The sequence below is a fragment of the Pan troglodytes genome, chromosome 1, assembly GCF_028858775.2.
Source record: "Pan troglodytes isolate AG18354 chromosome 1, NHGRI_mPanTro3-v2.0_pri, whole genome shotgun sequence".
Lineage (NCBI taxonomy): Eukaryota > Metazoa > Chordata > Mammalia > Primates > Hominidae > Pan > Pan troglodytes.
In genome coordinates this window covers 93,270,086-93,557,172 of record NC_072398.2, presented here as the reverse complement: position 1 = coordinate 93,557,172, position 287,087 = coordinate 93,270,086, and the positions used below count along the sequence as shown (strand labels likewise).

Here is a 287,087-nt window from a genome sequence, read left to right as displayed (position 1 = left end):
TATGATTGTTTCGGCCTTTTCCAGCAGCTTTGATGCTCTCTCCTTGTAGCACACATGAAAAGGATTGTTTCTCTGTCCCTGCAACCCGTGCTCTTCCCATTCCACCACATGCACCACCCCAGCCAAATCCTATTCAATATTATGGAGCAATTCAAGGAAAAAGTTGTTGGGAAAATGGTATGAAAACTAAATCCGTCAAGTCAGCTCTACGCAGAGTCTGCAGTGTAACTGCCTTAATTGGGATGACAACAAGATAATCAGCTACTTCACATTGAGAAAGGAAGTCTAAAGAGCAAGTGTGGCTTCTGTAGCGCTTTTGAGATACTATGTCTTGATGAGGAACAAGCAGTGTTTTCTGAAATAAACATAGGTCTTAGCCCCACACATGACAGGTGAGCTAAGAACCAGTACAAGAAAGTGAATGAGGCTGGGTGCAGTGGCTCACGCCTGTAATCCCAGCACTTTGGGAGGCCGAGGGGGACAGATTATCTGAGGTCAGTAGTTTGAGACCAGCCTGGCCAACATGGTGGAATCCCGTCTCTACTAAAGAAATACAAAAATTAGCCGGGCGTGGTGGCTCTCACCTGTAATCCCAGCTACTCAGGAGGCTGAGGCAGGAGAATCTATTGAAGCTGGGAGGTGGAGGTTGCAGAGAGCCAAGATTGCGCCACTGCACTCCAGCCTGGGCAACGAGAGTGAAACTCCGTCTCAAAACAAAACAAAACAAAAATTAACTGAGCGTGGTGGCGGGCTCCTGTAATCCCAGCTACTCGGGAGGCTGAGGCAGGAGAATTGCTTAAGTCCGGGAGATGGAGGTTGCAGTGAGCCGAGATCGTGCCCTTGCACTCCAGCCTGGGTGACAGAGCAAGACTCCGTCTCAAAAAATAAATAAATAAAATAAATAAATAAATAAATAAATAAAAGTGAACGAAGCTAATACAAATCTAGCAATGGATGAGAATCAATTTAAAAATTTTTTGAGTAGGCCAGCAGCTGTGGTTCACACCTGTAATCCCAGCACTTTGGGAGGCCGAGATGGTTGGATCACCTGATGTCAGGAGTTCGAGACCAGCCTAGCCAACATGATGAAACCTCGTCTCTACTAAAAATACAAAAAAAAATTTAGCCGGGCGTGGTGACATGTGCCTGTAATCCCAGCTTCTCAGGAGGCTGACGCAGGAGAATTGCTTGAACCCTGGAGGTGGAGGTTGCATTGAGGTGAGATTGCGATGACACTGCACACTAGTCTGGGCAACAAGAGCAAAAACTCCGGCCAGGCGCGGTGGCTCACGCTTGTAATCCCAGCACTTTGGGAGGCCGAGGCGGGCGGATCATGAGGTCAGGAGATTGAGACCACGGTGAAACCCCGTCTTTACTAAAAATACAAAAAAATTAGCCGGGCATGGTGGTGGGCGCCTGTAGTCCCAGCTACTCGGAGAGGCTGAGGCAGGAGAATGACGTGAACCCGGGAGGCGGAGCTTGCAGTGAGCCGAGATCACACCACTGCACTCCAGCCTGGGCGACAGAGCGAGACTCCGTCTCAAAAAAAAAAAAAAAAAAAGAGCAAAAACTCCATTTCAAAATATCTGAGTATCTGTTCTCCACAAAGATACCACATTAAATGTGTTTTGGGGGAGTGGGGTTGCAGAAGAGATCCAGAAGTTTTCCTCTGGAAATCCTCCACCTGGTTTATAAGCTACCCACCCTGCACACTGTCCTCTAGACAATGAGGTTAAGTGAGAATGGTCCTTCAGTATAGGTTTGCCTAGCTCACCTGGTGGAGTTCTGCTGGTCTCCACTTCTGGAGCAGTCTCAGGTGAGGCAAAAGTAGAAGGAGGCTTCTCAGCAGAGTCTCCAACTGCTTCATCCGTCATTTCATCCTCTTTCTCCAGGCTTTCCATTCCTTCTGCTTCTTCTTCCTCCTCTTCTTCCGGCTCAGAGTTCTCCTACTGAGAATTCTCTTCTTCAGACTCACCCTCCTGACTCATGCGCCTTTCAGATGCCAGCCAAGTCAGTTTCTCCATTGTTTCCTGTAAAACCCTCCAAAGAGTACTTACGGCTCCTAGTGGCTCATGAATTGCAGAACAGCACAAAGCTGTATCAGGATAATCTGAAGTTAAACAGTGGGGAACCCACTACAGCTGTCAGAGCGGAATCCCCTGAGTTATGAAATCCCAGCGATAGCTGACATTGGGCCTGACAGCAGGAAAGTGGAAAAGATGCCTTTTGAAAACTTCTTCTTTACCCTGAAATTAGTTTTCCTTTGCGTTAGCCCATATTTATGTGCCTCTTCCTTTTTTTTTTTTTTTTGTCTTGCAACAGCGTCTCACTCCATCACCCAAGCTGGAGTGCAGCGGCACAATCTTGGCTCACTGCAAACTCCACCTCCTGGGTTCGAGGGATTTTCATGCCTCAGCCCCCTGAATGGCTGAAATTATAGGGGCACGCTACCACGCCGGGCTAATTTTTGTATTTTTAGTAGAGTCAGGGTTTCACCATGTTGGCCAGGCTGGTCTCAAACTCCTGACCTCGTTTTGTGATCCGCCCACCTCGGCCTTCTAAAGTGCTGGAACTACAGGTGTGAGCGACCAAGCCTGGACTATTTACTTTTTTTTTTTTTTTTTTTGAGACGGAGTTTTGCTCTTGTTGCCCAGGCTGGAGTGCAATGGCGTGATCTTGGCTCACTGCAACCTCCACCTCCCAGGTTCAAGCAATTCTCCTGCCTCAGCCTCCCGAGTAGCTGGGATTACAGGCATGCACCACTATGCTGGGCTAATTTTGTATTTTTGGTAGAGACAGGATTTCTCCTTGTTGGTCAGGCTGGTCTCGAACTCCCAACCTCAGGTGATCTGCCTGCCTCGGCCTCCCATGCCTGAGATTACAGGCATGAGCCACCGCACCTGGCCCTATATACTATTTTTTAAGGCATTTAAAGTATGGTCAGGTGATTCAATTTAATGTGTAAACGAGTTTAATATAATAAGTAAAATTTCATCCTTTCCATCTCATTTCACCTCAACTCCACAATCATGTCCCATAATGCATTCACAAATCAAATACAAATGATTTTAGGACTATCCATAGTGCAGCAAGCAAGCAGGTGGCATATCAATAAGTTAAACATATTACTGAGTCCACAAAATACTTGAGAGTATTCTCTAGCTCTCACCTGGAGTTCTGGGACAGAAAGCACAGATTCCTCAGAAGCTGATGACATTTCATCTTCCTCATCTTGGGTGAGGTCATCAAAGTCGTCTTCTTCCTCTTTTTCTGGCCTATCTTTCTCTCCTCCAGTTTCTGGCCCAACTGGGGTCCCCACTGACTGACCATCAACACTGGATGAGTCTTTGGGCTTCCCTGGGGGCTACTAAGCCTCACTTCAGGATTCATGGAGGATGAAGCATTATTTGGTGATCCTTTGCCCTCATCTCCTCCCAAGTTTCCTTCATTGGGGGTTCTTGAGAAGATGAAGGGGTTTTAGTTGGCTGAATCCTCTCTTCTTCCTTCTGTAAGATTGTCTGTTTCTTTACCTCTCTAGCACTGCTCAACTCCTCACTTGGGGAGCCAGTGTCTAATTCCACAGTGTGTTCTTCCTTGATGTCATCACAAATACCGTGCTCAGGGTGTTACCAGTGGAGAGTCTTGACTACAAGTTGTCCAGGTTCTTGGCGTATTGAACAGAGAATGGAACAAAATGCACAAGCAAAGCAACAAATGAATGAAGCAACGAAAGCACAGATTTATTGAAGTGAGAGTACATTCCACAGAGCAGAAGCAGGCTTGGGCAAGAGGCTCAAGCACCCCAGTTGCAAAATCTTCTTGGGTTTGAGTACCCTTTAGAGGTTTCCTATTGGTTACACCCTCTGTAAATGAAGACGTAGCCCATGACCAATTGGCGGCTGAAGTGAAATTACACCCTATGCAAATGAAGATTTCGCCTGAGACCAATCAGAGGCTAAAGTGAAGGCTCCCTGTCTCCAGATCCTATTCTCCTGCCTCATTTCCCCCTTGAGAGACTTAATATCAAATATTTACAGGAGGTAGAGGGACTGACAGTCTTTCTTCTGTAACTGCTTCATGCTGTTTGGGGCACTGTCCCTATCTACTTGGGGACCATGGAACTCTCACCCTGCTCTGTCTAGTGGAGACAGGATGACTTCTTGATGGCCGGGGCTGGCATCATTCCCTGGATAGAAGCCCTGCTGCATGATCATTTGAAGCTTAATGGCCTCTAGGTGAGAAAAAATACATTTGGTTAAAAGATTTAACAAACATGGTCCAACATGGTCAATGCGAGCATAATTGTTAATAATGTGCCAGCTAAGGGAAGTAGACATGAAGCCCAACTTAGTGCCCTTGACCAGAAGCCCCATGACTCGGACAACTGTTGTTATATTTTAGAGGCCCCATCAGCTAATTTTCAGGCGGCATCTCTTGCTAATCCTGATTGGTTGACATAAAAACAGCATTCTTCGGTGGGGCGCGGTGGCTCACGCCTGTAATCCCAGCACTTTGGGAGGCTGAGGCGGGCGGATCAAGGGGTCAGGAGCTGGAGACCATCCTGGCTAACACGGTGAAACCCTGTCTCTACTGAAAAAAAAAAAAAAAAAAAATTAGCCGGGCGTGGTGGCAGGCGTCTGTAGTCCCAGCTACTTGGGAGGCTGAGGCGGGAGAATGGCATAAATCCGGGAGGCGGAGCTTGCAGTGAGCCGAGATCGCGCCACTGCACTCCAGCCTGGATGACAGAGTGAGACTCCATCTCAAAACAAAACAAAACAACAACAACAAAAAACCCCAGCATTCTTCTTTTAGGAAAAGACATATGCCACCTTTTTCAGCAGCTAGGAAATCCAGTCTCCTATTATTTTGTAAAACGACCGTTGCCAAGGAGTCTATCTGATTTTGTAAGGTGACAGTACTTTGGGCAATGTCTTCCAAGCTCTCTGAAAGATCCTTGGACAAACGTTGGTAATAGGATAGGGATGTTGCAAGCCTGCTAACTCCTGTTCCTACTTCTGCGGTTATTCCTAGTCCTACCAAAAGGAGTATGAGTTTGATGGCTCATTTGTGCCTGGCGGGTGCAGTTAAAGGTATGAGAGACTGGTTATTGAGAGCTATACAGATTTCAGGGGCTAAATAAAGAAGTGTAGAGGTTTCAGTCCATTTGATTGGTGAACATAACTAGGAACTAGTTCCACACAGGAAAAAGACTCCGTGTTTTTCAAGATAAAAATCATTCTCTATGGTGAACATATGGGTTAGCTTTTTGTTTTTCTTTCCCCAGTGGTTAAGGTCCCTGCTAAAGTGGCTCCAGTTAAAGGCTGGAAATGACCTTGGGAAGTATCCTCAGTTGTCCTAGCAGTTAAGTTTTCCTGGTGAAGGTAGTTATGCTTAGTGTCCACCAGCAACCACCCAGAGGTATTTTCATACTGGAGAACCAAAAGGCAACTAGCTGTTTTAGGATTACTACAGTCTTCCCAAGTGAAAATGTGAGCACAGCTAGTGGTCCTACCTTGACAGTATTTAGACTGTGTGTCCTTTAAAGTGCCCTTAATTAGGAATAGTTTCATGCAAACCATACAGGTTTTCTAAATGATGCAGCCTAGGTAACTGCATAGCTTACATATCATGTGAGAGGTTAATCCCTAGGGTGTAGTTACTCTGATGACTCAAGGTTCCCAGGGTTTGACTAGAATTTTTTAATACAAAGTGGCACCTGGGATTTTAGTTCTTTGTGCGTTCTTGGGCCCCAAATAGGTTTTTGAGGAGATGCAACCCCAGAAATATTACTTTGGTAGGACTGGAGAAGGTTTACTGCTCATCCTGACATTGTAACTTTTGTTGTTTATGTAATTTTGAAGTCATAGAAGTCATGCAGATCCATTAATTTGAAGGGAGTCCCTCCCTTGTAGTTGAGGTGGTAGGACATTTTTTCAAGGGCCCAAGATAAGCCTGGGATTGCGATGGCAGTGTGTTTTGGTGATGTTGGAGATAAACAAAGCCAACAGTCCTTTGCCAGAGCTGGACTGGTGGTATTTAACAGTCTTTGGGTTAAATTTTAAAGTCTTAATAAATACCCAGAATCCATTAATTGCCAGAGAAGTAAAATAAAACCCTGCTGTAAAATTAAGCTGATTCCCAGTATGCCTGGTCCCAGTATACACAGGCCAGGGCTAACCATTATGGGACTAAAAATACTTATCTGTTATTTTGTTCTTTTGAATGGGAACCTCAGGGGGTGTATACCTATCCTCTCAGGAATAATGTTACAAAAATGAAGTAAAACATTTTGCTTAATTATTACAAAGGAAATGATTCCATCCATTTGGAAGAATGCAATAAATTATAAAAATATAAAAACTGCTACTATTATCAAACCTACAGTAACTATGCAGCATAGACACCAAGGAGAGTTGGTAGGCATTCACTTATCTTTTGACTGTCTTTAAAACAGGTACTTCAGGTCTTCCACAGGTTCACAGGTATAGTGGCTGATGGAAGCTTCAAGTTACAGGTCTGGGGCTTCAGGTATTGCAGGCTTGACCCTAGAAAGACGTATCCAACTTCTAATCCTGGTACTTTGACTACAGAAGGCGTGGCCAACACCACTGAAAAAGTCCCTTCCATTTGGGTTGGAGTTGTTGAGCAGGTGACCCCTCTTTCTGTGTTTTAACAATACTTTTCTCTCCTGGCCTGATCTTGGGTTGCTGGTTAGTTCCCAATGCAGAGAACCTTTGAGTTCCAAACTTTTGAAATGCCTGCTGAAATTGTCTCCGGTTAATTATGTATTTTACTAAACTGGCTATTTCTGGATCAGTAATTAGATCATCCATTAAAAATGGCCTTCCCAGCCAGGTGCAGTGGCTCATTCTTATAATCCCAGCACTTTGGGAGGCCAAGGTGGGTGGATCACTTGAGGTCACGAGTTCAAGACCAGCCTGGCCAACATAGTGAAACCCCATCTGTACTAAAAATACAAAAATTAGCGGGGTGTGGTGGCTCACACCTGTAATGCCAGCTACTTGGGAGGCTGAGGCAGGAGAATTAGTTGAACCTGGGAGGTGGAGGTTGCAGTGAGCCAAGACTGTGCCACTGCACTCCAGTCTGGACAACAGAGTGAGACTCTGTCTCAAAAAAAAAAAACAAAAGACTTCTGTATAACATTTTAAATGGGCTCATATTAATTTTTGCTCTAGGGGAATTATGGATCCTTAAAAGGACTATGGGCAGCAAGCTGACCCAAGTTTCTGAAGTTTCCTGACATAGCTTAGCTAATGCCGATTTTAGAGGTTGATTAGCCCTTTCTACTTTCCCAGAGGATTGAGGTCTCCATGCTGAATGTAAATAGTATTAGATTCCGAGAGCCTTAGCAACCCCTTTAGTTATTTGGGAGACGAAAGACATACTGTTCTCACCTTGGAGGCTTTGGGGTAACCCAAACTGGGGATTATTTATCTTAGGAGAACTTTTATAACTTCATTAGCCTTCTTTGTTCTGCTAGGGTAAGCCAGTAAATGTGTCTATTAGTACTAGCAAAAACTTGTATCCCCTACAAGCTGACATATGGGTAAAATCCAATTGCCAGTCTTCCCCTGGGGAAGTGCCCCTTCTCCGGACTGGTTCTATTAGAGGAGGCATTTTGTTCCTGGGGTTGTTGAATGCTCACAGTGAACAGGTTTGACAGACCTGCTTAACCACGGAAGTTAAGTCAGGCCCAATGAAGAGCCTGTTTATCATGGCAAGAGTGGCATCTCCTCATATATGGAAAGAGTCATGCAGGATTTTTATAATTCTCCATTGGGCTGTTTGAGGGAGATACACTTTTGACACCATATACCACCAGGATCCTTGTTTGTGTCCATCTTCCTCCTTTACTTCGAATATCCCTGAATACATCACAGGGATATTCAGGTTCTATTGGGGAATCATAGAAAGGAAGCAGTGCTAGAATTTGTCGGGATTACACCCTGAGCAGTGCGGCTTTGGCTTATCAGTCTTTCTGTGCCCTTGTGTTATAGGGGTTAGGTTCTTTTGATGCCCCCTACAATGAATTATGGCTATGCTTTTGGCAAGTGTATTGCTTCCAACAGTTGAAGAATTTCAGACCCATGCTTTATGGTGGAAGATTTACTAGTTAGTAGTCCTCTTTCTCTTTCTTTTCAAATTGCAGCATGAGCATGAAACACGAGAAATGCATGTTTGGAATCTGTATAGATGTTAAGCTTTTTCCCTTTTCCTAATGTCAGAACTCGAGTAAGAGCAATGATCTCAGCTTTTTGTGCTGACATACCTGGGGGCAGGGGTTGGACCTCAATAATTGTATTGTAATTTACTGTTGTATATCTGGCCCAGTGTTCCCGTTTGATATAAAGCTGCTGAGGTCTGTGAACCAGTCATCCTCTGAATCTGGGAGAGGTCAACCTTTTAAATCAGGCTGGCTAACATATGTATGTGCAATAACTTGCTCGCAGGAATGATTAATTATTGGGCCTGTGGGCAGCAATCAAGCTGGATTCACAGTGTTACAGGTTTTAAGGGTCACATCTAGATTTTCCAAGAGCATAGCCTGGTATTTGGTTAACCTTTCCCCCATCATACAGTTGTGTCCTTTTATTTCTAGGATTGACTTGATGTGGGGTTAATACTTCCAGTGGCTGACCCAGGGTGATTTTAGTGGCTTTTTCCACTAAAATAGCAGTGTCTGCCATCGACGGCAAGCAGCTTGGCCACCGTGTCCAATTTCTTTGAGAAGTAGGCGGTTGGCACTCCCATGGCTATGCCTTTCCTTTCTGCTACATACAAGGGCTTAGTGAGGTCTAGGATGCCAAGAGCAGGAGGCTGGCTGAGAGCCTGTTTTAACTTGATAAAGCCTTCTCTCATTTCCAAAGTCCATTCAATTGGCTCATTTTCTGGCTCCCTTGTTGCTTTCATAAAGGGGTTTTGCTATGAGCCCAAAATTTGGTACCCATCTTCTGCAAAACCCAGCCATCTCCAGAAAACGACGAAGCTGTTGCTTGGTGTGGGAGGAGCTCCAAACCACATATGGCTTGCACTCATTCTGGGGATATTTGCTGGGCTCTGGGTGTTAAGATACACCTTAAATATTGAACCCGTTGGTGGGCAATCTGAGCCTTCCTTTTGGACACTTTATATCCCATCTGCAGAGAAATTTAAGGTTCTTATAGTATTTTAGTCACCCCCTGGGTTGGGCTACACACAAGAAGGTCATGTACATACTAGAGTACACTCCATTTTCCAATTTTAGATCCCTTAGATCCCCAAGGCTTGTGCGTAAAACAAACAAACATGGTTATCCTGAAAGCCCTGAGGGAGGGGCACTGTCCAAGTGTATTTCTGTTTTAGCCCTACCCAGTTTCCCAGTATACCATGCTAGTGTGTTGACCTATTTATTAATGTGGTCTGGGACATTGTCTGCATTACTATTAACAATTTTGCTGGGTGGTGCCTAAATCGTAGCAGTGTCCCTATTTTAACTATAATATCCCCTCCCAACAAGGGGACTGGGCAGCTTGTTACTACTAGAAATTCTTGTTGGAAGATTTGTTTCTCAAATTGGCAAGTCAAAAGAGGAATAAAGAATCTTTTTTGTGGCTCTCCTTCCATTCCCATAACGCTTGTGGATGGGGAGGAAGCTTTTCCTACGTAAGTAGTAAGGGCAAAGTAATTTGTCCCTGTATCAAAAAGAAACCAAATTTGGGTGCCCAACACGTCCAGAGTTACCCAGGGCTCCTCAATAGTAATGAATGATGTTCCTGGGCAGGGGTGGTGAGGAAGGCCCTGGGCCCCATCAGTTTTCATCAGTTTCTCCTTTTGCACTGTTAAGAGTTTTGACTGGCCTCCTCTGTGTAACAGGGGGCAGTTAATTCTCCAGCACCAGGGGTTGTGACTGGTGCCTTTGTACTGCCAACAGGGTCCCAGTGGGGGCTTACTACAGTCCTTTGCCCAATTCCCATTTTTCTTGCATTTGAAGCAAGAGCCTTTGCTAGCATTATCCTTATGGCCCATTGGGATTCCCTTGGGCACTCTTTGGGCATTCAGGGCATCTCCAATGATGGCTATCGTAATTTTGGCTTGCTTCTTCTTTATTCCTTTTCCTTCCTCCAGGTCATGATTGTTATACACCATAAGGCAGTATCAAGAAGTTGATTTTGATTAGTCTGTGGCATCATCTATAGCTTTTGGAGCCTAATGGCTGGAGCGGATTGGCTAATGAAATGCTGTGCCATTAATATTTTGCCTCTGGAGAGGAAGCGTCCAGATTGGTATATTTCCTTTCCCCAGCCTACCATAAAAGATGGCTGGATTTTCCTCCTTGCATTAATATTTTGCCTTCTGGAGAGGAAGTGTCCAGATTGGTATATTTCCTTTCCCCAGCCTACCATAAAACATGGCTGGATTTTCCTCCTTGCATTAATATTTTGCCTTCTGGAGAGGAAGTGTCCAGATTGGTATATTTCCTTTCCCCAGCCTACCATAAAACATGGCTGGATTTTCCTCCTTGCCTTGTATAACCTCCCTGATCATAATTTGCTACCTTAAGATATTGTCTTTTTCATTCCTCCAAGGAGAGCCTCAAGAAATTTGGCCCAGTTGTTCATTCCCGCAGGGGTGTCAATTAGGATCAGTAGTAGGGGCAGGGGCTGGGCCCTGGTGATTGCCCTAAGGGCTTCAGGCAAATAAATCGTGGACTTCCTGGCAGGCGGCCTCAAAGATTCGTTCCCAGGGGGTACAACGCGTTGCTAGAATTAATTGAACATCCCTCCATGAGAGACCAAAGGCTAAAGTCAAAGTTTGGAACCCATTTGCAAATTTCCTGGGGTTCTCAGAATAGCTTCCAAGCTTTTCTTTACATTGTGTTATGGAGAAGCAGGCCTGCACTCTAACTGGCCCCTTGGCTCCTGCTACTTCCCTCAGGAGTGGTAGAGCTGAAAGGGAGTTGAATAAGGTGTTCCACTGTGAGGGGAACTTGGCAGGGTTCCTGGTTTTTCCTCTTGGGTTTGAGCCTCAGGAACACTTGGCAACAGGCTATACGGGAGAGGCTGCCATTTCCCGAGACAGGTGACCCTTGTCAAAATAGGATCATCTACAATATCTGGTTCTGCCTTAGGACCTTTGATTATGGGACAGGTCCTGGAGTTTTGCACATGGTTGGGTTTTGATATACACCCATGAAGACCTGCACATATGGGATTTCTGGCAATTTACCCTGCATTTTGCAAAATAGGTATAATTGCAGATGGTGTTAATAATTAAGAATTCCATTGACTGCCCATTGTTCCTGGCTGCTTGTCTGGGGTCCCTAAGAGTGTACCCCTTTAGGGTCCCATCTTAGTGTGACATGTGACCTTTGATGGGTGCCAGCACTACTTTGGCAAGGTTCTCTCCACCACTGGTGACCCACTATTAACTCCTTTTATTCCTAGATGAAGGCCTTGACTTCTAGCATCTTTTTTTTTTTTTTTTTTGGAGATGGAGTTTCACTCTTGTTGCCCAGGCTGGAGAGCAATGGACATGATCTTGGCTCACTGAAACCTCCACCTCCTGGGTTCAAGTAATTCTCCTATTTCAGCCTCCCAAATAGCTAGGGTTGCAGGTGTGCATCACCATGCCAGGCTCATTTTGTATTTTTAGTAGAGACGGGGTTTCATGTTGGCCAGGCAGGTCTCGAACTCCTGACCTCAGGTGATTCATCCGCCTCAGCCTCCCAAAGTGCTGGGATTACAGGTGTGAGCCACAGCACCTGGCCTCTAGCATCCTTATAATTTGGTAAGGCCATGGTTTCCCACACTTCCTGTTCCACTAGAGTGATAGCTGTGAACCCTAATGAGAGGAACAGGAGGCTGGTAGGTTTCTTTTGTCATGTGGATTATGGGTAATTTCAGGGAAAAAGGTTGATTTTAGGCATGAAAGATAAAATAGGGCTGGCTATTCCATTCTGGCCCTGGGCAAGACAGGGAATGTTTAAAAATCCACCACCATGGCAATGGATCCTGTGTAAGGGCAGGCCATTCTATTGAAATAATATGGTGAAGACAAAGGAAACAAGGTCCCCTCAGTGGAGGTCCAAGATGTAGAATGTATTCTAAAGCTTGTGGGTCCCAAAGGTCATCAGCCAGCCAAATGGATCCAGTAGAAGGGTCAAAATATCTAGGAGATACTATCTTTTGCCCTCACTGGCTAACTCTGTAAGAGAATTTGGCCTAAGAAAGGAGGGTTTAAGAGGCCTGAGTGTGAATTCGCCCTGAATGAGCTACCACTGCCAATGGTGTCACGTGTAGAACTCAGAGACTATAACCAGGAAAGATAAAAGAGTCTTTCTCCCTTCCAGGAAGGGAAGCTATCCCGATTCATTCCTTGGCCTTCAGGTAACACTGGAGAGTGGCCCTGTCCAGTTGCCCTCAATTACCAAAGAGCTGTTAGAAAACAGCAGCTGAAAGACTCAAAAAAGAGAACTCAGGTCCGTCACCCAAACTGGGTGATGGTGATCAGGTGCTTCCACATGGATACCCTTCAGTCTCACTGGAAAGTGGCCCTGGCCAGAGACCTGCAGTTGCCTCCATGTTCACATGCTATCTGCTGAGTCTCAAGTTGGAAAAGGGAAAGAGAGAGAGGAAAAGGTTCCCCTGTATGGAGTGGAGCCCTGCACAGAGATATAGCTCCAGCCCATGCCGAAAAATGAAGGCTTGACAGGGAAAGAAAAAGGAAAGAAGAAAAGAAAAATAACCGCCCCCTTCCCCTGCACCGCAATTTGGACTTACCTCCAGGCTGGCTTGCCAAAATATGTTACTGTCGGAGGGTCTTGACTACAATTTGTCCAGGTTCTTGGAATGTTGAATGAAGAACTGAACAAATTGCACAAATCAATGAAACAATGAAGCAATAAAAGCACAGATTTATTGAAGCAAAAGTATATTCCACAGAGTGGGAGCAGGCTAAAGGAAGCTGCTCAAGAGCCCCAGTTGCAAAATCTGGGGTTTAAGTACCCTTTAGGGGTTTCCTATTGGTTACACCCTATGCGCCACCAATCGGAGGCCGAAGTGAAGGCTCCCAGTCTCCAGACTCTTATTCTCCTAGCTCAAGGAAATCCACTGATTTCCTCTGTAGCATCTTCAGGTTCCATCTTGACAACTTCCTCTAAATCCCCAGGGGTAGGGTTGTTTAGAGACTCCTGGATGCCCTGAGGGAGCGGCTCCAGAGCTTGCCTTCCCTCCTCTGTTTTCACAACGGTCCAGTGATAGGCACTGTTCTCTGACAATCCTTCTTGGCACTGTTTATCGACTGGTGGAGGCCCTGGGCTATGTTCCACTTTCGGGAAAACAGTAGCAGAGAGAGGAGATAGTTCCTGGGGCTCTAATTTGGGTTCTAGGCCCTGAAAGGCATTTTCCCCATCAGCCACAGCACAAGCAATGTCCACATTCACGTGGGCCTTATCTTCAGGGGTGGATGGTATAGGAAGATTCACAGAATTGCCAGAAACAATTAAGGGTGAGACAGAGGAGGCCACAAGGGGCTGGTTCAATGGACAGGGGAAGGAAGTAGGGTTAACCAAGAGGGTGGCGATGGGAATAGTCTGGGGACTCTGGGCCACAGCCGCATTGACAGGCTGGATCATGTTACAGCCACCGCCAAGGCTCACAATCTTCACAGTGGTAGCAGGAACAGTGAAGATAACAGATGCAGGGTGGATAACAGGGGCAGGTTTGATACAGCGAAAGGCCCTGGCTCCCCTTCTTTTTGAGGGTCTCCGTCTCACATATGGCTTTCGAAACATGGAAGAGGCAGGGGAGGGCATCATTACCTTGGGCACAGGGGCAGAAGAGAGCAAAGTCTGGGACTCAGACAGAGGGAAGCTTGTCCTGGCCTCAGGGGGCATAGCAGGCAGTGCTGCAGGAGACTCAAAACTCTCACCTCCACTGACCCCCAGTGGAGGGACACCTGGAACTGTCTGTAAAACAGTGGCTGGCTGTATTGGGTGAGGAATCCGGAGCACCATTTTGCTCGGAGGGGCTTCTGAATGAATTGATTGGGCTGGTGTTTTCCCAGGGTTGAAGCTGGGCTGGAGAGAGGGGCTGGGTTGGATAAGGAGGGGTTTCAGGACTGATGAACGCTTCTGTCTCCAAGCCTTCTTGGGGAAACGGTCGGCAACTGGCTTCAGTTTCAGGACTACACCCTTAGGCAATAGCAGTGGGTACCGAGTTTCACTCCCCAACTCTGAGTTGTCTTTTTCTAGGCCTTGATCTGAGTTGATCTCAGTGGTTCCAGTCATATTTCCTACCTCTCTAGCACCATCAGCCATGTGCCGCAGTTCTTCCTGGATGGATGGCAGACTGGCCTATTGGAAATGAGAACACTCTGATCCAGCACATGTCAGAATTTGGGAAAAAGAATAGGACTTTCTAAGTTTAGGGACCTGAGACAAGCTCAAGGCATCTTTCCAAGGGACTCTGCATATCAAATTTCTACAAAGACTACAGTCCAATTATACATTTTAGAAACTCTTCTCTGAATTTCCTTTAGCAAATTACCATTTTACCCATTATTTTGAAAATGTTGTAGAATCACCCGGAGAAGGGCAGAAAAGTAAGGGAAGAAAGGTGAATCAGGAAGATTTCTGAAGTCCTAGTTCTACAACTAAAGCATTAGACGATTAAGGAAGTCCTTGATATTCTCTCAGAACTTTCAGTGACCTTCTGCCTCCTACAGACTTCGAGGAAGAGGGCTGTACCTTTAACCAGAATGGGAGCCGGTGTTCTTCTCTCTCTATAGGTGGCTTCCACTGATGTGGCTGGATCTCTTCACAGCATTTTCCTAGGACTGGCAGCTGTTTGGTCTTCTTATAAAACTTAACATGAAAAAAATGCGCATGAATTACATTCCTTCTGGAAACACTGTCCTCTGTCAGGCTGGTGAATGGGGTGGGTGGTGGATCAAGAGAAACACACAGACACACAAGACCACATACACAAACATCCATGAACACACATATACGAATAGCATATGCTGAATACTTGTACATTTCAAATTAAACTAATCTCTATTTAAAGATTTTATAGTTATTCAGTATTTTCTTTTTGAGACGGAGTCTTGCTCTGTCGCCCAGGCTGGAGTGCAATGGCACGATCTCCGCTCACTGCAAGCTCCACCTCCCAGGTTCACACCATTCTCCTGCCTCAGCCTCCAGAGTAGCTGGGACTACAGGTGCCCGCCACCACACCCGGCTGATTTTTTTGTATTTTTAGTAGAGACAGGGTTTCACTGTGTTAGCCAGGATGGTCTCGATCTCCTGACCTCGTGATCCACCCGCCTCGGCCTCCCAAAGTGCTAGGATTACAGGCGTGAGCCACCGCGCCCAGCCCTATTCAATATTTTCTAACTGATGATCTCCATTCTGGTTGCCAGGAAGGGGAGAGTTTAGGTCACAGAGAGAAAAGGAAGCAGATGCTAAGAGCAATCTTATGTAAGATTTGTTCCTGCTCAACAGCTGCAAAGACAGCATCGTAATCTATAAAATGGAGACATCAAAGACTTTAAGCAAATGATGGTGTGAAGGGCATCAGAAGGGAAGGAAAAAAAAAAAGACTGAGGCAGTTCAGTTTTAAGAGTAAATAGGCTGGCCATGGTGGCTCACATCTGTAAACCCAGCACTTTGTGAGGCTGAGGCGGGCAGATCACTTGAGATTGAGAGTTTGAGACCAGCCTGGCCAACATGGTGAAACTCCATCTCTATTAAAAATACAAAAATTAGCTGGGTATGGTGGTGGGTGCCTGTAATCCCAGTTACTTGGGAGGCTGGGGCAAAAGAATCGCTTGAACCTGGCAGTGGGGGTGGTAGGGTGGAGATTGCAGTGAGCCAAGATCATGCCACTGCACTCCAGCCTTGGTAACAGGGTGAGACTCCATCTCAAAAAAAAAAAAAAGAAGGTAAGAACTGAACTTAAACCACTGACAATAAGCATCTGTTCATCCAACATGATGAACATAAGATGTTTTCTATATCCTAGGCACTGTGCTAAAAGCTAAGCACACACATAAGGGAAGCAATTCCTGCTCTCATGGAGCTTACAGACTAGTGGGAGAGTCAAGTGGACAAATGGCATCCTACATTAAAAAATGTACAAAGGGCTGGGCATGGTGGCTCATGCCTGTAATGCCAGCACTTTGGGAGAACGAGGAGGGTGGATCACTGGAGGTCAGGAGTTCATGACCAGCCTGGCCAACATGGCGAAACCCTATCTCTAATAAAGTACAAAAAAAAATTAGCTGGGTGTGGTGGTGCACGCCTGTGATCCTAGCTACTTGGCAGGCTGAGGCAGGAGAATCACTTGAACTGAGGAATTAAGAGGTTGCAGTGAGCCAAGACTGCACCACTGCACTCCAGCCTGGGCAACAGAGCAAGACTCCAACCCCGACACCCCGCCCCATCCCCCAACAAAAGTACAAAGATGTGCATGAAAAATGACACAAAACTAAAACTTAAACACAAATTACTTCTGGCCAGGCGTGGTGGCTTATGCCTGTAATCCCAGCACTTTGGGAGGCCGAGGCAGGCAGATCACAAGGTCAGGAGATCAAGACCATCCTGGCCAACATGGTGAAACCCCATCTCGACTAAAAATACAAAAATTAGCTAAGTGTGGTGGCGCGTGCCTGTAATCTCAGCTACTCGGGAGGCTGAGGCACGAGAATCACTTGAACCCAGGAGGTGGAGATTGCAGTGGGCCGACATCACGCCACTGCACTCCAGCCTGGCAACAGAGTGAGACTCCATCTCAAAAAAAAAAAAAAAAAAATTATTTCTGCAGAAGAATAAGGTTTATCACGTGTGCCTTAAAACCATGGATACGCCAGGCATGGTGGCCCACACCTGTAATCCCAGCACTCTGGGAGGCTGAGGTGGGTGGGTCACGAGGTCAGGAGTTCGAGACCAGCCTGACCAACAAGGTGAAACCCCGTCTCTACTAAAAATACAAAAATTAGCAGGGTGTGGTGGCGAGCGCCTGTAGTCCCAGCTCCTCGGGACGCTGAAACAGGACAATTGCTTGAACCCGGGAGGCAGAGGTTCTAGTGAGCCAAGATCACGCCATTGCACTCCAGCCTGGACGATGGAGCGAGACTCTGTCTCAAAACAAACAAACAAACAAAAACAAAAAGAAAGTACTTTTTAAAAAACCATGGATAAAAATAGACAAATACTAAGGCATATTATCATGCATTTTCAAAATATTGAAGCCAAAGGAAAAATCCTGCATGTTGTCAGAGGTTGAGAAAAACAGGTGTTACACAAAGACTCAAGAGTTAAATGGGGCCATGGCTCATGCCTATAATCCCATTACTTTGGGAGGCCAAGACAGGACGAGCACTTGAGGCCAGGAGTTTGAGACCAGCCTGGCCAACATAACGAGACCATGTCTTAAAAAAAAAAAAAAAAAAATTAGCTGGGCATAGTGGTGCACACCGGGTTGGAGACACCAGTGAGCCATGATTTAGCCACGCTCCAAACTGGGCAACAGGGTGGGACCCTGTCTCGGAAAAAAAAAAAAAAAAAGTTAAATGGCATGAAATTTCTTAACACCACACTAGGAGTTAGAAGAAAATGAAGTGAGGCCCTTAAAACCTTCTTAAAGAAATTATTTCCTATCTAGAATTCTAGATACAGTGACAGAGGAGAGTATTATTTTTTTCCTTTTATTTTGAAATAATTATATTCATAGGAAATTGCAAAAAATAGTACCAAGAGGTCCCATGTACTCTTCAACCAGTTTCTCCCAATATAATGTTTTTATGTTACATAGTAACAAGAGTTATACATATAAACAAGGTACACAGTACAATATTACTACCAGGAAACTGGCCAGACATGGAGGATGTGGTGGCTCATGCCTGTAATCCCAGCACTATGGGAGGCCAAGGTGGGCAGATCACTTGAGGTCAGGGGTTCGAGATCACCTGGCCAACATGGCAAAACCCCATCTCTACTAAAAAATAGAAAAATTAGCTGGGTGTGGTGGCTAATCCCAGCTACTCAGGAGGCTGAGGCAGGAGAATCGCTTGAACCCAGGAGGCAGAGGCTGCAGTGAGCAACAGTGAGACTCTGTCTCAAAAAAAGAAAAAAAATAAAACAAAAACAAAAACGAGGAAACTGACATCAATACAATCAAAAGACCATGAATGGAGATTTTTTTTTTTTTTTTTTTTAATACGGAGTCTCGCTCTGTCACCCAGGCTGGAGTGTAGTGGCGAGATCTCGGCTCACTGCAAGCTCCACCTCCCAGGTTCACGCCATTCTCCTGCCTCAGCCTCCAGAGTACCTGGGACTACAGATGCCCGCCACCACGCCCGGCTAATTTTTTTGTACTTTTAGTAGAGACAGGGTTTCACCACATTAGCCAGGATGGTCTCGATTTCCCAACCTCGTGATCCACCCGCCTCAGCCTCCCAAAGTGCTGGGATTACAGGTGTGAGCCACTGCGCCCGGCCCCGGAGATGGTTTAAATGTGAAAATTCCCTTCCCAAGCACTCTCCCTCAAGATGCTACTGGAATGGGGCCATGCAGGGTGGCTCATGCCTATAATCCCAGCACTTTGGGATGCTGAAGCAGGAGGATCACTTGAACCCAGGAGTCTGAGACCAGCCTGGGCAAAAAACTGAGACCCCCCCCACCTCAATTTTTTAAAATTCAGAAAAAAATTTTTTTTAAAAAAAGCTACTAGAATGTGTTCCACTAAAGTAAAGAAGTAATACTCACGCCTGTAATCCCAGCACTTTGGGAGACCAAAACGGGTGGATCAAGAGGTCAGGAGATCAAAACCATCCTGGCTAACATGGTGAAACCCCGTCTCTACTAAAAATACAAAAAATTAGCCAGGCGTGGTGGCATGTGCCTATAATCCCAGCTACTCGGGAGGCTGAGGCAGGAGAATTGCTTGAACCCGGGAGGCGGACGTTGCAGTGAGTCAAGATCATCGCGCCTTTGGACTCCAGCCTGGGCAACAAAGCGAGACTCGGTCTCAAAAAAAAGCAAAACAAAACAAAAAACAAGGCCAGGCGTGGTGTCTCACGCCTGTAATCCCCGCACTCTGGGAGGCTGAGGTGGGTGGATCCCCTGAGGTCAGGAGTTCAAGACCAAGACCAAGGTTTCAGTGAGCCAAGATCCAGCCTGGGGGACAGAGCAAGACTCTGTGTCTCAAAAAAAAAAAAAAAAAAAAAAAGTAATGCAAAAGCAAAGATGTGGAATTCAGGAAATAAGAGGATCTAACACAGTACGAGGCAAAAGGAATTCCTGGGATGATGGTGAAGAAAAAGCCCAAGAAGACATCAGTGCAGCAACATGGAGAGCAACACGCTTAGAGTGGAATAATGTCAGAGGGCTCAGGGAGCAATTTCTTCAAGATGAAAGTGACAGAATATCTAGAATGCCTGAACACACTGAAAGAAGATGATCTGGGAAACAAAATGTTCAGCAGGAAAGGCAAGGTAACACAGTAACATAGCTGAGCTGTGAAGAGCATTTATACAGTCCTTAAAATCTATTTTTTTTTTTTTGAGACGCAGTCTTGCTCTGGCAAGACTGGAGTGCAGTGGCGCGATCTCGGCTCACTGCAAGCTCCACCTCCCGGGTTCACACCATTCTCCTGCCTCAGCCTCCTGAGTAGCTGGGACTACAGGCGCCCGCCACCACGCCCAGTCAGTTTTTTGTATTTTTAGTAGAGCTGGGGTTTCACCATGTTAGCCAGGATGGTCTCGATTTCCTGACCTCGTTATCCACCTGCCTCAGCCTCCCAAAGTGCTGGGATTACAGGCGTGAGCCACCGCGCCCAGCCGACAGTCCTTAAAATCTTACAATGTAAACCCTGAATACAATCTAACCAAAATTCTACCATAACTACTAGTGAGGAGTTTGGAGAGCAGAAAATGTGCATGTTTGTGGTGGGAGTAAGGGAGTGAGGAGAGAGGTAAATCTTCGGCTTCCGTGGTTTATGGTTAATAAGTAAGGCCTAAATCCAATACACCAGGCAGTACCAATTAGAGGCTGAGACAGGAGAATTGCCTAAGGCCAAAAATTGAAGACCAGCCTGGGCAATATAGGGACACCCCATCCCTAAAAAAAAAAAGTTTTTTGCCAGGCACAGAGGCTCACGCCTATAATTCCAGCACTTTGGGAGGCCGAGGTGGGCAGATCACCTGAGATCAGGAGTTCAAGATCAGACTGACCAACATGGTGAAATTATGTTTCTACTAAAAATATAAAAATTAGCCAGGTGTGGTGGCACATGACTGTAGTCCCAGCTACTTAGGAGGCTAAGGCATGAAAATTGCTTGAACCCAGTAGGCGGAGGTTGCAGTGAGCTAAAATTGTGCCACTGCACTCCAGCCTGGGTGACAGAGACAGATTCTGTCTCAAAAAAATAAAATAAATAAATAAATAAATAAATTTAATGGCCAAGCACAGTGGCTAATGCATATAATTCCAGCTCCTTGGGAGGCTGACGTTGGAAGAATGCTTGAGCCTAGGAGTTCAAGGCTGCAGTGAGCTATGACTATACCACTGTACTCCAGCCTAGGCAGGAGAGTAAGACCTTGTCTCAAGAAAAATACAAAAACACAATGAAACCAAAGGCTGGGCATCTCACGCCTGTAATCCCAACACTCTGGGAGGCCGAGCTGAGGCAAGAGGACTGCTTGAGGTCAGGACTTCAAGACCAGCCTGGGCAACAAAATGACACCCTGTCTTCACACAAAATAAAATAATCAGCTAGCCTTGGTGGCATGCACCTGTAGTCCAAGCTACTTGGAAGGCTGAAGTGGAAGGATCACCCAGGAATTTGAGGTTGCAGTGACCTATGATTGTGCCCATGCACTCCAGCCAGGATGACAGAGTAAGAACCTGTCTCTAAAAAAAAAAAAACATAAATAAATATCTAAATAAAAAAGAAGGCTGGGGGCAATGGCTCACATTTGTAATCCCAGCACTTAGGGAGGCCGAGGCAGATGGATCACCTGAGGTCAGGAGTTCGAGACCAGCCTGGCCAACATGGTGAAACCCCGACTCTACTAAATACAAAAATCAGCTGGGCATGGTGGCAGGGGCCTGTAATCCCAGCTACAAGGGAGGCTGAGGCAGGAGAATCACTCGAACCCAGGAGGCAGAGGTTGCAGTCAGCCAAGATCGCACCATTGCACTCCAGCCTGGGGGTCAAGAGCGAGACTCCATCTCAATCAATCAATCAATAAGTAAAAAGAGTTGAGAAAAAGTATATAGGCCGGGCCTGGGCGACAAGAGCGAAACTCCATCTCCATACATACATACATACATACATACATACACACACACACACACACACACACACACACACACGCATACATACAAACACAAAATTGAGAAAAAGTATATAGGCTGGGCACGGTGGCTTATGCCTGTAATCCTAGCCTCTGGGAAGCCAAAACTGGTGGATCACTAGAGGTCAGAAGTTCAAGACCAGCCTGGCCAACATGGTGAAACCCGTATCTACTAAAAATACAAAAAATTAGCTGAGCGTGGTGGGCACGCCTGTAATCTCAGCTATTTGGGAGGCTGAGGCAGGAGAATCACTTGAACCCGGGAGGCGGAAGCTGCAGTGAGCCAAGATCATGCCACTATACTCCTGCACTCCAGCCTGGGTGACAGTGCAAGATTATGTCTGACCAAAAAAACAAAACAAAACAAAAACCCAAAGCATGTAAGTGGAATACTGCACATCATTTCTAGAAAGTTCAAGAAAGAGAATTATTACAGGGAAACTTGGATTTGTGGAATCTTTTAAGAGGATGAAGATACGCCAGAGGAATGTAATGAATGAATCAATGTCCCTGAAAAGGCAACAGGAGAATTAATCTAGTATATAAGTAGGAGAAATTAGCTTTAGATAAAAGAAGGTTCTTCTTTTCTTTGAGAATAACAAGAGAAAAGAACAGATATGTGTTGGTGAGGTGCCTGGATAGTGCATGCAGGAAACACTCACTTTAATGATGTTGTCAGGAGCTCTGTTCATGTTGAGGTTCTTGATTCTCACTGTCAGTTGGCGGGCAGTCTTGCAGGTTAGAAGGTACTTGCTGATTAGAGGGTTAAGAAACTCAGTCCCTTCAAAATGCTTCAGTCCTAAAGCTAACAAACTGAGAAAGGAGCAATAACACTAAATCTCACTTCACAGTCCTTCCTTCTAAAGGGCCTCCCCAGACTAACACATTTTACAATCTACTTTTTCTTACTTGTTCTTAAAACAAGGTCTCACTCTGTCACCTGGGCTGGAGTGCAGTGGCGTGACCGCAGCCCACTGCAGCTACTTCCTAAGCTGAAGCGATTCTCCAGTCTCAGCCTCCCAAAGTGCTGAGATTAAAGGCATGAGCCCATGGCGTGTGGCCCAATCTACTTTTTCATTTTTTTCAGACAGGGTCTTGCTCTGTTGTCCAGGCTGGAGAGCAGTGGCATGATTACAGTGCACTGCAGCCTTGAATGCCTGGGTTCAATCGATTCCCGCACTTCAGCCTCCTGAGTATCTGTGGCTATAAACGTTTGCTACCATGCCTAGCTAATGTTTTATTTCATTATTTGTAGAGACCAGTTCTCACTTTGTTGCCTAGGCTGATCTTGAACTTCTGGCCTCAAGTGATCCTCCTGCCTCGGCCTCCCAAAGTGTCGTCATTACAGGTGTGAGCCACCATGGCTGGCCAATCTACTTTTTCTACAACTAATTCTTGTAGTGACTACTACAAGTTGGTGACTACTCAGTAGAAAATTTCAGGTATTTAGTGAGTAGTGATTGAGTACTATGAATAAGAATCAAATAGTTCACAATTAAGTAGGAGCAAGAGAAACTAGTCATAAATCATCAATAAATGTCAGATCATGATAAGCTGTATATTAACAACACAAAGGAAGTTCAAAGAGAATACATGGGAAGGAGAATGATTCTAATAAAACAAATATAAAATGAATAATAGGTACCCTGTCAGACAAATTAAACTGGCACCAATACTACCCTCTAACATAACATATATAATCATGGTTACATATATACATATTTGCTGATAACAGTGTGGCAATACACACAAAGGGCCATAAAAATGTTCATAATCTAGCTGGGTGTGGTGGCTCATGCCTATAGTCCCAGCACTTTGGGAGGCCAGGAGTGGGAGGATCATTTGAGGTCAGGAATTCAAGAGCAGCCTGGGCAACACAGAGATACCCTCACCTGTACAAAAAAAATCAGCCATGTATGGTGGCACACGCCTGTGGTCCCAGCTACTCCATGGAGGCTGAGGCAGGAGGATCACTTGATCCCAGGAGTTCAAGGCTGCAGTGAGCTGTGATTGCAACACTGTACTCCAGCCTGGGTGACAGAGTAAGATCCTGTTTCTAAATAAATAATAACATTAGAAAAGCCAACCTCCGGCCTTGGCCTTTCAAAGTGCTGGGATTACAGGTGGGAGCCGCCATGTCCAGTCTAAAACATTTTAAAAATGTGTGTAACATCCCCCCAAAAAGCAGTATTTGGCACTGCTAGAACAAGCACGTTCTAGAGGACTCTGCTCATCTATACTGCTTTTCCTTTTGTGTCCATGTCTTATTATACAAGTCTTACTTCCTCTAAACTCCTCAAAGGAACTACATCTTCTCCTTGGGATATTTGATCCCCCAGAGTAAACACTTACTTGTCCTCAGCCTTGGTGAAGAGGATCTTATCCTGGGGATTCTTTGCCTTCAGGGAACACACTGGAAGTAACTCTGGATACATGAAAACCTTGCTTGTGGCCAGGATCCAAGCCACTTGCTTTGGCAAACAGGGAAATTCATTGGCTATAAGAAAATAAATCTCTGATAAATCAACTTCTAGGAAAAAAGAGGGCTTCAAAAAGCCTGTGAATGCATTTTTGCATTTAGGTAGAGCTGTCCTTATCTAACTTGATTCCCTCCCATCTGCCTACCACTCCCCAAAGAGTTTCCACAGTCTTTCCTCAACTAACATTATGTCTAAAGGGACGTAATTTTTTTTTTTTTTTAGACGGAGTCTGGCTCTGTCGCCCAGACTGGAGTGCGTGGCGCAATCTTGGCTCACTGCAAGCTCCGCCTCCCGGGTTCAGGCCATTCTCCTACCTCAGCCTCCTGAGTAGCTGGGACTACAGGCGCCTGCCACCACGCCTGGCTGATTTTTTGTATTTTTAGTAGAGATGGGGTTTCACTGTAGACAGGATGGTCTTGATCTCCTGACCTTGTGATCCGACAGCCTCGGCCTCCTAAAGTGTTGGATTACAGGTGTAAGCCACGGCGCCCGGCCTCTCTTACTCTTTCTTACGTGTAACACTTTATTCACAAAGTAAAACAAACACTTAAAAAGTACCTAGTAATACCTGTCACATAGTGTATGCTCAAAAATGTTTTACCTCCTTTCCCCTTTAAATCTCTGAAGGATAACAGACCTTCAACAATGCTTTTTTCTTCCAGGATAAGATTCCAGGCCAGGCGTGCTGGCTCACGCCTGTAATCCCAGCACTTTGGGAGGCCGAGGCAGGTGGATCACCTGAGGTCAGGAGTTCAAGACCAGCCTGGCCAACATAGTGAAACCCTGTCTCTACCAAAAATGCAAAAATTAGCCAGGCATGGTGGCACGCACCTGTAATTCCAGCTACTTGGGAGGCTGAGGCAGGAGAATTGTTTGAACCTGGGAGGCGGAGGTTGCAGTGAGCCGAGATCACCCCACTGCACTCCAGCCTAGGTGACAGAGCGAGACTCCATCTTAAAAAAAAAAAAAAAAGAAAAAAGATTCCAACTTCTTTAATCTCCCTCACAAATCTGGTATTCCAAATTTTACTTCTATTTCATTCTTTCTTAACTTTCATTAAGTTCTCCCAGATTCCTCCTGAGGTTGGGAACAAAAGAACCATAAAAGGAATGAGGCAATTCAGTCTCATTCATTTCTGTCTCCCTCTCTCAGCCTCTCAATTTTAGGCACCTCTGCATTTCTAGAGACAAAACTACTATATCCATATTTCTCCTTCCATAAGTGTCATTTTTATATCTCCAGAAGAAAAACACAGGACACTAGATGTGTAAGATAATACTATAATTTGGTATTAAATCACGTTTTCATTACCATTTCATATAATATAGCTATTAAAGTAGTTTGGGATCTGTGTCTATGATATAGTACACTTAAATTCAACTACATTCAATGTAATGATAAGACTCAGGGATTTAAAATAGAATCCAAAGACAAACCCAAATCCAGAACAAACCACAACTAATTTGCTAAGTCAGCAAACAAATCAGAAGTAAATATTTGGCTTAAGTAAATAGCAAATATTTTCTCAAAAAATACTAAACCAATGCAAGGTAGAATCTAAACTGGCAAATTTCTTTAAAATACTGAACACGGCAAATGTACAATCTCTAATTTACGCCTAACTTGCAAGTCAACATTTCATTCAGAATGGAGATATCACCTATGCTACAATCATTATGGTAAATAAAGTTAGTTGATCTTAATGAAGAGAGTAAAAAGCTAAACATGACTGAACTTTACCACCTGACTTTCATCTTTACCAGGCCCCAGTTTATCTTGATCTGACTCCTAATACTTACCCCTCATAGTGCTGTAGTCCAATTCTTAGCACTGAGCCTCAGATCTCTACCTCCCATATTCCTATACTGTCCACTGCCTCCACGCCTTACCCAGGCCCGGAGATTATCATGTAATTCTAAAACTTGGATGAGTACAAAGGGAGGATAAAAGAGAGAAGGAAGAAATTACAAATGTCCTGTGTCCTCCATTCCTAGGCAAGTATCCTAGGAAGTTATCTATGGGATAAGATTCCCACCACCTCTCACCGCAAGTAAAAACTTAAAGCTGACACATCTGTCTCCTACCAGTCTTCTTGACAGTTTTATGAGGGCTGCAGTCAATGCTGACATGTGTGCTGAAGTCTTCAATCAGCTGCATAGCTCCCATCAAGTTACAGGGTTGGAACAGGGTCTGAAACTTGGGGTTGTACTGATGGTGAAGGGCGATGGAGCTTTGAGCAAAGGTTCCCAGCTCTTTCTGGGAAAACAGGACACAAGGAAGATCTAAGACAATTCCAGACAATTAATACCAATAGCCTTCAGAATCTAAATGAGAAGCTGACCTTCCTACTACAGGATAAAAACAGGTAAAAATAATCATAAAGTCTTTCACAATAAACTACTGTTAAGATTATGCCTGAGTTCTCAGATATTCAGGGATTATATTCTTGTTTTATTTTTAAACTGTTTCTCACTAAGGAATACATGGTCTAGTTCCCGAGCTAGAATTAAGAGTCTCAAGAATGGGGACTATTACTTTAATTTAATTAATTAATTTATTTTGAGACATGGTCTCACTCTGCCGCTCAGGCTGGACTGCAGTGGCATGATCTCAGCTCACTGCAAACTCCCCCTCCCAGGCTCAAGCCATCCTCCCACCACTGCCTCCTGTGAAGCTGGGACTATAGGCACACACCTCCAAACCTAGCTGATTTTTGTATTTTTTGCAGAGACAGCATTTTCCCATCTTGGCCAGGCTGATCTTGAACTCCTGGGCTCACAATCCGCCTGCCTCGGCCTCTCATAGTGCTGGGATTACAGGCATGAGTCACCTCACCCGACCAGGACCATTACTTTTAAAATTGCTTTGTCTTTTGGTCTCAGAATAATGCCTACAACCAAGTACTCCTCATCCTCCTCTGAATACAGTAAGAGATGAAGACATCCTGTTGATCACCAAGGAAGTTTTAGAATACTAGCAAATGTACTCTTCAAAATCCAAAGAAGACTTACTGAAGAAGCTGAGAGTATTATCCTTACCTGTCCAAAAGTTTGAGGCAATTTTTATGAGGTAAAATATGGTTTTGTTTTTGTGAGACAGGTTCTCACTCTGTCACCCAGGCTGGAGTGATATATAAGCATGGCTCCCTACAGTCTCAACGTCCCAGGCTCAAGTGATCCTCCTACCTCAGTCTCCCAAGTTGCTGGGACTACAGGCACTCGGCACCATCCCCAGCTAATTTTTTTATTTTTAATTTTTTTTTGGTAGGGATGGGGTCTTACTATGTTGCCCAGGCTGGTCTCAAACTCCTGGGCTCAAGCAATCCTCCCACCTTGACCTACCAAAGTGTTGGGACTACAGGCATGAGCCACCATACCTGGCCAAATTTCAAATTTAAAAGCTCAAAATACCTCAAAATGTCATGAGCAAAACTAGCTCTACACATAAAACACTAATATTGAGCTTCATGAATGGATAATGAATTCAACATCTACATGTATATTTACTTTATTATTTAAATTAAAACAAAACAAAACAAAACAAAAAAAACACAGACCGGGTCTTACTATGTTGCCCAGGCTGTTCTTGACCACTGGGCTCAAGTGATCCTATCACCTCAGCCTCCCAAAGTGTTGGAATTACAGGTGTGAGCCACTATGCCCAGCCTCAACATCTATGAAATGAATAGCGGTACCAAAAACCTAAGAAGTCAGGGTGAATCTAAAGATGAGGAGGAGGACCCAATAAAAATATCAGAAGGACAGGCCAGGCGCAGTGGCTCATGGCTGTAATCCCAGTACTTTGGGAGGTAGAGGTGGGCAGATCACTTGAAGTCAGGAATTCGAGACCAGCCTGGCCAACATGGCAAAACCCTGTCTCTACTAAAAATACAAAAAAAATTACCCGTGGTGGTGCCCGCCTGTAGTCCCAGCTACTTGGGAGGCTGAGGCAGGACAATCACTTGAACCCGGGAGGCAGGGGTTGCAGTGAACTGAAATTGTTCCACCGCACTCCATCCTGGGTGAGAGAGCAAGACCCTGTCTCAAAAAAGAAAATAAAAAATTGAATACACTCTTTGTCCTTTCATGTGAATCAGTGGCTTATGTTCACTCAGCAAACATAGGAAGCCACAGCAATCAAAAATACCCGAGAGAATAACTGTGAGAAATAACCTGCCAAGCTAATTTTATATTCTAGTCTATAGAATTACGGCAATTTGGAAACTTACAAGACATATCCTGGTGCTACTGGCCTCCGGATTGAGATTGGGGTTGCAGGTGGCAAGAAGGTGGATTTGTGTCAAGAGCTGAACATGCTGGGGAGAGAAAGAAAATAATGCAGTGATATGTCATGACACTGCCATTTCAGGAGCCCAGAGATATTTTTTTTTCCCCCTGGAGACAGGGTCTTGCTCTGTCACACAGCTTGGAGTGCAGTGGTGCAACCATGACTCAATGCCCTCTCAACCACCTGTGCTCAAGCAATCTTCCCACCTCAGCCTCCCAAGTAGCTGTGACCACAATGCCTGGCTAATTTATTTTATTATTATTATTATTATTATTATTTTTAGACAGAGTCTCGCACTGACTTTTGGGCTGGAGTGCAATGGCGTGATCTCGGCTCACTGTAACCTCTGCCTCCCAGGTTCAAGTGATTCTCTTGCCTCAACCTCCCGAGTAGCTGGGATTACAGGTGCCCGACGCCACACCCAGCTAATTTTTTGTTTTCGTAGAGACGGGGTTTCACCATGTTGGCCAGGCTTGCCTCGAACTCCTGACCTCATGATTCACCTGCCTTGGCCTCCCAAAGTGCTGGGATTACAGGTGTGAGCCACTGTGCCCAGCCTTATTTTTTATTTTTTGTAGAGACAGAGTCTCACTATGTTGTCCAGGCTGCTTTTGAACTCCCCTGCTCAAGCAATCCTCCCACCTCAGCCTCCCAAAGTGCTGGGATTACATGTGTGAGCCACTGCACCCAGCCACCAGAGAGTCATTAACTAAGATGTTTGCAACTTTATGACACAAATTTTGCTTTCTGCAAAGAGTGTGAGAACAACGTAGGATCTTGGCATAAATTTCTCAGACATGTTCCCTTGAACAAAATGACAGAACCAGAGGAAGTTTAACCTCTAAACAGAGGAGGAACTGAGATTAGAAAAGGAAAAGGCCGGGCGCAGTGACTCACGCGTGTAATCCCAGCACTCTGGGAGGCCGAGGCGGGTGGATCACGAGGTTAGGAGATTGAGACCATCCTGGCTAACACAGTGAAACCCTGTCTCTACTAAAAATACAAAAAATTAGCTGAGTGTGGTGGCGAGTCCCTGTAGTCACAGCTACTCGGGAGGCTGAGGCAGGAGAATGGCGTGAACCCGGGAGGCAGAGCTTGCAGTGAGCTGAGATTGAGCCACTGCACTCCAGCCTGGGTGACAGAGCGAGACTCCGTCTCAAAAAAAAAGAAAAAAGAAAAGGGAAAAGGGAAAAAAAACTACTTGTCACAGTGAAGGTTAAATTTCAGAATAGATTACTGAGGACTCTTTGAAATCTGTAATTCCAAATACCATTAGGGTCCTTATGTGCTGTCTTCCCTGAGCCACAGGACATGAACATGATGACTTCTCAAGCTCCTAACTGATGTGAAGATACTACGGTTTTAATACGTAGTAAGGTAACTATCTCTGACATTTACAAAGCTGCTAATTTTAGATTATACCAAAGCCTCAGAGTTAGGCCTTGGTATAATTCAATACTAATATGACCAAGGAAAGTGTTACCTGCTGCATCTGCTGCTGGAGTCTCTTCCTTTGTGCTGGGTCCAGAATCAGGGTCTGATGAACTTCTTTACACTGGGGTTTAACCTTCTCTACCTCCTTCTGCTGTTTGGCTGAAGGTTTCTTCATCTTCAGCTGTTCAAATAGTTCCTTCGCTATCTGATGTTGTTCATTTAGTAGGTTGGCCAGTAGTTCCTCAAACCTATCCCAAACGGGGATGACTGAATTTGAGTGTTTTCCTAGGTCCACAACACATCCAATTCTTTCCAATGATGAGCAAAGAGCCTGAACAATTTTCATTCCCTACTAATCCCCCCTTTTCACTTTAGCCAACAGTCAAACTCCCAGCCTTACACAAATCTTTTCCCAAAGTAGTTAGCATGCATCCAATGATTCTGTATTACACCCCATCCCATTCCTCTACAATTCCTCTTCCAAATAATATACAAATGAAGAAAAAATTAAACAAAAAACTAGGGACAGAGAAATATATGGGTAAGAAAGCAGCCAAGGAGCTGGTGGGAACTCATCATTTTCATTTCTTCTCTCATTACTTGTTACTCCCTGGGATGTTACTCCCATCCCAGGTCCAGCTTGTCCCATTATCCTATCTACTCAGGCTGCACTGCCCTGCTTTCTTAACAAGTCAAAGACTTTCTAGCATGAAGCAGGAAAAGGATATACCAAAATAACTGAAGTACACGGTAGTTCAAATGAACAGAACGGAGAAGTTAGTTAAAATATTATCCATGAAGGCTATCTTCTTTTAGCCCTTTAAATTCCTCTTCCAAGGTTCCTAACCCTAACTTCCCACCCATACCCTCCTGAAAGATTGTTTGCAGGGCTGAAGCAAAAATTCCAATACCTAGCATGTCAGTTCTATGTATGATTACTATACCTTTTCTATGTTTACATAGAAAGAAATAAAGGGAGAATAATATACCTAAATGATTAAGCATATGCTGATACCCTATGCAACAGGATAAGATCTGCTGAAGTAGCTATAACAAGCAGGTTATCATATTTCAAGGAACCCCCTATATTACAGCAATAGTTAAATGGTAACGTTTTTCAATAGTTTTTGCAGATAAAGATTACGTTTGAATAAGTTTTCTTTTATAGTATTTACTGTGGGTTTGGGTAGCACAGAGTAAAAACCTGAAGACCGTGGGACTGTCTATACAATCTTTACTGAGAACTGAAAATTTGAACATCCGCGCTACCACCACTGAAGGAACAGAAGAGAAGAAGCATAAAAAAGTAGAAAATGGAAACATAGCCTGCACTTAGTTTTAACAAGGATTATTTAGGTAATTGATAAGGGAAGCCCCAGAGTTTTTGTTTTGACTGTCTTTTTCTCCTCTCTCTTCCTTATTGTGTTTTAAGATGTTTTTACTCTCTATGGACTTACAGAGGGATTTTTATTTAGTCAAAGATTAAAACAGGTTTGTATTTGCAATCGAAAGAGAAGCAGAAGCTGCCCAAGTACAGTCATGTGCCACATAATGTTTCAGTCAATAACGAACCACATAGTCAGAGGTGGCTCCATAAGATTACTGTACCTTTTCTATGTTTACATACATATGTACTTACCATTGTGTTACAACTGCCTACAGTATTCAGTACAGTACAGTAACACACTGTACAGGTTTTGTAGCCTGGGAGCAATAGGTATGCAGTAGGCTAAACCATTTAGGTTTATGTAAGTACATTCTACGATGTTTACACAATGATGAATCGTTTAATGATAGATTTCACAGAGGGTATGACCATGAGATGATATATGACTATATTCCATCGAATACCAGAAGGTAATTGGATTCTAACAGGAATTTTAAATTAGTTCTATATTTTCCAAATTTTAAGAAGTCATAAAGAGTTGATCAGCAAAACCAAAATGTTTATTAATCAGATCCTATTATACGTTCCCACGATGAATGGTTCCCTTCTGCTATACCAGAATTTTGTTCTATGAACTATAAATTAAAATAATGGGTCAAATACTGACTTAGCAATCTTGAGATTTTTGATGTAGTTGTATTGTGATATTTGTTGTAATGGAGAATGACTAGTAGTTCTAGTTTTTAAGACATTGGTTGGCCTATCTTATCTTTTTTCACTAAATTGGAAAATCCCTAAAGGTCTAGCTTTCAGATGGAACCCAAGCTCTCTGCTTAGTAGTGCTGTTAAGTTCAAACACAGGACTAATGACAGGGACTATTCTCTTTGCTTTGTTCCACTTATGGCACAAACTGCATCCTGACCTTTCGCCATCGACCTAATGATTATATGCTGCTACAACAGAATAAAGTGCAGATGCAAATTCACCACAAAATGAGGAAAAAATTAAAGCCTCTACTTTCTGGATGCTGTAACACAAGTGCCAACTTTAGGCAAAAAGGTCAGCACGTATGTTTCAGACTCCTTACTGCAGGTGCTTCAGGGTTTGCTCCACTAATGCCTAGGTGAATAACAAATTTTCAGTCACATTTAGCAGATATTAATGGCACATAAAAAGAACAAAAGGGACAGACTGGATATTACAATATGGGGTAGTTTGTGTGGCTGGCCACATTGAGTCCTACATACCTCTCCAGCACCACTCACCCGGAGAAGTGGATATGGATGCCAGCTACTGTTTTTTCTCCCTTCCCAAACAGATACAGCTTGGCCTACAGCTGCACTGCCCCATAACAAGGAGACTTCACTTGACACCTAACTCCTGATAGGGCTCTGCATCCTTACATCAGTAACAGAAGCTGGCTGGGGATGAAAAATTGTTAACTGCAACTTCTGAAAACATTTTCAGAAATAAACTTTTCCTCTATTCCAAATCTCAAGGTCTTCAACTAGCCTACCGTAGAACTTGAGGGGTGTTAAAGTTAGGTTGAGGCTCAGCCACACGCTCCTCCTCTTCTGGGCCATCATCTTCCATGTTGGAGAATCCCATCTCATCTTGGAACTGTGGGCAAAGGAAAGGGAGGGTTTTCCTGGGGAATGGGCTTTTGAATGTTGCTCCAGTGTTGGGAAGGAAAAGTGAAAACTATAAACAATACTTTAATAATGCTGGCACCCAGAAAGAGCCTACATCAGAACCTTTCTCACTTCAGGACTCCCACAAACCCACATTTGGAATGACTATTATGCCAGGAAAGAAGTCGCTCAACCAGTCAACTTGTATCAGTAAGCACAGAGCTAGGATAACTCAAAATGATCAATTTCTTAAACAGAAATATCTTTTTAGACAAATTTATGGAAAAGGTAATTATTTGTGTGCAAAATACTTTAAAACTAGTTGGCAATCTTTAAGGACACACCAAATGACAGTAGGGGAAGCCATCAAAAGTTTTCAAGGGGCAAGATGTGCTGGCTCACACCTATAATTCCAGCACTTTGGGAGGTTGAGGCAGGAAGATTACTTGAGCCTATGAGTTCCAGAACATGGCAAGACCCTGTCTCTACAAAAAAATAAAATAATTAGCCGGGCCTGTAGGTGTGTGCCTGTAGTCCCAGCTACTCAGGAGGCTTAGATGAGAGAAGTGTTTTGAGCCCTGGAGGTCGAGGCTGCTGTGAGCTGAGATTTCACCACTGTATTCTCCAGAGCCTGGGTGACAGAGCAAGACTTCGCCTCAAAAAAAAAAAAAAAAAAAAAGCTTCAAGGAAAATTTTAGTAAGAATAACCTACATGTGGATAATCAAGAGTCTAGCAGTTAGCAAATTTCCCTTGTCATTATATTCTTTCCCAGGTAGACTAAAAGGAGAATTGGTTCAGTCCCTCTTCTAGAAGGAGCATCACAGAGACCAAAGGACACATTTTGTTGGAGAACCAACTTACAATCCCATGTTCTCACTTGAGGATCATTACTCACAGTTTCAAACAGATCTTCCATCAGCTCATTTGCTTCCTTTTCTGCAAAAAAGCCAAACGTTGTTGGTATAAATTAGATTCATTTTACAATAAGGAGGAATTCCATGTAGACAATGTATGATGTTTTCAACAAGGCATCTGACGAATTCTTCATATCTATCCTTATTCCTGAGACAGGGTCTCACTCTGTCACCCGGGCCGGAGGGCAGTGGCTTGATCTCGGCTCACTGCAATCTCTGCTTCCCAGGCTCAAGCGATCCTCCCACTTCAGCCCTCCAAGTAGCTGGGGCAACAGGAGTGTGCTGTCATGCCCGGCTAATTCTTCCATATTTTGTAGAGATGGGTTTTCCCCATGTTGCCCAAGCTGGTCTTGAACTCCTGAGCTCCAGTGATCCACCCACCTTGGCTTCCCAAAGTGCTGGGGTTACAGGCATGAGCCACCACGCCCAGCTATCCTTCATTCATTTATTCAAAAACATTTATTGAGTACTTACTATGTTTCAATCCCTGTTTTAGATGCTTGGGATATATGAGAGAATGAGAGAGAGAGAGAGAGAGTTCTAATCTCATTGAACTTAAATTCTAATAGGAAGAAGACAAGGAGAAAATGTGAGCTAGATGATTTTTTTTTTTTTTTTTTTTTTGAGACGGAGTTTCACTCTTGTTGCCCAGGCTGGAGTGCGATGACACGATTTTGGCTCACTGCAACCTCCGCCTCCCAGGTTCAAGCTATTCTCTTGCCTCAGCCTCCCAAGTAGCTGGGATTATAGGCATGCACCACCACGCCCAGCTAATTTTGTGTTTTTAGTAGAGATGGGGTTTCTCCATGTTGGTCAGGCTGGTCTCAAACTCCTGACCTCAGGTGATCCGCCCACCTCGGCCTCCCAAAGTGCTGGGATTACAGGCATGAGCCACCATGACCAGCCCAATGATTTTATAATTAGATGGCCTATCCAAACCCACACAATACTGAATGGAATCAAGAGACAAGTCTCCCAACCTGGGCAAAATGTCAACATATCTCTAGAAAAAAATTTATCTGGGCTTGGTCGCGCATGCCTATAGTCCCATATACTTCAGAGGCTGAGGTGAGAGAATCTCTTTGAGTCCAAGAAGCAGAGGTTGTAGTGAGCTGAGACCGTCCCACTGCATTCCAGCCTGAACGACAGAGCAAGACACTGTCTCCAAAAAAAAAAAAGAGACAGACAGAGACAAGTTTCCAACAGTGTTTCATAGGACTCTATCTTTGGACCCGACCTATTCAAAAACTCCATCAGTGAATTAGAAGACCAAGAGAACATACTTAACAAATCTGTAGATGATGTAAAGCTGTAAAGCTGAAAGGGACTGCCAATCCAATTGATGGAAAATTCAGAATCATATTTTCTCAAATCAACTGGATGTAACACGTAAGGATAAATTTGAAGTTCTACATTGAGGATTTTTTTTTTTTTTTAAATAGAGCCAGGGACTTGCTATGTTGCCCAGGCTGGTCTTGAACTCCTGGGCTCCAGCGATCCTCCCACCTCATCCTCCCAAAGTGCTGGGATTACAGACATGAGCCACCCCACCTGGCAAGATCTTATATGTGTATTCAAGATATTACACAACTCACTAAGTCTCCAGATGAAAACCAGAATCTCTAAATATAGTTTGACAGTTTGACAACACCCAATGACAGACTAAATGAGAAATTAGGAGGCAGCTTGATTTTTTTTTATTTCCTCAGAGATCTTTGTTCTGAGTTCTGACTCTTGTTCTACAAATATTCAAAGTCGAAATGATTATCATGTTAATGGGTAAAGAGCTTCAAATCTTTGGCTATCTTATTTTTTTTTAATTTTTATTCATTTGTTTTACCTTATGTGTTCCTCTACAGTGGATATCTAGGAAGTTAACGACCATTCTAGCTATCTAGCATTCTGGTTCTTGATATCATGTAAAATGAGTGTTCTGATCTCTGACACACAAAGCTATTTAGAAGATAAAAAATAGACATTTTTTTCAACAATCATTTTACTTTTTTCTCTACATCTACATACTCTACATGTCAGAGTTTTTGTTTCTGTTTCTTCGAGAGTAGCTGGGATTACAGGCACCTGCCACACCTGGATAATTTTTTGTATTTTTAGTAGAGATGGGGTTTCATCATGTTGGCCAGGTTGGTCTCCAACTCCTGACCTCAGGTGATCCACCCGCCTCAGCCTCCCAAAGTGCAGGGATTACAGGCATGAGCCACTGCACCCAGCCAAGTACTTTGATTCTTAATGGAGGATTTAATCCACTGACATCCCAAAGGACAAACTATCCAATGGAATTCCTGGATAAAACACAGGCACACAGTGTCTCTTCCTCAGAGGAAAGAAATTTTTGTCAACAGAAGAATTTTGCTCTTCTGGGCGTGGTGGCTCCTGCCTGTAATCCTAGCACTTTGGGAGGCTGAGCCTGGAGGATCACCTGAGGTCAGGAGTTCGAGACCAGCCTGGCCAACCTGGTGAAACCCCGTCTCTACTAAAAATACAAAAATTAGCCTAGCGTGGTGGCTAATGCCTGTAATCCCAGCTACTTGGGAGGCTGAGGCAGGAGAATCGCTTGAACCCGGGAGTCGGAGGTTGCAGTGAGCCGAGATTGCGCCACTGCACTCCAGCCTGGGCGACAAGAGCGAAACTCCATCTCAAAAACAAAACAAAACAAAAAAAAAACAAAATTGATTTGCTCTAGCAGAAAAATAATTATATTTCAGGAATTCCTTCAGGAATCCTATACCAGTACTGAAAGATCCTATATTGGAAAATGAAAATGCCCAAATTAATAAGTCCTGAGATAGAGGAGAAGGGATCTTGTTTTGTCCATCACTGTATCTTAGTACCTGGAATAGTGCTTGGCACATAATAAGCATTAAATACATACATGGCAGTCTTGTTTCTGAATCAAAATGAGGTGGTTTAATGAAAGAGATGGGTTTGGCTAGGCGTGGTGGCTCACACCTGTAATCCCAGCACTTTGGGAGGCTGAGGCAGGTGGATCACTTGAGGTCAGGAGTACGAGAACAGCCTGGCTACTGGCTAACATGGTGAAACCCTGTCTCTACTAACAATACAAAAATTAGCCAGGTGTAGTGGTGCGTGCCTGTAAACCTAGCTGCTCAGGAGACTGAGGCAGGAGAATCACTTGAATCCGGGTAGCAGAGGCTACAGTGAGTCGAAATCCTGCCACTGCATTCCAAACTGGGCTACAGAGCAAGACTCCGTCTGAAAAAAAACAAAACAAAAAACAACAACAACAACAACAAGTGAAATACTGAAATACTGATCAGCTGTAAAAAGAGAACTGTCATAACCACCCCAATTTAGTTCCAAGACTTAGGCTTCCCCACCAAGGCAAAATTAACACAGTAAGAAGGCTATTCCAGTTCATTTTGGAGAAAATCTTGGATTTGGTAAGCAGGTAAAAAGAGCTGGGCATGCTGGCTCACATCTGTAATCCCAGCAAAGTGGGAGGCCAAGACAGGAGGATGGCTTGAGGCCAGGAGTTCGAGACCAGACTGATCTACATAGCAAGACCTGGGCCGGGTGCAGTGGCTCACTCCTATAATCCCAGCACTTTGGAAGGCCGAGACGGCTGGAGAACTTGAGGTTAGGAGTTCGTGACCAGCCTGGCCAACGTGGGGAAACCCTGTCTCAACTAAAAATACAAAAATCAGCAGGGCGTGTTGGCACGCGCCTGTAATCCCAGCTATTTGGGAAGCTGAGGAAAGAGAATCACTTGAACCTGGGAGGCAGAGGTTGCAGTGAGGCAAGATTGTGCCATTGTACTCCAGCCTGGGCGACAAGAGCGAAACTCTCTCTCAAAAACAACAACAACAAAAAAACAAAAAACCATAGCGAGACCTAATCTCAATTAAAAAAATAAAGAAATTGTATACACATACATGCACATATATGCACACTACACACACATATCACATGTACGTTTTGAGAAAAATAACACCATGAACCTACTACCCGTTAAAAATTAGAGAAAATATTAAACTTTTCACAAATTTACATAGCATTCTTATACAGGGGCCATGTCAATAGAAAGAAAGGACTATCAGACAATTTTTCCTAAAACTTCTCCATTATCTCACTGAATCCTATAATCTGTCCTATTAAAACACCTTTTTAAATTTCTTGCTTTTTTTTTTTTTTTTTTTGTGAGACAGCGTGTTGCTCTGATGCCGAGGCTGGAGTGCAGTGGCATGATTTCAGCTCACTGCAACTTCCCCCTCCCAGTTCAAGCAATTCTTGGTTCAAGCAATTCTCGTGCCTCAGCTTCCCGAGTAGCTGGGACTACAGGTGCACTCCAACACAAGCAGCTAATTTTTTGTATTTTAGTAGAGACGGGGTTTCACCGTGTTGCCCAGGCTGGTCTCGATCTTCTGAGCTCTGACAATCCGTCCGCCTCGTCCTCCCAAAGTGCTAGGATTACAGGCGTGAGTCACCCCACCTGACCAATTTCTTGTTCTTTTAAAAGTACAGTAATTATTTTTAAGTTCCAGTACTAAATTAATGGGTAGTCTGTCAAATAGCTACTGGATTTTATATCAGGAGGGCTTTCTACATGTATGTATACCCAAAAATGACATTAAGACCTTTTTACATAAACTCACTGTAGAGATATATCCCAAAACAAGGTAAGGAATATAAATGATGTTTACCTTCTTTTCAAACCAACAGTTCCTTTATACAAAAACACCAGATGATACAAAACATATTTTTTTTAAGTACAAAGTTCCATACAGAATAAAATAAACACTTTATGGTTATTCCTAAGAATAAGTAGTGACAAAAAGTCTTTGCAATTGGGTAATAAAATTTCAGCTTCTAGGAATATGTTTCCCTCTTCCTTGTCCTTTTGAGAGCTGCCACCATCACACAATTCACAACATCTCTTCAACCACAGAAAATTAGCGTCTCTTCAAGCACAGAGACCATATATTAATTATCTTTGTGTCTCCTGCATAGGATTAACTCAGTGTTTGTTATAACTAAGTTAAACTCCAAGACAGGAGCTTCAAATCACCTCAGGCCCAATCCAAAACTGAAAAAAAAGACACTTCTCAGAGTTTGAGAACAAAAAGATACTGACAAAGAACAAAGCCATAGATACTTGTGCGACATTAGCTTCCCTTTTTACCAAATACAGAGTCATTTACTAATACTGCAGAAATAAGTTTGCAGACGATAAAAATAATAAATTAAAAACATGGATCCTGTCAACATGTTCAAATACTAACATAGACTCCTTCACCTTAAACTCATACTAACATCCACACACCCGAACAATGAAAATGAAAGGTTTTCAAATGAGATCTAAATATAAATTGGCTCTATTTCATTACAGTTTAAGTTCCTAAAATCATATATATAAATCATGTGATTGCGCTTATGCTCATCTTCTAACTTGAGGGCCCAGTGTCTTTCATCCGATTCTCTGAAGGATAAGTGACCCCAAAAAACTTTTAAGAACCACTAATCTAGCCTATCAAGAAACATCCCATTTTCCAGAAGAATACAGCTAAGTTGGCTTAGTTCATGCATTCTTACCTCATATTCATAGAGAGTTCATAGAGGGGATCCTTACTACATGAAATCAGTCTTTTTTTTTTTTTTTTTTTTGGAGATGGAGTCTCCCTCTGTCGCCCAGGCTGGAGTGCAGTGGCGCAATCTCAGCTCACTGCAAGCTCTGCCTCCCGGGTTCACGCCATTCTCCTGCCTCAGCCTCCCCGAGTAGCTGGGACTACAGGCGCCCGCCACCACGCCCAGCTAATTTTTTTGTATTCTTAGTAGAGACGGGGTTTCATCCTGTTAGCCAGGATAGTCTCGATCTCCTGACCTCGTGATCCGCCCACCTCAGCCTCCCAAAGTGCTGGGATTACAGGTGTGAGCCACCGCGCCCTGCCGAAATCAGTCTTTCAAAGGATTCCTTCAGCCCAGCCAAGAAGTTCCAACATCCACAGGCACATATATTAACAATTACCAGAACCCAAAAACAGTTCTCTGGTTTTAATTCCACACTGCCTCCCTCAACTTAATACCTACCACCGTCAAAACAACTCCCCTCAGATTGCATACAGGCTATTTACAGAGACACCTTGATGATCCTCACCTCAAGGCATGGACCATTCATTGAATGGTTATATTTGTTGAATGAGTGAAAAAGGATCCTTCCTCCCACAGATTTCAAGTTAAGCTGTCAGCACCCATGCAGCTGCTCTGGTACAAGTTAAGCTGTGAAAGCCTTCTCCCTCACGCATACAACCTTAAGTGTCAGAAATGCTCTGCTTCCTCCATAAATCCAAAATAATACAGTCATGGATATGCATTTCATACAGGTCAGACTCGGCAAGGACAGCTACGTTCCACATACATATCTGACACAATCGGTCTCCACCAAATACAATCCAACCAGTCTTATGTGCTCCTATCTTTCCAGCATACTCAGATTTGCCGACAAAGACTTCCTGAGGCACCATGGTATGCTGAATATACTGCTGCAGTAGTAGTGAAAATATGGGAGTTACAGTTCCAACTTTGTCACCAATTTAACATGTGGCCTTGGAGAAGTTCTCTCCTTATGCCTAAATTTCCTATTTTGTAAAATGGAAGAAAGCATCCTACCATTTTCACAGAGATTCAGTATCACAAAGAAACTGAAAGAGCTTTCTTATTGTATTGTAAACTATTACTATAAACCCGCGACAACAAATAAGGCCACCCATGCTTTACAGCTTTGTAGCAATGATTCTGTTAAACATATTTTGGCCCTTCACATTTACACAACTCACTCTAACCAAAGGCACAAACTATTCTTAAGACCACAACTGGCTATGCCAAGTTTCTCCCCTCCCTGACCTCACAGACACATGCTGTACAGAACACTACCATTGCCGCTCTTTCCCAACAAGTAACTAGGGGCTCCCAATCCCTAAAATACACACACATATCAACCTGCAAGGAACCTCCCAACATTTATTCAAGAAATAAGCTAACTTATAAGGGGAACTCCATTACACTTACACAAATAAAGGCAAACTCTTCCGGAAACACTTGCCATCCTCACATACACACACCAACACAGCCGCTACACACCAACAGACCATCTGTCTTCTAAACCAAAAACATCTCTTTCCATGTACAAACTAACCAGTGACATTTATTAAACTTACAACACTGAGATCATCCTGTCGTTCCCACATACCGTTCAACGCGGCAGGGACACCACAGACCTTGTCACACAGGTAAAATCCCCTCTCAAGATCGTGTCCTCGACCCCTCTTATCCCTTAATTAAACACACACAAACTGGACTATGGGGGAGGCTCCGATCATGCCTACAAACACAAACTAACCTGTCAGGGGCACAGCCGACTCCGCCTCCACTCGCTTACTTCCCAGCCCCCTCCGGGAGTCTGCCTGTCAGGGACACCCCTTCACCCCGCCTGGCGGGACTTCCCGGTAGGCTCAGGATCCCCCTCCCTGCTCTCCCCTCCCCCATCTTCACCACTGCTCTCCCAGAGGTCCAGGTCCGGGAGATGACAGTGGCTCCCAGAAAGCCCAGGATTCAATCGCTGAGAGAGTGCTTCGGCCCGAATGCCGGCCCGAATCGTTCTACTCACCGTGTCGGAGGCCGAGGCCGAGGCCGAGAGCGATGAGAGTGCAGGGAAGTGGGGAAGAGGGGGTGGCCGCCAGGCTCCTCCGCTTCCCTGGGTCCACCGCGGATCCCTCCCGCTTGTCAGGAGGCGGCCAGCGGGTAAGCTGACTGGCGGAAATGCGAGAGAGGAGAAGGGAAAGGTGGAGGGCTAAAGGGGGCAAACTGAGGGGAGGCGGGTCCCGCAACCGAGACTGGGATCGTCTCCCCTCCGCAAAGCGAACCCAAAATGGCGGCGGCAGCGGCGGCAGCAGAGTGGCCGCGGCAGCTCCTCCAGAGGGAGGGAGCTAAGGGCGCCTAGCGACCCCCCCAACCTCCCACTCCTCCCTCCTCGCGTTCTTCCCCACGGTCCCCCGCTTCGCCCGACTCGGGCCATGTAGCGCGCACGTCAGCCCGCACGCGTACGAGTGTCTACGGGCTCGTCGCTGGCTGCTCCCACCAACCACCACCTTCGGCCGTCCCGCGAGCCAGCCAGCCCGTACGCGCTCACCCACGGGAACCTCCTCGCCCAGTTCCCCACTCCCCCTCAGACCCTGTCAAGCCGGCTCCAACGCAGGCCCTCACGCGTACCTTCAGCGGCGCGAGTCCAAGCCTTCTCCACCTCCTCTTCTCTCCTCCCCCTCCTTCCCCGCCCGCACGGCCACCAACCGCCGCCAAAGCAGCCGCCGCCAGCCCCCCCACCCTACACTCCTCACGCGTGCGCCTCCCACAGTCCCCACCGCGGGACTGTTCCATTCCTGGCGGCTGCAGGGGCAGGAGAGGAAGGGACCGGCAAAGCGAGTCTGGCTTGTCGTTTGACTGGAATTGCCAGGGTGGCGGGCCGAGTCCCATGACAACCTACCTCCCTGGGTTCGTCGCCGCGGCGCTGCGGCTCGCCTCCTCCTCCATGGGACCGCGGCGAGAGGATCGAGGGCGGCCTAGCGCCCCTCTGCCGGCCGGTGGTTGGAGGCCGCGGCGGCTGCGCGTTGAGTCGTTTCCTGCCGGATGACCCGACCCTTTTTTGCAGTCTCAGGACGGGCGCTTTGGAGCCGGCCCCAGGCAGTGTGTGTCGGTCGCCTAGTCTGGAGAACTAGTCCTCGACTCACGGTGAGGGAATGGACCGGCACGGGGGTTGTATCGCTGAGGGAAAGGAGCGGGACTCCGGACCTCCAGGAGGTAGGGAGTGAGGCCGGTAGACCGGCGCGCCTCCGGGGGGGATTCCTCCCGGGCGTTGAGTTGCCAACCTGGGACCCGAGGAAGATCGGCGTGGTGGTGTGCTTTTTGTTGTTGTTAACCCTCCTCGGATTTCTCGAATTTCACACCACTGTCCATATGCGATGATGTTTGTTTGCCCTTGACGCACTTACTCATGGATGGTACTTCAGCCTCGTTAGACAGCCTGGTGATGGAGGATGAAGAAACCATGTGCTTCTCATTCAGTTCTGGACTCAGTTTCCCTTGTCTTCAGCAAGTTATTTTTGTTAGTTCCTTATCAAAAAGTGTACATAAAAATTAGGCAACTCCAAACATGCCTCCAGGGTTGGTGTGTGAAATAATAAGATAGGGCTGGGCGCCGTGGCTCACGCCTGTAATCCCAGCACTTTGGGAGGCCGAGGCACGTGGATCACAAGGTGAAGAGATCGAGACAATCCTGGCCAACATGGTGAAACCCCGTCTCTACTAAAAATACAAATATTAGCCGGCCGTGGTGGCGGGCGCCTGTAGCCCCAGCTACTCGGGAGGCTGAGGCAGGAGAATTGCTTGAACCCGGGCGGCGGAAGTTGCAGTGAGCCGAGATCGCGCCACTGCACTCCAGCCTGGCGACAAAGCGAGACTCCGTCACACACACACACACACACACACACACACACACACACACACGAAATAATAATATATGTAAAGTGGAATTAGCTCCTAGGCATAGGGAAGGTGCAGAGTATTGCCGTGTTGTCATTTACAGTTCTGTTGATGTCGATAACGTTTGTGGGTGTAATGGGTAGTGTTCTGTCCCTCCAAGTCGTTAATAAAACAAAGCAGGCCGGGCGTCTTGTTAAATAGTTGTATCAATGACTTGAATTAGATTAATGAGGATATATTTTTCAAATTTATGCCTTTTACAAAATTTTTAAAGAGTAGGTAATGTCGGTGATAGATATAAAGAAAGGAAAAGATCTCCAGATGTGGAATCTTCTACTGGATCCTGTAACAGAAAGAAGACATTAGGCTGGGCGCAGTGGCTCACACCTGTAATCTCAGCACTTTGGGAGGCGGAGGAGGGCGCATTGCTTGAGCCTAGGAGTTCGAGACCAGCTTAGGCAACACGGTGAAACCCCATCTCTACAAAAAGACACAAAAATTAGACAGGTGTGGCACACGCTTGTAGTCTGAGCTACTTGGGAGGCTGAAGCAGGAGGATTGAGGAAGAGGTTGCAAAGTTAGCCGAGATCACGCCATCACACTGCAGCCTAGGTGACAGAGCGAGACCCTGTCTCAAAAAAAGAAAGAAGACATTAGCAGAAAAGCTGAGGAAATGCAAATAAAGTCTGCAATTTTTAAATAGTATTGTACCAGCTTTAATTTCTTAATTTTGAAAATTGTACCATGGTCATATGTATGTAACATTAAGGAAAGTCTAATGAAAATTGTAAGAAAGCACTTTGTACTACCTTTGCAACTCTTCTGTAAATTTACACTTTTTTTTGTTTGTTTGCTTTGAGATAGGATCTATGTCGCCAAGGCTGGAAGGCAGTAGTGCAGTCCTGGCTCACTGCAACCTCAAGCTCCTTGGCTCAAGGGATCCTCCCACCTCAGCCATCTGAGCAACTAGGACTACAGGCACGTGCCACCACATCCAGCTAATTTATTTTATTTTATTTTTTTTTGAGACGGAGTCTCGCTCTGTCACCCAGGCTGGAGTGCAGTGGCGCGATCTCGGCTCACTGCAAGCTCCGCCTCCCGGGTTCGCGCCATTCTCCTACCTCAGCCTCCTGAGTAGCTGGGACTACAGGCACCCGCCACCACGTCCAGCTAATTTTTTGTATTTTTAGTAGAGATGGGGTTTCACCGTGTTAGCCAGGCTGGTCTCGATCTCCTGACCTCATGATCCACCTGCCTCAGCCTCCCAAAGTGCTGGGATTACAGGCGTGAGCCACCATGCCCAGCCTCCACTATCGAACTTTAGAACATTTTTTATCACCCCCAAAAGAATCTTATCAGTAAGTTGCTTTCCATTCCTCCCTCCCATTGCCTCTCGCAACCACTAAATCAGTTTATGTAATTAATAAGCAAATTATGGATATTTCATGTAATTGAAATCATACTATATGCAACTGTCTTCTTTTACTTTGTTTTGAAGGTTCATCCAGTTGTGTAATGCATCAGAACTTTGTTTTGTATTGCCAAATAATATTCCATTATATGGCTATACCACGTTATGTTTATTCATCAATTGATGGACATGTGAGGTATTTCCACTTTTTGGCTCTTTTGCATAATACTGCTACGAACATTTGTGTACAACTTTTGCATACACTTGTTTTTATTTCTCTTTTATACCTGAGAGTGGAATTGCAGGTTCATATGGTAACTCCATGTTTTACCTTTTGAGGAACTGCCAAACTTTTCCAAAGTGGCCTCACTGCTTAAAAAATCCTAACAGCAACATATAAGAATCCTAGTTTTTCCAGATTCTATCCAACACATGTTATTATCAGTTCTTTTGAATTTCATCATTCTAGTGGGTGTGAAGTGTATCTCATTGTGGTTTTTATTTGCATTTTCTTAATTTTGGGGGACCAGTCTCAGCACCACCCGTAGGGTATCCGAAGTCCGGTGGCGACAAAGGAATGAGAAGAGACAGGTTAAGTGTTCATAAAGGTGGGAGCCAGGGGGCCAGTTGCAAAATGGAGGCTGCAAAAGGCCCAGAGTTCTGATCTCCACACTGTTTATTGAGTACAGTCACTTAGATCTAAGAAGCAGATGTTCAGGGCGAAACAGTCAAAGGGAAGCAGTACGTCATACACATAATCTGTAGCAGTGGCGGTTTAAGTGAATCTCCTTTGTGCTTAAACAACGTATCTTTAGTTAGCTGGTGGGAGTGGGCTTAACTAGGAGCCTGCATATCTAGCCACATTCCAATGCTTCAGAGGAGCGTCTTTCTTCTTGAGCACAGTGTTTATAGATAAGAGAGCAGGTTGTGCTCAGAGCATGGGAACATAATGGCGATAAGAAGACTTTCCTCCTCAGAGTCCTCTTGTGGCTTTCCACAACTTACTGTCCCATGTTTTTATGGCCAGTTTATGCAGGCACCCTGTAAGCCTTTTTCCCAACATGCCCCCCCTTTTTTCTTTTTTAAAACCGCCATTGCTATTAAGACTTGTTCCTGGTGTCTGGTCTCTCTCCAGAGGCATCTTCCGCATCTGCAGACTAAAAGCAAACAGCAAAAACAGATACACATTAAAGCAAAATTTGCGATAGTTGATTCTCCAACGGTCTTAATCCACTTGAGAGGATTTATGTTTGAAAGTCCATCAGCAGCTCCAGTGAGAATGTCAGTCCCAGGCAGGAGAGTTAAATGAGCCTGAGATGCTTTAAAAACCTGTTCCTTTAATTTGGCTATATTCAGTGTAAAATTTCCATCCCTTTCTTCCAGATGATGTCTAACTTTTTTACAGTGATGTTCAGTAGCATTGTATGAATGGGGAGTTATGCAGAAATCAGAAGTATTCCAATCACATTGCATTTGCAATCGATGCTCTAAGCTTATTATACGATCTCTCATCCAAATAACAGTCTGTCTAAGATCATTTATTTGATTTGCCAATTGTTGGTCTATCCGGGTCTGATAATTCCACAATTTTGAGGAATTATTTTGCCAATTATTTACATATTCTGCAGTTTGAACAGAGGAGTGTAAAGCAATTCCAGCAGCCACAACAGTAGCTGTGACTGCAATAAGGCCCATAATGACTGCTATAAGGGTAAAAATAAATCTTTTTGTTCTGGTAAACACTCCCTTTAACATTTCTGTGAGGATATGAATGGAAGAAGAGGCTTTCCAAGGTCTATTGAGGGAAACCGGTATCTAAACTCCTCTAGCCCTCACCAGCAACACAGATGTTTTCACACCAAACGTGGAATCAATACAGGTGAAAAGGTGACAGTTTTGACAAGTAATAGTTTGAGAATTAGGTCGAATATCAATATTTCCGACCATCAACATAAAAGGAGGCTTGACACAGCTCTGAATGGGTGCCATTCGGTTGGAAGAAAACTGATACACAAATTGAAGTCTCTCACGTTTTCCCTCAAGATAATATTTTTCTTCCCAAACCTGAATATGAGATTGGGCCATCATTACCTTCCATAATTTGGGATGTTCAGGGCCTATTATTGGATTAATCATTTTTGGATGTGGGCCGGCTATACCAAAATTGGTTGAAATTATGGGAAACTGGGCATGTTTTTCAGTGTAAATAGTGTCATCTCTTTGATAGTATAGTTCCTGTTTTAGTCCTGTCTTGTATCTATCATTCTGATTGGTACAATTAACTGCAAAGGTCCCCTTAGGGGACCAATCAGTGACAATTCCATAGGAATTATTTTGAAGTACCACAGCATGATCAGAGATGCAATCCTGGCTGGGAGTGGTGGCTCACGCTTGTAATCCCAGCACTTTGGGAGGCCGAGGCCGGCAGATCACCTGAGGTCGGGAGTTCAAGACCAGTCTGGCCAACATGGAGAAACCCCCTCTCTACTAAAAATACAAATTAGCAGGGTGTGGTGGCACATGCCTGTAATCGCAGCTACTTGGGAGGCTGAGGCAGGAGAATCCCTTGAACTTGGGGGGCGGAGGTTGCAGTGAGCTGAGATTGCGCCATTGCACTCCAGCCTGTGCAACAAGAGCAAAACTCCCTCTCAAAAAAGAAAGAAAGAAAAAAAAAGAGATACAATCCTTTCAAATCAATATTTCTAAATCCTTTGACTGTTGTTGAGGTTGTTGACACCTCTCTTTTCTGGGCTTAAACTGTTACAGTTGAACTGAACTCTGTGAATGATCCGGGCTCCATCCAGAAAATAAATGATAGGATACCGGTCTTTGATTATGACCTGAAATTTTAACTAGCCAATGTTGTCCGTAGCCTTTTAGGCAACCGACAGCTGGCCCTATGCAAAGAGGAGGGGAACTGATAACCCATGGACACATTTATTAACATTCCTTCCTCCTCTGGGTGAGAGGGCCCTTGAGTATCTGTAGGCTCAGGCATCCAAACACTATTATTAACATAAGCCTCAACCGGGGGTTCCAACCATGTGACAGGCCTAATTAAAGATGGAAATGGGACGTATGCCCAATAGGTATAATTTTGGTCTGCTGTAGCCACAGGGAGACTTACCACCATGGTAATTACCGCAATCATAGCTACCATCAGGTTACTCGAGGTTAGTGGTTTTTGTTGTGTTTTCAGGTTTTCTTCTGCAAGGTGGGTCAGCCTCTTGATCTGTCCCCAAGTTGGTGGGCTCGCTTGATGGGTTTTGTTGGTCTTCATCTGGTCCGCTGAAATGTTCATTTGAGCCATCAGGCGTGCTGGGGGTGGAGATCTTGGTTCCAAAATCCTTTTCTCTTCTTTGGAAATTTGCTCATGGTAGAATTTAAGATGTCTTGTAGGTACCCAAACTGGAAGCTGGTTTTCTTCTGGGGAAATACAAACAAACCCTCTTCCCCATGTTATAACTCTCTTTTTCCCAGGTCTTTGTTTTAAAGTCCTTCCACCACACAGGTTTTCCTTCATGAACATTTACCTTCTGTCCTGTTAAATGCTCTTCAGCTGCTATAGTAACCTGATTGCGGAAGATGTTCAAAAAATTTAAGGTAACAAGAGCCAATTGTAACTGCATATGAGGGGTGGAATATTCCCTATTTCCCCCTATTTTCTTTTTATGTAATTGCATTTTTAAGGTTCAATTGGCTCGCTCAACAATCGCTTGCCTTTGAGAATTATAGGGGATAACCGTACTGTGTTCAATGCTCTGTTGTTTTAAAAATGTTTGGAAAGATCTACTACAGTAGCCTGGTCTGTTGTCTGTTTTTAATTTTTGTGGAATTCCCATGACAGTAAAACAGGAAAGCAAGTGTCTTTTTATATGTGTTGCAGTCTGGCTGGTTTGGCAAGTAGACCATATAAATGAGACTATGTATCTATGGTCACATGGACATAAGAAAGTTTGCCAAATGCAGGAATGTGGGTGACGTCCATTTGCCAGATCATGTTAGGTGCCAACCCTCGAGGGTTAACACCAGTTCCTTGATACGGTAGTTGCAGTACCTGGCACTGAGGACGATGTTGTACAATGTCCTTGGCCTGTTTCCACATAATTTGATAGTTGTTTGTAAGTCCTGTTACATTAAGGTGTGTTAATGAGTGGAAAGTCTGGGCATCAGTAAGTATGGGGGAAACCAACAAGTCAGCTTGCTCATTAGCCTCAGTCAAGGGTCCTGGAAGATTGGTATGTGCTCGGATATGAGTTATATAGAAAGGAAAATCCCGAGCACACACAGCTGTTTGTAAAGAGTTGAACAATTGATAAAGCTGTTTATCAATAATATATTTAATTAAGGCAGTTTCAGTATGCTGAGTAGCTTATACAACATAAGCTGAATCTGAAACAGTAGTAACTGGCTGATTAAAATCTTCTAATACTGCAATCATTGCCTGTAATTTAGCTCTTTGGACTGAGGAAGAGTTAGTGTGGATAACTTTACCACAAGGTCCCACATATGCCGCTTTCCCAGTACTGGAGCCATCAGTAAAAACAATCATGGCTCCTTCCAAAGGGGCATCACGAGTAATTTTCGGAAGAACCTATGTAGTTAATTTTAAGAACTGGAAAATTTTATTTTTAGGATGATGATTATCAATACATTCAATAAATTCTGCTAAATTAACTTGCCATGTAACTGAGTTAATAAATGCCTGCTTAATGTGACTTTTATTTATTGGAACTATAATCTTATTGGGCTCAGTGCCATAAAGTTTAACAATTTGCATATGAGCCTGTCCAATTAAAATTGTGATCTGATCTACATAGACTGTAAGTGTTTTCATGGTATTATATGGCAAAAAAGACCATTCAACCAAATCATTATTTTGAACAATAACCCTCATTGAGGAGTGTGAAGTAGGGAACACAATGAATTGAAAAGGCAAGACTGAGTCAATCCTACTAACCTGGGCTTGCTGAATTTTTTTTTTTTTCAATTACTCTTAACTCATTCATGGCCTTGGGTGTTAATTCTCTTTTATGGTGTAAGTTGCAATCTCCCCTCAATATTTAGAAAATATTAGACATAGCATAAGTAGAAATTCCTAAGGTGGGCTGAATCCAATTAATGTCTCCTAACAATTTTTGAAAATCATTTAAGGTTTTTAAAGAATCTTTTCTGATTTGAACCTTTTGAGGCTTAATGGCTCTATCTTGTACTTGTATCCCCAAATATTGAAAAGGAAGAGTTGTTTGAATTTTGTCAGGTGTTATAAGCAATCCAGCATTTGTAATTGCCTTTTGCAAAGATGAATAACATTGAATAAGTTGGTCTCTATTTTTTGTTGCACATAGTATGTCATCCATATAATGAATGATGTAACAATCTGGAAATTGATCTCTAACAAGCTGGATAGCTTTGCCTACAAAAGTTTGACAAACTGTGGAACTGTTTAACATACCTTGAGGTAAAACCTTCCAATGATATCTGGCTGCAGGTTCTTTGTTATTAATGGCAGGGATAGTAAAGGCAAATTTTTCAAAATCTGTCTCTGCCAAAGGAATTGTAAAGAAGCAGTCTTTTAAATCTATAATAACAAGCAGCCAGTCTTTAGGGAGCATGGTGGGGGATGGGAGCCCTGGTTGTAAAGCTCCCATTGGTTGCATTACAGCGTTGACCTCTTGCAAGTTGGTCAGCATGCACCATCTACCGTACTTTTTTTTAAATTACAAATACTGGGGAATTCCAAGGAGAGAAAGTGGGTGAAATATATCCTTTTTCTAGTAGTTTTTTAACTATTTCATGGAACGCCCCCAAGTTTTTCTGAGGGAGCGGCCACTGTTCGACCCAGACAGGATGCTGCAGGGCGAGCCTGAATTGCTTCTTCACCATAGTGAACTGCAGGTTGGGCAGTAATGGGTGCGGCAAGCTGAGTTTCAGGCTCCCTCCCCCTGCACTCACTCGGCTGAGGAGGAGGTGGCCATTCCGGACATTTCTCTGAAGAAGCTGCGGGCTGAACAATTTTCTGTGTAGGTTTAGGGAGACCGGGGGGATTGGTAGAAATCACCTCCGGTATCGGGGGAACCAGCCCCCAATATTTCAACATAGGTTCTATTTTCCGTAAGTGTGCCAGTCTGAGAAATAAAGAGAAAGAGTGCAAAAGAGAAATTCTACAGCTGGGTCTCCGGGGGTGACATCACATTTCAGCAGGTTCCATGATGCCCCTGAGCCGCAAAACCAGCAAGTTTTTATTATGGATTTCAAAAGGGGAGGGGTGTACGAATAGGGAGTGGGTCACAGAGATCACATGCTTCAGAGGCAGTAAAATATCACAAAGGCAGAGAGGCAGAGCGAGATCACAAGGCCAGGGCGAAACTAGAATTACTGATGAAGGTCCATGTCCCGCTGGGCACATTGGACATTGATATTGATAAACATCTTAACAGGAAACAGGGTTCGAGAGCAGACAACCGATCTGACTAGAATTCGCTAGGCTGGAATTTCCTAATCCTAGCAAGCCTGAGGGTGCTGCAGGAGACCAGGGCATATTTCATCCCTTATCTACAACTGCATAAGACAGACACTCCCAGAGCGGCGATTTTACAGATGTCTCCCTGGGAATGCATTCGTTTTCCCAGGGTTATTCCTTGCTGAGAAAAGAATTCAGCGATATTTCTCCTATTCGCTTTCTGAAAGAAGAGAAATATGACTCTGTTCTGCCTGGCCCCACAGGCAGTCAGACTTTATGGTTATCTCCCTTGTTCCCCGAAAATCATTGTTATCCTGTTCTTTTCAAGGTGCCCAGATTTCATATTATTCAAACACAAATGCTTTACAAACAATTTGTGCAGGTAATGCAATCATCACAGGGTCCTCAGGCGATATACATCCCCAGCTTATGAAGATGATGGGATTAAGAGATTAAAGTAAAGACAGGCATAGGAAATTATAAGAGTATTGATTGGGGAAGTGATAAATGTCCATGAAATCTTCACAATTTATGTTCAGAGATTACATTAAAGACAGGTGTAAGAAATTATAAAAGTATTAATTTAGGGAACTAACAAATGTCCATGAAATCTTCACAATTTATGTTCTTCTGCCATGGCTTCAGCCGGTCCCTCTGTTTGGGGTCCCTGACTTCCTGCAACACTCTGGACTCTCCCTTTTTATTAGTACTTGGTAGGGGTGGTTCAGAGTCCTGATCATTAAACTCCTCTCTCTCCTCCTCTGACTCAGCCTCATCATCGATCTGAAAAGGCTCCAGTGCTGTACGCACCAATGACCAAACTGACCAAACAGGCAAAGGAATTTCCTTTCCCTTTCTTTGTGCTCTTTTAAGGTCCTTTCCAATTCTTTCCCAATCTTTCAATTCCAAAGTTCTCTGTTCCGGGAACCAAGGGCAAAATTGTTCCACAGCATAAAACAAATCCATAAGATTTTTCGTATCAACTTTTACACCACTACGCTTCAAGAGCTGCCATAGCAAGCTCAAATACATGGCGTACTTACTTTCAGTTTGTCCCATTTGTGTCCCTAGCTTTCTCCAAGTGCCCCGCTCACCTGCAGAGCTTAAAACTTTTTCGTCCTTGGGAGTCCTTTGTCTGTCGGTCCTCCATTTCACACGCTTGAGCGTGCCTTCACTGGATTCTTTCGGGCCTCATGTTGGGCACCAGAATGTAGGGGACCAGCCTCAACACCATCCGTAGGGTACCTGAAGTCCGGTGGCGACAAAGGAATGAGAAGAGACTGGTTAAGAGTTCATAAAGGTGGGAGCCAGGGGGCCAGTTGCAAAATGGAGGCTGCAAAAGGCCCAGAGTTCTGGTCTCTACACTATTTATTGAGTATAATCACTTAGATGTAAGAAGCAGATGTTCAGGGCAAAACTGTGAAAGGGAGGCAGTACGTCATACACGTAATGTGTAGCAGTGGCGGTTTAAGTGAATCTCCTTTGTGCTCAAACAGCATATCTTTAGTTAGCTGGTGGGAGTGGGCTTAACTAGGAGCCTGCATATCTAGCCACATTCCAATGCTTCAGAGGAGCGTCTTTCTTCTTGAGCACAGTGTTTATACATAAGAGAGCAGGTTGTGCTCAGAGCATGGGAACATAATGGTGATCAGAAGACTTTCCTCCTCAGAGTCCTCTTGTGGCTTTCCACAACTTATTGTCCCATATTTTTATGGCCAGTTTATGCAGGCACCCCATGAGCCTTTTTCCCAACACTTAATGACTAGTAATGTTAAACATCTTTTCAGGTGCTTATGGGCCATTTGTATAACTACTCTGGAGAAATGCCTACTCAAATATTTTTCCTTTTCATTTTTTTAATTTGAGGCAGGGTCTTACTCTGTTACCTGGGCTGGAGTGCAGTGGTGTGATCATAGCTCACTGCAGCCTCAAGCTCCCAGGCCCAGGTGATCCTCCCACTTTAGCCTCCCAAGTAGCTAGGACCACAGGCTCACACCACCACACCTGGCTAATTTTTTAAATTTTTGGTAGAGGACAAGGTCTCATTATGTTGCCCAGGCTGGTCTCAAACTCCTGGAATTAAGCAGTCCTCCCTTCTCAGCCTCCCGAAGTGTGAGAATTACAGGTGTGAGCCACTGCACCTGACCCTTTTGCCTGTTTTTAAATTGAGTTGCCTTTCTTTTTTTTGAGACGGAGTCTCGCTCTGTCGCCAGGCTGGAGTGCAGTGGCATGATCTTGGCTCACTGCAGCCTCCACCTCCTGGGTTCAAGTGATTCTCCTGCCTCAGCCTCCCCTCTAGCTGGGACTATAGGCGTGCACCACCACGCCCAGTTAATTTTGGTATTTTTGGTAGAGACAGGGTTTCACCATGTTGGCCAGGATGGTCTCAATCTCTTGACTTCATGATCTGCCCGCCTTGGCCTCCCAAAGTGCTGGGATTACAGGCCTGAGCCACTGCACCCAGCCTTGAGTTGACTTTATTGTTAAGTTGTAAGAGTTCTTTATATATTATGGATATAAGTTAAGTTCTATGTGATTTGCAAATATTTTCTCCCATTCTGTGGGCTGTCTTTCACTTACTTGATGGTATCCTTTGAAGTACAAGTGTCTGATTTGGATAAAATTCAATTCTCCATTTTTAGTTTTTTTGCTTGTGCTTTTGATGTTATAGTTAAGAAACCATTGCATAACACATGATAATGAAGATTTACCTTCTTCTGTAGAAAATTAGAAAACTTGGGCCAGGCCCCGTGGCTCACACCTGTAATCCCAGCACTTTGGGAGGCCGAGGCAGGTGGATCATGAGGTCAGGAGATCGAGATCATCCTGGCTAACACAGGGAAACCCCGTCTCTACTAAAAAAAATACAAAAAATTAGCTGGGCATGGTGGCGGGTGCCTGTAGTCCCAGCTACTCGGGAGGCTGAGGCAGGAGAGTGGCGTGAACCCGGGAGGCAGAGGTTGCTGTGAGCCAATGAGCTGAGATCACACCAGTGCACTCCAGCTTGGGGGACAGAGCGAGACTCTGGCTCAAAAAAAAAAAAAAGAAAAGAAAATTAGAAAACTTGCCCCTGCAAGTTTTATTCTTGGAGCTCTTATGAGTACGTCTATGATCTATTTTGAGTATGATGTGAGGTAGGGGTCCATTTTCATTCTTTTGTGGGTGAATTTCAGGTTGTCCCAACAGCATTTGTTGAAGACACTATTCTTTCCTCATTGAATTGTCTTGGCATCCATGTTGAAAATCAGTTGACCAGGCCGGGCACGATGGCTCACGCCTGTAATCCCAGCATTTTGGGAGGCTGAGGCTGGTGGATCATGAGGTCAGGAGGTGAAGACCAGCCTGGCCAAGATGGTGAAACTCCGTCTTTACTAAAAATACAAAAAATTAGCCAGGCGTAGTGGTGGGCACCTGTAATCCCAGCTACTCAGGAGGCTGAGGCAGAGAATTGCTTGAACCTGGGAGGCGGAGGTTGCAGTGAGCTGAGATGGTGCCACTGCATTCCAGCCTGGGTGACAGAGTGAGACTCCGTTTCAAAAAAAAAAGAAAAAGAAAAAGAAAAATCAGTTGACCATGATGTAAATGTATGCCAATACCACACTATCTTGATTACTGTAGTTTTGTAGTAAGTGTTGGAATCAGGATGTATGAGGCCTCCAAATTTGTTCCTTTTCAAGAATACTTGGGCTATTCTAGGTCTATTGCATTTCCATATGAATGTTGAGATTAGCCTGTATATTAGTCCATTTTCACGCTGCTGATAAAGACACACCCAAGACTGCGTAATTTATTAAGAAAAAGAGGTTTAATGGACTCACAATTCCACGTGGCTGGGGAGGTCTTTCAATCATGGTAGAAGGCAACAAGGAGCAAGTCATATCTTACATGGTGGCAGGCAAGAGAGCATGAGAGCCAAGCGAAAGGGGAAACACCTTATTAAATCATTAGATCTTGTGAGATGTATTCACTGTCACATGAACGGTATGGGGAAACCGCCCCCATGATTCAATTATCTACCGTGGGGTCCCTCCTACAACACATGGGAATTATGGGAGCTGAAATTCAAGATGAGATTTGGGTGAGGACACAGCCAAACCAAATCAGCTTGACAAGTTTTTTCTTAAGACAGGGTCTTGCTCTGTCGCCCAGACTGGAGTGCAGTGGCATGATCTTGGCTCACGGCAACCTCTGCCTCCCGGGCTCAAGCAATTCTCCTGCCTCAGCCTCCTGAGTATCTGGGACTACAGGCGCCCGCCACCACGCCCAGCTAGTTTTTTGTATTTTTAGTAGAGATGGGGTTTCACCATGTTAGCCAGGATGGTCTCGATCTTCTGACCTCATGATCCACCCGTGTTGGCATCCCAGAGTGCTGGGATTACAGGCGTGAGCCACTGCGCCTGACCTAGACTTTTTAAACTTGAAAACTAGTGAGGGCCAGGCATAGTGGCTCGCGCCTGCAATCTCAGCACTTTGCGAGGCTAGGGCAGGAAGATCACTTGAGGCCAGGAGTTAGAGATCAGCCCAGGCAACATAGCCAGACCCCATCTCTGTAAAAATAAAAAATTAGCCACCAGGTGGTTGCACGTGCCTGTAGTCCCAGTTACTTAGGAGGCTGAGGAAGGAGGATTACTTGATCCTAGGAGTTAGGGGCTGCAGTGAGCCTAGATTGTGCCACTGCACTCCAGCCTGGGCAACAGACTGAGACTCGATCTCACAAAATAATAAAGTAGTGAGGAAATACTGAAGAATTTTAAGCAAGGCTTCAGTGGAGAAAATGTTTAAGTCTGGATGCTGGTAGATCATTTATTTTAATTTGGGTTCAAGATGATAGTGTCCTAGAACGGAAGCTGATTACACGTTCTGACCGTCATTTCTCATAGTGTCTATAACATAGGCAAAATAATAGCTCCAGTGTCCACAGGCACGCCTATGGAAAGAAGTGCATCTGGACCATGTCACACACTCCTTCCTCTCCAGTACCCAGCCTGCTTCCTCGTCCACAGCTCTTCCAGTAGTGGTTGTGCCGGGGAGCATTGAGAAGATCTGGGGAGCACAGTTGGGCAGGTCAAATACTATTGGAGTGACATTGCACTCTAGAAAAGGAGCCCTGAAATCCCACAAGTGAAAAGGCAGGCAGGCCAGTAGAGACCATCCCAGTCTTATTCACCACTATAGACTCTGTGTAGTGTGGGCGTGTGGAAGCATGTCATATGCTTCTTGAATGACTGAGTTTAGGAGTGCTTTGGAGTCTTCATTAAATAGTATGGCTGGGCAGGTGGCTTACGCTTGTAATCCCAATACTTTGGGGGGCTGAGGCGGGAGGATCACTTAAGGTCAAAATTTTGAGAACAGCCTAGCCAACATGGCGAAACCCTGTATCTACTAAAAATACAAAAATAAGCTGGCGTGGTGGTGGGCGCCTGTAGTCCCAGGTACTTGGGAGGCTGAGGCAGGAGAACTGTTTGAACTCGGGAAGTGGATGTTGCAGTGAGCCGAGATCATGCCACTGCGCTCCAGCCTGGGCGACAGAGCAATATTCCATCTCAGAAATAAACAAACGAATCCAGTATATTTAAGGCCAAGTGCGATGGCTCATACCTGTAATCCCAGCACTTCGAGAGGCTGAGGTGGGAGGATCACTTGAGTCCAGGAATTCAAGACCATCGCTGGCAACATAGTGAGACTCTGTCTCTACAAAATAAAAAAGCCAGGCACAGTGGCACGTGCCTGTAATTCCAGCTACTTGGGAGGCTGAGGTGGGAAGATCGCTTAAGCAGGGGAGTTCGAGGCTGCAGTGAGCTGTGATTGTGCCACTGTACTCCAGCTTGGATGACAGAGCAAGACCCTGTCTCAAGAAAAATAACAAATGTGACAAAGTTGAAGCAGAGCATGGTGGCTCACACCTGTAATCCCAGCACTTTGGGAGGCTGAGGCAGGAGGATCACTTGAGCCCAGGAGTTCAAGATCATCCTGGGCACCATAGCAAGGGTTATGTCTACCCAAAAAAAAAAAAAATTTTTTTTTTTAATATGCCAGGCAATGGCACCTATATTCCCAGCTACTTGAAAGGCTGAGGCAGGCGGATCACTTGAACCCAAGAGTTTGAGGCTACAGTGTGCTGTGATCTTGCCATTGCACTCCATCCTGGGCAATGGAGCGAGACCCTGTCTCAAAAAAAAAAAAGAAAGAAAAAAAAACAGAAAGGAAATAAAATGAAAGGAATTTATGTTATTCTCTCTCTCTCTATTTATTTTTAAATGTTATTTATTTATTTATTTATTTTTTGAGATGGAGTCTTGCTCTGTCACCCAGGCTGGAATGCAATGGCACAATCTCAGCTCACTGCAACCTCTGCCTCCTGGGTTCAAGCGATTCTCCCACCTCAGCCTCCTGAGTAGCTGGGAAAACAGGCATGCACCACCATGCCAGGCTTATTTTTTATATTTTAGTAGAGATGGGGTTTCACCATATTGTCCAGGCTGGTCTTGAACTCCTGAGCTCAGGCAGTCCATCCATCTCGGCCTCCCAAAGTACTAGGATCACAGGTATGAACCACTGCACCTGGCCTCTTTTCATTTATTTATCTATTTATTTAGACCAGATCTGAGTGCATCATGCAGGCTGGAGTACAGTGGCATGATCATAGCTCTTTAACACCTGGCCTCAAGTGAGCCTTTTGCCTCAGCCTCCTAAGTAGCTACGACTACAGTCCTGCACCACCCTGGCAAACTAATTAATTTTTTTCTTTTGTTTGTGGAATTGGCGGTCTTACTATGTACCCAAGCTGGTCTCAAACTCCTGGGCTCAAGCAGTCTTCTCATCCCCGCCTCCCAAAGGGCCGATATTACAGGCATGAGTCACCATGCCCAGCCTATGTGATTCTCTTGACTGTACTATAAATTCCTTGACTATAAGATCAGGGACTATAATAGTTTGTTCACCATTCCATTCACAGAGCCTGACACACAGTAGGTGCTCAGTAACTGTTGGGTTAATTGGTTGCAACTCTATGGTTGTTATTATTGTTGCTTTAAAGATTTGGGTTGTGAAAGGTGTCTCTGGGTGCGGTGGCTCACGCCTGTAATCCCTTTGGGAGGCTGAGGTGGGAGGATCACCTGAGGTCAGGAGTTCAAGACCAGCCTGGCCAACATGGTGAAACCCCGTTTCTACTACAAGTACAAAAATTAGCTGGACGTGGTGGTGTATGCCTGTAGTCCCAGCCATTTAGGCAGCTGAGGCAGGAGAATCGCTTGAGCCCGGGGAGGCAAGGTTCCAGTGAACTCCAGCTTGGGTGACAGAGCAAGACTTCATCGCAAAATAAATAAATAAATAAAATAAAATAAAGAAAGGTGAAAATGATAGCCAAGGGTGCCGGGTGTGGTAATTCACACCTGTAATCCCAGCGCTTTGAGAGGCCGAGGCAGGTGGATCACCTGAGGTCAGGAGTTCGAGACCAGCCTGGCCAACATGGTGAAACCCTGTCTCTACTAAAAATACAAAAATTAGCTGGGCGTGGTAGCTGGCATCTCTAACTTCAGTTACTCAGGAGGCTGAGACAGGAGAATCGCTTTAACCCGGGAGGTGGAGGTTGCAGTGAGCCGGGATCATGCCATTGCACTCCAGCCTGGGCAACAAGAGCGAAACTCCATCTCAAAAAAACCAAAACAAAACAAACAAAAAAAATTTATAATAGGCCAGGCGCGGTGGCTCACGCCTGTAATCCCAGCACTTTGGGAGGCTGAGGCGGGAGGATCACAAGGTCAGGAGATCGAGACCATCCTGGCTAACATGGTGAAACCCCGTCATTACTAAAAATACAAAAAATTAGCCGGATGTGGTGGTGGGCGCCTGTAGTCCCAGCTACTCGGGAGGCTGAGGCAGGAGAATGGCGTGAACCCGGGAGGTGGAGCTTGCAGTGAGCCAAGATCGCGCCACTGCACTCCAGCCTGGGTGACAGAGCAAGACTCCGTCTCAAAAAAAAAAAAAAAAAAAATTTATAGCCAAAATGAACTAATTAATTACATAGACATTTAATTCAGTTATTCCATAACTACTGGATATTGAGAGTTACATTTAAGTATTTTAAACCTCTTAGCTCCAAAAGATTCGGGCTTTTAAATTAGATATTTCCTGTATACAAAAAAATGAATATAATACACATGATATGAAAATAATAAATTCTCATGTATCCATTATCCAGTGTTAGTTTATTATCAGTTTCCTTGTGTGCCCTGCCCCAATCTTCTTCCCTTTTCTTCTCCCCAGAAGTAACCATTATTCTAAATGTTGTTTTCATCATTCTCTTGCTTTTTTGTTTCAGTTTTCCTATTTATATCCCCCAAATAATTAATGAAGCTTTTTGGTTTTGAATTTTATATGTTATGTCATGCCAGATGTAATAGCGTTCACTCAGTATTCATTTTTGAGATCCATGTTGATGCATGCAATGGTAATTTTTTCATTTAATTGCTTTCTAATATTCCATTTTATGACTGTCTCTATCTACTGTTCTACTAAGGGACATTAGTTTTTTCTACAGTTTTTTTATAATTCATACTCTGCTAGTATGAACCTCCTTATATATATTTCCCAGTGTACATGTAGAAGTTTTGGTTTCGGTTTTGGTTTTGAGTCAGAGTTTCACTCTTGTTGCCCAGTCTGGAATATAATGGCACGATCTCGGCTCACTGCAACCTCTGCCTCCCAGGTTCAAGGAATCCTCCTGCCTCTGCCTCCCGAGTAGCTGGGATTACTGGTGTGTACCACCACGCCCAGCTAATTTTTTGTATTTTTAGTAGAGATTGGGTTTCACCATGTTGGCCAGCTGGTCTTGAACTCCTGACCTCAGGTGATCCACCTGCCTTGGCCTCCCAAAGTACTGGGATTACAGGCTTGAGCCACCACTTCAACTTTTTGTTTGTGCATTTTCAACTTTGCAACGATAGTGTATTTTCAACTTTGTTTTGTGCATTTTCAACTTTGCAAAGATAGTGTATTTATACTTTCATTGACATGTATGAAAGTTGAATACAATGTAATGTTTCGCAGCCTATTTAACATTTGCTATTGTCTGACTTTTTAATTTTCTTTTTCTGTTTTTTTTTTTTTTTTGAGACAGAGTCTCACTCTGTCACCTGGGCTAGCGTACAGTGGTGTGATATCAGCTCACTGCAACCTCTGGATGCAAGCAATCCTCCTGCCTTAGCCTCCAGAGTAGCTGGGACTACAGGTGCGTATCACCACTCCTGACTAATTTTTTTTTTTTTTTTTTGAGACACAGTCTTGCTCTGTCGCCCAGGCTGGAGTGCAGTGGCATGATCTCAGCTCACTGTAAGCTCAGCCTCCCAGTTTCATGCCATTCTCCTGCCTCAGCCTCCCAAGTAGCTGGGACTACAGGCGCCCACCACCACACCTAGCTAATTTTTTGCATTTTTAGTAGAGATGGGTTTTCACCGTGTTAGCCAGGACCGTCTCGATCTCCTGACCTCGTGATCTGCCCGCCTCGGCCTCCCAAAGTGCTGGGATTACAGGCGTGAGCCACTGCGCGTGGCCTCCGACTAATTTTTTAAAATATTTTTTGGTAGAGACGAAGTTTTACCATGTTGGCCAGGCTGGTCTCGAACTCCTGACCTCAAGTGATCTGCCCACCTTGACCTCCCAAAGTGCTGGGATTACAGGTATGAGCCATTACACCTGGCCTATTTTCTTTTTTTTTTTTTTGAGGTGGTCTCACTCTGTCATCCATGCTGGAATGTAGTGCATCTCAGCTCACTGTGACCTCCACCTCCTCCCAAGCTCAAGTGATCCTCCTGCCTTGGCCTTCCAAGGAGCTGGGACTACAGGCATGCACCACCATGCCCTGCTAATTTTTATATTTTTTGTAAAGACAGGGTCTCACTTTGTTGCTGAGGCCAGTCTTGAACTCCTGGGCTCAAGCAATCCACCCACCTCAGCCCCGAGAAGTGTTCCTCCCAAAGTGTTGGGATTGTACATGTGAGCCACTGTGTCCCGCCTGACTTTTTTATTTTCCCAGTATGATGATTGTGAATGGTATCTGGTTTTCATCATTTTAATTAGCATTTCCCTGATTTGTAATGAGGTTCAAAAATCTTTTCATGGGTTCACTAGCCTTTTGTGTTTTGTTTTCTGTGAAATGCCTGTTCATGCCTTTTGCTCATTTTTTAATGAAGCTGTAGGCATTCTTTATATATTCTAGATATCAATATAGATTATTAATCCCTATTAATCTATTGTCAATTTTCCATGTTGCACACATCTTTTCCCATTTGTGGTTTACCTTTTCACTTTTTTTTTTTGTAACAGTGCAAGGATGATGCTGAAAGGAATAACAAGGCTTATCTCTAGGATCCATAAGGTGAGTCCTGACTGACCTGAACACTCTGTGCATACTGCCTTTAGGTTCCCAGATTCTTGTTTTTAGATGGATTCATTGTATCTAGAGTGAAATGCTCTGGAAAACTTCATATGTAACAGGTTTCAGTAGAATAATTGTGCTTGAGAATTTAACATGGAATAGGAGAATTAATATTTTTCCAGAAAACATAAGTAAGTTTGACTGTAATTATCTTTATTAACTTTATTTCTCTAGCCAACTAGAGAATGGTTATCATCCCTTAATGAAGTATTTAAAAGAAAAACAAGTTGCCAATTTACAGCTTTAGCATCTAAAATAGAATAAAAAATAAAATTGTACATGAAAAAGACCATTCTGCTGGTTTACTTCATTTTTTCACATATTTACCAAATAGTTTTTCAGTACTTTCTTTTTTTTTTTTTTTTTTTTTTTGAGACGGAGTCTCGCTCTGTTGCCCAGGCTGGAGTGTGCAGTGGCGCAATCTCGGCTCACTGCAACCTCTGCCTCCTGGGTTCAAGCTATTCTTCTGCCTCAGCCTCCCGAATAGCTGGGACTACAGGCGCTTGCCACCATGCCCGGCTAATTTTTGTATTTTTAGTAGAAACGGTGTTTCATCATATTAGCTAGGCTGGTCTCGAACTCCTGACTTCGTGATCTGCCCACCTAGGCCTCCCAAAGTGCTGGGATTACAGGCGTGAGCCACTGTGCCCGGCCTTCAGTACCTTCTATATGGCAGGTACTCAGAATTCTAAGATGCCTCATTTCACTAATAATAGTTATTATTTGTTGGGTATTATTATGTGCCAGGTACTACACTAAGTGATTTATTTTTTTAATCCTCATGATCAACCCATGAACGAGATAATATCCTTGTTTCACAGATGGAGAAACTAAAGATGAGACTGGCTAGGTAACTTACCTGAGGAAATAGCCTGTGAGGTTGCAAAGCCCACACGAGATGCCAGGTCTGTCTGACTTCAAAGCCTGTGGCCTAACCACTGTGCTCTATTGCATTTTATGGTCCATGTTCTCCAGAAGCTTACAGTCCAGTAGAATCATGAAAAAATGACTATTTCAATATGGTGCTCTTACAGCACCAAAGAGGAGCACCTGAGCTGGATTAGTCGAGTCAGCAGGAGATCCTGAAAGGCTCAGAACTGAGCCAGAAAGACTTGGTCATTTTCAGCTGATTATTTAATTACAGATTAGATTTCCTAGAAAAGGAGCCCTTCCTCCTATATGGCTCTCCCTGCATGTGCCCCCTTCCCTCAGGCCTATATATTAATACATAAAATAACCCATTATTATAAAATGAAACGAAAGCAAGGATCAGCAGAGGGATGGATTCTGGACTCAACTGATCATATTACAAGGCTAAAATAAATTTCCTCTCGGCCGGGCACAGTAGCTCATGCCTGTAATCCCAGCATTTTGGGAGGCCGAGGCGGGCAGATCACCTGAGGTCAGCAGTTTGAGACCAGCCTGGCCAACATAGTGAAACCCCGTCTCTACTAAAAATACAAAAATTAGCTGCATGTGGTGGCACACGCCTGTAATCCCAGCTACTTGGGAGGCTGAGGTAAGAGAATCGCTTGAACCCAAGAGGTGGAGGTTGCAGTGAGCCGAGATCACGCCACTGCACTCTAGCCTGGGCAACAGTAAGACTCCATCTCAAAAGAAAAAAAAAATTTCCTCTTTCTTAATAACAGACAAGAAAGACCTGAGGCTAGACTGTAGAGTGCTGTTGGTGAGAGAAAGTTTTGGTTTTTTTTTTTTACTAGTTTGGTTCAGGGTGACTGTATTAGTCAGGGTTCTCTACAGGGACAGCACTAATAGGATAGAAGTATATATGAAGGAGAGTTTGTTAAGGAGTATTGAGTCACACCATCTGGCGAAGTCCCACAGTAGGCCATGAGCAAGCTGAGGAGCAAGTAAGCCAGTCCAAGTCCCAAAACTTCAAAAGTAGGGAAGCTGACAGTGCAGCCTTCAGTCAGTGGCTAAAGGCCTGAGAGCCCCTGGCAAATCACTGTTGTAAGTCCAAGAGTCCAAAAGCTGAAGAACTTGGAGTCCAGTGTTCGAGGGCGGGAAGCATCTAGCTCAGGAGAAAGATGAAGGCTGGAAGACTCAGCAAGTCGGCTCATCCTACCTTCTTCTGCCTGCTTTATTCTAGCTGCCCTGGCAGGTGATTAGATGGTGTCCACCCACACTGAGGGTGGGTCTGCCTCTCCCAGTCCACTGACTCAAATGTTAATCTCCTTTGGCAACACCCTCACAGACACACCCAGGAACAATACTTTACAGCCTTTAATCCAATCAAGTTGACGCTTAATATTAACCATCACGGTGATCTTCTAGATTGGCTCACAAATGCTCTTTCAGAAACTGCAGGATGTTCATTCTGGAACTGTACAGAGGCAATTGTACAGATGGTTGTTTTCTCTGGAAACAACAGTCTACTTGAGTGATAACATATATAAAACTTTAAGAACTAAAGATTCCATTTTGCTGTAGGCCAGGCATGGTGGCTCACACCTGTAATCCCAGCACTTTGGGAGGCCGAGGCAGGCAGATCACCTGAGGTCGGGAGTTCGAGACCAGCCTGACCAACATGGAGAAACTCCGTCACTACTAAAAATACAAAATTAGCCAGGCGCGGTGGCGCATGCCTGTAATCCCAGCTACTCAGGAGGCTGAGGCAGCAGAATCACTTGAACCTGGGAGGCAGAGGTTGCAGTGAGCCAAGATCACACCATTGCACTCCAGCCTGGGCAACAAGAGTGAAACTCCGTCTCAAAAAAAAAAAAAAAAAAAAAAGATTCCATTTTGCTAGCTTTTAATTTGCTTCAAAAAGTACCTGTAGTTTCAGCTACTTGGGAGGCTGAGGCAGGAGGATCATGTGGGCCCAGGAATTTGAGACTGTCCAGGGCAATATAGCAAGACCCTACCCTATGTCAAAAAAAAAAAAGTGTAACAAAAATGTCATCACATTACTGTAGAAATAGCACCACCTTGTGGCCCTTGAATAGTTTGTTTTCCACTCGGCTTTCTCTCCAGCTAAAGAGGCATGGTGCTTTCTCTCCGGTAGATAAAATTGAGTAGCGTTTAAGTAGTACTAGGGTGTGTTATTCAGATTGCTACCCTGAAGTAACAAGCCTTGTATTCTCAGTGGCCTAACACAAAGGATATTGTTTGTGTTGTGTGCATGTGTTGTGCTTTGTTTTTGCTGTTCCTGTCTTTCAAAAAGGCTTTGCAAGCAAGATTGACGTCTGGATGGAGGGACAAAAGTTTACCTTCTTGGGATACATCGCAACATATAGCTTTTAAGGTGGGGAGGGAGAGATAATTTATACCTCACACTTAATTGGCTCTGATTAGAAAGGACACAATGACACAAGTTATTTCCATTCATAGGTCTTTAGCCAAAGGAATCACATGACCTCTGCTGTTTCTGCAAGGGAGGCTGAGAAGTGTAGAGAACGATTTGGATATTTGGATATTTCCCAAGCATTGCTGCTTCAGCTGTAATTTACAGTCATACATTCTCAGACAAAGCTGGAGCAACTCTAGTACTTGACAGTTACTTTATATTAAAATCTACAAGTAATGGTTCAGAAGTTTCTGTGTATACTTCACAAAGTTTCCTATAGAGCATTTACTTTCCTTCGTGGATGCTTTACGTACTCTCTCATTGCATGTTTTCAGTTTCAGATTCTTTATTCCAGGGCAAACTAAATACCTGTAGTGTGTTAAGTACTCAGAGAGGGAGATATGAAAATGAATAAAATCTGACCCCTTTTCTTCCGAGCATGTAGCCTAGGAGACAAGCATGTGTAAGATAACATGATACAGTTTTTTTTAAAATAGAGACAAACTTGGATGTCAATTCTAGTTCACCACCTAAAACTCTGTGACCTTAATCAAAATTACTCAGCTTCCCTGAACCTTATCTTCCCCATCATAACACACGGTTGATAATATTCTGCCTATCTTCTAGGATTTCTAGGTTTAAAACTAGTACATGTACAATACTGTATTGCCTAACATCTAATAGATACTCAGTTAACAGTAGGCATGAGTACAACTCAAGGCAGTGTAATAAAATTGCTGTGCAATACAAAGAGTGCTATTAGCAGAAAGGAAAGAGAATTACTTTTGACTGGAGGTGTCTGGCAAATTTTCACTGAGGATGTGACATTCGAGTTGAGGCTTGATGAATGGGAAAGATTTAAATGGGGAGAGAGGGAAGTTGAAGTAGAATGAGCAGAAGTATAGAGGCATAAAAGTGACATGTTTTAGCATGGTCATGTGGTTATAAATGAAATTACAAAGGTAGGCTGAAGTCATCACAGTGGTCTAGATTGTTATGCTAAGGAATTTGAGACTTATTTTGACATCGTTCTGGAACCTTCTAAGCTTTTTAAAATTTTTTTATTGTCGGGGTCTCACTGTGCTTCCCTGGCTGATGTGGAACTCCTGCCCTCAAGCAGTCCTTCCACTTTAGTTCCCAAGTAGCTGGGACTACAGGAGTGGACCACCACACCTGGCTCCATCCAAGCTTTTAGATTAGTCGAAGGTTAAACCTATTTTCGGGAAGGTTAAGGACTATGAACGATGAAAAAATCAAAGATTTAGAGATAAAGATACAAGTTAAAATGTTATGTGTTGGCTGGGCATAGTGGCTCACACCCATAATCCCAGCACTTTGGGAGGCTAAGGCGGGCAGATCACCTGAGGTCAGGAGTTCCAGACCAGCGTGACCAACATGGTGAAACCCAGTCTCCACTAAAAATACAAAAATTAGTCAGGCGTGGTGGCGGGCGCCTGTAATCCCAGCTACTGAGGCAGGAGAACCACTTGAACCCGGGGGCAGAGGTTGTAGTGAGCTGAGATCATGCCATTGCATCCCAGCCTGGGCGACAAGAGTGAGACTCCATCTCAAAAAAAAAGAAAAACAAATGTGATGGGTACAATACTGTCTCTCAACCTGTGTAGTGGGAATGTTAGACACATAATTTAGGATCATGTCATAAAATGGGTGTAAGTGTGAGGAGGGATGGTACAGAGATAACATATATTTTCTGCACTCAAAAAGCTGCTTGGTAGGCTGGGCACGGTGGCTCACGCCTGTAATCCCAGCACTTTGGGAGCCTGGGGTGGGAGGACCACCTGAGGTCAGGAGTTTGAGACCAGCCTGGCCAACATGGCAAAATCCTGTCTCTACTAAAAATAGAAAAATTAGCTGGGGGTGGTGGCACACTCCTATAATCCCAGCTGCTCAGGAGGCTGTGTCAGGAGAATCACTTGAACCCAGGAGGCGGAGGTTGCAGAGAGCCAAGATTGTGCCACTGCACCCCAGCCTGGGCAACAGAGCAAGACTCCATCTCAAAAAAAAAAAAAAAACCCACAAAAAGCTGCTTGGTGAGCCAGGTACAGTGGCTCAAACCTATCATCCCAGCACTTTGGGAGGCTGAGGCAGGAGGATCGCGTGAGCGCAGGAAGTTGGAGAGCAGCCTGGGTAACATAGCAAGACCCTGTCTACAAAAAATTAAAAAAATTAGCTAGGCATAGTGGCATGCACCTGTAGTCCCAGCTACTTGGGAGCCTGAGATGGGAGCATGGCTTGGGCCTGGGAGTTTGAGACTACAGTGTGCCGTGATCGTGCCACTGCACTCCAGCCTGGGTGACAGAGCAAGACCCTGTCTTAAAAAAAAGAGAGAGAGTGAGAAGCTGCTTGGTGAGACTATAAAATACTGGTAGCTTTCATATGATAACCTATTTATTAAGCAACTCCCTTATTACACTATCCATTATATTTCTGTTCTCTTGCTTCTCCTGGCTGCATTCCCTAATCTTTTCCTCATAACACATCTTTTCACTTTCTACATAAGGTTTGTTATCCTTAAGCTCAGTTTTGGGGTTTTTCACTTACCATTTTGTTAGATTTGTCTACCGAAATCCGCCCCCTTCCCCTCCCTGTTGGTTCAGAGGTTTCGGTGTACAGTTCACTGAGTTACCTATAGAGCAGTTTGCTTTCACTTAGCTGTGTATTTGACATACTCCCTTATTACATGTCTCTAATGAAAGATCCTTTATTCCAGGGCACAATTAGCAGGAAAATTGTTACAGGGCATGTAATTATAGCTGTCACATAGTGAGGAGCATTGCACTGATCCCCTGATAACTGAGGTGACTGACAGAGAATGAGAATTACACAGTTTTGACAACCATTCATCGCTGTGCAAGCGCATTAAAAGAGCTTTCCTGCTTCAAGTTTGCTAATGGCTATGCTATGTATGCTCCTGAATAATCTCTGACAGAATTGTTTGTTTCCGTATAGGACAGACCCCTGATAAGGCAATACACAGACTGGAACAGATACAGAATATGAATAATGTCATTGGACTTAGTGAATTTTAAATAATAACAGGGATCCTTTTTACATAGAAGAAAAATGTTGCCGGGCGCGGTGGCTCACGCCTGTAATCCCAACACTTTGGGAGGCAGAGGCGGGCGGATCATGAGGTCAGGAGATCGAGACCATCCTGGCTAACACAGTGAAACCCCTACTAAAAATACACCTCTACTAAAAATACAAAAAATTAGCCAGGCGTGGTGGCGGGCGCCTGTAGTCCCAGCTACTCGGGAGGCTGAGGCAGGAGAATGGCGTGAACCCGGGAGGCGGAGCTTGCAGTGAGCCGAGATCGTGCCACTGCACTCCAGCCTGGGCGACAGAGCGAGACTCCATCTCAAAAAAAAAAAGAAAAATGTATGTTAGTGACATCCCTGTTGCAGACATGGCTCACCTTCTCAGTGTTTTGGCAAGCATAAAAAGTTTGATTGGCCAGGTGTGGTGGCTCAAGCCTGTAATCCCAGCATTTTGGGAGGCAGAGGCGGGCAGATCACCTGAGTTCAGGAGTTCAAGACCAGCCTGGCCCATATGGTGAAATCTTGTTTCTACTAAAAATATAAAAAATCAGACGGGTGTGGTGGCGCACGCCTGTAATCCCAGTTACTCAGGAGGCTGAGGCAGGAGAATCACTTGAACCTGGAAGGCGGAGGTTGTAGTGAGCCTGAGATCACGCCATTGCACTCCAGCTTGGGCAACAAGAGAGAAACTACATCTCAAAAAAAAAAAAAAAAAAAAGTTTGATAACCCCGTAACACTGAAATGGTTTCTCTTATAGTTGGACCCTGGGCGTTTTTTACACATGGGGACCCAGGCTCGCCAAAGCATTGCTGCTCACCTAGATAACCAGGTTCCAGTTGAGAGTCCGAGAGCTATTTCCCGCACCAATGAGAATGACCCGGTGAGTTACTAATATGTATATGGGGTTTCTCAGGGCTTATGATTTGTGTTCCTGTCCTCATTTTGCATAGGAAAACTGAAACTGAAAGAAGCTTAGTAGATTTGCATTTACTCAGATAGTGCACCTGAGATAGCACTCTGGAACCCAGATTCTCCCTGTCCCTGTCTGATACTGTGGTAACATACACTGGCCAGCTCGGTCTCTATCAGTTCCCATGTAATCTCTACTAGTGAATTCACCTAGTTCCACGGATTTTGCTGAGCATAGAGTTGTCGAATACTCAATACTTACTAAGTTTAATTTCTTACAGGGTAAGTTTACCAATTATTATTGCTTATATTATGTGTTGGGTGACAGACTTTTTCTTAAAGGACCATGTAGTGAATATTTCAGGCCGATGGACTGAGATGATCTGTCACAAGTACTCAACTCTGCCATAAACAAATGGGTGTGAACATGTTCCAGTAAAACTCTATTTACAAAACAGGTGCCCAGCCATAACTTAACAAACTCTGGTATGGAGAGTACTAAAGAAATTAAACTACTTGCCCACAATTTTCTACCAGGGCAGGTTCAGAAGCCAATTTTTCTAATAACCAATCTGGTGCTATTTTGCAGTTTTGTAAGTGGATTTCCTAGGGTCTGGAGAGGGAACTAACTTGATTTGTTGTGAGAAGAGCAGCATTTAAAGTGAATTTTGTCTGCAGAAGCCAGGATTCCAGCAGTATCTAGTGTTGCATTTTCTAGTCCAGTTCCCCATTAGACTGGATATTGATTTCTTTTTGTTGCTGCCTCTCATAAATGAAATTAATTTGTGGTGTGTGCTGTAATGTTAGGAACCAATAGCTTTCTTTCCCTGCCCCTACCCTCTGAGTCTTCCCATCTTAATATAGTCTGTGTGGAAAGAAAAAGTAAACACCCATTACCCAAAACATGATCTCAGCAGGGTGTGTTTTAAATATATCTCTAGCCTTTGGCCATGCGGGGTGGCTCACGACTGTCATCCTAGCACTTTGGGAGGCCGAGGCAGGAGGATCACTTGAGGTCAGGAGTTCTAGACCAGCCTAGCCAACATGGCAAAAGCCTGTCTACTAAAAATACTAAAATTAGCTGGGTGTGGTGGCGGGCACCTGTAATCCCAGCTACTCAGGAGGCTGAGGCAGGAGAATTGCTTGAACCCAGGAGGCAGAAGTTGCAGTGAGCCAAGATCGCGCCACTGCACTCCAGGCTGGGCAAGAGAGCAAGACTCTGTCTTAAAAAGTATATATATATGGCTGAGTGAGGTGGCTCACGCCTGTAATCCCAGCATTTTGGGAGGCCAAGGCAGGCGGATCATGAGGTCAGGAGACTGAGACCATCCTGGCTAACACAGTGAAACCCCATCTCTACTAAAAATACAAAAAAAATTAGTTGAGCATGGTGGCGGGCGCCTGTAATCCTAGCTACTCGGGAGACTGAGGCAGGAGAATGGTATGAACCTGGAGGTGGAGCTTGCAGTGAGCTGAGATCGTGCTACTGCACTCCAGCCTGGGCGACAGTGCAAGACTCTGTCTAAAAAAAAAAAAAAAAGAAAGATAGATAGATAGATAGATAGATAGATAGATAGATAGATGCAGAGATATATATATACCATTCACCTATTTTCACAAACACAAAATGAAGTAGAATAAATGAATCAAGCCACTGAAGTGTCTTTTCAGCTTTCTCTGTAATTGCAGTCCTTTTATCTGCCAATTCCTCTGGGGTTTCTATGGAAACAGCAGCATGCAGATGATCTTGTCACATGACTGGAGCATCTCTATACACAGCACAGAAGAATCCAGATGGCAAGAATTGTCTTTGCTACCCCTACATCTACGGTTTACTTTGATGAGCAATTGGCTTCATTATTTGGGCCACCACTTTTATATACATACTGGGTTTGAGGGCAGCAACCAGCATTCTTGGCTAAGATAAATGAGGCTGGGCACAGTAGCTTATGCCTGTAATCCCAGGACTTTGGGAGGCCTAGGTGGGAGGATCACTTGAGCATAGGAGTTCTAGACTAGCCTAGGCAACATAGCAAGACCCTAACTCTACAACAATTTTTTTTTTTTTTTTTTTTTTTTTTTTTGAGACAGAGTTTCACTCTTCTTGCCCAGGCTGGAGTGCAATGGCGCAGTCTCGTCTCACTGCAACCTCCACCTCCTAGGTTTAAATGATTTTCCTGTCTCAGCCTCCCAAGTAGCTGTGATTACAGGCATCCACCACCATGCCTGGCTAAGTTTTGTATTTTTAGTACAGATGGGGTTTTACCATGTTGGCCAGGCTGGTCTTGAATTCCTGACCTCAGGCAATCCGCTCACCTTGGCCTCCTAAAGTGCTGGGATTACAGGCATGAGCCACTGTGCCCAGCCAAAAAAAATTTTCTTTTTCTTTTTCTTTTTTTTAGACGGAGCCTTGCTCTGTCACCCAGGCTGGAGTGCAGTGGCGTGATCTTGGCTCCCTGGATCCTCCACCTCCCGGGTTCAAGCAGTTCTCTGCCTCAGCCTCCCGAATAGCTGGGATTACAGGCGCCTGCCACCGTGCCTGGCTAATTTTTTGTATTTTTTGTAGAGACAGGCTTTCACCCTCTTGGCCAGGCTGGTCTTGAACTCCTGACCTCATAATCCACCTGCCTTGGCCTCCCATAGTGCTGGGATGACAGGCATGAGCCACTGCACTCGGCCAAAAGTTTTTCAATTAGCAGTGCATAGTGGCATGTGCCTGTAGTCCCAGCTACTTGAGAGGTTTAGGTACAAGGATCACTTGAGCCCAGGAGGTCAAGGCTATAGTCAGCTGAGATCAGGCCACTGCACTCCAGTCTGGGCAACAGGCTTTCTCAAAACAATGGGAGATATCTTTTCCAGCTTTAAGAGATGAGTGGTCCAGGCACAGTGGCTCACGCCTGTAATCCCAACACTAAGAGGCCAAAGTGGGAGGATCACTTGAGCTCAGGAGTTCAAGACCAACCTGGGCAACATAGCAAGACCTCATCTCTACCAAAAAAGTAAAAAAATGAGCCAGGTGTAGTGGTGCACACCTGTGGTCCCAGCTACTTGTGAGGCTGAGGCGGGAGGATCTCTTGAGCCTGGGAATTGGAGGCCTCAGTGAGCCGTGATTGTACCACTGCATTCCAGCCTGGTAAACCGAGCAAGATCTTGTTTCAAAAAAAAAAAAAAAAAAAAAAAAGACATAAAGGCCGGGTGCAGTGGCTCACGCCTGTAATCCCAGCACTTTGGGAAGCTGAGGCAGGTGGATCACTTGAGGTCGGGAGTTCAAGACCAGCCTGTCTCTACTAAACATGGAGAAACCCTGTCTCTACTAAAAATACAAAATTAGCCAGGCGTGGTGGCACATGCCTGTGATCCTAGCTACGTGGGAGGGTGAGGCAGGAGAATTGGTTGAACCCGGGAGGCGGAGGTTGTGGTGAGCCAAGATCGTGCCATTACACTTCGGCCTGGGCAACAAGAGTGAAACTCCATCTCAAAAAAAAAAAACAAAACAAACAAACCAAAAAAAAACACATAAAGACATGAGTGAATAGCAGGCCTTATCCAATTTTCAAAGTCTTGGTCACAGATAAAAAGACAAGGCTGGGCTAGGCGCTGTGGCTCACGCCTGTAATCCCAGCACTTTGGGAGGTCGAGGTGAGCGGATCACAAGGTCAAGAGATCAAGACCATCCTGGTCAACATGGTGAAATCCCGTCTCTACTAAAAATACAAAAATTAGCTGGGCGTGGTGGCGCGTGCCTGTAGTCCCAGATGCTCGGGAGGCTGAGGCAGGAGAATCTCTTGAACCCGGGAGGCGGGGGTTGCAGTGAGCCGAGATTACACCATTGCACTCCAGCCTGGGTGACAGAGCGAGACTCCGTCTCAAAAAAAGAAGAAGACAAGGCTGGGCAAGATGGCTCACCCTGTAATCGCAGCATTTTGGGAGGCTGAGGCAGGCAGATCACCTGAGGTCAGGAGTTTAAGACCAGCCTGACCAACATGGTGAAACCCCGTCTCTACTAAAAATACAAAAATTAGCCGGGTGCGGTGGCAGATTGTAATGCCAGCTACTGGGAGGCTGAGGTAGGAGAATTGCTTGTACCCAGGAGGCGGAGGTTGCAGTGAGCTAAGATCGCACCATTGCACTCCTGCCTGGGTGACAAAAGTAAAACTCCATTTTAAAAATAATATATATATATATGTATGTGTATATATATATGTATGTATGTGTATATATATGTATGTATGTATGTATATATATATATACACATAGACATACATATATACACACACATAGATAAGACAAAAAAGAAAGTCTTGGTCACTTTGTCACCATTATACCTGTTTGCACTCTTATTTCCTAGGCCAAGCATGGGGATCAGCACGAGGGTCAGCACTACAACATCTCCCCCCAGGATTTGAAGACTGTATTTCCCCATGGCCTTCCTCCTCGCTTTGTGATGCAGGTGCTCAAGACAGGGAATGGAATTGGAGGGAGCCCAGAACACAAGCTGCTGCTAGCAAAGGAGTGGGGCTAAATGAGAAGAAAATTTAAAAAGATGAAATTTAATCTGAAAAACAGAAATTCATGTGTTGATTACCTTTTGTGACTAGTACAATTACTTTAAGCTCATGTTTAAACAATATTGATGTTTTCCTCCTTGTATAGCCCAAGAAGATTCCAGTAATTTCAGCATCAAATAATTGTTTTAAATGAACTTAAAATTTGCCTTGGCAAAATATCATGAAAATAGTTAATATGCTGCACAAAAGCAAAATCATAGTACACTCCTGAGCTAAATAGAAGCAATATTTTGATTAGATGCATTGGTTTTTATTCTCTTGTGGATTTTGTGAAAATGTTATCAAACTTGCCTGTGCAGGTGAGTTTTAGCATGCGAGCCAGAGGATCTCATTTCTTTAGTGTGGTTTATTTCGGGAAATTAGATGAATAATAAGGGCATAACAGGCTGGGCGCTATGGCTCACGCCTGTAATACCAGCTGCACTTTGGGAGGCCAAGGTGGAAGGATCACTTGGGCCCAGGAGTTCGAGACCAGTCTAGGCAACATAGGGAGACCTGTCTCTACAAAAATTAAAAATTAAAAATTAGCCGGGCATGATGCACACCTGTAGTCACAGCTACTCAGGTGGCTGAGGTTGGAGGATCGCTTGAGCTCAGGAGGTGAGGGCTTCAGTGAGCCATGATTGCACCACTGTACCCCAGCCTGGGCAACAGAGCAAGACCTTATCTCAAGCATAAAATAAAATAAGGTATAACAGGCCAGGCAAGGTAGTTTATGCCTGTAGTCTCAGCACTTTGGGAGGTGAAGGTGGGAGGATTGTTTGAGCGCAGGAGTTCAAGACCAGCTGGGCCATATAATGAGACTGTATCTTTATTTAGAAAAGAAAAACATGGGCAACCCTCTCGGGTCCCCTTCCACACTGTGGAAGCTTTGTTCTTTTGCTCTTCTCAATAAATCTTGCTGCTGCTCACTTAAAATAAAAGAAAAACATTTAGTCATGTGTGGTAGCTGCTTAGGAGGCTGAGGCAGGAGGATGGCTTGAGCCCAGGAGTTCAGGCTGCAGTGAGCTACGATAGTGCCACGGCACCCCAACTCGGACAACAGAGTGAGACCCTGTCTCCAAAAAACAATTTTAATTAAAAAAAATTTTGTTGAAGAAATCATCTGCAGTGGCACTTTAAACTGTTCCAAGACATACACAGTACAATGTTTATTCAGCTTCAGAGTTGTGAGGTTCTATCATTAATTAACTATTTGAAGTTGTTTTCAGACTGGCTTAACCAACAATACTCTGGAAGAACTTACAGGTTCTTTTCATAATTTTCATTTACATGAAGGCCTACTTCCTCACCATTGTTTGTGGATATTAGCATTGTCATACTGCCTAATATGACTTTTTTTTTTTTTTAAATACTGCTCCTTTTGGAGCAGACCTAACTCACGGACAGTGTGCTCAGAGTAGCTGACTTTATTTTATTACTATTATTTTAATTATAGAGACAGGGTCTCACTCTGACAACCAGGCTGGAGTACAGTGGCGTGACCACAGCCCACAGCACACTCTACATCTCTGACCTCCTGGGCTCAAGCGATCCTCCTGTATTGGCATCTCGAAGTGCTGGGATTACAGGTGTGAGCCACAGCTCCCAGCCCTGATGTGACTTTTTTTTGAAATGGAGTTTCACTTTTGTCGCCCAGGCTGGAATGCAGTGATGCGATCTCAGCTCACTGCAACCTACGCCTCCTGGGTTCAAGTGATTCTCCTGCCTCAGCCTCCCAAGGAGCTGGGATTACAGGTGCTCACCACCACACCTGGCTAATTTTTATATTTTTAGTAGACATGGGGATTTGCCATATTGGCCAGGCTGCTCTCCAACTCCTAACCTCAGGTGATCCACCTGCCTTGGCCTCCCAAAGTGCTGGGATTACAGGCATGAGCCACCACGCCCAGCCAACATTTGTTTTAATACCTTTATCATGTTTTTTTGAACATTGAGCCTTCTATTAAGTTTGGAATTGCCTGTCAAATCCTACACCAATTCAATTGTTTTGTTAGGATTTCTTTTAAAAATATCAACACTGGCTGGGTACAATGGCTCACGCCTGTAATTCCAGCACTTTGGGAAGCTGAGGTGGGCAGATTACTTAAGGCCAGGAGTTCAAGATGAGCCTGGCCAACATGGTGAAACTCCATCTCTACTAAAAATACAAAAATTAGCTGGGCGTGGTGGCACACGCCTGTAGTCACAGCTACTTGTGAGGCTGAAGCAGGAGAATCGCTTGAACCCGGGAGGCGGAGGTTGCAGTGAGCTGAGATCGTGTCACTGCACTCCAGCCTGTGCGACAGAGCGAGACTCTGTCTCAAAAAAAAAAAAAAAAAAATTAACACTATTTTAGTTATACTTACAAACAGTATTTGTTAGATATTCTTATTAGTAGACATATTTTAATATTTTCTTTGCAAATCAGTTTCACACACATTAGTGCTTCCCAAATTTCCCACCAAAGTATTCTGGTAGCAAAAGGGGAATTAAACTCTGAAAGGTTAGTATGCTGGAGGTATGAGGTATGGATGGCCTTAGAGTTGTGAGGCAGCTGGTCACACCTGCTCCTGAGCCGCCATGTATTTAGTTCTAGAGAAAAAAGTCTAAATGGTTAAAGTAATAAAAATAAATTTTAGGCCAGGTGCGGTGGCTCACGCCTATAATCCCAGCACCTTGGGAGGCTGAGGCGGGTGGATCATGAGGTCAGGAGTTCGAGACCAGCCTGACCAACATGGTGAAAGCCTGTCTCTACTAAAGTTACAAAAATCAGCCTGGCATGGTGGTGGCACCTGTAATCCCAGCTACTGAGGAGGCTGAGGCAGAAGAATTGCTTGAACCCCGGAGGCGGAGGTTGCAGTGAGCCGAGATCGCACCACTGCACTCTAGCCTGGGTGACAGAGTGACACTCTGTCTCAAAAAAAAAAAAAAAAAAAAATTAACTAAAAATAAATTTTAGGCCAGGTGCAGTGGCTCACGCCTGTAATCCCTGCACTTTGGGAGGCCGAGGCGGGGGTGTCACCTGAGGTCGGGAGTTTGAGACCAGCCTGACCAACATGGAGAAACTCCTTCTGTACTAAAAATACAAAATAGCCGGGCATGGTGGTGGGTGCCTGTAATCCCAGCTACTCGGGAGGCTGAGGCAGGAGAATCACTTGAACTGGGAGGCAGAGGTTGTGGTGAGCCGAGATCGTGCCATTGCACTCCAGCCTGGGCAACAAGAGTGAAACTCCGTCTCAAAAAAAAAAAAAGAAAAAAAATGTAAAGAGTTAATGTTTATTGAATTATTAACTTGTGTCAGAAATTTTAAGCATTTTTCTATATGCTTTCCATATTTACAGTGGCCCTAAGTGGTATACATAATTTTGTTATGAGATATATCAATTATTTATAGATTTCAGCTGAGATAGACTATATGCTTCAGTAACAGGAATAATCAAAAGCTGACTATCATGTTACTTAGTGTGGAATAATGTATTTCAGTTTTTAGCTAAGTTATATGGATAGATTTTCAAACTCAGTACCAACCCAGCTTCTCCTAACTGAATAAATTAGAGGCATGCAATCTGATGGTCTTGGTTGCCACTTTAGGCAGAGTATATATACCACCCCCCCACCCACTCCTTCCACACCCCACCCACTCTTTCCTTCTTTCCTACTTTATCAGGTGAAGACATTCAGTGAAGCTTGCCTGATGGTAAGGAAACCAGCCCTAGAACTTCTGCATTACCTGAAAAACACCAGTTTTGCTTATCCGGCTATACGATATCTTCTGTGTATCCTTTCCTGCCTGCGTGGACCCTCATGAGCCAATGCTTTCTCCCCTCAAATAAGGCAACAGAAGAAATGAAAAAAAGTACTGTTGAGGCCGGGCACGGTAGCTCACACCTATAATCCCAGGAGTTTGGGAAGCCGAGGCAGGCGTATCGCCTGAAGTCAGGAGTTCAAGACCTGCCTGGCCAACATGGCGAAACCCCGCATTTACTAAAAATGCAATATATTAGCCGGGTGTGGTAGCGTGCACCTGTAATCCCAGCTACTTGGGAAGCTGAGGCAGGAGAATCGCTTGAACCCGGGAAGCGGAGGTTGCTGTGAGCTGATATCAAGCCACTGCACTCCAACCCCATCTCAAAAAAACAAAACAAAGCATAACTACTGTTCACAGTACAAGTGATCCTTCCAGTCATGTTTTCTTTAACAACACATACTTTAGATGGAGAGAAGGGAACAGGAAAAACCCTAAGTCTTTGCCATGTTATTCATTTCTGTGCAAAACAGGACTGGCTGATACTACATATTCCAGATGGTAAGAACTTCCTGTTGTTTCTTCTGTCTGTTAGGTTTAGTTATCCTGTTACTGTGGTAGCCTTGCAGCTTTAATTTTCTTTTCTTTTCTTTTTTTTTTTTTTTTTGAGATGGAGTTTCGCTCTTGTCGGCCAGTCTGGAGCGCAGAGGCGCAATCTCAGGTCACTGCAACCTCCGCCTCCCAGGCTCAAGAGATTCTCCTGCCCTCAGCCTCCCAAGTAGCTGGGATTACAGGCACCCACCACACCACCACACCCAGCTAATTTTTTTTTTTTTTTTTTTTTTTTTGAGACAGAGTCTTGCTCTGTCGCCCAGGCTGGAGTGCAGTGGCACGATCTCAGCTCACTGCAAGCTCCGCCTCCCGGGTTCACACCATTCTTCTGCCTCAGCCTCCTGAGTAGCTGGGACTACAGGCGCCCGCCACCATGCCCGGCTAATTTTTTTTGTATTTTTAGTAGAGACAGGGTTTCACCATGTTGGCCAGGCTGGTCTCGAACTCCTGACTTCAGGTGATCCACCTGCCTCGGCCTCCCAAAGTGCTGGGATTACAGGCATGAGCCATTGCACCCGGCCTCAGCTTTACTTTCCTAACAGGGATCTGATAGCTAAAGGAAAAGCCTTTGCCAGTCACGATGGCTCAAACCTATAATCCCAGCACTTTGGGAGGCTGAGGCTGGAATATTGCTTAGAGCCCAGGAGGAGGCTGCAGTGAGCTGTGATCGCACCACTACACTCTAGCGTGGGCAACAAAGCAAGACCCTGTCTCAAAAAAAAAAAAAAAGAAGAAGAAGAAAAGCCTTTACTCCAGATGTAGAGCAGTCTGAGCTCATCCATCATGATTTCTTCGTGATATTACTGCCAAGCAGATTATAAGGTGAAGTCAATGTGACAAAAGGAAATTCGGCTAAAAGCTTCCTGAAGCCTTTTGATGCTAAGCAGTCCTTCTTTTGATATTTAATACCCATGGACATAAACTTCTGCCTTAGAGGTCGCCATGGAGTTTTGTTTTGTTTTGTTTTGTTTTTGCCATCTGTTAACAGTCCTGAGTACCCACAGAGCCTTTTACTATTTATCAGCATTCTAGAGTCATCAGTATGGATTGTCAAAACTTGCATTTGTCTCTTTTTTGTTCAGTGTTGTGTGCATCCACATTTTCTTTCTTTTTTAAACAACCCTGCTTATGTAACATCCACATTTTCTGACTTACCTTTCAAACCTGCCAGAAAGCAGAAGTGATATTTAATACACTTGGTATGTTTTATATATTGATTCTAATGATAATGTTTAGTCTAAGATGGACCTGACAAGGCCAGGCATAGTGGTTCAACAGCACTTTGAGAGGCTGAGGCAGGATGATTGCCTGAGCCTAGGAGTTCAAGGTTACAGTGAACTGTGATCACATCCTGCCTTCTAGCCTGGGTGACAGAGCAAGACCCTGTCTCAAAAAAAAAAAAAAAAAGAAAAGACATATATATGAGAAACTAAAGTCATTTCCCATAACTTAAAAGAGGCATAGAATATTTCAAGTTGAATACAGTTTCTGCCTGGCTTGTTTTCTTCTGCCTCTTTTTTTTAAAGCTCATCTTTGGGTGAAAAATTGTCAGGATCTTCTGCAGTCCAGCTACAACAAACAGCGCTTTGATCAACCTTTAGAGGCTTCAACCTGGCTGAAGAATTTCAAAACTACAAATGAGCGCTTCCTGAACCAGGTGACTAGACTCCCAGAAGTTGAGTGCTAGGTAGTCCTTACATGGATTCTTTGTGCCCTGAGTACCAATAGACTATGGAGAACTGATACTGGAGTTGGAATAACTGTATCATTTTTAATTTCTTTCATATGTTTTGCTCACAGTGGACTCATAACTTGAAACTCATTTATCCATGTGAAATAAATAGGCAACAGTAAGTTGTTCCCATTTTGTGGGTAGCAAAGTGAAATCCAGTTGATTCATTGACTTTTCAAGGTACAGCCTCCAGTCCCTTGCAAGCACATTTCCAACTACATGATTTTCTCCAGACAATATCTTTTTAGGGAACCAGAAATGTATTGGAAAAATTCTTCTTTACCCTGGTGATTCTTGGATACCCTGTCTAGACCAGGGGCCTTCAACTCTGGATATAAAGCAGAGTCACCTAAGAGCTTGTTAAAAATGCAGATGCCAGAGTCTCATTCTGGACATTTTCATCAGAATCCCTTATGTATGTTTCTTCAAGGCTCCAAGCAGAAATGGATTAGAAAGCATTCACTTTGGTCAGGCACAGGGGCTCACACCTGTAATGTCAGCACTTTGGGAGGCCAAGGCAGGCAGATCACCTGAGGTCAGGAGTTCAAGATGAGCCTGGCCAACATGGTGAAACCCCATCTCTACTAAAAATACAAATATTAGCCAGGTGTGGTGGTGCACGCCTGTAGGCCCATCTATTCAGGAGGCTGAGGCAGGGGAATCTCTTGAACCTGGGAATCAGAGGTTGCAGTGAGCCGAGATAGCGCCATTGTACTCCAGCCTGGGTAACAGAGCGAGATATGGTCTCAAAAAAAAGATAAAAGAGGTCAGGCATGTGGCTCAGACATGTAATTCCAGCATTTTGGGAGGCCGAGGTGGGCAGATCACCTGAGGTCAGGAATTCTAGACCAGCCTGGCCAACATGGCGAAACCCCATCTCTACTAAAAATACAAAAATTAGCCAGGCGTGGTGACACACGCCTGAAATCCCAGCTACTTGGGAGGCTGAGGCAAGAGAATCCCTTGAACCTGGGAGGTGGATGTTGCAGCGAGCTGAGATCATGCCACTGCACTTCAGCCTGGGTTACAGAGAAAGAAGCTGTCTCAAAAAAAAAAGAAAGAAAAGAAAGCATTCACTTCTACATTGAGGTCTCTTACAGAACCTGAACAATAGATTAAAATGAACTCCTGTTAACCTTAGCCTCCAACCTTTTCAAGGGATGGTTTCACCCTTAGGCCAAGTAGCCTTTTTTTTGGTTTTTATTTTCTTTGCTTGCTTTTAGATAAAAGTTCAAGAGAAGTATGTCTGGAATAAGAGAGAAAGCACTGAGAAAGGGAGTCCTCTGGGAGAAGTGGTTGAACAGGTATAAGAAAAAACACTGAATGTGTAACATGCGATAACAAGAGAAGGCCTCTGGTAGCACTACAATCCACTGTCTCTCCCAATAGGGCATAACACGGGTGAGGAACGCCACAGATGCAGTTGGAATTGTGCTGAAAGAGCTAAAGAGGCAAAGTTCTTTGGGTATGTTTCACCTCCTAGTGGCCGTGGATGGAATCAATGCTCTTTGGGGAAGAACCACTCTGAAAAGAGAAGATAAAAGCCCGGTAGGAAAACTGGGTGTCTCTATCTTGTTTCTCTGATTTCTGATTCCATCAGTATGGAGGCTGGGTCTTAGCCTTGTAGACCATGCAATATGTTTTCTTGCCCTAGGAATATTTGAAGATAAACAGTAAAGAGCTGGGTGCAGTGGCTCACGCCTGTAATCCCAGTGGCTCACGAGGCTGAGGTGGGAGGATCGCTTGAGGCCAGGAGTTCAACACTAGGATGGGCACTATAGCAAGGCCCCTGCCTCTAAAAAAATAAGAAATTAGCCGCTAGCCGGCATGGTGGCACACACCTGTAGTCACCGCTACTGGAAGGCTGAGGCCAGAGGATCACTTGAGCCCTGGAGTTCAAGGTTGTAGTGTGGCATGATTGCAACACTGCACACCAACCTGGGTGACAGAGTGAAATCCTGTCTCTTAAAAAATATATATATGGCTGGGCGCAGTGGCTCATGCCTGTAATCCTAGCACTTGGGGAGGCTGAGGCGGGCGGATCACCTGAGCTTGGAGTTCGAGACCAGCCTGACCAACATGGAGAAACCCATCTCTACTAAAAATACAAAATTAGCCGGGCATGGTGGTGCATGACTAATCCCAGTTACTCGGGAGGCTGAGGCAGGAGAATCGCTTGAACCCAGGAGGCGGAGGTTGCAGTGAGCCGAGATCGCCATATATATATATTCATATATATGTATATATACACACATATATATTCATATATGTATATATACACACATATATTCATATATATTTATATATACATATATTCATATATGTATTCATAATATATGAATATACCTATATGTTCATATATGTATATATAATATTCATATATGTATATATGTATATATGCACACATACATATTCGTATATGTATATGCACACATACATATTCGTATATATATGTGAAGATAAACAGCAAGGCCTGGTGTGATGGCTGATAAATCCCAGCACTTTTAGGAGGCCAAGATAGGTGATTTGCTTGAGTCCAGGAGTTTGGAGTTTGAGGTCAGCCTGGGCAGCACAGTGAAACCCTGTCTCTACAAAAAATATAAAAAACTAGCTGGGCATGGTGGTTTGCACCTGTATGTAGCTCCAGCTACTTGGAAGGCTGAGATGGGAGGATGGCTTGAGCCCAAGAGGCAGAGCCCGCAATGAGTGGAGATCGTGCCACTGCATTCCAGGCTGGGCGACAGAATGAGACTCTGTCTCAAAAAAATAAAAAAAAAGAAAAGATAAACAGTAAAATGGAATCAGAGGAGGAGGTAATGCCAAGAGTTCCACTATTCATTGAAAACTAAGGGAGTATGTTGTGGAAAGAGAATGACAGCAGAAGCTATGTTTTCTTTCTTAATTTTTTTCTGTCTTTTGATTCTTTTTTCAAAATGAGTCTAGATGGTCTAAGCAGAGGAGATCAGAAGCATCAAAATGGGGCTGGTTTGGGGCGGTGGGTGTTTTTCTCAGTGACTGTTAATCTCCAGAAGCATGGCAGTTCTAGGGCCAGAGGCTATGTGGCTTATCCTAGAGGGAGTACCTTCAGGTATACAATTATGTCTTAGTTGAGGGTTTTAAAAAAATTGTTGTCGCCAGGCGCAGTGGCTCATGCTTGTAATCCCAGCACTTTGGTAGGCCGAGGTGGGCGGATCACAAGGTCAGGAGTTTGAGACCGTCCTGGCTAACACAGGGAAACCCTGTCTCTACTAAAAATACAAAAAATTAGGCTCTGGTGGCGCGTGCCTATAGTCCCAGCTATTCAGGAGGCTGAGGCAGGAGAATCGCTTGAACCCAGGAGGTGGAGGTTGCAGTGAGCCCAAATCGCGCCACTGCACTCCAGCCTGGGCGACAGAGCGAGACTCTGTCAAAAAAAAAACAAAAAAATTGTTGTCAATTGTTTCGGGAGAACATCTAGGAAAGGCACGTGATGATCTCTTCTCTCTTTCTGTCCAATATGCAGATTGCCCCAGAGGAATTAGCACTTGTTCACAACTTGAGGAAAATGATGAAAAATGATTGGGTAAGTGCATATGATACCTCACACATTTCAGAAAGAAATGTATTATCATTTTAAACATGTTCTACTCTTTCATTGCTAATACTTTACAGTCTCTAATTTTATGGACAGTAAGTTATTATGTCTTATTTAATTCCTGTATCTGTACCAAGTTAGAAATAAAGTCTGAATTAAAATCTATATATATGTGGTTTATAATCTTTCCAAAGTAAGTTTATTCAAAACCATTTTATTTAAATATTGGCCTAATTTTATTTTGCTTGCAGACATTTAAAGTGTTTTTGTATCTCCTTACCGTCTTTGGAAAAGAGTTTGAGACCCACAAATATGTCATGGTAGATTTAAAATCAGGTAGCAGTTTATTGTCAGAGCCAAATCTGGAATAACCAATTTAGTTGCCATTTAACTGTGCTAGACCACACTTTTGTAACACTGTATGCCCAAGAAAGAAAGAAAAAATCTACAGATGATTAATGCAGTTTTCCATCCTTTTTAACTTTTTCCAGTTCAGCCTTTTCTCTTTTCTTTCAGCATGGAGGCGCCATTGTGTCGGCTTTGAGCCAGACTGGGTCTCTCTTTAAGCCCCGGAAAGCCTATCTGCCCCAGGAGTTGCTGGGAAAGGTCAAGTCAAAGGAAAATTTGTTTCTACTTAGATTGTTATCCTGTTTAAAGAAAAATATTTTTATTAATCTATGTATTCTGACATAATTTCAGACTTAGAGAAAAATCATATTCCTGTATGCCCTTCCCCTGGATTCCTAAAATATTAACTTGATCATCATTGCTTTATCCGTCTCCGTCTTTCTCCAGAGTTTCTTTTCTTTTTTTTTTTTTTGAGACGGAGTCTTGCTCTGTCACCCAGGCTTGAGTGCAATGGCGCGATTTCGGCTCACTGCAACCTCCGCCTCCCGGGTTCAAGTGATTCTCCTGTCTCGGCCTCCTAAGTAGCTGGGATTACAGGTGTCCACTACCACGCCCAGCTAATTTTTTGTATTTTTAGTAGAGACGAGGTTTCACCATGTTGGCCAGGCTGGTTTCAAGCTCCTGACCTCAAGTGATCTGCCTACCTCAGCCTCCCAAAGTGCTAGGATTATAGGCGTGAGCCACGGCGCCTGGCCTTGATGCTTCTTTGTCTCCAAATAATGTCTCATTCCTAAAAACAAAGATACTCTAATATACCCTGAGCATAATTATCAAAGTCAGAAAATTGACATTGATATCATACTTTTACCTAATTGGTGGAATTTATTCTGATGTAGCCAGTTATCCCAGTATCTTTTATAGAAAAATAAATCCCAGATAATGTGTTACATTAAGTTGTCATGTCTCTGGCCGGGTGCGGTGGCTCATGCCTGTAATCCCAGCACTTTGGGAGGCCGAGGCAGGCGGATCATGAGGTCAGGAGATCGACACCATCCTGGCTAACATGGTGAAACCCCGTCTCTACTAAAAATACAAAAAATTAGCCCGGCATCGTGGCGCGTGGCTGTAATCCCAGCTACTCAGGAGGCCGAGGTAGGAGAATCGCTTGAACCCGGGAGGTGGAGGTTGCAGTGAGTCGAGATTGCGCCACTGCACTACAGCGTGGGTGACAGAGCGAGACTCCGTCTCAAAAAAAAGAAAAAGTTGTCATGTCTCTTTGGTCTCCTTTAATCTGTGACAGTCTGTCAGTCTTTGTCATTTGAAATCTTTATGTTTTTGGCATGTGCATGCCAGCTATTTTGTAGGTCACTTTTTGGGGTTGTCTGAGGTTTCCTCCTGAATAGAAGTGATGTTAGAAGTGATGACATGTCTGAGTGAGTGCATCCTATCAGGAGGCACATTTCTCCCATTACTGGTAATGATTTTGGAACTGTTAGCTGAGGTGTTGTCCATCTGGTTTCTCTTCAATAAAGTTATTATTTTGCTTTGGAATTAATATGTATGTTGTAGAGATATACTTTGAGACTAGGTAAAGATCCTGTTACTTCTCAAACTTCCACCTACTGGTTTTAGTATCCATTACTTTAGTTATACCTGGCATGGAGCCTCCACAGTTGGTATGGTCTTGTGGATTTTTATTTAATAGAATCTGAATCATTACTGTCACTTTTTATTTTGGTGCTCAAATCATCTTAGATTTGGCCATTAAAAATTCCTTCATTGGCCGGGTGTGATGGCTCACGTCTGTAATCCCAGCACTTTGGGAGGCCGAGGCGGGCGGATCACGAGGTCAGGAGTTCAAGACCAGCCTGGCCAATATGGTGAAATCCTGTCTCTACTAAAAATGTAAAAATTAGCCAGGTGTGGTGGTGCGCGCCTATAGTCCCAGTTACTCTGGAGGCTGAGGCAGAAGAATCGGTTGAACCCAGGAGGCGGAGGTTGCAGTGAACCAAGATTGTGCCATTACACTCCAGCCTGAGCCACAAAGCAAGACTCCGTCTCAAGAAAAACAAAAGACAAAAAAACAATTCCTTCATGGCCAGGCTTGGTAGCTCACAGCTGTAATCACAGCACTTTGGGAGGCCAAGGCAGAAGGATCCCTTGAGCTCAGGAGTTTGAGACCAGCCTGGGCAACAAAGTGAGACCCCATCTCTACAAAAAAAAATTTTAAAACTAGCTGGGCATGGTGGCATTCACCTGTAGTCACAGCTACTCTGGAGACTGAGGTGGGAGGATCGCTTGAGCCCGGGAGGTCAAGGCTGTAGTGGGCCCTGATTTTGCCAGTGTACTCCAGCCTGGGCAATAGAGTGCGGCCCTATCTCAACAGGAAAAAAAAGCTCCTTCAAGCTAACTTCTATATCCTTTTAAAATGTCCCCATCATTATTTTTTTGGAGATAGGGTCTCACTCTGTCACCCAGGTTGTAGTGCAGTAGCACCATCATAGCTCACTGTAGCCTTGAGCACATGCCACCACACCCAGCACTGAATGTTGTCTTTTTCTTTTCTTTCCTTTTTTTTTTTTAGAGGCATGGTCTTAACTATGTTGTTGCCTAGGGTGGTCTTGAACTGCTAGCCTCAGGCAATCCTCCCACCTCGGCCTCCTAAAGTGCTGGGATTACTGGCGTGAGCCACCATATCCAGCTCCTATCATTCTTTGACCACTTCTTTATTTTCTGTCATGAGAATATGTTCCAGACCCCTCTTATACTTCCCATGCCCAGCCCTGGAATCTCCATTTCTCCAAAGAGCATTGGCTTATTTTAGAGGAGACTGGTATTTAGCAACCAAGGCCTGAGTCCTAGGTATACTCACTGCTACTGAGGTGTCCTTTCTCCTAGGCCCTCACAGCAAAGTTCGTAAATAGATGTACATACATACATGTATGTATGTATATGTGTGAACCATATGCATATACATGTTTATACACATCCACACACATCTGCGTTTGTTTCTCTAATCATATTAAAAAACTATGAGTTCCTACTAGTAGCCAATTCCATGCTACCATCACAGCAGTCATTATACCCTTTCCATATCTGTAACTCTAATCTAAAATAATGAGAAATCTGCTGCCAGTAGCCATAGTATATTTACTTATTAGCTCAATACTAGAATATATGAAAAGTAGTTTCAGATTTGATAGCTCTCAGGCTGGGCGCGGTGGCTCATGCCTATAATCCCAGCACTTTGGGAGGCCGAGGCGGGCAGATCACGAGGTCAGGAGATCTAGACCGGCCTGGCCAACATGGTGAAACCCCGTCTCTACCAAAAAATGAAAAAAAAAAAAAAAAAATTAGCCGGGCATGGTGGGGCGCCTATAGTCCCAGATACTCCGAAGGCTGAGGTGGGAGAATCGCTTGACCCTGGGAGGCAGAGGTTGCAGTGAGCTAAGATGTGCCAATGCACTCCAGCCTGGGAGACAGTGAAAAAGAAAGAAAAAAATAAGTTCCTTGGGCCGGGCGCAGTGGCTCACGCCTATAATCCCTGCACTTTGGGAGGCCAGGGCGGGCGGATCACCTGAGGTCAGGAGTTCAAGACCAGCCTGGCCAACATGATGAAATCCTGTCTCTACTAAAAATACAAAAAATTAGCTGGGCATGGTGGTGCAGGCATGTAATGCCAGCTACTCGTGAGGCTGAGACAGGAGAATCGCTTGAACCCAGGAGGCAGAGGTTGCAGTGAGCCAAGATCGTGCCATTGCACTCTAGCCTGGGCAACAGGAGCAAAACTCAGTCTCAAGAAAATGAAAAAAAAAAGAAATACAGTTTGATTGCTTCATTTGTTTCCATTTGTTTTCCATCTAGCGTATTTTTTCCCATTATTTTTATTTTTTATATTATTTTATTTGAGATGAAGTCTTGCTCTGTCACCCACGCTGGAGTGCAGTGGTGCAATCTCAGCTCACTGCAACCGCCACCTCCCAGGTTCAAGTGATTCTCCTGCCTCAGCCTCCCAAGTAGCTGGGATTACAGGCACGCATCACCACGCCTGGCTAATTTTTTTTTCTTTTTTTTTTTTTTTTTGAGATGGAGTCTTGCTCTGTCACCAGGCTGGAGTGCAGTGGCTTAATCTCGGCTCACTGCAACATCCACCTCCCGAGTTTAAGCAATTCTTCTGCCTCAGTCTCCCAAGTAGCTGGGACGACAGGTGCATGCCACCACGCCCAGCTAATTTTTGTAATTTAGTAGAGATGGGGTTTCACCATATTGGCCAGGCAGGTCTTGAACTCCTGACCTTGTGATCTGCCCGCCTCAGCCTCCCAAAGTGCTGGGATTACAGGCATGAGCCACCGTGCCCGGCTAATTTTTGTATTTTTAGTAGAGACAGTAATTTTGTATTTTTAGTATTTTCACCATGTTGGCCAGGCTGGTCTCGAACTCCTGACCTCAGGCGATCTGCCCTCCTTGGCCACCCAAAGTGCTGGGATTACCAGCATGAGCCACCATATTCCTTTGAAAATATGAAACATTAACTTTGTTTCAAAAGCCAAAACTGTCCAAAATACATACACACAATATGTGTGTGTGTGCGTGTATGTGTGTGTATTCACACAAGTAGCATCTGCCTCCTCAAGCATTGCCTTTTTTTGTGTGTGTGCAGACATGGTCTTACTCTGTCACCCATACTGTGACAGTATGTGTAGTGGAGCAATCGCAGCTCACTGCAATCTCAACCTCCTGGTCTCAAGCAATCCTCAGCCTCCCGAGTACCTGGGGCTAGAGGCACGCAGCACCACTCCTGGCTAATTTTTGTATTTTCTGTCGAGACAGGGTTTTACCACATGGCCCAGGCTCGTCTGGAACTCCTGGGCTCAAGCAATATGCCCATCTCAGCCTCCCAAGGTGCTGGGATTACAGGTGTGAGTCACTGTGCCCAGCCACCTCTTTTTAATATATAGTATTCGTGGCCATGTAGAGCAAGAGTAGCCAGCCACCATATGTGGAGTCCATATGTGGAGTCCTGTATCAGGCAATGTTGCCAGAGAATGAGAAGTAGAGTTACATAGAAGAAAAACAAAGACCTTACCTTCAAAGTGCTTAAGTAGAGTCTGTCTGTCTGGTGCTTTGTCCCTTAACTAACATGTTTCCTGATCCTTTTTCTTCCCCAGGAAGGATTTGATGCCCTGGATCCCTTTATTCCCATCCTGGTTTCCAACTATAACCCAAAGGAATTTGAAAGTTGTATTCAGTATTATTTGGAAAACAATTGGCTTCAACATGAGAAAGGTCCATCATTTAGTTTTTTCCTATCAGGGCTTTGTGATCACAGTAGAATCCCACTCAGTCAGAGCCTTGATCTCTTCTTCCCTTAACAACAGCCTCTAATTTGTACTTCATCCTTTATCTTGACTTCTTTCTGGCTGATAAATGGTACAGAAAAGTGGGTGGGAGGCAGTTAAGGTTTAATTTACAAAAGAGATTTTATCCCTAAATTTTCCATGATAAAGAAGGGAACAAAGGCAACTCCATCCACTGGGCAGAATTTCCAGGTAATTGGGTTCCTGCCACATTCTCCTTATTGAATTTATTTATTCAATAGACTTCACTGGAGAGACTCATGCTGGGACACCCACAGAAAAATTCATACTGTGCAAGGGCTACTCCAGCACCTAAGTAAATCTTTGCCACACCTGTCCTAGTATATGTACAGACATTAACTTTCAGCACTATATTTCATCTACTCTGACTGAAAGCATTCCAACTGTTCATTTATTTGCCCTTGACCTCACCTTTGAGTATGAGAGGGGATATAGAAGAAAAGCTAAGGCTGCTCTATCACTAGATAATAGAGTTAATAGTAATCAGAGGCCTGGTGCAGTGACTCACACCTGTAATCTGCACTTTGGGAGGGCAAGGTGGGAAGACCACTTGATGTCGGGAGTTTGAGACCAGGCTAGGCAATATAGTGAGACCCCATCTCTATCGAAAAAAGCAAAAAAAAAAAAAAAAAAAAATACTATTTAGAATAGCTTATTAAAGGAGTACAGTGAAGAGTGTAAGACTAACTGTAGCATGTTAAGTTGGGATGCACAATAGACAGATTTCTAAGAGTTGGGAGATGTCACAAAATCCTGAAGTCCAGAAGACACTCTTGGAGTGGAGGGAGAGCTCCATGCTGGGTTGGAGGAGTAGACACAGAAAAGGAAGTAATGCATACAAAAGAAGAGTAGCTTGTTGGGGTGAGGGTCTAGAAGTAAGATCTCTTGGGAGATGATAATTACCTCAGAACGTAATTTGGATATGGTAGCCTCTGACTACACGATATTCTGGGGAACACAGTGCAGCAGGAGGAAACTGCCACTTACCTGTGTTTGTCTCCATTTTAGCTCCTACAGAAGAAGGGAAAAAAGAGCTGCTGTTCCTAAGTAACGCGAACCCCTCGCTGCTGGAGCGGCACTGTGCCTACCTCTAAGCCAAGATCACAGCATGTGAGGAAGACAGTGGACATCTGCTTTATGCTGGACCCAGTAAGATGAGGAAGTCGGGCAGTACACAGGAAGAGGAGCCAGGCCCTTGTACCTATGGGATTGGACAGGACTGCAGTTGGCTCTGGACCTGCATTAAAATGGGTTTCACTGTGAATGCGTGACAATAAGATATTCCCTTGTTCCTAAAACTTTATATCAGATTATTGGATGTGGTTTTTCACATTTAAGATAATTATGGCTCTTTTCCTAAAAAATAAAATATCTTTCTAAAGTGTTGTGTTAGATTAATAATATGGAAGGAGTCTTTAGATTGGCCAAATTGCATTTCTCTGATATTCCTCTTGTTGCAGGTCAGAAGAGATCAATTCTACAGAAATTTCCAGTGGTTCTGTTGAGGCTTTATGGAATTCAGCATGTCAAAATTCACAGCTGGCTGGGCACAGTGGCTCATGCCTGTAATCCCAGCACTTTGGAAGCCCAAGGCGGGCAGGGAAGACTGCTTGAGTTCAGGAGTTTGCAACCAGCCTGGGCAACATGGTGAAAACCTGTCTCTACTAAAAATACAAAAATTAGCCGGGCACGGTGGCATGCGCCTGTAATCCAAGCTACTTGGGAGGCGGATGTTGCAGTGAGCCGAATTGCACCACTGCACTCCAGCCTGGGCAACAGAGCAAGACTCCGTCTCAAAATAAATAAATAAATAAATAAATAAATGTATACTGTACTGTTTTACATGACCGACTTCAGCATCTAAGGATGTTGCTACCTGGGGGAAGTGGGATCCTGGAACGAATCCCACATAGGTATGAGGAATAACAATAATGGAAAATCAGGTATCTTCCCTTTCTCCCAGTGCTTTTCTAAAAGGAATTTCTGTTACCAAATCCTAGAGATGATACAATTCTACACAAATATATATATGGCCGGGCGTGGTGGCTCATGCATGTAATCCCAGCACTTTGGGAGGCCGAGGCGGGCAGATCACTTGAGGTCAGGAGTTTAAGACCAGCCTGGCCAACATGGTGAAACCCCGTCTCTACTAAAAATACAAAAAGTAGCCGGGGGGTGGTGGCACATGCCTCTAATCCCATCTACTCGGGAGGGTGAGGCAGGAGAATTGCTTGAACCCAGGAGGTAGAGGTTGCAGTGAGCCGAGATCATGCCATTGCACTCCAGCCTGGGTGATTGATAGAGACTCTGTCTCACAAAAATATATATATATATATATGTGTGTGTGTATATACATATATATATGTATATACACACACACGATATGCATATCATATGTATATATATGTCTGTTATATGTATATATATGTTATGTTTATATTAGTATTACTATTAATATGTTGTTAGATACATATTAAAAATGTTTACTTTGATAGTAATATATAACTATCAAAGTAGTATACTAATAGGTTGTATATTATATATTGTATATGACAATATATAGTATATTACTCATAATATTGGGTCCTATATATTATGTATATGTATTATATATGTTATATATATTTGTATATATTTTATATATATGTTATATATATAATATATTTTTAATTTATATTTATATATTTTTAAGAGACAGTCTTGCCCTGTCTCCCAGGCTGGAGTGCAGTGGCATGATCACAGCTCACTGCAGCCCCAACTCCTGGGTTCAATCAGTCCTTTTGCCTGAGCCTCCCTAGTAACTTGGGACCACAGGTGTGTGCTACCACACCTGGCTAATTTTTTAGTGTTTGGTAGAGACAGAATGTAGCTTGGTTTCCCAGGCTAGGCAATATGGCAAAACCTCAGAGTGAGACCCAATCTCTAATAAATAACTTGAACAAAATAACTGCTAAATGTACACTAGAAACCATATTCCTTTTTCTTTTTTTTTTTTGAGACGGAGTCTTGGTCTGTCACCCAGGCTGGAGTGCAGTGGTGCGATCTCGGCTCACTGCAAGCTCCGCCTCCTGGGTTCACACCATTCTCCTGCCGCAGCCTCCCGAGTAGTTGGGACTACAGGCACCCGCCACCATGCCCGGCTAATTTTTTGAAATTTTAGTAGAGACAGGGTTTCACCGTGTTAGCCAGGATGGTCTCGATCTCCTGACCTTGTGATCCAGCCACCTCGGCCTCCCAAAGTGCTGGGATTACAGGTGTGAGCCACCACGCCCAGCCTAGAAACCATATTCCTGATGATAATTTAAAAGATCTTACTAAATGGAAAGATTCTCCATGTTCATTGATTGGAGTACTCAGTAATAAGATGGCAGTTATTCCCATATTGACCTATAGATTCAATGCAATCATTATCAAAATTTCAGAAGGTTTTTTGCAAAACTGGAAAACTGACCAAGCACGGTGGTCCATGCCTGTAATCTCAGCACGCTGGGAGGCCGAGGTGGGCAGATCACTTGAGCCTAGGAGTTTGAGACCAGCCTGGGCAACATGGAGAAGCCTAGGCTCTACAACAAATAAAAAAATTAGCCAGGTATGGTGGCATGCGCCTGTAGTTCCAGCTACTTGGGAGGCTGAGGCAGGAGGATCACTTGAACCCCAGAGGTTGAGGTTTCAGTGAGCCGTGATCATGCCACTGCTCATCCTCAGCTGCAGAGTAAGACCCTGTCTCAAAAAACAAAAAGGAAATAAAAAAGGGAAACTGACCTAAAGTTTATGTTTTTATTAATATTATTTTGAGACAGGGTCTCACTCTCTGTTACCCAGGCTGGAGTGTAAGGCCACACTACAGCCTCGACCTTCTGGACTCAATCCTCCTACCTCAGCTCCACGAGTGGTTAGGACTACAGGCACACACCACCACACGTGGCTAATTTTGATTTTTTTTTTTTATAAAGATGGGATCTCACTATATTGCCCAGGCTGGTCTCAAGCTTCTGGACTCAAGTGATCCACCTGTCTCAGCCTCCCAAATTGCTGGGCATATAGGCTTGAATGACTTTGGCCAGGCTATAACCCCATCGTCTGTTTCTGGGAAGACCTAATGCACCCAAACGCAATGCTACCCTTCAAGAGACAAATCTAAAATTGCAAGTAAAAATTCAAAAGAGGGCCGGGTGTGGTGGTGCACGCCTATAATCCCAGCACTTTGGGAGGCCGAGGCGGGTGGATCACCTGAGGTCAGGAGTTTGAGACCAGCCTGAGTAATACAGTGAAACCCCGTCTCTACTAAATACAAAAACATCAACCGGGCATAGTGGCGGGCACCTGTAATCCCAGCTACTTGGGAGGCTGAGGCAGGAGAATTGCTTGAACCTGGGAGGCGGAGGCTGCAGTGAGCCGAGATCGCGCCACTGCAGTCCAGCCCGGTGACAGTGTGAGACTCTGTCTCAAAAAAAAAAAGTAAGGATATAAAAGATTGAGTAGCATGATTAACACTTGTCCTAATGGAAGTATTTTTAAAAATTGAATCCCCAAACAACTTTTTTTTGGTAGAAGCTCTTTTACATTCACATAATATACTTTATTTTTAATAGCCTAACTACAGTTATCCTTTTCTTTAACCCAGGAAGGCAGAGAGAAAAGAGAGCAAATTAAGTTGCCTAAAGCTGAACTTGGACATCACCAAACTTCTAGAAAGGCAGATTATGAAATAATGCTTTAATAAACATATTATTAATTTAATAAGCATCTGTTGTTCTAAAAAGTAGAAAATACATCAGGTCATTATTGTTGACCCTTAAACAGTAACGTTTTTGGACTGCATGGGTCCACTTATTCACATATATATATATTTTAAAGGGTCTTGCTCTGTTGCCCAGGCGGGAGTACAGTGGCATGATCTCGGCTCACTGTAACCTCTGCAACCTTGGTTCAAGCTATCCTCCTGACTCAGCCTCCCTAGTAGCTGGGCTTACAGGTGCACACCACCACGCCCGGCTAAGTTTTGTATTTATAGCAGAGACGGGGTGTCACCATACTGGCCAGGCTGTTCTCAAACTCCTGACCTCAGGTGATCCGCTCACTTCGGCCTTCCAAAGTGCTGGGATTACAGGTGTGAGCCACCGAGCCCGGCCTCGCAGATCTTTTTCAATAGAAGTTATACGGAGTGGACCTGCCTTTCTGGCCTCACCTTCCCCCTATCAAATCCCAAAACTTCTGAATGTACTTTCTTTTGAAGCACATAAAGAACCTGTTCAAAATTGACTGACAATGGACCATAAACCAGCTCAATATATTTCAAAGAATTTAAATCATACAGCCGCGTACTCTGATTCTAATGCAATTTAAACTAGAAACCAGTAACAAAAAGAGAAGTAGAAACTCCTCACGTGTCTGGAAATTAAAACATACTTTTCTGATGTGCCCATTGGTCAGGAAAAAAGATCAGAATGGAAATGAGAAAGCAATTCAAATTAAATGATTGTGAAATTACTAAACACAAAACTTAAAAATTTTGTACGTTGAAAATACTGGCTGGCAGGGCATAGTGACTCAGGCCTGTAATTCCAGCACTTTGGGAGGCCGAGGCGGGAGGATTGCTTGAGCCCAGGACTTCAAGACCAGCCTGGGCACCATGGTGAAACCTCATCTCTACCAAAAATGCAAAAATTGACCAGGCGCAGTGGCTCACGTCTGTAATCTCAGCACTTTGGGAGGCCAAAGCGGGGAGATCACCTGAGGTCAGGAGTTCAAGACCAGCCTGACCAACATGGCAAACTCCTGTCTCTGCTAAAAAAATACAAAAATTAGTTGGGCGTGGTGGCAGGCGCCTGTAATCCCAGCTACTCGGGAGGCTGAGGCAGGGAAATTGCTTGAACCCAGGAGGCAGAGGTTACAGTGAGCTGAGATCACGCCACTGCACTCCAGCCTGGGTGACAGAATGAGACTCAGTCTCAAAAAAAAAAAAAAAAAAACAAAATTAGCTGGATTCGTGATGGCGCATGCCTGTAGTCCCAGCTACTTGCGGGAGCTGAGGTGGGAGGATGGCTTGAGCCCAAGAGGTTGAAGTTGCAGTGAGCTGTTTGTACCACTGCGCTCCAGCTTGAGTAACAAAGTGAGATCCTATCTCAAAAAAATATAAAAAATTAAATTAAAAATTAAATATTTTAAAATATTAAAATTGGCCAGGTGCGGTGGCTCACACCTGTAATCCCAGCACTTTGGGAGGCTGAGGCTGGCAGATCACGCGGTCAGGAATTTGAGACCAGCCTCGCCAACATAGTGAAACCCTTACTAAAAATACAAAAATTAGCCGGGTGTGGTGGCGCATACCTGTAATCCCAGCTACTCAGGAGTCTGAGGCAGGAGAATCGCTTGAACCCGGGAAGTGGAGGTTGCAGTGAGCTGAGATCGTGCCACTGCACTCCAGCCTGGGCGACAGGACGAGACTCCGGCTAATTTTTGTACTCTTAGTAGAGAGGGGGTTTTGTCATGTTGGCCAGGCTGGTCTCGAACCCCTGACCTCAGGTGATCCACCCGCGTCAGCCTCCCAAAGTGCTGGGATTACAGGCATGAGCTACTACGCCAAACCCAGATCCAATATTTTAAAAGGATAATCAACATAAATGAGTTTGGGATAATTTTAGGAATGCAAGATAGTATTACATAAAAATCAGATGTATTCATTAGTGCAACAAAGGAATGATAAAATAATGTAATTATCTTAGTGCGGAGAAAGCTGTAAAAAACATTCAAATCTATTCATGACCAAAATTCTTAGCAAAACAGGAATACAGAACTTCCTTAAGCTGTCAGAGTACCTACAGAAACTTTTCAGCCCACATCATACTTAGAAGTGAAATGGTAGCTGCGCACAGTGCCTCACACCTGTAATCCCAACACTTTCGGAGGCCGAGGTGGGCAGATCACTTGAGCTCAGGAGCTCAGGAGTTTGAGATCAGCCTGGGCAAGACGGTGAAACCCCATATGTACAAAAAATAAAAAAAATTAGCCAGGTGGTGGTGGTCCATGCCTGTAATTGCAGCTATGCAGGAGGCTGAGGTGGGAGGATCGCTTCAGCCCAAGAGGTTGAGGCTGCGGTCAGCCGAGATTGCACCACTGCACACCAGCCTGGGCAAGAGAGTGAGACCCTGTCTCAAAATAAATAAATAAGACTAAATAAATATGGAATTACAAGGAGCTCAGAATAGACAAGAGAGGCTAAGATTTTATTTTTTATTTTCAGACGGAGTCTTGATCTGTCGCCCAGTTTGGAGTGCAGTGGTGCTATCTCAGCTCACTGCAATCTCCACCTCCGGGGTTCAAGTGATTCTCCTACCTCAGCCTCCGGAGTAGCTGGGATTACAAGCGCCCAACACCATGCCCAGCTAATTTTTGTATTTTTAGTAGAGACGGGTTTCACTATGTTGGCCAAGTTGGTCTACAACTCTTGACCTCAGTGGTCCGCCGACCTCGGTCTCCCAGACTGCTGGGATTACAGGCTTGAGCCACCGTGCCTGGCCACTTTTTTTTGTTTTGTTTTGTTTTATCTGTATTTTTTTGAGACAGGGTCTCGCTCTGTCGCCCAGACAGGAGTGCAGTGGTGCGATCACAGGTCACTGTAGCCTCGAATTCTTGGGCCCAAGCAATCCTCCCATCTCAGCCTCCAGTTGGGACTACAGATGTGAGTCGCCTGGCTAACTTTTTGAAATATTATTTTATAGGGAGTTGGGGGCTGGTGTCTCACTAGGTTGCCCAGTTTGGAATTTCTGGACTCAAGCGATCCTCCTGCCTCAGCCTCCCAAAACCTGGGAATGCAGGCATGAGGCTTAGCGCCTGGCCAATATTTGCTTTATCTTTCTAAATATACACAAGGATGTTAATCATAGCACCTAACAGGCCAAAATTGGAAACAATGGAAACAATCCCAAAAGCTATTATCAGCAGAATATATTCATTCTTTAGAATAGATCGGTGGTGGTGTATTCATACAATGGACTATTCCACAGAGATGAAAAATATATATGCAAAAACATAAATTGCATAAACCATATTGAGCAAAAGACAGACGCCAATACTCTATTTACATAAGGTGTTACATACACAGAGATAGATTAATACATGTAAATGATACAGATATGATAGCTAGGTCAGTCCACAGGGATCTGTGGACTTCTGAAGAGTCGTGATCCGTGTGACTTCTGAAGAGATGAGGGGGCATGGGAGGCTTTAGCGGAGCTTCCGCTATTCTGGCAAGGTTTCATTTTTGCCCGGGGAGCTATCAGCCAGCGGAGAGATCTGTAAGAAGAGATAAGACCCTAAGGGAAGTACGAGGCAGAGCCTTCCGCGGCCCGCGCCCTGGCGGACCCAAGTCAGCGGCGGAGACAGCGACCACCCCGCTCCAGCGTGGAGCAGTAGCAACGGCGTGGCCCGTGGAGCCCCGCCTCTCGCAGGCAACCACAGAGAAGCCGGACTGGGCCACGTCTAGGAAGAGGTAGGAAAGGATCGGCGCATCATTTCTCCAACGGGAAAGGATGTGTTTGCGGACCAATAAGTCGCCGAGAATAACACCCGCCCACGCGCCTGCCTAGCCAATCGGCTAGGAGCAGCGAGGCTAGGGCGCTGCGGCCCCGTGGACCAGCGCAGTATGGCGGGCGGGGCCCAGGAGGTGCTCACACTGCAGTTGGGACGTTTTGCCGGTTTCGTGGGCGCGCACTGGTGGAACCAGCAGGTGAGGTCGGCGGGCAACTGCCCCCGAGGGGCCCTTCGGGATCTACACTCCCGACGATCAGCCGGCCTGCCTCGTCCTCTCTGCTTCCCCAGGATGCTGCGCTGGGCTGAGCGACCGATGCCAAGGAGCCCCCGGGAGAGCTGTGCCCCGACGTCCTGTATCGTACGGGCCGGACGCTGCACGGCCAGGAGACCTACACGCCGCGACTCATCCTCATGGATCTGAAGGGTGAGGTGGTGGCAGAGTTAGCCGATGCCCCTTATTTCCCTTCCGCGTGCCTAGTCCTTGCGCTGCCGTTATCTTCAAGACCCTCCCACCTTACCGAGCTCCAGGACCGGAGATGAGGAGCTGAGCACAACATGCCAACACTCGAGGGGCCCACGACAGTTGCTCAAGAGCCATTTCGGGAATAGGCTGCTAAGCCCTGGAGACAGTGAGGACTTGAACTGCAGCACTCCTGTCAGACCCCTGGATGTGGTTCCCCCCGCGTCCCACAGCTAATGACTAAGCTGGGAACCGAAAGATGGAATCTAGATTCTCCTAAGCCAAGGTTTTTCCCCCAACTAGTGTATATCCCAGAAAGCTTGGAAGAGCCAAGTGCTGGAGAGATGGTGACAGCAGGTTGTCAGGTGATCAGAGGAAGGTTAGCTAGAGGGGAAGGGTGCCCAGGCTTTGACCTAACATTGTCTCTGTTATTTCTGTACAGGTAGTTTGAGCTCCCTAAAAGAGGAAGGTGGACTCTACAGGGACAAACAGTTGGATGCTGCAATAGCATGGTGTGTAACTGATGTATGGATAAGGGTGGGGGATCGTGTATGTACGCAGAACGCTGGATAACTCTGATCAGAGTGCAGTTTCTTTGATCAATCTCCAAACTCTTTCAGGCAGGGGAAGCTCACCACACACAAAGAGGAACTCTATCCCAAGAACCCTTATCTCCAAGACTTTCTGAGTGCAGAGGTGAGGGCCTCTGTCCTGAACTTTTTAACCCAGTGCTACAACCCAAGGGTCTCCATAGGGGCAGGTAAACGGGGATTTTAATCATTTTAAATGTCTTAGAATGGTATTTTTGGAAAAAGCACTCCTTTTCCTAAGGACTGCGACTCGGTGAACAGAAAGGAAGCTATGCGCTGTGGCCAGCCAACTCAAGGAGGATGAAGCAACCTTTGCCTCTAAACTGCCTGGAACTAAATGTCGATTTTTCTGACCCCTCCCAGGGAGTGCTGAGTAGTGATGGTGTTTGGAGGGTCAAATCCATTCCCAATGGCAAAGGTGAGACTTCTCCAGATACTGATGGATGGGGGTTTGGGTAGAGCAGAAACGTGGAGAAAGGTACATTTCCTCTGCTTGTCTTCAGGTTCCTCACCACTCACCACCGCTACAACTCCAAAACCACTTATCCCTACAGAGGCCAGCATCAGGGTCTGGTCAGACTTCCTCAGAGTCCATCTCCATCCCCGGAGCATCTGTATGATTCAGAAGTACAACCACGATGGGTATGGGGACCCCAGAGGCTTTGAGGCAAGAAACATGGGTCCCCACCAATGCAGGATGAGGCTCTTGAGGCCATCTTCCCTGCCCTTCCCCAGGACAAGAGGCTGAGGAGTTGAGGGAAGAGATGTAAGTCTTGGATCGTGTTTACTTGTGGCAGGGAAGCAGGTCGGCTGGAGGCTTTTGGCCAAGGGGAAAGTGTCCTAAAGGAATCCAAGTACCAGGAAGAGCTGGAGGACAGGCTGCACTTCTACGTGGAGGAATGTGACTACCTGCAGGTAGTGGCGTGGCAATGTGCACTCCAGGGTGGAAGCTCTTCTCATCCTGCTAACTATCTTTCGTCACTCACCCCCGCCCAGGGCTTCCAGATCCTGTGTGACCTGCACGATGGCTTCTCTGGGGTAGGCGCGAAGGCGGCAGAGCTGCTACAAGATGAATATTCGGGATGGGGAATAATAACTTGGGGCCTGCTACCTGGTCCCTACCATCGTGGAGTGAGTGGAACTTGGAGGAGTAAACATTCGAATCCCAGTGGGAGAGTTGCTTAATGCAAACTGCTCTTTTTCTTCACCAGGAGACCCAGAGAAACATCTATCGTCTATTAAACACAGCTTTTGGTCTCGTGCACCTGACTGCTCACAGCTCTCGTCTGCCCCTTGTCCTTGGGTGGGAGCCTGGGCCTGCGACCTGAGCCACCTGTCAACTTCCCTTACCTGCATTATGATGTAAGTCTCGGTGCTCTTGTTCTGACTGCAGCAGGCTACAGGGCCTCCTCATGCTCCCAGTCAGCCGCTGTCTGTTACTGGCTCTGTTCCTGAGGCCCGAGCTTGAACTCAGCTGTGATGTGGCCTCTCAGATCACACTGTCCTATGCTTGTCCAGCCTGGGGTCAAACATACCCCTGATTCGTCCCCTGGGTCTCTCTGGTGTTAACATTCTGCCTCCACACATTCTTTTCCAGGCCCGAGGCCAAGTGCCCGTCTTGGTGTCTTCTTACAGGCCATTCTGCCCTTCCACTGCAGTGCCATCCTGGCTACAGCCCTGGACACAGTCACTGTTCCTTATCGCCTGTGTTCCTCTCCAGTTTCCATGGTTCATCTGGCTGACATGCTGAGCTTCTGTGGGAAAAAGGTATGAAGCTTTGTGAGGGGTTGGGTCAGTGCTGAGAAAATGTCCTATAACGTGTTCTCTTCCATCTGTTTAGGTGGTGACAGCAGGAGCAATCATCCCTTTCCCCTTGGCTCCAGGCCAGTCCCTTCCTGATTCCCTGATGCAGTTTGGAGGAGCCACCCCATGGACCCCACTGTCTGCATGTGGGGAGCCTTCTGGAACACGTTGCTTTGCCCAGTCAGTGGTGCTGAGGGGTACAGACAGAGCATGCCACACAAGGTGAGAGCTGTTGGTCCTTAGGAGTCCTTGTCAGATTTTTGTTTCATGTCCTTTTCCCCCTAATTTCTCGGGCATTCTAATGATGTTGTTCCCTCCCCACCCCTTAAAAAGGATAAAAAAAAAAAAAGGGCTTTGAATATCTTGATCCAGCTGATGGCCTGATAACATAAAAATTCTTAAGTTTCTTGGGCTAGGCATGGTGGCTGACGCCTGTAATCCCAGCACTTTGGGAGGCTGAGGTGGGCAGATCACCTGAGGCCAGGAATTTGAGACCAGCCTGACCTACATGGTGAACCCCATCTCTACTAAAAACATAAAATTAGCCAGGCATGGTGGCACATGCCTGTAATCCCAGCTACTTGGGAGGATGAGGCAGAAGAATTGTTTGAACCTGGGAGGTGGAGGTTGCAGTGAGCCGAGATCACACCATTGCACTCCAGTCTGGGCAACAAGAGCAAAACTCTCTCTCAAAAAGAAAAAGAATTCTTAGTTTGTTATTCATGCTGCCACAGACTAATGGTGGTTTTGGCTTTGTTCTGGCAGCCAGCTCACCCCAGGGACACCTCCACCCTCTGCCCTTCATGCATGTACCACTGGGGAAGAAATCTTGGCTCAGTATTTACAACAGCAGCAGCCTGGAGTCATGAGGTCAGTGTAACGGTTGCTCCTGCCCTTCTTGCCAACCGCAACCCTCCCTTGACTTCTTACGCACTTAATGGCTGTTCTCTGCCCCCACAGTTCTTCCCATCTGCTGCTGACTCCCTGCAGGGTGGCTCCTCCTTACCCCCACCTCTTCTCAAGCTGCAGTCCACCGGGTATGGTTCTGGATGGTTCCCCCAAGGGAGCAGGTATGTAGGAGGTGAAGAAAACTGAGATTTCAAGTATGGGAGAGTTTTTACTATCTCCATTCCTGGATTAAAAGTGCTGAAAAAGTCCACAGTTAAACATTCCTTTATTCACCCTATGGCTCCCAAGAAAAGCATTCTTCCTCTGGAGTACTGGTGTACTAAGGGGACAATACACCAAATTTGTTGAGTTTACAATCAAGTCTACTAAGGTTGGACTTCCTTATCAGTTTGGCAGAGTCCCAGGGCAGAATAATCATCCATCTACAGGTCTCTGTTTCCTCTCCCTCCACAGCAGTGGAGAGCATCCCAGTGTTTGGGGCACTGTGTTCCTCTTCGTCCCTGCACCAGACCCTGGAAGCCTTGGCCAGAGACCTCACCAAACTCGACTTGCGGCGCTGGGCCAGCTTCATGGATGCTGGAGTGGAGCACGATGACGTAGCAGAGCTGCTGCAGGAGCTACAAAGCCTGGCCCAGTGCTACCAGGATGGTGACAGCCTCGTGGACTAAAGTTCCCAGTGTGGGAGAAAGGAGCTAGTTTGCAATAAAAACAGCTGGATGCAGGAGCCCAGTGTCTTCATGCAGAGGAGCTCAATGTCGCGGGACTAGCTACACCAACATATGCACTTTTTACATTTAGAAACACTGTGATTAGACCACAGAACAATAAATATGTGCCATCAGACCAAAAAAAAGTAGAGAAAGGAGCTGAACTCCACTCTCGATGCTATTTACAGAGGACATCTGTAAAGTCTTCATAAAAGACCTTGAATGATGCCTAGGATGGCAGAGCCCCTGGGTCCTACTCCATCCTCCAGCCTTTGTCCTTGTCCTGGCCTCCTGCTCTCCAGATCTGTAAACTGGGCTCAAGGACTGTACAGGCAGAGTACAACTACCCGCCTCCCCGGTGCCAGGGCGCCTGTTGGGTTTGGTCCTGTGTAGATGATTCCCAGAGTCTCATTCATCCAGCTCCTCTTCAGACAGAAGGTCCCCATGGTCAGACAGCTGGTCTGCATTGCTGGTACTGGTTGCATCATCCTCATCCTCAGAGCTGGCTTCACAGGCAGTGTGGAAGAGCTGCATGAGTTCTCGAAAACGGTGGGAAACCTAAGAAAGGAGGAGGGCTGTATTCACTGGTCTTTTTTTTTTTGTTTTTGAGACGGAGTCTCTCTCTGTTGCTGAGACTGGAGTGCAGTGGCACTGTGTCGGCTTACTGCAACCTCCGTCTCCTGGGTTCAAGCAATTCTCCTGCCTTAGCCTTCAGAGTAGCTGGGATTACAGGCGCCCACCACCACGCCTGACTAGTTTTTATATTTTTAGTAGAGATGGGGTTTCACCATGTTGGCCAGGCTGGTCTCAAACTCCTGACCTCAGGTGATCCACCCACCTCGGCCTCCCAAAGTGTTGGGATTACAAGAATGAACCACTGCGCCCAGCCTCACTGATGCTTTGTAACAATGTTAACATTTATGAAGCACTATATACTGATTTGAAAAATCTCTTGTTTATTCCTCATAGCAAGGTTGGGAGAGCTATGTCATTATAGATAAGGAAACTCAAGAGGCTAAATGTTTTGCCCAAAGTCACACGCCTCCTAAAAACAAAACTAGAATGGAAACTGGGGCTTCCACTTTAAAATCCTGGCCGGGCGCAGTATCTCACCTATTCCCAGCACTTTGGGAGGCTGAGGCAGGTGGATAACCTGAGGTCAGGAGTTCAAGACTAGCCTTGCCAACATGGTGAAACCCCGTGTCTACTAAAAATAAATAAATTAGCCTGGCGTGGTGGGTGCCTGTAATCCCAGCTACTTTGGGAGAGGCTGAGGCAGGACAATCACTTGAACCTGGGAGGTGGAGGTTGTAGTGAGCTGAGATTGTGCCACTGCACTCCAGCCTAGGCGACGAGTGAAACTGCGTCTAAAATAAATAAATGAATAAAAATTTAAAAATCCTCAAAATCTAGTGTCCTTTCTCTTCTAGAACTACTACCACCCTGATGAGTCAAGCCTTTCCTTAGATCAAACCTTTACAAAAACCACTTATTATCTTGGATATGAAAACTCCTTCTTTGGCCTTTCTGTCTCTTAGTTGGCCACCTCTTTTTGCCAGGTCTTCACCCCAACCCGCACCTACCTCAGCAGGGGTCTTATTTCCCAGCTGCTGGGAGATGATGCTGAAGGTCTGTGGCTGTGCCCCTTGCTCCTGGCACATGGTGAGGATCACACGGTCAGCTTCCCTGTAACCCAGGTATCATGATTAACCCTAGGGAGCCACATGGATGTGGTCTATGCTCTTTTCCAAACACACGTCATCCACCCTTACCTACCTTGTCCACAGGACAACCTTTTCCCCAGTGGAGCTGACCTTGCTGTTGTTGGCACACACCGTAGCTTCTGTGGCCTTTGGCTGCTGTTCCCCCTCTGGACCCTTGGCCTGTGTTCCACTGTCTTTAGCCAAACCCCCTCTAGGGGCTTTGGGAGAAGTCTCTGAGGTGTCAATTCCTGATGGAGATTCATGGACGGGGCACGTCCTGTCTCTTGTCTTCACCCTAGCTCTGCTTGAGGGCAGCCATCTCTCTTGAGTGTCTGGTTTCCCGGATACATGTCTTCTCCCTGCATCTCTGGTCTTTGAGGAAACAGGACTCAGGAAGGAAGCAGGGGGTTCCACGGTACCAGGCAATTTCTCAGTTTCTGATGCATCCCAGACCAGCATCAAAGCCTCTGACTCACTCACTGCCTTTTGGCCCTCCCTCTCTTTCTGAAGTCTGGGGGATGCCTTGGGGCAGGAGCGAACCTCAGGCCCAACCTGGTTTCTCTTAACAGTGTACAGTACAGCTCCAGTTGTGGGGGGAAATTGAGGAGTCTCTGGTGAATGAGGTGGTGGGCCATCCAGGAGGAGCCGTTCTGTAAGAGTCACTTCTCGAGGGGATGACAAAGTGCCCCCCACTGCCAATCCTGCTTAGGAGGAAAATAAGGATCTCAGGGTACTGTCAGGATCAAGATGCACCTAAGCACGAGAAATTACCTGTGGCCAGGTACTGTGCAAAAATTCTAATAAAAAAGAGGGCTGGGCATGGTGGCTCACACCTATAATGTCTGCACTTTGGGAAGCCAAAGTGGTGGGACTGCCAGGAGTTTGAGACTAGCCTGGGCAATATGGTGAGACCCCATCTCTACAAGAAAATATAAATAATAAAAGAGTTGGGTGGAGGTGGGGGGCATAATGTCACTTATGCAAAGATATAAAGTCCTACTGCCAAAGCTGAGAACGGCCCAGTCTTTAGGATGTAGATTACACTAGATTTGGAGATAGGGGGAAGGGTTTTTGGAATAAAACACAAGACAATGTTGAATTGCATGAAATTTGTGGCATTCTTAATTCTGCAAGAGGAGTGAGGCCATATGATAGAAAAAGCCTGAACAACAGAAGGGCTTCCTATGGGTCCATCAGTGAAAGAGGTGGTATATCCATCCCTGAAAAGGCTATTTATCCAGGCTCATGGAGGTTCCTGTCTGGAGTACAGGATAACGAGACTGAGGAACAGAAGGGCTGCGTTGGCAAATCACTCACCTGAAACAGGCATCTCTCCCTTTCTGGTGGTCCTGACAGTCCTGCTCTGGGTGGCCTCAGTGCTCTCCCGCTCCTCTGGGGCTTCCTCTTCCATCATATCCTTGCCCTGCCCAGCTTCCTTAGCACCAGGCATAGGACTAGCCTCTCGGTGGGGGCTGCTGCCCACCAACTCATGGGGCTCCTTGCTCTTGTAGGATTTGCTGTCACAGACCTGCAGGGATGGTCTTCCAGGTCAAAGGTGTTCTGACTGCCTATGTCTTTGGTTGGGGCCCACCAAAGGAAGAAGCCCTGCCTGATGCTCACCAAGTCAACCCACATGCATGTCTGCTCCAACAATTTTGTTGACAGAGTTTCAACTGGGTGCAGTGGTACATGCCTATAAACCTAGTTACTTGGGAGGCTAAGGTGTGAGGATCACTTGAGCCCAAGGGTTCAAGATCAGCCTGGGTAACATAGTAAGACTCTGTCTCTAATGACAAACAAAAAGAAAAGATAGACAGAGACAGGGTCTCAGATGACACAGATTATCTTGCCCAGGCTGGAGTGCAGTGGCTGTTTACACAGGCATGACCATGGTGGTACACTATAGCCTCAGACTCCTCGGCTCAAGTGATCCTCCCACCTGAGCCTCCTGAGTGCCCTGTTGCCCAGCTACTCCTCCAAGGATTTGATTTTTTTTTTTTTTTTTTTTAAACACGGTCTCACTCTGTCACCCAGGCTGGAGCTCAGTGGTATCATCATGGCTCACTGCAACCTCTGCCTCCCTGCTCCAAGGATTTTAAATGGCCCCGAATAGAGTATTGGATTCCACAACTCCTTCTCTCACCAAGAACTGTGTTTTTCCTGCCAACCAACTCCATTCTAGAGAACCAGGATTACCTGTAGAGACTATTTTCACGACAGAGGTTTATTTCATTTTCTAATATCTGAGGGAAATATTTTAACTGGTATTTTGTTTGTCCAATTCCAAAAGCTTTACTCACAGAATTCTCTTTAAAAAACAAAATCTATCACGTATTTCTAGCAGATTCCATTTATTTTGCATATGTACACATATGTGTATACTGAATGTTATTTATATATGTGCCTTTTTAGGAATTCAGTAAGGTACAATTCTTGGTAGCAAACAATCCCCCAGCAGCTCTGATACCCTCGGGACCCTTGATACTTTCCTCACCTTGCTGCTACAGTGGCTACAGCTCCGCCTTTTGCTCTTCTTCAGCTTGGAATCTGGACCTCCTTCATGGCAGGAGCAGGCACAGTCCTTGGCCCCATCTGGCCATTCAGTCTCCTAGGAGATACTTGGGCTTGATTAGCTGCCAAGTTTTTTTTTTTTTTTTTTTTTGAGACAGAGTCTCGCTCTGTGGCCCAGGCTGGGTTGCAGTGGCACAATGTCAGCTCACCGCAACCTCTGCCTCCTGGGTTCAAGGGATTCTCCTGCCTCAGGCTCCTGAGTAACTGGGATTACAGGTATGCGCCACCACACCCAGCTAATTTTTGTATTTTTAGTAGAGACAGGGTTTCACCACGTTGGTCAGGCTGGTCTCGAACTCCTGACCTCTTGATCTGCCCTCCCTCAGCGTCCCAAAGTGCTAGGATTACAGGCATGAGCCACTGTGCCTGGCCATATTTTTGGTACCAAGAGAGGAAGCTAAAGTTGTGAGCCATATGAACACAACACAGCCCACCCTCTCCCCATGCTTTTTTTTTTTTTTTTTGAGATAAGGTCTGGCTCTGTCACCCAGGCTGCAGTGCAGTGTCACATTCATGGCTCACTGCAACCTCTGCCTCCTGGGCTCAAGTGATTTTCCCACCTCAGCCTCCCAAGTAGCTGGGACTGCGCACCACCACGCCTAATTTTTTTTTTTTTTTGAGATGGAGTCTCGCTCTCTCTCCCAGGCTGGAGTGCAGTGGCGTGATCTCAGCTTAGCGCAACTTCCACTCCCCGGGATCAAGCGATTCCCATGTCTCAGCCTCCCAAGTAGCTGGGATTACAGGCGCATGCCACTAAGCCTAATTTTTTTTGTATTTTCAGTGAGATGGGATTTCGCCATGTTGACCAGGCTGGTTTCGAACTCCTGACCTGAAGTAATCCGCCCGCCTTGGCCTTGCAAAGTGCTGGCATTAGAGGTGTAAGCCACAGCACCTAGCCTATAGCTAATTTTTGTATTTTTAGTAGAGATAGGAATTCGCAATGTTACTCTGGCTGGTCTTGAACTCCTGTCCTCAAGTGATCCACCCACGTCGACCTCCCAAAATGCTGGGATTACAGGCATGAGCCACCACGCCCGGACCCCTTCCTCTTTTATGTATCAACTCCTCACATCGCTTGGGGAAATCAATAGCCCAAACTAGATTAAGGCCTATTATGAATCCCTGAAACAATCCCTAAATGACCTAAAGACTGACATATCCCAATTGCCCCAGATGTTTCAAGAAATATTTAAGTCAGACATAATCTGAGGCAAAATCACTGGAGAGCTCCATCATGAGATATAATGTCTTTGTTTCTGTCTCTCTGTGCCTTCAGCTCTCCCATCTCTTCCAATCCCCTTCAGAGAGAACTTTGTACCCATGGAAAGCCTACTCAATGACACTGCTTAATAAACCCAAGACGTAAGTAAGTACCATTATCATCCCAATTTATGATGAAGAAACTGAAACAAAGAGAGGTTAAATACGTTTCCCAAGGTCATACAGCTACTAAGAAGCAGTTTCTCCCCAGAAAAGAGAAAAAACGCTTGGTCAGGAAACATGAATTAAAAAAAAAAAAAAAAATACTGCTTGAAGAGCAGTGACAACCAGTAGACTCCACAGATGGCTTACCTGAGGAGTTCATATCCTAGCACCACCACTTACTAAATATGAGACCCTGACAACAGCCTCTCTGCACTTCAGTTATGTCTTCTGTAAAATGCAAACAAGAGGAATCTCTCCATAGGATTACTGTGAGAATTAAATGTGTCAATAATCCATTAAAATACTTCCCAGAATGCCTGACACTTTGTAATACAACTAAGTATTAGCTGCTATCATTATTATTAATATGGGGAATCTTGGTTCTACTTTCTTTTTTTAATAACAAGCTCATCCTCAATTGGCTCTATTTTCTCACATGAGCAAAAATGAAAAAAGTTGAATTAAGGGTAATAACTCTGAGCTAGACAGAAAAGGGGAAGAAACAAATCCTTCTAACTAGGGAATCCTGGGGCCCATGCAACAACTGCAGTTTTCCCAAAGGCTCTGCATGTCTGTATCAGCCTGACCTTTGGTTTGTTCTCCGTGATCGTCTCAGATCCTAGAGCCTTTGAACTAGAAACCTTGGGCCATAGTAAGCCACAGAAATGTTTACTGAGAAAACGCAAGGCTTGATTCATGAAACACAGATAATTTTCAATAACTTGGCATACCTTATCATGATTTTAGGCCAGGCGTAGTGGCTCACACTTGTAATCCCAGCACTTTGGGAGGCCGAGGCAGGTGGATCACTTGAGGTAAGGAGTTCGAGACCAGCCTGGCCAACATAGTGAAAATCCATCTCTACTAAAAATATAAAAATTTGCTGGGCATGGTGGCTGGCGCCTGTCTGTAATTCCAGCTACTTGAGAGGCTGAGGTGGGAGAATCGCTTGAATCTGGGAGGTGGAGGTTGCAGTGAGCCAAGATTACGCCACTGCACTCTAGTTTGGGTGACAGAGCGAGATTCTGTCTCAAAAACAAACAAACAAAGAAAATACCTTATCATGATTCTGGACCCCGATCTCTTTTTTCCTCTTGTTCTTTGAGGCTGTGGGTATCTTGGGAGGCTCCTCCTCTTCTTCCACATCAGGCAGGGCCACTTCTTCAAAGCCATCAAACTGAGAAGGAGTTGGTGCTGCTGAGCACAGACACCAGGCCAATATCCCTCCCACGTGTGGCCTTCCCCCTTCATAAGGCTACAGCAGCCTTAGGTCCTATACCTCATACTCCTTTTCCTCAGTCCAATTGATCTCTTCAAAGTCACCCATCCGGCTAGCTGCTGGGCGCAAGTGGTCGAAGAAGATAGAAAACTCATCCTGCAGGTGGTCGTGGCCCTTGAGGAGCTGCCACATCTGTGTCTTGAGCTGAGGAGAGTCACAGAGGGAAAAAGGAAGTCTCCAGAGCCTCTCTAGGCTGCCCTTCCCAATCAATCCCACATACTTCCATGTTCTGCTTTCCCAGTCAACTGGGAAACACACAGAGACTCTGCCTGGTAACAAAGAATACTAAAACCTTCTCTTCCTCCTTAGCTGCCTATAGGGGAAGGGTACTAATACTAGATTTGATTTCTAATGATTCCACTCTCCACTCCACCCTACTGATCTCCAGCTAGGGCACTATTCCAAGCAGAGCAAGGAGGTAGGGCCCCTCCCAGGTCCCAGAACCTCCTTCGCTGAACATCCCTTCCAGGACATCCATGGCATCCCTGAGCCTGTGAAGATCAGACAGGCTCCGGTTTCAGGTAGCAATCCCTCCCTATCCCAGTGCTTTATGCTTTGGGTGAGCCTGAAAAGTCCTTGCCTTTTTCATCTCCTCCAGGAAGCCCATGAGCCTCCAGAGGCAAAAAGGTATGGAGTAGGTTGGGGAAAGAGACAAGGGAAAGGCCTAAGGCCCGGAAGACAACAGGAAGAAAGCAGGACAGGAAAGAATACCTCGGTGATCTCCTGGGGAAGGCAGTCTGCACAGCCTTGGAGGACCTTGATAATCTTCTGGTGGTGTGAGGGGTTCTCTGCAAAGCAAATCTCCAGCTGCCGAAGGAACTTGCGGCTCTTCTCAAAAGCCTGCTGCTCCTCAAACTACCAGAGTGGAAAGTGGGCAAAAGAGGAGTCATGATACAGCTAGAGCAGGACTTGAGGGTTCTAAGGATAAGAACTAGTGGACTAGGACACAAGAGATGACAGAACCCTGGTTTAAAATTCTAGTTTACAACTATGAGATCTAATTAAAAACCCTAACCTCCATCCACCTTGGGCCACTGGTGGGTAGCCACCCAAAGCAATTAAGATGTGAGCAACAGCTTCAAGAGATGTATATATTTCAAGTTGTTTGCTGTTTTATGGATTGTGAAATCAGACACCAAAATTCATATGATACTTTAGAGTTTATATTACAAAGAATTTTCAGGCTGCACAAGGTGGCTCATAGCTGTAATCCCATGTTGGGAGGCCAAGGCAGGAGGATCGCTTAAGGCCAGGAGTTCAAGAACAGCAACATACTGAGACTACGTCTCTACAAAAAAATTTAAAAATTAGGCAGGGGTCGTGGTGTACACCTGTAGCTCGAGCTACTTGGGAGGCTAAGGCAGGAGGATCCCAGGGGCCTGTGTTGTCCAGGCTCATCTCAAACTCCTGTCTACAGGCCAGCTGTGGTGGCTGATGCCTGTAATCCCAGCACTTCGGGAAGCCGAGGTAGGCAAATCACCTGAGGTCAAGAGTTCGAGACCAGCCTGACCAACATGGTGAAACCTCATCTCTACTAAAAATACATAAATTAGATAGGTGCGGTCGTGCATGCCTGTAATCCCTGCTACCCGGAAGGCTGAGGCAGGAGAATCACTTGAACCTGGGAGGCAGAGGTTGCAGTAAGTAGAGATCGCACCACTGCACTCCAGCCTGGGTGACAGAGTGAGACTTTGCCTCAAAAAACAACAACAATAAAATAACAACAACAAAACTCCTGGCTACAAGGGATCCTCCCACCTTAGCCTCCCAAAGTGCTGGGATTACAGATGCCAGCCACTGTGCCTGGCCATTGTCTCTCTCTTTTCTGTTTTTGAGACAAGGTCTTGCTCTTGTCACCCAAACTGGAGTGTAGTGGAGCAATCATGGCTGAGTGAAGCCTCAACCTCTCAGGCTCAAGTGGTCCTCCCACCTCAGCCACCCAAATAGCTGGGACCAAAGGTGTGCACCACCACACCCAGTTAGTTAATTTTTTTATTTTATGTAAAGATGGGGTCTTGCTATGTTGTCCAGGCTGGCCTCCCAAAGTGCTGGGATAACAGGTGTGAGCCACCATACCTGGCTGACATTATCTCTTTAAAAAATTTTTTTGGCCAAGTGTGGTGGCTCACACCTGTAATCCCAGCAATTTGGGAGGCTGAGGTGGGCAGATCACCTGAGGTCTGGAGTTCGAGACCAGCCTGACCAACATGGAGAAACCCCGTCTTTACTAAAAATACAAAATTAGCCAGGCGTGGTGGCGCATGCCTGTAATCCCAGCTACTCGGGAGGCTGAGGCAGGAAAATCGCTTGAACCCAGGAGGCGGAGGTTGCAGTGAGCCGAGATCACGCCACTGCACTCCAGCCTGGGCAACAAGAGTGAAACTCCATCTCAAAAAAAAAAAATTTTTTTTTTTTGTTCACATATACACTGATTGGAACCTCATAATAATACCAGAAGAGAAAATGGGCATCACACATTATATGCAGAACTACCCCACTGTCATTTAACCCCAATAAAACTCTTAGAATAATCCCGTTCCTCCCTTTGTTCCTATTTTTATGACAATAAGTCCAGGACTACTGGGATATCCCTCATGTTTAGCCTCCTATTCTGCAACATTTCACACGTTACCATACCACAGTGGCCTTCCCAGACCGCTGTGTATAAAACCACCCCTCTAGTTTCCTTTCCTGCTTTATTTTTCTGTAAAACATGATCACTATAAAACATTGTATACTATATATTTTGCTGTTTATATTTATTTTTATAATTTATATTTTATATATGCTATATATATATATATGTTTTCTGGAGTATCATCTGAATTTCCTCATGATAACGTAAGCTCCACGAGGGCAGGAATTTTAGTCTTTTGTAATTACTATATTCCTAGCAATCGAGGTCAGGAATTGCTAGGAATTCCTGACAGTTAGGAGGCACCTAACAAATATTTGTTAAATGAATGTCTGGCTTGATACCAGTGAGAAGCAGAGAGCATATGACTCACCTAAGGTGTCCTTTGGCAACTATAGGTAAAACCCTCTCATTTATCATGTAAAGAAAATGGGAGAATGGGATTGGAAAGATAATACCCTGAAAAGACAGAGGCTTTTATCACTCTGGGCTAGGGGATGGCTGTGTGTCTGGAAGGAGCTGGGAGACTGAAACAGTCTTATTCAACCCCATTCAATCCCAGTCTCACTCTGACCCAGAAGTCCCAGTGTACTTCTTTTCCCCATTCACTTACTAATCCACAGGCCAGAGCTTGCTCAGGTAACAGGAAAGCAGCAAAGTCTTTCAACAGCTGAGGCCAGTCTTGGAGCAGAATTTGCAGGCTTTTGTAGAGATCTACAGCTGTCTGTCTCTGGGTACTTGACTCAAATTCATAGATGACTTGAAGGAAGTCTTCATACTTGCCAGGGATATGTTGTAGGGCTTCTCGCACCTACACGGGAAGACTTTCAATCATCAACACCCTTTATTTGGGCCACAACAAGCAATAAGGGTACAAGGGAGAAGGCAGGGTTATGGTTAGAGAGCTCCAAGAATTATCCATCAGAGGCTGTGCCTCCAACAGATCTTAACATCTGACTGTTAATGGAAGACACAGAGCAATAGGCAAGGTAAAGATCTTTTTCTGAGAGTGAGCAAGTGAAAAATCATCTTCCAAGTTCTACAGTTCTACCCACAAAACCAAGCAATGCTTTTCTCTAGGTCACAGCCCTAACCTTTCCTTACTGATTACAGCCCCATAATGAAATAGGTAACATGTGTTTGTACATGTATTTCAGCATGGGCGTAATTTGAGAGTAAATAATACATAAGTTAGGAATGTCAGTAAAACATTAGGGGATAAGAAAAAGCTATGATTATCATTGCCAGTATTCTGCTTTCCAGGGGGATAAAGGAATCAGGTGGTTACCAAGAGAAGGACATAGTTCTCCAGGACACTACCAAGAAGTGGTTAGCTTACGTGTGGTTTTTTTTTTTTGTTTTTTTTTTTTTGAGACAGGGTCTCATTCTGTTGCCCAGGCTGGAGTGCACTGATGCAATCATGGCTCACTGCAGTCTCAACCACCTGGGCCCAAGTGATCCTCCCACCTCAGACTCCCAAAGTACCTAGGACCACAGGCATGCACCACCATGCTTAGCTCACTTTTTTTTTTTTTATTTTTGTAGAGATGGAGGTCTCCTATGTTGCCCAGGCTTGTCTTGTCTTGAACTCCTGGACTCAAGGATCCTCCTACCCCAGCCTCCCAAAGTGCTGGCATTATATGCAAGGGCCACAACGCCCAGCCTGGTTCATTTTTTTTTTTTTTTTTTTGAGACAGAGTCTCGCCCTGTCACCAAGGCTGGAGTGCAGTGGTGCGATCTCGGCTCACTGCAAACTCCGTCTCCCAGGTTCAAGTGATTCTTGTGCCTCAGCCTCCCCCATAGCTAGGATTACAGGCGCCCACCACCACACCCGGCTAATTTTTGTATTTTAGTAGAGACAGGGTTTCACCATGTTGGTCAGGCTGGTCTCTAACTCCTGACCTCAGGTGATCCACCCACCTCGGCCTCCCAAAGTGCTGGGATTATAGGTGTCAGCCACCACGCCCAGCTGGTTCATGTCTTAAGAGCAATGTATTTCCCTGAAATCCACTTGCTGGCCAGTGTACCCACTATCTTTCTTCTCAAGCCAAAGGTTCTATAAAGGTCCTTATCAGCGCACCCAGTAAAGTCACAACCTCCCACTGATGATGGTGGTATCATCTTTCTGCCAATCTCTGGTCAACAGAAGGATGATGGCAGGGTACTAACAATAAACACACTTATGATTGAATTCTATGTCTCCTTGTGGTTCTGTCACAGAGATCTTTTGCCAGAAAAGCCAAGATAGAGGAATATGAAGCCTGTTGCATAGCCTGAAAAACAGACTTTATTTTGAAAAACATCTCCCTTGAAGAAGCAGCCACATTCATAGAGACTGGCAATAACAGGAAGCAGCATTTGCCTACCCTGGTCAGATAAGCTTGGGCAAAGGCCAAGTCCTTCTGCTCCCTGAGTGGATCTCGCTCGAGAATGTCCTCATCATACAGCAACAGCAGCTTGGAGGTGTCCTTGCTGGCCCGAGCCCGACTTCCCCGCTTGTTGCGAGCTCGATGATTGTTCCGGCCTTTTCCAGCAGCTTTGATGCTCTCTCCTTGTAGCACACATGAAAAGGATTGTTTCCCTGTCCCTGCAACCCGTGCTCTTCCCATTCCACCACATGCACCACCCCAGCCAAATCCTATTCAATATTATGGAGCAATTCAAGGAAAAGGTTTTTGGGAAAATGGTATGAGAACTAAGTCCATCAAGTCAGCTTTACGCAGAGTCTGCAGTGTAACTGCCTTAATTGGGATGACAACAAGATAATCAGCTACTTCATATTGAGAAAGGAAGTCTAAAGAGCAAGTGTGGCTTCTGTAGTGCTTTTGAGAGACTATGTCTTGATGAGGAACAAGCAGTGTTTTCTGAAATAAACATGGGTCTTAGCCCCACACATGACAGATAAGGTAACAATCAGTTTAACAAAGTGAACTGCCAGGCACAGTGGCTCACGCCTGTAATCCCAGCACTCTGGGAGGCCGAGGCGGGTGGATCATAAGGTTAGGAGTTCGATACCAGCCTGACCAACATGGTAAAACCCCACCTCTACTAAAAATACAAAAATTAGCTGGGTGTGGGGGCAGATGCCTGTAATCCCAGCTACTCAGGAGGGTGAGGCAGGAGAATCGCTTGAACCTGGGAGGCAGGGGTTGCAGTGAGCCGAGATCGCACCACTGCACTCCAGCCTGGGCGACAGAGCAAGACTCCGTCTCAAAAGAAAATAAAAAAATTAAAAAAAAGAAAGAAAGTGAACGAAGCTAATATAAATCTAGCAACGGATGAGAATCGAATTAAAAATTTCTGAGTATCTGTTCTCCACAAAGATACCACATTAAACATGTTTTGGGGGAGTGGGGTTGCAGAAGAGATCCAGAGGGTTTCCTCTGGAAATCCTCCACCTGGTTTATAAGCTACCCACCCTGCACACTGTCCTCTAGACAATGAGGTTAAGTGAGAATGGTCCTTCAGTATAGGTTTGCCTAGCTCACCTGGTGGAGTTCTGCTGGTCTCCACTTCTGGAGCAGTCTCAGGTGAGGCAAAAGTAGAAGGAGGCTTCTCAGCAGAGTCTCCAACTGCTTCATCCGTCATTTCATCCTCTTTCTGCAGGCTTTCCATTCCTTCTGCTTCTTCTTCCTCCTCTTCTTCTGGCTCAGAGTTCTCCTCCTGAGAATTCTCTTCTTCAGACTCACCCTCCTGACTCATGCGCCTTTCAGATGCCAGCCAAGTCAGTTTCTCCATTGTTTCCTGTAAAACCCTCCGAAGAGTACTTATAATGGCTCTTAGTGGCTCATGAATTGCAAACAACACAAAGCTATATCAGGATAATCTGAAGTTAAACAATGGGGAGCCCACTACAGCTGTCTTGAGGGGAATTCCTTGAGTTATGAAATCCCAGCAATGGGCCAGGTACAGTGGCTCACGCCTGTAATCCTGACACTTTGGGAGGCCGAGGTGGGTGGATCACTTGAGGCCAGGAGTTCAGGACCAGCCTTGCCAACATGATGAAACCACATCTCTACTAAAAATACAGAAATTAGTCAGGCATGGTGGTACATGCCTGTAATCCCAGCTACTTGGGAGGTTGAGGCATGAGAATTGCTTGAACCCGGGAGGTGGAGGTTGCAGTGAGCTGAAATTATGCCACTGCACTCCAATCTGGGAGACAGAGTAAGACTCCATCTCAAAACAAAAACAAAAACAAACAAACAAAAAAACCACACACAAAACAAGACAAAAAAAAGAAATCCCAGTGATAGCTGACATTCGGCCTGACAGCAGGAGAGGGGAAGAAGTTCCCTTTTACAAACTTCTGTAACCTGAAGATAGTTTTCAGGCTGGAGTGCGATGGTGCAATCTTGGCTCACCGCAACCTCTGCCTCCCCGGTTCAAGCAATTCTCCTGCCTCAACTTCCTGAGTAGCTGGGATTACAGGCATGTGCCACTACGCCCAGCTAATTTTGTATTTTTAGTAGGGATGGAGTTTCTTCATGTTGGTCAGGCTGGTTTTGAACTCCCGACCTCAGGTGATCTGCCCGCCTTGGCCTCCCAAAGTGCTGGGATTTATAGGCGTGAGCCACCGTGCCCAGCTATTTACTTTTTTTTTTTTTTTTTTTTTTTTTTTTGAGACAGAGCCTTGCTCTGTTGCCCAGGCTGGAGAGCAATGACGTGATCTCGGCTCACTGCAACCTCTGTCTCTCGGGCTCAAGCGATTCTCCTGCCTCTGCCTCCCAAGCAGCAGGGATTACAGGTGTCCGCCACCATGCCTGGCTAATTTTTGTGATTTTTAATATAGATGGGGTTTTACCACGTCGGCCAGGCCAGTCTGAAACTCCTGGCCTTGTGATCCACCCACCTCAGCCTCCCAAAGTGCTGGGACTACAGGAGTGAGCCACCAAGCCCAGCCTATTACTATTTTTTAAGGCATTTAAAGTATGGTCAGGTGATTCAATTTAATGTGTAAACGAGTTTAATATAATAAGTAAAATTTCATCCTTTCCATCTCATTTCACCTCAACACCACAATCATGTCCCATAATGCATTCACAAATCAAATACAAATGATTTTAGGACTATCCATAGTGCAGCAAGCAAGCAGGTGGCATATCAATATGTGAAACATATTACTGAGTCCACGAAATACTTGAGAATATTCTCCAGCTCTCACCTGGAGTTCTGGGACAGAAAGCACAGATTCCTCAGAAGCTGATGACATTTCATCTTCCTCATCTTGGGTGAGGTCATCAAAGTCCTCTTCTTCCTCTTCTTCTGGCCCATTCTTCTCTCCTCCAGTTTCTGGCCCAACTGGAGTCCCCACTGACTGACCATCAACACTGGATGAATCTTCTGGCTTCCCTGGGGGGCTACTAAGCCTCACTTCAGGATCCATTGAGGACAAAGCATTCTTTGATGATCCTTTGTTCACATCTGTCCCTGAGGTTCCTTCATCAGGGGGCTCTTGAGAAGATGAAGGGGTTTTAGTTGGCTGACTCCTCTCCTCTTCCTTCTGTAAGACTGTCTGTTTTGTTACTTCTCCAGCACTGCTCAACTCCTCGCTTGGGGCACCAGTGTCCAATTCCACAGCATGTTCCACTTTGATGTCATCACAAATATCTCGCTCAGGGGATCCACTGATTTCCTCTCTAGCTTCTTCAGGTTCCATCTTGACAATTTCCTCTAAATCCCCAGGGGTAGGGTTGTTTAGAGACTCCTGGATGCCCTGAGGGAGCGGCTCCAGAGCTTGCCTTCCCTCCTCTGTTTTCACAACGGTCCAGCGACAGGCACTATTCTCTGACAATCCTTCTTGGCACTCTGCATCTGCTAGTGGAGGCCCTGGGCTATGTTCCACTTTCGGGAAAACAGTAGCAGAGAGAGGAGATAGTTCCTGGGGCTCTAATTTGGGTTCTAGGCCCTGAAAGGCATTTTCCCCATCAGCCACAGCACAAGCAATGTCCACATTCACGTGGGCCTTATCTTCAGGGGTGGATGGTATAGGAAGATTCACAGAATTGCCAGAAACAATTAAGGGTGAGACAGAGGAGGCCACAAGGGACTGGTTCAATGGACAGGGGAAGGAAGTAGGGTTAACCAAGAGGGTGGTGATGGGAATAGTCTGGGGACTCTGGGCCACAGCTGCATTGACAGGCTGGATCATGTTACAGCCACCGCCAAGGCTCACAATCTTCACAGTGGTAGCAGGAACAGTGAAGATAACAGATGCAGGGTGGTGGATAACAGGGGCAGGTTTCATACAGGGAGAGGCCTTGACTCCTCTTCTCTTTGAGGGTCTGCGTCTCACATATGGCTTTCGAAACTTAGAAGGGGCAAGGGAGGGCAGCATTACCTTGGGCACAGGGGCAGAAGAGAGCAAAGTCTGGGACTCAGACAGAGGGAAGCTTGTCCTGGCCTCAGGGGGCATAGCAGGCAGTGCTGCAGGAGACTCAAAACTCTCACCTCCACTGACCCCCAGTGGAGGGACACCTGGAACTGTCTGTAAAACAGTGGCTGGCTGTATTGGGTGAGGAATCCGGAGCATCATTTTGCTCGGAGGGGCTTCTGAATGAGTTGATCGGGCTGGTGTTTTCCCAGGGTTGAAGCTGGGCTGGAGAGAGGGGCTGGGTTGGATAAGGAGGGGCTTCAGGACTGATGAACGCTTCTGTCTCCAAGCCTTCCTGGGGAAACGGGTGGCAACTGGCTTCAGTTTCAGGACTACACCCTTAGGCAATAGCAGCGGGTACCGAGTTTCACTCCCCAACTCCAAATTGTCTTTTTCTAGGCTTCGATCTGAGTTGATCTCAGTGGTTCCAGTCACATTTCCTACCTCTCTAGCACCATCAGCCATGTGCCGCAGTTCTTCCTGGATGGATGGCAGACTGGCCTATTGGAAACAAGAACACTCTGATCCAGCATATGTCAGAATTTGGGAAAAAGAGGCTTGGCACAATGGCTCACGCCTGTAATCCCAGCACTTTGGGAGGCTGAAGTGGGCAGATCATTTGAGGTCAGGAGTTCAGGATGAGCCTGACCAACACGGTGAAACCCCATCTCTACTAAAAATACAAAAATTAGCTGGGTGTGGTGGCATGTGCCTGTAATCCCAGCTACTCAGGAGGCAGAGGCAGGAGAATCACTTGAACCTGGGAGGCAGAGGTTGCGAGAAGCCGAGATCGCACCTTAGCCTGGGTGGACAGAGCAAGACTCTGTCTCAAAAACAAAACAAAACAACAACAAAAAAAGAATTTGGGAAAAACAATAGGGCTTTCTAGGTTTTAGAGACCTTAGACAGTCTCAAGGCATCTTTCCAAGAAGGGTCTCTCTGCATATCAAATCTACAAAGACCACATTCTAATTATACACTTTAGAAACTTCTGTGAATTTCCTTTAGCAAATTATTATTTTACCTATTATTTTGAAAATGCTGTAGAATCACCCAGAGAAGGGCAGAAAAGTAAGGGAAGAAAGGTGAATCAGGAAGATTTCTAAAGTCCTAGTTCTACAACTAAAGCATTAGACGATTAAGGAAGCCCTTGATATTCTCTCAGAACTTTCAGTGACCTTCTGCCTCCTACAGACTTCAAGGAAGAGGGCTGTACCTTTAACCAGAATGGGAGCCGGTGTTCTTCTCTCTCTATAGGTGGCTTCCACTGATGTGGCTGGATCTCTTCACAGCATTTTACTAGGACTGGCAGCTGTTTGGTCTTCTTATAAAACTTAACATGAAAAAAATGCGCATGAATTACATTCCTTCTGGAAACACTGTCCTCTGTCAGGCTGGTGAATGGGGTGGTGGTGGATCAAGAGAAACACACACACACACACACACACAAAAGACCACATACACAAACATCCATGAATGCACATATATAAATAGCATATGCTGAATACTTGTACATTTCAAATTAAACTAATCTCTATTTAAATATTTCACGATTATTCAATATTTTCTAACTGATGATCTCTATTCTGGTTGCCAGGAAGGGGAGAGTTTAGGTCACAGAGAGAAAAGGAAGCAGATGCTCAGAGCAATCTTATGTAAGATTTGTTCTTGATCAACAGCTGCAAAGACAACATCGTAATCTATACCTTGGACACATGAAAGCTTCCTTTTAAGCAAATGATGGTGTGAAAGGCATTAGAAGAGAAGGGGGAAAAAAAAGAGCCTGAGAAAGTTCAATTTTAAGAGTAAATGAAGGCTGGGCGTGGTGGTTCATGCCTGTAATCCCAGCACTTTCGGAGGTGGGCAGATTACCTAAGGTCAGGAGTTCAAGACCAGACTGGCCAACATGGCAAAACCCCTATCCCTACAAAAATACAAAAATTAGCCAGGCATGGTGGCACGCACCTGTAATCCCAGCTACTCAGGGGGCTGAGGCAGGAGAATTGCTTGAACCTGGGAGGTGGAGGTTGAGGTGAGCTGAGATCAGAGACAGTGCCACTGCACTCCAGCCTGGGTGACACAGTGAGACTCCGTCTCAAAAAAAAAAAAAAAAAAGAATAGGCCAGGCGCGGTGGCTCACCTTGTAATCCCAGCACTTTGGGAGGTTGAGGTGGGCAGATCACGAGGTCAGGAGATTGAGACCATCCTGGCTAACATGGTGAAACCCCGTCTCTACTAAAAAATACAAAAAATTAGCCAGGCGTGGTGGCTGGTGCCTGTAGTCCCAGCTACTCAGGAGGCTCAGGCAGGAGAATGGCATGAACCTGGGAGGCGGAGCTTGCAGTGAGCCGAGATCACACCACTGCACTCCAGCCTGAATGACACAGCAAGACTCCATCTCAAAAAAAAAAAAAAAAAAAAAAAAATTGAGACACGTCTCACTTTTTTGCCCAGGCTGGTCTTGAACTCCTGGGCTCAAGTAATTCTCCCACCTTGGCCTCCCAAAGTGCTGGGATCATAGGCATGAGCCACGGACCCATTTAACTCTTGAATATTCATGTAACACCTGTTTCTCCCAACCTCTGATAGCATGTAAGATTTTTCCTTTGGCTCCAATGTTTTGAAAATTCATGATAATATGGCTTAGAATTTGTCTAGTTTCATCCATGGTGCTAAGGCACTTGATAAACCGTATTCTGCTGCAGAAAAATCTTTTTCCTTCACGTTTGAGTTGTGTGTCATTTTCTGTGCACATCTTTGTACTTTTTGTTTGTTTCTCTGCTTCTTGGTCTTTGAGACAGAGACTCCTCTGTCGCCCAGGCTGGAGTGCAGGGGAGTGATCCACGCTTACTGAACCTCTGTCTCCCTAGTTCAAGTGAGTTTTGTGCCTCAGCCTCCCGAGTGGCTGGGATTACAGGTGAGTGGCACCATACTTTGTCAATTTTTGTATTTTTAGTAGAGACGGGGTTTCACCATATTGCCCAGGCTGGTCTTGAACTCCTGGCCTCAAGTCATCTGCCTGCCTCAGCCTCCCAAAGACCTGAGATTACAGGCCTGAGCCACCGTGTACAGCCTCAATTTTTAAAAATTTAGAAAAAAATTAAAATAAAAAATGCTATTAGAATGTGTTTCACTAAAGGAAGGAAGTAAAACAAAAACACAGATGTAGAATTCAGGAAATAAGAAGATCCAACACAGTAAGAGGCAAAAAGAATTCCCAGGATGATGGGGAGGAAAAAGCCCAAGACATCAGTGCAGCAAGCCCAGAGAGCAACACGCTTAGAGTGGAATAGTGTCAGAGGGCTCAAGGAGCAATTCCTTCAAGATGAAAGTGACGGAATATCTAGAAGGCCAGACACGCTGAAAGGAGATTAAGAAAATTTAAGTAACCTTTACTGTTGACCTGGGAATAATTACATAATAAAATCAAGTCTAGCCCCATCCCCCTAAAAATGCAATTATTTACTCCAAGAAAAACAAAATGTTCAGCAGGAAAGGCAAGGTATCACAATAACATAGCTGTGAAGAGTATTTATGCAGTCCTTAAAATCTTATAGTGTAAACCCTGAATACAACCTAACCAAAATTGTGACATAATTACTAGCGAGGAGATTGGAGAGCAGAAAATGTGCATGTTTGTGGTGGGAGTAAGGGAGTGAGGAGACAGGTAAATCCTCAGCTTCCTTGGCTTATGGTTAATGGTTAATAAATAAGGCCTAAATCCAATATACCAGGAAGTAGCAATTAGAGGCTGAGACAGGAGAATGCCTAAGGCCAAAAATTCGAGACCAGCCTGGGCAATATAGGGACACTCCATTTCTTAAAAAAAAAAAAAAAAAAAAAAAAAAATTAATAGGCAAGCATGGTGGCTCATGCATATAATCCCAGCTCCTTGGGAGGCTGAGGTGGGAGGAATGCTTGAGCCCAGTAGCTCGAGGTTACAGTGAGCTATGACTGTACCACTGTACTCCAGCCTGGGTAGCAGAGTAAGACCCTTTCTCAAGAAAAAAACAAAAACAAAACAAAACAAAAGGCTGGGCATAATGGCTCACGCCTGTAATCCCAACACTTTGGGAGGCCAAGCTGAGGCAGGCGGACTGACACATGTCAAAACTTCAAGACCAGTCTGGGCAACAAAGTGACACAGCATCTCCACACAAAATAAAATAATGAGCTAGCCTTGGTGGAACACGCCTGTAGTCCAGGATACTTGGAAGGCTAACACGCCTGTAGTCCAGGATACTTGGAAGGCTAAAGTGGAAGGATCACTTGAACCCAGGAGTTTGAGGCTACAGTGACCTATGACTGTGCCAATGCACTCCAAACAGGATGATAGAGCAAGAACCCGTCTCTAAAAACACAACATAAATATCTAAATAAAAAAGAAGAAACCAGGTGCGGTGGCTCATGCCTGTAATCCCAGCACCTTGGGAGGCCAAGGCGGGTGGATCACTTGAGGTCAGAGGTTCAAGACCAGCCTGGCCAACATGGTGAAACCTCGTCTCTACTGAAAATACAAAAATTAGCCAGGTGTGGTGGTGCATGCCTGTAATCCAAGCTACTTGGGACGCTGAGGCAGGAGACACCGAGGCAGGAGAATCGCTTGAACCTGGGAGGTAAAGACTGCAGTGAGCCAAGATTGCGCCACTCTACTCAAGCCTGAGTGACAGAGCAAGAGTCTGTCTAACAACAACAACAAAAAAAAGCAAATAAGTGGAATACTGCCAGCGGAATATTGCCCAAAAGGCAATAGGGGAATTAATCTAGTGTAAAGTGGGAGAAATTAGCTTTAGATAAAAGAAGGTTCCTCTTTTCTTTGAGAATAACAAGATAAAAGAATGGGTACATATTGGTGAGGTGCCCGGATGGCGCATGCAGGAAACACTCACTTTAATGATGTTGTCAGGAGCTCTGTTCATGTTGAGGTTCTTGATTCTCACTGTCAGTTGGTGCGCAGTTTTGCAGGTTAGAAGGTACTTGCTGATTAGAGGATTAGGAAACTCAGTTCCTTCAAAATGCTTCAGTCCTAAAGCTAACAAACTGAGAAAGGAGAATGACACTAAATCTCACTTCACAGTCCTTCCTTCTAAAGGGCCTCCCCAGACTAACACATTTTACAATCTACTCTTTCATTTTTTTCTTGAGACAAGGTCTCACGCTGTCACCCAGGCTGGAGTGCAGTGGCACCATCGCAGCTCACTGCAGCCTCTACTTCCTAGGCTGAAGCAATTCTCCAGTCTCAGCCTCCCAAAGTGCTGGGATTACAGGCATGAGCCATGGTGTGTGGCCCAATCTACCTTTTCATTTTTTTTCAGACAGGGTCTTGCTCTGTTGCCCGGGTTGGAGAGCGGGTGGCATGATTACAGCGCACTGCAGCCTTGAATGCCTGGGCTCAAGCGATTCCCGTACTTCATCCTCCCAAGTATCTGTGACCACAGACGTTCACCACCATGCCGGGCTAATTTTTTTCTTCCATTATTTGTAGAGACCAGTTCTCACTATGTTGCCTGTGCTAATCTTAAACTCCTGGCCTCAAGCGATCCCCCTGCCTCAGCCTCTCAAAGTGCTGGTATTACAGTTGTAAGCCCACCATGCCTGGTCAATCTACTTTTTGTAAATCTAATTCTTGTACAAGTTGGTGACTACTCAACAGAAAATTTCAGATACTTAGTGAGTACTGATTAAATATTATGAATAAGAATAAGGCCAGGCGCAATGGCTCACGCCTGTAATCCCAGCATTTTGGGATGCCGAAGCAGGCAGATCACCTGAGTCAGGAGTTCGAGACCAGCCTGGCCAACATGGTGAAACCTCGTCTCTACTAAAAATACAAAAAATAGCCAGGTGTAGTGGTAGGTGCCTGTAATCCCAGCTACTTGGTCAGGAGAATCACTTGAACCCAGGGGGCGAAGGTTGCAGTGAGCCGAGATCGCACCATTGCACTCCAGCCTGGGTGACAAAAGTGAAACTCTGTTTTAAAAAAAAAAATCAAATACTTCACAATTATGTGGGAACATAAGAAACTAGGCATAAATCATTAATAAACGTGAGATCATGATGAGCTGTATCATGATGAGCTGTATACTAACAATACAAAGGAAGTTCAAAGAGAATAGAAAGGAAGGAGAATAATTCTAATAAAACTAATACAAAATGAATAGGTACCCTGTCAGACAACTTAAACCGGCACCAATACTACCCTCTAACAACATATATAATCGTAGTTACATATACACATATGTGCTGATAACAGTGTGGCAATACACACAAAGGGCCATAAAAATGTTCATAATCTGGTGGGTGTGGTGGCTCATGCCTGTAATCCCAGCACTTTGGGAGGCCAAGGTGGGAGGATGCCTTGAGTCCAGGAGTTTGAGAGATGCCTGGATAACACAGAGAGACCCTCATCTGTACAAAAAAAAAAAAAAAAAAAAATTTAGCCATGTACGGTGGCACACGCCTGTGGTCTCAGCTGCTCCGTGGAGGCTGAGGTGCAAGGATCGCTTGATGTCAGGAGTTCAAGGCTGCAGTGAGCTGTGACTGCCTGGGTGACACAGTAAGATTCTGCCTCTAAATAAATAAATAAATAACATAAAATAAAATAAAAGCGAACCTCCTGCCTTGGCCTTTCAAAGTGCTGGGATTACAGGTGTGAGCCACCATGTCCAGTCTAAAATGCTTTAAAAATGTGTGTGACATCTCCCAAAAAGCAGTATTTGGCACTGCTAGAACAAGCACGTCCTAGAGGGCTCTGCTCATCTATACTGCTTTTCCTTTTGTCTTTTGTGTCCGTGTCTTATTATACAAGTCTTACTTCCCCTAAACTCCTCAAAGGAACTACGTCTTCTCCTTGGGATATTCTGCTGTTTTGATCCCCCAGAGTAAACACTTACTTGTCCTCAGCCTTGGTGAAGACGATCTTATCCTGGGGATTCTTTGCCTTCAGGGAACACACTGGAAGTAACTCTGGATACATGAAAACCTTGCTTGTGGCCAGAATCCAAGCCACTTGCTTTGGCAAACAGGGAAATTCATTCGCTATAAGAAAATAAATCTCGGATAAATCAACTTCTAGGACAAAAGAGGGCTTCATAAAAGCCTGTGAATGCATTTTTGCATTTAGGTAGGAGCTATCCTTATCTAACTTGATTCCCTCCCAACTGCCCACCATCCCCCCAAAAGTTTCCACAGTCTTTCTTGAGCTAACATTATATCTAAAGGGAGTCCCATTCAATGGCAATAAAAGTTGACTCATTCTTTCTTACGTGGAACACTTTATTCACTAAGTAAAACAAACACTTAAAAAGCACCTAGTAAAATAAGGTGCTAACAATAGCGTATGCTCAAAAATGTTTTACCTCCTTCCCCCCTTAAATACTTGAAGGATAAGAGACCTTCAACAATGCTGTCTTTCTTCCAGAATAAGATTCCAACTTCTTTAATCTCCCTCACAAATCTGGTATTCCAAATTTTACTTTTATTTGATTCTTACTCAAGTTCTCCCAGATTCCTCCTGAGGCTGGGAACAAAAGAACCATAAAAGGAAGGAGACAATTCAGTCTCATTCATTTCTCTCTCCCTCTCTCAGCCTCTCACTTTCAGGCACCTCTGCATTTCTAGAGACAAAACTACTATATCCATATTTCTCCTTCCATAAGTGTTATTTTTATATCCCCAGAAGAAAGCAACAGGTCAATAGATGTGTAAGATATTATTATAATTTGGTGTTAAATCAAGTTTTCATTACCATTTCATATCATTTAATATAGCTATTAAAGCAGTTCGGGATCCGTGTCTATGATATAATACACTTAAATACAACTATTTTCAACTTAACGATAAGACTCAGGGACTTAAAATAGAATCCAAAGACAAACCCAAATCCAGAACAAACCACAACTAACTTGCTAAATCAAGAAACAAATGAGAAGCAAATATTTGGCTTAAGTAAATAGCAAGTATTTTCTAAAAAATACTAAACTAATGCAAGGTAGAATCTAAACTTGCAAATTTCTTTAAAATACTGAACATGGCAAATGTATAATCTCTAACTTATGCCTAACTTGCAGGTCAACATTTCATTCAGAATGGAGATATCACTTATGCTGCAGTCAGTATGGTAAATAAAGTTAGTTGATTTTTTTTTTGTTTTGTTTTTTGAGACTGAGTCTCGCTCTGTCGCCCAGGCTGGAGTGCAATGATGCTATCTTGGCTCACTGCAAACTCTGCCTCCTGGGTTCAAGCGATTCTCCTGCCTCAGCCTCCCGAGTAGCTGGGACTACAGGCGCGTGCCCCCATGCCTGGCTAATTTCTGTATTTTTAGTAGAGACGGGGTTTCACTGTGTTCGCCAGGATGGTCTCCATCTCCTGACACTGTGTTCCCCCTGCCTCAGCCTCCCAAAGTACTGGGATTACAGGTGTGAGCCACCGTGCCTGGCCTTAGTTGATCTTAATGAAGACAGTAAAAAGCTAAACATGACCAAACTTTACCACCTGACTTTCATCTTTACCAGGCCCCAGTTTATCTCTATCTGACTCCTAATACTTACCCCTCATATTGCTGTAGTCCAATTCTTAGCACTGAGCCTCAGATCTCTACTTCCCATATTCCTATACTGTCCACTGCCTCCACACTTTACCCAGGCCCAGAGATTATCACGTAATTCTAGAACTTGGATAATGAGTACAAAGGGAGGATAAAAGAGAAGGAAGAAATTACAAATGTCCTGTGTCCTCCATTCCTAGGCAAGTATCCTAGGAAGTTACCTATGGGATAAGATTCCCACCACCTCTCACCGCAAGTAAAAACTTAAAGCTGACACATCTGTCTCCTACCAGTCTTCTTGACAGTTTTATGAGGGCTGCAGTCAATGCTGACATGTGTGCTGAAGTCTTCAATCAGCTGCATAGCTCCCATCAAGTTACAGGGTTGGAACAGGGTCTGAAACTTGGGGTTGTACTGATGGTGAAGGGCGATGGAGCTTTGAGCAAAGGTTCCCAGCTCTTTCTGGGAAAACAGGACACAAGGAAGATTTAAGACAATTCCAGACAATTAATACCAGTAGCCTTCAGAATCTAAATGAGAAGCTGACCTTCCTACTACAGGATAAAAACAGGTAAAAATCATCATAAAGTCTTTCACAATAAACTACTCTGTTAAGATTATGCCTGAGTTCCCAGATATTCAGGGATTGTATTCTTGTTTTACTTTTAGACTTAGTGAGAAACACTAAGGAATATATGGTCTAGCTCCTGAACTAGAAGTAAGATTATGAAGAATGAGGACTCATTTTTTTTTTTTTTTTTTTTTTGAGACGGAGTTTCGCTCTGTCGCCCAGGCTGGAGCGTAGTGGTGCGATCTTGACTCACTGAAGTCTCCACTTCCCGGGCTCAAGCGATTCTTCTCCATCTACCTCCCGAGTAGCTGGGATTAATTACAGGCGCCCGCTACCATGCCCGGCTATTTTTTGTATTTTAAGTAGAGACTGGATTTCACCATGTTGGTCAAGCTGTTCTCGAACTCCTGACCTCAAATGATCCAGCCACCTCAGCCTACCAAAGTGCTGAGATTACAGGCACAAGTCACCGCACCCAGCCAAGAATTAGGACTATTACTTTTATTTTATTTATTTATTTTGAGACCGGGTCTCACTCTGCCGCCCAGGCTTGAGTGCAGTGGCGCGATCTCAGCTCACTGTAACCCTCACCTCCTAGGCTCAAGCTATCCTTCCACCTCTGCCTCCCAAGTAGCTGAGAATACAGGTACGCACCACCACATCTGGTTAATTTTTGTATTTTGTAGAGACGGGCTTTCGGCATGTTGCCCCAGCTAGTCTCGAACTACTGGGGTCATGCAATCTGCCTGCTTTGGCTTCTCAAAGTGCTGGGATTACAGGCATAGCCACCGTGCCCAGTCTCAACATCTATAAAACGAACAGTGGTACCAAAAACCTAAGAAGTTAGGTTGGATCTAAAGATGAGGAGGATTCAATAAAAATATCAGAAAGACAGTATTAAGAAAATTGAATACACTCCTTGTCCTTTCATGGGAATCAGTGGCTTACGTTCTCTCAGCAAACACAGGAAGCCTTAACAGAAAGCAGGCAAAGCAATCAAAAATACCCGAGAGAAGAATAAATATAGATTATGATCAGTGAATAACTAAGAAATAACCTGCCAAGCTAATTTCATACTCTAGTCTTTAGAGTTACGGATATTTGGAAACTTACAAGAAATATCCTGGTGGTAGTGGCCTCCGGATTGAGATTGGGGTTGCAGGTGGCAAGAAGGTGGATTTGGGTCAAGAGCTGAACGTGCTGCGGATGGAAAGAAAATGATGAAGTGACATGTTACCACATTGTCATTTCAGGAATCCAGAGAGATCTTTTTTTTTTTTTCTTCTTGGAGAAAGGATCTCTCTCTGTCACTCAGGCTGATGTGCAGTGATGCAATCATGGCTCCATGCCCTCTCAACTTCCTGTGCTCAAGCAATCCTCCCACCTCAGCCTCCTGAGTAGCTGGGACCACAGATGCATGGCACCATGCCTGGCTAATTTATTTTTATTTTTTGTAGAGACAGGGTCTCACTATGTTGCTCAGGTTGCTCTCGAACTCCCTGGCTCAAGCAATCCTCCCACCTCAGCCTCCCAAAGTGCTGGGATTACAGGTGTGAGCCACCGTAACCCAGCCCCCAGAGAGACAATAACCAAGATGTTTGCAACTTTATCACATATATTTTGCTTTCTGAAAGGAGTATGAAAACAACATAGGATCTTGGCATAAATCTCTCAGACATGTTCCCTTGAACAAAATGACAGAACCAGAGGAAGCTCAATCCAGAGGGACTGAGGTTAGAAAAAGGAAAAACAAACCTACTTCTCACAGTGAAGGTTGTTAAATTTCAGAATAGGACTCTTTGAAATCTATATTTCTGAATACCATTAGTGTCCTTGTGTGCTCTCTTCCTTGAGCCATAAGGCATGAATGAACATGATGACTTCTCGAGCTCCTAATGATGTGAAGATACTATGGTTTTAGGAGGTGGTAAGGTAACTATCTCTGACTTTTACAAAGCTGTTAATTTCTGGCCTCAGAGTTAGGCCTTGGTATAATCCAGTATTAACGGCCGGGCGCAGTGGCTCACGCCTGTAATCCCAGCACTTTGGGAGGCCGAGGCGGGCGGATCACAAGGTCAGGAGTTCGAGACCAGCCTGGCCAATATGGTGAAACCCCGTCTCTACTAAAAATACAAAAATTAGCTGGGTGTGGTGGTGGACGCCTGTAGTCCCAGCTACTCGGGAGGCTGAGGCAGGAGAAATGCTTGAGTCCAGGAAGCAGAGGTTGAAGTGAGCCGATATCGGGCCACTGCACTCCAGGCTGGGAGACAGAGCCAGACTCTGTCTCAAAAAAATAAATAAATAAAAATAAATAAATAAAAAATAAAATCCAATGTTAACATGATCAAGAAAAGTCCTACCTGCTGCATCTGCTGCTGGAGTCTCTTCCTCTGTGCTGGGTCCAGAATCAGAGTCTGATGAACTTTCTCACTCTGGGGTTTAACCTTCTCTACTTCCTGCAGCTGTTTGGCTGAAGATTTCTTCATCTTCAGCTGTTCAAATAGCTCCTTCACTGTCCGATGTTGTTCATTTAACAGGTTGGCCAGTGGTTCCTCAAACCTATTCACAACAGGGAGATGACTGAATTTGAGTGTTTCCGTAGGTCCACAACACATCCAATTCGTTCCAATGATGAGCAAAGAGCCTGAACAATTTTCATTCCCTACTAATCCCCCATCTCACTTTAGCCAACAGTCAAACTCTTAGCCTTTTACAAATCTTTTGCCAAAGTAGTTAGCATGCATCAAATATGATGATTCTATATTACACTCCATCCCATTCCTCTACAATTCCTCTTCTAAATAATATACAAATAAAGAAAAAATTAAAATGCTAGGAACAGAGAAATATCTGGATAAGAAAGCAGCCAAGGAGCTGATGGGAACTCATCATTCTCATTTCTTCTCTCATTTACTTGTTACTCCCATCCCAGGTTCAGCTTGTCCCATTTCCCTATCCACTCAGGCTGCACTGCCTTGCATTTTTTTTTCAAAATTTAAATATTTTTTGAGACACAGTCTCGCTCTGTTGCCCAGGCTGGAGTGCAGTGGCACGATCTCAGCTCACTGCAACCTCCGCCTCCCGGGTTCAAGCAATTCTCCTGCCTCACCCTCCCAAGTAGCTGGGACTATAGGCACGTGCCACCACGCCCAGCTAATTTTTTGTATTTTTAGTAGAGATGGGATTTCACTGTGTTAGCCAGGACGGTCTCCATCTCCTGACCTCATGACCCATCTCGGCTTCCCAAAGTGCTGGGATTACAGGCGTAAGCCACCATGCCTAGCCCTCAAAATTTTAATTTTAAGTTTCAGAATACATGTGCAGGACATGGAGGTTTGTTACACAGGTAAACGTGCACCTTGGTGGTTTGCTGCACCTATCAACCCATCACCTTGGTATTAAGTGCAGCTGCATTAGCAGTTTATCCTGATCTTCTCCCTTCCCCCGCTCCCCCAACAGGCCCCAGTGTGTGTTGTTCCCCACCCTGTGCCCATGTGTTCTCATTGTTCAGCTCCTACTTATAAGTGAGAACATGCGGTGTTGTTTTTCTGTTCTTACGTTAGCTTGCTGATGGCTTCACCTCCATCCATGTCCCTGAAACGGACATGATATCATACCTTTTTATGGCTGTATAGTATTCCCTGGTGGGATACTACATTTTCTTATTTATCTACTGCTGTAATATCAGGGATTCCTTGAAATATGATAACCTGCTTGTTGGCCGGACGCGGTGGCTCACACCTGTAATCCCAGCACTTTGGGAGGCAGAGGCGGGCGGATCACGAGGTCAGGAGATCAAGACCACGGTGAAACCCCGTCTCTACTAAAAATACAAAAAATTAGCTGGGCGCAGTGGCGGGGGCCTGTAGTCCCAGCTACTCGGGAGGCTGAGGCAGGAGAATGGCGTGAACCCGGAAGGCGGAGCTTGCAGTGAGCCGAGATCCCGCCACTGCACTCCAGCCTGGGCGACAGAGCGAGACTCCGTCTCAAAAAAGAAAAAAAAGAAAAAAGAAAAAAGAAAGAAAGATAACCTGCTTGTTGTAGCTACATAAACAGATTTTTTTTTCTTTTGAGATGGAGTCTCGCTCTGACGCCAAGCTGGAATGCAGCGGCATGATCTCGGCTCACTGCAACCTCCGCCTCCCAGGTTCAAGTGATTCTCCTGCCTCAGCCTCCTGAGTAGCTGGGACTACAGACACGCACCATCACACCCAGCTAATTTTTGTATTTTTAGTAGAGACTGGGTTTCATCATGTTGGCCAGGATGGTCTCGATCTCTTGACCTCATGATCCACCTGGCCTCCCAAAGTGCTGGAATCAGGCGTAAGCCACTGCGCCTGGCCAACAGATCTTACCCTGACTGCATAGGGTATCAGCACGTGCTTAATCACTTACCTATCTTATTCTCCTTTTACTTCAGAACTGATATGCTGGGTTTTTGAATTTTTGCTTCAGCCCTGGAAAAAGTCTCCCAGGAGGGCAGGGGTGGGAAGTTAGGGTTGGGAACCTTAGAAGAGGAATTTATTTATTTATTTATTTATTGAAATGGAGTCTTGCTCTGTCGCCCAGGCTGGACTGCAGTGGCATGATCTCAGCTCACTGCAACCTCTGTCTCCCGGGTTCAAGTGATTCTCCTGCCTCAGCCTCCAGAGTAGCTGGGATTACAGGCACGCATCACCACGGCCAGCTACTTTTTGTATTTTTTTGTAAAGACAGGGTTTCGCCACGTTAGCCAGGCTAGTCTCGAACCACTGACCTAAAGTGATCCACCTGCCTTGGCCTCCCAAATTGCTGTGATTACAGGCGTGAGCCACTGCACCCAGCCAGGAAGAGGAATTTAAAGGGCTAAAAGAAAATACCTTCATGGAGAGCAGTAGGGTAAGATTTGAACCAACCACTCAGTTCTGTTCAGGTAAACTATCATTACTTTAGTTATTTTAGTATATCCTTTTCCTGCTTCATGCTAGAAGATTTTTGACTTGTTAAGAAAGCAAGCCTTGCCAGTCAGAATGACAATTATTAAAAGGTCAAGAAACAGTCGGGCGCGGTGGCTCACGCCAGTAATGCCAGCAATTTGGGAGGCCAAGGCAGGTGGATCACTTTAGGTCAGTGGTTCGAGACTAGCCTGGCTAATGTGGCGAAACCCTGTCTCTATGAAAAAATACAAAAATTAGCTGGCCATGGTGATGCGTGCCTGTAATCCCAGCTACTTGGGAGGCTGAGGCAGGAGAATCACTTGAACCCGGGAGGCAGAGGTTGCAGTGAGCCGAGATCGCGCCACTGCAGTCCAGCCTGGGCAACAGAGCAAGACTCCATTTCAAAAAAATAAAATAAAATAAATAAATAAATAAAATAAATTCCTCTTCTAAGGTTCCTAACCCTAACTTCCCACCCCTACCCTCCTGAGAGACTGTTTCCAGGGCTGAAGCAAAAACTGAAAAACCCAGCATGACAGTTCTGAAGTAAAAGGAGAAAAAGATACTTAAGTGATTAAGCATGTGCTGATACCCTATGCAATCAGGATAAGACCTGCTGATGTAGCTACAACAAGCAGGTTATCATATTTCAAGTAATCTCCAATATTAAAGCAATAGATAAATAAGTGTTTTCAATAGTTAATTTTAAAAAGTTATCATTTATCTATTGGGGATAAAAATCATTCTTTCTTTTATAGTATTTACTGTGGGTTTGGGCAGCACAGGGTAAAAACCTAAAGCCTGTGGGACTGTCTTATACAATCTTCTGAGAACTGAAAACCTGATCACCTGCACTACTACCACTGAAGGAACAGAAGACCAGAAGCATAAAAAAGTAGGTAATGGAAACATAGCCTGCACGTAGTTGTATTTATTATTATTATTACTATTATTATTATTATTTTTTTTTGAGATGGAGTTTCGTTCCTATTGCCCAGGCTGGAGTGCAATGGGGTGGTCTCGGCTCACTGCAACCTCTGCCTCCCAGGTTCAAGCAATTCTCCTTCCTCAGCCTCCCAAGTAGCAGGGATTACAGGCACCTGCCAACACGTCCGACTAATTTTTTTTGCATTTTTAGTAGAGACAGGTTTCGCCATGTTGGCCAAGCTGGTCTCGAACTCCTGACCTCAGGTGATATGCCTGCTTCGGCATCCCAAAGTGCTGGGATTACAGGTGCCAGCCACCACGCCTGATCTATAATTATTATTATTATTATTATTTTTTGAGATGGAGTCTTTTTCTCTCTCTCAGGATGGAGTGCAGTGGCATGATCTTGGCTCACTGCAACTTCTGCGTCCTGGGTTCAAGCGATTCTCCTGCCTCAGCCTCCTGAGTAGCTGGGATTACAGGCGAGTGCTACCATGCCTGGCTAATTTTTTTATTTTTAGTAGAGACGGGGTTTCACCATGTTGGTCAGGCTGGTCTCAAACTCCTGACCTTGTGATCCGCCTGCCTTGGCCTCCCAAAATGCTGGGATTACTGGCGTGAGCCACCGCACCCGGCCCATTATTATTTTTTGAGAGACAGTTTCACTCTGTCGCCCAGGCTGGAGTACAGTGGCACAATCTCAGCTCAGTGCAACCTCCGCCTCCCGGGTTCAAGTGTTTCTCCTGCCTCAGCCTCCCAAGTAGCTGGGATTACAGGCATGTGCCACCACACCCAGCTAATTTTTGTATTTTTAGTAGAGATGGGGTTTCACCATGTTGACCAGGCTGGTCTGAACTCCTGACCTAAGGTGATCTGCCTGCCTTAGCCTCCCAAAGTGCTGAGATTACAGGTGTGAGTCACCACACGTGGCCTTGCACCTAGTTTTAATAAGTATTACTTGGATAACTGACAAGGGAAGCACAGATAACTCACTTTCCCAGGGTTTTTGTTTTGTTCTTTTTTTTCCTCTCTCTTCTTTATTGTGTTTTAAGATGTTTTTACTATCTATGGACTTACAGAATCCAGGATGCTTTATTTAGTCAAAGATTATAACAGGTTTGCATTTGCAACTGAAAGAGAAGCAGCAGCTGCCCAAGTACAGTCATGTGCCACATAATGTTTCAGTCAATAATGAACCACATATTCAGAGATGGCTCCATAAGATTACTGTACCTTTTCTATGTTTACATACATATGTACTTACCATTGTGTTACAATTGCCTACAATATTCAGCAGAATAACATGCTATACAGGTTTGTGGCCTGGGAGCAATATGTTATACTGTATAGCCTAGGTATGCAGTAGGCTAAACCATCTAGGTTTATCCAAGTGCTTTCTACACAATGATGAAATCGTTTAATGATAACATTTCACAGAATGTATCACCATGAGATGATATATGACTGTATTCTACTAAATACCAGAAGGTAACTGAATTCTAACAAGAGTTTTAAATTATTTCTATACTTTACAAATTTTATTTATTTTATTTTATTTTATTTTTTTGAGACAGAGTCTCTCTCTGTCAAGCAGGCTGTCATCTCGGCTCACTGCAACCTCCGCTTTCCGGGTTCAAGTGAGTATCCTGCCTCAGCCTCCTGAGTAGCTGGGATTACACACACCTGCCACCATGCCTGGCTAATTTTTGTATTTTTAGTAGAGATGGGGTTTCACCATGTTGGCCAGGCTGCTCTCGACTCCTAACCTGAGGTGATCCCCCTGCCTCAGCCTCCCAAAGTGCAGGGATTACAGGCATGAGCCACTGCGCCCAGCCTACACTTCCCAAATTTTAAGAAGTTACAAAGAGTCAATCAGCAGAACCAAAACACATTTATAGATCAAATCCCATTATATGTTCCCAGGATGAATGGTTCCATTCTGCTATAACAGAATTTTGTTTTATGAGCTGTAACTTAAAATAATGGGTCAAATACTGACTTAGCAATCTTGAGGTTTTTGATGTAGTTGTATTGTGATATTTGTTGTAATGGAGAATTACTGGTATTTCTAGTTTTTAGACATTGGTTGGCATATCTTATCTTTTTTCACTAAATTGAAAAATCCCTAAAGGTCTAGCTTTCAGATGGATCCCAAGCTCTCTGCTTAGTAATGCTGTTAGGTTCAAACCCAGGCCTAATTACAGGGACTATTCTCTTTGCTTTGTTCCACTTATGGCACAAACTGAATCCTGACATCTAGCCATCCATCTAATGACTACATGCTGCTACTCGCAATGGATAACAATAGAATAAAGTGCAGATGCAAATCCACCACAAAATGAGGAAAAAATTAAAGCCTCTACTTTCTGGATGCTGTAACACAAGTGCCAACTTTAGGCAAAAAGGTCAGCACATATGTTTCAGACTCCTTACTGCAGGTGCTTCAGGGTTTGCTCCACTAATGCCTAGGTGAATAACAAATTTTCAGTCACATTTAGCAGATATTAATGGCACATAAAAAGAACAAAAGGGACAGACAGGATATTACAATATGGGGTAGTTTGTGTGGCTGGCCACATTGAGTCCTACATACCTCTCCAGCACCACTCACCCGGAGAAGTGGATATGGATGCCAGCTACTGTTTTTTCTCCCTTCCCAAACGGATATAGCTTGGCCTACAGCTGCACTGCCCCATAACAAGAAGACTTCACTTGACACCTAACTCCTGACAGGGCTCTGCATCCTTACATCAGTAACAGAAGCTGGTTTGGGATGAAAAATTATCAATTGCAACTTCTGAAAACCTTTTCAGAAATAAACTTTTCCTCTATTCCAAATCTCAAGGTCTTCAACTAGCCTACCGTAGAGCTTGAGGGGTGTTAAAGTTAGGACGAGGCTCAGCTACACGCTCCTCCTCTTCTGGGCCATCATCTTCCATGTTGGAGAATCCCATCTCATCTTGGAACTGTGGGCAAAGGAAAGGGAGGGTTTTCCTGGGGAATGGGCCTCTGAATGTTGCTCCAGTATTGGGAAGGAAGAGTGAAAACTATAGATTACAAGACTTTAATAATGCTGGCACCCAGAAAGAGCCAATGTCAGAACTTTCTCACTTCAGGATTCCCACAAACCCACACTTGGGATGGCTATTATGCCAAGAAAGAAGTCATTCAACCAGTCAACTTGTAACAGTAAGGACAGAGCGTGGATAACTCAAAATTATCAATCTCTCTCTCCTTTTTTTTTTTTTTTTTTTTTTGAGACAGAGTCTTGCAGTCTTGCTCTATTGCCCAGGCTGGAGTGCAGTGGCACAATCTGGGCTTACTGCAACCTCTGCCTCCCAGGTTCAAGCAATTTTCCTGCCTCAGCCTCTGCAGTAACCGTGACTACAGGTGCCCGCCACCATGCCTAATTTTTGTATTTTTAATAGAGACAGGGTTTCATCATGTTGGCCAGGCTGGTCTCAAACTCCTGACCTCAGATGATCCACCTGCCGTGGCCTCCCAAAGTGCTGGGATTACAAGCGTGAGCCACTGCACCCAGCCTCAAAATGATCAATCTCTTAAAACGAAAAATCTTTTGAAACAAATTTATGAAAAAGGTGATTATTTGTACACAAAGTAGTTTAAAACTAGTTGACAATCTTTAAGGACACACCAAATGACAGTAGGGGAAGTCATCAAAAGTTTTCCAGGGGCCAGGCATACTGGCTCACACCTATAATTCCAGCACTGGGAGGCCCAAGGCAGGAAAATTGCTTGAGCCCAGAAGTTCCAGAACAACCTGGGCAATGTGGTAAGACCCTGTCTCTACAAATAAAATAATTAGCTGGGTGTGTTGGTGTCCCCCAGCTACTCAGGAGGCTTAGACGAAGGACTGCTTGAGCCTAGAAGGTCAAGGCTGCTGTGAGCTGTAATTTCACCACTGCACTCTGGCTTGGGTGATGGAGCAAGACCCCCCTCAAACAAAAAGAAGTTTCAAGGAAAATGTTAATAAGAACAACATACATGTATATAATCAAGAGTCTAGTAGTTAGCAAAATTCCCTTGTCATTATATTCTTTCCCAGGTAGACTAAAAGGAGAATTGGTTCAGTCAGACCCCCTCTCCTAGAGGGAGCATCACAGAGACCAAATGACACATCTTGCTGGAGAACTGACTTAAAATCCCATGTTCTCACTCGAGGTTCATTACTCACAGTTTCAAACAGCTCTTCCATCAGCTCATTTACTTCCTTTTCTGCAAGAAAGCCAGACAGTATGTTGTTGGTATAAATAAGATTTTACAATAAGGAGGAATTCCATGAAGACAATGTATAATGTTTTCAACAAGGCATGACAAATTCTTCATATCTATCCTTCTTTTTTTGAGATGGGTCTCACTATGTCACTCAGGCTGGAGCGCAGTGGCACGATCTCAGCTCACTGCAACCTCCGCATCCCCTCCCTGGTCCAATCGCTCCTCCCACCTCAGTTCCCCAAGTAGCTGGGACCACAGACGCATGCCACCATGCCTGGCTAATTTTTGTATATTTTGTAGAGATGAGGTTTCCACCAGGCTGGTCTCGAACTCCTGAGCTCAAGTGATCAGCCCAACTCGGCCTCCCAAAATGGTGGGATTACAGGTGTGAGCCACCATGACTGGCTATCCTTCATTCATTTATTCAAAAACATTTATTGAGGCCGGGAGCGGTGGCTCACGCCTGTAATCTCAGCACTTTGGGAGGCCAAGGCGGATGGATCACGAAGTCAGGAGATTGAGACCATCCTAGCTAACATGGTGAAACCCCGTCTCTATTAAAAATACAAAAAATTAGCCGGCCGTGGTGATGGGCGCCTGTAGTCCCAGCTACTCGGGAGGCTGAGGCAGGAGAATGGCGTGAACCCGGGAGGCGGGGCTTGCAGTGAGCCAAGACTGCGCCACGGCACTCCAGCCTGGGCAACACAGCGAGACTCTGTCTCAAAAAAAAACAACAACAACAACAACAACAACAAAACACATTTATTGAGCACTATGCTTCAATCCATGTTTTAGATGCTTGGGATATATGAGAGAATGAGAGAGAGACAGAGAGAGAGAGTTCTATTCTCATGAAGCTTAAATTCTAAAAGGAAGACAGGAGAAAATGTGAGCTAGATGATTTTATAATTAGATGACCTATCCAAATCCACACAGTACTGAATGGAATCAAGAGATGAGTCTCCTAGCCTGGGCAAAATGTTGAAACCATATCTCTACAAAAAAATTTAGCTGGGCTTGGTGACGCACACCTGCAGTCCCAGCTACTCAAGAGGCTGAGGTGAGAGAAATCTCTTGAGTCCAGGAGGCAGAGGCTGCAGTGTGCCAAGATCATGCCACTGCATTCCAGCCTGGGCGACAGAGCAAGATACTGTCTTAAAAAAAAAAAAGAGAGAGAGAGACAAGTTTCCAGCAGGGTTTTATAGGACGCTGTCTTTAGATCTGAACTATTCAAGAACTCCATCGGTGACTTAGAAGACCCAGAGAACATACCTAACAAATATGTAGATGATGTAAAGCTGAAAGGGACTGCCAATCCAACAGACGGAAAATTCAAAATTATATTTTCTCAAATCAACTGGATGCAACATACACGGAAAAATTGAAAGTTCTATGTTTAAGAATTTTTTTTTTAATAGAGACAGCATGTTGCTATGTTGCCCAGGCTGGTCTCAAACTCCTGGGCTCCAGCGATCCTCCCACCTTGGCCTCCCTAAGTGTTGGGATTACAGGTGTGAGCCACGGTGCCCAGTCCTACAGTTAAGAGTTTTTTCGTTTTTTTTTTTTGAGACGGAGTCTCGCTCTGTTGCCCAGGCTGGAGTGCAGTGGCGCGATCTTGGCTCACTGCAAGCTCCACCTCCCAGGTTCACGCCATTCTCCTGCCTCAGCCTCCTGAGTAGCTGGGACTACAGGCGCCTGCCACCGTGCCTGGCTAATTTTTTGTATTTTTTAGTAGAGACGGGGTTTCACCATGGTCTCGATCTCCTGACCTTGTGATCCACCCGCCTCAGCCTCCCAAAGTGCTGGGATTACAGGCGTGAGCCACCGTGCCCAGCAAGAGTTTTAAAGATCAGTTTATTAACTGCATGAAAAGGTGACGTGGCTTAAAAATAATGTGAAAAAGACCTGAAAGTTTTGGTTGTTACAAGAATCTGAGGAAAAAAAAAAGTTTTGGTTGATATCAAGTTCAATAAGACACAGTTGCTCCAAAACGGGGCTCATAACCAACAAGGCAAACATATCACTGAACTAGAGCAGAGTCTAACACTATGTCTGGAGGACTGTGAACAATTCTATAAAGGCCCTTCTTAAGAGGACATTAAAAAAATTAAGATCCAGGCCACGGGCAGTGGCTTACGCCTGTAATTCCAGCACTTTAGGAGGCCGAGGCAGGCAGATCATCTGCGGTCAGGAGTTCGAGACCAGTCTGACCAACATGGTGAAACCCCGTCTCTACTAAAAATACGAAAATTAGCCAGGCATGGTGGCATGCACCTGGAATCCCAGCTACTCGGGAGGCTGAAGCAGGAGAATCACTTGAACCCAGGAGGTGGAGGTTGCACTGAGCCAATACAGCACCAATGCACTCCAGCCTGGGCAACAGGGCGAGGACTCCATCTCAAAAATAAATAAATAAATAAATTAGCCAGTCATGGTAGCACATGCCTGTAATCCCAGCTACTTGGGAGGCTGAGGCACAAGAATCTCTTAAACCCGGGAGGCAGAGGCTACGCTGACCAGAGATAGTACCACTGCACTCCAGCCTGGGAGACAGAGTGAGACTCTGTCTCAAACACAAAACAAAAACAAAAACAAAATCACTTAAGTAATTTAATTATTTTTTATTTTATTTTTTTGAGACTGAGTCTCACTCTGTTGCCCAGGCTGGAGCGCGGTGGCGCGATCTCAGCTCACTGCAACCTCCACCTTCCGGCTTCAAGCAATTCTCATGCCTCAGCCTCATAAGTAGCTGGGACTACAGGCATGCGCCACCACGCCTGGCTAATTTTTTGTAGTTTTAGTAGCGACGGTGTTTCACCATGTTGCCCAGGCTGGTCTTGAACTCCTGACCTCAAGTGATCTGCCTGCCTCAGTATCCCAAAGTGCTGGGATTACAGGTGTGCGCCACCATGCCCAGCCAACAAAAAAAATTAAAATCCAAATGTTGCTGAGGATGTAGAGCAACCAGAACTCTGATAAGAATGTAAAATGGAAAGCCACTTTGGAAAATGGTCTGGCAATTTCTTATAAAACTAAACATACCCTGTGACCCAGTGATTTGTCTCCTATACAGCTGACCCAAGATAAATGAAATACGGCTTTTCTAACTCATAGGTGGGAACAAATGAAAGAGAGACAGAAATGAAGCATTTCCACAAAGACTTGCACAAAAAAGTTCAGCGCAGCTTTATTCGTTACCCAAAATTAAAAATAGCCCAGGTGATCAACACAAAAATAGATAATCTGTAGTATATATACACAACGAAATTCTACTCAACAATAAAAGGGAACAAACTAATGACACATGCAACACAAATGAATCTCAAAAATATTATGCTGAGTGAAAGAAGCCTTACACACAAAGCACATCCTATATGATTCCATTTATGTGAGGTTCTAAAACTGGCAAACATAACCTGTGATTAAGAAAAAAAAAGCCGGGCACAGTGGCTCACGCCTGTAATCCCAGCACTTTGGGAGTCCAGGGCAGGTGGATCACAAGGTCAGGAGATCGAGATCACCCTGGCTAACACGGTGAAACCCCGTCTCTACTAAAAATACAAAAAATTAGCCGGGCATGGTGGCAGGCACCTGTAGTCCCAGCTACTTGGGAGGCTGAGGCAGGAGAATGGCGTGAACCCGGTAGGCGGAGCTTGCAGTGAGCCGCACCACTGCACTCCAGCCTGGGTGACAGAGCGAGACTCTGTCTCGGAAAAAAAAAAAAAAAAAATCAGAACAGTGGTTGCCTCTGAAGGGATGGTGTGGGGATTGACTTGGAAGGGGCATGAGGAAACTTCCTGGGGTGAGGATTCTATATCCTGATAGGGATTTGGGTCACATAGGTACACACATGTCAAAATTCATTAAATGGTACACTTGAGATGTGTGTGATATACTGTGTGTAAAATTACCTATAAAAAGAAATCATAAACAAATATAGAGCTCTAGTTCATTATATGCATGCTGAAGTGGTTAAAAGTGAAGTATAGGCTCATGCCTGTAAACCCACCACTTTGGGAGGCAGAGGTGGGAGGATCACGAGGTCAGGAATTCGAGACCAGCCTGGCCAAGATGGTGAAACCCCGTCTCTACTAAAAATACAAAAAAAAAAGTGACGTATAGCCAGGTGCCATTGTGCACGCTTGTAATCTCAGCTGGTCAGGAGGCTGAGGTGGGAAGATCGCTTGACTGCAAGAGTTCAAGACCAACCCATGCAACATAGACCTTGTCTGAATTTAAAAAAAAGAAAAAAAAGTGAAGTATAATTTACTCTGAAATGCATTTGAAAACTAAGATGCATCCACAGACGGAGAGGGAGATGGACAGCTGCATGATAAGGCAAATAAAGTCATCCCTCAGTATCTGTGGAGATTGGTTCCAGGAGCCAATCTCCTGGAACCATTTCATATCCATGGATACCAAAATCTGAGGATGCTCAAGTCCCTTATATAAAAATGATGTAGTATTTGCATATAATCTACACACATCCTCCTGTATACCTTATCTCTAGATTACTTATCACCTAATACAATGTAAATGCTTGTTATACCTTATTATTTTTTATTTATTTATTTGAGACAAGCTCTCGCTCTGTCACCCAGGCTGGAGTGCAGTGGTAGTGGTATGATCACAGCTCACTGCAACCTTGAACTTCTGGGCTCAAGGGATCCTCCTGACTCTGTCTCCAGAGTAGCTGGGACTACAAGCACACACCAATGCACCCAGATAATTTTTTTTTTTGAGACAGCGTCTCACTCTGTTGCCCTGGCTAGAGTGCAGTGGCGCGATCTCGGCTCACTGCAACCTCCGCCTCCCAGGTTCAAGCGATTCTCCTGCCTCAGCCTCCTTAGTAGCTGGGACTACAGGCGTGAGCCACCACACCCGGCTAATTTTTGTATTTATAGTAGAGATGGGGTTTCACCATATTGGCCAGGCTGGTCTCGAACTCCTGACCTCGTGATCTGCCCACCCTGGCCTCCCAAAGTGCTGGGATTACAGGCGTGAGCCACCATGCCCGGCTGCACCCAGATAATTTTAAAGTTTTTTGTAGAGATGGGATCTCAGTATGTCGCCCAGCTGATCTCAAACTCCTGTGCTCAAGCGATCCTCCTGCCTCAGCCTCCCAAAGTGCTGGGATTACAGATGTTAGCCACTACGCCCAGTTAGTATTATTTTTTGCTGTTGTATTTTTTTTTCTCAGAATATTTTCAAGGTTGGTTGAATCTGCAGCTGTGAAACCCGCACATATGAAAGGCACACAGTTTATATTAACACTACTGAAAGTTTGGCCAGGCACAGTGGCTCACGCCTGTAATCCCAGCACTTTGGGAGGCCGAGGTGGGCGGATCACAAGGTCAGGAGATCGAGACCATCCTGGCCAACATGGTGAAACCCTGTCTCTACTAAAAATACAAAAATTAGCTGGGCATGGTGGCGCGTGACTATAATCCCAGCTACTCGGGAGGCTGAGGCAGGAGATTCACTTGAACCAGGGAGTTGGAGGTTGCAGTGAGCTGAGATGGCGCCACGGCACTCCAGCCTGGAGACAGAGCGAGACTCCTTCTCAAAAAAAAAAACAACAAACTATAGAAAGTAGGTGGTGAGGCTGGGCGCAGTGGCTCGCGCTTGTAATCCCAGCACTTTGGGAGGCTGAGGCGGGCAGATCACCTGAGGTCAGGAGTTCGAGATGAGCCTGGCCAACATGGTGAAACCCCTTCTCTACTAAAAATACAAAAAGTAGCCAGGCATGGTGGCAGGCGCCTGTAATCCCAGCTACTCAGGAGGCTGAGGCAGGAAAACCGCTTGAACCTGGGAGGCGGAGGCTGCAGGGAGGCGGAGGCTGCAGTGAGCCGAGATCACACCATTGCACTCTAGCCTGGGGAACAAGAGTGAGACTTCATCTCAAAAAAAAGTAGGTGGTGAGTATATGAATGTTAGCTGTATAATTTTTCAACTTTTCTATATATATTTTTAAATTTCATAATAAGATGTAACAGGGGAAAAGTTTAAAGAAAATAAATGCTAGAATCCAGAGAAGAGTAATGTGCATGGTGAGAGGTCTGGACACCAAGGCTTTGGAGAAGAAGAAACCTGGCAGAAGAAACTTGAAACTTTCCTATGTTTTGCATAGGGAAAAAAAAAAAAAAAAACTTAAGAAACATCTTTTAATATGTACACTTGGGAATAAATTACTTTTTTTTTTTTTAACAACAAAAGACAAATAAGAGGCCGGGCACAGTGCGGCTCATGACTGTAATCCCAACACTTTGGGAAGCCGAGGCAGGTGGATCACCTGAGGTCAGGAGTTCAAGACCAGCCTGGCCAACCTGGTGAAACCCCGTCTCTACTAAAAATACAAAAATTAGCTGGGCGTGGTGGCGGGCACCTGTAATCCCAGCTATTCTGGAGGCTGAGGCAGGAGAATCGCTTGAACCCAGGAGGCAGAGTTTGCAGTGAGCTGAGATCGCACCATTGCACTCCAGCCTGGGCGACAACAGCGAAACTCCATCTCAAAAATAACATAACATAACATAACATAACATAACATAACATAACATAACATAACATAACATAACATAAAGACAAATAGGAATATAAAAGGATTGATCTTCCTGCTTTGCATTCAAATTTGGGTTCAATAAGGAAAGTATCTGAATTTGCATTCAGATTTGGGTTCAATAAGGAAAGTATTAATTGAGGAGGTGTTCAAGTTTACAATACACTATCTGCAGAATTGTTGAGCTCCCTGTCACTGAAGGTATACAAACAGAGACTAAAAAGGCCACCTCAGAGGAGGTGTAAACAAATTCTCAAGCGGGCAAAAAACATGTGACCACATGGAGCTTTTCAAACTCTGTGATTCTATGCTTTTTAATTTTTTTATTTTAGTTATCCATATAAGGATAAGTCCTTTTAAAGAGATTATAATCAAATATGACAATGAGACACAAGAGGACAGGAGGCAGAAAAAAAAATTAAAAATTCTACTCCAGCTTTCACTATCATCACAGAACTGTATGACTAGAAAGACTGCCCTTCATTTACCCATCTCTATTTGACTGGCAAATATTGCCACCAGCTTTACAGCAATAAACAAAACAAAGCTCTTGAGAAGTTCACAGTCTAGGGGAGAAGACAGATATTAAATAAGCAATTATGAGGTGATCAGTATATAAAAGGACAAAAAGAGTGGTACGGGAATGCAAAGCAAGAAGATCAATCCTAACGAAGGAGGATCTCCCTGAGAAATTATACGTAAACTGAAGAAAGTAACAATCAAAAAGGGAAGGCAAATATATTCCAGGATGATAGCTGAACTTAAGATCTGCTTTTGTGCTTTAAGCAGATGTTTCTTTACTTGCATTTAACACTGTTGACCATTCTGTCCTTCTTGAAAGACTCTTTTTTTGAAACAGGGTCTTGCTCTGACCCAGGCTGGAGTACAGTGTTGGGATCTCTGCTCGCTACAGCCTCCACCTCCTGGGCTCAAGTGATCCTCCCACCTCAGCTTCCCAAGTAGCTGGGACTACGGGCATGCACCACAACAACTAATTTTCATTTTATTTTTAAAATGTTTTTGTAGAGACAATGTCTCACTATCTTGCCCAGGCTGGTCTTGAACTCCTGGGCTCATGCGATCCTTCCGCCTCAGCCTCCCAAGTGCCGGGATTATAGCCATGAGCCACTGTGCCCCAGCCAAAAGACTCTTCCTTTGGTTTCTACGACACTAGATTTTCTAGGTTTTTCTTGTACCTTCCTAGATTCTCCTTTCAGTTTTCTCAAAGCCTAAATCCTCAAACCTTTTCATTCTACATTTTCTCTAATTCCTGGTGCTTTCCTTTCAATGCTTCCACTATCCCTGTCATAATATATCAAAATAAATGAAAGAGCTTCACAAAGGAAATGGTATTCTAATCTTAAAAGCAAGGTGAAAGGCACAATAAAGCAATAAAATAAAATGTAAGTTCTAAAGGATTGTATTTACATAATTCTCTTTACACAAAGAACTGCATTAATTAGGTATATCTTGGATGTTTATAAAGCTCTCTGCATAACCTGGTCAAGAGCCAGCATCTTACCTTCTCCATGTCGTGTATATTATTCCAGTACAGGGTCATGCATACATACAATAAAAATCAATGGCTTATGAAATATATTTTTTATTTTTCTTTCTCCCCATAGGTAGAATTTCTTCAGGATGAAATGTATGTTTTCTATGCTTGACACACTAGCCAATGATATAATTTTTTTTTGAGTCAGGATCTCCCTCTGCCACCAAGGCTGGAGTGCAGTGGCACTATCATAGTTTGCTGAATCCTTGACCTCCTGGGCTGAAGCAATCCTCCTGCCTCAGCCTCCTGAGTAGCTAGGACTACAGGTACGTGCCAATATATTAGGCTAATTTCTTAAATTTTTAGTACAGACAAAGTTTCTCTATGTTGCCTATGCCGGTCTCGAACTCCTAAGCTCAAGCAATCTTCCTGCCCCAGCCTCCCAAAGTGCTGGGATTACAGGTGTAAGCCACCACTCCTAGCTCAATGATATAATTTTTTATAGAAATAACTCAAGCTAAGTTATCATAATTGTTTTCCATACCTCCAGTCTTGTTCACTTTACCTAACAAATTAATACATTAAACTGGTATTAAATCAAAGTGATCTTTCTAAAATCCAAATCAGTTCCTACTGATTTACTGCTTAAACCTCGTTTTTTTTTCAGGCGGAGTCTTGCTCTGTCGCCCAGGCTGGAGTGCATTGGCGTGACCTTGGCTCACTGCAACCTCTCCCGCCTGAGTTCAAGCAATTTTTCTGCCTCAGCCTCCGGAGTAGCTGGGATTACAGGTGCCTACTACCACGCCTGGCTAATTTTTGTATTTTTAGTAGAGACAGGGTTTCGCCATGTTGGCCAGGCTGGTCTTGAACTCCTGACCTCAGGTGATCTGCCTGCCTCCACCTCCCAAAGTGCTGGGATTACAGGCGTGAGCCACCATGCCCGCCCTTAAACCTCATTTTGAGAGCTTAAAAATCCTCCATGATGTAAACACTACCTAATCTTATCTACCACTTCTCTGTCTTTTCACTCATACACCACCACCAAAGTACTTACTATTTTCCAAACATACTTTTTTGATGTTTTACAATTCTGTGGTTTGCAGATGCTCTTCTATTTGCAATATTCCTCTCTGTCCCTATTCACCAAATTTCTTATTCCTCCTTCAAAACTAAGATAAAAAGCCATTTCATTCTGCAAATTCTTTCCTAAGTTCTCCTATCCTAGTCCATATCATACACTAGGAGATGACACTCTCTTTTAGGTCATTATTATACCTTATGTAAAACCTGTTACAGCATTTATCACTTTGTATTGTAACTTTTTCTGTTTCTATCACCCTACTAGGCTGAACTCCTACAGCACAGATGCCATGTCTTATTCATCTTGCACAATCCCTGCCAAACAGTAAGGACTGAATACACGACTGTGGGATATACAAATGAATAACTGATGGGCTTTCTGAATATATACCTAAATTTAAAGAATCAGATCAATAAATGGGTAAAGGAAACCTAAATGTCTTAACATGGATGAGCTGCAAACTTCACCCCTAAAAATCTACAAAGTAAACAAAGACAGCTGCAAAGCAGTCAAGAGCAGGACTTAGAATAAACACAGACTCACTGGTGATTCTCACTGCCCGGTCAGTCCGGAAATCCTCTGTGTCTGGTTCATCGAGGTCTTCCAGGAAATTATATTCTGGATCATCATCATCATCTGCTTCATCTAGGAAAAAAAAGTGTTTCAGATGCTCATTAACTCTGTTCTCAAACTTCTAAGAATCTGTTCCAATAAAGCACATTTATTCTTTATTTTTTTGAGACAGGGTCTCACTCTGTCGCCCAGGCTGGAGTGCAGTGGTACAGCCTCAGCTCACTGCAACCTCCGCCTCCCGGGCTCAAGTGATCCTCCCACCTTAGCCTCCTGAGTAGCTGGGACCACAGGCATACGCCACCACACCCAGCTAATTTTGTGTAGTATATTCCATGAAAATAATACTTTCTGTAAAAGCTACTTGTACAGTGAAGCTGACAGTGAAAAAAGGAGTGGCCCAAATTCCCAACAATTAGAGAATGACTATATAATTATAATTTCTTAGTATAAAATAGTACAGGTTGAGCATTCCAAATCCAAAACTCCAAAATCTGAAACTTTGTGAGTGCAAACATGACTCTCAAGGGGAATAGCCATTGGAGCATTTCAGATTTCAAATTTTCTTTTTCCTTTTTTTTGAGACAGGGTCTCACTCTGTCACCCAGGCTGAAGTGCAGTGGCACGATCATGGCTCACTGCAGCCTTGACTGCCCAGGATCAGGCGATTGTCACACCTCAGCCTCCCAAGTAGCTGGGATTAGGCACATGCCACCATGCCCAACTAATTTTTGTATTTTTAGTAGAGACAGGGTTTTGGTATGTTGCCCAGACTGGTCTCGAACTCCTGGGCTCAAGCGATCTGAATGCCTCGGCCTCCCAAAGTGCTGAGATTACAGTGTGAGCCATTGCACCCTGCCCAGATTTCAAATTTTCAAATTTAGTATGCTTATCTGTTAAGTATAATAATACATATATTCTAATATCTGAAAAAATCTGAAATCCAAAATACTTCCAGTCCTGAGCATTTTGGATGAAGGGGATACTCAACATGTACACATATAAAATGTGAATATGTAACCATTCTATAAAAGTTCAATACATGTATGACAAAAGTACAATATATACATAATAATCATAAGCATGAAAAATTATATCCTTACAATAAGAATCATAAATAGCTAAAAATATACAAAAATAATAAGCATTTGTTAGGTTAGAATAATAGAAATATGGATGTTTTCCTCCCTTTTAATTTTCTTTTTTCTTTTTTTTTTTTTTGACATGGAGTCTCACTTTGTCACCCAGGTTGGAGTGCAGTGGCATGATCTTGGCTCACTGCAAACTCTGCCTCCCAGCTTCAAGCAATTCTCCTGCCTCAGCCTACCAAGTAACTGAGATTACAGATGCCCACCACCACGCCTGGCTAATTTTTCTATTTTTAGTAGAGACAAGGTTTCACCATGTTGGCCAAGCTGGTCTCGAACTCCTGACCTCAGGTGTTCCGCCTGCATTGGCCTCCGAAAGTGCTAGGATTACAGGAGTGAACCACAGGGCCCAGCCTAATTTTCTTTAATGTTAATGCTAAACTGTCTTTTCAATTACTAAATAAAAATTATGAAGGAGTCATTAAATTATGGAATTATTATATATTAAGGTAATATTTTTCTCCAGATAATTTTAGATCAGTGTTGTCTAACAGAACTTTCTGTGATGATGGAAATGATCTATACATGTATTGTATTGTATCATACAGTAGCCATTAGCCACATGTGACTTGAGAAATGCAGCTAGTGTGACTGAGGAACTGATTTAAAAAAAAAAAGACCAAAAAGAGAATACCTAAATTTCTTACTATCATGTATCCATTAAACAGAAGAGGTGATATCTATGTATTATAATGGAAAAATATATGTTATACTGCTAAGTGAAAGAAGCAAGTTGCAGATGAAGACCAATATGTATAGTATGATTCTTTTTGTGGAAAAAAATTCTTGTTTGAGATAAATACATGCTTGACTGAACACCCACAGAGTATCTAGAAAGAAACACATAAAACTATTAACAAAGATTTCTCTGTGTACCCTCCCACAATATATATTTTTTTTCTTTTTTTAAGGTGGAGTCTCGCTCTGTCGCCCAGGCTGGAGTGCAGTGGCTCGATCTCGGCTCACTGCAACCTCCACCTGCTGGGTTCAAGCGATTCTTCTGCCTCAGCATCCCGAGTAGCTGGGACTACAGATGTGCACCACCATGCCCAGCTAATTTTTATATTTCTAGTAGAGATGGCGTTTCACCATGTTGGTCAGGCTGGTCTCAAACTCCTAACCTCAGGTGATCCACCTGCCTCGGCCCCTAAAAAGTGCTGGGATTACAGGCGTGAGCCACAGAGTCTGGCGCCCCTTCCATAATGTTTTAACTTTTCATAACAAATGAGCATCTTTTTTTTTTTTTCGAGAGGGAGTTTCGCTCTTGTTGCCCAGACTGGATACCGTGCCTGGCCATAAACAAACATCTTTTGTTATAAACAGACATATACAGCCTGGGGCCAAGCATGGTGGCTCACGCCTGTAATCCCAGAACTTTGGGAGGCTGAGGTGGGAAGATCACTTGAGGTCAGGGGTTCGAGACCAGCCTGGCCAACATGGTGAGAGCCCCCCCCCCCCCCATCTCTACCAAAAATACAAAAATTAGCCAAGAGTAATGGTGCGTGCCTGTAATTCCAGCTACTTGGGAGGCTGAGGCAGGAGAATCACTTGAACCCAGGAGACAGAGGTTGCAGTGAGCTGGGATCATGCCACTGCACTCCAGCCTGGGCGAGAGTGAGACTCTATCTAACAAGAAAAAAAAAATACAAAACACACACACACACACACACATATATATATATATGTCCTGGGCAACACAGTGGGAACCAATCTCTACAAATGACTTTTTAAAAATTAGCCAAGTGTCGTGGTGTGTGCCTATAGTCCCAGCTACTCAGAAGGCTGAGCTGGAAGGACTGCTTGAGCCCAGGAGTTTGAGGCTGCAGTGAGTCATGATCACGCCACTGCACTCCAGCGAGGGTGACAGAGTGAGACCCTGCCTCAAAAACAAATATATATTTTTTATATAAATATAAATATATATAAATATATATATACTTATACAGACACACATTTAAAATTCACAATCACTGAAAAATCTGTGCTGATTAAACCCTAATCTAACTTGATAATTCTTTACTCAACATTTATACTCAGCTTATAATATATTAATTTGCATTCTTTACACATAACTATTTAATTATCAAATCTTTTTCATCTATTTGTGGGTTTAACTTATCAGTACAGATTCTTTATTTCTTTAGGAATAGAATACTGTCTTCATAATTCATAATCTCTATAGTACTTTCTATATAAGTCTCTTCACAGCAAGTTCTTTTTTTTTTTTTTTTTTTTGAGACGGAGTCTCACTCTGTCGCCCAGGCTGGAGCACAGAGGGGCGATCTCGGCTCGCTGCAAGCTCTGCCTCCCGGGTTCACGCCATTCTCCTGCCTCAGCCTCCCAAGTAGGTGGGACTACAGGCACCCACCACCACGTCAGGCTAATTTTTATTTTTATTTTTATTTTTAGTAGAGACGGAGTTTCACTGTGTTAGCCAGGATGGTCTCGATCTCCTGACCTCATGATCTGCCTGCCTCAGCCTCCCAAAGCGCTGGGATTAGAAGTGTGAGAGACACTGCGCCTGGTCAAAAAGTTCTTAACAAACATTGCTGAATAATGAAAGTTCTGGAAGAGCCCATAATAATGAGTAGTGTGCACAGGTTTGGACTCCATCTGTTTGGATGCAAGAACTGCAATAGATAGTTCTGCCCACACCACACAAATGGGTCAGCGAATATTATTCTCAGAGCACTCATTTAACAAAGATGCTGAAAAATCATTTAGGGGGATTCTTCTGAGTTCTGCTTAGCTTTTAGTACCCTGATTGTGGAATATGTCCTCGGAGCTTAATCACTTTTTTGACTTATTAACAATGTCAGTATTTACCCAGCTGATATACCCCGCCTGTATTGTCTTTTAACTCAACTGGTAGATCTGGAGGCCACACCCATCCTAATCATTGGCTTTGTGTGCTCTTTTAAAAATCTGTCCGAATAGGCACATACAAAAATACTGAAGTTGCTGGGCATGGTGGCTCACGCCTGTAATCCCAGCACTTTAGGAGGCCAAGGTGGGCGGATCACCTGAGGTTAGGAGTTCAAGACCAGCCTGACCAATATGGTGAAACCCCGTCTCTACTAAAAATACAAAATTAGCTGGGTATGGTGGCATGTGCCTGTAATCCTAGCTACTAGGGAGGTGGAGGCAGAAGAAGTACTTGAACCTGAGAGGTGGAGGTGGCAGTGAGCCAAGATCGCACCATTGTACTCCAGCCTGGGTGACAAGAGTGAGACCCTGTCTCAAAACAAAACAAAACAAACTGAAGTTTTATTTTAAGAAAAGAGGATTTTCACCCTCCCCCTAACCATTAGTCCAATTCCCCAATCAACCTTTATCATGCACTCTTACCTTTCCCAGACCAGTAGTTTCCAATCCTCTAGATATATCAGAATTAGATCCCTAGACCATACTCATTAGATTCTGATTCAGTAGGTAAGGGGTGAAGCCCTGAAATCTGTATCTTTAATAAACATCACCCTACATATCCATACACTCTTCAATTCTGATTCAAGTTCTCGGAACCAAATTATGAGAAACAAAATCCTGAAAGTCAGTTCTGCCTGGCCTTTCCTTCCCAATAGCTACCATCTTAGGCCTTTGAACCAAAGTGATGAAAATGAGCACCAAAGCTGCTGCTACCAATAACGCTAGGAGAACCTGACTTTCTTACTGTAATTATTTTGTATTAGCCTGTGCCAAAGATAAAAAGCACAACTTATTATGAAGGCCAGGAGCAGTGGCTCATGCCTGTAGTCCCAGAACTTTGGGAGGCCGAGGCGGGCGGATCACCTGAGGTTGGGAGTTCGAGACCAGCATGACCAACATGGAGAAACCCCATCTCTACTAAAAATACAAAATTAGCCAGGCGTGGTGGCACATGCCTGTAATCCAGTTACTTGGGAGGCTGAGGCAGGAAAATCGCTTGAACCTGGGAGGCAGAGGTTGCAGTGAGCTGAGATCGTGCCATTGCACTCCAGCCTGGGCAACAAGAGCAAAACTCCGTCTCAAAAACAAAACAAAACAAAACAAAACAAAAAACACAGCTCATTATGAAAAGTCATATACTTTTAAAAAATGGTTTAGGCCGGGCGTGGTGGCTCACACCTGTAATCCCAGCACTTTGGGAGGCCAAGGTGGGTGGACCACTTGAGATCAGGAGTTCAAGAACAGCCTGACCAACATGGTGAAACCCTGACTCTACTAAAAATACAAAATTAGCCAGGCATGGTGGCACATGCCTGTAAACCCAGCTACTTGGGAGGCTGAGACAGGAGAATCGCTTGAACCTGAGAGGCAGAGGTTGCGGTGAGCCGAGATCGTGCCACTGCACTCCAGCCTGGGGGACAAGAGTGAAACTCTGTCTCAAAAAAAAAAAAAATGGTTTAGGCCAGGTGCGGTGGCTCAAGCCTGTCATCCCAGCACTTTGGGAGGCTGAGGCGAGTGGAACAGAAGGTCAGGAGTTCGAGACAAGCCTGGCCAATATGGTGAAACCCCATCTCTACTAAAAACACAAAAATTAGCCGGGCATGGTAGCGCGTACCTGTAGTCCCAGCTACTCTGGAGGCTGAGGCAGAAGAGTCACTTGAACCCGAGCGGAGGTTGCAGTGAGCAGGGATTGTGCCACTGCACTCTAGCTTGGGCAACAGAGCCAGACTCTGTCTCAAAAAAAAAAAAAAAAAAAGGTTTAACTTACCGTGAAACCTGTCTGATTGAGACATGTTCCTAGAATATTAAATTGGGTTCTACTCCTAGGAGTATAACAAATTGATTCTGTAACTTTGAGCAAGACAATGAATTTCTCTGAGATTTCACTGCCTACAAAGTGGTTAGAACTATCTGTCCTTGGGCAACCCACTCGGGTCCCCTACCACGTTGTGGAAACTTTGTTCTTTAACTCTTCACAATAAATCTTGCTGCTGCTCAAAAAAAAAAAAAAAAAAAGAACTCTCTGTCCTGTCTATTCCTTTTTGTGGAGATTTCTGAACCTGGTAGAAACAGGAAGTGTCAATAAACTTTAAAAGATATGTATCTCCCAAAAATCATATAAAAATTTCATGTATTTGGATATGTACATTTTTTTCTGGGGGAAGGCTGCATAGTTTTCATCAGATTGTCAAAGGGGTGAGTAATGGAAAACTCAGAAGCTTAGACTCCTATCAGAATGACTAATGGGATAATATATCAGTTGCTAATTATGAAGGAACTGATTCTACACTTTGCATGTTAATGACTCAGCTTCAAACTCCATCTTTTTCTCCTTACACAATTTTTTTCATTTTGTGGCTTGTTAGCCCCTCTACTACAGAGGGTGGGTAAAAAAAAGAAATATGATAAGATTTAAAACAATTTGCTTCTTGTTATTTTCTCTCTCTTTTTTAATATTTTATTTTATTTTAAAAATAGAAATGCCAGGTGCGGTGGCTCATGCCTGTAATCCCAGCATTTTGGGAGGCCAAGGAGGGTGGATCACCTGAGGTCAGGAGTTCGAGACCAGTCTGACCAATATGGTGAAACCCTGTCTCTACTAAAAATACAAAAATTAGCCAGGCAAGGTGGCAGGCGCATGTAATCCCAACTACTGGGGAGGCTGAGACAGGAGAATCGCTTGAACCCAGTAGGCAGAGGTTGCAGTGAGCCGAGATCACACCACTGCACTCCAGTCTGGGCGACAGAGCGAGACTCTGTCGAAGAAAAAAAAAATAGAAATGAGGTCTCACTGTGTTTCCCAGGCTGGTCTTGACTTCCTGGCCTCAAGCAATCCTCATGCCTTGGCTTCCCATAGTACTGGGATTACAGGCATGAGCCACCACGCCTGGACTATCTTTTCTAAATGTTTGAGAAAAGTCTTAAATTTAAATTTAGGACTAAAATTTAATTATTTTTATCCCCACATTAATGTGGAAAACTAAAAAGTAACTACACATTGAAAACTCTCACAGATGCATACCAAAGTATTATCAGTAGTCCCTCTGGGGAACCAAACTTGAACCTTGGTGTCAAAGGCTTTGGAAATGACTGGTAGGAAAATGAAGTGCCAATAAATAAACTCTAAGAGATACATAAACCCCAAAAAAATCATATTAAAAATTTCATGTATGTAGATATGTACATTTTCCTTGGGGGGGGGGAAGGCTTTAATTGTTTTATTTCTGTAATATTTGATTTCTTTATACCAAGCATATATTACTCTTACAGTTTTACAGTGAAAAAAGAGAAAACTCTGGAAAGAATATATCCTACAGAACCCAGCATATAGAGTATATCATGTCACTTCTACTCAGACGCCTTCTCTCTTCCCTGTCACTGTTTTCAAAAATCTTTCCAAGGTCCATTTCAATTACCAGCTCTTTCATGTAGCTGTCTCTGATCATCCTAAACAAAAGTTACCCTGTCCTCTTCTAAAATCTTACAACAGCATTTATGCCACTTTGATGGCATATCTGAGTTTATTCAACAACTTCATTCATTTACAATATACTGGCTGAGCGCGATGGCTCACTCCTGTAATCTCAGCACTTTGGGAAACAGAGGCAGGAGGATCGCTTGAGCGCAGGAGTTCGAGACCAGCCTGGGCAACATGGCAAAACCCCAACTCTACAAAAAATACAAAAATTGGCCAGGCATGATGGCACAAACCTGTATTCCCAGCTATTTAGGAGGCTGAGGTGGGAGAATTGCTTGCGCCAAGGAGGTCAAGGCTGCAGTGAGCTAAGATCTCACCACTGCACTCCAGTCTGGGTGACAGAGTGAGACCCTGTCTCACACACACACAAAAAAGTACAATGTATTGTGAACCTAACAATGGGCCAGGCACCCTGTCATTCATAAAGCTTTTATTCCATGACCAAATGATTATGCTCCTTTATCCCTCACAGATTCTAGCACAATGCCTTGTATAAAGAAAGTACTCAAACATTTGCCAAATGATATACTATATAACTATTAATAGTATCACAAGGTACATTCAAGGACCTGTTATTTTCTTTCATTCACTTATCCTGACTTACTCCTAGCATTACCTACCCAGCCATTTACTCAGTCTATTTCTTTTTTTTTTTTTTTTTTTTGAGATGGAGTCTCGCTCTGTTGCCAGGCTGGAGCACAGTGGCGCGATCTCGGCTCGCTACAACCTTCGCCTGCCAGGTTCAAGTGATTCTCCTGCCTCAGCCTCCTGAGTAGCTGGGACTGCAGGCATGCACCACCACGCCCAGCCAATTTTTGTATTTTTAGTAGAGACAGGGTTTCACCCTGTTGGCCAGGATGGTCTCAATCTCTTGACCTTGTGATCCGCCCGCCTCGGCCTCCCAAAGAGCTGGGATAATAGGTGTGAGCCACCACGCCCGGCCTACTTAGTCTGTTTCCATCCAAACTTTTATCTGATCAATATTTCTTCCCCATTTCTGATAATACCATTACTTCTTTAGGGTCACCACATACTTCAACCACACTGTTCTATGAGGTGCTATCAATCACCAGACTCCATGCTGAACAGTCTCCCTATCAATCCCATGCAGTACCAAGAGACTGGGCATGAGATCAAACCAAGTCGATCTGACTTGTTCCCCTGGATTTTATAACTGGAGCTTGCAGGGGAGAGTCCTGAAGTGTAGACAAAGCAAAAAGTAATCACGGAGTATTTATGAACAGAGCTCTAACCTTGTAGAAAAATAAATGTGAGAATGGAGCTGAGTGACAAAAGGAAGTAAAATAGAGAGGAAAGGGGGATCCTAACAGTGCCTCAGTTCCACTGCTGATTTACTACACTTCCCAAAGTCTGGTTTCATTTCACCCCAGCAAGATAGAGTTAGGATTCTTTCACTTGCATCATGAAGACCCTTAACTAACACAGTGTTCTTTTGGTAAATCATTGAACCCTAATGAAATCATACATAAAATTTTGAGTGGGCCAGGCACAGTGGCTCATGCCTGTAATCCTAGCTCTTTGGGAGGCCAAGGTGGGAGGATCACTTGAGGCAGGAGTTTAAGACCAGCCTGAGCAACATTTCTCTACAGAAATTTTTTAAAAATTAGCCAGGCAAGGTGGTGCGTGCCTATAATCTCAGCTATTTGGGAGGCTGAGACCTGAGGAGGATCTCTTGAGCCCAGGAGTTTAAGGCTACAGTGAGCTATGATCACCCCACTGTGATCCACCCTGGGCAACACCCTGTTTTGGGACAGTGTCTCAAAAACAAAAGACAACAACAAAACTACATGTGCATGTATGTTTCAAGGGATTCAAATCTTAGCATTCAACAATCTTAGGATTCAAAAGATTCCTTACCCAGAAAAAGAAATGTTAAGAATTGGCCCAGGCACGGTGGCTCATGCCTATAATTCTAGCATTCAGGAGGCCAAGGTAGGAGGATTGTTTGAGGCCAGGAGTTTGGGAACAGCCTGGGCAACATAGTGAGATCTCGTTTCTACAAAAAATAAAAAATTAGTCAGGCACAGTGGCATGTGCCTGTAGTCCCAGCTACTCAGTGGGATAAGGGGTAGGATTGCTTGAGCCCAGGAGGTCAAGGCTGCAATGAACCGTGACTGCAACACTGCACTCAGCCTGGGTGACAGAATGAGACCCTGTCTCAGGAAAAAAAAAAAAGAAAAATTAACTACCGATTTAAGATAAATTATCAGTTAAATACAAATTAAATCAATTAACCCAAACCATTCCATTCTATACCCTTCCAAATACTAAAAATTTTACAACAGATAATGGACAGTATACATAATAAATCACAAACCAAAACTTACCTTCATTCCCCACATCATCATTCATAAGTCCCCCTAGCCACATCTTCCAGTCCTCATCATCTGCTGTATTGGGGTCATACATATCTGGAGTGATGTCTGGAGCTTGGAGCTCTGCCTCTAATTGGCCCAGGGGAACATCTTTCAGGGGCATCTTAGAACGCGTTCGAAATGCAATGAGACTGTCATCCATGGGCTGGACAATGGAGAAAGAAAAGTCACTGAGTGAGTGATGTTTCCAAACCTCATCATCACTCCTTTTCTTCTCATCTTAGCTTAAGTAACAGGATCCTTCCTCTAAACAATTTGGATTTATTATTGTTTGAGAAACTTTAAGAAACACGACATAAAAAAGAAATAAAATAAATGACATCAGTTTGAAACCAACATTTTAGGAAAATTTATAACAGCTTTATTGATATACAATTCACATACCATAAAATTTACCCTTTTAAAGTGTATAATTGAAAGGATTTTCATATATTCACAGAGTTATACAACCATCACCATTATCTAATTTCAGAACATTTCATTACCCCAAAAAGAAATCCCATACCCATTAGTAGTCGCTTCCCTTTCCCCCTCCTCCCAGCCCCTGTTAAGCATTAATCTATTTTCTGTCTCTATGGATTTGCTTCTGCTGGACATTTCACTTAGATGGAATCATAAAATGTGTGGCCTGTCTCTGGCCGCTTTCAGTTAGCATAATGCATTTAAATCCCACCCTGTTGTAATATCTATCAATACTTTTTTTTTTTTTTTTGAGACATAGTCTTGCTTTGTTGCCCCGGCTAGAATGCAGTGGTGCCATCTCGGCTCACTGCAACCTCTGCCTCTTCGGTTCAAGTGATTCTCCTGCCTCAGCCTCCCAAGGAGCTGGGATTACAGGCACCAGCCACGACATCTGACTAATTTTTGTATTTTTACTAGAAACGGAGCATCACCATGTTGGGCACGCTGGTCTCGAAGTCCTGACCTCAGGTATCTGCCCACCTCAGCCTCCCAAAGTGTTCGGATTACAGTTGTGAGCCACCATGCCTGGTGTTTTTTTTTTTTTTTTTTTTTTTTGAGAGACAGGGTCTCAATCTCTCACCCAGGCTACAGCACTGGCACAATCAGAGCTGACTGCAGCTTCGAACTCCTGGGCTCAAGCAATTCTCCTGCCTCAGCCTCCCAAGTAGCTGGGACTATCGGCATGCTCTACCATGCTCGGCTAATTTTTTTTTTTTTTTTTTAGATGGAGTCTTGCTCTGTCACCCATTCTGGAGTGCAGTGGTACAATCTCGGATCACTGCAACCTCCGTCTCCCGGGTTCGGGTGATTCTCCTGCCTCAGCCTCCCAAATAGTTGGGACTACAGGCGTGTGCCACCACACCTGGCAAATTTTTGTATTTTTAGTAGAAATGGGGTTGGCCAGGCTTGTCTTGAATTCCTGACCTCAGGTGACCTACCTGCTCAGCCTCCCAAAGTGTTGGGATTACAGGTGTGAGCCACTGGATCCATACTCAGCTAATTTTTTTCATTTTTTGTAGAGATGGGGGTGGGGGGACTCCCTATGTTGCCCAGGCAAGTTTCGAACTCCTGGACTGGGCTCAAGTAATCCTCCTGCCTTGGCCTTCCTAACTGCTGGGATTAAAGGCATGGTGGTATGTGCCTGTGGTACCAGCTACTCAAGAGGCTGAGTCAGGAGAATTGCTTGGGTTTAGGAGTTCAAGGTGACAAGTGAGACATGTACCACTGCACTCCAGTCACCATGCCTGGCCCCGAATTCCTTTTTTCACCCAATAATATCCCATTGTATAGATATACCACTTTTGTTTATCCAATTATCTGTTGATGGAATTCAGATTGTTTCCACTGTGGGGCAATTAAGTATAATACCACTGGCTGAATGCATTGGCTCACACCTGCAATCCCAACACTGTGGGAGGCCGAGGAAGAACTGCTTGAAGCTAGGAGTTTGAGACCAACCTGGGTAACATAGTGAGACCTCATCTCTGCCACAAACAAACAAACAAATTAGTTGCGTGTGGTGGCACCAATTGTAGTCCCAGCTACTTAGGAGGCTGAAAGAGAAGGATCTCTTGAGACTAGGAGATCAAGGCTGTAGTGAGCCATAATTGCACCATTGTACTCCAACCTAAGCAACAGAGACATCTCCAAAAAAAAAAAAAACAAAAAAAAAAACAGGGCCAGGCACAGAGGCTCACATTTGTACATCTGTAAACCCAGCACCTTGATAGGCTGTGGTGATAAGATCGCTTGAGTCTAGGAGTTCAAGACCAGCTGGGCAACACAGCAAGGCCCTCATCTCTACAAAAAATAAAAAGTTAGCTGGGAGTGGTGGCATATGCCTGTAGTTCCAGCTATGCAAGGGCCAACGTGGGAGGATCACTTGAACACAGGAGGAGGTTGAGGCTGCAGCAAGCTGAGATCATACCACTGCACTCCAGCTTGGGCAACAGAGCAAGACTCTTATTTAAAATATTTATTTTAAAAAAATGAGGCTGGGTGCAGTGGCTCACACCTGTAATCCCAGACTTTGGGAGGACAAGGTGGGTGGAACACGAGGTCAGAAGATCAAGACCTTCCTGGCTAACAGTGAAACCCCGTCTCTATAAAAAATACAAAAAATTAGCTGGGCATGGTGGCGGGCGCCTGAAGTCCCAGCTACTCAGGAGGCTGAGGCAGGACAATGGCATGAACCCAGGAGGCAGAGCTTGCAGTGAGCCGAGATCGCACCACTGCACTCCAGTCTGGGTGACAGAGCCAGACTCCATCTCAAAAAAAAAAAAAAAAAAAAAAAGAAAATCAGAAAGTGTGAGACCTCCATCTTTGTACTTTTTAAAGACTGTTTTGGCTATTCTGGGCCTGTGCAATTCCACATGAATTTTAGGATGAGACTGTTAATTTCCACAAAAATGGTAGCTGGGATTTGGATAGGGTCTGCATTGAATCTGTAGATCAATTTGGGAAGCTCTCCCTAGACTACACTGCATCAACCTCCTAATGGGTTTCTGTTTACCCTCTTGCTTTACTCTAGTCCATTTCCCACACGTTAACCAAAAGGAATTTTTAACATTAATCCAAAAATATCACAAAAATCTTTTCTTATTTATTTATTTATTTATTTTTTTGAGATGGAGTCTCACTCTTTCCTAGGCTGGAGTGCAGGGGCATGATCTCAGCTCACTGCAACCTCCACTCCCCACATTCAAGCGATTCTCCTGCCTCAGCCTCCTAAGTAACTGGGATTACAGGTGTGCGCCACCACACCCAGGACATTTTTTGTATTTTTTGTTAGAGATGGGGTTTTACCATGTTGGCCAGGCTGGTCTAGAACTCCTGACCTCAGGTGATCCACCCGCCTCGGCCTCCCAAAGTGCTGGGATTACAGGCATGAGCCACCACACCGGGCATCTGTTCTAATGTTTAAAATAAAATCTACACCCCTTATCATGGTTTCCTAAGACCTTCATGATCTAGCTCTTGCCTTGCTCTCTGACCTCATTTCTACCCTTTTTCACGATCCCACCCTTCATGTAGTTTCTGTTCCTTAACCATGCCAAGGTTGTTTCTATCTTAGCGACTTAGAATGTGCTGTTTCTTCCATATGGAGCACTTTTTCTCCCCAGATCTTTTACATGCCTGGTTTCCTCTCATTCAGATCTCAGTTTAAATGCCATCTCCTCAAAGACGCCTTTTTTCTTTTTGTTTTTTGTTTTGTTTTTTTTTTGTTTTTTTTTGTCTTGCTCTGTGGCCCAGGCTAGAGTGCTGTAGCGTGATCACAGCTCACTGCAGCCTCGATCTCCTAGGCTCAGCCTCCCAAGTAGCTGCGGCTACAGGTGTGTAACAGGATGCCCAGCTAAGTTTTGTGGTTTTTTTGGTAGGGACAAGGTCTCACTAGGTTACCCAGGCTTGTCTTGACCTCCTGGGCTCAAGTGATCCACTCTCCTTGGCCTCCTAAAGTGTTGGGATTATGGACATAAGCCACCAAACCGGACCCTGTTTTTTAAAATTTTTTTTAAAAAAGTTCTCATACTATTACCCATGCTGGAGTATAGGGGTGCAGTCATGGCTCACTGTAGTCTCAAGCTCCCAGGCTTAATCAATCCTCCTGCCTCAGCCACCAAGCAGCTAAGAATACAGGCATGCGCCACCACACCTATATAATTTTTCTGAGTTTTTGGAGAGATGGAGTCTCACTATATTGCCTAGGCTGATCTCAAACTCCTAGCCTCAAGCAATCTTCTAGCCTAGGACTCCCAAAGTGATGGAATTACAGCCAAGGAGGTCTTTTTTGATCAGTCTATCTAAAGTTCTCTGACAGGAAGTTTCATATTTCCTCATTTTAATTTAGTTCATAGCACTTAACCACATCCGAATTTACTTGTTTATATGTTTATAGTCTATCTCTCCTCAACAGACTAAGTTCCATGAAGAACAATTTTTTTCTGTCTTCTACACTGTTGTTTCTCAACTTCAACCATTCGGTATGTGTTTGGTAAATAAATGGTTACATAAAAAACTATTACTGCTCCTACTACTACATACTCAAAAGCATGGTGATTAAATGACTCAGAGCTATTCCATTCAATATTCTATTTTTAATTATATACGTATATAATTATAAATTATATACGTATATAATTATAAATTATATACGTATATAATTATAAATTATATACGTATATAATTATAAATTATATACGTATATAATTATAAATTATATACGTATATAATTATAAATTATATACGTATATAATTATAAATTATATACGTATATAATTATAAATTATATACGTATATAATTATAAATTATATACGTATATAATTATAAATTATATACGTATATAATTATAAATTATATACGTATATAATTATAAATTATATACGTATATAATTATAAATTATATACGTATATAATTATAAATTATATACGTATATAATTATAAATTATATACGTATATAATTATAAATTATATACGTATATAATTATAAATTATATACGTATATAATTATAAATTATATACGTATATAATTATAAATTATATACGTATATAATTATAAATTATATACGTATATAATTATAAATTATATACGTATATAATTATAAATTATATACGTATATAATTATAAATTATATACGTATATAATTATAAATTATATACATATATAATTATAAATTATATACGTATATAATTATAAATTATATACATATATAATTATAAATTATATACATATATAATTATAAATTATATACATATATAATTATAAATTATATACATATATAATTATAAATTATATACATATATAATTATAAATTATATACATATATTTTTTTGAAATGGAGTCTTGCTCTGTCACCCAGGCTGGAGTGCACTGGCGCCATCTCGGCTCACTGCAACCTCCACTTCCCGGGTTAAAGCGATTTTCGTGCCGCAGCCTCCCGAGTAGCTGGGATTACAGGCACTTGCCACAATGCCCAGCTAATTTTTGTATTTTTAGTGGAGACGGGGTTTCACCATGTTGACCAGGCTGGTCTCAAACCTGACCTCGGGTGATCCACCCGCCTGGGCCTCTCAAAGTGCTGGGATTACAGGTGTGAGCCACCGCACCCAGCCTTAATTATATTTTTTAATTTTAGGATTTCTTTTTAAATTATTATATCATACTTTAAAATTTTAGGACAGACATTTTTCATTGACCTGCAAGAATGATAGGGGAAACTTGGAACATTAAAATTTACTGGCTAAGGCCAGGCATGGTGGCTCACGCCTGTAATCCTAGCACTTTGGGAGGCCAAGGCAGGCGGATCATGAGGTCAGGAGATCGAGACCATCCTGGCTAACACAGTGAAACCCCGTCTCTACCAAAAAATACAAAAAATTAGCCGGGCATGGTGTGCACGCCTGTAGTCCCAGCTACTCGGGAGGCTGAGGCAGTAGAATGACATGAACCTGGGAGGCAGAGCTTGCAGTGAGCCGAGATCACGCCATCACACTCCAGCCTGGGCGACAGAGTGAGACTCCGTCTCAAAAAAAAAAAAAAAAATTTACTGGCTAAGGCCAGGCGCAGTGGCTCATGCCTAGAATCCCAGCACTTAGGAGGTTGACAAGGGTGGATCACCTAAGGCCAGTTCAAAACCAGCCTGGCCAACAATAAAACCCTGTCTCTACTAAAAAATACAAAAAATTAGCTGGCGTAGTGGTGCGTGCCTCTGGTCCCAGCTACTCAGGAGGCTGAGGCACGAGAACTGCTTGAACCCGGGAGGCAGATGTTGCAGTCAGCTGAGATCACACCACCGAACTCCAGCCTGCGTGACAGACTGTGACTCCATATCCAAAAAAAAAAAAAATTACTCACTAAATGTTAGAATTACAAAGTCATCATTTGACAACGACCATAGTAATGACTGTTTCAAGAAAGAAAATCAGGCCAAGCGTGGTGGTTCACGCCCGTAATCCCAGCATTTTGGGAGGCCGAGGCAGGTGGATCACAAGGTCAGGAGATCAAGACCATCCTGGCTAACACGGTGAAACCCCCATCTCTACTAAAAATACAAAAAATTAGCCGCGCATGGTGCGGGCGCCTGTAGTCCCAGCTACTCGGGAGGCTGAGGCAGTAGAATGATGTGAACCTGGGAGGCAGAGCTTGCAGTGAGCCGAGATCGCACCACTGCACTCCAGCCTAGAGGACAGAGCAAGACTCCGTCTCAAAAAAAAAAAAAAAAAAGAAAGAAAGAATCATCAATGGATGCTAATATTAGTGTGAGAAAAATAATTTGATTGATTGGGCTGGGTGCATTGGCTCACGTCTGTAATCCCAGCACTCTGGGAGGCTAAGGTGGGCAGATCACTTGAGGTCAGGAGTTCGAGACCAGCCTGGCCAATGTGGTGAAACCCCATCTCTACCAAAAATACAAAAAATTAGCTGGGTGTGGTGTCAGGCACCTGTAATCCCAGCTACTCAGGAGGCTGAGGCAGGAGAATCGCTTGAACCCCGAAGTGGAGGTTGCAGTGACCCAAGATGGCACCACTGCACTCCAGCCTGGGAGACAGGCAAGACTCTGTCTCAAAAAAAAAAAAAAAAAAAAAAAAGAAGTCTGGGCGCGGTGGCTGACGCATGTAATCTCAGCACTTTGGGAGGCTGAGGCGGGTGGATCACGAGGTCAGGAGATCAAGATCATCCTGGCTAACACAGTGAAACTCCATTTCTACTAAAAAATACAAAAATTAGCCAGGCGTGGTGGTGGGCACCTGTAATCCCAGCTACTCAGGAGGCTAACGCAGGAGAATCACTTGAACCCAGGAAGCAGAGGTGCAGTGAGCTGAGGTCGCGCCACTGCACTCCAGCCTGGGCAAGAGAGTGAGACTCCATCTAGGAAAAAAAAAAAGAAAGAAAGGAATTCGGCTTTGAAGTATATCCCCACATGATATATACTAATTAAAAATGGAAAATAATAACTTTACAATGGGAAAACCAAGCACACACCACCTTAACCAAGTGATGAAAGTTAACATGACAGGCATCACGTGCCTTCTGATATGATGCAATGAGAAACACACATCACTCTTCCAGTATTTGTAACAAAAGTGCAAAACCTGAATCTAAGAGGAAATATTAGAAAAATAAAAATTGAAGAACATTCTACAAAATAAATGGTGCATACTCCTCAAAACTGTCAAGGTTATAAAAGACAAAGACTGAGAAACTGTTCCAGATTAAAGGAGACTAAAGAACAAGACAATTAAATAGATATTTAATCCAGGGTTGAATGCTGAATAGGGAAAAAAAAAATTTTTTCCTCCAACATAAAGGGCATTATTGGGACAACAGATAAAACCAGAATAAGCACTTTAATATATTATGTAATATTACTGTATCCTGATTTTTTTTTTTTTTTTTTTGAGACAGAGTCTCTCTCCATTGCCCAGGCTGGAGTGCAGTGGCACAATCTCAGCTCACTGCAACCTCTGCCTCCCGGGTTCAAGCGATTCTCCTGCCTCAGCTTCCCAAGTAGCTGGGATTACAGGCATGCGCCACGACACCTGGCAAATTTTTGTATTTTCAGTCGAGATGGGGGTTTCACCATGTTGGCCAGGCTGGTCTCGAACTCCTGACCTCAAGTGATCCACCAACCTTGGCCTCTCAAAGTGCTAGGATTACAGGCATGAGCCACCGCGCACAGCCTGTATCCTGATTTTGATTAACACTATTATACTGTGTTAATACAAGATAATAAACTCATTTTTAGAAAATATACACAAAAGCATGTAGAGGTAAAATGGCATCATGCCTGCATCACACTCTAAAATGATTTAGAAAACACTATGTGTATATACAGAGAAAGAGGAAGAGAACCATCAAGCAATTGTGGTAAAAGGTTAATTTGGGGGAATTTGGGTGAAGCTTTTTCCTATGTTCTACATTTTAAAATGCTCTCTGCTACATAGTTCATTTCTTCCTTAGAAACTGCCATTCTCAGCCAGGCATGGTGGTTCACACCAGTAGTCCCAGCACTTTGAGAGGCTAAGGTGGGAGGATCACTTGAGCCCAGGAGTTCAATACCAGCCTGAGCAAAAATATAGGGAGACCTCATCTCTACAAAAAACTAAAAAATTAGCCAGGTGTGGTGGCATATACCTGTCCCACCTACTCGGGAGGCTGAGGTGGGAAGATCACTTGAGTCTGGGAGGCGGAGGTTGCAGTGGGCCAAGATCACACCACTGCACTCAAGCCTGGGTGACAGGGTGATACCCTGTCTCAAAAACAAACAAACAAACAAACAAAAACCCAAACTGCCATTGTCACTTTGAGCAGAAAATAGCACTAGCCAAACACAAAGTATCAAAGACTAACTCTTACTTATATAAAATTGTAGTTATCTTTTCCTCTCCCTTCCCAGCCTGAGCAACAACTACATTACTCCACTTGACTTTCTCAGTGAAGTACAGTTTTAATATTTACCTGGAAAGAATCCATGCAGACTGGACTGGAAGCCAGCTCCTCATCTACCGCATGTAACTTCTCCATGAAAGTACTATCTCTGGTCTGTTTCGGCTTTGGAGGGGGCGGGGGCCCCATGGGCACTACCTCAGCACTGATGTGCCTGATGGCTGGTGTGCTGACTTTCTCAGCCTGATTAAAAGAGGTGACTGCATCAAAAAAGGAAGGAGGTAAGAAAGAAAGAGAAAGCAAAAAAAGGAAAAAAAGAGAGGGAAAAAGAGGCAGACTTTCCATACACTATTGTCCTTTCTCTTCTCTAGTTAGAGGTACATAAAAACAAAGACACCAAGTGTATTGATCTAATTAGTTTTCATCCTATTTCTAGAGAAGTCAACAGAATGCTACTTAGTTTACCAAAATGTGGGAAATTAATAACAATGGCTTTAGGACAATATTAAAAAGCACAGATATGAAAGAAGAGAAGGGTAGGAGAAAAGAAACTCTGCTAGTTGCACATTTTTGGCCCCTTAATGAGAACTCAGAAAAGTTCTTTGGCTATCACTGAGTTCTAGCCTTCTCTGAACTGTTTACTAACTTAAGAAACTTTGAAAAAGGGTGACAGCCCAGAATCACCATGGATAAATAATCTACTTATACAGTTAAAAAATCTACTTAGACAGTTATGTCTAACATCTCTTTTGTATGATGCCAAATTTACCTCTGATAATATGCCACTCTCCTCATCTGTTTCAGTCATCTCAGAAGACTGCCTCAATCTGGATTTCTTTGCCCCACGTGGAGATGAAGCAGTGCTTTCAACATCACTTTCCAATAAGCTCTACAAAATAAATCCAGTTCGCCTTAATATTTATGCCCCTACCTCATTCCACAAAGTCTGAAGTATCTCAAGAGAAGGAATCATAAAATATCAATCACTCAGCCTGGCCAACATGGTGAACACCCGTCTCTACTAAAAATACAAAAATAAGCCAGGCGCGGTGGCGTGCACCTGTAATCCCAGCTACTCGGGAGGCTGAGGCAGGAGTATCACTTGAATCCAGGAGATGGAGGTTGCAGTGAGCCGAGATCACGCCACTGCACTCCAGCCTGGGTGGCAGAGCGAGACTCTGTCTCAAAAATAAATAAATAAATAAATAAAATCCATCACTCAACTAGTTACAGTAACAGAAAATAAAATTTAAATAGAAACTTAAAGGCCAGGTGCAGTGTCTTATGCCTGTAATCCCAGCACTTTGGAAGGCCGTGGCGGGTGGATCACTTGAGGTCAGAAGTCCGAGACCAGCCTGGCCAACATGGCGAAACCCCATCTCTACTAAAAATACAAAAATTAGCCAGGCATGGTAGCGCACGCCTGTTAATTCCAGCTACTCAGGAGGCTGAGGCAGGAGACTTGCCTGAACCCGGGAGATGGAGATGGCAGTGAGCCAACATCGCACACTGCACTCCATGGGCAACAGAGGAGACTCAAAAAAAAAATCCTAAAGGTGGGGACAGGGATCAGATCACTATCCTAATCTGCATTACAAAGTGTAAGGCCTTGGTCTAAAATCCTTTTACAAAACAATTCAAAGAACACATTAAGAAACAAGTCAAAGAACATATTAACACAGCAATGAAAGGGAACGAAGTATAGCTAAAACCAATAGTATAAATGAATCTCAAAAGCGTAATGTTGAATTTTAAAAAGCTAGGAACAAAACATATAAACATGGGTCCATTTATATAAAGTTCAAAACAGTAACAATTGAACTACAGTGTGTAGAGATACATATTGAGGTGATACAACTATAAAGAAAAGCAAAGAAATAATTACTAAAAGGCAGGGCAGTGGTTATTTTTAGGGGGAGGGAGGTGATTGTGACTGGGGAGGGTATACAGGGGTTGTCCTAGTAATGTTATATTTCTTGACTTTGCTATGAGTTTCATGAGGATTTGCATTATAATAACCAAAGCTATACATTTTTTTCTATGCACGTTTCTATGCTGTATTTCATAATACAACAAATTCTAAAATTAAGGGAGTATAAAGGGCAGAAAAACAGCTTAAAGCACAGAAATGAGCTGAAAAAATAACCATGTCTCAATCCTCTCTACAAGTGACATTACTAAGGAAGCAAAGTATACCCTGCTCTATTAAGACAAATATTACCAACTAACATTCACTGACCTCTTCAGCAGTTTCATCTTCTTCTTCATCATCCGGCTGGTATTCTTCATCTGAGGAATCATCTTCTTCAAGGTGGATATCCACAAACTGAGGAGGCTACATTAGTACAATTAGAAAGAAATGAAGTAATGGGAAACACAAATCATACGTATTTGGAAAATAAGGGGAAGAAGCAGGGCAGAAAAAAAAAATCCTAAGAGCATAATGTACAGCTAAAGCAAATAACACGAGGCAGAGGTTAAAGTGAATTCCATGAGATACAAACCTAAGAGTAATAGAATGGAAAAAAACAAAGCTGGAATTAAAACAAAGATTGATCAAGAAAAGTTAAAGAGGAAGTACTTAAGTTTCAAAACCGATGAAGTCTTTCTGGAAAAGAATAACAATTATTTCTTCCAAGTTTACCTTAATTTCATTGGCCTTCTTAATTGGTGAAATATTCCATGTTGGAATTACCTACCAACAAAGAATATAAATAATTAAGTTATCTTAACTGAAATAATTGTTTTTCATGTTTACTTCCTCTGTACCATCACTAACAGCCATATACTTAACAAGTAACTGCAGTGATCTAGAGGTGTTGATTATCCCTGAGGGTATACTCTCAATTATTTGTCAGAGTTAGAAAGAAGAAACCAGGAAAGAATCTATTACTGTCATTAGCATTTCTGCCTTACACTTGGTAAGCCTCACTTCTTTCTATAAATGAAGAAAACAATGTCTACTTTGTTCATATCACAGCTGCGGTTTACATGGAACAACAGATGTGAAAACTATTTATAAACTATTAAACTACACAAACCTAAGATATTTTGGTTACAGTAGTCTTTTAACAGCAATATATTTTTGTAATCAGTTACATGAATCCACCATAAGTACAACTCCAAAAAGCCAGCCATGAAAAGCTTTTATGGACTATTCTGCCTATGGGGTAGCCCTGCTCTGCCTATGGGCTTTTTTGTTTCTTTAAAAAAAAAAAAAAAAAAAAAAAGCTTTTACCAGGGCATTTAGGGAAAGTTTCATGTTGTCCACATTTATTTTTCCAATAGTACAGGAAAAAACAACAGAGAGATATAAAGCAAATATGGCAAAATATTACTCTTGGAATTTAGATTCATTGTAACAATCTTTCAACTTTTTGAATGTTTGAAAATTTTTATAAGAGCTAGGGGGAAAGTTTTTCTTGTTTTTGTTTTTGTTTTGAGACAGGATCTTGCCCTGTTGCCTAGGCTAGAGCAGCAGCACAATCAGAGCTCACTGCAGCCTCAAATTCCTGAGCTCAAGCGATCCTCCTGCCTCAGCCTACTAATTAGCTAGGACTACAGGCATGCCTCCTCACCAGGCCTCACTAATTTTTTAAATTTTTTGTAGAGATGGAGTCTCATTAGGTTTCCCAGGCTGGTCTCAAAATCCTGGGCTCAAACAATCCTCCCACCTTAGCCTCTCAAAGCACTGGGATTATAGGTGTGAGCCACCACATCTAGCCTAAAGAACTTTTTTAAAGTTCTTATATACTGCTGATAAAATGCCATTGAGGATGTATAATTTCTTGACCATTTAATTGTAACCCAACCAAAAGCACCTTATGAACAAAAGCCAACTGGCCATTAGGTTCTCTCTCTAAAAGGAGTCTTAGCTTCTCAAATCAAATCAGCCCTGCTATGTTCTGACCATTTATCTAGTGCTGTGTAGGTGGGACCAACATAGGGTAAAGGGAATGATGTGATTCAGGCCCATTTCCCTTTCCTACCTACTGCCAAATCCATTAGAAAGGTAAGCCAGCATTCAGAAGTGTGCTGGAGTCAGTCTAGTAAGAATTACGAAGGCCAAGTATAGCGGCTCATGCCTGTAATCCCCGCATGTTGGGAGATCAAGGCAGAAGGATCACTTGAGCCCAGGAGTTTGAGTTCAGCCTGGGCAACACATCAAGACCCTATTTCTACAAAAGAATGTTTCAAAAAAACCAATTAGCTGGACATGGTGGCACATGCCTATAGGCCTAGCTGTCTGCAAGGCTAAGGCAGGAGGATCCCTTGAGCACAGGAAGGAGTTCAAGGCTGCAGTGAGCTATGATTAGGCCACTGTACTCTAGCCTGAGCAACAGAGCAAGTCACTGAAAAAAAAAAAAAAAAAAAGAAAGAAAGAATTAAGAAGCAAGAGACCTACATTTTAATACTTGCTCTCCTACGTAAACTATACCGTCTTGGATGGCCCAACTTCTCCACATCTATATTCATGGCCAATAAACATAATTCAGAGCCTAATTTGATCTCCTTGGATTTTTTTTCCCCAAATCAAATAAAGAATTAATGTTAATTATATATATATTTTTTTTTTTTTTAAGACAGAGTCTTGCTCTATCACCCAGGCTGGAGTGCAGTGGCATGGTCTCCGGTCACTGCAACCTCTCCCTCCTGAGTTCAAGCGATCCTCTCGTCTCTGTAGCTGGGATTACAGGCGCCCACCACACGCCCGGCTAATTGTTGTATTTTTAGTAGAGACGGGGTTTCACCATGTTGGCCAGGCTGGTCTCAAACTCCTGACCTCAGGTGATCCAGCTGCCTCGGCCTCCCAAAGTGCTGGGATTACAGGCATGAGCCACCGTGCCCAGCCATGTTAATTATATTCTATATGTCAAGTAGACTTCATAGAACTTCCTCACTGATGGCTGCTTTCATCATAGCTACTACCTATTCATTTGTGAACACATCCTAGAGAAAGATGAAATTTCAATTTATGCAACAAGAGTTAGTCAACCAGACCAAAAAAAGTGATGTGATTGCCAAAAACAAAGGTCAATTTGACCTTAGGCTACATTAGGAGAAATATGTAATCTGGAACACTGTGGAGATAATCTAACTACTAGTCAAACCACATCTGGTTCAGTAGAGTCTTCTTTTGGCATACTTTTAAAAGGATATGGGATGGGCACAGTGGCTCACGCCTGTAATCCTAGCACATTGGGAGGACAAGGCGGGCGATCACATGGGTCAATTGGAAACCAGCCTGGCCAACATGGTGAAACCCCATCTCTACTAAAACTACAAAAATTAGATGGGTGTGGTGGTGCATGCCTATAATCCCAGCTACTCAGCAGGCTGAGGCATGAGAATCGCTTGAACCTGGGAGCCAGAGGTTGCAGTGAGCTGAGATCGCACCACTGCACTCCAGCCTAGGTGACAGAGTGAGACTCCATCTCAAAACAAAAAGGCCAGGCACAGTGGCTCATGCCTGTAATCCCAGTACTTTGGGAGGCCAAGGCGGGCAGATAATTTGAGGTCAGGAGTTTGAAACCAGGCTGGCCAAACATGGTGCAACCCCATCTCTAATAAAAATTTTAAAAAATACAAAAAAATTAGCCGGGCATGGTGGCACGCACCTGTAATCCCAGCTACTCAGGAGGCTGAGGCAGGAGAATCACTTGAGCTTGGGAGGCAGAGGTTGCAGTGAGCCAGAATTGTGCCACTGCACTCCAGCCTGGACGATGAAGCAAGACTCCCAAAAAAAAAAGGGGGGGAGAAATTGGAGGATGTATAGCCAAGAAAAGAATGTTATGAAATAACATACTAGTTTTCTTCAACTGTAGGAAAAGTAATGTGGAAGAATACACCAATTTCTTTTCTTGCTTTTTTTTCTAGACAAGGTCTCAGTCTCATTACGTTGCCCAGGCTGGTCTTGAACTCCTGGCTTCAAGCAATCTTCCTACCTCCACCTCCCAAAGTGCTGGGATTACAGGCATGAGCCACCAAGCCCAGCTTAGACCTGTTTCTTCTATCAGTCTCCAAGGAATAAAACCAGGACAGATAAAACCTATGATACATATTTTCGGTCTGTAAGGCAAATCTTCCTTACTATCAGAAATATAATGAACTCCCTCATGACTATTACCTGCCTTGTAAGCACAAACTAGTCAAGTGCTTATTAAGAAGGATATAGCACAGCTCCAAGCACCAAAGAGCTTGCTGCACCAGAATACTTCAGATGTCTTCAAGTGGTTCTCAACACTTTAGTATTCAAAAGAATGAACTGTTGTGTTTTTGCCAATGCATATTCCAAGGCCCTGCCCATGGGTCCTGATTCTCAGGTCTGGGGTGGGCTCAAAAGTATGGAGATTTTTTTGTTTGTTTTTGTTTTTTTGAGACAGTTTCACTCCGTTGCCCAGGCTGTAGTGCAGTGGTGCAATCTCCACTCACTGCAACCTCCGCCCCCGGGTTCAAGTGATTCTTGTGCCTCAGCCTCCCAAGCAGCTGGGATTATAGGCGCACCACCACACCCAGCTAATTTTTGTATTTTTAGTAGAGACAGAGTTTCACTATGTTGGCCAGGCTGGTCTCGAACTCCTGACTTCAAGTGATCCATCTGCCTCGGCCTCCCAAAGTGCTGGGATTACAGGCATGAGCCACTACACCCAGCCAAAAGTATGCATTTTTAATAAGCATGCCTGAGGGATCCCACACCGTAAGTGATTTTTATGCAACTGGCCCCTGGAACACACTATGAAAAATACTAAACACTTTGCAACATGTGTTGTAACATAAATAGAAAAACTGGTCTCACCCATTGATTTCAACCATTCCAAATGGTTATCTATCTAGCAATTCCAAAAAGCAATGCTTCATATCTACTAAAATAAACTATGATTATCATAGCTTATGATCATGTAGAAACAATTCTACTGTCTTTTATAAATATTTCTTTAAAGAGGCAAATTCAGACCACAATCTTTCCTATATTTTTCCCTATGGGTGAATTAGATCCTATTTACCAAGCTAAAAAAAAACCAACAACAAAAAAACAGAATACTTACCACTCCTTTTTCCACTACTTCCTTCAGTTTAGAGCGTGTCATTTTAGGCTCCTAAGGAGAAAAAACAGAAAGGAAATACTCAAAAATCACAGCTCAGTGAGGTGGCTCATGCCTATAATCCTAGCACTTTAGGGGCCAAGGTGGGAGGATGGCTTGAGGCAAGGAGTTTGAGACCAGCCTGAGCAACATAGTGAGACACCCCCCCTACAAAAAAATTGTTTTAAATTAGCTGGGCATAGTCGCATGTTCCTGTAGTCCCAGCTACTCAAGAGGCTGAACTGGGAGGATCGCTGAGTCCAGCTTAGGAGTTTGAGTCCAGCCTTGGTGACAGAGCAAGACCCTGTCTCTAAAAAAATAATAATAATAAAATAACAAAGCCGGGCGCGGTGGCTCACGCCTGTAATCCCAGCACTTTGGGAGGCCGAGGCGGGCGGATCACAAGGTCAGGAGATCGAGACGGTCCTGGCTAACGTGGTGAAACCCCGTCTCTACTAAAAATACAAAAAATTAGCCGGGCGTGGTTGCAGGCCCCTGTAGTCCCAGCTACTCAGGAGGCTGAGGCAGGACAATGGCCTGAACCCGGGAGGCGGAGCTTGCAATGAGCCAAGATCGCGCCACTGCGCTCCAGCCTGGGCGACGGAGTAAGACTCCGTCTCAAAAATAAAAATAAAAAATAAAATAATAATAATAATAAAATAACAAAATAAGTAAAAATTACCATGTAATTCTTATGTTTTGAAATGCTAACTTTAACCCCAGCTGCCAAACTGTTTACAAACTCCTAAGTGACCTCCTATCCTTAGCCAGTTTACAGATAACTCTGTTCCAAGACATTAAAAGAGTGATAATCAACTACTCACAAACATTGGCATATCTTCCGTCTCACTGATGGCTGCTTTCATCATAGCTACCACGTGTTCATTTGTGATTACTTCCTGGAGAAAGATGAAATTTCACTTTATGCAACAAGGGTTTGTCACCTAGACAATACTCATCTCTCCACGTAACTGTCAGACCTATGTACAGGACAAATGAGAACCATATACTCGAATAGCATCAGACTGGGGTAAAGCAAGGCAACTGAAAGCAAAGAAGGCAGAAGTAAATTTTGGCCAGAACCACACAGTTTCAAACAATGTAGCAGCAAATGAACCAATCTCATTAGCTGCTACTAGGAACAGGAATGGCTCACATAAAAGGAGATCCTGAGGTAAATAACTATATGCTTAAGAGAAAGAGTAACAAGAGCAAAGGCTCTGCAAATAGCTGTGTTGCTACATATCAAGAAAAGTATTTACATACATACAAAGTGCAATAAACTATTAACCAGGCATCTTTTTAGACATATCGACCCACAAGAGTAAACCCACTATGAACATTATCAACATTGAATCTACTAAACAATACAGTAAATATGAAAATCAGTGGAAGGAAACGGGAACAGTTTATCTTTCCAATTAAATTCTTCTTTAACATGTGTTCATATTTCAAACTTGTACTGAGTGCAAGGAGAAAGCTATCTTAAATATGTAAAAACGTAAAATGTTCTGTCACGGGTAACCCACAAAATCGGTAATTCACGTATCAAGAGTCAAGAATTTGCTGAACATTTTTATATGCTTTCCATGAAAAAGTTCCCTTCCATTTACATAGCTGCCCCAGTCTTACTCACATGAAGGATGTTTCGGACATTGACTGCTGTTAGATTGTGCTGCTTGGCACCATCCTCCAAGGTACGGTCAAGCATGTCATCCAGTTTCAGGTCATATGCCAAGGTCCCTTCTTGACCCCTTCCATCTCGTTTCCTCTTGGTACCCTTTTTCTTTTTTCTCCTTTTCTCACTTTCTTCATTGTCTTGTTCTTCTGCAAATAAACCAAGAACATCATCAGAATTCCAAAATAGCTGCTCCAGGAACTTAGCCCAGAAAGCCAACAGTAAAGTGGATAAATCTCAAAAGCATTATGCTGTGAAAGAAACCAGATGTAAAAGGACACATATTATATGACGGTATAACAAGTATAGAACATTTGCATAGAAGATGCAAAACTATGGAAATAGAAATCAGTGCTTGCCAATGTTTGAGAAAGGGGGATAGCAAAGGGGAATTAGGCAACTTTTGGGGTGACAGAAATGTTCCACGTTGGTTGTGGTAGCAGTTAACACAACTGTATATATTTTTCTTTCTTTTGTTTTTTTGAGACGGAGTTTTCGCTCTTTGTTGCCCAGGCTGGAGTGCAATGGTGCAATCTCGGCTCAGCGCAACCTCCGCCTCCTGGGTTCAAGTGATTCTCCTGCCTCAGCCTCCCGAGTAGCTGGGATTACAGGCATGTGCCACCATGCCCAGCTAATTTTGTATTTTTAGTAGAGATAGGGTTTCTCCATGTTGGTCAGGCTGGTATTGAACTCCCGACCTCAGGTGATCCACCTGCCTCAGCCTCCCAAAGTGCTGGGATTACAGGCATGTGCCACCACGCCCGGCTAATTTTGTATTTTTAGTAGAGACGGGGTTTCTCCATGTTGCTCACGCTGGTCTCGAACTCCTGACCTCAGGTGATCCACTCGCCTCAGCCTCCCAAAGCGCTGGGATTACAGGTGTGAGCCACCGCACCTGGCCCAACTGTACATATTTTTCAAAACTCATCAGATACATTTTATTTTATATCTCAATAAACCTAATGAAACTTACTACATTAACAAAATGAAAGAGAAAAAAACATGATCTTAATAGAGATAGGAAAAAGCATTTGATGAAATTCAATGTATGAAAAAACTCAGAAAACTTAGGAAAATTATTTCCTTAACCTAAAAAATATTTCTATGAAAAGCCTATAACTATCCTCATATATAATGAAGGAATACTGAACATTTTCCTGTTTTGTTCAGAAATAAGACACAGATGTCGACTACCACTACTACTTACAACCTACATAGCAATGAAGGTCTAGAATATGCAATAAGAAAAATTACATGTCCATTTTAAAAGCATTTGCCAAAGTGAGGCTGGACGCAGTGGCTCACACCTATAATTTCAGCCCCTTGGGAGCCCAAGGCAGGTGGATCACCTGAGGTCACGAGTTCAAGACCAGCCTGGCCAACATGGTGAAACCTCGTCTCTACTGAAAATGCAAATTAGCCGGGCATGGTGGTGTGTCCCTGTAATCCCAATTACTCACGAGGCTGAGACTGGAGAATCACTTGAACCCAGAAGACGGAGGTTGCAGTGAGCCGAGATCACACCACTGCACTCAAGCCTGGGCGACGGAGCAAGATTCACACACACACACAAAAAAACCATTTGCTAAATCAAATAAAGAAGTCTTTAGTCATGTGTCTGTGTTATGTTTCACAATAAAAAATTTAGTATTTCAAAAGAATTTTAAGGATGCCCAAACTTATAAGCTAGCATTTCCACCCAACGAAAAAGAAGTACACATGTTCAGCAAAAAATCTATAGAATGTTTACAGCAGCACCACTCATAGTAGCCCACAACTGAAAAGTATCCAAATGCTCATCAAGAATTGAATGGGGCCAGGTGCAGTGGTTTGCACCTGTGACCCAGCACTTTGGGAAGCCAAGGCGGGCAGATCATTTGAGGTCAGGAGTTCAAGACCAGCCTGACCAACATGGTGAAACCCTGTCTCTACTAAAAAAAAAAAAAACAAAAAAAACAAAAATTAGCCGGCCATGGTGGCATGTGCCTGTAGTCCCAGCTACTTGGGAAGCTGAGGCAGGAGAATAGCTTGAACCCAGGAGGAAGCGGTTGCAGTGAGCCGAGATTGCACCATTGCACTCCAGCCTGGGTGACGAGAGCAAAACTCCACATCAAAAAAAAAAAAAAAAAAAAAACGCTAGGCACGGTGGCTCATGCCTGTAATCCCAGCACTTTGGGAGGCTGAGGCAGGCGGATCATGAGGTCAGGACTTCGAGACCAGCCAGACCAACATGATGAAACCCCATCTCTACCAAAAATACAAAAATTAGCAGAGGAGTGGTGGAGCGCACCTGTAATCCCAGCTACTCAGGAGGCTGAGGCAGGAGAATCACCTGAACCTGGGAAGCGGAGGTTGCAGTGAGCCGAGATCACACCATTGCACTCCAGCCTGGGCGACAGAGTGAGACTCTGGTTCAAAAAATAGACTCTGTCGCAAAAAAAAAAAAAAAAAAAAAAAAAAAAGAAGAAGAAGAATTGAATGGGTAACAATGGGCACAAGGAAGCAAAAAGAAAAAACAAAGAGTTGAATGGATAAAGAAAACGTAAAGCAAACCAGGTGAGGAGGCTCATGCCTGTAATCCCAGCACTTTGAGAGATCAAGGAGGGACTGCTCGAGCCCAGAAATACAAAACCAGCCTGGGCAACATAGTGAAAACTGTCTCTAAAAAATAATAATAATAAAATAAAAATGAAAATTAGCCAGGCATTGTGGCGTGCACCTAGAGTCCGAGTTGCTGGGGAGGCTGAAGTGGGAAGATCACTTGAACCTAGGAGTTCAAGTTGCAGTGAGCTATGATCATGGCACTGAACTTCCAGCCTGGGTGACAGAGCAGTACCTATCTCTAAAAAAAAAAATTAAAGAAAAGAAAACATACATAAACTATTCAAACAACAGAATGATATACAGCAATAAAAATGAACAATCTACAAGTACATCCAAGAATATGGATGAATTTCATAAAACAATGTTGAGGCCAGGCACGGTGGCTCATGCCTGTAATCCTAGCACGTTGGGAGGCCGAGGCGGGCAGATCACCTGAGGTCAGGAGATCGAGACCAGCCTGGCCAACATGGTGAAAGCCCGTCTCTACTAAAAATAAAAAAACTAGCCCTGCATGGTGGCCGTGCCAGTAATCCCAGCTACCCAGGAGGCTGAGGCAGAAGAATCGCTGGAACCCGGAAGGCGGACACTGCAGTGAGCCGAGATAGCGCTGCTGCACTCCAGTCTGGGTGACAGAGCAAGACTCTGTCTCAAAAAAAAAAAAATTTGAGAGAATAAACGCAGTCACAATGCCAGGCACGGTGGCTCACACCTGTCATCCCAACACTTTGGGAGGCTGAGGCAAGAGGATCAATTGAGCACAGCAGTTTGAGACCAGCCTGGGCAATATAGTGGGGCTCCGTCTCTACAAAAAAAATTTAAAAATTAGCTGGCTGGGCCGGGTGCGGTGGCTCATGCCTGTAATCCCAGCACTTTGGAAAGCCAAGGCAGGCAGATCACCTGAGGTCAGGAGTTCAAGACCAGCCTGGCCAACACGGTGAAACCCCGTCTCTACAAAAAATACAAAAATTAGCTGGGCATGATGGCAGGTGCCTGTAATCCCAGCTACTAGGGATGCTGAGGCGGGAGAATCGCTTGAACCTGGGAGGCAGAGGTTGCAGTGACCTGAGATCAAGCCATTGCATTCCAGCAGCCTGGGCAACAAAGCAAGACTGTGTCTCAAAAAAAAAAGAAAAAAAAATTAGCTGGCTGTGACGGCACGCGCTTATAGTCCCAGCTACTTAGGGCTGAGACAAAAAGATCACTTTAACCCAGGAGGTCAAGGCCACAGTGAGCCGTGATGGCACCACTACACTCCAGTCTGAGTGACAGAGTGAGACCCTGTCTTTAAAAAAAAAAAAAAGGCAGTTATAAAATGTACACACATGATTCCATTCAAATAAAAGACAAAAAAACAGAACAACTGGCTAGGCGCAGTGGCTCACACCTGTAATCCCAGCACTTTGTGAAGCCAAGGTGGGTGGATCACCTGAAGTCAGGAGTTCGAGACCAGCCTGGCCAACATAGCAAAACCCTGTCTCTACTAAAAATACAAAAATTAAGCCGGGTGTGGTGGCAGGCACCTGTAATCCCAGCTACTCCGGAGGCTGAGGCAGAAGAATCGCTTGAACCCAGGAGGCAGCGGTTGCCGTGAGCTGAGATCACGCCCCTGTACTTCAGCCTGGGCGACAAGAACAAAACTCCGTCTCAAAAAAAAAAAAAAAAAAAAAAAAATTGAACCAATATATGATGCTAGACATCAGGATAGTGGTTAACCTATGGGTAGAGGGTAATTGAAAGGGAAGACAAGATGGACTTCTGGGTATTGATAACATTCTCTATCTTGATCTGGGTCCTGCTTACAAGGGTGTATTAAATTTGTAAAAATATAGTGAATTCAGGATATCTTAGGACATGTGCAGTTTTCTACATATTATACTTCAATAAACAGGTTTCATTTAATTAAAAAGAAAAAGAAAGCCTACCCATTGGAATGAAGAGTCCACCATCTTCTATCTCTTCCTCAGGTTGGTGAAACAGAGTCCTGAGTGGCTTTTCTTGAGGAGAGGCACAAACATCTGGCTGGGTTGATTTCCTGGGCTGGCTTACTGGTTTTGCAGATTGGCTGCCTGATGGCAGTGAAGGTATTTCCCCTTCAGAATTCATTTGAGGTTTCCCTGGAAGAATCACAAATATTGCTCCACACTTTGACCATTCTCAATCATACTCTGTTGTAGAATTCAGCATCTTATTATAGTGTTTTTAGGTAGACAACTTCATGAATTAAGCATATACTATATAGGAATTTTCCTCTCTTAAATCAAAGCTCAGATCCAATTTACTCATCTGTAAACTCAGAGAGTTAAACGAGGTAATTGCTGAGGTCTTTTTATTTCTAATATGCTTTCAGTTTTGCATTTTTTCCTATGAAAAATCAGACTTGTAAAGGAAATTCCTGATGACATTTTATATAGATGACCATTAACACCATATTTCATCAACTATAAATATAATCATAAAATGCCCTGACTTTGTAAATCAATTTGGCAGAGCAGAAGAGTAACTGTCACCATAAAATTGTAAATATATGGTTCTACAGTTCATTAGACAACTTTCTCACCTCAACACTTCATAAACACTCCCTTTGTGAGGGGAGTAGGTGAGGCTAGCATTAAAAAGACAGAGAAAAAAGGGGTGATGGTGCATGCTTGTAGTCCTAGTTACTTGGGGGGGCTGAGCTGGGAGGATGGCTTGAGGCCAGGATTTTGAGGTTACAGGGAGATACGATTTCACCACTGCACTTCAGACTGGACAACGCAGCAAGACCCCGTCACGCAAAAAAAAAAAAAAAAAAAAAAAAGCCAGGTGCTTATAGTCATGAGGTGGCTCATGACTATAATCCCAGCACTTTGGGAGGCTGAGGCAGGAGGATCACTTGAACCCAGGAGTTTGAGACCAGTCTGAGCAACATATCGAGGCTTTGTCTCTACTAAAAATAAAAATAAAAAATTAGGCTAGGCCAGGTGGCTCACACCTGTAATCCCATTACTTTGGGAGGCCAGGGCAGGAAGATCGCTTGAGCCAGGATCCAGGAGTTCGGGACCAGTCTGAGCAACATTTGGAGATACCTTGTCTCTACAAAAATATAGAGCTCTAAAATTAGCTGGGTGTGTTGGTACACACCTGTGGTCCCAGCTACTTAGGAGGGTGTGGTGGGAGAATCACTTGAACCCTGGAGTTCAAGGCTGCAGTGAGCTGTGATCATGCCATTGCACTCCAGCCTGGGTGTCAGAGCAAGACACTGTCACACACACACACACACACGCAAAGAAATATTCATGTAGTATTAAAAGTAGGCTGGGCGCAGTGGCTCACATCTGTAATCTCAGCACTATGGAAGGCTGAGGCAGGCAGATCACTTGAGGTCAGGAGTTGGAGACCAGCCTGGCCAACATGATGAAACCTCGGCTGTAAAAAAAAAAAAACAAAAATAAGCCAGGCATGGTGGCAGGCACCTGTAATCCCAGTTACTTGGGAGGCTGAGGCAGGAGAATCGCTTGAACCTGGGAGGCAGAGGTTGCAGTGAGCCAAGATAGTAGTGCCACTTCACTCCAGCCAGGGCAACAGAGCGAAACTCCATCTCAAACAAAACAAACAAACAAACCAAAAAAGAATGCTGGGCACAGTGGCTCACGCCTGTAATCTCAGCACTTTGGGAGGCTGAGATGGGTGGATCACTTGAGGTCAGGAGTTTGAGACCAGCTTGGCCAACACGGCAAAACCCCGTCTCTACTAAAAATACAAAAAATTAGCCAGGCATGGTGGCGGGCACCTGTAATCTCAGCTACTTAGGATGCTGAGGTAGGAGAACTGCTTGAACCCAGGAGGCGGAGGTTGCAGTGTGCCGAGATCGCGCCACTGAACTCCAGCCTGGGCGACAGAGAGAGACTCTGTCTCAAAAAAAAAAAAAAAAAAAAAAGGGTAAACATCAGAAATCAGGCTATCAAGGAAATAGCTTGCATATATACAGAAATTCCCTGGACTACACACAAAAAATTATTTAACAGTTACCTGGGAAGAGGACTTGGGGAGCAAGAGTACAAAGTGAAAGGATGCCTAAATTTTCACTGTGTACTTTTTATATTTCTGAATTTTTCCCCTAGTTTGTGTATTACTTAGTTGAACATTTTCTTTCAAAACACATGGCCAGTCTTTATACTTGGGTCTCACTCTGTCGCCTAGCCTGGAGTGCAGTAGCATTGTTATAGCTTACTTCCATCACACCATCCAGCTAAATCTTCTGCTTTAATGGTGTTTATTCTAATAGAATTTTACTTGTTCTTCTGAATTTGACTTACATACCCTAATTTCCACTTATGCTTCTTCTTTCTTTGCCTCCTAAAAGTGAGTAGCATGATTTTAGCTTATAATTAGTTGATTTGTACTGTTCTCAGCTAATTTTGATGTTATGATCAGCCAGGCATGGTGGTTCACACCTGTAGTCCTAGCACTTTGGGAGGCCAAGGTGGGCGGACTGCCTGAGCTCAGGAGTTCGAGACCATGCTGGGTAACATGGTAAAACCTCGTCTCTACTAAAATCCAAAAAATTAGCCAGGCGTGGTGGCAGGTGCCTGTAATCCCAGCTATTCAACAGGCACGAGAATCACCTGAACCGGGGAGGCAGAGGTTGCAGTGAGCCAAGGTTGCAGTGAGCCAAGGTTGCACCACTGCATTCCAGCCTGGGTGACAGAGCGAGGCACTGTCTCCAAAAAATAAACAATATAAATTAAAAAATAATAATTTTGATGTTATCAACATACAGTTCTCAGGCTGGCAGTACATAAGTTACAGATATGCTCTGAATAAGGTTTTGCTTTCTCTATTTCTCTTATTCTGCTCAGCTTCTCTTTCTGAGGTCTTTTAGCATCCAGCATATCTATAAAGGAAGGTGGGGTCCTAAAGGGCTCTAGGAAGGGGAAATAAATTGAAAAGCATTGTGGAGTCAGAGGGAAAAAAAGGTTGTAGAAAAAAGGAACATTTCCTCTAGAGTATGAAAAATGATTTTGTGGTGCAGCTGATAATGTGCTTGCAGGGACAGTTTTTTTGTTTTTTTGTTTTCCAGACAGAGTCTCGCTCTGTGGGCCAGGCTGGAGTACGGTGGCATGATCTCAGCTCACTGCAACCTCCGTATCCTAGGCTCAAGCAATTCTCCTGCCTCAGCCTTCCGAGTAGCTGGGATTACAGGCGTGTGTCACCACGCCCAGCTAATTTTTTATTTTTAGTAGAGATGGGGTTTTACTATGTTGGCCAGGCTGGTCTCTAACTCCTGACCTCAGGTAATCTGTCCCTCTAGGCCTCCCAAAGTGCTGGAATTACAGGCATGAGCCACCGCACCCAGCCCTGCAGGGACAGTTTTAAAAAGTAGTTCCAATTTTTTTTTTTTTCTTGAGACGGAGTTCCATTCTTGTTGCCTAAGCTGGAGTGCAATGGCACGATCTCAGCTCACCACAACCTCCGCCTCCCGGGTTCAAGAGATTCTCCTGGCTCAGCCTCCCGAGTGGCTGGGATTATAGGCATGCACCACCACGCCCAGCTAATTTTGTATTTTTAGTAGAGATGGGGTTTCTCCATGTTGGTCAGGCTGGTCTCGAACTCCTGACCTCAGGTGATCCGCCCACCTCCGCCTCCCAAAGTGCTGGGATTACAGGCACGAGCCACTGCACTTGGCCAAGTAGTTCCAATTTTTTTGTTGTTGCTGAGACAGGGTCTCGCTCTGTCCCCTAGGCTGAAGTGCAGTGGTACCATCTCAGCTCACTGCGGCCTCAACCTCCTGGGCTCGAGTGATCCTTCCACCTCAGCATCCCAAGTAGCTGAGACTACAGGTTCCTGCCACCATGCCCAGCTAATTTTATTTTATTTTTGTAGAGATGGGGTCTCACTATGTTGCCAAGTCTGGTCTTGAACTCCTGGCCTTAAGCAATCCTCTCACCTCAGCCTCCCAATGTACAGGGATAGGTGTGAACCACCATGCCTGACCCCAAATATTTTTTAAGTAGTAAAAATGTCAGTGGAAGAGGCTCTGCCTACGAAAGTGAATCTCTGTGTTTTGAAGGGCAATACTTGCTTAGATTTAAAAGTTCTGGTATGCTTGTTTAAAAAGTAATTTGTGGGCTGGGCATGGTGGCTCATGGCTGTAATCCCAGCACTTTGGGAGGCTGAGGTGGACAGGTCACTTGAGCTCAGGAGTTTGATACCAGCCTGGTTAATGTGGTGAAACACTATCTCAACAAAAAATACAAAAATTAGCCAGGCATGGTGGTGCACACCTGTAGTACCAGCTACTTGGGAGGCTAAGGTGGGAGAATCACCTGAGCCTAGGAGGTCAAGGCAGCAGTGAGCCGTAATTGCACTGCTGTACTCCAGCCTAGGTAACACGGTGGGACCCTGTCTAAAAAAAAGTTATGTGTGGCTTCATGCCTGTAATTCCAGCGTTTTGGGAGGCCAAGGCAGAAGGATTACTTGAAGCCAAGAGTTAGAGGTTGTAGTGAGCCATTATTGTGCTACTGCACTCTAGCCTGGGCTACAGAGTAAGACTCTGTCTCTTTAAAAATAAATAAATAAATAAATAAATAAAAAGTTATTTCTAGTTGAGCCCAGTGGCTCATACCTGTAAGCCCAGCACTTTAGAAGGCTGAGGCAGCAGGATCATTTAAGGCCAGGAATTGTAGGTTGCAGTGAATTATGAGACCTCACCTGTTAAACAAACAAACAAACAAAAAACATTTCTATGCTGGGCAACTTATAGAGACCTTGTGTCTGCAAAAAGTCAAAAAAAAAAAAAAAAAAAAGCTGGGTGTGGTGGTGCAGGTCTGTAGTCCCAGCTTTTTTTAGCTGGATGATGTGGCTCCTGCCTATAGTGCCAGTTACTTGGTAGGATCAGTTCAGCCCAGGAGTTAGAAGCTGCAGTGAGCTATGATCGTACCACTGGACTATCGCCTGGATGACAGGGTGAGACCTCATCTCTTAAAAATAAATAAATAAATAAAAGGTTTAAACACTAACACCTGCAGTCAAGAAACATGATTTAGGCTGGACAATGCAAACCCAGGAGGCGGAGCTTGCAGTGAGCCGAAATCACACCACTGCACTCCAGCCTATAATCCCAACACTTTGGAAGGCCGAGGTGGGTGGATCACTTGAGATCAGGAGTTCAAGACCAGCCTGGCCAACATGGCGAAACCCTATCTCTACTAAAAATACAAAAATTAGCCAGGCGCAGTGGCACATGCCTGTAATCCCAGCTACTCGGGAGGCTGAGGCAAGAGAATCACCTGAGCCCGGGAGGTGGAGGTTGCAGTGAGCTAAGATCACGCCACTACACTCCAACCTGGGCAACAAAGCGAGACTCCGTCTCAAAAAAAAAAAAGAAAAAAGAAAGAAAGAAAAAAAAAGAAAAAAGAAACATGATTTAACAATGTATTGCCCGGCAAGGTGCGCCTGGCGCAGTGGCTCACACCGTAATCCCAGCACTTTGGGAGGCTGAGGCAGGTGGATCACAAGGTCAGGAGTTCAAGACCAGCCTGACCAACATGGGGAAACCCCACCTCTACTGAAAATACAAAAATTAGCCAGGTGTGGTGGCAGGCGCCTGTAATCCCAGCTACTCGGTTGGCTGAGGCAGGAGAATTGCTTGAACCCAGGAAGTGGAGGTTGCGGTGAGCCGAGATCATGCCACTGCACTCCAGCCTGGGTGACAGAGCGAGACTCTGTCTCAAAAACAAACAAACAAACAAACAATAACAACAACAAAAAGGTATCAATTGTAACAAAATGTCAATACTTGAAAATAATCCAACTATCTTTCTATGTATTTTCATTTTTTCTACAGTGTATATGATGCTGCTGCTTTCATAATCAGAAAACTAAAATGTTACTTAAAAGAAAGTAAAACAACAAAAACACGTACTAAACAGCAGGGCTACGGGTGATTTTTATTTTCTCCTTTAAAGTTTTCAATATTTTCCAAAGTAGATATATGTGAATTGTCAATCTTTCTTTCTTCCTCTGTTTTGTGTTACATTATCTGATTGGCAAAAAAAAAAGTTACTTGAAGAAAAATTCTGGAGAGACACTCATAGTGTACTTTTATTGCTATTACTTGTATATACAACTAATTAAAGTGCAAAGTAGTATAATCAATTTTCAATTCTCCAGATTAATGAAGGGGAGTGATATCACAGATAATACTAAACAATAAATGTTTATTTAAATCCGGATATCTGTAAACTGATTTTTAAAATCTCTTAATTACACTTATCAATAACTGAGTGACTATGAACCCATAGTTATTTATCCATTCCTTCTCTAGCATTTTAATCTTATAATTTCCTCCAGTTCCTTCTGACAACTTATCTTGAAAAAATATGCAATAATCTCGCTGCCTTCTCTAGCTATTTCTCACCCATTCTCCCACTGCAAAAAAAGGAAGGAAGGCCAGGCATGGTGGCTCACACCTGTAATCCCAGCATTTTGGGAGGCCAAGGCAGGCAGATCACAAGGTCAGGAGATCGAGACCATCCTGGCTACGGGGAAACCCCATCTCTACTAAAAATACAAAAAATTAGCCAGGCATGATGGCGGGTGCCTGTAGTCCCAGCTACTCGGGAGGCTGAGGCAGAAGAATGGCGTGAACCCGGGAGGTGGAGCTTGCAGTGAGCTGAGATCACGCCACTGCACTCCAGCCTGGCCAACAAAGCGAGACTCTGTCTCCAAAAAAAAAAAAAAAAAAAAAAAAAAGGGAAGGAAGGGGAGGGGAGGTGAGGGAAGGGGATAAGAGGGAAGAGGAGAGTGGGGAGGAGAGGGGAGGAGAGGAGGAGGGGAGGAAGGGAGGAGGGGAGGAGGGGGATGGGGGAGAGGAAAGAAAGAAAAATCTCTGGGGTTTCATTCCTCCTCCTTTTTCTTTTTTTTACAGACAAGGTCTTGCTCTGTCACCCAGGTTGCAATGCAGTGGTGCGATCAGAGCTCACTGCAACCTTGAACTCCTGGGCTCAAGCTATCCCCCTAGCTACTCCTGAGTAGCTAGGACTACAGGGATGCACTACCACACTTGGCTAACTTTTAAAAGTTTTCTGTAGAGATGGAACCTAGCTATCTTGCCCAGGCTGTTCTTGAACTCCTGGCCACAAGATCCTCACACCTTGGCCTTCCAAAGTGTTGGGATTACAGGTGTGAGCCACTGTTCCCAGCCCCATTCCTTCCTCTTTAACTGCTTCATATAATGTCCTTTCCCCAACAAACTCCTGAATCTACTCTCCAAGATCATCAATCTTCAAATGTAACCTTTTTCTCAGGTATTATCCTTATCCCTCCTTTGCTACTAAATTTTAAATTTACATTTTAAAGTACCTTGTTCTTAAAGCTCTCCTTCCTCTTTTCAATTTTACTATTACTTCTCCAGTTGTTCCTTCTCTGTTATCTTCTTCCTCAAGGCAAGGTTGTCTTCAATCCACTGCTCTTCCCCCTCCATGTCTGTTTCCATGGAGAAGAACCATGACTAACACTGAACATTTCTAGTCCTTGCTTCTTACTAAACTTCAATCTCAGATTTCTATTTTTGCTTGCTGGCCCTATTGTCACCTCACATTCCATTTGAGGTAGGAGATCAGCAGGACTTGTTTTCCAAGCACTGTTCGAAAGACCCCGCTGAACAAAACAGGAGCTGATCAAAGAAACTGGCCAAAACCAGCTAAAAGCAAGATGGTGATGAAAGCCACCTCCTGTTGCCCTCCTTTTAACTGCATGCTAAAAGAACCTCCTATCAGCACCATGACAGTTTACAAATGCCATGGCAACCCCCAGATGTTACCTTATGTGGTTTAAAAGGGGAGGGACTCTCAGTTCCGGGAAGTCCTCGCCCCTTTTCCAGAAAATCCATTAAAAAGCCGCCCCTTATTTTAGCATATAATCAAAGTATAGCCATATATATATGGCTATACAGGTCTCATGCTTTTGAGGGTCACTGTTGGCCACCCCCTAGGTGCTCTGGGATTTTCGTCATTTGGTATGGGGACCCTCATGGGCTGATGCCTGGATACTCTGGGTATTTTGGCATTTGGCACCGTTTCATTTTTTTTCCATGTTGTCTTTGTATACATACAGCTAGCCAGCAATCCACAGGTCTGCTGCTGCTGCTGCTTCTCTTACAGAGCAGCCATTTCCCTTCCTCTGTTGCTCTAATAAACTTACTTTCAATTCACTGTTGGCCCATTCATGATTCCTTCCAGTGCAAAGCCAAGAATGCTCCTGGGCTGAGCCCCAATTTGGGGTTCACCTGCGTCATTCCTTGGTGACCATGAAGAGACCAATAATAAGCCAAAAGGAACTGAGGGAGACCTTTAGCCAGACCCTAAATTAAGACTGATTGGGTTGAGCACCGTGGCTCACGCCTGTAATCCTAGCACTTTGGGAGGCCAAGGCAGGTGGATTGCCTGAGCTCAGGAGTTCGATACTAGCCTGGGCAACAGAGCAAAACCCCGGCTCTACTAAAAATACAAAAAATTAGCCAGCCATGGTGGTGCACGCCTGTAGTCCCAGGTACTTGGGAGGCTGAGGCATGAGAATTGCTTGAACCCAAAGACTGACTGGCACCATTTGGCCTCCACGAAAAGATGAGTGTCCTCTTTGTTCCCCCTCAATGTGTGTTTTGTTTTCGTTTTTTTTTTTTTTTTGAGACGACATCTTGCTCTGTCACCCAGGGTGGAGTGCAGTGGCACAATCTCGGCTCACTGCAACCTCGCCTCCCGGGTTCAAGCGATTCTCCTGCTTTCAGCCTCCCGAGTAGCTGGGATGACAGGTGCCTGCCACCACACCCAGCTAATTTTTGTATTTTTAGTAGAGACAGGGTTTCACCACATTGGCCAGGTTGGTCTTGAACTCCTGACCTCGTGATCCCCCCGCCTCGGCCTCCCAGACTGCTGGGATTATAGGCGTGAGCCACCACACCTGGCCGATGTGGTGTTCTTTAACTCATTTACTTTCTCTTTCACTCTCCTCTCTCCCTTTACCTTTTCAAATCAATCAGGAAATGGGGAATAGTGTCTCTGGGCTGTTAGTCAGTTCGTTGTCCCCCATCATCTGGGTGCCCCAGACAGAAGCACACCTGGACATCCACGTCCTTTGCAATTTACTTTGTCACCTTCTCTCTCAGACCTTCTCTCTTTAGCGTCTAATGACCAGTCATTTTACTTTTCTGCTCTTAGTGCCTAAATGCACACTTATGTTTATCCAGTTGTCATGTTTGTAGTCCCTGTTTTGGCAATTTGGGCAGTTGTTTCTATTCCATGTAAGGCAGGCTTTTGTTATTTTGAGAGGTATTCCTTTGTGCTGACTCTGGGATGTCAGAGTCACATTATTCTATGGCCCCAACTGTGTTAGGTCTCATGCCTTTGGGCCTCACTGTTGGCCACCCCCAGGTTTTCAGCATTTGGTATGGGGACCCTCACTGGCCAATGTCTAGATACTCCAGGTTTTTCAGCATTTGGTGCCGTTTCATTTTTTTCCTTACTCTGTCATTCCGTCCACTTCAGCAACTTCTTCTAGTCCCTCCTAAAATCATAAATTTTCTTTTCTGCAACAGGTCTCTTCCTGTCTTTCTTTCTGCTCAAAATGAGGGTCCCAAATGAGCTGCCTTGTTCAAGCCCATTTTTCTGGAGGCCCTGAACCCCTGACCTAATGACGACTCCCTGCAATGGCAGAAAAGCAGCCGCCTGAACACTTTTTTTGGTGTCTCCACTGATGGGTGAGTTCTCCACTGTCTCAGGAACTCCAAGGACACGCCCTGAACAACAACCCCTCTCTTCCCCAATTCACATTTGCTGCTACGGGAGCCTGTTTTTCCTAGCTTCCTTTCCCTTTCTGCCTTTTCAGTCTTCTTTTATTATACTTCTACTGGTTCATGTCTCTCTAGGATTGTGGGTCCCTGGGACAGTCCCAAGGTCTTGGGTCCAAGATCTCTGATCTTGAAGCTGTCATGGTAAGGTGACCCTTCATCCATCAATGAGTGTTCTGGCTTGCTGTATCTCTCTCTCTCTCTCTCCCCCACCAGAGAAACAAAGGGAAAGGTACCCCCCATCCCCCTACTCTCCCTCCTTTCCCTCTTTTTCTTTCCTGCCCTTTTAAATCATCTCCTCCTCCTCTGAAGCTGAAGGGGGGAAAAAAGGATAAAAGAGGGTTTTAAAATCTGTTATGAAAACTACCTTACCCAAATTCTAGTCTACAGTTTCCTTGGATTACCTATTAGAAAAAAAAAAGTTTAGCCATGTGAACAGGTTTCAAAATTGTCAGAAATATTTAAATCCAGCTATCTTTAATAAAGTCCAAAGGCTTTTCAAGTTCACATGAATCCTTTGGTAAATAAAACTTGTTTTCAAATTATTAATAAAGACTGGGTGCTGTCGCTCACACCTCCCAACATTTTGGGAGGCTAAGGTGGGAGGACTGCTTGAGCCCAGGAGTTCAGGACCAGCCTGGGCAACATAGTGAGACTCCATCTCTAAAACAAAACAAAAAAAATTAGCCAGGTGTGACAGCACACACTTATACTCCCAGCTACTCAGGAGGCTGAGGTGGAAGATCACTTGACCCCAAGAGGCGGAAGCTGCAGTGAGCTGTGATCATGCCACTGCACTCCAGCCTGGGCACCAGAAACCTTGTCTCAAAAAATTAATTAATTAAATTAAATAATTGATGGAAATAGAAATGTCTTCAGAATTGTATAAATAAGACGAATTTAAGATTGTTGGCTCAATGAAAATAGCTGAATCTTCTCAGTTACTGGCAAAATGCCCACGTGTTTAAGATTCTTACTTAGGGGTTCACCTAATGTTCAGAGTTTAAAAATGGTTAACCAGGAAATAACTTTGAATAATGACCAATTTTGTCTAATATAGTTCCAGCTAGGCACAGGGGCTCTCACCTGTAATCCCAGCACTTTGGGTGGCCAAGGCAGGTGGATCACTTGAGGTCAGGAGTTTGAGACCAGCCTGGCCAACATGGCAAAACCCCATGGCTACTAAAAATACAAAAATTAGCCAGGCGTGGTGGTGCATGCATCCCAGCTACTTGGGAGGCTGAGGCCCAAGAAGCTCTTGAATCCGGCAGGCAGAGGTTACAGTAAGCTAAGGTTATGCCATTGCACTCCAACCTGGGTGACAGAGTGAGACTCTGTCTCAAAAAAAAAAAGAAAAAGAAAAAAAAATTATAAGTAATAATAAATTAGGTAAATATAATGAGATAAATGCTTATAAGTGAACTTTTTGTATAATTTAAAATCTTAAAATCGTTTGGATGCTTATTGGATGCCTGGGTCATTTCCAATTAAGAAAGGAATATTATATAGGGAAACATTTTACAATAAAATAAAAAATTTTAAAAACTGTGGAATGGTTCTTATCTATAAAATGCTAATATCTGATAGTTCAGGATTTCTTCCTTCCTAGGTTTATATAAAACTTACCAAAGAAGATGTGTTTTTATTGAGAAAAAGAATAATTGTGTCTAATTCAAAAGTTATCTAAAGGTTGATTCAAATTATGGACTTGAAAAGGTTATTTATATAACCAGGTAGAAAGGAACCAGTAAGTAGGGGAGAGATAGGTAAAGAAAGTTATGGATGTTCAGAGGTATTTTTGGTAAGAAAGGTTATAAATAAAAGAGAATAATTCTATAAGAAAGAATCCTGCAGATCTCAGTGGGAAAAAAAAGAGGATCTTATATGGTATTGTTCTAGAGTAGTAGAATGACTAGTTATTTAGGAAAAGTAGTATAGGCCAGGCACAGTGGCTTATGCCTGTAATCCCAGCACTTTGGGAGGCCAAGGTGGGTGGATCACTTGAGGTTAGGAGTTCGAGACCAGCCTGGCCAAGATGGTGAAACCTTGTCTCTACTAAAAAATACAAAAATTAGCTGGGTGTGGTGGCACACGCCTGTAATTCCAGCTACTTTTGAGGCTGAGGCAGGAGAATTGCTTGAACCCGGGAGGCGGAGGTTGCAGTGAGCCAAGATTGCACCACTGCACACCAGTCTGGGCAACAGAATGAGACTCTGTCTCAAAAAAAAAAAAAAAAAAAAAAGGTAGTATTGGACAAGTCAGAAAGTTCATTCAACCATATCATACATGGTCTGTGCAGGTCATAAGATTTATAAAGGAGAATTTATAAAAAGAATTGTTTATGTGATTAAGTTAGCTATAATTAAAAGTGGAATCTTTCTAAAGAATGGTCTCCTATGTTAAAGTAAGGGTTTCAAGGTATTGATTTGCTCTTAATGAAATCACAAGAAAATTTGCTTTTCAATTCTATAACTTGTTTCTTTTGAAAATTTCTCAGATTCATATCTCATAAGTTCAATTGTTCTATCTCACTGCTTTCAGCTTTTTCTCCCCTTGAGAAAGCCTGAGACATTAGTCTCTCCTTCAACCTTTTCATCAGTTGCTGTAACTTTTTCTCTTCCAGTTCTGTTTTTACAGTCAGATGCTGAAATATTTTAGCTTAGAGGTCTATAAAAGCAATGTTTTCCTCCAGTATAACTTGATTCTATACTCTTGGTTTTTCTTGATGTGTCTAAATTTTCAGAGTAACCAGAAAACTTTTCATGTTCACCTGCTATATTCAAAACCTTGAACATACTTTGTCTGATTAAATTCAAGTATTATTTTTCTCTTCATCAAATTTAACTTCAAGATTAGTTAAGTGGGCTTCCCATAAGGAGAGACAATTACACTGCAGAGGGATTACCACTTTGGGTAAATAAGTAACTATTACTTACAGTAACCTGTGGTTCTGTGTCAATACAGTATTTTGGGCTTTTTGACATCTTTTACAAATGCCCCCAGAATCGAATCCTAGCTTGATTGTCTGGCTTGTTGCTGGGCTTTATCAAAGCTATAAAAACTAATCACTGCAAGGTTGTGATATATTTTTACAGCCTCCTGACAGGTTGTGGACTCCAGCATCACCACTGCCAGCCCTTTAAAAAGTTCCTTATAGGGTGCTATTAACTAATCAATGTGCTTTTGAGTTACAGGGCTTTGACTCCTGGGTACAGACAGCTCATCTAGAGAAGGCACCAACTCTTGCCAGTATCTAACACCAAACTCAAGTTAACCAAAGCCTTGTCTTTAGACCTGGGCAAAAGGGGCAAAGTAAACTGCTTTAGGACGGGCGTAGTGGATCACACCTGTAATCCCAGCACTCTGGGAGGCTGAGGTGGGTGGATCACCTGAGGTCGGGAGTTCAAGACCAGCCTGACCAACATGGAGAAACCCCGTCCCTATCAAAAATACACAAAAATTAGCTGGGCGTGGTAGTACATGCCTGTAATCCCAGCTACTCGGGAGGCTGAGGCAGGGGAATCGCTTGAACCCGGGAGGCGGAGGTTGCGGTGAGCCAAGATCATGCCATGGCACTCTGGCCTGGGCAACAAGAGTGAAACTCAGTCTCAAAAAAAAAAAAAAAAAAAAAGTAAACTGCTTTAATGAGACACAGGGACAAGCTTGTATTCATTTAATAATTTTGCCTCTATATGAATTAATATAACTTATTCTATGCCTTGATACTAAATAATTTAAATGTTTAGGTACCTGTAAGATTCCTTTCCTGTCATTCTCAAAACTAGGGCAGGGCTTATGACTTTTTTGTTTGAAACATTGCTAATTCTTTATGTGTTGTTTTATCTACAGAATTTAAAACTATTCAATTCCTCCAGGCCCAAGGACTACTGAAGAGGTGGGCATGAGAGATTATAGGGGCTGGGTTTTGAGGGATATAATTAATTCAGACCTTCCAAATCAGGGACAGGCACACAGATACCTAAATAGCTGAACAAAATGTTTGTGTTTTGTAAACCTAATTGCTGCAAGCCAAGATTACAATAGCTCAATGCACAGAATTTATAGATAAGTCAGTTTTATAACCTTATTTTTTGGCTTCTGGTTTTGGCTCTTATATTGCTTAAAAGGGGTTTTAAGAGATAATAATGAGTGCCTGCCTACCTCCACTTCCATCTGGCCTACAATGTTTAATTGGCTATAAGTCACTTGAATCTAAGTCCCTTGGCCATCAGGGTCCCACCAAGGGACATGATGGACCTGGGGCAGGTAGCACACCACCTCAGCATTGGTATGGAACAAAATAAAAGCTTGGCCAGCAATATTGCCTCTGGCAGCTGGATGCAGTGGCTCACACCTGTAATCCCAGCACTTTGGGAAGCCAAGGCAGACAGATCACCTGAGGTTAGGAGTTGCAGACTAACCTGTCCAACATGGTGAAACCCCATCTCTACTAAAAATACAAAAATTAGCTGGGCGTGGTGGCAAACGCCTGTAATCTCAACTACCTGGGAGCCTGAGGCAGGAGAATCACTTGAACCTGGGAGGCGGCTGTTGCAGTGAGCTGAGATCGTGCCACTGCACTACAGCCTGAGTGACAGAGCAAGACTCCGTCTCAAAAAAAAAAAAAAAAGAAACTGGAAAAACTAATTCAGGCCATGACAAGAAACAAGGGGTTGGACAAGCCTCACTATACCTTCCCCCTCCTCCCCTTTGGAACTTAAGAGACCAGGTTCAAAAGGCACTCTATGAAAATAAAGTATTGCCCTTTCCCACAAAGGAAAAGATTGTTCCCTGTTTAACCAGGAGACCTAGTCCTATTAAAAACTTGGGGCAGGGGTGGTGGCTCACGCCTGTAATCCCAGCACTTTGGGAGGCCAAGGCGAGTGGATTACGAGATCAGGAGATGGAGACCTTACTGGCTAACATGGTGAAACCCCGTCTGTACTAAAAATACAAAAAATTAGCCGGGCATGGTGGCAGGCACCTGTAGTCCCAGCTACTCAGGAGGCTGAGGCAGGAGAATGGTGTGAACCCGGGAGGTGGAGGTTGCAGTGAGCCGAGATCATGCCACTGCACTCCAGCCTGGGCGACAGAGCAAGACTCCATCTCAAAAAAAAAAAAAAAAAAACTTGGAAAGGGCCGGGCCAGTGGCTCATACCCGTAATCCCAGCACTTTGGGAGGCCGAGGTGGGTGGATCACGAGGTCAGGGGATCAAGACCATCCTGGCCAACATGGTGAAACCCTGTGTCTAGTAAAATACAAAAAATTTAGCTGGGCATAGTGGCACATGCCTGTAGTCCCAGCTATTCGGAAGGCTGAGGCAGGGGAATCACTTGAACCCGGGAGGCGGAGGTTGCAGTGAGCCGAGATAGCACCACTGCACTCCAGCCTAGGCAACAGAGCAAGACTTCATCTCAAAAAAAAAAAAAAAAACTTGGAAAGAAGGATTCCTTGAAGATCAATTATAATATAACCAATATGGAAGGGCACCCACTCCCCATTAGGTATTGTTAAGCACTCCCACTGCTGTTAAACTTCGGGGAATCACTAGCTAGGTACACCTGTCCCGGATTAAACAAACCTGTTTTTGGTGAATCCCTACAGGCACAAGAGGAGGACACCATGACCTACACCTGCAAACCTCTGGAAGACTTAAAGTTGCTATTTCACAAGACAGATAAGTAGCAACCACCTCCTCCTGAGAAACACCTTACTTGTCCTTATTGAGTATAGGGACCACCCTAAAGCCCAGTGTGATACTCAGTTGTCCCTGTTCTTCTTGCTCCCTGCTCCTAATCAATCTAACTCGCTGTGGAATGGGAACAAAACTCCATAGTAAACATTTCTAGAATTATAGCATCAGGAAATAGCCTGCATGATTGCAGAATCTGTCATCAGCACCCTCAGGATAGAGAGCATCACCTTCTGGTGCACCCTGCAAACCTCACAGCCATCTCCCCAAACCTCCTAATTGGCCATAGTGTTCCTTTGGTACCTAGGCCCCTACTTATAAAACAGCTCTCTCCCACACTTAACAGATTGACCTGACTCCTCTCCAACCACCCTCCTACCCCCTACTATTACCTGGACCTAGGATGTTGGGTATCTACAGCTCCAGTGTACTAATGATACTATCTTTTGCACAAATTGTTGTGACAATGACACAGAGACAGAAATTCCCCACAATGCTCTGACCCAACCCTAGTAGCCAAATTCCCAAGGCCATGGGAGGGCAAATGGGATCCCACTGGTAAACAAGGAGACTATACATGGTGCCTCCTCCAGGACCAATATATGCAAGGGAGAAACGACTGCTTAATTTGGGAAGATGGAGGTACCACCCTCTGGTGGAAAACGAGGGCTACTCAATCACCCCCATTGGAACCTGGAAAAGGTATCTCTATAGACCCAGTTTGGCAATAAAAAATGGACGGCATAACTTGCAAGGATTCAATTTGTGACCCATCTGGGCTCACCTTTAGGGGAAGAAATCCTACCCCATACCCACTCCCAACCCTGTAGGGAACCATTTATTCTTCTAGGAATAGCTTTCCATTTTGCTTATCAAAAACTTGAAACACCAGTGAATGTATTTTGGCCACCATTATCCCTTCAGGGGGTATCCATTCATAACCCCATAAAACCTAGAAAAACAAGAAGTAAAAGAGCAATAGGATTAATTTTTACAGGAATTGGGGCAGCAATAGGGGTGGTGGCCCCTTGGCAGGGACGTTGCATACCACAAGTCAATGCTAAGAAACATAACTCAGGCCCTAGAATCTCTGGCCACCAACACTAGTCAGACATTAAGAAAAATTCAGGAATCTCTGGACTCTTTGGCAATTGTAGCCCTGACAACAGACTAGTCTTGGATTGTTTACTGACTGAAAAAGGTAGAGTCTGCACTGTTATCAATAAGACCGGCTGCACATATATTAACAACTCTGGACAGGCTGAGGTTAACATTCAAAAGTTCTAAGAGCAAGCCACCTGGTTACATATATATAACCAGGGAACTGACCCCAACTATATCTGGTTGACCATAAAAAACACCCTCCTGGCCAGGCACAGTGGCTCACGCCTGTAATACCAGTACTTTGGGAGGCTAAAGTGGGAGGATCACTTGAGCTCAGGAGTCAAGACCAGCCCGGGCAACATAGTGAGACTGTGTCTCTATAAAAACATTTAAAAATCAGCTGGGTGTTGCTGGCAAACACATGTGGTCCCAGCTACTCAGGAGGTAAGGCAGGAGGATCACTTGAGCCTGGGAGGTTGAAGCTGCAGTGGGCCATGATCACACCACTGCACTCCAGCCTGGGTGACAGAGCGAGATCCTGTCTCAAAAAACCCAAAAAATAACAACAAAAAAACACCCTCCCAAGTCTCACCTGGTTTCTACTCTTTTTAGGACCTCTAGCGGCTATCTTGTAACTATGAATCTTTGGCCCTGCCTCTTTTAGCCTCCTTGTAGTGTGTGTCTTCTAGATTGCAACAATTTCCATGTGAAGATAATGCTAGCACATGGCTTCCAACACATCCTTGTTCTGACCCCTTAGATGAGGCATCAAGAGATTTTTACTCCTCCAGTGCTAGGCAGGGCCAATGCCCATAAAATCAACAGGAAGCAGTCACAGAAGACGGACTTCCACCCTTCTAAAACCCTGTAAGATTGAAGGGGAGTATATAATCTCTGTGGGGGGAGTGAGGTAGGAGAGAAGCAGGATTTGTTTTCCAAGCACTGGCCAGAGAGCCTGCTGAACAAAACAAGAACAAAACCCTGATCAAAACAGGATGCAGCAAAGAAAGCAGCCAAAACCAGTTACAACCAAGATGGCAACAAAAGTGACATTCGGTTGCTCTCACTGCTTATTATACACTAATTATAATGAATTTGCATGCTAAAAGAAACTCCAGTGGGTCACAGGGAGCCAGGCCTGGTGGCCAGAGTGTATCATGAGGCTGGACCTGGTGGTGCAGAAGGTGGTGGTCCACCCCCAGGTACTGCTCAATGTGGTGGATCATTTCAACAGAATCAGCAAGGTTGGAAACCAGAAATGCACTCTTCATGTGCTTTTGCGGTCATGGCAAATGAAAGTACTTGATGTATCCAGCAGTTTTACAGTCCCTTTTAATGAAGATGACAAAGATAATTGTTTTTTAGCCCACGATTATTTGAAAAACACATACAGAATGTTTAAGAGGGTGAATGCCAGGGAAAGAATAGTTGAGTGGTACCACATAGGCCCTAAACTACACAAGAATGACACTGCCTTCGATGAAATCATGAAAAGATACTGCCGTAACTCAGTATTGGTCACTAGTGACATGAAGCCAAAGGACTTAGGGCTGCCCACAGAAGCATATATTTCAGTAGAAGTCTATGAAGATGGAACTTCAGCCTTGAAAACATTTGAGCATGTGACCAGTGAAACTGGAGCAGAGGAAGCTAAGGAAATTGGAGTTAAACACTTGTTACAAGACATCAAAGACACTACAGTGGGCACTCTTTCCCAGTGTATCACAAACCAGGTCCTGGATTTGAAGGGACTGAACTCCAAGCTTCTGGGTACCAGAAGCTACCTGGAAAAAGTTGCCACAGGCAAACTGTCCACCAACCACCGATTCATCTATCAGCTGCAGGTCTTCAAGCTGCTGCCAGTCATTAGCCTATAGGAGTTTGTCAAGGCCTTTTACCTGAAGACCAATAACCAAATGGTAGCAGTGTACTTGGCCTCGCCGATCCATTCTGTGATCACCCTACACAACCTCATCAACAAGACTGCCAACTGGGATGCAGAGAAGAAAGACAGGAAAAAGAAACTGGCCAGGCGCGGTGGTTCACGCCTGTAATCTCAGCACTTTGGGAGGCCGAGGCGGGCGGATCACAAGGTCAGGAGATCGAGACCAGCCTGTCTAACACAGTGAAACCCCGTCTCTACTAAAAATACAAAAAAATTAGCCGGGTGTGGTGGCGGGCACCTGTAGTCCTAGCTACTCGGGAGACTGAGGCAGGAGAATGGCGTGAACCCGGGAGGCGGAGCTTGCAGGGAGCCGAGATCGCGCCACTGCACTCCAGCCTGGGTGACAGAGCAAGACTCTGTCACCAAAAAAAAAAAAAAAAAAAAAAGATAGGAAAAAGAAGAAAGCAAAAAAGGATAGAAAAGACGACAAAGAGAAAGATAAAGGAAAAAAGTGATATAAAGAGAAAATGTAAAACATATAGATTTTTTAATTTGTAAACTAAAATCTTATAAACGAAACCAGCGTGCTACTAGGGGGTTCTTTTCCACTTTAACTGCTTGTTAAAAAGCTGTCCTGGGCCAGGCACGGTAGCTCACGCCTGTAATCCCAGTACTTTGGGAGGCCGAGGTGGGTGGATGACTTGAGGTCAGGAGTTCGAGACAGCCTGGCCAACATGGTGAAACCCCATCTCTACTAAAAATACAAAAATTAGCTTGGCATGGTGGCACACGGCTGTAGTCCCAGCTACTCAGGAGGCTGAGGCAGAAGAATTGCTTCAACCGAGCAGGGGCCATTGAGATTGCGCCATTGCACTACGGCCTGGGAAACAAGAGTGAAACTCTGTCTCAAAAAAAAAAAAAACAAAAAAAACACAGGAGTTGAATTTTCCCCATCTTGAAAGACTCTTTCAGTCTGTTTCTGGTAATTTACAAAATTGCTAAATGGAATACACAAACTCTGCATGTTCTCTGACTCATAACACCGTGAGTTCGAACCCTTCTGAACTCAGAATACCACAAGTTTTGGACCCATAGCTCTAGCACTCTCAGGCTTGGGATCCAGGCTTCATAAATTGCTTACCTTGAAAGACACAATTAAATGGATTGGTTTTAAAAAATAAAAACAGGCTGGGCGTGGTGGCTCATGCCTGTAATCCCAGCACTTTGGGAGGCTGAGGCGGGCAGATGATCACCTGAGGTCAGGAGTTCAAGACCAGCCTGGCCAACATGGCAAAAACGCATCTCAATTAAAAATACAAAAAAAGCCAGGTGCAGTGACTCAAGCCTGTAATTCCAGCACTTTAAGAGGCCGAGGAGGGCAGATCATGAGGTCAGGAGTTTGACACCAGCCTGACCAACATGGTGAAACCCCGTCTCTACTAAAAATACAAAAATTAGCCGGGCACGGTAGCGGGTACCTATAACCCCAGCTACTCAGGAAGCTGAGGCAGGAGAATCGCTTGAACCCAGGAGGTGGTGGTTGCAGTGAACTGAGATGGCGCCACTGCACTCCAGCCTGGGCAACAGAGCGAGACTCCATCTCAAAAACAAAAAACAAAAAACAAAAAACAAAAAAAATTAGCTGAGTGTGGTGGTGCATGCCTGTAGTCCCAGGTACTCGAAAGGCTGGGGTAGGAGAATCCCTTGAACCCAGGAGGCGGGGGTTGCGGTGAGCCAAGATCGTGCCACTACACTCCAGCCTGGGCAACAGAGTGAGACTCTGTCTCAAAATAAATAAACAATAAATAAATATATACATACATACATACAAAGAAGAAAAGTCCCACCACTGCCATGACAGTTTACAAATGCCAGGGCAACCCCTAGAAGTTACCTTATATGGTTTAAAACGGGAGGATCTCTTGGTTCTGGGAACTCCCTGCCCCTTTTCTAGAAAACTGATGAATAACCTGCCCTTATTTAGTATATAATCAAGGAATAGCTATCTATTCACAAGGGCTGCTGCTATTGCTGTGTCTATGGGGCAGCCATTTCCTGTACTCTGCTGCTCTAATAAACTTGCTTTCCTTTTTCTCTATTGGCTTGCAAATGAATCTTGCACAAAGCCAAGAACCCCCCTGGGCTGAGCCCCAATTTTGGGGTTCACCTGCATAACTCATACCCAAATCTGAACTCATATTCAAACTCTCAAATACCTTCCCTATGAAGGCATGCATCACCATCCCCTACCCCAGATATCTTACATGTCAGTCTCTGAGCAGTGTTAATCATTTCTTTGTAATGTGTCTATGGTGTACCCATTCTTCTCTACCCTTACTGCCAGCATCCTATTCTAAATCTTAAGGTCTTAAGGGGAAAGCTTCAAGGCTCTCCATAATCTGGATCTACTCTTTCTACCTGAAGCCTTAGTACTTTCCCACACAAACACAGCATTTCTACATGTTTGCAGAATATGCTATTCTACTTCCACTTCTTCCCTCACAATCTATCAAATCCTGTGAATCCTTCAAGCTCCAATTCCAAAAAGTATATGTTTATGGTTGTTTTCCCAATTAAGATTCTAAACTTCCTGAGGTTAGAACTATGTCTTCTGCTTCTTTTAAATGTCACACAGATAGAGATTATGTTTTAAACCAAAACTCAGAACAAAGGATTTCTTTGTCATTTTCAGACAAAAAAAAATCTGAGAGATAAAAGTTAAACATCAAAATGTGTTTTGTAGGTTACGGCAATGGTTTACTAAAACTACGGAATTGTAGGTCGGGCGCGGTGGCTCACGCCTGTAATCCCAGCACTTTGGGAGGCCGAGGCAGGTGGATCACCTGAAGTCAGGAGTTCGAGACCAGGCTGGCCAACCTGATGAGATCCCATCTCTACTAAGATACAAAAAATTAGCTAGGCCTGGTGATGCACACCTGTAATCCCAGCTACTCGGGAGGCTGAGGCAGGAGAATCGCTTGAACCCGGGAAGCAGAGGTTGCAGTGAGCCAAAATCATGCCACTGCCCTCCAGCCTGAACAACAGAGACTCCATCTCAAAAAAAAAAAAAAAAGAGCTGGGCACTGTGGCTCACGCCTGTAATCCCAGCACTTTGGGAGGCTGAGGTGGGCGGATCATGAGGTTAGGAGTTCGAGACCAGCCTGGCCAATATGGTGAAACCCCGTCTCTACTAAAAACACAAAAATTAGCCACGTGTGGTGGCGCTTGCCTGTAGTCCCAGCTACTTGGGAGGCTGAGACAGAAGAATCACTTGAACCCAGGAGGCAGAGGTTGCAGTGAGCTGAGATCGTGCCACTGCACTCCAGCCTGGGCGACAAAGCGAGACTCTGTCTCAAAAAACAAAACAAAACAAAACAAAAAACTTACAGAATTATCATTAAGTCACATTGAATACTTTTTGTGGAGTCTTTTATCATACAAGGAAGTTGTATAATACTATTACTAATAGTATTTCTGGGCTGGGTGCGGTGGCTCATGCCTGCAATCCCAGCACTTTGGGAAGCCGAGGCAGGCAGATCACCTGAGGTCAGAAGTTCGAGACCAGCCTGGCCAACATGGTAAAACCCTGTCTCTACTAAAAATACAAAAATTAGCCGGATGTGGTGGTGGTCACCTGTAATCCTAGCTCTCGGGAGGCTGAAGCAAGAGAATCACTTGAACCTGGGAGGCAGAGGTTAGAATGAGCCGAGATCACACCACTGTCCTCCAGCCTGGGCAACAGAGTAACACTCTGTCTCAAAAGAAAAAAAACAAAATCCACACCCCAAAGTTGGTCTCAGTCACTCAAAAGGATTTATTGAGCACCTACTAAAAGTCTACCACCAGCTTACTGGAAGGCACAGTAACTACAGAAGCCTCAGCCCCACATCCTCCCATGTTCAGGTCTGGGGAGATCCTTCATGGCTCTTGAAAAGCTTTGAGGCCCGGTGCGGTGGCTCACGCCTGTAATCCCAGCACTTTGGGAGGCTGAGGCGGGTGGTCATTTGAGATCAGAAATTCAAAACCAGCAGGGCTGGGCACGGTGGCTCACACCTGTAATCCCAGCACTTGGGAGGCCGAGGCAGGCAGATCACGACGTTAGGAGATCGAGACCATCCTGGCTAACATGGTGAAACCCTGTCTCTACTAAAAATACAAAAAATTAGCCAAGCGTGGTGGCGGGCGCCTGTAGTCCCAGCTACTCGGGAGGCTGAGGCAGGAGAATGGCGTGAACCCAGGAGGTGAAGCTTGCAATGAGCCGAGATTGTGCCACTGCACTCCAACCTGGGTGACAGAGAAAGACTCTGTCTCAAAAAAAAAAAAAAAAAAAAAAAAAAAGTAGTTCAAAACCAGCCTGACCAACATGGTGAAACCCCGTCTCTACTAAAAATACAAAAATTAGCCGGGTGTGGTGGTGGGTGCCTGTAATCCCAGCTACTCGGGAGGCTAAGGCAGGAAAATTGCTTGAACCCATGAGGCGGAGGTTGCAGTGAGTCAAGATCGCACCACTGCCCTCCAGCCTGGGCAACAGAACGAGACTCCGTCTCAAAAAAAAAAAAAAAAAAAAAAAGAAAGAAAACTTGATTCTGTCCTACGCTTTGTATGTACATCTCTCCCGGCTTCCTGAATTAGTAGTTGAACTGATTCTTATCTCCTTACTATTTTCTTTAAACTATCTCAAAGGAAATGCCTTTTTTCCAGTAAAAACACCTAAATTCCAGTATCACCTTAATTTGTCCTGATCTAGTATATTCTGCTCTTAAAAAAAAAAAAAAAAAAAAAAGAATAAAAGAGAAAAAAAGGAAAGGCATGGGGAAAATAAAGAAAAACCTTCATTTCTCCTTTCCTTATGTCTAAATAATGAGAACTCAAAAAGACTGAGGCTTAAGCACTTGCCTCATTAAGTGGAAAACTATCAAAATAAGAATTTCAAAGTAATAAAAAGTATTTGTCCACATCAACTATGTGCAGGACAATGTCCTGCCTTGTTTTATTTTTTATTTATGTGATCAAAAGTCAAATCTATGTAATTAGCAAAATGGCACAAGCTATTTACCCTTTTTTATTCTAAAAAATTGTGTAGAAGATTAGCAGTGAAACAATATATAATACACATACAAAAAAAACTGCTATTCCTGTCTACATTTCCAGATAAAACACAGGTGTCCCAAAAGCAATACAACAATGCAAGCTACTGTGAATGAGGTTGAAAATTTACAAGGGATGATTCCACGGGAGAGCACTTTTCCCCAAAAGAGCTTTCATCTTTGACAATGTGCTTCAGGCAGCTCATGCCAGAGAGGGCGTGACCAACACAGTATACCATCAAGATTATTGCTAAACTCCCTCATCTTGGGCACTCCATCAGTTTTCAAATACAGCAGAGTCAGAAACATGAAATTCTTCAATATAAACACACACAAGACACAGTAAAAAACCACATACTGAGAATGTACCAGTAGGACAAAATAAGAACAAGTGGACTTAAAATGCGGCAAAAAAGAAAACATCTTAACAGTCAAAATGAATGAATAGGTCGGGTGCGGTGGTTCACGCCTGTAATCCTAGCACTTTGGGAGGCCGAGGTCGGTGGATCACGAGGTCAGGAGTTCGAGACCAGCGTGGCCAGCATGGTGAAACCCTGTCTCAACTAAAATACAAAAAAAAAAAAAAATTAGCTGAGCGTGGCAGCGTGTGCCTGTAGTCCCAGCTACTTGGGAGGCTGAGGCAGAAGAATTGCTTGAACCTGGGAGGCGGAGGTTGCAGTGAGATGAGATCGTGCCACTGCACTCCAGCCTGGCAACAGAGCAAGACTCCACCTCAAAAAAAAAAAAAAAAAGGGCCGGGCGCGGTGGCACACGCCTGTAATCCCAGCACTTCGGGAGGACGAGGCAGGCCGATCACGAGGTCATGAAATTGAGACCATCCTGGCTAACACGGTAAAACCCCATCTCTACTAAAAATACAAAAAATTAGCTGGGCATGGTGGCAGGCGCCTGTAGTCCCAGCTACTCGGGAGGCTGAGGCAGGAAAATGGCATGAACCCAGGAGGCGGAGCTTGCAGTGAGCCAAGACTGCACCACTGCACTCCAGCCTGGGCAACAGAGCCAGACTCCGTCTCAAAAAAAAAAAAAAAGACTATCACCTACCTACAGGAAAAGCTCAAATGCCTTAGTATGAAAAACAAAAACCTTCACAATCTAGGCTGGGCGCAGTGGCTCACGCCTGTAATCTCAGCACTTTGGGAGGCTGAGGCAGGTGGATCACCTGAGGTCAGGAGTTCAGGACCAGGCTGGCTAACCTGGTGAAACCCCATCTCCACTAAAAATACAAAAATTAGCTGAGCCTGGTGGCGGGCGCCTGTAATACCAGCTACTCAGGAGGCTGAGGCAGGAGAATCACTTGAACAGGGGAGGTGGAGGTTGCAGTGAGCCAAGATCACGCCACTGTACTCCAGCCTGGGCGACAAAGCGAGACTCCGTATCAAAAAAAAAATGAATAAGAGAAGTTGGTATCTTTTCTAAAGCATAAATGTGTTCTACTTAGACGTTTAAATGACTATCACCTACCTACAGGAAAAGCTCAAATGCCTTGGTATGAAAAACAAAACCCTTCACAACCTTAGTACAATCTACTACTCTAAAGTCATCTTGGCAGGGCGTGGTGGCTCACGCCCTTGGGAGGCCAAGGTACGTGGATCACCTGAGGTCAGGAGTTTGAGACCAGCCTGGCCAACATGGGGAAACGTCGTCTCTAATAAAAATTAAAAAATTAGCTGGATGTGGTGGCAGGCACCTGTAACCCAGCTACTCGCGAGGCTGAAGCAGGGGAATCACTTGAACATGGGAGGTGGAGGTTGCAGTGAGCCAAGATCACACCACTGCACTCCAGCCTGGGCAACAGAGCGAGACTCTGTCACAAAAAAAAAAAAAAAAAAAAAAAGAAGTCATCTCCCACCACCTCTTCCAAGCAACCATGTCACCATCCTTTTCTGCCAGTCTATCTCTGTGCACTGTTCTCGGCCTATGTGCCCATACCACTTTCTGTTAAACCGCAATTCATCTTTCAAATTGGAAGGGTCATTCATCTCAGTAGAGCCTTTCCCAGTGTCCCAGGCAGTAGTCTCCCCCTTTAAGCTGCTGCCCAATCACAAAAGACCATACACATCTCCAGACACACCAAATAAAGGATGAGAGAATGGAATGAAAGGGATACAATGGCTGGGTGCAGTGGCTCATGCCTGTAATCCAGCACTTTGGGAGGCCAAGGCGGGCGGATCACGAGGTCAGGAGATTGAGACCATCCTGGCTAACACAGTGAAACCCTGCCTCTACTAAAAATACAAAAAAAACTGGCCGGGCACAGTGGTGGGTGCCTGTAGTCCCAGCTACTCGGGAGGCTGAGGCAGGAGAATGGCGTGAACCTGGGAGGCGGAGCTTGCAGTGAGCCGAGACCACGCCACTGCACTCCGGCCTGGGCAACAGAGCGAGACTCCGTCTCAAAAAAGAAAGAAGAAAGGGGTACAGAAGTGGATATAGGGAATGGGAGGGGAAAAGAAAGTCTATATCCATTCATAAAGTTCACTGCTGGCCAGGCACGGTGACTCACACCTGTAATCCCAGCACTTTGGGAGGCCAAGGCAAACGGATCACCTGAGGTCAGGAGTTCGAGACCAGCTTGACCAACATGGTGAAACCCCGTCTCTGGTAAAAACACAAAATTAGCCAGGCGTGGTGGCGCATGCCTGTAATCCTAGATACTTGGGAGACTGAGGCAGGAGAATCGCTTGAACCCAGGAGGTGGAGGCTGCAGTGAGTCAAGATCCCACCATTGCACTCTAGTCTGGTGACATGGCAAGACTCCGTCTCAAGAAAAAAAAAAAAGTTCACTGTTGACCCTTAGCAACACAGCAGTTCCAATTCCGTACCAAATCAATATCCCCTTTCAGAAATACTACTCTGTAAAGGTACCCAGAAATAGCAATGGCAAAGTGGTATTGACAAGAATGTAACCTAGAGACCTTGTATACCTTACCTCCTTCTTCCTTGACTTCTTCACTAGGCTCTCCTGAAAAAGGCTCCTTTAGGGTAAGATGATCACATCTGTCTTCTTGGGTAACTGGCCCAGGCCTGAGTGTCATTTTTTTCCCTCTCTTTGAGCCAGTAGCGTGGAGTTTTCCTTTACCAATGTGTATATTAAGGGGGTGAAAAGACTCCAAGGAAGGTAGGGTGATTCCCTGAGAGATGGCCACATCAACACCTTCTAGAATTGGTACATTTGTGTTCTGGGTGAGCATTCCAGAGCTCAGAGATGTATCCTCCATACCAAGCTGATTTCCTGCATCCTGCAAAGGTTGTACTTCGAAGCCAGCTACTCTGCCATGACTTGGATCCCAGGATAGTGACACCGAACTCAAGTCCTTAACCTGGTCAGATTCTGGTTTAACGGCTGATTCTAGGTCTACGTTGTTTTCCTCTTGATTGCCTTTATGCTGTAGGGACTCTGTCACTGTAGTTCTTCTCTTCTTACAGGGCAACATTTTAAAAGTCCCACTTTTGTTCCATTCTGAAAGAATAAAAAGTTCTTAGTGCCTTCATATTAATTAAAAGTAATAACATTTACTAAATTATCTTTTCATTTATTCATGTTCGATCATGAACACAATACTTCACACCAAATGCACAATTTCCCTTTAGGTGGAAGTTGAGAGACAGTGGTTAAGTGACTGAGCTCAAATCTCAACTCTACTGATTACTACTGATGGACTACTGTTACCTAGGCCAAGTGATTTAACCTCGCAAGTCTTCAGTACCCTCAACAGTAAAAAAGAATTGCTCTTACTTCATAGAATTGTTACAATTAAAGAGTAAGTGATTAATAAACACTGTGGGTTTATTTTTGTGTTTTTTTGTTTTTGTTTTTGTTTTTGAGACAGAGTCTCACTCTGTCTCCCAGGCTGGAGTGCAGTGGCCCGATCTCGGTTCACTGCAACCTCTGCCTCTCGCGTTTTACGCCATTCTCCTGCCTCAGCCTCCTGAATAGCTGGGACTACAGGCGTGCACCACCTACACCTGGCTAATTTTTTTTGTATTTTTAGTAGAGATGGGGTTTCACCGTGTTAGCCAGGATGGTCTCGAACTCCTGACCTTGAGATCCACCCGCCTCAGCCTCCCAAAGTGCTGGGATTACAGGCGTGAGCCACCGCGTCCAGCAAACATTGTTATTATTACCATCAGGGTGGTAGACTAGCATGATGCTGAGAGTAAACTGTGGAATCAGACTGTCTGGATGTTTCCCAAGTCACCTTCTCTCCAGCTTTATGACCTTGTGGAAGTTACTCAACCTGAATCTCAGTGTCTTCAGCTATAAAATGGAATATAGTAGCATCTACTTCATTAGATGGTAAATGATCAATACATGTTTGCTATTGCTGTTTTCATAAACAGGTATTTCCATTAATAGAAACAAATCAAAAGCAAAGTGTGATTGTTTAAAAGGTTAGGCTATGTTGGCTGGGCACGAGATGGCTCACGTCTGTAATCCCAACACTTTGGGAGGCCGAGGTGGGCAGATTACCTGAGGTCAGGAGTTCAAGACCAGCCTGATCAACATGGAGAAACCCTGTCTCTACTAAAAATACAAAATTAGCCAGGCGTGGTGGCACACGCCTGTGATCCCAGCTACTCCAGAGGCTGAGGCAGGACAATCACTTGAACCCGGAGACAGAGGTTGCAGTGAGCCGAGATCGCTCGCCATTGCACTCCAGCCTGGGCAACAAGAGCGAAACTCCATCTCAAAAAAAAAAAAAAAAGGTTAGGCTATATTAACAACAAACTTTGTGTTGAAACAAGGAACATAAGAGTCCTACTATCCTCTGCGCTATGTTACTTCTTGGCTTTTTGCTTCAATTCTAGTTATCACATTTTAAGGGCATTACTGACCTAAACCAGAGGGTATCCTCTATGTTCTTTTAGTATCTGTTTGCAAACCTCTTTTACAGTACTTATCAGTTTTGTAATGGTCTCTCATCTTTCTCTGTCTCATCTCCTTCCTCCAAAACTATCAGCTTTTCGAGAAACAGGATTATTTCAACTCATATCCCTAATATCCAGCAGTATCTGGGTTTTTTTTTTTTTTTTTTTTTTTTTTTTTTGAGACAGAGTCTTGCTCTGTAGCCCAGGCTGGAGTGCAGTGGCGCGATCTCGGCTCACTGCAAGCTCCGCCTCCCAGGTTCACGCCATACTCCTGCCTCAGCCTCCCGAGTAGCTGGGACCACAGGCGCCCGCCACCGCGCCCAGCTAATTTTTTGTATTTTTAGTAGAGACGGGGTTTCACCATGTTAGCCAGGATGGTCTCGATCTCCTGACCTCGTGATCCGCCCGCCTCGGCCTCCCAAAGTGCTGGGATTACAGGCGTGAGCCACCGCGCCCAGCCTGGGTTTTTTTTTTTGAAACAAGGTCTTGCTCTGTCACCCAGGCTGCACTGCAGTGGCACGAACATAGTTCGCTGCAGCCTCTACCTCCTGGGCTCAAGCGATGCTCCCACCTCAGCCTCCCAAGTCATTGGGATTACGGTCCCATCCAAGCCACTGCACCAGTTCAGTATTTGGGTATTGTAGATACTCAATGTATCACTGAGTATTGATACTCAATGTGTCACTGAATATTGTAGATACTCAATGAATGCTCCCTGAATAATAAATGAAACAGAGGTTAAACAACTTATTCTGTGCAGCATTTGGGCCAAATGTTAAGCATTATATAAAAACTGATAGTGGCTTGGTGCAGTGGCTCACGCCTGTAATCCCAACACTCTGGGAGGCCAAGGCGAGCGGATAACAAGGTCAGGAGTTCGAGACCAGCCTGGTCAATACGGTGAAACGCTGTCTCTACTAAAAAATACAAAAATTAGCCAGGCATGGTGGTGGGCACCTGTAGTCCCAGCTTCTTGGGAGGCTGAGGCAGGAGAATCGCTTGAACCCGGGAGGTGGAGGTTGCAGTGGGCCAAGATCATGCCACTGCACTCCACCCTGGGCAACAGAGGGAGACTCTGTCAAAAAAAAAAAAAAAAAAGGGATCTTATTACCCAGGAAAACTTTACTGTCAGAAATAGATCCAATAATAGAATAAGCCGCCTTGTGTTAGATCACTGGCAATGTTCAAGCGAAGCCTGAATGTCCACTTATCAGAGTACTAGATGAAAGCCTGAACGAGAGAACTGAAAAATAAAAGTTCTTTGTAACTCTAAGCGTCTAAGGTTAGATTTCTCTTTCTTTCTTTTCTTTCTTTCTCTCTCTCTCTCTCTTTCTTTCCAGAGACAAGGTCTCGCTCTGTTGCCCAGACCAGAGTGCAGTGGCAAGATCCTAGTTCACTGCAGCCTCAGACTCCTGGGCTCCAATGACCCTCTGGCCTCGGCCTCCCGAGTAGCTGGGACTACAAGGCACTTGCCACCACCCTCAACGACTTTTTTTCTTTTTTTTTTTTTTTTGTAGAGACGGGGTCTCGATTTGTTACCCAGGCTGGTCTCACACTCCTGGCCTCAAGCGATCCTCCCGCCCCAGCCTCCCAAAGTGCTAGGATTAGAGGCGTGAGCCACCGCGCCCGACCTACAGTTAGTTTTAAACCTCCCTTCTGTTTCTCCAAGACATTAGGGGAGATTCTCCATCCCCTCAATCAACTGATGTAATTAAAACTCAGTAATTAAAGCTCAATAAAACATGAAGATTTCGTTGATTCCTGTGAGAGATGGTGGTGACCTTATAAGAAATAGAATGGGAGTAGCCAGGGCAGCTCTTTTATTTCACAGATAATTACTGAGATCAAAAAAAGGGGAAAAAAAGAAAAAGAAAGAAAGAAAAAGAAGGAAAGAAAGACAGCTACTTCAGCTCCAGGCACCTCAAACACAGCAGTAGCTCGACAGAGTCCACTTTTTTGGGAACCCAAGTCGGCCCAGCAGGGTGAATGAATGCCAATGTGGAGGCAGCCCCGGCACGGCCCTCTCCTAGGAAAACATTTTCAAAAGGGGTCCTAACCGCGCTTCCACCTCGGTGCCCAGGGCTGGCTCCAGTCCCCATTCCCAACTAGACACTGGACTTCACGCCCTTAACTTCCGCCACGCACCCAGCGCCCACCCTCAGACCCGACCTTCTCAACCTGGACATCGTTCGTCCAGGTGTCCCAGCTCCCACCTGCCTCTTCCCACCCCACCACACACAAACCTGTACCCTCACCAGCCGGCCTGATTCCACGGAAACGGCTTTGGCACCACCGGAAGTCAGCCAACAACAGCGAATTGCGTGCGCGTCCCCGAGCCTCGGAGCGCCGCGCCGCAGGGCATCAAGGAGCATGCGCCTAACACTATGCGCCATCCCATTTTAGGGCAGAGTGAAGCCACAACGTTAGTGCGTCAGTTATTGGCAAAAAAATTTAAAGGCACTACTTGGCTTTCTCTGCCCATGGAGTTATCCTACTCAAAACTGAGGTTAAGATTCAGTGGTTTAGATTAACAGCTAATTTGGGGGCCAGGCGCGGTGGCTCACGCCTGTAATCCCGGCACCTTGGGAGACGGAGGCGGGCGGATTACCTGAGGTCGGGACTTCAAGATCAGCCTGGCTAACATGGTGAAACCCCGTCTCTACTAAATATACAAAATTAGCTGGGCGTGGTGGCGCACGCGTAATCCCAGCTACTCTGGAGGCTGAGGCAGGAGAATCGCTTGAACCCGGGAGACGGAGGTTGCAGTGAGCCGGCATCGTGCCACTGCACTCCAACCTGAGCGACAGTGAGACTCTGTATCAAAAAAAAAAAAAAAAAAAAGATTAACAACTAATTTTTCTCACTACGAGTCACCTGGAACACAGGACTAAGGGACTGAAGAAGTCATAAAATGCCAGAAAAAGAAGTCTCTAAATTACAAATAGTGCAGGCTCCTGATTAAAACTAAGGCACTCTTGGACTCAGGCTATAGTAATTATTCATATATGTACAATATTCTGCATTTTACAAAATGCTCTCATATTTTCTTAGGTGACTTGGTCTCCACAATAGACTGTAAGATTATTATATCATATTCCAGTTTGCACAGGACAAAGTTCTGGCTCAGCTGAGTAGGTGATTTCACAACGGTACACAGACAGCTATCAAGGAGAATCAGGTATTAAGTCTCCTAACTCTAGCTAATAATGCATTGACCCAGTGTCCAGGAGGCTGCCTGGGGTGTAACAGATGTTCAATAATTCAATACGTGCTTTTTGAATGAGCGAATGAATGAATGACTTCTAAAATGATGTTATTTCCACTTTTCTAGAAAAACAGAATGTCTGGAATCCACGGAGATTAAAAAATAATAAAATAAAAACAGAATGTCAAAAGGTGGAAAAATACTTTCAACCCCCTCATTTTACAGGTAAACCACCAACACAAATTTATACATTTGAACTAATCCTATCTGTAAACAGAATCCAACGGATGAAATTATCCACAGCCAAAATGAAGGTTGAAATTTATGCAAACATGGCAGTAGTCTGACTCTAACCTGAATCACACCAACTCTCCCAAATACCAAGGAAGACTCCAGAAGCTCGGAGTTTCATGTGTGTTGTTCTTTTACCTACAGAATACACAGATCTTTCGGTTTGGCCTCTCTCATACGAAACCCTAAGCACTTGAGGTTCATGAAAAAAATTCAACTCTGATTAACTTTGGCACTTTTCATTAGTTTTTTTTTTTTTTTTTTAAACAGCTTTACATACCACAATATCCATCTGTTTTACGTGTACAACCAAATTTTTTTTTTTTTTTTTTTTTGAGACGGAGTCTTATTCTGTTGCCCAGGCTGGAGTGCAGTGGCGCGATCTCGGTTCACTGCAACCTCCACCTCCTGGGCTCAAGCGATCCTCGTGTCTCAGCCTCCCAAGTAGCGTGTGCCACCACGCCCGGCTAATCTTTGTATTTTTAGTAGAGACGGGGGTTTCACCATGCTGGCCAGGCTGGTCTCGAACTCCTGACCTCAAGTAATCTGCCCGCCTTGGCCTCCCAAAGGTTTGGGATTACAGGCATGAGCCACCGTGCCCGGCTGTTTTTTTAAAATTAGTAAATGTTCAGAGTTGTGCAACCATCCCCAGGTTTGGTCTTTCATCAGAGTTTCTGAGGTTTAAGACAGTTTCCATCCACTGTGAAATATAAGCCTAAAAAAAAAGTTCCGTAATAACCTTTAGCGGTCTCAGAAATGCATAATGATGGCAGTCGATACTGAAATCCAGGCAGCACAGAATTTTATTTTCCCAAAATTCTGGAACTCAGGACCGAGAACATTTTGCTGCTGTATTAAAGCCCAGAAAACTGAAATCAGAGGATTTCATATAATAATCTACCTATGCTTCTTACCCTTCAGTACTTTCTCGTTTTGGAACCACAGCGCGTCAGTGGGCGGGGCCTCATTCTCGGGAAAACTCGGCGGTGGGAGGAGTCCCCTCCGGGAGAGCTTCCTGAAGGGGGCGAGGCCTGACTTCCGTAATCTTTCGGAAGAGGCGGAGTCTTCTTCCGAGGACCATTCGGAAGAGGCGGAGTCTTCTTCCGAGGACCATTCGGAAGAAGGCGGAGCCTACCTCGCATCAGGACCAGTCTGACTGCACCTGCATCCTTAGCTCAGAGCATCCCCGTAGCATCTTAAGAGCTGAGCGCAGCTGACAACTAGGGGCCGGACCGTCGCAGGAGGCGTCCGCTGGATACCTTCCCCCTTCCCTGACCTAGAGCTCTACAGCTGCTGCCTCGGTACTGACCGAGGGTTCCCAGAGCTGTCTCACCATTGCAAAAACGTTATAGCAACAGCCTCTGATTACGACATGGCTGAGATCACCAATATCCGACCTAGCTTTGGTAAGTAGACTCGGGAAAACTAAGCTTGAGGTGGTCAGAATGGTTGCAAGGCCAAGGGGGCCCAGCGGCAGGGCAGAGAATGCAGCCCAGACCAGAGCCTTCAAAATGCCAGCCCCACTAAAATCGGGCCTGTGGTGGTGGGTAGTGGGTAGTGGGCAGTTGACAGTGCATGAACTTGAGCTATGGGCTGCAGGGACTGGCAGGGCCTGAGCCACACCGAGGGTGGGGAAGTCCAGGATGCTAAAACCTTGTATGGTGCACTGTCAGCACTGCTGGAGGTGAGAAACAGCAAGCGTGCGGAGGATGTGAACCCCTCCTTCTGGGGGAGGAGAGGTGGGGTAGGCCAAGCCCTCCCCCTTGGGGCACACAGGGCGGTGCCCCTTCCTCCCCCTCCCATTCCTAAGGGCTGCGGGGGAGGGAAGTGACAAGGGGGATGGGGCATCAAGATGGCAGCTTGGAGACTGTGGGCCGTGTGGCTGGCAGCCAGGGGAGGCGGCGGCCTCTGGGGAAAGAGGGGTGCGGGGGTGGGGAGCAAAAAGGAAGCCACTCCTTAAGCCGGTCAGCTGGATGCTGGGGCTAGGAGGAAACGTGAGCCCTGCAAGCTCCATTCCGCATCGTAATGGTGGGGTCCATCCGATGCTACCAAATGGCGCTTGGCGCTGCTGGGCTGGGGGATGACGTGATGTCTATTTCTGGGCCTCCTGGCAGCGCCGAGGCTCTCCTTCCGGGGCCTTTGTTCCCTGTTTCCCTGGGCCGCCTTTTCAAAAAGGGGGACTGACCAGCGTTGATGCTGGCGGGGGCGCGATCCAGGCCGGAGGGGGAGGGGCGAAAGAGGCCCAGCCCGGGGGAGGCCGCTTTGTGTACCGCAGAAAGCATTACGTCATTTCAGAGCGGCTGGTCCCCGACCCAGCCCTGTGGGCTCCAAGATTAGTTTTACACTCCCTGGAGCAGAAAGTGGAGTGGAAAATAGGGAAGAAGGTGGCAAAGACAAGCTTGAGAAGGAAGTTTTTTCCTCTTTGGGGACTCCCGCAGTATATGCTAAAGGAGCAAACTTCCTGTGTTATGCTTTCCTGATCAAATAAATAAAATATAATTGCCCTGCTTCTCCTTGATTCAGTTTAGATGGGGGAAGCCAGTGAGAGTTGCTGCCAAAGAACCTTCTTATTCCTTCAGGGATTCTATCCCTCAGACAATCCAGTAGGTTTGAGCATTGGGACTCCAGTTTTTAGGGTGGAGACACAATCCAGCTAGGAAATGGCTTTTCTCATTCCTGAATAAGAGGTACAGTGAAATGAGCAGAATCCAGTGTGCTCTATCCCCTCAGAATAAGGAAGAAGAAATCAAATCAGATGTGTTCAGATAACTGATCTTCACACTCATTAACTACTTGTTCTCACTTATTCCCCAAGGCTAAATCTTGATTGTATTTTTTCTTCCACTTCACCTTCCGCATCTTTATTCTTTGAGTTCTAAGTTTCCAAAACAAAAGTCCCTTTCATGATCACATGAGCAATCCATGATTTCTTCCTGTTCTTTTTCTTCTTATTCCCTTCCAACAGATTCCTTTCTCTAACTGCAGTTCCAGAATCCTTGAAAAAAGGAGATGGTGTGGAACATAATATAGTGATTTCTCTTAGAGGGACTATTATTGGGAAAGGGAAAATAAATTATATCAGCCTGTTACATACTACATTTTATTTAATCCTAACAAATACCCTCGAGTGTATGTATTATTATATATACTTGCCAGACAAGGAAACCAAGGCTCAGAAATAAAATAACTTGGCTAAAGCCAAACAAATGACTAACGGTAACACTAGTTTGTTTTTGTTTTTGAGACGGAGTTTCGATCTTGTTGCCCAGGTTGGAGTGCAATGGCATGATCTTGGCCCACCACAACCTCTGCCTCCTGGGTTCAAGCGATTATCCTGCCTCAGCCTCCCAAGTAGCTGGGATTACAGACAAGTGCCACCACACCCGGCTAATTTTGTATTTTTAGTAGAGATGGGGTTTCTCCATGTTGGTCAGGCTGGTCTTGAACTCCCGACCCCAGGTGATCTGCCCACCTTGGCCTCCCAAAGTCCTGGGATTACAGGTGTGAGCCACTGCACCTGGCCAGTGCTAGGATTTAAACCAATGTCTGGCTGAAGCCAAAATTTCTTCTCATTCCATTGTATTATATTTGTCTACTTGACTGCGAAAGGCTATGTTTAGGAAAGGGGGTGTCAATAAAAGCAGTTCTGGTCAGAAGCTGAAGGAGCTGGCCAATAGCCCAGATGTGTCTTGCAGGTCTTTAAACCATTACAGAGGATCTCCTACATAGAGAACTACCACTTCCAACTTTTTCACATCTCATAGAGTACTTCATGTCAAATGCCACAGCACTTGGGTGATACACCAAGCCAACACTCAATTATCCATGACCATGGAGGACAAAAGGAGCGAGAAGCACAGGTCACTGCAATTTATAGCTACTTTAAAACACTCACTTCAGCCATTAGTTTCAACTTCCATTTCCCACCAAGCTTTGGACTAAAGCAAGACAGAGAGCTCTAGGTTTTAATATCTTTGATGATTCTAGCTCATTGTCTTGGTTTCAGGGAGAGAGGCAAGAGTTAACAAATACTAAAATGAAGAAAGAACAGCAAAAATAGGAAACAAGGCCAGGGGGAACAACTAGATAATTCAAAGATGCGTTCATCTGTTTCTCTTCTTTTCCTTCTCTATCCTCCTGGAATATGAGAATTCTTCATCTTCTCTCTTTTCTACCCTATCTCCATTTTCTAACAATAAAAGTTGATGCATTGTAAATATGTAAGCAGCAGTGGGTTGCCCCCCACCCCCCCCCACCCCCCCGCCGCCGCACTGCTGCAGGGAATAAATCTATGATAGAGCCAGAAGAATTGCCCAGGTGTCTCCTAATCTAAGCCTTCAGATCTCTCTTTATGATCATTCCAAAAAATATGCCTGTCTTGGTAGTTTCCTGTGTTCCTCTTCTCATAGAGACAGTGTTCAGTTTCACTAATGAGTAGCAAACAATTTGCAGGAAAGCACCTGATTGATGAATGGAGAGCCACTTCCTTAGGCTGTGCCCATTCTTAATGGCAACTGAATCCAATTAGTTGTTCAACCAAATATTTACTGAACTCCTATTAGTAGCAAGAGACTCTTGAGGGATTCAAAGATCCATAGGATATTGTTCCTGCCTGCCTTCAAGTAGCTTACTACCAAGGCTGTCTCCATTTTGTGGAAACTTTCCCTAAAAGCTATTTCATTTAATACTTTGAGACTAAACACTATTATTATTCGGTATGGATATAGACATGGTCACCTTGATTTATTTTGTTAATAATGTTTTGCTCCTTATCTATATTATTTTAAAATGAACCCGGGTACAGTGGGTCATGCTTATAATTCCAGCGACTCAAGAGACTGAGGCAAGAGGATCTTGAGGCCAGGAATTCAAAACCAGACTGGGCAACATAGCACCTTGTCTCTAAAAAAAATTTTTTTTAATTAGCCAGGCATAGTGGCATGGTCCTGTAGTCCCAGCTATTCAGGAGTCTAGGGTAGTAAGATTGCTTGAGCCCAGGAGTTCAAGGCTGCAGTGAGCTGTGATTGCACCACTGCACTGCAGCCTGGGCCACAGAGTGAGACCACGTCTCTAAAAAAAAATAACAATAAATATATATTTTAAATAAAATGTAACTCTTCCTTGGTTAGGCATGGTGGCTTACACCTGTAATCCCAGCAATTTGGTGGAGACTAAAGCAGAATTGCTTGAGCCCAGGAGTTCAAGACCACCTGGGCAATATAGTGAAGACTCATCTCTAAAAAAAATTTAAAAATTAGCTGGGCATGGTGGCTCATGCCTGTAATCCTAGCACTTTGGGGGGCCAAGGCTGGCAGATCACTTGAGGTCAGGAGTTCGAGACCAGCATGGCCAATATGGTGGAACCCCGTCTCTACTAAAAATACAAAAACTGGCCAGGTGTAGTGGCACGTGCTGGTAATCCCAGCTACTCAGGAAGCTGAGGCAGGAGAATCACTTGAACCAGGGAGGCAGAGGTTGCAGTGAGCCGAGATCGCGCCATTGCACTCAAGTCTGGGCAAAGCAAGACTCCGTCTCAAAAAAAAAAAAAAATTAACCAGGCATGATGGCACATGCCTGTAGTCCCAGTTCCTCAGGAGGCTGAGGCAAGAAGATCATTTGAACTGGGGAGGTCAAAGCTTCAGTAAGCTGCGATCATGCATGCCACTGCACTCCAGCCTGAGTGACATGGTGAAATTCCATCTCTGCAAAAAATACGAAAATTAGCCAGGTGTGATGGCATGTGCCTGTAGTCCCAGCTACTCAGGAGGCTGAGGCAGGAGGATCACTTGAGCCCAGGTGGTGGAGGTTGCAGTGGGCCAAGCTTGTGCCACTGCACTTCAGCCTAGGCAATAAAATGAGACGCTGTCTCAAAAGAAATAAAAAAAGTAAGCTCTACCACAATGCCTGGCAGGGACATATAAATTTACACAAAAAATAGCAATTTTATTATTGTCACTGCTATACACAATATTACATGTATATTATGACCAGTGCAGATGAAATTATACCTGCCTCTCATGTAATCTGGACATTATGCTCATAGTATTGTGCTCATGATGCTCATAGGCTTTCTAGAGAAGATAAACCCTTCATCTAGGTTTGGAAGGAAGAAAAAGCCATGGATTGGTTGGAGAGGATAGGAGAGGATACCTCTAATAGAAGGGAAAACAGTAGGCATTATACTAATTATAGTCCAAGATTGTGGTTGCCTAAATTCCTAAGTCATTTTTGACTCATCAGGTGAGGTTATTGACTATAAATAGGTTTTTGAGTCCAAATAGAAATTTACATTTATCCCTGATGTATGTAATCATCTTGACTCAATCCTTTTTTTTTTTTTTTTTTTGAGATGGAGTCTCACTCTGTCACCCAGAATGGAGTGCAGTAGCACAATCTCAGCTCACTGCAGCCTCCGCCTCCGAGGTTCAAGCTATTCTCCTGCCTCAGCCTCCCAGGTAGCTGGGATTACAGGCACCTGCCACCATGCCAGGCTAATTTTTGAATTTTTAGTAGAGACAGGGTTTCCCCATGTTGGCCAGGCTGGTCTCGAACTCCTGACCTCAGGTGATCTGCCTACCTCAGCCTCCCAAAGTGCTGGGATTACAGGCATGAGCCACCGCACCAGGCCTCAATCCTCTCTTTCTAATCTGCGGAGGCTGTTTTGAACTCACTGACTCTTTTGTTCACTGAACGCTTACTACATGCCGCATAGTTCTAGGACGTGGGACTATAGCAGTGAACAAAACAGACAAAGTTGCTGTTTTATTAAGCTTGTCTAGTGATCAAAGACAGATAATAAATATATGTCAGGATAATAAGCTCCATGAAGAAAATTAAGGAAGGGTGATGGGGACATTATCTTACTTGGGGCAGACAGGAAATATTTCCCTCATCCAGTGAGGTTCGAGGCTCACGATAAGTGAAGCAGTGAGCTGCACAGATGCCTGATACAAGAATGCTTCAGGCCGGGCGCGGTGGCTCATGCCTGTAATCCCAGCACTTTGGGAGGCCGAGGCGATTGGATCACTTGTGGTTGGGAGTTCGAGACCAGCCTGACCAACGTGGAGAAACCCTGTCTCTACTAAAAATACAAAAATTAGCCGGACATGGTGGCGCATGCCTGTAATCCCAGCTACTCGGGAGGCTGAGGCAGGAGAATTGCTTGAACTCTGGAGGCGGAGGTTGTGGTGAGCCGTGATCGCGCCATTGTACTTCAGCCTGGGCAACAAGTGCAAAACTCCGTCTCAAAAAAAAAAAAAAAAAGAATGTTCCAGAAAGAATCGGGGAAATGCTGGAATTATGTCTATTTCCTTTTCTTTTTTTTCCTCGCTCTGTTGCCCAGGCTGGAGTGCAGTGGCACGATTTTAACTCACTGCAACCTCCACCTCCTGGGCTCAAGTGATCCTCTTACCTTGGCCTCCCAAATAGCTGGGACTACAGGCATGTGCCACCATGCCCTGCTAATTTTTGTAATTTTTTTGTGTAGAGATGGGGTTTTGCCATGTTGCCCAGGCTACATTTATTTCCTTAGTTCTCCCTCCCTTCCAAGTGGTCCCCTAAAAAGTAAAGTGGAAAAAACTATAGGCCTAATCTGGACCTTTAAAGCCTAAACCCAATTTAGCCTCAATGAACTTGAGGGAGCGAAGAAACTTGAGGGTCCAATTTTTGTGGGAAAAGATAAGACTAGGGTAAGGGAAACAAAAAAATCTATTTCTCTTTCTCTTTTTTTTTTTTCTTTTTTTTTTTTTGAGATGGGGTCTCGGTCTTTTGCCCAGGCTGGAGTGCAGTGGCACGATCTCTGCTCACTATAACCTCCGCCTCCCGGCTTCAAGTGATTCTCCTGCCTCAGCCTCCTGAGTAGCTGGGATTACAGGTGTGTGTCACCACACCTGGCTAATTTTTGTATTTTATTTTAGCAGAGACAGGGTTTCGCCATGTTGGCCAGGCTGGTTTTGAACTCCTGACCTCAGGTAATCTGCCTGCCTCGGCCTCCCAAAGTGCCGGGATAACAGGCGTGAGCCGCCACACCCGGCCTATTTCTGTTTAGTTATTTGTTCATCCAACACATAGTGCCTGCTATGTGTTTTAAGTGCTGAGGGTACAGCCGTGAACAAAACAGACATAAATTTTTGTCCTCATGAGACTTATATTCTAGTGAAGATAAATAATAAATTGTAAAATAATATGCGTGTGGGCGTTTATTCTTACATATTTGTGTATGTATTTTATATATTTTTTTCTTACATGTGTAGGGGTGTGTGTATCAGAGAGCGAGAATGACAGGGCATGTTGAAAAAAATTAAGCAAGGCTAGGAAGAGTGGGTGGTGAGGATGGAGAAGATTGCACTTTTAAATAGGTGAGTCAGGAAAGGCCTAAGAAGGTGACATTTGAGCAGAGATCTGACATTTTCCACTAATAGGGAAGAAAACCCCTATTTCTTCCAGTGAAGGATTTATTAAGGTAATAATAATGAAAAGAGAAAGTCCCTATTTCTTCCTATTTAGAATAATATATGTATACATAAATACATACACACACACATATATACATATATACACACACATATACATATATACACATATATACACACACACACATATATATACATACATACACACACCTATTTTTTTGCCTACAATGGATATATTCATCCTGGAGGAATACCTTTTTTTTTTTTGAGACGAAGTCTCGCTCCATCACCCAGGCTGGAATGCAGTGGCACGATCTCAGCTCACTGCAACCTCTGCCTCCCAGGTTCAAGCGATTCTCCTGCATCAGCCTCCCAAGTAGCTGGGATTATAGGCACATGCCACCATGCCCAGCTAATTTTTTATATTTTTAGTAGAGACGGGGTTTCACCATGTTGGTCAGTCTGGTCTTGAACTCCTGACCTCAAATGATCCACCCGCCTCAGCCTCCCAAAGTGCCGGGATTACAAGTGTGAGCCACTGCACCCAGCCTTGTATTTTATATACCTGGGAGCTAAAATTTTGGAACATATTTTAAAAGTACATAAACCCAGAATTCTTCCTTTTGGCACCCATCCATTTTTACTACCCTGAACACCCTACCAAGACCATCTAAACTCAGCTCCACACCCTTCCACCCTAGCCTGACAGCGAGTCAGTCAGTGCAGGCCCTGTTCTGGATGCTATGGAATATCCTGAAACCAAACATCTTGTGTAACAGTTGAAGTGAACAGGTGCTCATGTAAAAAGGTGATCTTAGAACACGTACAGAGCAGCTTTATGTGAAGCACAAATCAGTATGAGCAAACCAAGTCTATAAGTGCTGAGAGAAGGTCTAGAAAAGAACATAGAGTCAAGTGGGGTGCTTCAGAGAAGGCTTTCTAGAGAAGGCTGGGAGGAAAAGCCGTGGAGTGGTTGGAGAGGTTGGGAGAGGGTGCCTCTAATAGAAGGGAAAAATTCTGAAGCCCAGATGAGCACATTTCGCTTTAGAGGCTAGATTGAAGATTAGCTTGGCTCCAGCAGTGGCAATGAGCAGGGGAGATCTAGACAGGAGGTAAAGTCCACCCGCCCTGACACATCTCTGATCTCTGCCTTCAGATGTGTCACCGGTGGTGGCCGGCCTCATCGGGGCCTCCGTGCTGGTGGTGTGTGTCTCGGTGACCGTCTTTGTCTGGTCATGCTGCCACCAGCAGGCAGAGAAGAAGCACAAGAACCCACCATACAAGTTTATTCACATGCTCAAAGGCATCAGCATATACCCAGAGACCCTCAGCAACAAGAAGAAAATCATCAAAGTGCGGAGAGACAAAGATGGTCCTGGGAGGGAAGGTGGACGTAGGAACCTGTTGGTGGACGCAGCAGAGGCTGGCCTGCTAAGCCGAGACAAAGATCCCAGGGGGCCTAGCTCTGGATCTTGTATAGACCAATTACCCATCAAAATGGACTATGGGGAAGAACTAAGGAGCCCTATTACAAGCCTGACCCCTGGGGAGAGCAAAACCACCTCTCCATCATCTCCAGAGGAGGATGTCATGCTAGGATCCCTCACCTTCTCAGTGGACTATAACTTCCCGAAAAAAGCCCTGGTGGTGACAATCCAGGAGGCCCATGGGCTGCCAGTGATGGATGACCAGACCCAGGGATCTGACCCCTACATCAAAATGACCATCCTTCCTGACAAACGGCATCGGGTGAAGACCAGAGTGCTGCGGAAGACCCTGGACCCTGTGTTTGATGAGACCTTCACCTTCTATGGCATCCCCTACAGCCAGCTGCAGGACCTGGTGCTGCACTTCCTCGTCCTCAGCTTTGACCGCTTCTCTCGGGATGATGTCATTGGCGAGGTCATGGTGCCACTGGCAGGGGTGGACCCCAGCACAGGCAAGGTACAACTGACCAGGGACATCATCAAAAGGAATATCCAGGTGAGTAGGAAGTGTGTGTTGGGGAGCAATGGTAGGTTGGGGGAGAAAATATCTCAGGGGATAAATGGGAGGGGGAGGGGAGTGGGTTGGGTGGCAAAGAAGGGCTATAGAGAGGAAGCTCTTGGCTGTCAAGGATAAGCAGTGGTCAGAGTAAGACAGAGGGCCTGGCAGATTAGGTCTCCTCTAAGAAGCAACTTCCTGAGGAGAGAAGGTCCAATAGCTTTCACCATTTCACTTAGTGGTTGGCATCCTGATGCTGTCCAGCTTACTTGGAACAGGCTGGCCTACCATTTGTAGATCCTTCATTATATCAGGGATATGGGGGCTAATTTCCTCTCCAAAATGATGTGATCTTCCTCCAGTGAATTTATTTTTCACAGCTGAGAAGCTGTGACAATAATTCAGTAATTTTTCCCTCAGCTTCCCTTTCCCAACCCTAACCTAGGGGTGTAAATGATACCATGTACATGTCTTTTTTTTTTTTTTTTTTTTTTTGAGACAGAGTTTCACTCTTGTCGCCCAGGCTGGAGTGCAATGGCGCAATCTCAGCTCATTGCAACCCCCACCGCCAGGGTTCAAGCTATTCTCCTGCCTCAGCCTCCCGAGTAGCTGGGATTGCAAGCACCCATCACCACGCCTGGCTAATTTTTTGTATTTTTAGTAGAAACGGGGATTCACCATGTTAGCATGGCTAGTCTTGAACTTCTATCCTCAGGTGATCCACCTGCCTCGGACTCCAAAAGTACTGGGATTACAGGCATGAGCCACTGCACCCAGCCGTCATGCACATGTCTTCTTATGACCATTTTACAATGCAATTCAATGAATTGCTTCACCCTTCTAGGCCCAAACCTTTGCCATAGACACTTCCCCTCTCTCCATTTCTCCTGTCCTCCCTCTTTGTATTAGAAGAGGGACGAGGGCCCTCCATCCTGCCTTCACTCTCCCTCTTCCCACTGGACCGACATTGGCTCTTGAGTTGTAATTTCAGGAGCACAGTAAGTGTAGCCCCACCCAATCCCATTAGTTCATTTATTTCTTCCACAACTGGGGAGGCAGTGAAATGCTGCAGTTAAACACTTGGGCTCCAGAATTGGACTGCACGACTTTACTCTCCAGCTTACCACTTGCCAGCCGTGTGACATGGGTGAGTTACTCGACCCCTCTAAGCCTCTATTTTCTCATTTGTAAAATGGAGCTGATAATATTGTCTTCCTTACAGAGAATCAAATGAGATAATATGCCTGGCATATGATTGCCCTTGAAGAAGTTTCACTTTATTGAAGGAGAAAGACAAATATTTTTTGTAATTACTGTATAGTGAGTATGGTAGGTGCTATGAAAGAAGTTGTTGAAATTTTAAACTTAGAGTTTCATGTCTTTTTCAGGGTATAACATAAGTGGTTAAAATAGCAAGGACTTTGAAGTCAGACCTGAGTTTAAATCCAAATTCCACCAGCTAAATGACCTTGGGCAAGCTGCTTCACTTTCGCTAAGTCTCAGTTTCTTATGGGAATAGAGTAGGATGATGATTTTATATAGCTACTAGGACACAGTGAGCCTTCAATAAATTGTGACCGTTACTATTATTGTTATTCCTATTATTAGTCAAGTTTGATACCTGGGTGATGCATGTGGTTTGTAAATATTTATATTTTGTTTTGACACAGTGAAGGAAGACAAGGGAGGAATCGGTGAAGGAGGTTAGGAAAGAATTTCGAGGCCACTAGAAACAACCGCACATCTCCCAGAAAAAGCTCTGCCTGTGGGCAGATCATACTTATTTCTTGATACCTTTTTTACCTACAAGTCCTCACTGGACTCAGTGGGTAGACAGGAGGCTCAGGACTGGATAGAAGAGGCTCCTAAGTTAGCAGGTGCAGAGTGTGCAGTGAGTACCCAGGAACAAGGTTTGCCTGCTGAAGAAGGGTACTGTGCCAAGTCTGGGTGGGGGACAGCAGGGAGCACACTTTGTGTGTGTGTATTCTTGCCTTCTCTGCTCTGTAGTAGGCACCTGTCCCCCTGCAGCCAGCCCGGTCCTGCCTTTCATTGCCTGAAGGAACTGCTACTGCCACCTGGCACACTCAGATCCATGTCACAGGGGCCAGGGAAGTCCAAGAATCTTGAAGAATATTAGACACACTTGTGATTGTGATTTAGGGTAGAGGTGGCCCTCAGGACATCTGGCCCCAAGAAGGGTTTATTGAGGTTATGTTCGTCCACCTAATACAAGGGCTCCTTGGCTAGAAAATCACTCTGAAAGAGGTTCTGTTAATTATAGGAAAACTTGGTGAACGTCAGAGCATAAACAAGACACTGCCACAACATCTTGTGGTTCTCAATGCCAGGATACAATGAGACATCCCAGAGTCCAGCCCTGAAGGGGTTTTCGCATCCTCTGAGACTGGAATCAGAAGGTGTGAACAGAAATGGAAGCAGTGGCCTGTTTCATCCCCTTCTCTCCCCTCCCCTGTCCCATCTTTTTTCCTCAGGGCTCTGCCGACCCATTCTGCTGTTTCCGTATTCCCTTCACAGCAGCTCCCATCCTCCACTCCTTCCCTTGTCTACCTCTCCTTGAAGGAGGAGCCTTTCCAATACACCCTTCCCTGTGACTCCAACCTTGGTAAAGTCACCAACCAGCTGGACTCCTCCAGACAGCTATACACTTGCAGCCCAAGGCTGGGAGTAGAACATGGCTCTGTGCCAAGCTGCAGCTGGGAAGAGACTGGCAATGAAAGGGACTGATTTGGGCTGGGAACAAAACAGCCTCAAATCAAGGGCCCTGCACACAGCACAGACAATGGCATTTGCTAAGCTGCCAGGGGCTCTTGGCAAGAGTCACATTTCTTTCCACTTTATTAACTCCCTTGAGGAGGGATAAGCCAGGGCTAGGATCCTGAGCAACACATGCCCTGGAGGAGGCCCGAGATAGGATACCCAGAGCCTGTGCAGCCCCACCCTAGAGCCTTCCAGCCTCCCAGGCTTCCTAAACCCATTTTCCCAACCAGCGCCTGTAGGCAGGACTATGTTCCATCTGAGCCATGGCTGTCATCTCCCTAGTCACTCATCCACTAGGTTCCCTAGAAGTGCAGGCTGCAAATGTCTATCCCAAATCCTCCCTACCATAGCAAAGTAGGATCTCCCCTTGGTGAACGTGAGCTAGAGCTGCCCTGGACCATGCCACACTGGCTGTAAAGGGCGTTTTCCTGGTCTGGATTACATAGACCAGGAAAAAGCTACTGCACTCTAGCCTGGATGACAGAATGAGACCCTGTCTCAAAATAAAAAATAAAAGAAAAGAAAAGAAAAGAAAATATGGCCAGGCACAGTGGCTCACCCCTGTTAATACTAGCACTTTGGAAGGCCAAGGCGGGAAGATTGCTTGAACCCGGGAGTTTGAGGTTGCAGTGAGCTATTACCACAAACTGCACTCCAGACTGGGCAACAGATCATGTATGTGTATTGCAGGGAGGAAAAGGGGGATGGGATTGAATGTTAAGGTTTTGTTTTCCCATGGTTGTGATTTAGGCTAGAGGTGGCCCTCAGGACATCTGGCCCCAAGAAGGGTTTATTGAGCTTATGATGGTCCACCTAATACAAGGGCTCCTTGGCTAGAAAATCACTCTGAAAGAGGTTCTGCTAATTATAGGAAAACAGACTATCCCTTGCCTAAGTATTATTTCTTCTGAGTGTATTCTTTAGGACCACTGTTCCTGTTCCTCTGTTCCACTGAAGGAGCAAGGAGATTGACCTCAGAGAGCCGAGCCCCGCAGCTCTGTCAGGCATGAGAAAATCCTTTCTCCCCCTTGTCCTTCTGCTTGCCTGCCCCCCAACAGGGCCTTTGCCTCACTAGGCCAAGGGGCTGGGAAACAGAGCTTGCTCACAGCCTTCAATGGCTCTTTCAAAAGAAAGAGCCATTGACGTAGCTACTTGGAATGGGAATTGGGTAGAAAGAGAAAGGGAGGGGGCTTGAGGGAATGACATTAAACTGCCTTCAATGCAGAATGGAGTGGCATTCAGGTGGTGTTGTGGCTACAGACTTGGGCATCACAAAGCGGCGCTGAGTGGGGATGGGCATGCTGCCCATGTGAGATGGCCCAAGGTGAAGGAGGGATCAGATGGAGGACAGTTGCCTGAGGAGTGATTTTAAGGGAGAAAAAAATGAAAAGGGTAACCAGAAGTTGTCAACTTTCCCAAAAAACTAGGAAAGAGGCATGGGGATTTTGATTAGGAAGATTATCCTAGAATGGATGATTTAGGATACAGAATTTTAAATAAGTAATCGGGAAACCTAAGCTATAATCTTGTCATTCGTGTTATTCTTGCAAATAAAACTGTGCTTTTAAAATCAAATGTCGGCTAGGCGCGGTGTCTCAGGCCTGTAATCCCAGCACTTTGGGAGGCCGAGGCAGGCGGATCACAAGGTCAAAAGATTGAGACCATCCTGGCCAACATGGTGAAACCCCGTTTCTACTAAAAATACAAAAATTAGCTGGGCGTGGTGGCACGTGCCTGTAGTCCCAGCTACTCAGGAGGCTGAGGCAGGAGAATTGCTTGAACCCGGGAGACAGAGGTTGCAGTGAGCCAAGATCACGCCACTGCACTCCAGCCTGGCGACAGAGCAAGACTGCGTCTCAAAAAAAAAGAAATCAAACGTTGCTTTTCCCCTCACCTATCCTTCCTCTGTATATAAAGTTAGAATCATATTTAAAGACTGCATATTTAGTATTTAGATACTCAGTATTGAAGGATGGCCCCAGAAATGGATATATCAAACCTAGCTAACATTTTATTATTATTCATGGAAACAGAGGGGAGCAGTAGCCAAAACAATGCAAAAGTCCTTTCTAGATCAGTGCCGTCTAATGATGATAGAAATGTTCTATATTTGCACCATGCAGTGTGGTAGCTACTAGCTACATGTCGCTATTGAGCACTTGAAATGTGGCTAGTGTAACTGAGGAACTATAATTTTAATTTCATTTAATTTAAATTAAAATGTAAATAGGCACGTGTAGCTAGTGGCTACTGTATTGGATAGCTCAGTTCTGAATGTTTTGGAATCCATTCAATTTTCTTTTCCATATGGGATTACTTTTCATTTGATGTGGCTAATAGTAAAAATGAGTTTATATTCACTGATTACATTCTGATTTCTGGCAAAAGGAAAAAGCCCAGAAGTATACTGGTTGGCAAGGGCAACCAGACTGTAATTCAAAACTGGCTGAGGGCCAGGCATGGTGGCTCACGCCTATAATTCCAGCACTTAAGGAGGCTAAGGTGGGCGGATGGCTTCCACTCAGGAGATCAAGACCAGCCTGGCCAACGTGGTGGAAACCCCAGAGGTGGTGATTCACGCCAGTAATCCCAGCTACTCAGGAGGCTGAGACACCAGAATCGCTTGAACCCAAGAGGCGGGGGTTACCGTGAGCTGAGATCGTGCCACTGCACTCCAACCTAGGTGACAGAGCAAGACCCTGTCTCGAGGGGAAAAACAAACAAAACAAACAAAAACACATTGGCTGAGGGACCAAGCATGGTGGCTCACACCTGTATTCCCAGCACTTTGGGAGGCTGAGACGGATAGATCACTTGAGCCCAGGAGTTTGAGACCAGCCTGGGCAACATAGCAAAACCCCATCTTTACCAAAAATACAAAAATTAGCTGAGCCTGGTAGCACATGCCTGTAGTCCCATCTACTCAGGATGCTGAGTTGGGAGGATCACTTGAGCCCTGGATGTCAAGGCTGCAGTGAGTGCACACCACTGCACTCCAGCCTGGGCAAGAGAGTGAGACCCTATCTCAAAAATAAAAATAAGGCCGGGCGCAGTGGCTTACGCCTGTAATCCCAGCACTTTGGGAGGCCGAGGCAGGCGGATCACGAGGTCAGGAGATAGAGACCATCCTGGCTAACACGGTGAAACCCCGTCTCTACTAAAAATACAAAAAATTAGCCGGGCATGGTGGCAGGTGCCTGTAGTCCCAGCTACTCAGGAGGCTGAGCCAGGAGAATGGCCTGAACCCGGGAGGCGGAGGTTGCAGTGAGCCGAGATTGCGCCACTGCACTCCAGCCTGGGTGACAGAGCAAGACTCCGTCTCAAAAAAATAAAAATAAAAATAATAAAAATAAAATAAAACTGGCTGAGGATACTTTCCATGGATACGATTAAGAGCTGACAATAGGCCGGGCATGGTGACTCACGCCTGTAATCCCAGCACTTTGGGAGGCTGAGGCAGGCAGATCATGAGGTCAGGAGTTCGAGACCAGCCTGGCCAATGTAGCGAAACCCCGTCTTTACTAAAAATACAAAAATTACCCGGGCATGGTGACATGTGCCTGTAGTCCCAGCTACTCGGGAGGCTGAGGCAGGAGAATTGCTTGAACCCAGGAGGTGGAGGTTGCAGTAAGCCATCGCACCACTGCACTCCAGCCTGTGTGACAGAGCGAGACTTCATCTCAAAAAAAAAAAAAAAGAGCTGACAATACATATGTTATGGGTAAGGACAAAATGTGGGGCTTCTCTCTAGCAGAGAAAAAACATGAAAATATTTTTAAAGTTGATCCCCTTTTGTATTTCAATTTCAAAAACTAAGGAGTGGGTTTAAACCTTGGTTAGATTTTTTTTTTTTCTGAGACAGTCTCACTCTGTCACCCAGGCTGGAGTGCAGTGGCACGATTTCAGCTCACTGCAAACTCCACCTCCTGGGTTCAAGCGATTCTCCTGCCTCAGCCTCCTGAGTAGCTGGGATTACAGGTGTGCACCATCATGCCCCACTAATTTTTTGTATTTTTAGTAGACGGGGTTTCACCATGTTGGCCAGGCTGGTTTTGAACTCCTGACCTCAAGTGATCTGCCCTCCTCGGCCTCCAAAGTGTTAGCATTACAGGCGTGAGCCACCATACCCAGCCTAGTCAGTTATTTTTTATGCCCTGTGAGAGACATTTCCATATGCTCCTAGGACGAAACATAGACTCAATAAATTTTTAAAATCATGTGAAATATCACAGTTTCATTCCTGGAGATGACTTAGGGCCTACAATCAAAGCACAAACTATTAGGCTTATTTCTTGTTTTTTATTGATGAGTTAATTGGCATATTTGCTGCCGCTGTTCTTTCCTGCACCAGACATACCTGAGTAGATAGTGAACTAGCCTGGGAACTTCTTAAGGGTAGGATTCCTCAGTATCCATCTTTTCAGCCCTAGCTTCTAGCAGAGAGTGCCTGGCACTTAATAAGTGCCTAACAAGTCATTTTTGTGGGTGTGTGGTGTATATAAGGTTGGTGATGAGCATAGTCTATTTTTGCTCAATTTAAGAATTCCTGGAGTAGATGACATTTCTTTGGGGCTTTGAAGAATACAAGGAATAAGGGTGATCGTGGGGGTATGATTTTGTCCCAAATTTAACTTATTATGTTCTACATTCCTCAAAACTCACCTCCCTTTTTTTTTTTTTTTTTTTTTCTTTTGAGACGGAGTCTCGCTCCGTCGCCCAGGCTGGAGTGCAGTGGCGCGATCTCGGCTCAGTGCAAGCTCCGCTTTCCAGGTTCACGCCATTCTCCTGCCTCAGCCTCCCTAGTAGCTGGGACCACAGGCGCCCGCCACCACGCCCGGCTAATTTTTTTGTATTTTTAGTAGAGACGGGTTTTCACCGTGTTAGCCAGGATGGTCCCGATCTCCTGACCTCGTGATCCGTCCGCCTCGGCCTCCCAAAGTGCTGTGATTACAGGCGTGAGCCACTGCACCCGGCCAAAACTCACCTCCTTTTGTTTTCTTTATCCCAGCCTCATCCCCACTTTCTAAAGCTAAAAACACAAGAAATAGTCCACCCTTTCCTCCCTCTTCCCTACGCTTCACAGCCAATTAACTGCCCAAGCCTAAAAACCCCTGACAATTCTTCCTGAGACATATTTTACCTCCATGTCCATCTCCTCTGCCACAGCCCTAGTTCCAGTCCCAATCATTTCTTCTGTAGCACGTTGCTACAGAACAACAGAGTCTGCTTTTTTGAGATGGAGTCTCACTCTGTCGCCCAGGCTGGAGTGCAGTGGCGTGATCAAGGTTCACCTCAACCTCCACCTCCTTGGTTCAAGCGATTCTCCTGCCTCAGCCTCCTGAGTAGCTGGGGTTACAGGCACCCGCCACCACACCCGGCTAATTTTTCTATTTCTTTTTTTTTTTTTCCTGAGACGGAGTCTTGCTCTGTTGCCCAAGCTGGAGTGCAGTGACTGCGATCTCAGCTCACTGCAAGCTCTGCCTCCTGGGTTCACGCCATTCTCCTGCCTCAGCCTCCCAAGTAGCTGGGACTACAGGCACCCGCCACCATGCCTGGCTAATTTTTCTATTTCTAGTAGAGATGAGGTTTCACCATGTTGGCCAGGCTGGTCTCGAACTCCTGACCTCAGGTGATCCACCTGCCTTGACCTCTCAAAGTGCTGGGAATATAGTCGTGAGCCACTGCGCCCAGCCACAGCAGCCTCTTTTTGACAGGGTCTCACTCTGTCACCAAGGCTGAAGTGCAGTGGCTCAATCACAGCTCACTGCAGCTTCGATCTCCCGGGCTCAATCAGTCCTCCCAAGTAGCTGGCTCTATAGGCACACGCCACTGCGCCCAGCTAATTTTTTTTTTTTTTTTTTTTTTTGAGACAGAGTCTCGCTCTGTTGCCCAGGCCGGAGTGCAGTGGCGCAATCTCAGCTCACTGCAAGCTCCGCCTCCCGGGTTCACGCCATTCTCCTGCCTCAGCCTCCCCAGTTGCTGGGACTACAGGCGCCAGTCACCACGCCCGGCTAATTTTTTTGTATTTTTTTAGTAGATACCAGGTTTCACCGTGTTAGCCAGGATGGTCTCGATCTCCTGATCTCATGATCCGCCTGCCTCGGCCTCCCAAAGTGCTAGGATTACAGGCATGAGCCACTGCTCCTGGCTATAGCGACCTCTTAACTGAGCTTTCTGATGTTGGTCTTCCTCGACTTTAGCTCATTTTCCACCTTTCTCTGAAATAATAATCATTTTAATAAAATGATGACAACTGGCCAGGCATGGTGGCTTACACCTGCAATCCCAGCAGTTTGGGAGGCCAAGGTGGGCGGATTGCTTGACCCCAGGAATTCGAGATCGGCCTGGGCAACATAGTGAGACCCTGTCTTTACAAAAAATACAAAATGTAGCCTGGCATGTTGGTGCACACCTGTAGTCCCAGCTACCTGGGATGCTGAGGTGGGAGGATCTCCTGAGCCCAGGAGGTGGAGGTTGCAGAAAGCCGAGATCTCACCACTGTCCTTCAGCCTGGGCAACAGAGTGAGACCCTGACTCAAAAAAATGACAGCTTTGCCACTCCTATACTCACCAACCTCCTCTTGTATGGGGGCTGCTGACTCTGCTCTTTGGTAGTGTCCCAACAGCCCTTTACTCTAGCCTTGCCCACCTTTCCAGGTTCCTGACCTACCCCTCCTAACAGCCACCCCCACTTCAGGCATATTCACCTCTCAACCATTCTCTGAACACAGCTTACCTTTTCAGGCCCAACTCCTTTGTACCAGCCATTTCTGTCAATCTGCCTGATATGATCATCCCTCTGCCCATTGCTTCATGGTTTTGTACCCCCATCAACTCAGTCCAGGCATCAGCTTGTAAAGCCTTCCCTGAATCTCCATGGCCAGGTGCGGTGGCTCACGCCTGTAATCCCAGCACTTTGGGAGGTCGAGACCGGCGGATCACGAGGTCAGGAGATCAAGACCATCCTGGCTAACATGGTGAAGCCCCGTCTCTACTAAAAATACAAAAAAAATTAGCCGGGCGTGGTGGCGGGCGCCTGTAGTCCCAGCTACTCCGGAGGATGAGGCAGGAGAATGGTATGAACCTGGGAGGCGGAGGTTGCAGTGAGCCGAGGTCTCGCCACTACACTCCAGCCTGGGTGACAGAGCGAGAGACTCTGTCTCAAAAAATAAAATTAAAAAATAAATTAATTAATTAATTAAAAAAGCCTCCCCTGAATCTCCCAGCTCTAGGTGCCCAGAGCACTTAGACAGGCTTCTCATTTCTCTGACAAGTCCCGTTCAGGTTTATTTACTTCTCTGACTCTTCTACTGAGTGGTAAGCTCCTTGGGAGCAACAACTGAGTCCCATCAGCTCTGGATCCTCAAAACCTGGCATGCAGTGCCTATGCAAATGTTCTTTAAAATGTTCTTGGAGGGGCCAGGCACGGTGGCTCACGCTTGTAATCCCAGCACTTGGGAGGCCGAGGTAGATAGATCACTTGAGGTCAGGAGTTCGAGCCCAGCCTGGCCAACATGGTGAAATCCTGTCTTTACTAAGAATACAAAAATTAGCCGGGCATGGTGGCGGGCACCTGTAATCCCAGTTACTCTGGAGGCTGAGACAGGAGAATCACTTGAACCCGGGAGGCAGAGGTTGCAGTGAGCCGAGATCACGCCACTGCACTCCAGCCTGGGCGACAAGAGCGAGCCTCTGTCTCAAAAAAAAAAAAAAAAAAAAAAAAAAAGTTATTGGAGGACTAAAGGTTTTTTCAAGCTCAAAATGGAGCCTAGCATCACATTTAAAGATGGAGAAACAAAGATCAGGGTGCTGGGGAGGAAGCTGACTTGGCTGGAGAAGATACACTGGAGTGCACATTGGGGTGGGCAGAGCAGGTGTGGATATTCACCCTGTGAAATGCAGGGACAGGTTCAGGGACTTGCCCAAGGTCATGTGGTGAGTAAGTGGCAAGGTTAAGATTCAAACCCAGTTCTCCTACCTCCCACCGTACAGTCTTCAGAACTTTTTAAAGGATAAGAACCAAATGAGAGGATGCACTTCTATAGTGCACACTATGTGCTGGGCACCACTGCAGTTTACAAATTTTAACTTATTTAATCCTTCTGATAATGCTATGTGGTAGGTACAACCTTTCACCCACATTTTATAGGTGAGGAAACTGAAGTACAGAGATGTTGAGTAACTTGTCCAAGGTCACAGATAAGAAATAGCAACTGGGCATGGTGGCTCATGCCTGTAATCCCAGCATTTTGGGAGGCTGGGGCGGGAGGATCACTTGAGACCAGGAATTCAAGACCAGCCTGGGCTACACAGTGAGACTCTGTGTATAGAAAAAAGAAAAATTAGCCAGATGTGGTGGCACACACCTGTAGTCCTAGCTACTCAGGAGGCTGAGGTGGGAGGATTGCTAGAGTCCAGGAGATGGAGGCTGCAGTGAGCCAAGATCACGTCACTGAATTCCAATCTGGGCAACAGAGTGAGACCTTGTCTCAAAAAAAAAAAGAGAAATAGTCAGGATTTGAGTCCAGGCTAATCTGGCTCCAGAGGTCATGCTCATAAATCCAAGGCTATGTGGGCTCTCCATGCAAATTATTTAATATCAGAATTATGGTTATAATGTTTCCTTTCTCCCTCCTTGTTAAATAAAATCATAACACCTTTCCAGGGGATGAGCATCTTTCCAAAAAACTTATCATCCCTGCACTTGTCCTCCCCCAGACTCTTCCCACTGCTCTGCACACTTTTTGTGCTCTGCCCTGCACCCTCTGCCAGGATTCTCACCTGCCATTTTTTCCTCACAGAAGTGCATCAGCAGAGGGGAGCTCCAGGTGTCTCTGTCATATCAGCCTGTGGCACAGAGAATGACAGTGGTGGTCCTCAAAGCCAGACACTTGCCGAAGATGGATATCACCGGTCTCTCAGGTAGCAGCTATTTACTTCAACCTATTTCTTACTGTCTGAACCACCCCCGACTCCTTGCCTGTGGCCCAGATAGACCTCCGCACTTCAAGATCCTTGCCTCTCTCACTTTTAATCTGCTCCTCTTTCTGTAGACATTCTCTTCCCGATGAGTATCTACGTCCAATAGATTTCCCTGGCTAGGAAGATTCTTCAGTTGAACAAATGGGGTCTCTACATTTGGCAAGGTATCCTAAATAATATTCATGCCAGGTGCTAAGAGAGACTTCTCAAAAAGGCTGCAGGCATTTGTCTCTGTGCCCTTTAATATACTTCTTGGTATCATGGGATTTCTTCAGACCTAACCTGAGAAAGTTGTTCTGTTCTATTCCTGCTTGGTTTCCTTGGCCCCTCATCCAGGCAGGCAGACTCACATATAGTCAGTGTGTGTTTATTGTGCAATCACTAAAGAACACATGGGATGGCCATCAAAGATACGAACAACAGAGCCCCCCCTTTCCCAACATGAAATTACCATTACATAGGAGAGGACTGTGTCATAGGTCTGTCTCCCTTTTTCTTATCTCTTTGGGGGCCTCAGATCCTTATGTCAAGGTGAACGTCTACTACGGCAGAAAGCGCATTGCCAAGAAGAAAACCCATGTGAAGAAGTGCACTTTGAACCCCATCTTCAACGAATCTTTCATCTACGACATCCCCACTGACCTCCTGCCTGATATCAGCATCGAGTTCCTCGTTATCGACTTCGATCGCACCACCAAGAATGAGGTGGTGGGGAGGCTGATCCTGGGGGCACACAGTGTCACAGCCAGTGGTGCTGAACACTGGAGAGAGGTCTGCGAGAGCCCCCGCAAGCCTGTGGCCAAGTGGCACAGTCTGAGCGAGTACTAATCCTGTTCTTCTCTCCTCTAATCCCCGGGGGCCAAGCTGGGGAGGGATGTGGAGGGGAAAAAGATGACAGAGAAGTGGACTCAAAACCTCATTTTAGTTGTAGAAGAAAATTTCTTACAAAACAAATTCCACAAAGAACACCCTATATGACCACAGCTGCAGATCAGTTCTTAGCAATGATTTTTTTTTTCTGCTTTGCAAGGCGCTAGAATCTTTTATTTTACTTTATTTTTTTTGAGGCGGAGTTTCGCTCTTGTTGCCCGGGCTGGAGTGCAATGGTGAGATCTCAACTCACTGCAACCTCTGCCCTCCAGGTTCAAGCGATTCTCCTCCCTCAGCCTCCCAAGTAGCTGGGATTACAGGCACCCACCACCATGCCCGGCTAATTTTTTGTATTTTCAGTAGAGATGGGTTTCACCATGTTGGCCAGGCTGGTCTCGAATTCCAGACCTCAGGTGATCCACCCGCCTCGGCCTCCCAAAGTGCTGGGATTACAGGTGCGAGCCACCGTGCCTGGCCTCTGGTTTTTTTTTTTTTTTTTAATGGGGGACAAAAGAGAGGGAAAGACCCCTATAAATCTATATATAACAATGTAACCATATACTTGCATGTCTAATACAAACTGAAGAAATTAGCCTAACTGCCAATATCAAGTTGCAGATTTTAATCCATGGAAATTGTGTTTTGTGCTGAATCGTATTTGCTGATTACCTGAAATTGGCTTCTTTTTATTGGGCTTCTCTGGAGAATTTCTCCCACTCCCCACCTCTGCAGAAGAAAATTTTGCTCTTATAAAACCTCATGTTTTCATCATTCCCATCTTTTCTTTTTATTGCCTCTTATATCTCTGCTCTTTGACCTCAAGGTCTAGAGGTCTACAGTAAGCCAAGAAACAAAGGTGGGGTGGATGAGGCAAGGTTTGCAGGAGAAAGAGGAATTGAGAAATGGAGTATTTTTGCTATCAGCTCTTCTGCTATGAAGTAGTAAAGGGCAGTCTATAATTAACTGACAGACCTAACTGAAGCACAGAGAATACATCAGACTTATGCATCCAAGACATCAGAACTTGGATTTTATCAAACTTGATGACTTCTCTAAAAGGAGCTTTGGAAACTTCAAATTCAGCTATAGGATAGTACCAATGAACACATCCAGCTGATCCCAAAAGCTGTTTTCAGGTATAAGGACAAGGAGAGGAGACAAGTGATGACAGCCATTCCCCTTTGCAGCTATCTACTGTAGTGACAGCCATTTCTTGGTTGATGGGTTGGAAGTCATCAGAGGTTTGAAGAATTACACTGGCCTTTGTTTTTCTGGAAATGCCGACCATGGAGATGCTTTAGAGTCTTCTCAAATAGCTTAGATGTTGTAATGAGGTTAGCTTTGCTTCATAAAACAGGGGCCCTCAGAAGTTCTCCTTAAATTTTTCAATAAAAATTTAGCTCTTAAAAAAATAACAGTGTGACTGAGTGAATGAAGATAAGTTGGATTCTTTCAGAGCATTCTTTTCCTCAAAACGAGCTGCATAGTTCTTGGAATTTATGTCTTACCACATGGTGGAGGGATGGAGGAATTACAGGATGCAATTCTTCTTCTACCGATGGGCAATAGAGGTTGAGAGAGATTCACCATCTTTCTGGGATTAGAATTCAAGTCTCTTTACTCCTACAGCAGCTGTGTCTCCAACGTTGAGACTTTGCAGATGGCACAGACTCCATGGATAATAGGTAAACTTGGGGCCGGGCGCAGTGGCTCACACCTGTAATCCCAGTATTTTGGGAGGCCGAGGTGGAAATATCACTTGAGCCCAGGAGTTCAAGACCAGCCTGGGCTACATGACGAAACCCCATCTCTATCAAAAATACAAAAAATTAACTAGGTGTGGTGCTGCACGCCTGTGGTCCCAGCTATTCAGGAGGCTGAGGTGGGAGGATCATTTGAGCCCAGAGGTAGAGGCTGCAGTGAGCCATGATCATGCCACTGCACTCTGGGCTGGGTACAGAGTGAGATCCTGTCTCAAAAATTAATTAATTAATTAATTAAAATAAACTAGGTAAACTTGGATAGGCAGTAGATATTTTTGCCCACCTGAGGAGGAACTCAGTCAAGCTGTTGCTTAACAGCTTGATCCAGGGCGTGAAAGGTTAGTTGAGACTGAAGTGTTCACTTCCACACAAGAACATCACTTTTAACCTTGCTTTGGCGAAGGGAGTCGGAAAGCTGAGTCTCTATGGACGGCGGGGGGGGGTGATCTTGCTTTCAGTGTTCCCTCAGCTTTTGTGGATTTAAAACCATTCTGCTCCCCCCAAACCTTTTGTTTGATTTCAGCCCATGTTCTTGACAATGCAGAGCAATTCTGAGCAGTCACAAAGCCTACTCTCTGTTCTTGTCCCTGCCAACCCCCACCCCCCATAATCTGACTCACAACTTCACCATCAGTTGGGGTCATACCACTAGTCTCTGTCCTATACCCCATGAAATGTAAATACTGTATCATAAGTAGAAGAAAATAATTTTTGTTTTCTAAAAATGCATTTTGAGATAGTTTAATGTAAATCTGACAGGAGCATTCTGAAGCCCCATTAGGAAAAAATTTAAATGGTTCCTCTTCATCGCCTTAATGTCTAAAGATCAGAAATCGCTGAGCAAACCCGCTTTTGTTTCCTTCCCAGAAACAATGCAAAACAACAGGTGGAGATAGTCTGGTCTTTGCCCTGCTGTGTGTGCCTCTGTAGCTCCTCCTGACAAACGTCTGGGAAAACAGCCTCACCCCACTCTCCTCTCTCTTCCCCATTTCCTTGTAGCTTTATTCCTTGCATTCTTTGGGTCTACTGAGCAGTGGGTGCTGAGGTGACAGGGGAGGAACCAGTTGTTCTGTAGCCTAGGAACTGCCTCAGTGTCTTTGCCAGAAAAAGGCAAAGAGGCGGACAGTGCAGGGCTCCTCCCTCCTACCTCAGGCCTGATCCATCGTGCCCTTGACTTTGCCGTCTCAAAGTTTCTTAGCTGACTTTGGCTTTCACATTTGTTCTTTCCAGAGCTAACTGATAAGAGTGGAGGAGGAATGCCTTCTCCTAAGAGTCAGTTGAAAGAAAGACAAGAGAGTCACATCTTAGCTTTTGCACAAGGCATTCGTGGTCAGAAATAGGTTAGGGAATGGTCACTTCTGATTTTCCAACAGTTGCTCCTTCTCTGAAGAGATCTTGATTCCTTTGGGAAGACAAGAATTTTTCTTAATAACAAAGGTCCCTTTATGAGTTATTCCTTCTTTCAGTTCATCTCACTGGAGCACAGCCAAGATGGACATGTTTATGGACAGTGCTCTAGATGTGAAAACAGATAGAACTGGTTTGTGGGACAGGGGCAGCTTGCTCAGGAGAGGGAATAACGCAGGTCCCTTTTCTTGGAAGGCTTGTACTATGGCCATGACAGTGACATTGCCCTCACCATGATCCCTCTCCAAAGTGGTTGTCTTTCTTTACCTTATGTCTTCTCTTGTAAAAATGAAACTCAAAAATAAAATAAATGTGTCAAATTTTGAAAAAAAAAGAAAAACTGAAAAAGCTAACATGAATTGTGTGAAATTGCATAATGCTGTAATGCTAATCTACAATATGTAATGTTATCTTGTATGTTGAATTTGTTAATGCACCACACAAGTGCAAAATAAAGACTGATTCACATTAAATAGGCACAGTGATGTCAGCCTGATTCTCTGGAAAGCTGGAGGACTCTCAGTGAGGTTAACACTCAGACTCCAAAAGGATGTTCTAGGGTGTGTTTTCCAAACTGTGGTCCCCAGACCACTTGATTCAGAATCATCTGAGGCACTTGTTTAAAAATGCAGATTCCAGGCTCCCATCCTAGATACTCTCATTTGACAAGTGAGTTGGTTTGCTGCTTGCTGTAGTTAGGACTTCTGGTCTCTGTTTTCCTCTTGAAATGTAATTTCTGAGACCATCACCACCAGAGGGAGAGAAGATGGTTCGTAGTGCTGAGAATCAATCTGCCCCTTTAATTGGAAATATTTATCCCAAAAAGCAATCCTGAGACAGGCCAATTCTGTTCCCTCATTCATTCATTTACTTTTTTTTTTTTTTTTTTTTTTTTTTTAGACAGTCTCACTCTGTTGCCCAGGCTGGAGTGCAGTGGCTCAATCTCAGCTCACTGTAACATCCGCCTCCTGGGTTCCAGCGATCTCAAGCAGCTGGGACTACAGGTGCGTGCCACCAAGTTTGGCTAATATTTGTATTTTTAGTAGAGATGGGGGTCTCACCATATTGGCCAGGCTGGCCTGAAACTCCCGGCCTCAAGTTATCCTTCTGCCTTAGCCTCCCAAAGTGCTGGGATTACAGGCGTGAGCCACTGCACCCAGCCTCAAGGCCTGTCAGGAGCTATGAAGGATCTCCCTAGACCTGAACATGGGAGGATGTGGGGCTGAGGCTTCTGTAGTCACTGTGCCCCAGAGAGGAGAGAGCCTGAGAATGGAGCCTGCACAGAAGTACAGCTAAAACAGGGGGAGAGAGAAATCAGACTCCATGACATCTTTGACCTCAGATGAAGCCGTGTCTTCAGACAGATCTGAGCCTTCTCAGTTCCAAGGCTTAATAAATTACCTTTTTCTTTTCTTTTTTTTTTTTTGAGACGGAGTCTGGCTTTGTCGCCGAGGCTGGAGTGCAGTGGCGCAATCTTGGCTCACTGCAAGCTCTGCCTCCCGGGTTCACCCCATTCTCCTGCCTCAGCCTCCTGAGTAGCTGGGACTACAGGCGCCCACCACTACGCCCGGCTAATGTTTTGTATTTTTAGTAGAGACGGGGTTTCACTGTGTTAGCCAAGATGGTCTTGATCTCCTGACCTTGTGATCCACCCACCTCGGCCTCCCAAAGTGCTGGGATTATAGGCGTGAGCCACTGCGCCCAGCCAAATTATCTTTTTCTTTATGCAGCTTGCACTGGGTTATGAAAGTTTAATTTCTGAGTGAAACATTAAATGGCAAAAGTTAATGTTTGATGTTTGGCTTGAATAATTTTCTTTCTTTCTTTCTTTCTTTTTTTTGAGACAGAGTCTTGCTCTGTTGCCCAGGCTGGAGTGCAGTGGCGTGATCTCGGCTCACCACAAACTCCACCTTCCAGGTTCAAGCGATTCTCCTGCATCAGCCTCCTGAGTAGCTGGGACTACAGGAGGGCGCCACTATGCCCGGCTAATTTTTGTATTTTTAGTAGAGACAGGATTTCAACATGTTGGTCAGGCTGGTCTCAAACTCCTGACTTCGTGATCCACCCACCTCAGCCTCCCAAAGTGTTGGGATTATAGGTGTGAGCCACCACACCCAGCCATAATTTTTTTTTCAACTTTCATTTTAGATTCAGGGGGGACACATGTGCAGGTTTTTGTTATCTGGCTTTATTGAGTGATGCTGGGATTTGGGATCCTAATGATCCTGTCACCTAGATACTTAGCATAGTACCCAGTTGTTCGTTTGTTTGTTTTAAAACAGTCACTCTATTGCCCAGGCTGGAATAGAGTGGTGCAATCATGGCTCACTACAGTCTCGACCTCCTGAGTTAAATTGATCCTCCTACCTCAGCCTCCCACATAACTGAGACTGGCGCACGCCACCATACCTGGCTAATTTTTTTTTTTTTTTCTTGAGACAGAGTCTCACTCTATCGCCCAGGCTGGAGTGCAGTGGCACGATCTCGGCTCACTATAAACTCTGCCTCCCAGGTTCAAGCAATTCTTGTGCCTCAACCTCCTGAGTAGCTTGGATTACAGGCACGCACCACCTTGCCCGGCTAATTTTTGTATTTTTAGTAGAGATGAGGGTCTCACCATATTGGCCAGGATGGTCTTGAACTCCTGACCTCAGGTGACACACCTGCCTCGGCCTCCCAAAGTGCTGAGATTACAGGCTTGAGCCACTGTGCCCGGCCACCTGGCTAATTTTTAAATTTTGTTTTGTAGAGATGTGGCCCTCACTATCTTGGGAAGGCTGGTCTTTTTTTTTTTTTTTTTTTCCAGGAGACAGAGTTTTGCTCTGTTGCCCAGGCTGGAGTGCAGTGGCATGATCTTGGCTCACAGCAACCTCCGCCTCCTGGGTTCAAGTGATTCTTGTGCCTCAGCCTCCTGAGTAGCTGGGATTGCAGGCATGCATCACCACACCCCGCTAATTTTTTTTTTTTTTTTTGAGATGGAGTTTCACAATTGTTTCCCAGGCTGGAGCGCAATGGCACAATCTCGGCTCACCGCAACCTCTGCCTCCAGGTTCAAGCAATTCTCCCTGCCTCAGCCTCCCAAGTAGCTGGGATTACAAGCCTGCACCACTACGCCCGGCTAATTTTTGTATTTTTAGTAGAGACGAGGTTTCTCCATGTTGGCCAGGCTGGTCTTGAACTTCTGACCTCAGGTGATCCACCCACCTTGGCCTCCCAAAGTATAGGCCGATAGTTTTTAAACCCTCCCCCTTCTGGTAGTCCCCAGTCTCTATTGTTGCCGTTTCTGTGTCCATAAGTACTCAATGTTTAGCTCCCTCTTACTAGTAAGAACATGCAGTACTTGGTTTTCTGTTCCTGTGCTTAGGATAATGGCCTCTCATTCATTTATTAGTCAACAAATATTTATTTATTGAGTGTCTACTATGTGCCAGGCACTACAGATACAATACATTGGTGAACAAGAGTGCTGTTCTTGTAGAGTGTAGCAGAGGACAATATTAATCAAATAATTACACTAATAAATATATGATTACAAATTAGGAAATGCTCTAAAAGAAAAGAAACACAGGCCGGGTGCGGCGGCTCATTCCTGTAATCCCAGGACTTTGGGAGGCCGAGGCGGGCAGATCACCTGAGGTTGGGAGTTCGAGACCAGCCTGACCAACATGGAGAAACCCTGTCTCTACTAGAAATACAAAATTAGCTGGGCGTGGTGGCGCATGCCTGTAATCCCAGCTACTTGGGAGGCTGAGGCAGGAGAATCGCTTGTACCTGGGAGGCAAAGGTTGCGGTGAGCCGAGATTGCGCCATTGCACTCCAGCCTGGGCAACAAGATCAAAACTCCATCTCAAAAGAAAGAAAGAAAGAAAGAAAGAAAAGAAACACAGGAAAATGCAACACTCTAGGGTAATATACTGGGGGTAATATGACCCTTGCAACTGCTCTTTGTGGATTTCTCTACATGCCTTAAAGTCTGGAGTGATTCACTTTTCATATTTTCTGTTCTGTGTAATTTATCCTCCCTGTGAGAGGAAGAGAGAATGGAAGGAGAATCAATTCCTGCTCTTTAAAAGTTTCAGTGAAGGAACTACAAAATATTTTCAAATTATAAACTAATATAAGCACATTATAAGAAAACTGGAGCAGGGCGCAGTGGCTCACGCCTGTAATCCCAGCACTTCGGGAGTCCGAGGCAGGCGGATCACAAGGTCAGGAGATCGAGACTATCATGGCTAACATGGTGAAACACTGTCTCTACTAAAAATACAAAAAAATTAGCCAGGCATGGTGGCACGCACCTGTAGTTCCAGCTACTTGGGAGGCTGAGGCAGGAGAATCACTTGAACCCGGGAGGTGGAGGTTGCAGTGAACTGAGATTGTGCCACCGCACTCCAGCCTGGGCAACAGAGCGAGACTCCATTTAAAAAAAAAAAAAAGAAAACTGGAACCAGACGCAGTAGCTCACAGCTGTCATCCCAGCACCTTGGGAGGCTGGGGCAGGAGGATTGCTTGAGCCCAGGAGTTCAAGACCAGCCTGGGCAACAGGGAGACCTTGTCTCTACAAAAAGTCAAAAACTTAGCTAGGCATGGTGGCGTGTACCTGAAGTTCTGGCTACTTGGGAGGCTGAGGTGGGACATCCCTTGAGCCCAAGAGTTCAAGCCTTCTGTAAGCCATCATAGTGCCACTGCACTCCAGCCTGGGTGACAGAGTAAGACCTTGTCTCAAGAAAAAAGAAAAAGAAAATTGGAAAATAGAGAAAAGAAACAAATAGTCAAGATTCCAAAATCTTAATAATTACTTTGTCTCTTTATTTTTTTATTTTTTATATTTATTTACTTATTTTTATAAATAGAGACAGGGTGTTGCTCTATTGACCATGGTCTCGAACTCCTGGCCTCAAGCTATCCTCCTGCCTCAGCCTCCCAAAATACTGGGATTACAGGCATGAGCCACCATGCCTGGGCCCATTTTGTCTTCTGAGCTTATCTCCTGTGCATATTTTTCTTGATACATCACTCAGAATCAATGTAGAAAATATGTAAAATAAAGTTCAAGTCATAGAAATAGAGGGAAATCCACTCAGAGGCAAGCACTGCTAATTTTGGCACATCTTCCAATTTGTTTTAACTTATGATTGCAATCATGGTATGTATATCATTTTGTATATTACTTTTTTCTAGATGACTGTCTTAAAAATAACAACATCATCATATCACAATGATGGTAAGATTATCTTGGCACTCAGCATACTTTTGGCTACAATTAACAGGAAACCCATTTCAAGTTGGCTTAAACATTAAGAAAATGCATCAGCTAAACTAACTGGAAGTCCAAAGGTGGGGTAGCCTTCCAAGTTGACTTCTGCAAAAGGTCACTAATACTGTCAAGGACTCAGATTCTTTCCGTGGGTCCCCCCTGACATTCAATGTCAGCTTCATCCTGTGGCTTTCATCTGATGAACCACTCCCAAGGTTTCTTGCTTCCTCATTCACCTCCAGGTGGAAAGAGGAGATGGCTCAGGACCTTTCCCAGAAAAATAAGAGAGCCTTATTCCCAGAATAAATTCTGAAAAGCCTCTAGCAATCCTCTCGTCTGTTTTTCCTGATCCAAAATGTAACATGGTCATTTCTGAACCAAACATTGACAAGGAGGATGGAATTTTCTTTAGATCACTTAGGACTGTCCTGGAGCTGGGCACGGGAAAAAGGTGAATTCTTGAATGAAATGTCAGTTTTTCTGGAAGGAGGAATAGATGCTGGGCGGGCAGCCAACCAAGAGCACTGCAGTAGTCCACCCTACCCTAATCCTGGGTTTTGTTTTCTGCAGTTTCACTTACCCACAGTACAACACAATAAAATACTCTATTTTGAGAGAGACCACAGTCATATAACTTTTATTACAGTGTATTTTTATAATTGTTCTATTTTATTAGATTGTTGATAATCTCTTACTGAATCTAATTTATAAATTTAACGTTATTATAGATACATGTGTATAGGAAAAAGTATACATAGGGTTCGATACTATCCATGATTTCAGGCATCCTCTGGGGATCTATGAATGTATCCCTTGTGGATAACCGGGAGCTACTGTGCCTTGTATGTTTGTTTGTTTTTTTGTTTTTGTTTTTGTTTTTGAGATGGAGTTTTGCTCTTGCTGCCCAGGCGGGTGTGCAATGGCGTGATCTCAGCTCACTCCCAGGTTTAAGCAATTCTCCTGCCTCAGCCTCCCGAGTAGCTGGGAATACAGGCATTGTACCACCACGCCCAGCTAATTTTGTATTTTTGGTAGAGAAGGGGTTTCACCAGAGTCAGGCTGGTCTCGAACTCCTGACCTCGTGATCCACCCACCTCGGCCTCCCAAAGTGCTGGGATTACAAGCGTGAGCCACTGCCCCCAGCCACTGTACTTTGTTTTCTATAGACCTCTCACTCCAAGGTGCTTTTTCATGTGATCTCCTTATAACAAACTCCCAGAAAAGAGTTGCCCACTATCAGCTGGGCACGGTGGCTCATGCCTGTAATCCCAGCACTTTGGAAGGCCGAGGCAGGTGGATCATGAGGTCAGGAGTTCGAGACCAGCCTGACCAACATGGTGAAACCCCGTCTCTACTAAAAATACAAAAATTAGCCGGGCGTGGTGGCACACCCTGTAATCCCAACTACTCAGGAGGCTGAGGCAGGAGAATCGCTTGAACCCAGGAGGCGGAGGTTGCAGTGAGCCAAGATCACAGCATTGCATTCCAGCCTGGGCGACAGAGTGAGACTCCGTCTCAAAAAAAAAAAAAAGGACTAGTGCCCACCTAGTAAGGGCCTCCAGTACTGCTCTCATCCATCCCCCATACCTTGTGGTCTGAAAAGGCAAACAGCCTGGGCTTTTCTTTGAATACTTCAAGAGCAATGTAAGTTTACACATAGGGCATCATTTTTCAGAAAGCTGAGAAAATATCGATTCTTAACTAGTATAACTTTTACGAGACGGTAAACTGGTGAACATCCCAATTGCCTAACACTGTCTATACTAGGGTCAATACCACCTTCTGGACACCTCTAAGAAATGCTCAAAACTCTGTTTGGCCTTCAGGAAAACAAAGTCCTAAAGGAAGTCCTAAGGCTCAACAGGCCCAGGATTAGATGCGCTAACAGAAAATTTTGAATAAAAGTATGGGAATTCATGAGCAAGTCTTGTGTCTAAGCCTGGGGAGCTGGTAGTTCACCTCAAATACTACTTTTTTTTTTGAGACAGAGTCCTGCTCTGCCACCCAGGCTGGATTGCAATGGCCTGATCTCAGCTCACTGCAACTGCTGCCTTCCAGGTTCAAGCAATTCTCCTGTCTCAGCCTCCCGAGTAGCTGGGATTACAGGCATGTGCCACCACACCCGGCTAATTTTTGTATTTTTAGTAGAGGCGGGGTTCCACCGTGTTGGCCAGGCTAGTCTCGAACTCCTGACCTCAGGTGATCCGCCCACCTCAGCCTCCCAAAGTGTTGGGATTACAGGCATGAGCCACCATGCCCAGACAGTACATTAAATCTCAATCTAATTGAAAGCCTCTGACAGGGCCATAAGGAGAAAAACTCATTTTCTTTCTTCTTATTTACATTTTGAGACAGGGTCTTGCTCTGTTGCCCAGTCCGGAGTGCAGTGACATGGCTCACTGCAGCCTTCGCCTCCTGGGCTTGGTTAATCCTCACACCTCACCCTCCCAAGTAGCTGAGTAGCTGGCATCACAGGCATGCACCACCACGACACACGTGCTACCACACCTGGCTAACTTAAAAAAATTTTCTGTGGAGACAGGCTGGTTGGAACTCCTGTGCTCAAGCAATCCTCTTGCCTCGGCCTCCCAAAGTGCTGGGATTACAGGCGTGAGCCACCACGCCCAGCCTATGTAGCTATCTGTCTGTCTGTCTGTCTGTCTATCTATCTATCTATCTATCTATTTATCAATCAATCATCTATCTATTGAGACAGGGTCTCACACTGTCACCCAGGCAGGTGTGCAGCGGCACAATCATAGCTCATTGCAGCATCCACCTTCTGGGCTCAAGCAATCCTTCCACCTCAGCCTCTCAAGTAGCTGGGACTACAGGCACACACCAGCACACCCAGCTAGTTTTTAAATTTTTGTAGAGATGGGGGTCTTGCTATGTTGCCTATGCTAGTCTTGAACTTCTGGCTTCAAGTGACCGTACCACTTCAGCATTCCAAAGTGCTGAGTTTACAGGCATGAGCCACCACACCCGGATGAAACTGGATATTTTCATGATTTACATTCACTCACATCAAATCAGCTTCTTCTCAGGCTTTTTTCCAAGTTAACATTTAGTTATCGTTTACCAAGCAGTTGAAATTGCTATGTGTCCCTTACTCCTTCTCATTCTCCCACCATTCAATCCAAATCTGTGTCAGATTTTGCACGTTAGAATTAGAGGTGCCCACTGAAAAGAACTGAGACTCTAAGAACTGTGAGCTTTTTTTTAAATTCACTGTTGAATTCCCAATGCCAACACATTGCTTGGTGTGCAGCGGGTACCCAAGAAAGGCAGGCAGGCAGGGAACAAAATATTGTCTGGGAAGCAGACTTAAAGCAAACATGAAAAGGCTGTCTCTTCTTCCTACTTATTCTGAGTTGGAGTTTCAAAAGAAGTTTGGTATAATGATCGGTTTTGGTTTTGTCTTTTTTGATGATGGTGGTAGGTGTGTGTTAGTTGCAACTAGACCCATGTATTTCTCTTCGGGAGTCTAAGGACATGAAAATAAGAGTGTCCAGAATGTTTTGGGTGGGAATGCACAATTTAATTCTCTGGCTGACTAGATTGATGTACATGCCTTCCTGGGCAGCAGAGATTTTATGTTGGATTGCAGTGTATTGAGCACTTGGACCCATCCTCATAAAAGCCATACATTTCTCTGCCTCTGCCCCCTCACCTGCACACTCCTCTGCCAGGAAACTAGGGAAAGCATTTTGTGGGAGATGTTTTGGAGCTAAAGTTTTTCTTCTGGCTCAGAGCAAACTGCAATAAACTCTGGCAATAACTAGCTCCAGGAAGGGCAGGAAATGACACATGTCCCCACTGCAGCAGTTTTTGTTCAAAAAACTGAGTGACTTCATGATATGATCACGTGTGCTGTGGAATGTATGCACTGAACCAAAAGCTGCTCATCATGAGTTTTTTTTTTAAGCAAACATTATTAGGTAAAGCTAAAACATTTCAGTAATTTTGTCTCAAGGCCAACTCATGGTTTTTTGTTTGTTTGTTTTTGAGATGGAGTCTCGCTCTGTCGTACAAGCTGGAGTGCTGTGGCGCAATCTTGGCTCGCTGCAACCTCCACCTCCCGGGTTCAAGTGATTCTCCTGCCTCAGCCTCCCGAGTAACTGGGATTACAGGCGCGTACCACCATGCCTGGCTCATTTTTGTTGTACTTTTTGGTAGAGATGGGGTTTCACCTTGTTGGTCAGGCTGGTCTTGAATCCCTGACCTTGTGATCTGTCCACCTCGGCCTTCCAAATTGCTGGGATTACAGGCATGAGCCCTGTGCCTGGCATATGTTTAAAAGTTGATTGGACAGCTTTGTACAGTGACAGGATTATAGCCAATGAGGCATGATTATTGCTAATTGAAAACTTTTCCCAATACCCTGGCATTGGCAATTTTTGACAATCTCTATGGAGACTGAACTTAAAAAACAAAAGTTGATTGAAAAAAAAAAATTTTTTTTTTTTTTTTGAGATGGAGTCTTGCTGTCGCCCAGGCTGGAGGGCAGTGGCACGATCTTGGCTCACCGCAACCTCTGCCTCCCGGGTTCAAGTGATTCTCCTGCCTCAGCCTCCCAAGTAACTGGGATTACAGGTGCATGCCACCACACCCAGCTAATTTTGTATTTTTAGTAGAGACAGGGTTTCGCCATGTTGGCCAGGCTGGTCTTGAACTCCTGACCATAAGTGATCCATCTGCCTCAGCCTCCCAAAGTGATGGGATTACAGGCATGAGCCACCATGCCTGGCAAGATTTCAAATTTCTGTACGAGTTTGGAAAAGGCATAACACTACCAATGACTTATTAGGAGTCTACTAAATTTACTAATTCCTTCCTTTTTGAATTCCTATAACATTTCCAGTTTGAAGCATATGACTTATTACTTTAAGACTGACCTCTAGCTGTTTTATATATACAAATTTTATTTTATTTATTTTTTTGAGACAGAGTCTTGCTCTGTTGCCCAGGCTGGAGTGCAGTGGCATGATCTCAGCTCACAGCAAGCTCTGCCTCCCAGGTTCACGCCATTCTCCTGCCTCAGCCTCCCGAGTAGCTGGGATAGTACAGGCGCCTGCCACCGCGCCTGGCTAATTTTTTTGTATTTTTAGTAGAGATGGGTTTCACCATGTTAGTCAGGATGGTCTCGATCTCCTGACCTCGTGATCCACCTACCTCGGCCTCCCAAAGTGCTGGGATTACAGGTGTGAGCCACCGCACCTGGCTACATATATAAATTTTATCTAAGCTCCAGAGCAGGGATAATATATATATATTTTTGGTGTATATATATATATACAATATACATGTACAAAAAATATATATATATACTTTTTTTTTTTTTTTTAAATACAGAGTCTCACTGTTGCCCAGGCTGGAGTGCAGTGACACGATCCTGGCTCACTGTAACCTCCGCCCCCTGGGTTCAAGTGATTCTTGTGCCTCAGCCTCCAGAGTAGCTGGGATTACAGGTGTGGGCCACCACGCCCAGCTAATTTTTTTTTTTTTTTTTGTATTTCAGTAGAGATGGGGTCTCACCATGTTTCTCAGCCTGGTCTCGAATTCCTAAGCTCAGGCAAACTGCCTACCTCCACCTCCCAAAGTGCTAGGATTACAGGCATGAGCCACTATGCCAGCCCGTATTCTATATTCCTCTGAATCCTTCACAGCTCTTTAAAACAGTGCTTAATACATGGAAGAGGCTTATAAATACTTCACCTGAAATTCCATTACTTATTCTAACAGAGGTTACATTAGAAAATGGAATGCCATTAAGTATGAGTAATTTAATCAGAGGGGAACAATTTTTTTTTTTTTGAGATGGAGTCTTGCTGTGTTGCCCAGGCTGGAGTGCAATGGCGCAATCTCAGCTCACCACAACCTCTGCCTCCCGGGTTCAAGCAATTCCAATTCTCTGCCTCAGCCTCCCGAGTAGCTGGGATTACAGGCGCCCACCACCACGCCCGGCTAATTTTTGTATCTTTAGTACAGACAGGGTTTCACCATCTTGGCCAGGCTGGTCTTGAACTCCTGACCTCGTGATCCACCTGTCTTGGCCTCTCAAAGTGCTGGGATTACAGGCATGAGCCACTGTGCCCGACCAGGGGAATGATTTTTTAAATCAAGTGAAGAAAAAAAAAGAGAGAGACGGAAAGAAAAATGGAATGCCACTCCTCCAGTACCTGTTTCTAGTGGACACTGACAGTTACTGACCATTCAAAAATGTTAAATAGGCAGGGTGCAGTGCTCACACCTGCAATCCCAGCACTTTGGAGGCCAAGGCGAGCAGATCACTTGAGGCCAGGAGTTTGAGACCAGCCTGGCCAACATGGTGAAACCCTGTCTGTACTAAATATACAAAAAATTAGCCAGGCGTGGTAGCACATGCTTGTAATCCCAGCTACTTGGGAGGCTGAGGCACAAAGATCACTTGAACCCGGGAGGTGGAGGCTGCACTGAGCTGAGATGGTGTCCCTGCACTCCAGCCTGGGCGACAGAGTGAGACTGTTTCAAAAAAAAAAAAAACTTAAATAATAATGAGGACATAAAAATCCACTCCTGGGCCAGGTGAGGTGGCTCAAGCCTGTAATCCCAGCACTTTGGAAGGCTGAGGCAGGAGGATTGCTTGAGGCCAGGAGTTTGAGACCTGCCTCTACAAAATATGTAAAAATTTGGCACGGCATGGTGGCATGTGCCCGTAGTCCCAGCTACTGAAGAGGCTGAGGCAGGAGCATCTTTCACTTAAACCCAGGAGTTCAAGGTTACAGTGAGCCATGATCACACCACCGCACTCCAGCCTAGCAGATGGAGACTGTCTTTTTTAAACCAAAGACAGGCGAGATACAGTGACTCACACCTATAATCCCAGCACTTTGGGAGGCCGAGGTGGGTGGATCACTTGAGGTCAGGAGTTTGAGACCAGCCTGGCCAACATGGCAAAACCATCTCTAATAAAAATACAAAAATTACCTGGTCGTGGTAGTGCGCACCTGTAATCCCAGCTACTCAGGAGGCTGAGATGGGAGAATCACTTGAACCTGGGGGGCAGGGGCTGCAGTGAGCCCAGATCACACCACTGCACTCCAGCCTGAGTGATAGTGTAAGACTCTGTCTCAAAACAAAAAAATCCATTTGTTTAACGTTCAAATTAGGTCCTCTCTACCAACACTGGTGGCCATTTACAGTAATGGAGATTAAATGACCTTCAGGTAAAAAGTTATCATTCTTGGCTGGGTGCGGTGGCTCACGCCTGTAATCCCAGCACTTTGGGAGGCTGAGGCGGGCGGATCACAAGGTCAGGAGATCAACACCATCCTGGCTAACATGGTGAAACCCCATCTCTACTAAAAAATACAAAAAATTAGCCAGGTGTGGTGGCGGGCGCCTGTAGTCCCAGCTACTTGGGAGGCTGAGGCAGGAGAATGGCATGAACCCAGGAGGCGGAGCTTGCCGTGAGCCGAAATCGTGCCACTGTACTCCAGCCTGGGCGACAGAGCGAGATTCTGTCTCAAAAAAAAAAAAAAAAAAAATCATTCTTTCACTTTTCATTTAGTTTATTTACTTATAACAACTTTAAGTAACCCTTGATCAGGTAGCAAATGTGCTGTCATTTTCCATATGTGTTTTTCCTGTCTCCTCCCAAGAGGTAATCTCTTCAAATGAAGGGGCATTCCATGGCATGCTCCCTAGCATTTGACATGGGTGTCTTGTTCATGGTGGGCACTCAAATTTTTTGAATTCATATTTTCCAGAATATCACATCTCATGGTTATGTTTTTCTGAAAACAACTCTTTTGCAATGATTCCAAAAACTCTACCCACTGATAGGGAAGCAAAGGAAAGCCCAAGTTGTTTAAAAGTTTTGTATTATGTCATACAAACTGTCTTCACATACAAGTGCATTAAAAAAATTTTCCCCGCCTCCTCCTCCCCAAACATCACAGTAGACCAATTCTTGCTAATATATGACAAAGTTAAAACATATGTCCCCTCTGAATTCTAAACAGCTAATTCTAGACACTAACATCTGGATCTTATAATTTACCGGTCTGGTATGGACATGAACAGTTCCAGTGCCTTTCAACTTATCCCTGAATTTTTCTCTTCTCAAAGTTCTAGGCAGTAATTTTAATGCCCTCAAATTAGATAAAGCTGATTACTCAGAGCTTATAAATTAGCTACACTTTATGACACTAAGAATAGAGCTATGACTTATGCATATCATACCTGTCAAACTACCTAGCACCACGAATAGAACTAATATTAATGGATGGACTAATACAAGGATCTAATATATGACAGTGATAGTCTTAAAAACACCGATTTGTTATTTTCCTTATATATAATCCAAATTCCTTTCTATCCTTCTGGCAATGTTTCTACTGCCTGACTACCTTAAATAATTATATAGTGTCAATTTCTTGCTTGGGCCAGGTGGTGGCTCATGCCTGTAATCCCAGCATATTGGGAGGATTGCTTGAGCCTAGGAGTTCGAGATCAGCCTGGGCAACATAGTGAAACCTCATCTCTATTTAAAAAAAAAAAAAAAAAAAAAAAAAAAAAAAATATATATATATATATATATATATATATATATATATATCTCTTAATGTTAATAACAATTCCCTAGGTCACTAGTAATAAGAAGCTATGGGCTTTAAACTTAAAAGGTGCTAAACCAGTTTAAATGTAAAACATTCTCATAATAGAATTGCACTGTATTTCTTTTCTACTTTGATGCTTTTCCAAAGTGCTATAGTTCCTGTGAGATTTGTGTCCTGCACAGAATCAAATGCTAGGTCTTTCACTTTTGGATGGCTGAGTACCATAAAACATGATTTATTTGGTAACAAAAATGTTTCCAGGAGTTTAAAAAGGGACCACTACTCAGAGCTAAAAAAGTTCTAACAGTCACTTTTTTAAAAAGCTAGTTTATCATTTGTTTATAAAGAAAAACACAACTCTGTCCTACTTCCTCTAATAAAAATGGAAAATATTAAGATGAGCTGTGTGCTTATAAAGAGGTGCTACACAAGTCATCTTACGTTTCTAGTCGACACAAACATTGCTTCAGTGACACTTAATATTCAATACATGATGCATTACTCTTAGCATTTTTGCATTTACTCTCCGCATATAACAAGGTCAGATATCAAAACAGTCCTGATCTTAGACAACTCACTACCAATATTTAAAGCTGTTTCCTCCTAGGACTACAGTTCCTAAACTATGCACAGGGAGCAAAGTGGTATTCCCTTAGGATAAACTTGGTCAAGGCTCAGATAACCCTGAGATGAACTTAGCAAAGTCCTTGTAAAGAAATCTTCAGATGGGAAACTCCACCTATGTGAATTTTAAAGCTTTAAGACTGACCCATTAAACAGAAATAGCAGATTTTCTCAGAGCACTGAGTCTAGTGATTGTCCATGTCAAGGAGGCACACACACAATTTTACCCACACCCCTGACGTCTCTTCTGTATGGAAAATGCAATCAGTGATGAAGGGCCGAAAAAACATCTTGCCAGCTGTAGCTCTTTTACAGAGCACAAAGTGGGAGGAAGCAATTAATATAAATGTGTTGGTGTGTGCATCTGTGGGGAAAAAATAAACCTGTACAAGGCAATGGCTGATCCAACTATGAATTTTGATTAAACACGTTTAGTAATACAGTTATGATTCCCAAAATGTCTACCTTTGAAGGTAAAACAAAAAAGAAAACCCTGAAATGAAGAGCAAAATAAGGTTCCCAGGAGAAACCTTCATCACATTTTATATGCTTCTGGCTGTTCTCACTTATCCCGGTGAATTTGGGCCAAATGTGTACTTCTTAGAAAAGCGAAGCTTGTACTGAGAATACTGTTCTGAACCTACCTTTTTAAGTCCCTGCAAACACATAGCCCAACTTTCCCAAATCTCACCACTCCATAGTCTGCAACAGGTGTCAGCCTCACAGGTATCTGCTGAAATTTGGCACTGATCTCATTAGCCCCAATTTCCCTACATGATTTTTGTTCTGTCTCTAGGAAGCATAGTGTGAATAGAAGAGACTGAGGTCTTTCTCTGGGATAGTCCCAGGATATTGAAATTGAAGGATAATGTGGAGTGCAGAGCCAAAAACTTCCCTTGTGAACTTAGTCAAACACACATGGTATACATATTCTCCTGGGTATAAACAAATTTACATTAATTAATAGCGCAACAGAACCCAAAACATTGGTAGAACAAATTCTAATGTGACAATTTAAAAGCAGACAGTGCTCCACTGGGTTAATAAGTCATACTTAACTAAGAGACAATACTTTAAATACCACATCATTAAAAACTCCTAGTAGGCATGTCCCTCTTATCAGTTAAGTGAAAGAGCAAGCACCATACTCAGTACTGCAGGTTACTGGACTGCTTTGATACAGCACTGCAGTTCACAGATAAACACTTCACATCTTCTCTTCAAGTTACTGAATCTTTCTTCTTCCGGAATGGTGATTTTAGCCTCTTCCATACACTGTTTTTGGGCTTAGATTTTTTCTCCATGGCCAGTACTGCCTCCTTTTCTTTCCTACGTATCTCCCGTACAAGGGCATGGAAAACATCATCAATATAGTAGCGGTATGCAGCAGATGTCTCAAAAAAGGGACAGCTGAATTCTCGGGCCAAGGCCAATCCTTCTTCCTTGGTGACCTTTAAAGGCAAAATGTGAGAAAAGATAACGGTGAAAAACAATTAAATTGTCCAAAAACCTGAATGCACCACCACCTTAACACAAAGAAAGCTTCTCAACTCTGGAGGTGTTCAAGCATACAGCACTAATTTTTGTAATTTTAGGAGGCTAGATTACTTCTAAGGTTTCTTATTCTGCCTTCAAATGATATGATTCTATTTCTAGTCTACTTTTTTTTTTTGAGACAGAGTTTCGTTCTTGTTGCCCAGATTGGAGTGCAATGGCATGATTGTGGCTCACAACCTCGGCCTCCCGGGTTCAAGTGATTCTCCTGCCTCAGCCTCCTGAGTAGCTGAGATTACAGGCATGCGCCACCACACCTGGCTAATTTTGTATTTTTAGTAGAGACGGGGTTTCTCCATGTTGGTCAGGCTGGTTGTGAACTCCTGACCTCAGGTGATCTGCCCACCTCGGCCTCCCAAAGTACTGGGATTACAGGCGTGGGCCACCGTGCCCGGTCTCTAGTCTATTTTTAAGATACTTTTTGGAACAGGGAATAGTTTTAGATATCAAATACACAATCTTAATTTTCCCCATACTTTTTATTTTAAGAAAGATAAATAGGCTGGGCTTGGTGGCTCACACCTGTAATTCCAGAACTTTGGGAGGCTAAGGTGGGAGGATTGCTTGAGCCCAGGAACTTGAGACCAACCTGGGCAATATGGTGAGACCCTACTTTTACAAAATTTTTAAAAATTTAGCTGGGGCCGGGAACGGGGGCTCACGCCTGTAATCCCAACACTTTGGGAGGCTGAGGCAGGTGGATCACTTGAGGTCTGGGGTTCGAGACCAACCTGGTCAACATGGCAAAACCCTGTCTCCACTAAAAAAAAACTAGCTGGGCATGGTGTTGGGCACCTGTAATCCCAGTTACTCGTGAGGCTGAGGCAGGAGAATCGCTTAAACCTGGGAGGCAGAGGTTACAGTGAGCCGAGATCGCGGCACCGCACTCCAGGTGTCACACTCCAGCCTGGGTGACAGAGCCAGACTCCGTCTCAAAAAAAAAAAAAAAATTAGTTGGATGTGGTGGTATACACCTGTGGTCCCAGCTACTCAAGAGGCTAAGGTAAGAGGATCACTTGAGCCCAGGAGGTCAAGGCTGCAGTAAGCCATGTTTGCGCCACTGCACTCCAGCCTCAGTGACAGAGCAAGACCCTGTCTCAAGAAAAAAAAAAGTTGGGTGCGGTGGCTCACGCCTGTAATCCCAGCACTTTGGGAAGCTGAAGCAGGCAGGCAGATCACCTGAGGTCAGGAGTTCAAGACCAGCATGGCCAACACGGTGAAACCCCATCTCTACTAAAATAAGAAAGAAACACTAAACAATACAACCATGAAACTGATCGCCGGGATTGCAAATCTAATTGGGAAAAGAGTTGAGCAAACAGCTTGGACTGTTTGGAGTTGTTGCCTTACTTTTTAATATGTATTTATAAAGTATTCCAGCAAAAGAGGATGTAGCCTCTGGGAAAAAACAAACATGTTACAGTGTTTTTTGTAGATTCTCGTTCTGTATCTCATCACAGTGCCAGCCCTGTTTTTAGCGGGAAAGGATTCAGGAGTAACATTATTATGCATTCTGAATTGGATGCATATTCCTAACTACTGTATTTGTTACCAAAAGCGGTTCTACAAATGCTACTGAAAAAAATCTGGAAATTCCTAATGTCCTGAGTATTAATAATAAAGTTTAAAAATGCTTTTATATCAAAAAAAAAAAAAAAAGAAAAGAAAAATTAGCTGGGCATGGTGGCAGGCGCCTGTAATCCCAGCTACTTGGGAGGCTGAGGCAGGAGAATTGCTTGAACCCAGGAGGCAGAGGTTGCAGTGAGCCAACATCATGCCACTGCACTCCAGCCTGGGTGATAAGAGTGAAACTCTGTCTAAAAAACAACACAAAACAAAAAAACGCTGGGTGTGGTGGCTCACATCTATAATCCCAGCACTTTGGGAGGCCAAGGTAGGTGGATCACCTGATGTCAGGACTTCAAGACCAGCCCGGCCAACATGGTGAAACCCCGTCTCTACTAAAACACAAAAATTAGCTGGATGTGGTGGCAGGCACATGTAATCCTAGCTACTCAGGAGGCTGAGGCAGGAGAATCGCTTGAACTCAGGAGTCAGAGAGGTTGCAGTGAGCCTAGATTGCGCCACTGCACTCCAGCCTGGGCAACAGAGTGAGACTCTGTCTCAAAACAACAAAATTAAAATAAAAATTAAAAAAAAAAGAAAGCTGGGCGCGGTGGCTCACGCCTGTAATCCCAGCACTTTGGGAGGCCGAGGTGGGAAGATCATGAGGTCAGGAGTTTGAGACCAGCCTGACCAACATGGTGAAACCCCGTCTCTACTTAAAAATACAAAAATTAGGCCGGGCGCGGTGGCTCATGCCTGTAATCCCAGCACTTTGGGAGGCCGAGGCAGGCGGATCACGAGGTCAGGAGATCGAGACCATCCTGGCTAACACGGTGAAACCCCATCTCACTAAAAATACAAAAAATTAGCCGGGCATGGTGGCGGACACCTGTAGTCCCAGCTACTCGGCAGGCTGAGGCAGGAGAATGGCATGAACCTGGGAGGCGGAGCTTGCAGTGAGCAGAGATCGTGCCACTGCACTCCAGCCTGGGCGACAGAGCAAGACTCCGTCTCAAAAAAAAAATTAGCCGGGCGTGGTGGCATGCGCCTGTAATCCCAGCTACTCAGGAGGCTAAGGCAGGAGACTCGCTTGAACCCAGGAGGAGGAGGTTGCAGTGGGCCGAGATTGTGCCACTGCACTCCAGCCAAGGCAACAGAGTGAGACTCCGTCTCAAAAAAAAAAAAAGAAAAAGAAACACAAAGGAAGGGAAAGAGATATATGCTTACACTAAAATATTGAAAACTATTAGGAGCCCATAATTGATACATCTAATTATGGATATGCCATAATTTCTACTTTTGGACAGCTAGACTGTTTCTCATTTTCTGCTACCATAAATAGTCTTGCAATGAACATGTTATATATAAATCCCTAAAAATTTTTTCCAATGGAGATTAACAGAGAAGCATTATGAATTTGACTACTATCAAACTACTTCCAGCCAGGTGCTGTGGCTCACACTTGTAATCCCAACACTTTGGGAGGCCAAGGCAGGAGGATCACTTGAGTCCAGGTGTTCAAGATCAGCCTGGGCAACATAGTGAGATCCTGTCTCCACAAAAAGTAAAAACAATTAGCTGGGAGTGGTGGCACATGCCTGTGGTCCCAGCTACCCTCAAAGCTGAACTGGGATGATTGCTTGAGCTGGGGAGGTAGAGGCTGCAGTAAGCTATAGCCCCAACCTCACTGCAACCTCCACCTCCCCAGGTCAAGGGATCCTCCCACCTCAGCCTCCCAACTAGCTGGGACCACATGTGCATGCACCACTATGCCCAGCTATGTTTTTTTGTATTTTTTGTAGAGATGGGGTTTTGCCATGTTGCTCAGGCTGGTCTCAAACTCCTGACCTTAAGCAACCTGCCCACCTTGGCCCCGCAAAGTGCTGGTGTGAGCCACCTCACCCAGCCTGATTTTCTATTTTAAGGCAAAAAAATCTGTAAGCCAAGCCAAGAATCTGTAAGCCAAGAAACAAAAATGACTAATTGTATAAGATTATAGACAGTATTTTCTTCTCTATCCTCACCTGTCTTAGCTGTTTGAGGTCTGACTTGTTTCCCACAAGAACCACAGGTGTATCGTCAGTACGTCGGACTCGATAAATAAGCTGTTTAAACTCACGAACTTCATGGAAACTTCGACGATCCGTGATAGAGTAACAGATGATAAACCCTTCTCCTGCCCTCATATACTGGTCCCGCATGGCTGTAAACTCTGCCTAGAGGGAAACAAGGGTCATTATGTATTGACGCAATCTAGCCCAACTACACACACAATTAGCTATTTCTTTCAGATTAAAGAAAACGCATGTCGATTACCTGCTATCCTGAGTCAGAGTGCATGAAAAATTAAGAGAGATAAACTATTGATCTTCTCTGTGTAGGCCTTCCCCTCCCCTTTGCTAGAGTAAAAAAGCCTTTACTCATAACATTCTGGGATTTAATACCTGTCCAGCTGTATCCAAAATGTCCAGATTGGCAGGCTCATCATCAATACGGATCCTGATCTTATAAGCATCTTCTACAGGAGGGAAGAAAGGTGTACTATAAAGTCATAAATGCCGGAAGAAATGCCTATTTAAAACTCATCTTACAGAGTAGTACATTGTATCCAAATTCATTAAATGCCCACATTTTCTCAGGAAGCATGCTAAATCCACTGAAATACATAAACTGAGTCTTCAACTGAAGTTTTTTTTTCCACATAGGTGATGATGTAGTTTATTCACAGCTGAAGATTTCACCTACAATTCTAAGCTAAAAAAGGATTCTGAGAAGATGTCTTTCTTAAAAAAATTAGGCTATCTGGGCACAGTGGTAACTGCCTATAATCCCAGCTACTTGGGAGACTGAGACAGGAGTATTGTTTGAGCCCAGGAGTTCAAGACCAGCCTGGACAACACAGCAACAGCTCATCTTTTTTTTTTTTTTTTTCTTGAGACAGGGTCTCACTGTCACCCAGGCTGGAGTGCAGTGGTGCAATTTCGGTTCACTGTAGCCTTGACTTCCCAGGCTCCAGTGATTCTCCCACCTCGGCCTCCCAAGTAGCTGGAACTACAGGCGTGCTACCACCATGTCTGGCTAATTTTTTTGTATTTTTGGTAGACATAGGGTTTTGCAATGTTGTCCAGGCTAGTCTCGAACTCCTGGGTTGAAACAATCCTCCTGCCTTGGCCTCCCAAAGTGCTGGTATTACAGGTGTGGGCCACTGCACTCAGCCGAGACCTCATCTCTTAGGGGAAAAAAAAAATTAGGCCTGAAAAGTAACTTTACCATTTATTAAATTGTTATTATCTACCAGACATTATACTAAGTAACTTATATATATTAATTCTTCAATAATCACAATAATCCAATGAAGTAGGCATTATTACCTCCATTTTACAGCTAAAGAAAATTCAACTTGAAAATATTAATGTCTTCTCTAAATTACAGTTAATTAGTGACAGAATGAGGATTAAAATCCAAGACTGCTGAACTGAAAAGCATTATTAACCATGTGTTATACTTCCTCCTCAATACTACAAAAAAGGAAAAAAATATATAATTCACTATTTTTTTTTTTTTTTGAGACAGGGTCTCACTCTATCACCCAGACTGGAGTGCAGTGGCATGATCTCGGCTCACCACAACTTCTGCCTCCCAGGCTCAAGGGATTCTCCTGCCTCAGCCTCCTGAGTAGCTGGGATTACAGGCACATGCCACTATTGCCCGGCTAGTTTTTGTATTTTTAGTATAGACAGGGTTTCACCATGTTGGCCAGGCTGGTCTTGAATGCCTGACCTCAAATGATCCACCTGCCTCAGCCTCCCAAAGTGTTGGGATTACAGGCGTGAGCCACTGCACCCAGTCTAATTATTTTCTAAATAATCCACAGTTTCGTAATTTCTCTTTTCTGAAAGCAAATTTCTTTATGCATATTACTATAGTAACCTTGGAAAATATAGAAAACTAAAAAGAAAAAAAAAGCCACGCAATATTTCATTCACTTAACAACTGCTGCTTACATCTCAATGTATTTCCTTTTAACATTTTTTCTTGAATTCCTGCTTCTGTCTCTTCCTCAAAGATGAAGAGCTCATTAAATCAATGCTTCTCAATTATTCATTAGGATTAGTGAGTTGTGAAATCTACTTAATGGGCCGGGACCAGCATTAAAATAAACAAGCAGAAACCTAAATAAAAATAGAAAATACCAGGCCAGGCGCAGTGGTTCATGCCTGTAATCCCAGCACTTTGGGAGGCTGAGGCGGGTGGATCACCTGAGGTCAGGAGTTCAAGACCAGCCTGGCTAATGTGGTGAAACCCCATCTCTACTAAAAATACAAAAATTATCTGGATGTGGTCACAGGCGCCTGTAATCCCAGCTACTTGGGAGGCTGAGGCAGGAGAATCGCTTGAACTGGGAGGCGGAGGTTGCAGTGAGCCAAGATTGTGCCACTGGACTCTAGCCTGGGCAACAGGAGTGAAATTCTCCGTCTCCAAAAAAAAAAAAAAAAGAAAGAGAGAAAATACCAGAGTGGGTGAGGTACAGTGGCTCTCACGCCTGTCATCTCAGTGCTTTGGGAGGTCCAGGTGGGAGGATCACTTGCGCTCAGGAGTTTGAGACCAGCCTGGGCAATAGAGCGAGACCTCATCTCTACTAAAAATCCAAAAATATTAGCTGGGCTTAGTGGCCTACGCCTGCAGTCCCAGGTATTTGGTAGGGTGAGGCGGGAGGATCACCTGAACCCAGGAGGTCCAGGCTGCAGTGAGCCAAGATCACAACACTGCACTCCAGCATGGGCAACAGAGTGAGACCCTGTCTCAAAAAGAAAAGAAAAGAAAAGAAAATATCAGAGTGCACCAGATGTAGTGAGGTAAAGTTTCATAATATTTTAGCTACACATACACATGCGCTTGTGTATATAATTTATATATACATATGCACACATTCATATGCTTTTTTTTTTTTTTTTTGAGGCAAAGTCTCACTCTGTCACTCAGGCCGGAGTGCAGTGGTGCAATCTCAGCTCACTGCAACCTCTGCCTTCTGGGTTCAAGGAATTCTCCCACCTCAGCTTCCTGAGTAGCTGGGATTACAGGCATGCAGCAGTAACACGCCCAGCTAATTTTTGTATTTTCAGTAGAGATGGGGTTTTACCATGTTGGCCAGGCTGGTCTTGAACTCCTGACCTCAGGTGCCTTGGCCTCCTAAAGTGCTTCGATTACAGGATTGCAGGCTCAGGATTACAGGCGTAAGCCTCCGCACCCGGCCTTGTATGCTTTTATATCTCTACCAGTTACAATGTAAAGTTTTTCTGAGTTTACAGCCAGAGCTTGAAATCAAATGCACTAAATTAGAAACTCAAGGACAGAAACCTCATCTTTTTGATCACCACTGTACCCTGAGGGTAAGCAGTGCTTGGCACATAATAGAAACTCAGAAGACATGAGTATTTGCTGTTGAATCAGATAATATTGCCAGGAGAGTAGTTAACTGGAGGAAAATTGATTAAAACAGATAACTTGGCCGGACGCGGTGGCTCACGCCTGTAATCCCAGCACTTTGGGAGGCCGAGGCGGACGGATCACAAGGTCAGGAGATGGAGACCATCCTGGCTAACACGGTGAAACCCCGTCTCTACTAAAAATACAAAAAATTAGCCAAGCGAGGTGGCGGGTGCCTGTAGTCCCAGCTACGCTGGAGCCTGAGGCAGGAGAATGGCATGAACCCCGGGGGGCGGAGCCTGCAGTGAGCCGAGATCATGCCACTGCACTCTAGCCTGGGCGACAGTGAGACTCCATCTCAAAAAAAAAAAAAAAAAAAAAAAAAAAACAGATAACTCTTACAGGAGATGAGTACTTGAGTTTTACTTTAAAGAAAGGGAAAGACGCGGCCGGGCACAGTGGCTCACGCCTGTAATCCCGGCACTTTGGGAGGCCAAGGCAGACAGATCACGAGGTCAGGAGATCGAGACCATCCTGGCTAACACAGTGAAACCCTGTCTCTACTAAAGGTACAAAAAATTAGCCGGGCGTGGTGGCGGGCCCCTGTAGTCCCAGCTACTCAGGAGGCTGAGGCAGGAGAATGGCGTGAACCCGGGAGGCGGAGCTTGCAGTGAGCCAAGACGGCGCCACTGCACTCCAGCCTGGATGACAGAGTCAGACTCCGTCTCAAAAAAAAAGAAAGGAAAAGATGCTTTTGGAGTTCTCAAGTACATATGCGTAAGCCCTAAATTCATTTTATTCCTAGAACTCCCGCCATAATTTGAATCTCTGAACAATTTTTTTTTTTTTTTTTTTGAGACAAAAGCTTGCTCTTATCCCCCAGGCTGGAGTGTGATGGCACTATCTCGGCTCACTGCAACCTCCGCCTCCCAGGTTCAAGCAATTCTCCTGCCTCAGCCCCCGCAGTAGCTGGGATTACAGGCACCCAGCACCACGCCCGGCTAGTTTTGGTATTTTTAGTAGAGATGGGGTTTCACCATGTTGGCCAGGCTGGTCTCGAACTCCTGACCTCAGGTGCTCCACCCGCCTCGACCTCTCAAAGTGCTGGGATTATAGGCATGAGCCACCGCGCCTGGCCTGAATCTCTGAACAATGTTCTAAATTTGATATAGTACATGAAAAAGTCAAGACTTTTTCTATTTTTCCCATCCCTGGAATCATGTGCTGTATGAAATGACCATACCAAAGCTGGGCCACCACAAAACATTATTGGCTTTGCGGGAAACAGAGCAGCAGAGGCCTGACCCAATGGAAATCCTTCCTAGAGAACTAGGATCATGGCAAAGAGTGTCACATACTGAAAATAATAAGGCCTGGCACAGTGGTCACGCCTGTAATCCCAGCACTTTGGGAGTCCGAGGTGGGCAGATCACGAGGTCAGGAGATTGAGACCATCCTGGCTAACACGGTGAAATCCCATCTCTACTAAAAATACAAAAAAAAATTAGCCGGGCGTGGTGGCGGGCGCCTGTAGTCCCAGATACTCGGGAGGCTGAGGCAGGAGAATGGCATGAACCTGGGAGGTGGAGCTTGTAGTGAGCCGAGATTGTGCCACTGCACTCCAGCCCGGGCAACAGGGTGAGACACCGTCTCCAAAAAAAACAAAAAAAGAAAATAACAGTACAGCTGACTTTCGGTGCCCTCTCCCATTCCCACATCCATTTTTCTTTCATATTAGGATACAAACCCTTAGAATCAAACCTGCTTCCTTATGGTTTAGGAATGACAGTAATGTTCTTAGTCTTTGTAGAGACTAGCAATTAAAAAATAAAAAAGTCAAAGCAAACAAAATGACTTTTTTACTCTACTAGCGTTCTGCAACAAGAGTTAAGGACCATGAAAGACATCGGAGGGCTAGGCACGGTGGCTCACGCCTGTAATCCCAGTACTTTGCGAGGCTGAGGTGGATGGATTACTTGAGGTCAGGAGTTTGAGACCAGCCTGGCCAACATAGTGAAATCCCATCTCTACTAAAAATACAAAAATTAGCCTGGTGTGGTGGCAGACGCCTGTAATCCCAGCTACTCAGGAGGCTGAGGCAGAATTGCTTGAACCCGGGAGGCGGAGGTTACAGTGACCGGAGATCGCGCCATTGCCCTCCAGCCTGGGAGACAGTGCGAGACTCCATCTCAAAAAAAAAAAAAAACAAAAAAAAACAGACAGACATGGGAGAAGACATTACTACGTAATGAACTTAAGGTATAAGGAAGTAAACGAAGAGCTCCAAGTGCAAGATGTCCAGGCTTGGCATGTCTGGGTTGTAAGAGTTCAGCAGCCTGGCTCTACTTGTTTCTCTGCTTCCTTTTGTGGAAGTTCAAACCAGCTGACTCACAGTTACAGAGCGAGTCTCAAGTCATACCCTTAGAGAAGTGACAGCAAGAAAAGGCTTCGTTAAGTGGCCTGTATACAACCATAAAAAAATACAACAAAGAGAGTTGTCCCATTAATGTTCAGTAAGAGACAAAGACTAAAGATGGCTTATGACATAAAGTCTGAAAAAAAAAGAAATATTCAGTTGCTTACCAACTGCTGATACCCTTGTTTCTAAATAAATCTGAATTAGACTCCAAAAAAGCCTCAAAATATAAATAGTTAGAAACTACTGATATTCATTATGATATTTTTATGGGGTATATTTGGAAACATAAGTGATGATCTGGCTTACCAATGGTGGGATCATGATCTTCTGGGAATCGGTGGCTGATGAACTGCATGGTCATGGCTTCAAAAGAAGAAATAAAAGTCAAATCCTCACAAAGGCGACCCACAGAGAGAATTTTAAGTATTAACATTGCAAGATAGCAAGTATCCCATCTGGTCATTTAAGTACTTTTCATCCATGCTTCCTGTCAAATGGAAAATATTACCTACCACTCTTCCCTACACCACCAGCACCCAGCATCACTAGTTTGTACTCCCGTGAGAGCCCAGCGGGGCTGCTACAGCAGCTACCAACTGGGCGAGTTCCAGAATCCATTGTCCTCTTGGGGCCTTCCTGGGCTGCCCCGAGGAAAAGCCACCTAGAAAAGGAGGAGGAAATGCTTAATCCAGGATGGAGACACCACGGCGACAGCCCTCAAGCCAGTGCCTTACCTTTCCATACATCTTCTGGCCTGTCCCTCTTACTCTGGCCTGTCCCTCTTGCTCACCACTGCACCCTTTCGGGTGGCCCTAAGAAACCCCCACATCTTCACCCTCCCTCCTAGACAGTTCAGTCACATGACACATCACAGGTTTTACTTTTTCCAAAGAGAAAAATAAAAAGATACAAATAAATTTAGGTCTCGGCACAATAGGGACAAGGAGAAAGTTTTGGGAAGAAAGGGATGCGGCCCCTTAGGCCGCAGGGGTTCTCTCGCGTCTGCGGTACCCAGAGGTTCCGCCCCCTCCCCATTCTCCTCCGAACCCCCTCCCCACCCCCAGCTGCTGCTCCGCCGCCAGACTCCCCACCCCTCTGCCTCACAAGCCGACGCCCTGCTGCTCCTACTGGTCAGTGGGGACTGGAACACCACAGCAGGTCGGCTCACGCACTTCGTCTTCCTTCACTCGCGGAGGCTCCGGCACTGACCTGTGACCCCTCCCGCAACCGGGTAAGATGGCGCCACCGGCACCCGAGTCGCGGAAGGAGGGGCGGGGCCACTCAGTGACGCCCACAGCCTGCCCCGCCCTCTTCCCGCCCCTCCCAGGTCCCTAAAACCCAGTTCCGGGACCCACCGCTGAAGGTCCTCTGGTCACCTACCCAACGTAGGGTGTATGCACTCACAGACAAGGGTATTTAATCACGAGTAGAAAGTAAATTATTTACACAAAAGGGAAGGGAGTACGTGATAAGAGACATGCAGGGACACTTAAATTAACAACTTACCGAGGGTTGTTTGCTGCTTGTGGGAAAAAAAAAACAACCCAAAACTAATTTGACCCAATGTAATGAGAGGAAGGGAGGACAGGGGCACCCCCCAAATCCTCCTAAAACACAGGATTTCAGTCAAGTCTACCGGGGATGACTACTCATAGGAGAAAAATGACTTTCCTAAAGGAGCTGCCACAATGACTTTAGCTATTGAAACCTAGATTCATTCTCAGAAACCAGATGTTCACAACACTCCCTAATCAGAGTTCTGTATGTATTTTAAACACGTATAAGACACACAAAAACTTGTTTTAAATAAATGTACCACACTCTGGCAGGAAAGAGAGCTCTGAGTTAACAGCGGCCTTAAGTTAAATACAGAACTGAAGCGCAGCCACTATAACCATATTCCCCTCTACGTAGCACAGGTGCTAGAAGAAACTGACACGAAAATTGTTCTCATGCAGCTCTGCCTACCACTGTTCTTTTTAAATGTCTTTCTGGGCCGGGCGGGCGCGGTGGCTCACGCCTGTAATCCCAGCACTCTGGGAGGCCGAGGCAGGTGAGTCATGAGGTCAAGAAATAAGAGACCATCCTGGCCAACATGTAAAACCGTCTCTACTAAAAATACAAAAGAATTAGCTGGGTGTGGTGGCATGCGCCTATAAGTCCCAGCTACTCGGGAGGCTGAGGCAGGAGAATCACTTGAACCTGGGAGGTGGAGGTTGCAGTTACCTGGCTGAGAGGGTGCCACTGCACCCCAGCCTGGCAACAGAGCAAAACTCCGTCTCAAAATTTAAAAGTCTTTCTGGCCAGGCATGCTGGCTCACGCCTGTAATCCCAGGACTTTGGGAGGCTGAAGTGGGCTGATCACTTGAGGATCAGGAGTTCAAGACCAGCCTGGCCAAAATGGTGAATCCCTGTCTCTACTAAAAATATAAAAATTAGTTGGGCATGGTGGTAGGTGCCTGTAATCCCAGCTACTCAGGAGGCTGAGGCTGGAGAACCACTTGAACCCAGGAGGTTGCGGTGAGCCAGGATTGCACCATTCCACTCCAGCCTGGGTGACAGAGCGAGACTCCATCTAAAAAAAAAATAAAATGTCTTTCCAAGAATAACATATTTCCTTTAAAACCTGCTTCATTCATGAAGTCCTTTTAATACGCTGTTAAATAAAGGAGGGCTAAAATATGAAAATGGAAAATATCCAGCATAATAATCCTTAACCTTTTCATTTGAACTTTAAGGGTACATTTTGCAGTTACATAACTCTGGGAACTATATGCAAACCTTGGGGTCTGTATATGTATTTTTCTGGTAATGTTATAGTTGCATTGTGCTATAAGTAAAAAAGTTTATGAATTTCAGTGTATGGATGGGTTGTGGAAGAAAACAGAGAAACCACAAGCAGAATATTTATAGATTTATTTATAATGAAATTATGGTCTAAATATTTACAACATATAGGAAACCAGAGGATAAGTTTATACAAAGCCAGCCTGCAAAGTATTCAAATGTGCAAAAATGACAGTTCAATATCTCAAACTATTCCTGGTTCAGCAGACTAGCTCCTTCACTTTCACACATCAATATTTGATACAAAAAGTTATTTTGGCAAAATCTGTAATGCCAAGAAAAAGGACAATTTGCAATTTCAGTCATTAAGTCCAAAATCCTATAGCCAGCAGTCAGATCTCTCTATTTTAGCTGCAACCAGTTCTGGGAGAGAGAGACCACTGTATTTCATTTCTGTGATGAGTTCTGACCAGTTTTAGTCAAGAAGTTTTCTCTGACCCAGCTGAAGACAGGATCTTAGAAGGGCAATAAAAACAGTAATGGCTATGAGACCAATGTGCCTGAAGGTGCCAGCTTTGGATCACCCCAATTAAAAAACACAATGAAAAAATAATTTCATTTTCCTATCCAGGATCCAGCTATATCCAACAGTTTTAAATGAGACAGCATTTTCCAAAACAGAAATAATCCAAAACGAAACAGGGATGCAGATCTGTCAGAATTAAATACTGAAAAGGACGGTCTTAAAATCATTTCCCCACTAATAAACAGTAAGGCTCTGTTTGTAACCAGTTATATATCAAAATTGACCGAACAGTAGTAAAATACAAATAAAACTTTCTTTATGTCAGAATTGGGGCTATTCACTTGGAAAAGGCTGACCAGGTCAAATGTGTATGGGAACGACCCTGTTAGGATGCTTTGTTGGACAAGCACATTTCACCAACTGTTAAAAAGCTTCTGAGATAAATTTGTGATTCTAATTAAATTTTAACAGATTCTATGCCACTGCAGAAATAAGGATTTTTGTTGTTGTTAAGGAACCCCTTTAAGAAAGGGGGGCACTGAATCTCTAACTTCTGCAAAGGTCCAAGATGGTTCCCAGCACAGGCCCCAGAGTCTTGTTAAATCAAATGCATGCATTATTGCTAAGAAGAGTCACTGAGAGTCAAAACTCTGTTCCACTGTTTCCTAGGGAGCCATCCAGAATGGCATCTGTTGTTTCGCTCGTGGTTGTGATGAAGGATATTGGTATCCCAAACTCCAGCCCTGTGGAAAACTACTTGCATTTTTATGACCTCCATGTTCCTCCTCTTCATCAGATGAATCTGCGGCATAAGCCACCAAGCCAAATCCCTTCTCTGTAGTTTTCATCTTCTTGGCTGGATAATCTAGAATAGAGAAAAAACAACCCCAACCCCATCCCCGCCAAGGGAAAAAAAAAAATACCATAAATTCGTTAATTAAAAAAAAAGATGTTAATTTTAAGTGGTTAGTTGGACACCATTTTGAGGTCACAGGGTCAATGGTCACCCAAAAACGTTGAAGATCACACGAAAAACAGCACCAGCATCAGCAAATGTGAATCCACCAGAACCATGTAAGAAAACAGAGAAAGAAAAAAGAAACACAAAAAAAGAAAAAAAAAGAAAAAAAGGAAAGTTAGCAAGTGAGTCTCTTGAGGGCTGATATTTCACCTTTTAAAGAGTTAAAAGAAAAGAAGTTAAGAAAAGAAAAAAACGTATTTTCTTCTGTTCATTTTTATAAGTATAGGCAAAGAATAAAATATCCCATGTACCTCTACAGGATTTAGAGTTCTGGAATGCTAAAAAGCAACATTTTCCTAACAGCCACAAACTGACCATTACTGACCAAGAGTTATAAGGGGAGGTGTGGCTCAGCTCCCAATATAAAGCAAAATCAACCTTTATTAAGTCCGTATCAGATGACCTCCTGGTATTCACATAATATAGGCAACAGGATTTTGAAATGACCTACCACTCATTAGTATTCACTGATGCTATGTATAAAATAAGTCGACTAACTCTTTTCTAGATACACGTTGGTTGGAAACAAAAGGTTGTCTGTATACAATTTTTTTAAAACTATTTTTTCTCTCTGTCTCGACACACGTTGGTTGGAAATGAAAGGTTGTCTGTATACAATTTTTTTAAAACTATTTTCTCTCGACACACGTTGGTTGGAAAGGAAAGGTTGTCTGTATACAATTTTTTAAAACTATTTTCTCTCTCTCTCTCTCTCGACACACGTTTGTTGGAAATAAAAGGTTGTCTGTATACAATTTTTTAGAAACTATTTTCTCTTTCTTTTTTTTGAGACAGAGTCTCACTCTAGTGCCCAGGCTGGAATGCAGTGGTGTGATCTTGGCTCACTGCAACCTCCACCTCCCAAGTTCAAGCGATTCTCCTGCCTCAGCCTTCCAAGTCGCTGGAATTACAGGCATGCACCACCATGCCCAGCTTAATTTTTCTATTTTTAGTAGAGACGGGGTTTCACCGTGTTAGCCACGCTGGTCTCAAACTCCTGACCTCAGGTTATCCGCCCACCTTGGCCTCCCGAAGTGCTGGGATTACAGGCGTGAGCCACCGTGCCCGGCCCAAAAGTATTTTCACTGGCCAACAGATTATAGAGGTTGGATTAAACACCTGAATGAACATCAGGTTAGAAAACTAATAGCTTTATTTATGTATTTATTTATTTGTGAGATGGAGTCTTGCTCTATTGCCCAGGCTGGAGGGCAGTGGTCTGATCTTGGCTCACTGCAACCTCTGCCTCCCAGGTTGAAGCGATTCTCCTGCCTCAACCCCCTGAGTAGCTGGGATTACAGGCGCCCACCACCATGCCCGCTAGTTTTTGTATTTTTAGTAGAGATGGGATTTCACTATGTTGGCCAAGCTGGTCTTGAACTCCTGACCTTAGGTGATCCGCCCACCTCGGCCTCCCAAAGTGCTGGGATTACAGGCGTGAGCCACCGCGCCCAGCTGAGAAAACTAATAGCTTTAGACCAGTCTTAGTTAGCCACTCCCCTGTTCCCCCAGCTATATCACACTCACCATGGCTCCCTGTTAAGGTCCCAGACCCATTCCTTTCATCGGACTCTGTTTTTATTCCAGTCACTGGAAAGGCTGGTGGAGGCATCAACTGCCTATTGAAAAACAAAATGAAACTTTCTTTCAGACAATTTAAATTTTCTTAACTTATCCAGTGGATTAGAAGTGCAATTATGTCTGCAGACAATCCTTCAAATTCATTTTAACCATTAATTTCAACCCCTTCCACCTTCCCCCAGTCCCTTTATAAAAGTATAAGGCCTGTCTACACAGCAATTGCCATGACAAAAATCGAATGAACTGTTATAGAAAGATATCAGCTCCTTTCTTATGAAGGTTAATATACTAATATAAGAAAGGAAAATTCAAGCACTGTGTGGCAGGCTGAACTCCCACATTCATGTACTTCCATCCATGATATTCTAATGACTCTAAAGTAGCAAAAATAGCTGAATTATGTAACATTTCTGTTACTGTCTACCCTTAGGAAAATGGCCAAGATGCAGACAATGGAAGTCAAGAAAGATGTCTGAACAAGTAATAAATTATTCAAAGCCGAATATAACTGCTTCTAAATCTGTAAAAGGCCTATCATATTTTACTTCATTGCATCAATTACAACAAACAGAAGCATATTTGATTCAAAGATTTCATTTCAGTTTCAGAATACTTAAGCTCATAGCAATGATCATTACTCTCACTAATGGTGCAAACAAATAACATCTGAATACATTTGCATAATTATTCCAACTTACCTGTCCCTCTCTCTCTCTTTGCCTGAGGAACTTGCTGGCTTCGATCCTGCACCTTCAATCTCATTCTGACTGGAGAAGCCTGTACCTAAATTAGTCATATGAATGGGTCCATGCTATGAGCAGAAAAATACAGTGGCATTAGCAAATCTACAACTGCCGTATTGACTTTAGCTCCTTAATGTAACTGTCAAGTGCCTCATCTTTCTGATAAGTTGTAGTACGTTAAACTACTACAAAGCTCTTTGGGATTTGCTGTGTAACTGTAGTCAAAAGTAGGGATTTTTTTTTCTCTATAGGACTTGGACAGGGGTGTTATAATTCATTATGCTATCTATGGCCTGTTTTTAACTGACTGCCCATAGCTCCACTAGTTTCTATAAACTTAGCTAGAAACTATAAAAAAATGCTTTGGTTTAAAGAATGATTCAAGGATTCTGGCAAAATGGAAAGGTACTTCTGATAAAATTGCACCAAAACTACAAATTAAGAATCTTTTTAACTTTAGTGGCTAACTTTACAATTACATGTACAGAATCACTCCTTTTCTAGCAGTCTTGAGGGGTGGGGAGACTGGAGGGAGATATCACTCTCTTTTTTAGGTGGAGGGTAAAAGAGAGAGCACCATTGAAAGCCAAGGTTTTAAATACAAACCACATACTGGTAGATCAAGAGCTTTGAGTGAGATGTATAAGAAAGTAAGAACTCTCAGAGGCTTTCAAGAGTCTGTTGAATAGGATAAAAAACCTAACCAAAATGAATTCCAGAAAGCAGAAATCCTAGTACTGGGAGAATGATGTGAATTTATCTTTTTTAAAGGGAGAATACAGTAGAAGAATAAGGTGAAGATAGGAAAACAGGGTATTTTATTTAACCTGGTATCCAAGCAGTCCAGATTCCCGTTCATCTGGTAGCTCCTCTGTGAATCGTCTCTTCTGTGCCTGGGGCTGACTTGGGAGTGGGGGCTGGGGCTGGGGCTGGGGCTGGGGGCCAGCAGGCAAGGCAGTTTTGACAGGAGCAGCAGGAATAAAAGGACCACCCATCGGACTCTGGGACCAAAACAAACCAAGGAAGAAAAAAAGTGTGAGAATGCCCAAGGAATAAGTAAACAATGATTATAATATACTTTAAGGATCATTAAGTATCATATGAATTTTGCATCTTCAGGTCCTTAGTTTCCTTCATGTATAATTTGGTAACATTATCACCTAAGCCTTCTCACCTTCATCCTAGGGAAACATGAAATTGACAACCTATATACAGTGCTTTGAACTTTTAAGAAAACTCTGTTATGCATTTGGGCTACTAGGAGTAAACATGACCATTAACAAACAGAACTCCAACCACTGACAGTCAACGTGATTAGCTTTCTGTAATAAGCTTTCTGTTATTTATAAATGCTGCTAATGCTTGTGGAAGAAGCAATTTCATCTTCCACTCCCTTAGTTATTACTAAGCTACTATGTCAAGATTAAGTCTAATGTTTGAAGATGTTGTTCCAAAAAGGAATAAGGGGTATCAGAAGACAGTATATATTACACAGGAATAGGCAGGTCTGAAGAGAAAACTCTATACAGCCATGCGTTGCTTAGCAATGGTAATACGTGTTTTGTTTTGTCTTGTTTTTGAGACAGAGTCTCAGTCTTGCTCTGTCTCCCAGGCTGGAGTGCAATGGTGCCAACTCGGCTCACTACAACCTCTGCCTACCAGGTTCAAGCTATTCTCTTGCCTCAGCCTGCCGAGGGACTACAGGCACGTGCCACCATGCACAACTAATTTTTTTTTTGTACTTGTGATCCATCTGTCTCAGCTTCCCAAAGTGCTGGGATTACAGGTGTGAGCCACTACGCTGAGTGGGAATATGTTTTGAGAAATGCACTGCAAGGCAATTTTGTCATTTAACAAATGTGTACTTATACAAACTTAGATGAAAATAGCCTACTACACACCTAGGCTATACGATATGGCCTATTCTTCTAGGCTACAATCCTGTATAGCATGTTACTGTACTGAATGCTGTAACACAATGGTAAGTATTTGTGTATCTAAATGTAGAAAAGGTACAGTAAAAATATGCTACTATAATTTTACAGGACAAGCATCATATGTGCAGTCTATCACTGACTAAAACGTTGTAAGGTGGCTGACTGTATTAATAACACAGCTAACATTTACTGACAGATTGGATCATCTTACTTAATCCTTGCAAACCTCTGAGATTTTTATCACTGTGCCCATTTTACATCTAAGGAAAACCAAACCCTAGACAGGGCAAGTTACATCCCAATTATCACACAGCTCAAAAATGGGAAAGCAAGATCAACCCTGTCAATCTAATTCTAACTCCCAGTTTTTTTTTGTTTTTTTTTTGAGTTTTGCTTGTCACTCAGGCTGGAGTGCAGCGATGCGATCTCGGCTCACTGCAACCTCTGACTCCTGGGTTCAAGCAATTCTCCTGCCTCAGCCTCCCAAGTAGCTGGGATTACAGATGCCTGCCACCGCGCCCAGCTAATTTTTGTGTTTTTAGCAGAGACAGGGTTTCACCATGTTGACCAGGCTGGTCTTGAACTCCTGACCTCAAGTGATCCACCCGCCCCAACCTCCCAAAGTGCTGGGATTACAGCTACATGAGCCACTGCGGCCGCCTTAACTCCCTGCTTTTAACCACTCTGCTGTATTGCTTCCCAATTACAAAGGACTGACCCTCAAAAGTAGAGACCTACAGAGCTAAATATAAAAATTAAAATAATTTTGGCCGGGCACGGTGGCTTATGCCTGTAATCCTTGCACCATAATCCTAGCATTTTGGAAGTCCGAGGCCTCGGATCACCTGAGGTCAAGAGTTCGTGACCAGCCTGGCCAAAATGGTGAAACCCCATCTCTACTAAAAATACAAACATTAGCTGGGCGTGGTGGCATGTGCCTGTAATTCTAGCTACTCGGGAGGCTGAGGCAGGATAATCACTTGAATCCAGGAGGTAGAGGTTGCAGTGAGCCAAGATCACACCACTGCACTCCAGCCTAGGCGTCAGAGTGAGATTCTGTCTCAAAATAAAATAAATTGGGTGCGGTGGCTTACACCTGTAATCCCAGCACTTTGGGAGGCCGAGGCGGGCGGATCATGAGGTCAGGAGATCAAGGCCATCCTGGCTAACAAGGTGAAACACCATCTCTACTAAAAATACAAAAAAATTAGCCAGGTGTGGTGGCGGGCACCTGTAGTCCCAGCTACTCAGGAGGCTGAGGCAGGAGAATGACCTGAACCCGGGAGGCGGAGCTTGCAGTGAGCCGAGATCGCGCCACTGCACTCCAGCCTGGGCGAGACTCCGTCTCAAAAAAAATTAAATAAATAAATAAATAAATAAATAAGGCCAGGCGTGGTGGCTCACGCCTGTAATCCCAGTACTTTGGGAGTCTGAGGTGGGCGGATCACGAGGTCAGAAGATCGAGATCATCCTGGCTAAGAAGGTGAAACCCCATCTCCACTAAAAATACAAAACAATTAGCCAGGCGTGGTGGCAGGCGCTTGTAGTCCCAGCTACTCGGGAGGCTGAGGCAGGAGAATCGCGTGAACCTGGGAGGCGGAGCTTGCAGTGAGCCAAGATGGTGCCACTGCACTCTAGCCTGGGCGACAGAACGAGATTCTGTCTCAAAAAATAATAATAAATAAAAATAAAATAAATAAATAAAATAAAATAAATTTGACTAGAGACCACAAATGAAATTTAGTTCATAGCTTTTTTGTTACACACTGTGCAACCCCCTTCAGTGCTCACAGCCCACAGGTAAGGGGACTGGGCAATGGTTCGAGGCTGCCATTTACTCTGGCATGGGTACACTATGAGAGGCCCAGAGAGAAGGACCCACCATAAATCCATTACCATGCTCTCATTAAGTCTCTCCCCTGCCTCCAAGACCAGTATATATAATCCATCCAGATTATTATCCAGACATCTACTCTTTTCCTAAAATTCTACTTTCATGATTTAAGAAATTGTGGCCAGGTGCGGTGGCTCACACCTGTAATCCCATGACTTGGGGAGGCAGAGGCAGTTGGATCATGAGGTCAGGAGATCGAGATCATCCTGGCTAACACAGTGAAACCCCGTCTCTACTAAAAATACAAAAAAATTAGCCAGGCGTGGTGGTGGGTGCCTGTAGTCCCAGCTACTTGGGAGGCTGAGGCAGGTGAATGGCGTGAACCTGGGAGGCAGAGCTTGCAGTGAGCCGAGATGCGCCACTGCACTCCAGCCTGGGCAACAGAGCAAGACTCTGTCTCAAAAAAAAATTTTTTTTAAGTATACATTTCTTAAGTTATAAAAGAAACATACCAGCATTTATAATCCTTACATTTGAAAAGTTTATATATCTCTTACATAATGTTGCTTTTTAAAATTTTTTTTGAGACAGTCTCACTCTGTCACTGAGGCTGGAGTGCACTGGCACTATCTTGGTTCACTGCATCCATGACCTCCTAGGCTCAAGAGACCCTTCCATCTCAGCCTCTTAAGTAGCTGAAATACAGGTATGTGCCACCATGTCCAGCTAATTTTTTTTGTAGAGATGGAGTCTCACTATGTTGCCTAGGCTGGTCTCAAACTGTGCTAAAGCAATCCTGCCTCAGCCTCCCCAAATGCTGAGATTATGTTTCCTTCTAAGATTTGAAATGCTAACTCAGTTCCAATTACTGAGAGGTGTGGTGAAGGTAGCCCCATTCTCCTTGAGGACTTTGTTAACACTGCAAAGGTAAGGTTAGGCAAACAATGGCCAAGGGTATGGCAAACTATGACTGTGGCCTGCCACCTGTTTTGTAAATAAAGTTCTACTGGAGTACAACAGCTATGCTTATTCATTGAGGTATTATCCACGGGCTGCTTCTGCACTACAACCACCGAGTGTGATAGTTGTGACAGAGAATGTATGGCCCTTAAAGCCTAAAATATTTGCCATCTGACCCTTTATAGCAAGTGTGCCCACCATCCCCACTTTAAACAGCTATTTGGTGTGCAAGACTTGTGAAAATATAAACTTCAGGATGACATACACACATACACACTAATCCAAAATATTCAGGTAGGTTGGTGGTAGGAACACAGAAGACAGCAGGAAAAAGACATTCCATATCACATGATTTATTTCTGGAATACCACTACCTCCCCTCTTTCCCCAGTTTTTCCTAAATTCAGTAATATGTTGTTGCATATCCTGACATCCTACCTGTCCAGTGCTAGCTGGAGGCTGCACTTGTGTTATCGGGTATTGTGTTGGCACAGGTGGGACTCCAGTAGGTAATGCCGGCAAGACTCCAGGTGCTAATGAAACAGCTGGTGGCACTATGCTTGGTACTCCGTAGGGAGGTTGAACTGGCTGCTGAGGAGGGGGAACAACAGGGTAACCAGACTGATAGCCATTGGATGGATAATATGGTGGTTGAGGAGGGACACTACTTATAGCAGAGGGTTGTGTATAGCCTGAGGGGGAAGAAAAAAAGTGTTTAATCAGCTGCAGCAGAATGAGACAATTTAGCTGAATATTAAACTTAATATCTAGGGAAGAAAAATACTGAGGCATGAATGGCTTTCCAAATTACCCTAAATTAAAGGGAACATTAATAGTGCCCTGGCACAGTCTAGCCTCAAGTATCATAGTTACACATAACTATCACTAGCAAAATATTTTTTAAACACTTCAAGATGTACACACCTGGTAAAGGTACAGCAGTATTAATCTGATTCACAAATCTAGAGTATTCAGCATGAACCTGAAAGAGAGGGGGAAACAAATTAACATGGGACAGCCGAAGCTGTGCATTTACAAGGGTCTGATTACATAATTCTAGGACCAAAGCCATTAGGAATTAAAATATATCTACCAATGTTCCAATCAAATTTAAACTTGTTTAACCCACATTTTTTTTTTTTTTTGAGACAGAGTCTTGCTCTGTCACCCAGGCTGGAGTGCAGTGGCGCGATCTTGTATCACTGCAACCTTTTTTTTTTTTTTTTTTTTGAGACAGTCTCACTCTGTCACCCAGGCTACAATGCAATGGCGTGGTCTCAGCTCACTGCAACCTCCACCTTCAAGGTTTAAGCGATTCTCCTGCTTCAGCCTCCCAAGTAGCTGGGACTACAGGCGCGTGCCACCGCACCCAGCTAGTTTTTTATTTTTAGTAGAGACGGGGGTTTCACTATGTTGGCCAGGCTGGTCTCGAACTCCTGACCTCATTATCCGCCCGCCTTGGCCTCCCAAAGGGCTGGGATTACAGGCATGAGCCACCATGTCCAACCCACCTCAACATTTTAATAAGGCAAATCTATAAATTATTAAGCCAATTTTGAGAATTAGGAGAATAATCCTGAATCCCCTAAACCATACTCAATTCTGGGGTACAGAATCATTTAGAAAGCCACAGAAATTAAGTAACTAGGAAATTTCCAAGTTGTTAGTATAACTGGTGAGACCTCAATTCATTCACATTTACTGGGTGACTTTTCCTCAAGGAGCTCACATTTAGTAAGGGTTTCGTATTTTCCTCATACTTCCTTCCTATATATTATTAAGTCCATAACCTCAAGTACCAACAAAGATGGGAAATAGTCAAGAAAATTATCCGGTACAAGGGTTGGTAAATCAGGTGATATGTACAAAAGTAAAAAAACAAACAAACAAAAAAACCAACCATGAGCTACCCAATAAGGCACCAGAGAACACAAGGTTGAACATATTCAGTGCAAAACCTGATTTCCTCTAAGTGCTATAAAGACAGTCCTAAGGTTTAACTTTTGGTTGTTTATAGAATAAAAAGAATGCATAATCAAATGAGCAATCATCCCCCAAACATGTCTAACTGGTTTTAAATTACTATAGTTCTACCCTTACTTCAGACTGGAGTTATGCTAATACAAGCCAAAGAAAACCAACACAATGACCAGGTGCTAGGAGAGAGGAAAGGCATGGGATGATTTCTCTCTCAAAGACTCCAGAAGGAACCAATTCTGCCTGCACCTTGATTTCAGACTCTGCTTCCTGGACTGTGATAGAATAAATTTGTGTTATTTTAAGCCACCCAACTGCCATAACTTGTTATAGCAGTACTAGGAAACTAAACAGGTGAAAGAAACAGCTAAGACATACTCCAAAATGGCAATTGTTCTTCTGAATGAGTATCAGACAAATACAACTCACTGTTTGCAAAAGATTCTCACAAAGCTTCTTGGCGGCAGCCAGGCCTTCTGGTTTGGGGTGACTGCAAAGAAATAACCAGGAATTCAAAGGAGAGAAAAATAAATAAAAGATGCAGAATTCTGCTTTCATTTTCCATGCTATTTTACAAATCTACACTAATACATTCACTGTAGCTCAAATCTAGGCCTCTGAAAATCACAAAACAGAAACACAAAACATAAGTCTTTTAAGATATAACCACTATCATTACCACAAATATTAGTCTTTCTCTGAGTAATGGTACTTCTTGATATAAAAATGTTTAAAGTTCATAAAATTACTATAAAATGTATTAATATTGACATAGGTTTAAATGAAAATTATTTCAGACTTATCACAGCTCACTTTAAGATTTGCTTTTTTTTGGCCGGGCGTGGTGGTTCACGCCTGTAATCCCAGCACTTTGGGAGACCGAGACAGGCGGATCACGAGGTCAGGAGATCGAGACCATCCTGGCTAACACGGTGAAACCCCGTCTCTACTAAAAATACAAAAAATTAGCCGGGCATGTTGGCGGGTGCCTATAGTCCCAGCTACTCGGGACGCTGAGGCAGGAGGCGACAGAATCTTGCTCTGTTGCCCAGGCTGGAGTGCAGTGGCGCGATCTCAGCTCACTGCAAGCTCCACCTCCTGGGTTCACGTCATTCTCCTGCCTCAGCCCCCGAGTTGCTGGCACTACAGGCGCCTGCCACCATGCCTGGCTAATTTTTTCGTTTTATTTTTAGTAGAAACGGGATTTCACCATATTAGCCAGGATGGTCTCAATCTCCTGACCTTCTGATTCATCCGCCTCGGCCCTGAAAGTGCTGGGATTACAGGGCAAGATTCACTTTTGTACAGACTTGTACAAAACCAAAGGACTTGAATACTAAAGAGAGAATTCCGTCTCCTAATTCAATAATTTCTCTCTTTTTTTTTTTTTTTGAGATGGAGTCTTGCTCTGTTGCCCAGGCTGGAGTGCAATGGAGCAGTCTCAGCTCACTGCAACCTCCGCCTCCAGGGTTCAAGCAATTCTCCTACCTCAGCCTGCTGAATAGCTGGGATTATAGGTGCCTGCCACCACACCTGGCTAATTTTTATACTTTTAGTAGAGACAGGGTTTCACCATGTTGGCCAGGGTAGTCTCGAACTCCTGACCTCAAGTGATCCGCCTGCCTCGGCCTCCCAAAGTGCTGGGATTACAGGTGTGAGCCACCGCACCTGGTTTTTTTTTTAAGACAGGGTCTCACTCAGTCACCCAGTCTGGAGTGCAGTGGTGCAAACACAGCTACCTGCAGCCTTAATCTCCTGGGCTCAAGCCATCCTCCTGCCTCGGCCTACTGAGCAGCTGGGATTAAGGTGTACACCATAACACCTGGCTAATTTTTTTTTTTTTTTTTTTGAGATGGAGTCTCGCTCTGTCACCCAGGCTGGAGTGCAGTGGCGCAATCTCGGCTCACTGCAAGCTCCACCTCCTGGGTTCACGCCATTCTCCTGCCTCAGCCTCCTGAGTAGCTGGGACTACAGGCGCCTGCCACCACACCCGGCTAATTTTTTTTGTTTTATTTTTAGTAGAGACGGGGTTTCACCTTGTTAGCCAGGATGGTCTCGATCTCCTGACCTCGTGATCCACCCGCCTCGGCCTCCCAAAGTGCTGGGATTACAGGTGTGAGCCACCATGCCCGCCTAATTTTTTAAATTTTTTTGGAGAGATGGGGTTTCGCTATGTTGCCCAGGCTGGCCTCAAACTCCTGGGCTCAAGTGGTCCTACGCCTTGGCCTCCAGAAGTGTTGGGATTACAGGCATGAGCCACCGTGCCCCAATTCTACAATTTCTTTAACTATTATAAAGTAATTACTCCTAGCATTTATCTAAATCCCTCATTACTATTAATTACACCCAGTTTTCTCTTGCTCCTTCTGAATCACTCCTGACTGTACCAACAAGTTGACAAGAATTCACATGTCCCCTGCCCTATCCATCCATACCTGATGTAAATATACATAGGTTCAAAAGCTTCTCGGCCAGATGCTGGCTCAATGCAGCCTGAACCTTTGCCCCGCAGGAAGACTTTGGCACCTGTTTCAATCTGAATGTGCTGCAAATAGGAGCAGCCTGGACCTTCCACCTTCTCCTTGACATTAAAAGTGGGTACAGCATGTTCTAGACCCACAAATAATTTATCTTGAACATAATGCATCTGTAGGAAGAACAGAATAGTTCAGATTAAACAATATATAATTAAATCCTCAATCTTTGAAATAAGTCAATAAGAAATTATAGCAAAGACAGTCTCCTGTAAAACTGGGGTAGAGTGTTGGGTAGTACAGTCAGCCCTGTGATACTCTTCAGTGAAGGCTGCTCTCTCCAACCCTTTTTTCTAGGAGGAATGTATCAGCAAAGTCTTACTTCATCAGACTCAGCCTTCTTAGTCCTCCAGTTGTCATCAAGTTTACAAATACAAATTAAAACCACTAACTTCAAAATGTACAACATGTATACCTTCTGCTCTATCAATCTCCTTTCTAGAATATATCAATATGAAGAAATGTGTGATCAGGTGTTCATTATACCGTGGAGAGCTGGATAACACACTAACAGAATACTTATGGCAGGTAACTTTCGGGATTGGAATTTGGAATTTCACAATTTTTTTTTCTTTATATGTATTACTTGGCACTTTTTTTTTTTTTTTTTTTTTTTGAGATGGAGTCTTGCTCTGTGGCCCAGGCTGGAGTGCAGTGGCATGGTCTCAGCTCCCTGCAACCTCCACCTCCCGGGTTCAAGCAATTCTCCTGCCTCAGCCTCCCAAGTAGCTGGGGTTACAGGTGCCTGCCACCAGGTCCGGGTAATGTTCGTGACGGGGTTTCACCACGTTGGTCAGGCTGGTCCAAATTCCTGACCTCAAATGATCCACCCACCTTGGCCTCCCAAAGTGCTGGGATTACAGGAATGAGCCACTGTGCCTGGCCAGCACATATCATTTTTATAGAAATGATAATGCTATTAATGATCCCTCCCCAAAACATACCCCTGACTGGAAGGGAGGCTTCTGGCTAACAGCTGGAGACAACTGAGCGATGGGTGCTGGCTGGTGATAGACAGTTACTGTTGCACCATTAAAAGTTGGACTTGTTCCTGTGGCAGCTTTTACCACTCCATTGGTGATAATTTCTTTGATCCGGTTTACAGCTCCTTAGAAAAACACAGACAGTAAAACTGAATGGAATGAACTGACTAGTGCCCAGGCAGGCCAGTGTTCAATTATTCACACGTAAATCTGCTTTATACGTTACCCAAATATGTGGCTCTCAATCCCTCTAAACTCCCATACAAATTCGTGTATAGTTCATGAACAAGGGTTAGAACAGCCATCAGGGACACTTTGCCAACTTGCTATACAGAGCCCTGTACTTTGCTCTTCACAAAAAGTGCTACGTGAGCCAAAAACATTACTTACTGTCCACTAATTCCCGTGTCTGGCCCTGAACATGAAGATATAATGGACGATCCCTATAAAGAGAAACAAAAAAGGATGATCTCAATGTGGTCAAAACCAAAAAAGGAGTCAAATGGGTCACCAGATCTAATTTGTAATGTTTCAAGTTTCCAAATAACCAAAAGGGACTATATACATTAGAAGGGTTTTTGCTAGCTAATGTCTCAGAACATGCTTTAACAGCTGGGGAACAAATAAACTTCTTGATCTTAAAAGTCAACTGGCCCACAGAGTTCAGATCAAATCTGTTCTTATGGATTCACTACCATTATTGTCCAGTCTATTGAGATAACCCAATATTTAAGAACAGAATTCCTTTTTGCTGGTTGTCTAATAGGTTATAAACAAATGTGGTCTCGTCTATCAAAATCAATGGGGCAAGCTGGGTGCTGTGGCTCATGTCTGTAATCCCAGCACTTTGGGAGGCTGAGGTGGGTGGATGACATGAGGCCAAGAGTTTGAGACCAGCCTGGCCAACATGGCAAAACCCCATCTCTACTGAAATTACAAAAATTAGCCAGGCATGGTGGCACGCCTGTAGTCCCAGCTACTCAGGAGGCTGAGGCACAATAATTACTTGAACCCAGGAGGTGGAGGTTGCAATGACCCAAGATCATGCCATTGAACTCCAGCCGGGGCAACAGAGCGAGACTTTGTCTCCAAAAAAAAAAAAAAAAAAAAAAAAAAACCACACACACACACAAAATTAATGGGGAAAGATTGATCATGCATATAGAGAAACCTCTTAAGGTCCACATCAACTGATAATTTAGATTCTAAATGTGAAGAGGACTTAAATTATAATAAAGTGATCAATAACCATATACAGTTAATAAAAAGTAGCAGGTAAAAATAACTTTTTAAAGACAAAGTTCAAAACAGCAATCAACACATATAGAAAGTTTAAATACATTCTTGGGGCTGGGCACGGTGGCTCATGCCTGTAATCCCAGCACTTTGGGAGGCCGAGGCAGGGGAACCACCCGAGGTCAGGACTTTTGAGACCAGCCTGTCCAACATCGTGAAACCCCATCTCTACTAAAAATACAAAATTTAGCCGGGTGTGGTGGCGCATGCTTGTAATCCCAGCTACTCGGGAGGGTGAGGCCAGAGAATTGCTTGAACCCAGGAGGCAGAGGTTGCAGTGAGCCGAGATGGCGCCATTGCACTCCAGCCTGGGCAACAAGAGCAAAAACTCCTTCTCTAATAAATAAATAATAAATAAATAAATAAATTCCTGGCTTGGGGTAGGAATTAAATTTTGCCACCTTATTTTGTGTAGTTTAAGCTAATGTTAAAAATGTTGCATTCCCTAAGTACCTATCAACTGACAGTGAAGAGAAACTCAAACACTGAATGATGGAAGGAATGAAATGAAACAGATTAAGTCTTTACCTGAATAATCACAACCTATAACCATCATAAAGACAAAAAAAAAAAAAAAAAAAAAAGAGCCCATTTGTGAGGGGAACTATTTCCACAGAAAAAAGTTAAGAAGTATATACAATGCCGGGCGTGGTGGCTCACGCCTGTAATCCCAGCACTTTGGGAGGCCGAGGGGGGCGGATCACAAGGTCAGGAGATCAAGACCATCCTGGCTAACACGGTGAAGCCCTGTCTCTACTAAAAATACAAAAAATTAGCCAGGCGTGGTGGCAGGTGCCTGTAGTCCCAGCTACTCAGGAGGCTGAGGTAGGAGAATGGCATGAACCCGGGAGGCAGAGTTTGAAGTGAGCCGAGATCACACCACTGCACTATAGCCTGGGCGACAGAGCAAGACTCCATCTCAAAAAAAAAAAAAAAAAAGTATATACATTATTTCTGCAGATCATATGGAACAGAAAGAAGAAGAGTATATACATTAAATGTTAGTGGTTAGTATCTTCTTTTACACTTTCCTATAATTTGTTTCCTCCAATAAAAACATTAAATGTGAAATAAAAGTCCAAAAACAGGTCCCAACATCTTGTATCTGTTTGATATCCAGAATTCTGCTATAGTGTGCACACACATACCCCTCAAACCTTGAATCAAATACTGTGTACACGTATTACCTAAGGATAAAAAACATGAGGCTAACGTGAGTCATACACCCAACCCTTCCATAAACAAGATACGAGAATACGCACCCTGGTCCCACTTTGGCTTTTTCCTCAGTTGTCATGAACCTCCCTCGAGTTGATACTGCAGCCCCACTAAGTCGGCTGATCTAAAAAAGGAAATGTTCAATTAAAAAAATGTGGCAATTGGTTGATTTCAATGGCAGACAGATTTTCTTCCCATTCATTCATTCAACCAAGTAAAGAAGGAAAGAATTCTCTCTTGCATCTGAAATTTTGATTCCATGGTTTCTTACTCAAACCAACCCAGAGAATTCATTTATATCCATTTCATTATCTTCCTCTGAAGTTAAATTAAACCCAATCCTGACTTTAGAGACTATGACCCAAACCCACTAATAAATATCTGACGCCTGTCTATTTAGAGGTCTTCTTTATCTGAATCCACTCACCGCCCTCCCCAAAGAGTCTCAATGCCTCCTCACCTCGTCTTGAGTCTGTCCTCGAGTCAGCAAGTTCCTACATGTGAGAGGCACATCATTAATTTCTACTTCAGCTACCACCAGGTCATCCTTGCTCTTATTGCTAGTTAGGCCTTTGCCAGGAGCCTGAAGCTAGAAAAAAGAGAAATTAGATTAAAAAGTTTTTATGATGAGATAAAGTCTATTTTTTTATTTTATTTATTTACTTATTTATTTTTTCATTTTTTTGAGATGGAGTCTGTCGCCCAGGATGGAGTGCAGTGGCGTGATCTCAGCTCACTGCAACCTCCGCCTCCTGGGTTCAAGCAATTCTCCTGCCTCAGCCTCCTGAGTAGCTGGGATTACAGGTGTGCAGCACCATGCCCAGCTAATTTTCGGATTTTTAGTAGAGACGGGGTTTCACCGTGTTCGCCAGGCTGGTCTCGAACTCCTGACCTCAGGTGATCCACCCACCTCGGCCTCCCAAAGTGCTGGGATTACAGGCGTGAGCCACTGTGCCCAGCTGAGATAAAGCCTTTTAGTCATCCAATGTACAACTATCCTTTCCCAAGTCCCACACCTCCCTACCCTTCCCTTCATCTGCCTGTAAACACAGTTGGTCATTCTTCATAAACGAATTAACAAGCAAACAAAAACCTCACTAAAATGACACTAAATAAAGTCAATAATAAAGTCAATCTGCTTGAAGGCCACAATCAAGATTTCTCTGTGACCTTGGCCCTATGTGCATTTTTATGACCACCTAATTACAGAAGCTCTAGGGACTAGAAGCTACAACTTTCAAAAAGAAAATTAAAGGGCCAAGTTATGATACTCTATAGCTCAGTTAGTTGGCTGTACATGGAGTAAAACACAATAGAAGGTAGAGGAACAATGCCTACAACACATATACCTCATGCATACAATAGGAAGTTGTCTTTATGCCACTCCTATAATCCTAACATAAAATCCAACTAACTCCATCCTTGTAAAGCTCTCAAAAACCCTTAAATTGTATCTAACTAATAATTCCTCACTCTATTACAGAAGAACAAAGAAGAATGAAAAACCAGTAAGAAGGTAAAACCTGATCCGGTTTCTTTCAATTTAAACTACATGGAGTTTGTGATCAGCCTGGTCAACATGGTGAAACCCCGTCTCTAGTAAACATACAAAATTAGCCAGGTGTGGTGGTTCGTGCCTGTAATCCCAGCTACTCCGGAGGCTCAGGCAGAATTGCTTGAAGCCGGGAGGCAGAGGTTGCAATGAGCCGAGATCACGCCATCGCACTCCAGCCTGGGCAACAAGAGCAAAACTCTGTCTCAAAAATAAATATATAAATTACAAAAAAAGGCTGGGACCGGTGGCTCACATCTGTAATCCTAGCACTTTAGGAGGCTGAGGAGGGTGGATCGCTTGAGCCCAAGAGTTTCAGACCAGCCTGGGTAACATGGCAAAACCACATCTCTACAAAAAATACAAAACATTAGCTGGGCACGGTGGCATGAGACTGTAGTCTCAGCTACTCAGCAGGCTGAGGCAGCAGTAAGCAGTCATTGTGCCACTGAACTCCAGCCTGGGCAACAAAGCAAGACTCTATCACCAAAAAAAAAAAAAAAAAAAAAAAAGACAGATAGAAAGACAGAAAGAAAGAAAGAACGAATGAACGAAGGAACCAAACAGGCTCATGCCTGTAATCCCAGCACTTTGGGTGGCTGAAGCAGGGTGGGCAACATGGCAAACCCATCTCTTCAAAAAATAAAAAAAATTAGCCGGGCATGGTGGCATGCGTCTGTAGTCGCAGCTACTTGGGAGGCTGAGCCTGGGAGGAAGAGACTGCGCCACTGCACAGTCACTGCCTGGGCAATCAAGCCAGACCCTGGAACCACAGGCATGCACCACACCTAGCTAATTGTTTTTGTATTTTCTGTAGAGACAGGGTTTCACCATGTTGCCCAGGCTGTTCTTGAACTCCTGGCCTCAAGTGATCCACCCACCTGCTTTAACCTCCTGAGTAGCTGGGACTACAGGGGCCTATCTCCCCAACCTATGTCTAGAAAATCTGCTCAAGAAGGTAACATACTGTTGTTTACTTTGTGCATTAAATACATTTTTTAAATGTGGAGGCAAAACTAAATACAAACTCAGCAATATCACCTTACCTTTATTTAACCCCTTATAGTATTCATTTACATTATCATCTCAATGAATCCTTATGGCCGCCTTTAATAGTACTTATCAATGTTGTCTAAGAGAACTTTTGGTGACAAGGGTTCTAGTCTATCAGTCGAATATGGTAGCCATTAGCCACATGTGTCTCTTGAGCACTTGGCAGGTGGCTAATGTGACTAAAGGTCTAAATTTTAAATTGTATTTTGGTTTTGCTTTGCTTTTTGCTTAAACAACAGGAATTTATTTCTCACAGTTATGGAGCCTGAGAGTATTTAATTATTTGTATTATTTAGACAAGGTGTCACTCTGCTGCTCAGGCTGGAGTGCAATGGCAAAATGACAGCTCAATGCAACCTCAAGCTCCTAGGCTCAGGTCATCTTTCCACCTCAGCCTTCCAAGAATCCAAGAAGAATTACAGAGGAGCTGGGACTACAGGTGTGAGTCACCACACCCAGCCCCTTAATTTTAATTTAAATTGCCACATGAAGCTAGTGACTACTGCACTACACAATGCAGGTATATATTACCAACGAGAAAGCTGAGTTTCGTTATGCCAAAGCCATGTAACCAGTAACTGTGGATTCTGGGTTTCAAACTGTGGATTCTGGGTTTTTAGGTTTTATGATTCTAAATCCAGTGTTTATGTATCCTGCTGAGGTCAACTACCTAAAGATTATTGTTTTAAGGAAAAAAAAAGAGCTTAAACGATTAACATCAGTATTAAAAATCTTAATATACAAGGAGCATTACATCTTTGTCAAGATGCTTTTAATTTTTCCTCATAAACCTTATAAATGGATGATTGACTCACACAATCTTTGCAAACAATAGGCTGCGCCTGGTGGCTCATACTTGTAATCCCAGCACTTTGGGAGGCAGAGATGAGCTTGGTCAACATGGTGAAACCCTGTCTACTAAAAACACACAAAAAAATTAGCCGGGCATGGTGGCATGCACCTGTAATCCCAGCTACTCGGGAGGCTGGGGCAGCAGAATCACTTGAACCCAGGAGACAAGAGGTTGTAGTGAGCCGAAATCACCCCACTACTGCACTTCAGGCTGGTGACAGAGTGAGACTCTGTCAAAATAAATAAATAAATAAATAAAACCCTACAGGTTCTAATTAGAGATGACACTATGGGGCTCACTTGATTTACCTGAACTCCTCTGACTTCAGGGAAAAAGCACATATATTAAAAACATGTTATGTTGCTTTAAATGACTATGGAAATACAGCTTAAGCTGAACTAAGTGAACAAGGACAAGACAAGGTATTTGGTCCATAAATGTAATCAGCCCAATCAAAAACGCCTCGTAAATATGTATTTGTAACAAAATGTGTTCTGGAACATTCCAAAACTAAATGATCTCTCAACTACTATATCCATTTATCCTTTACTAACACAAATTATTATGCGATTACAGGATTACAAACAACTTTTTTTTTTTTTTTTTTTGAGACGGAGTCTCATTGGGTCGCCCAGGCTAGAGTGCACTGGCACAATCTCGGCTCACTGCAACCTCCGCCTCCCGGGTTCAAGCAGTTCTGCCTCAGCCTCCTGAGTAGCTGATTACAGGCGCGTGCCACCATGCCCGACTAATTTTTGTATTTTCAGTAGAGACGGGGTTTCACCATGTTGGTCAGGCTGGTCTCAAACTCCTGACCTCGTGATCCACCCGCCTCGGCCTCCCAAAGTGCTGGGATTACAGGCGTAAGCCACCGCGCCCGGCAAAACAACTATTAAATTCGCAATTAGTGGAGACCCTTCAACTTCAAATACCTTCTCAGAAGCATTCTGAGTTGGTTTCAGCTTCCCTTTTGCCATGAGCATGGCATTGATCTTGGCAGCCACAGCAGCAGCAGCATCCAAGGCTCCTGAAGGAGCAGCTGTGGTGCCCCCAGGACTTCCCCCACTGCTGGTGACCTCCCCACCTGGGGCCGCTGGCGGGAGGAAGAGAAGTGGGGCTGGAGCTGGTTGGTCCCATTTGCTGCGGCGCCTACATGGAGAAAAAGGAAAACATTAGGCCCCAAAGCTTTCATGTATGTTATTCTTTCCTTACTACGCCTTAGCACCCCATTTTCCCTCTATTATATTCCATTTACACCTCCGAATCACCTTCCAAATCTAAAACTCCCCTCTCCTTAAACAATTATTGCTTATTTAACAAACCCCCACTTTCAACCCTTCCCCAAAATCTTTCGTTTCTACTGTCACCTATATCGAAAGACTCCACTCTATCCTACACGCTCTAGTTTACGCCTTCCCCTTGGCTCGCCCTTCCAAAAGTCCCCGTTTGCCTCCTCCCTCGGATCCCCGCCGGCCCTTTAAGGGCCCCAGGCCTGCTCAAGATCCTTCTCCCCAAACGTCCAGCCCTTTACTTCCCATTTAAGGGCCCTTCCACCCTATACGCAGTTTCTCAGGGTCCCTCCGCCTCTCCTGCGCCCCAGTGCTCGCTCCGATGCCCTCGCCCCTGAAGCCGTACCCGCCAGCTCCAGGATGCGTCGCGCTCCCCGCGGACATGGCGACCGGTTCTACTCAACCACCCGCCAACTATCCGACTACCACCTTCTCGTCACTTCCGCCCCCAACGTTCTTACGCACAGCCTCTTCCGGTCGTGGGGCCGAGCGGTTCCGGTGAAAATGTCGATTCCGATTGGACTCTCGATGATTTAAAGGCATCTGGCGTTTCTGAGGCAGGTAGGGTGTGATCTTCCGGGTTGCGCCTTAACCTTAAGAAAGATGGCTGCTATGCCTACTATAAATGCGGAATCGGGGCTAGCTGAATCCATCTTTATCGTGGGCATGTTGTTAGACTAGAAGACAATATGCATGAGTCAGGAGATTAAACAGGTTTCTCCTCAAATTCCGCTACGTTTGTGTTGAGTCCTAGTTTC

The 287,087-nt window shown here is 44.5% G+C and overlaps 8 protein-coding genes, 2 non-coding genes and 1 pseudogene across 39 annotated transcripts in view; 5 read left to right on the top strand and 6 right to left on the bottom strand.

Moving 5' to 3' along the window:
* YY1AP1 (YY1 associated protein 1) overlaps positions 1–41,539 on the bottom strand; it is a 65,164-nt gene extending 23,625 nt beyond the window's left edge. The window contains 17 exon segments of the mRNA XM_016946265.4: positions 1–42; positions 1,775–2,030; positions 3,170–3,366; positions 3,369–3,449; positions 3,452–3,617; positions 13,097–14,353; positions 14,747–14,863; positions 22,020–22,170; positions 23,710–23,854; positions 25,922–26,093; positions 28,066–28,152; positions 29,608–29,806; positions 32,463–32,566; positions 33,474–33,514; positions 41,132–41,321; positions 41,323–41,373; positions 41,375–41,539. The exon segment at positions 1–42 is cut by the window's left edge and continues 212 nt beyond it. Of these exon segments, the coding sequence (XP_016801754.4) occupies positions 1–42; positions 1,775–2,030; positions 3,170–3,366; positions 3,369–3,449; positions 3,452–3,617; positions 13,097–14,353; positions 14,747–14,863; positions 22,020–22,170; positions 23,710–23,854; positions 25,922–26,093; positions 28,066–28,152; positions 29,608–29,806; positions 32,463–32,566; positions 33,474–33,514; positions 41,132–41,321; positions 41,323–41,373; positions 41,375–41,539 (3,421 nt within the window).
* A 119-nt stretch (positions 41,540–41,658) lies between these two features.
* Positions 41,659–89,904, top strand: DAP3 (death associated protein 3). Of its 16 annotated transcripts, none has more exons than XM_024348898.3 (14): positions 41,659–42,249; positions 59,992–60,102; positions 61,197–61,248; positions 68,433–68,555; positions 72,933–73,034; positions 76,802–76,910; positions 77,348–77,440; positions 79,018–79,148; positions 80,447–80,527; positions 80,613–80,771; positions 82,726–82,785; positions 83,314–83,403; positions 88,314–88,431; positions 89,532–89,904. In XM_024348898.3, exons 3-14 carry the CDS (start codon positions 61,204–61,206, stop codon positions 89,615–89,617), a joined length of 1,197 nt encoding a protein of 398 aa, XP_024204666.2. In that variant the 5' UTR covers positions 41,659–42,249; positions 59,992–60,102; positions 61,197–61,203; the 3' UTR covers positions 89,618–89,904. The 16 variants fall into 16 exon arrangements, with proteins under 16 accessions (XP_024204666.2, XP_063668549.1, XP_063668567.1 ...); XM_054672369.2 differs by having other exon boundaries at positions 42,150–42,318; XM_063812479.1 differs by lacking the exon at positions 80,447–80,527.
* Positions 89,905–97,105: 7,201 nt separating this feature from the next.
* Positions 97,106–102,932, top strand: LOC457372 (misato homolog 2). Its single transcript, XM_009433665.5, is given in 15 exon segments — positions 97,106–97,251; positions 97,344–97,479; positions 97,958–98,027; positions 98,136–98,211; positions 98,469–98,523; positions 98,609–98,747; positions 98,903–99,020; positions 99,102–99,236; positions 99,317–99,384; positions 99,386–99,467; positions 99,741–99,872; positions 99,946–100,130; positions 100,674–100,778; positions 100,869–100,978; positions 101,271–102,932. Coding segments are annotated over 15 exon segments (1,710 nt in total). The 5' UTR covers positions 97,106–97,167; the 3' UTR covers positions 101,486–102,932.
* Positions 101,066–211,553, bottom strand: GON4L (gon-4 like). 8 transcript variants are annotated; one of them, XM_054672179.2, is made up of 32 exons: positions 211,456–211,553; positions 205,106–205,636; positions 178,488–178,679; positions 173,920–174,110; positions 173,108–173,182; positions 172,248–172,298; positions 167,846–167,896; positions 167,441–167,536; positions 165,971–166,090; positions 165,274–165,444; positions 156,307–156,499; positions 146,381–146,482; positions 136,665–136,705; positions 135,332–135,435; positions 128,987–129,185; positions 127,740–127,826; positions 126,346–126,517; positions 124,404–124,548; positions 122,400–122,550; positions 118,727–118,843; positions 116,302–118,011; positions 114,626–114,881; positions 113,504–113,688; positions 111,751–111,948; positions 109,214–109,357; positions 108,503–108,646; positions 108,281–108,400; positions 105,722–105,835; positions 104,545–104,755; positions 103,301–103,928; positions 103,108–103,210; positions 101,066–102,082 (listed from the first exon to the last, which is right to left on the bottom strand). In XM_054672179.2, the coding sequence occupies exons 2-32, from the start codon at positions 205,608–205,610 to the stop codon at positions 101,933–101,935; spliced, it is 6,726 nt and encodes a 2,241-aa protein (XP_054528154.2). In that variant the 5' UTR covers positions 205,611–205,636; positions 211,456–211,553; the 3' UTR covers positions 101,066–101,932. The 8 variants fall into 8 exon arrangements, with proteins under 8 accessions (XP_054528154.2, XP_024204587.3, XP_054528159.2 ...); XM_024348819.3 differs by lacking the exon at positions 211,456–211,553 and adding an exon at positions 209,301–209,709; XM_054672184.2 differs by lacking the exon at positions 211,456–211,553 and adding an exon at positions 209,295–209,389.
* LOC129137950 (26S proteasome non-ATPase regulatory subunit 7-like) lies at positions 194,218–199,770 on the top strand. The gene has a single exon (XM_054672374.2). The coding sequence runs from the start codon at positions 196,344–196,346 to the stop codon at positions 197,061–197,063; it is 720 nt and encodes a 239-aa protein (XP_054528349.1). The 5' UTR covers positions 194,218–196,343; the 3' UTR covers positions 197,064–199,770.
* Positions 211,554–211,630: 77 nt separating the features above from the next.
* Positions 211,631–237,214, top strand: SYT11 (synaptotagmin 11). Of its 2 annotated transcripts, none has more exons than XM_009433956.4 (4): positions 211,631–211,947; positions 220,109–220,935; positions 232,515–232,635; positions 233,213–234,985. In XM_009433956.4, the coding sequence occupies exons 1-4, from the start codon at positions 211,914–211,916 to the stop codon at positions 233,521–233,523; spliced, it is 1,293 nt and encodes a 430-aa protein (XP_009432231.1). In that variant the 5' UTR covers positions 211,631–211,913; the 3' UTR covers positions 233,524–234,985. The 2 variants fall into 2 exon arrangements, with proteins under 2 accessions (XP_009432231.1, XP_009432223.1); XM_009433948.5 differs by having other exon boundaries at positions 211,719–211,947; positions 232,515–232,638; positions 233,213–237,214.
* A 9,091-nt stretch (positions 237,215–246,305) lies between these two features.
* Positions 246,306–246,411, top strand: LOC112206937 (U4 spliceosomal RNA; annotated as a pseudogene).
* A 3,429-nt stretch (positions 246,412–249,840) lies between these two features.
* Positions 249,841–263,480, bottom strand: RIT1 (Ras like without CAAX 1). 5 transcript variants are annotated; one of them, XM_009433965.4, is made up of 6 exons: positions 263,314–263,480; positions 262,698–262,846; positions 262,492–262,548; positions 256,784–256,857; positions 256,364–256,555; positions 249,841–252,670 (listed from the first exon to the last, which is right to left on the bottom strand). In XM_009433965.4, the coding sequence occupies exons 2-6, from the start codon at positions 262,801–262,803 to the stop codon at positions 252,440–252,442; spliced, it is 660 nt and encodes a 219-aa protein (XP_009432240.1). In that variant the 5' UTR covers positions 262,804–262,846; positions 263,314–263,480; the 3' UTR covers positions 249,841–252,439. The 5 variants fall into 5 exon arrangements, with proteins under 5 accessions (XP_009432240.1, XP_009432256.1, XP_009432248.1 ...); XM_009433981.5 differs by having other exon boundaries at positions 263,290–263,458; XM_009433973.5 differs by having other exon boundaries at positions 263,277–263,444.
* Positions 263,481–265,086: 1,606 nt separating this feature from the next.
* KHDC4 (KH domain containing 4, pre-mRNA splicing factor) lies at positions 265,087–286,793 on the bottom strand. 3 transcript variants are annotated; one of them, XR_010157706.1, is made up of 14 exons: positions 286,676–286,793; positions 285,973–286,189; positions 282,043–282,171; positions 281,627–281,706; positions 279,459–279,511; positions 279,030–279,193; positions 277,987–278,198; positions 275,981–276,041; positions 274,499–274,556; positions 274,013–274,266; positions 269,671–269,844; positions 268,799–268,883; positions 268,047–268,138; positions 265,087–266,363 (listed from the first exon to the last, which is right to left on the bottom strand). XR_010157706.1 is itself a non-coding variant. In XM_016947964.3 (14 exons), exons 1-14 carry the CDS (start codon positions 286,711–286,713, stop codon positions 266,164–266,166), a joined length of 1,845 nt encoding a protein of 614 aa, XP_016803453.1. In that variant the 5' UTR covers positions 286,714–286,793; the 3' UTR covers positions 265,087–266,163. The 3 variants fall into 3 exon arrangements, 2 of the variants coding, with proteins under 2 accessions (XP_016803453.1, XP_054528299.1); XM_016947964.3 differs by having other exon boundaries at positions 268,799–268,911; XM_054672324.2 differs by lacking the exon at positions 265,087–266,363 and having other exon boundaries at positions 268,004–268,138.
* Positions 272,545–272,681, bottom strand: LOC112207339 (small nucleolar RNA SNORA42/SNORA80 family). Its single transcript, XR_002941771.1, has one exon. It is a non-coding gene; the product is annotated as a small nucleolar RNA SNORA42/SNORA80 family (small nucleolar RNA).
* Positions 278,311–278,439, bottom strand: LOC112207352 (small Cajal body-specific RNA 4). The gene has a single exon (XR_002941784.1). It is a non-coding gene; the product is annotated as a small Cajal body-specific RNA 4 (non-coding RNA).
* Positions 286,794–287,087: the final 294 nt, after the last annotated feature.

Excerpts from the sequence above, each read along its gene's own strand:
- LOC129137950 (XM_054672374.2), top strand. The coding sequence starts at position 196,344 with ATGAGGCTGGACCTGGTGGTGCAGAAGGTGGTGGTCCACCCCCAGGTA.
- RIT1 (XM_513868.9), bottom strand. Across the intron at positions 262,549-262,697 it reads TGGTGGTGTAGGGAAGAGTG|CCATGACCATGCAGTTCATC; the intron begins GTAGGTAATATT and ends CTTCTTTTGAAG. Across the intron at positions 256,556-256,783 it reads TTTTGGATACAGCTGGACAG|GCAGAGTTTACAGCCATGCG; the intron begins GTATTAAATCCC and ends GTTTCCCTCTAG.
- KHDC4 (XM_016947964.3), bottom strand. The coding sequence starts at position 286,713 with ATGTCCGCGGGGAGCGCGACGCATCCTGGAGCTGGCGG. Across the intron at positions 279,512-281,626 it reads AAAGCCAAAGTGGGACCAGG|GGATCGTCCATTATATCTTC; the intron begins GTGCGTATTCTC and ends TTCTCTTTATAG. Across the intron at positions 276,042-277,986 it reads CCTATGTATATTTACATCAG|TCACCCCAAACCAGAAGGCC; the intron begins GTATGGATGGAT and ends ATTTCTTTGCAG.
- DAP3 (XM_024348898.3), top strand. The coding sequence starts at position 61,204 with ATGATGCTGAAAGGAATAACAAGGCTTATCTCTAGGATCCATAAG. Across the intron at positions 76,911-77,347 it reads GGCTATACGATATCTTCTGT|ATGGAGAGAAGGGAACAGGA; the intron begins GTATCCTTTCCT and ends CACATACTTTAG. Across the intron at positions 80,772-82,725 it reads AAAGAGAAGATAAAAGCCCG|ATTGCCCCAGAGGAATTAGC; the intron begins GTAGGAAAACTG and ends TCCAATATGCAG.
- SYT11 (XM_009433948.5), top strand. The coding sequence starts at position 211,914 with ATGGCTGAGATCACCAATATCCGACCTAGCTTTG. Across the intron at positions 211,948-220,108 it reads CAATATCCGACCTAGCTTTG|ATGTGTCACCGGTGGTGGCC; the intron begins GTAAGTAGACTC and ends CTCTGCCTTCAG. Across the intron at positions 220,936-232,514 it reads TCATCAAAAGGAATATCCAG|AAGTGCATCAGCAGAGGGGA; the intron begins GTGAGTAGGAAG and ends TTTTCCTCACAG.
- GON4L (XM_054672179.2), bottom strand. The coding sequence starts at position 205,610 with ATGTTGCCCTGTAAGAAGAGAAGAACTACAGTGACAGAGTCCCTACAG. Across the intron at positions 172,299-173,107 it reads CGGAAGATATGCCAATGTTT|GAGCCTAAAATGACACGCTC; the intron begins GTGAGTAGTTGA and ends TTTTCTCCTTAG. Across the intron at positions 109,358-111,750 it reads AAGCTCTGGCCTGTGGATTA|TTTGAGGAGCAGCAGGCTTT; the intron begins GTAAGTGAATGG and ends CCACTCTGGTAG.